At 43.1% G+C, this 229,411-nt stretch overlaps 3 protein-coding genes, 1 long non-coding RNA gene and 1 pseudogene across 13 annotated transcripts; 3 read left to right on the top strand and 2 right to left on the bottom strand.

Moving 5' to 3' along the window:
- Positions 1–5,006: 5,006 nt before the first annotated feature.
- Positions 5,007–145,561, bottom strand: Spire1 (spire type actin nucleation factor 1). 7 transcript variants are annotated; one of them, XM_078030468.1, is made up of 18 exons: positions 145,197–145,561; positions 123,669–123,703; positions 80,116–80,349; positions 71,241–71,366; positions 54,745–54,822; positions 53,565–53,729; positions 39,998–40,084; positions 39,045–39,174; positions 32,131–32,172; positions 27,778–27,950; positions 19,354–19,444; positions 17,768–17,910; positions 15,119–15,292; positions 11,353–11,490; positions 10,828–10,898; positions 10,291–10,318; positions 10,069–10,205; positions 5,007–8,112 (listed from the first exon to the last, which is right to left on the bottom strand). In XM_078030468.1, the coding sequence occupies exons 1-18, from the start codon at positions 145,459–145,461 to the stop codon at positions 7,854–7,856; spliced, it is 2,376 nt and encodes a 791-aa protein (XP_077886594.1). In that variant the 5' UTR covers positions 145,462–145,561; the 3' UTR covers positions 5,007–7,853. The 7 variants fall into 7 exon arrangements, with proteins under 7 accessions (XP_077886594.1, XP_021588626.1, XP_077886596.1 ...); XM_021732951.3 differs by lacking the exon at positions 145,197–145,561 and adding an exon at positions 144,699–144,834; XM_078030470.1 differs by lacking the exon at positions 15,119–15,292 and having other exon boundaries at positions 145,197–145,558.
- Positions 91,766–92,873, top strand: LOC144369975 (non-histone chromosomal protein HMG-17 pseudogene; annotated as a pseudogene).
- LOC144369977 (uncharacterized) lies at positions 144,801–151,951 on the top strand. Its single transcript, XR_013429857.1, has 3 exons — positions 144,801–144,931; positions 146,168–146,303; positions 151,797–151,951. It is a non-coding gene; the product is annotated as an uncharacterized LOC144369977 (long non-coding RNA).
- Positions 151,952–157,180: 5,229 nt separating this feature from the next.
- Positions 157,181–180,309, bottom strand: Cep76 (centrosomal protein 76). 3 transcript variants are annotated; one of them, XM_040270674.2, is made up of 12 exons: positions 180,173–180,307; positions 178,722–178,877; positions 177,724–177,799; positions 176,740–176,964; positions 175,272–175,457; positions 173,410–173,507; positions 171,087–171,215; positions 166,377–166,565; positions 163,191–163,357; positions 161,684–162,017; positions 159,953–160,170; positions 157,181–159,557 (listed from the first exon to the last, which is right to left on the bottom strand). In XM_040270674.2, exons 1-12 carry the CDS (start codon positions 180,275–180,277, stop codon positions 159,419–159,421), a joined length of 2,022 nt encoding a protein of 673 aa, XP_040126608.2. In that variant the 5' UTR covers positions 180,278–180,307; the 3' UTR covers positions 157,181–159,418. The 3 variants fall into 3 exon arrangements, with proteins under 3 accessions (XP_040126608.2, XP_005334930.2, XP_040126620.2); XM_005334873.4 differs by lacking the exon at positions 180,173–180,307 and adding an exon at positions 179,408–179,627; XM_040270686.2 differs by lacking the exon at positions 166,377–166,565 and having other exon boundaries at positions 180,173–180,309.
- On the top strand, positions 179,753–197,022 carry Psmg2 (proteasome assembly chaperone 2). Of its 2 annotated transcripts, XM_078030476.1 has the most exons (8): positions 179,753–179,998; positions 182,498–182,568; positions 182,690–182,861; positions 186,487–186,545; positions 189,860–189,978; positions 190,958–191,131; positions 195,887–196,007; positions 196,732–197,022. In XM_078030476.1, the coding sequence occupies exons 3-8, from the start codon at positions 182,753–182,755 to the stop codon at positions 196,822–196,824; spliced, it is 675 nt and encodes a 224-aa protein (XP_077886602.1). In that variant the 5' UTR covers positions 179,753–179,998; positions 182,498–182,568; positions 182,690–182,752; the 3' UTR covers positions 196,825–197,022. The 2 variants fall into 2 exon arrangements, with proteins under 2 accessions (XP_077886602.1, XP_077886601.1); XM_078030475.1 differs by lacking the exon at positions 182,498–182,568.
- Positions 197,023–229,411: the final 32,389 nt, after the last annotated feature.

Consider the following 229,411-nt stretch of genomic DNA (forward strand, 5'->3'; position numbering starts at 1 on the left):
TTTCCCTCTTGCTGTCAAATCCTTCCCAACGAGTCCTGGGCTAATTGGCTGTCAATCTGGGAGGTTTCTTGTTCCATTTTGAAAATGTCAAAACCAAGGCTAAGGCTCTGGCACAGATGGCCCAGGTGGTGCCACATGGCCTAGAAGTCTGGGCTCTCTCTCCTCTTTGAACCGCCTTAAAATCTCCTGTCCTGGAGCTGGCCTTGCCTGAGTGCAGCTCATGGTCCAGGGCAGTCACCCCGGAGATGTACATGGCTTCCCCCGAGACCTCCTTTTCACCTGTTCTCATGTATATTTGATTGGTTTGTACTGAGATTTCCTCCAGAGCGAGATCAGGTGTTCTGCTTGGCGTGCACAGTCTGGGTGTTCGCTAAGGCTCTTGGGGACTGGTGGCCAGTCGCTGTTAAGAGGAGCAGCTGGAGATGCAACAGGGTGAGGCAGCATCTGGAGACCCATGGTCTGTTTCTAACTACTGGCGACCTCACTGTTCCCCTTCTTCATCTGTAAAGAGGAGGCTAGTGTCTGAGTGCTAAAGGAGATGCTGTGGACTGGGGGCATAGCTCCCAGTGGAATAGAATGTTACCTTGTTACTAGTTGGGTTGGGGGTTGCACCCAGGGCCTTGTGCATGGTGGTATGTGCTCTACCACTGAGCTATACCCACAACTCAGCAATTCTCAAAAATTGGTGAGGCATGGTGGTGCATGCCAACTTAGAGTCCAGCTACTGGGGAGGCTGAGGCAGGAGGATCGCAGGAACCCAGGAGATCAAGGCCAACCTGGGCAACACAGCAAGACCCCTGCCACAAAAGCAAATGTTGAAAAAAACCTATATTAACCATAACAAACTGAGCGGGGAATATCTTCATATCCTAAAGCTTACTTTCTTATTGGTAAATAATATAACAAATTTGGAATAGTTCAGTTAAGTTGGAATAAAATTGTTAACGAAAATTTATGATTCCTACTAAGAGTTAACCCCACTGTAAGAGTCAGGCAGTGAAGAGGATGGGCCCAGTAAACCTGGCACATTGCGTGCACAGCCGCCTCCTGACAGGCACTGGGCCCTGGGCATCTGCACATCTCTTTGTTAATGGAAGGAGACAGGGGTGCAGCCCCCACCCAGGGCTCTCAAGCTGGAACAGCCTCTGGGAGAGTGAGCCAGGGAAGCCAGGTGGCGAGTCAGGGTCCTGAGAGAAAACTCCGTGTTTCTGAGCTAGTGCTTGAGCTGCTTCTGGCTCTTCCCTTAGCCGCTCAGGGCTGCAGTGACTCGGTGTAGAACTGTCCTTAACCACTGTACCCCCTGGGCCGGGGGCTGTCAGCACACTGCCAGGTGCTCTGACATCCTCATGGATCCATCTTTGTGTTTCTCACTTATTCCCATCTTGAACATGCTGTTAACTCACTCTGCACTTACTGAGCACCTGCTTCATGCCAGCCATTTCTTTCAGAAACTGGGATACATAGGACAGGGAAGAAATGTGGCCGAGATTCTTGTTTTCATGGAACAATGAAGTGGGATATGGGGTGCTAAGAGCCGAGGGGGAAACACACAGGCCCACGTACAGCGGGGAGAGAATGTCACGAGCAAGTCAAGGATGGGAGCAAAGTACGTGAGGGTGGAACTTGCAAGTGTCTGACCTCTTGGAAGATGGCACTGTGCAGAGAAAAAGGTGCACCTTGTCCATTCAGCACTGAGAGCGCCCATCAGCAGAGGCTGAGGACCACTCCTGCCACTGACTGGTGCAGGAAGGAGGCCACATAAGCTCTGAGCATCAGCTGTGGAGAGGCATCAGGCAGGGCTGGAGGGTGCAGCACTGAGGACCAGCCACCTCACTGGGGACGTCATCAACTCCAGCCAGCAGGACAGGGACCCTCAGCAGCCATGCCAACTTGCCTGGATGTTTGTTTCCAAAAATGGCGTTTGTGTTGCCATGTACACCAAGTAGGTGAAAATAGCCTGCTCATGTCGTGGCCCCCGCCATCACCTGCTTCTCTTTATATCTCCAACAGGAAGTAGGCAGCACAGCATGGGTCACAGAGCTCCTGCTTCTGCCAGGGCAGGTGAGGCCTGGCCTCCAGCAGACCCCAAGGGGACCTCGGAGCCCAGAAGGTGCCAGAGGAAGACGCTAGCACACAGGGTCTCCTGTGTCTGACACTCACCACTGAGGGTTTTCTTTTTAATTCCGAGAGATGGACTCAGGTCTTTACAGCAACTGGTGAAACCAATTGGCCTCTGCCTCGAGCTGCAGATAAACCAAGCCCAGTTTGCACTTTTTCCTGCTTCTAGGTAATGTTCAGAACCAGCTTGTCTTCAGACAGAGAGGCACTACTTAAAGCCAGGCACTGGGCACACGCCTCTGATCCCATGACCCGAGACGCTGAGGCAGAGAGGATCACGAGTTTGAGGCCAGCGAGACTTTATCTATCTTTAAATAAAAAAATAAAAATGGTTAGAGGTGTATCTCCGTGATAGAGCTCTTGCTGGGCATTTCATGGGGCCCTGTTCAGTCTCTAGCACTGTGCAAAAAAAAAAAAGAGAGACTGCTCAGAAAGCATCAACTACGCCACACTTGGGTGAAGGCTGTGAAGGCTGGCGGGGGCTCCACAGACTCCTCGCCACTTCTAGTTACAGCAGGTCAGGTTTTAACGCAGTTGCTGGCTGGTGCCTGCAGGGTCCTAGTTTAACACAGTAGCTCGAGTATCTCTCTGGGTGAAAAATGACATCGTGACCACCTAGGATAACATCCTCGTTTTAAAATTGAAGAAACATATCCATAAATGTTCAGGAACCTTCCTGAGCTGAGCAGGAGCAGTTTCCTTAGTACCATTTCTGATCTGTGAGAACCGGGTGCTCCTGAAGACTCTCCTTTGCTAGCTGGGCTTTTCTTTTTTTCCCTTCAGTATCAGGATGGAAGCTCTTGGGTTCTGCAAAGGCCTTTTTGCTAGAGATGTCACTTGGGAGTGGAGAGGGCTCTACCACCTACAAGGAAGCTTCAGCCACTGCTGGACCTGGGGGACCCCAGGGGGCACTTGTTCCTAATGTGCTCTGTGTAGCTGACTCCAGGTGACCAGGAGTCGGGGCAGGAGGCCCTGGGGCTGCGTGTTAGCTTGTGCTTCCTGGGGGTGGGGGACAGGCTGCATTGCTACTAAGCTCCTTTCCCCTTGGGCTTCTAAGGCCAAAGCTTCGCCCCAGAAGTCGCCCTGCTCAAGGCTCACCTTTGCTCCCTGTGGCTTTTCCTGACTCTCCTGACCTTGGGCCGTGCCTGTCCTGGGAGGAGTGAGGTTCTCTGTTGCCCCCGTCAGGAAGGGCTCTGGGGGAGGAGGCAGGTGACTGCTGGGGTCAGAACCACACTCCCAAGTGGAGTGGCAAATATAAAGGGGGCAGCATCAGATGGGCTGGTTGTTCAAGGCTGGGCCTCTTCTCTGGCCGCAGCCCGGGAAGGGCACCCCTCCTTAACTCACAGCTGACCCAGGCTCGATACAGCAGCCAGTGAGACCCAGTGCGTCTGGCCCTCTGGGTGCCGAGAAATTGTGAGGCAAGGGGTCAGGCCCCTCTCCGCGGGGACAGTGAGCAGCTTCTTGATGCCCCTCCCAGGAGCCCTGCCCTCCAGGTCTGGAGCCCCTCTTCAGCACTTCCACCTCATGGCTCTTGGGTTGGCCAGAGCTCTGTGCAGTGAAATCTAAATAGTTCCACAACATCACCATGTTTTAATGGGATGAGCTGGGAGACAGCGAACTCCATCTGCCACACACATGCCGCTGAGCGTGGCTCTTGGCAGAGTTCTGTACTAACCAGGCACCTGGCTTCTAAGCTTTTTGGGGGTGGGCAAAGGGAGCCGTTTCTAGATTCTGTCATGCCTCTGGATGACAAGAGGGACGGTGGCCCGGGCTTATCAGCAATGTAACCAGTGCACGGTGCATGCAGAATGGAGTCCCTTCCTGAAAGTAGTCCCCTCTAGGATACTGCAGACTCATGATTTACAAGGACAGATCTTTTCCTCTGTCGAAGCTGGGGAAAAAAAATACATTTACAGAATCACATAAACCTCTGACCATTTATGGTATCCCCATTTTCTGTATCTCTGGATTCAAGAGCTCAGTCCTGGACTTAGAAGGTCACTGAATGTTTGGGTCATGAGGTGGACATACAGTGACACACACTGGTCTTGTTCTCTACCTATCACAGAGAAACTCCAGTAAAAAGACCTCCTAAAAAAATGTCAGGGAGATGGGTACAGTGGCGCATGCTGGTAATCCCAGTGGCTGGGGAGGCTGAGACAGGAAGAAGGCAAGTTCAAAGCCAGCCTCAGCAACTTAGTGAATTAGTCCTACGCAACTCAGCAAGACCCTGTCTCTAAATAAAATATAAAAGAGGGCTGAGGATGAAGCTCAGAGCTTAAGCACCCCTGGGTGCAATTCCTAGTACCTAAAAAACAAAACAAGTCAGGCAACTGAGAAAACAGATTTGTGTAAAATGGATTAATATCAAATTCAATTATCACACACTGTTGAAACTATGCTCAAGGTCAACAAATTTCTCTAAATTCACCATTTAGGAATATGTTCTTTGAGGAATGCTATTTAAAGTTTATGTAATGCAGTACCAGCCTGAGAAACAGCCCTCATCCTATAAAAAAGGGGGAGGGGGAAGGTCTTATCCCAAACTCATCAAATGACATAAAAATGTTAAGGTGACTTTTTGGTTTTGGTATCTGTTATCCAGAAAGTTGTTATAAATACCTTATCTATAGTCTGTCTCCATATATAATAAAATGCTATATAATCTATTTTAATCACCCACATGAGGTTATAAAAACAAAGAAGAGTCACACTGCCTGAATACACTGTAGTCCTGGGGCTGAAGGCCTTGTCTTTCCAGGGGTCCCTGCAGATCACATTTCTTCAATGCCTAGGATTTGCTGTGGATAGTACCTGCCTTGACCCCAGCGATTTAACAGCCACTCACCAAAAGACATCACTGTTTTACAACAGGAACAACACAGAGGTATGACCAAAGCCATTTTATTTTTTCCTACACAAATTTTAAAATACTTTAATGGAAAACACTGAGTACCCATCATGTCATCCTGAATGCCGCAGCACCTCGGCTTCTACACACGTGGCAGCCGGGTCAAGGCCCAGCTAGCAGCATACACTTCTTCATGGTCCTTCAGTAGTTTTGCATGTATAGAACCTCCCGTTTTGCTTTAGCAAACAGCAACATGATTTAAAATTCTCACAGTTCCTGTATGACACCTAAAATCCAGTCCTATATTTATTAATAGAGTTAGAAAAATAAAAGCCTTAAAAATTTCATGGTATGAGTTCATGTATTAATCACATAATCTCTTTAACATAAGATTATTTTTAAGACTCGTTTACATAACAACCTCTGGTTTAATTTGAAAGACGTGACTTGAAATCTAGTGAGATCGTTAGGTCAATGTACATGTATGTCATTTACCTGACTTAATTTTTACTGGCTGGGGAGAGTTAATTCCCACTGTCCACTGGATGAATGACTTAAATATTAATAAATACACTACAGTATTTACAAGCATTCTCACATACTCTGACACTGACTGGAAAGTCAAGCCACAGGAGGGAAGATTTCCTGACAACGTGACCTCATGGCAAATGGGACAAAAGGAAGCAGCACTCAGGGATGAGAGGAGGATGAGACGAGGGTGACCGTTCAGATGTGCACAGTGTTCAAAACGCGCTGGATGACACTGAGGCCAGCATGCTTCTTGTTGGTGTAGAAGTCAGAGGGGCCCAGTGGGCAGTCAGGACAGAGGAAGGTGCAGAGGGAGGGCATGCCAGGAGCCTAGGGGTAAGAGTCAGCCTGAGGAAGATACCTCCTGCAGCCTGCAGGGGGCGGCACACATCCCAGGGCTAATTCAGAATCCTTCTTGGCAGCCCAGGTGATGCCTACTGGTTTTGGTGGTTTCAACCACATGCCATCCATCTGACCTCTGTGCACTTGGCCAAACCCATCCCTGCTGCTGAAGAATCTACACCCTCACAGCCTGCTAAGGGGTGACCGTGATGCCCGGTCATCCCATATGAGTAAGTGAAGGGACAAGGGGTTTAACCAGGTCACTGCTTTGTGAACAGGAGTAAAATCCTCGTCCTGGGCTTTGTTTCTTGTGTTGCACACACAGTAACTAGTTACTGCCCTGCATGCGAGTGCACACTGTGTGAACTCCATCTCCGTCCCTTGCTCTCCTTGGGACCTGCCTGGTAGCTGCTTCAGAAGCTCACACCCAGGGCCACCAAAGCAGGTGGCCCCACCTAACTGTCTGGAATGTGAAGTTCAGAGTCTCTTGGAAAATTGCATAAGCAAGCTTCCCTGGCGTGATTTCTAAAGCTCTTTAAAAAAAGACTTGAACATGGCTGAAGCAGCCAGCAGCATGTTCTGGGGACCCGCTTTCACAAGCAGCACAGATCAACTGTTAACATGTATTATTTAGTCAACTGTTAAAGTTTATTTCATAAGTATCAGTAATTTAAAGCCATTTACTAAATTGTAAATTTCAATCCTTTAAAAACTACTACCAGAGCAGTTCTGAGGTATTACTGTTAACTTAATATGGAAATGTGGCTTGAAATGTGACTGCCGTGCCCGCAGCTCCCTAGGCTGCTGGGGTGTGACCACAGACGCGATCTACAGCTTTCAGGAAATTACTGTGCACGTGCATTAAGTGATTTTCTGAACGTTAATGCTGATTTGGTTGGCTGGTCACTTCTAAGCATACCAAAATCATAAAGGCTGGCCCACAGAGGGCCCTGGAACTGGGAAACCACCCTCCAGGCCTCCTTCATCCAAACCCCAGCCTGCACTCAAGTTATCTACCAGGAAATCAGTGCAAAAAGCATCCAAAAATCTTGCCTGTCAGCAGGTTAATTTTCATATAATTTTAAAAGAGCTAGACATTTTTCTTTCAAAATTCATTTATAAAAATAAATTTCAGTTTGAGACCTTAGGTACCAAATTGTAGCTTAATTTAGTTGTGATGGCTGCACTATAAAGTCATGAAAAACGCAGCTGAAAATGCTGAGCCCCAGCTCCTCCTCCTGGCACCCTCTGTGGTCACAGCCACTCCAGGGCTGACCAAATACCCTCAGCTGCTTGAGAACAGTTTAGCCTTCCTCTGTCCTGAAACTCCCACAGAACTGTCATTCTCAGATCCTCATGACGACACCCAGTAACTGAAATACCCTCGTGATGGGGAAGGAGGCCTGTCACAGGCTCAGCAACACCGATGCAGGCGCCAGGACAACGTGGCCACCTCGAGGCCCCGCTCCCTCAGATGCTCTGCACTACAGTGCCGGCACAAACCTGAACCTTGGAACAATGACGATTTCAGTCAGCTGGACGGCATCAGCAAGTCCCTCAGGTGTTGTGCTGAGACGATGGACAGCCTGGCCCGCCATCACCAGGCACCCTGGACAGGCACACTGTCAGGTGGAACTGCCAACGTGCCTTCCTGCGCACAGCCCTGCTGCCATCTCTGTTGGACTGACTACTTGCGGAGCAGCTTCTGCCTCACCAGGATCACTGGAGGGGCGGCAAGGAACTGGACTCAGCAAGGTTCCGGCCACCACATCCACACACACAAAGCAAATTCCAGAATACTGTTCTCTCAGGGCCAATGAGCAGGTGGCTGGCCTTTCCTATTACCAGTCGAGGGAACTCAGCGTAGAGCCTGTGGGACAAGGTGATGCAGCAGGAGTCTGGTCCACTGCAAACTTAAGCCTGTTTAGTCAAACCATGGAAAGGAGCGGCCCGGTCAGCATCCTCGGACATGGCTGCCCCAACTCTGCACACTGAAGCCAGTGGAAGGCACGGCTCAGATCTCACTGATAGTCCTCTCTGAGGGACAGTACTCCGAGGGGCCAGGAGAGGACACATAGAAGGATTGTGTTTTCCTTTTTAACCGGGCTCTTTTGTTGGCCAGCACCAGGCTGCGCCGGCTGGAGCTGATGATTTCCGAGATGAACTTCTTGCAGTCCACACACACCTCCATGGTGCTCCAGTCCTCCATGAGCTCCTTGGGAAAGTGCGGCTCTTCATCCGACCTGTCCACAGACTTAGACTTTGAGGAGAACCTGGGAAAAACCAGAACCACTCAATATTCTTACTTATTTTTCCACTGTAGTACTGAGGACATTGGTAAAAAGCAACTATTGTTGCCAGAACATGGGCTGGGGAGTGGCCTAATCAGGTCCTTCCAGAGAGGAACTTCTCACTGGAAACAGATTTAAAAATATTTTTCAGTGAAGAAACCGGGAAACATGTTTCATTAAGAAGGAACAGAAATAGCTGGGCACACACCTGTCACCCCAGCAACTCTGGGGACTGAGGCAGGAGGGCTGCGTGTTCAAAGCCAGCCTCAGCAACTCAGCAAGGTCCTAAGCAGCTCAGTGAGACCCTGTCTCTAAAAACATTATTAAAAAATGGCTGAGGAAGTGGCTCAGTGGTTAAGTGCCCCTGAGCTCAATCCCTAACACACCAAAAAAAAAAAAAATATATATATATATATATATGTGTGTATATATATATATATGTACGTATGTATTATAGAGGAGGAGGAAAGAAAAGAAAGAAAGAAAACAGAGAACAGAGCCTCCCAGGTATCTGCTGGTTACCACACACATACAGGTGGATTTTAACAGCCAAATGACACAAGGGTGCACGCTGCTCTAGCACCCTACTAGATTTAGAAGAATAACTTCTTCCCAAGGGTGTGGGGACCCTGTGTCGTGAGCACAGGACATTGGTAAATGGTGCACGGGGGTCAGATTATGGGAAACTGAAGCACATTTATCTTCATCCCATGACACATTCTGAAAAATTGTCTTTGATCAGTTCTCCTGTCATTTGTGTATTTGTCAATATGCCACCCCTCTCCCATCTTTACATTTGGGTGACTGGTAACTTAGATTCCAGAGTTAACTTGGTGTTAACTAGACCAACATCATCACAGACATTTTGGCCATGTTTGCGGGACCAGCTATTCATTTACTTTTTTTTTGTACTGGGGATTGAACCCACAAGTGCTTAACCACTGAGCCACATGCCCAGCCCTTTCTATTTTTTATTTTGAGATAGAGTCTCGCTAAGTCGCCCAGGCTGGCCTTCAATTTGCCATCTTTCTGCCAGTAGGCCTGTGCCCACCTCTAAGCCTATCTTTGTCCTGCCACCATATGACCAGAGTTGGCCTTCTTCCTTCCATTTTTCTTTTCTTTTTTTTTTTTTTGGCCCAGAGGGTGCCAGGGATTGAACTCAGGGGCACTTAACCACTGAGCCATATCCTCAGCCCTATTTATATTTTACTTAGAGGAAAAGTCTCACTGCGTTGCTTAGCACCTCCTTTTTTGCTGAGGCTGGCTTTGAATTCGCTATCCTCCTGCTTCAGCCTCCCAAGCCACTGGGATGACAGGTGTGCCACTGCGCCCGGCTCCTTCCATTTTTCTTTTAAGACGAGCACTAACCTTGCCCTGCCCTGAATCCAAAATGACTGAGACTTGGGTGAGTTTTTTCCTTTTAAATTGCCAGCTTTGGGCACAGAGCTTTATTTCATAGTTAAGTGACCCAGGACTGTTTCAGACTCTTGTAGCACAGGAATGAACAGATTTATTTATTTTTTTCCCCCAAACTTAGGTAGGGAATAAGGATTAGAGTGTTACGTGCAAATTTTCATTCCACTGACAATAGTTTTAAAGATGACTTTTTTCTTAAATATTTGGGTTTTTTAGTTGTAGTTGGACACAATACCTCATTTCACTTATTTATTTTTATGTGGTGCTGAGGATGGAACCCAGGGTCTCACACATGCGAGGTGAGTGCTCTACGGCTGAGCCCCAGCCCCAGCCCATAAAGATGACTTTTAAAAGATGTAATAAAGCAGTTATTTCAAAAGTAGGAAAAATAATAGATTACATTATTAGAGTAGCTAGCCATTGTCCCCCCAAAGGTAACTTTGGAGATTTGGGACTCATGTGGAAGTCCAAAACTATTAAAACTGAAGCCAACACATACCCCTGGAGCACAACACCCCTCACCTGGCGATGCTGCGCAGTGGCCGCTGGTGGCTTGCCGGGGGCTTTTCTGACCTGGTAGTACTGTCCCCTCTTTGTAAGGTGGAAGGTCCCAGAGAGAAGATGGGTAGAGTGGAGTATGGCTTGGAGGGCAGCCGCATCTGTCACCCCAAATAAAACAGCGTGAGCGGTGCTGAGGCGGCAGGCAGTAAGCCGCCTCGGTCCAACTCAACCAGTGAAGCTTACCTTTTTGCAGCACTGTGAGCACACGGGCCTGCAGACAAAACCAGAAATATCAGTTGATGTACAACAGATGAGGCCATGAGCTACCAAGCTCGTGGCCAGCCCGTCTACCAGAACCTAACAAGTTGATGGTGTGGATGCCAAAGTGGCACCTGGAATGCTGAACTCCTACTTTGTCTTTCATAAAAGGACCAATTGATACCTCTTTGGAAGTTTTTTATCAGTCTACCCTGAATCTCATGGCAACCATACCTGCTTTTCTTTTTTCTTTTCCCATTCCTCCATGACATAGTATTAGAATTATCTTGCTTATGTAAAAGAAATAATGAGCCAACAGTTTCCCAGTTCAATACCAAGTCACTGTCTAGCCTACCCTTCATGGGAAACAGATGATTCTAACTGGCAGGGATGGCACAAGGGACCAGGGCAGAAGGGGCCGTTCCTAATATCCTGGGCCAAGAACGCAGAAACAGTGGAGGTGATGGTCATTTCTTTCATGACTGCTGATCTGATCTTTTCATCAATTCCAGGTTACCTTACCTCTTACAGAACTGGCAGGTGTAAGACCAGGTGAAGAAGGAAAACCTCCGGGTTCGGCAACAGAAGCAGAGCTAAAAAACACAAAATCAGAGAAAAGAAGCAGGGTTGACAGCTGCCCCGACAGCCCCGCCGGCTTGGCAGGTTTCATAGACAGGAGGGGAATCCAGAAGGCCTGTGGTCCTGGCAGGGCTTTACCCAGCTGCCGCAGGACGATACTGAAACACTCCCCTGCTCTTAGGCATTTCTGTACAGACCCTTTCCAAGTCTAGTGACTAACACAGTTATGAAGGCGGGTCACTATCTTTGTGGTGGTCTTTAAACCTTCCAGATTTTTACTTCCAAGGAGGGAACAAAGACCCCTCCTCTGCAGGAGAGGCAGAACAGGACCGTCACAAGAGCATGGATCTTGCCCTTGAATGCCCAGGTTCTGAGCCCTGCGGCCAGCAGCCAGGCCTGCCAGGCCAGGAGCCGAGCCTGGACCTGGTGTCCTCCTGCCCTCCAGCTGGCCACCTGCAGCAGCACTACCTTTCCTTTCTTCAGGGCAGTGTAGATGTCCTTGTACTGCTGGTACTTCTCCAGCTCTGCCTTCACCAGCACCTGGCGGATGTGCATCACCTCCTCCACCGTCAGGGCGAGGCATTCCACGGGGAAGCAGAACTCCTCCTGAAATTCAGGGTGCCAGTGAGCAGGAGCTCCCACCCACCCAGCATTGCAAGATCCCCTTCCGATCAGACACCTTGTTAGTAGCATCAGAGAGGAAAAGAGGTTTCCCATGATCACTGGGACAGAGCTGGCTTGCTCTGGGGACCACAAGGTTCCAAGTGCACTGAGACTATAGGTGGCTGACGGGACCATGCAAAGCCCTGGAGCCACGGAAAGGTCCACAGTCAAAGCCTCTCATTTACTCGAGCATTTTGACTCAAGTTATTCTATTCCATCGAGCACAGCTGTGTTTTTATGCTTGAAATCTTCAAATAAATTTTGTTCTTCTAAGCCAATTTTATGTCAGTTTTCTCCTAAAATTAGGCAAGGATACTATTATTTTGGGAGCATTTTATACTAACAGATAAAAGAGCAAATCTGTAACATTGGTCCTATTTTTGTAACTGGTTTGTGGTACCCAGAATAGCCAAAAGATGGTGGTTAGTACTTTATATTACAAGCATTATTTAGTGATCAGTTACATCAGCACACTTGAAAAAAATCCTTGTGAACAGAGGCTGGGAGGCCGGCCTGCAAGGCCACTTCTCTGGGCTGCCCCACAGGCCTCCACGTTTTTTCAACAACTGTGAGCCGCAGTCAGCACCAGGAAGACTGCAGAAACTCCAAAGGCTTTCGTCTCCTGTTAACAGTCTCCCTGCAATCAGCACGGAAGATGCTGATGTAACCGATCCCTCCGCTCTCCATCCGGCCCTGCTTGATTGGCGGATCTAAGGGAAAGACGGACTGGTCTGGGGCACTGGGCCCTGCCGGGCTTCAAGGGGCCATTGTGGTGCAGTGACACTGAAACTGAATGTCCTCAGGACAGCACATCAGGATTCACTCCCACACAGCCAGCACTGCTCAAGGCATTCTGCAGCCCCAGGAGCCAAGAGAGCTGTGCCTGAATGCAGTCAGTTTACAGAGTACTAGCCTCCGGTTCGGTCTTTCAAATCAGAGAGGAACAAAAGTAAATCTAGGTTACAAACTTGACAAACATTAGCATTTACTAAAAAAAGTACTTTGAGAACTACTGCTTCCTACTAAAACTCAATACAAAATCATCTCTGTTCAAGCAAACTTAAGAAAGATTAAATCAGCTTAAAAATGCTTTGGAAAAAGCCCTCGATTGAATTTTTAATGTGAGGAGCTCATTAGTATTTGGAGGGCATGGTTTGTTCAGAAAACACTGCATCATTTGCTCAAAGATGCCCAAAACGCTCATTAGGGGGGAAAAAAAATCACCCTTCAGAGTTTTCTTTCTCTGAGAGCAGCTCACAGAGACGATAGGATAAAATGGACATGTTCAATTATCCACTGTGGTTCGCTCTGCCCTGGGAAGAGAGTGGGGCCAAGTGGGAACAGTGAGTGCCTTTGAAGGTCAGGCATTGAAACTGCAGTAAACAAGCAGAGCTGGTTCGACACAGCTAGCGGTGGCCCTACTCGGCTTCATCATATTTCAGAAGTTTTCTGCAGTCATTCCTATTCATCAGTGGTGAGCGTGAGCATGGGACCTCGCTGCTGGCTGAGTCTATGATAAATTTGCTAAGCTACAGCAAAATAATGTGTGGATCTAGTAAGTAACCGGGTAGTCACTCCTAAGTCTGTCCCCTAGCACAGTGCCACATAACACTCATCCCTGTGCAGGAAGACACTCAGCAGTGCCAGTTTCATTGACTTCACAACCAGCATACCTGGGCTACTACACATTTCAGGTAGACAGCAACTCCTTTTTATTTGTGGTGACATGGTACCACACACAATTCACCTGACAGCTTGTGTTGCCCTCTCTTTAATCATAAAAGGGCTTAGTCAAGTGTACCTTCGACTTCCTGCTTTGAACCATCTGCAAATCCAGTGCTTCATATGAATCATAGATTTCTGTTTCTTTTTTTTTTTCTTTTTTATTTCAAGCAGACTACCCTTCGGTAAAATAATATCTATCAGGTAAAATGCTAATGTTTTAATTCTGGAGCCTTCCCAAGGACAACAAAACTTTAATGCAACACGAAATAAAATGACAGATAGTTACTAGAAAAGTTCCCCACCCCCCAATTGAGAGAAACAGTAATTTGACATACCCAACATCAAATTAAACTTTACAGACCTTGCTGAGCGGCTACTGCTCCAAAATGTGAAGAGCAGCAGGGGTTTAAGGGTGAGAGAGAGCTGCCCATAGGGATATTGCTTTGTCACTCCTGCAGGGGGCATTGAGCTCACTTGATGGCTAGATGTGGGCAAGTGGATAAGGGCTGGAGCCAGCACCATTCTGTCCCCTTACTTCTCTGTACTTCAACATGACCCTCAAATTTAGGAAAGTCCAATAATCTACTACACGGACAGACATGCCTCAGAACTTAACCTGTGTGCATGTCATTAAGATCGCAAAACTTTTATTGAATATTCTTGTCCTATTTAACTATACGAAAGGGGGCAAAGTTAGGCAGCAGAGATCAGAGTGTAAAACTCTAGTTACTGAGCCACAGAAATGGGAAGAGACTTCTTTTCTATAATGTTCTTGATTAGCAAAAACGTCACACATAAGTAGCAGATACCTGAAAACTATCCAAAATAACCACCAATTTTCAAGCTTTTATATATCAAAGGGAGGCAACTTTAAATAAATAAGAATAGCAACTATTAAGTTTAGTTAGGCTAACCATTTTTAGAATTAAACCATAAAGGCCAGAGTGAATCCTCGTGTTGCCTAAAGCACTACCTGGTTTTTGTGCGGGGATCTCTCTGTTGGGAGGCTGGTCATAAAATGCTGACTGGCAGGATTGGGAGGCACTGAAGGCCACCCTGCACCTGACCATACTCTGCCCAAACCAGGTCTAAAATAGAAAAAGGCTGAGATCTGACAAGAGGAAAGTGTGCATTCACATTTGAGGTCTCTTTTCTATTCCAAGACGAGTAATAAAAAAATAGCAGCTGCTGGGTCACCCTGAGGGGGAGCCTTGAGAAGCCAGGACCTGGGGGTTCAGTGGCACCTGCTCTTGCTGCTGTCTTTAAATTATGAAGGCTCAAATACCAGTAAAATGTGTCCTTCTGTGAGAAAAAGCTCCAAAAAAAAATGCAATGACATGCAGATTTAAAAATTTTAAAATAACCACATCAATACAAAGAAAGTGAAAGTCTCTCTCCACAGGGAAGCACCACCCTGCCCACCACAGTGCAGCTTATGACAGGTGCCGCCCCAGGTGGCCGCAACACCTTCACAGTGGGCGGAGCCCCAGCGCTGCCTGGGAATGGGAGGCTGCTGAGCCCCCCCAGGTCCTGAGCAAACTCTTCTGGCTGCAGGGGAGGCCCCTGGAGGAATGCAGCTGGGACCTCCCAGGAAGGGGCACTGCCCCTGCCAAAGACTTGCTCCAAGAGAAAAATGTCCAATAGGCTCTCTAATCCCTGCTGCATTTTGAGTTTGTTGTCCTTTCCCCTCTGGAATGAGATCATGGCACGACCTACGCATCCTACACAAGCTTGGAATCAAGGACCAGAAGCAAAGTGCCCAGGCTGTTAATTCTTGCGGAGGACAGGAGCTGAGGCATCACCCTCAGAGAAATGGAAATTCCCACACCGGCAGAGAGAGGCCAACCTTGGAGGAGGTCCACCTGCTGGTAAAAGCTCTCTCACACAGATAGTACACAGCCCCTGCCACCCCAAACACAGCCGCTTCAAGAGGATGGGAGCTGAGAAGAGAAGCTGTGTGTAGGGTAGAGAAAAGCGGCCGGAAAGGTGTCCGGGGCCACGCGCTGCTCATCCCAGGAACCTGAACAACAGAAGGGAGAAGACAGTGGCAGGGATGACAGGAGAAATGATACACCACCGAACCTAAAAAACAGCAGCTGCAGATCATGAAAGAAAAACAAAACAAGAAGCACCAGAGGATGGTGGTGAGGTCCCCGCTGACGCCTGCGCACATAGGCCTATGGCCAGGAACCAGCCAAGAGCTGGGTGGAGGTTTTCAGCTCACACGGCAAAGCCGTGAAAAGGGTTTTCCTAACTGGGTGGTCCTGTGAGCACTGAGTCTCCCACATGGGGCTTGTGGGGATGCAGGACAGGCCACCGCTTCCTCTGCCAAGAAAGCCCTGGAGTGAACACAAGGCACACAGCCACCCACTCAAGAAGGTCCTGAAAGACTCTCTCCTTTCACCTGGATGGGCAACCGCCCCTAGTCACTGGACCAAATGATGGGAAAATGACACCTGAACCTCCTGTGGGAAGGGAGGAAGTACGATAAAGTAAAACTATCAATGCCAGAGCATTCCGGCCACTTCCAGCCGAGGGCTTCACACACACAGTGATTCCTTGTTTTCTAAAATGCAGACACAATTTTAAACTGATGACCATACTTTGAGAAAAGGTCCCAATCAAGCTAGAGTGAACTGCTACAGAAGTATGATTCTGTGGATTTCCCAAGATAAGCTGCTAGTGGGAAGTCTCTGCCTGGAGCTGGAAGTTCCTCTGCCTTAGCTGGTGGACCAGGAGGGGCCGAGGATGTCCTCCAGGCTGCACATGCCCTCCCTGTCCTCCAACCTGCATGCCCTCTGCGTCAGCAGAGCTACTCTCCTGCTGCCTGTCCCTCAGGCCCTTCTCAGTGCCTGCAAAAGAAGTTTGTCTTGATCTCCTTCTTACCCTCAAAGGAACAGCCCACAGCAAGACCAAGTACACAGGAGCCCTTGTTGGGCTGAGGGTCCTGGTACTTCTCTTATTAGGTGGAACTACTTTTAGTTGCTCTGTAATTCCTTTAGTTTGAGTCTAACCCCAGGGCAAAGAAAAGAATATCCTAATTATCAGACCAGCCAAACATCCCAGAGAACTCCTGCTTATGTGTTTAGGTTGTGACAATAACTGATCATGTTACTGAGAGTCTGGACTTCATTTATTTTTTGGTACCAGGGATTGAACCCAGGAGTGTTCAACTACTAAGCCATGTTCCCAGCGCCACCCCTCCCCCTTTTATTGTTTTTAATTTTGAGAAAGGGTCTTGCTAAGTTGCACAGGGCCTTGCTAAGCTGCTGAGGCTGGCCTTGAACTTGCCATCCTCCTGCCTCAGCCGCAGAGCCACCGAGATTACACCCCTGCACTTGGCAAAAGTCTGGATTTAAGGTTTGAATTATGGCCAGAGTTCTGCTTCTCTGCTGAGGAGCACAGCAAGGCTACATCTGATCCAACAGCAGTGCTTCGTGCTTATTTGGAGGTTAGGGGAGCCTCCTGAGGAATAACCATAACATCGTTTGTTCTTTCACTGCATTGTTTGAAAATAGAGAAGACTGATTCCACTTCAGCTTTCATGTCAGCTCTCAGCTCTGCTCAAACTCCCTGTGTTCACAATGACCACTCTCCCCCCTACCCTGAGGGACATCTGCTGCTGCTTCACTGAAAACTTTCACGTCCATCACAGCCCCAAAGTGGGGGTAAGGATATGGTGGTGATTTTTATTCTGAGTACTTGGAAAAACATTAGATATTAGGTTGTGGGTAGAAAACTGAAGTCTTACATGCCACCCCATGTAAGGGGGCTAAAAAGAATCTACACAGGCCTCCTTTGGCTGGCTGATCTATTAATTTTTCCTGGCAGGCACTAACATGCTGTCCCATGTCCTGAGAAGTGAGTAGCCACTATGTGAACCAGATAATCAGGCAGACATGGTGGTGCACACTTGCAATGCCAGCTACTTGGGGGTCAGAGGCAGGAGGATCTCAAGTTTAACACCAGCCTGGGCAACACAGTGAGACCCTGTCTCAAAATAAAAATCAGAAGGCCCAGAGATGTAGCTCAGAGATAGAGCACACTTGGGTTGGATCCCCGGTCATACAACCGAAACAAACAAACCTGGATGCTCTGGAAAATAGCAGAAACTGTTAACCAATCCAAATAGCAGCTTTGGCCCAATATCACAGAACATACTAGAAAACAATGTACAATGGTTATACATGGGTCAAAATTCTCCTAGCCCTTCTGTTCCAATACAATCCTCTACTGTGGTCAGATTTTGCTAAGAATTTTTAGATTAGCCTTTAACAATTTTAAATGAATTAATGTCCTTTGAAAGAAAGCATTTCCTTAGTAATAATACACTGATAAATATTCTGGGGATTTCACTCAGGTTGGCGCCTATTTTCTTCACATACAGAGTAAGTTACTTGGAATTCACTTTAACCTTTGGGAAGTTTTTCTCCTTATCATTTTGGAAGAAAGCCACTGACTCCAGGTCTCTGGGGGGCTGGGAGCCGGTACTCACCAGGGAGCGGGAGCTCTGCCGGGTTGGGGGCAGGAACTGCCTCACATTGGTGGGCGTCTCCTTCTCGATGGAGTGCCGGCGCTGGGGCGGCTGCCGCCGCTCGGGCTGTGGGGTGGACGACATGGGCAGGAACTCTGGGGGCTCTGCAGGCGAACCCAACAAAGGACTCTCTTACAGAACAGAAATCTTAGGCCTTGACTTTCCGACGGAGAGCCCAGTCAATGTGATAGCACCGCGTTCCAGGAGAGACTGCAGGCCAGTGGTGGCCAGATTAAGGGGGACCCCAAGGGACTCCCAGCCAAGTGGCAAGGAGAAGGAAAACCTGTTCTGAACACTCCGTCAAATTCACATGAGGAAGCACAGCACAGCACACTCCTGGATCTAGTCTTACAATTTACATCTCCGGCATTATTTTAAAAACATGCAAAAATATATATTCTGTATAGCCAAAAAAGCTCCCAAACCATCCCAGAATTCTTAAGTGCATCCTCTTTCTTTTTACATTCTCCCTTATAAAGATAGAATATGAAAACCTTTTGTACTACATGTTTATTCAGATATTTTATTCTTAGGTTTAAATTTTATTTAAATTGCAAACAAAAAACAAAAAAAATTAGGCTTGATGTTAACATTGTAGCCTCTGCTCCTCTGCCTAGTAGTATTTTGGGAAAGGGCGTGAAAGAACTTTTCAAGTCTGAATGGTGCTGGATTCACCCTTTGAAAGCACAAGGAGAACATTAGAAATAAATCATCCTGACAGTCTGATTGAGTACCCCCTCCTGCTCTACTGCAAAGGAGGGCCGCTTCAGCCAGTGGGTGGATCAGCAGGGCCAAAAGAGTCAAAGGAGACCCACCAACTTGCACTGTCCCCTTATGAGACAGCAGTCGAGAAAGATGCAGAAATCCCTCCTGTGGCTGAACTGGGTCCCTTATGCTGGGCCTCACCAAATACTAATTACACATAGAAACCCAAACCACTTCCTGATTTTTTTTTTAAATAATCTTTTTAAGTAACTGAAATGATATGTAAAGAATTTTAACCACTAAGCTCTCTGGTATACAAGAAGTCAAAAGACTCTTAATATGTAATTAGCTTTCAGTTCTTTATAATAATCTTATGGGTAAAAGATTACTAAAAGCCTTTAGAAATCAATACCTTCATTTAGGTACCTGTGTTCCGAATCTACTGCCTGTAGATTCTATGTTCAGAATCTACTAAATTCTCCTATGATATCTTCTGGAAGCCCGTTCACGTGCATGAATGAAGGTGGGTGTGTGTGTGTGTGTGTGTGTGTGTCCCAGAAGGGACAAATATCATTATTTAGGGCTTACTGCTCAAATTCAGATGAGGTAATTAATCTAAGACAGGCACACCCCTCGAGGACTTACTTCCGACATTATCTGTCACACTCAAACGTGCCCCACCTGCTCCACATTAGAACTGAGGCCAGCGACCAGGGCAGCTAAGAAAGTAGCCAGGTGTTCCTGCTTGTGATGGTGAGACTCAGGGTTGGGGCTTTACATCCCGAAGGTCACAGGGAGCTCTGGGCTCCTTAGTCTGGGCCATGTGTGCCCTGGGTACTCACTCTTCCTCACGCACGTGGCCTCCAGCGCTGGGTCCTCGAGGAAGGAGGGAGATGCACTGCTGCCGCTGGACGACCTGGGCAGAGTCTCCTCCTGAGGAAGGGAGAGGTCCTGCCCGTCAGCACTCCCAGGCTGCTAAGAACACACGACTCCCAACGGCTCCACATCACAACTCAAAGGTTCAAAGCAGGGAAGACACCCAGAGGGCCTGAGTTAGACAGCTCTGGGTGTGTGTCCCAGGTCGGGCCCACTGAGTGGCATGGGGCAAATATTTCAGCTCCACCACTGGTGAGGGGGCATGACACCTCTTTTCCACAATGTTACTGGAAGGACTGAAAGGCACACTCAAGAATATCGAACCCAAGTACTCGATGGTGAGCCCCATGGGCAGATGCTGGGTCGTCCTGCTCACTGCTGTGTGCTTAGTAGCAAACTCATGACTTAGTAATAATAATGAGTAAATATTAGCTGAAGGAATGGATGAAAGTAAACATTTACCGAGCGTCATAAGTCTAGAAAAATGCCTACGGTGCACCAAGTAAAATTCAAATTCCTGTTACCACTGAGAAGGGACCTTAATTGGCTTTAATGCAAACCTTAATAAGGTACCATATTTATCCAAGAAATATTTTCTACTTTGTGACAGAAAATACACATTAACTAAAAAACAACTAAATTTCACTATAATATCTATGAACTACCACTAAATATTTTAAATACAGAAGGAAGAATATTAGGTAAATCTGCTCATCCATGACTTTGTGAGGTAGTGAAAATTCCCTTTGACCTTCCCAGCTCAGGTGACTTTAAGAATTAGTCAGTTACCAAACAGGGGCCTCCCCTGAAACTTCATGCTGAAATCATCAGTTTCAACTTAGTTACAAGGCAAAAAATCTGGTCCAAGATCAGGAGAAGGAGAAAGGCCACAAAGGGAGGCAGAGAGCACCTGCAGGTTTTAGCAGTGTTTTCCCTATTCCTGGGACAGGCCAGGAAGAGCAGCCAAACAGTGAAGGTTACACCCCATCCACATGTGCCACAGGCCACAGCAACCGGGACATGCAGCCAGCCTTCAGAGAGGACTCCTGCTTATGGAGCTCAAAAGAGGACAGCAGCCAAAAGCACGTCATAGGAAAAGAAAAAAAGGAGCGAGGAGCAGCACCTCCCTGCAATGTCCTGCACAAGACTACACGATGGAGACCTGGAGAACCCTCCCTGGCCCCACGCACTCCCGCCCACCTTCCGCAGGAATTTTTCTGCAGTAGTGGGAATTGTTCCTTTCCAAGCCCTTTTTATTTTCATTTCTAAATTTTGATACAGGGTGTTGATAAATTGCTGAAGATGGCCTCGAACTTGGAATCCTCCTGTCTCAGCCTCTGGAGCAGCTGGTATGACAGGCTTGCGCTGCTGTGCCCAGCTAACAATGTGTTTGAAGTCCAATTTTACATGCTGTTACCTCGGTTAGTGTCAAGAGAGAAACAGATCACATTTCTTTATTTACAGGCAGAACCTAATTATAAAGCCAAACTTTGTCTCTTGAAGATATTACCATCCTTATTTTTTAAAGAAAACTGGGGGGGGGGGGGAGCTTTCTAAATAAAGACTGTCAGAGTGAAGTCTTTTTTAAGCAAGCAAAGAGATCAATAGTCTTATTACCATAAATGCTAAAATTTCAAAGAAAACTAACCAATGTGAGAAAGTGGGGGAAGTGGGCTCACTGCCTGCAATGGCCCCCTTCGGCTTGGCCCCTCCTCCACTGTTCTGTATTGAAGGAGAAGAGCTGTGGAGGGGTCTCTGTGGAGGGGGGTTCTTTTTCTTTTTTCTTTCCACACTTTTTATTGGTGCATTATAGTTGTACATAATGATGGGATCTGTTGTTACATGCACACAATGTAACCACACAGTTTGGCCAATACTCTGCCCAGCACTTCCACGTGTGTGTGTGTGTGTGTGGGGGGACTCCTTTTCTTTCCTTCATACCTAATTCTAGGTGAAGTCCTATAAAACCTCACAGCCAGCTTTCCCTACCATTGCTCCCAATCTTTAAAACAGCTACTCAATATCTGATAGTCTTGAAAGCACTTTAAGGAAGCAAAATAAAGTTAATCAGGAGCCTTCGTGGTACCCTAGAGCGCCAGCTCTGCTCCAGGAAGTCAGCAGGGCAGGGCAAGATCCACCCCTTTCCTAACCATCCGGAGTGAGGGGCTGGAGGAATACCCTTCACTGCCCCTAGCAGGTCAGAGTGTCAACTCAAAGTAAGCATCTTTCCTGAATTCTACTTTTCAAAGTAATACTAAAAATGTGCAGATATGGTTCTAGGGGAATAAATATTTCAGTTCAGGTAAATTTAAAGGTAACATTCTGATTTTTTCCTTAATAATGCTTGATACTTTTCTTTCACTTTTGTAGACACAAGGAAGATAAGAGTGAGAAAGGAGCACATTCAGAGCAGGATCTGTGCTACTCAGAAGCTGCATTCTCTATTTAAAATGCATTCGCTCAAAATTAAAGAGCAACACAAGAAAACTGCATGCATAATGTATTCATTTTTAAGTGTTTTTGCAAAAAGGAAATAACCAAGGTTTGGTGATAGAATCTGATGTCCTCATTATGGACATATAATAAATTAAAATGTTAGAATTCTTAACCTCTTGCAATGCTAGGGATAGAACACAGGGCCTTGGGTATGCTAGGAAGTGCTATACTACTGAGCTACATCCCAGTCCTTAAAAAGGATTGTTTTAAATTTAAATGGCTCCCCAGAAGTTGCTGATGGTCCTCTATTCCCCTTCCCCCATATGCCCATGACAAGAAGCTGCACTCAAACTTCTGACTGCTTGACAACTAACCTTCTTCAGGATAAGCTACTGCTTCAGGGGGCCACCAAAGCCCAAGGTCCCAGGCTAGACTTTGGGAGCAGGAGCTGTGCATGTGGGCATGTGTGTGCACCTGCTTGTGGTTGTCCCATGTCTGTTTCTGTTGAGTAGCCAAACCTGCTGCCTGTCTCTGCCTGTTCTGATGGGTCTCTGGCATCTCTAGAACACCAGTCTCCTCTGCCTGGCCTGCTTTCTTCAGTCAGCTTGAGTTGCTGATCCCAGGGACTCATCTGACACTCAGGTCTTCTCTAGTTCAGAACTTCACTGTAAGACAGCCTACGGCATGGCTCTGCTCCTAGGGTGGCACTGATCCTGCCTGTGGGTCCCTAACTCACGGTTGTAGGAATGAAAATCTTCCTTTTCCTGGAAAAAGGCCCAGAGCATCTTTGCTTAGCTTTCTCACTGCAATTCTGGTACAGCAACAATCGAACCTTTGAGGAGCGTTGTTAACATAGGTTAGCAGCAGTTATCAGAGCTAAACCAGAGACCCCACAGCTCCATTTCAAGGAACTGATGCAAGGCCTGGCAGGGAGGTGGAATTAAACGGAAGTTCACTAAAATTGTGCATGGCTTTTGTGACTGGTCTCTACCTTCATCAAAGGCTGTTTTCTCATGGAAAAGTAACGATGTTGGACAAAACTTCTTAGACCCCTTCCAGTTAAAAAAAAAACTTGTTTTAAATTCAGGCCTTCGCACACACTGCTAGTTGGAACACTAGCAAGTTCATGTGGTACATGGACTTTGGAGTTATGTTTCAAATCCCTGAACTTGGGCAACCACTCTGTTTCTGGTTTTTTAAAAGTAAAAGGTGAGAGATTTATATGATCTGAAAAGGAAACATATATCCCTTTCTTTTTTGCAATATCAGGGATTGAATCCAGGGGTGCTCTACCACTGGGCTACATGCCCAGTCCTTTTTATTTTTTTGATTTTAACACAGGGTTTCATTAAGTTGAGTAGGGTGATATTCAACTAGCAATCCTCCTGCCTCAGCCTCCTGGTCGCTGGGATTACAGGCAAGTGCCACCATGCCTGAGTCCTTATTTCTTAAATAAGGATTAAGTTACTTAATAAGGTCTTTGTGAAGATGAGTTAATTGATATCTAAAATCTAGCTTAGAGTTAGCACAATAGATAGTGGCTATTAGAAAGGAAGGGGAGGTACTAGGGAACGAAACTGACTAAACTATGTTATGTACATGCACACACATACCACAATGATCCCCCCCCCCCGCTTTTTTTTTGTACCAGGGATTGAACTCAGTGGCACATAAACACTGAGCCACATCCCCAGCCCTTTTTTGTATTTTATTTAGAGACAGGATCTCACTGAGTTACTTAGCACCTCACTAAATTGCTAAGGCTGGCTTTGAACTTGCTGTCTTCCGGCCTCAGCCTTCTGAGCTGCTAGGATAAATAGGCATGTGCCACCACGTCCGGCTTGATTCCCAGTTTATGTATAATTATAATGTACCAATAAAGAAAGGTTAAAAAAGGAAACACAACCTTTTAAAACCAAAAAAAAAGTTGATATAATTTCCTTTAAGGAAACTGAAAATATGTAAGCTATTAAAGTGTATATTTTCATCTCCCAAATGTAGTTCTAGAAATATTCTGAAATAATATAAAAATGTAACATAAGAATGTTCACTATAATGTTGTTACTTATAATAGCAGAAAATCAGTGCTAATCTAAATGTTCTAAAATGGGGGACATGGCAAATGCTAATGATGGCATACCACTGGACATCGTAATAGCATTGTGTTTGAAAAGGACATTTAATCAGATGGTAAAATGCTCATGGTATTTTGATAAGCCAAAGACATGGGTTAGCTCTAGTTCTGGCAAAATGGCAGGTTAGACAAGCTACTTCCAAGCCCTAAGAGAGGTGTGAAGCTTCTGGCCACCACCAATGGACAAGTGGTGTCCACTAACAGTGCAAATTCCCAAGTTCAGTGTCAAGGGGGCAGAACCAGTGGGCCATGTCTGACAGCTAGAAACTCCGAAGGCACCAACCCCAACTTGAGCTAATGCTTCCTGTGATTGCAATTTGAACAGATAAAGCTACTGGGTAAGTACAAGAGAAAAAAGATTGGTTTGCCACTACTGCAAATGGATCTCTTACTTAATGAAAAAAAAAAATTGATTTTCCTTGATTAAATCACAAACTTTGGACTTTAAGAAAACGAAAAGACAAGTCAGTGTCTCACAGTTCTTTAAGTGATTAAGAGAACAGTTTTCTTTCTGCATAAAACAGTGAAGTTATCATTGATGTGCAAATAATTAATATTCTAGTTCACCAGACCATTTAATCAATAATAACATAGTAACTGATTACAAGGAACTTCAGAACAAAATAAGAATTACTTAAACAGTAAACTGTCCTTTGTGATCCTACAGACATAAGTTAGCCTCACAATCAGCAATGAGGAAACTGCTGGTGGGTGATGTCATCAACTGAAAACTGCCTCTCTAGGTGACATCCTAGACATTCAAAAGAACGTCAAGTCTCCCAGAGAAAGACACAACCATGATCAGAGTTCCCTGCGCAGGAGGTGTCCTAGTGGCCTTAAAACGGCAGGACAAAAGCTCTCTGTGGGGTAGCTGAGAAGGGCATTCATATTCAGGACAAGGTGCTTGGTTTGCAGTGTTGCTGCTTCTCCTCCAGCCATTTCCAGGGCTGCAGGATATGGGGTGGCAAACAGGTAGGGGCAGAAGTGCAGTGCTGGCCACATACGGTCACTTTTGGCACAAACACTTCCCTTAGGAGGGAAGATGAACTTCATGGTGCCCTACGAGGCCCTCATCGAGGCCAGGAAGATGGACAGTGAAGGTGGAAAGACTCTGGCCTCCACCTCCATTTCTAGTCACAGACACAGCAGCTTTCTGTAACTCTGGGGTAAGGAAAAGTTCTGATGCTTAAAGAAAGGTCTGGAAGCCTTTCCTTAAACCAGGAGGGAAGGAGCAAAATGGGGAAGAAGGTGATTAAGAGGGGGACGCAAGAAAGCAAGATCAGCCTTCTCTGAGATTTCCCTTGACTCAGCCTCTGCAGCTCTGAGTCCTGACCTAGCCTTTGCTCCTGGTGCGACTTGGCCAGGAGTTCACTAGGGAAGTCAGCAGAGCCACCACAGGCCAGAGGTGGAGCAGAGGCTCCATGGCCTCCTGTCCTGGAGCACAGGCCAGCACAAGTATGCTAGGCCCATCCAGGCTCTGGTCATCGCACAGCAGAAGGGAAGGCCCCTGCCTGTCTGCCATGTTCATCTAAGTCTAACACCCAGGTCCCACCTCCTGCCTGAGGCTGTTTCAGCCTTCCACCCTCTGAGACCACCAGACTCCCATGCATTTAGTCACACAGTCCAAAGTGCCCTCAGACACTGTGCTCAGAGAGGCTGTAAGGATTCTTGGCTGTAGATTTTCATTTGGTATTTAAATGACAAATACCTAGAGGACAAAGGCCATGGTATTTCTGCCTCCACCTCCAATACTTATTGCAGTCAAAAATATTTGACCAGAAAAAATGGAAAAAACAAGTTGGTGAAAAGGCCAAACAGAAGAGATAAAGAATATGTTAAGCAGAAAACAATAACAAAAAAATTACTAGAGAATGCAGATGAAGGCAGTGTGATGTGACATGAGACATGCCTCGTCTTCATATTTGTGGCCGTTTTTACTAGAGAGCCGAGATGAACAGAGGTCAATCTTGGTTTAGGAATGTCCTGGTATCAGAAATAACAAAAGGGGCAGGAGAATACCAACCACAGGTTAGAAAAGGCAGGATTCTTCAATGTCTTCTGCAGTTCCATACTTGTGGGGTTGCACTGGGATGCTCATATGAGTTCATGGAACTCATCAGATGGAGGATACAGGGATTAATTCCAGGTGGAGGATACCTGATTCTACTCCTCTCACCAGCTGGAAGACACTGGGATCCACTCCCCTCACCAGGCATAGCTATGGGGATCAACTCCCTTCACTGGCTGGAGGGCACAGGGATCTACTCCCTTCATGCAGTGGAGGGTGCAGGGTACACTGTCAATAAGATGAAGGGTCTCTTCCAGGTCCTGAGAACTGGGAGCCTCGGCAGGTTCCCTGTGGATAATAACCTTCACTAGTCCACACTGGAAGGAAAGCTGGTGTGAATTTCCTAGTGCACGATCCATCCAAATGAATGTCAGCTGATGATCTGGCTTTACAACAGATGACCTGCCTAGTCAGCTTCCACCACGTAACAGATCACCTAAAGCTAGCTAATGCGGAAAGACACCGTTAGGATAAGCACACTAATCTAATTCAATTAAAGGTATGTTTCCTCCACAGACACTTTATTGAAACTTTGATTACTATAAAGCCCAGATTTAAATATACTTGATTAAATATGAAGGCTTTATCTGTTTTCTTAATGTTAAAATTTGAACACTCTAAACTTTTAAAATTCTTTTCAAAAAAGTAACATAAAGCATTGCCATATATGATCCCTTTGAGTAGTCCTTCCTTACACTTAGAAACATCAATCATATTAAACTGCAGAGGAAGGGAGAGTATGCTGCCTTCCAGGCCACTAAGATTACGATCCCTGTGGCTAGTGATGAAGGTCAGAGGCCACAGGACTGTAGCTTCGACACTTCCCCTGGCAGTGCCCTCCTGTTCTGATGGCAGGGGGCTGGGTAACAGCCTGAGAGACTTGAGGTGTTAACAAAGTATCTTCTAGAAGAGACCATAAAAAAGGCTGTAGAGGCTGCCAGTGTTTGGGACCACGGCCTGGTGCATGGTTCTGGGCAGGAGGTGATGGAGGAGTCAAGCAGAGTCAGGCACAGGCCAGGGGGCAAAGGAAGGCAGCCCTGGAAGCTGTGGACAGATCCACCCAACAGAATGTTCTGCAAGAGGACCCTGACCTGCACCATCCTATGGTGGTGGCCACTAGGCCTGAAAACACAAGTGTAAATATAGGCTGGTGCAAGCGACTGGGGAGAAATAAGAGGGCAGTCGTACACACATAAGGGGCAGGGAGGGGTTTGGCAAGCAAATGAGGGGAAGGCAAAGCAGAAACCAGCTTCACCTCACGGCTGGTCTTAGAACGGGCAGCAAGACCCAGCAGCAGGCAAAGGTGCACAGGACACTGGCCAGGGTGGAGAGCGAAGGAAACGCAGGACCACTCTCAGGAGTGCTTGCTAGCTTGCTTTTTGAGTCTTGTCTGCTGACATTACTATTACAGAAAGAATCGCAATTCCGGCATTCGTATTTTAGAGGGAGAAGAATATGCAGAAAGGTTTTTCTGGTCTTTATTTTTCCCCTTCCCCAAACAAAGGGAAAGGTGGTATAAGTTTGAAAACTGCTGACTAATTTTAGCCCTATGTATAATTTAAGACTGCAGAATATTCAAATTTCAGCATTTATTCTAGAGGTGCACCACTGCACCAGCCTACTCAAATGACACTAAGGCACCTGCTGTCTCCCTCTCTGCTACCCAGGTCAACTGGAATCCTCTTCGATGGCTGGAATTCGAGAGGAGAGGAAGCAACCTCTGAAGGCCACGGCGATCTAGATAGGCCTCACCTCGGAGTCAGAGCTGTCCAGCTCGGCCAGCGTGGGGGCCTTGAGGAGCTTCTTGCGCTGTGCAGGTGCTTGCTGGGCAGCACGGGTCCCCCCAATTTCTGTCTGCGATGTCAGGCTTCCATTCAGCATAGATGGCTCCCCAACATTCTTTGGAGATTCTGGGGTAGTCACATCTGGAGGAAGAAAGAGAGAAGCTCAGCTGTGCTTAAACCATCAAGGTAGGTGGTGCTGAAAACTGGCATCAAGCAATAAGCACCTCCTGATCACTCGGGCTTGGCACAAAGGCGCCTCGCCTTTGCCCACAAACCACTATTTTCAGGGTTTAATTGTTGAGACTTGATAAAGGAAACTTCACATGTTCACATTTGTAGTTCAGAATTCAGATCTGGGAGAAATCCTACAGACTCTGACTTCTTTTTATTTTTCAGATGAAGAAACTGAGGTTCTGAGAATCTGGCTTTCCTTTACCACCTCTGAGGAGGCAGAGGTGGGCAGACGTAAGGATAGCACATGGAGCCTTACGGGCACAGTTCTAAGCTCTGTACGTGTCTTGGACACCAGGGGCTGGAGTTGTGGCTCAGAGGTAGAGCGCTTGCCTAGCACTGTGAGGCACTGGGTTCGAGCCTCAGCACCACATACAAATAAAATAAAAACATTTTTCAAAAACCCAATATACCAGTAATTCATATACCAAAAATCAATATGCCAACAAACAAAGAATCTGGGAGATGTTCCCTCTCACACATCAGATTTAAATTATTAAGGGCTCAAATTTGATGTGAAGTTAACATGACAAATAAGGAGGAGGAGGCAGCTCTCTACAGGAGCCTCCTGCCCAAGCTGCTTCCCCCTCTGTAACACAAGGACAGGGACAGATGCTGAGAGGGCGCAAGGCTGACACCACTCAAGGACACCCTGTAGGCAAGGTGGGCAACACCAGCGCCAGCATCCGTGAGCAAGTGAAGGCAGGCCCAGACTGGCACCCGAACCCCATGCCAAGCCCCTGCTCTGGGGCGCTCTCCTGGAATCCTCCCCTGCAAGTGGAATTAGTTTTCCTCACCATTTCAAGTAAAAACTTAAGTGTGGACTGAATTTAATAGCTTACTCGAAACAAGGGTACGTGAAAGTGAGGAGCAGCAGCAGTAGGTTTTTCCTCAACAAATGACACTTGTACATCTGGAGTGTAAGAGGTCAAGTTCCAGGAAACAGTCAGTAGGCAAGAGTGCTCCACTGTGCAACTCCTGGGACGCTGCCTAGGAGCCTACACAAGAGACTTGCACACTGTGCTTACTGCAAATGACACACAGCTTATGCAACGTTTATAATCTCTGCTTATTTTTGGAGACAGGATGTCAGAGAACATGCACTTCTGAACATGAAGAAAGGTTTGAACAAGCTAGAAAAAAGGATGAAAGGGTAAAATTAAAAAAAAACTCATTAGAAATTAAAAATTCAGAAGGTCTCTTCTTAGACTGATTCTATAACTGATAGTTTGAGATGTTCAAATTAAAATCTGTTAAATAATTTCCCAAATTCTGTATTTTGGTATTAATACTGAATAATATTTTGATTAAAAAAAGAAGAAAATAAACATTTATTTGCTAAAAAAAAAAGGATGAAAGGAAGAGGAAAGGGCAGAAAACAGGAGGGAGGAGGGAAGAAGGAACAGAGAAGGCAGAGCATCAGTCAGGTTTTTAATACCTAACAATACACACACTTATTTTATTATTGCCTTCCTGGGGATTAAATGGTTAGAACAAATACATAATTGATGGTGTGTGTGTGTGGGGGGTGGGTATTGAAAGAGAAAAAATAGAATGGGCGACAAGGGTTTATATAAAATATAAAGGATAAAATCATTAAATAATTCTTTTGTAAGAGATGTAGGGAGAAGTATCTTAAGTATTTTAAAAGTTTTCCAGAAAGCAAAAGAGGAAATGACTGGGCTAAATGATTAATTTCTATTCAAGAAAAAAAGTGAGAAATTTAAACAAAGTTTTATTCTACAGAATACTAACTCTATAGAATTCTAACTATATACATTTCCAAAGACTGCTCGCATTGTTTAGGAGAAAGCACTCCTAAAGCTCAGACAGGCGAGACAGGCAAGAAAGCTCTCGCCTGTCTGAGTTCTCACATTCCCACAGAGGCTCCCTCTGCTCCATGGGTGGCAAAGAGGAGGAGGAGGCCTGGGAACATGGCCAGCCTCCCAGTGCAGGATGGCCACACTTCCCACCTTGCTGCACCCCCACCACGGGTAGCGCTTAGGGGCATGAGCAGCTCAGTGGTACATATTTATGAAAACTTTGTAAAAAATATAACCACTAATCAGATCCAGGATTTTATGGATATCATTGCTTAGGACAATGAAGAGAGTCATTTAGGGTCGCTTAAAAATCTTAAACAGTACTGGAGGCACTATGTGGAGTTCAGGGACAGTGGCTGCCCTGAGCTCATTTCAATACAGGGATGTTGAGAACTGCCTAGCAGCTTCCTAACCATCTGAACACTGTTCTACGACAGCTGTCTCTTTAGCTCACTGATTGAAACTCCTGGAATCAACACCTGTTGGTATTTGGATTAAACTTTTTATTTCTTCTATGTAAGACAGCATATCTTGAGGGGAAAAATGGTGTTATATTAAAGATGTGAAATATTTAGACAGTTTTAGAAACACCTATATTAGGCGCAGAATCTAAAATGTATACTTATAATATTCAATATTTTATATAATAACTTTGTGCTGCCTTATTCTGTTTGAGGAAATGTGACTAGAATACAGGTTCTATATTTAATATATACATAGGAAAAATACTCACCTTGATTGATGCTGAGTGGACTGTTAGGAATTTCACTGAGAAATGACCTCTCTACGATGTTCTTAAGCAGCAGGATGTACTGTCTTATTCTACACTTAGATTCAAAAGTTATCATCTAGACTACAAGCTTCAAATGTTTACTCCTTAGTCTGTGCATTCTTCAACTCAGGAAATACACTCCTATCCTTAATAGAATTAGAAATGGACGAACCTTTCCTGTTTACAATCTGGGACATTTTGATTAATAGTCAAAATGCAACAATGAAAAACATAAAAGCACAAAAAAGAATGAAGCAGTTGGAAATCACAGAGTACATTAAGGCACAAAATAAATCACAGCAAATGACAAGTGAAGGCAAAACTCTCTGCTGGAGGGTGTAAGTAACAAGAACTTTCTTCCCAACACAGAACCCCGTGGGCCTGTGAACAAACCCTCGTGTGGGAGCCCAAGCCTGTGTCCATCAACCCACTGCCCACCGCCTCATTCCCTGCCACTCAGCCTCAGAGACCTCAGGCAGAGGTCAGGAAAAGAGCCTTGTGGTACACTTGGCCAACTTCCGGAGAGCAGCAGTCACACATACGTTCTAAAACCTTCCTGATTTCCTTTTCTAGACTATATTTGTTTTTACGGGGTTACTCTGCAAATGGTTGATAAAATTGTCAAATGGATAAAAGAAAATAGAAAAAGCTCTTCAGTGGTCAGTCAAAAAGATTGTAAAATTTTATTCATGCCATAGATCTACAAAAATAAACAGAAAACTTAAAAGCAGTTGGAAGTTAGTTTCATAGTTAAAAGACAGTAAGTATTCAATATAGAAAATGAAGTTAGAACTCTCTGGCTCTTTACATATGTACTATATATAAGGTATGCCACTACTTCTTTGTGACTTAAGGAGCATTCTATAGTATTTAAAAGGAAATTCTGGAAGAAAACATTGTAACACCTCATGTTTTATGTTTTAAACAGTGGCTTCTAAAATTAAAAACTTTAAACTGTAAAATATTTCATTGGAATCAGCTGGCTTTGGAAGTTTGCTCATGTGTGCTCTTCCCTGAGCCACAACCTGCACTGGTTTTCTTCACTCTTGAGCTGTCATTCCCACCTGGGCTACATCTACTCAGCTCCTGCCCACCAACTAAGACTCTGCAGGCATCTCAAGCAGCTGACTGTTGGGAGTTCAGCTACTAAAAACTGATGCCCCAGAGAATAGGATGCACTGAAATTTGGTTTTCTTAAAAGTCTTTCTCTCAAGGCCAAGGCCAGAAGCCGTGACAGCCCCATGTGGGTGGTGGCTGAGTTCCGGACCCTAAGCCTGGCATCATGGCTCCTGCGTAACTGACCAAGAGTGTGGATGTGGTGCAGTTTTGATTATTTCAATGCTGTTTTCAAAAGGCAGAATGTCTTACTGACCACAGATTACAAGAAAGCCTTTCAATTTTCTTTTTTGACATGTTTGAACAAGCAGATGAATGCAACGTGTTTCACAGAAACCACACAAACCCACGTCAGGTGTGAAATGTTTGTTGTTTTTACCTGACAAGTCAAAACTGTGAGACATGCTAAGTGGCCGCATTGCTGGAAAAAAGAAAACAAACAATAAAAGAAAACAGTTCAGCTGTTAGGAGTATACAGGAAAGAAAGAAAGAAAGAAAGGGCGGAGCTTGCCGGCACACCTAAGCCCCCAGGCTGCTAGAGAGCAGGCCTGAAGGTGGCAGCACCATGCAGGAACCTGAGCCTCCACTGGGTCACTGAGACTTGACATGCAGGGACAACAGAAGGGAAAATGAAGATGAAGAATTGCAGAATAGAAAGCCACAGAAGGATCTTTCACTTAAATATAAAATAGACCCAAAGGAAAAACGGGCAAGTTTTAAAACAGGATTTTAGGGAATGTATACAATGTTTAGAATTTTAGCACACAAATGTAGTAATGTAAGTCAGGGTGAAAATTTCAATAATGTAAGTCAGGATGAAAATTTGGTTTTCTCAATAAAGGTGAAACATTTCAGTTTAACAGTCTCAGGAACCAGCAGCATCACAACGTGTTATATACTGTGTCTTCATATATAAATGACTTCCAAAAAGGGTGCTTGGCACACAGTAAAAAAACCAAAAAAACAATGATTACCATTTCTTAAGATCATTATTTCCGTCTTGTTGAAATAATCTGTTTCTAAAATTTATTACATATCATGAAACCGCCAAAATATGTACTTTAAGTGGGTAAATTTTAGGGTATGTATATTATACCTTACCCAAGCAGGCAGAGGAGGCTGTGAAAGAGATCTGATGAATTTGGTACTATGACAGAGCTACCAACTTTCATTGCAGTCCCAAACCCTGACCAGTACCTTGATGGTACCTTGCCCAGGAGAACACCTCTTCCGTGCCCTGGTCTGTTCTCCTGTCCCTGTTCAGAAACTGTGCAGGGATGCACAGCATTTCAGACACCCAAGTGGTCTTCCTCCCTCCCTCAGGAGGTGCGGTCTGCTCTCCCCAGGCAAACACTCAGCTACCAGGACCTGCAAGGCTCCCCAGAACCCTGGAGGCAGAGTGGAGTCTCTGGTGTCAGTTCACATTCTTTCTTCCATTCTTCTACATCTCTTCACACCAGCTAGCCAGGATGATCTGAGGCGTTCACTATTTCTTTTTGGCTTCCCCCATTCCACAAAGCCCTCATCACAGCCCTGTCTCAGGCAACTTGTCATCTAGGAACAACGCTGCCTTCCTGGCATGACCTCTGGTGGTCTGAGGTGCTGCTGCGGGAGGATCCACTGCAGGAGGGCAAGGCTGACGCACAGGCACACCAAGCAGTGTCCTCCAGGAAGGCAGCCTCTGGGCTCTGTACCCCAACTGAACAGACTGCACTCTTCAGCATTTTTGTTAGTAGGTGATTTCAGGGAATAATTCACATCTACAACCCAAAAGCTGAATATAGCATCCTTCAAAAAAATAGATGTGAAGGAAAAGCACTGACTTATGTCCAGCACACATCTCCACAGGTAGATGTTTTTAAAAGCTGTATTTCATCTAAGGGATCTGCATCTGAGGTGGGGCAAATGAGGCAGCTATTTTACTTAACATTCTTACTGTTTGATGATCAGAAAGTAATATTTTAAGGACTTCCATCCTAACGTAAAAGTTAGGATATAACATTTTTCCTTCCAGTACTGGGGACTGAACCAGGATGCTCTACCACTAAGCCATACCCCCAGTCTTTTAAAAAATTTCTTTAAATTTTGAGACAGAGTCTCACCAAATTGCCCAGGATGGCCTCCAACTTGCAATCCTCTTGCCTCAGCCTCCTTTCCTCCTAAGCATAGGAAAGTGATTAGGGATTTTGTGTTGATGAGAATAATCTTCCACTCACTCTTCAAAAACTATGCATTTCTAAACTCAAATACCATCTACTGTAGATTTTCCTAATTATTAGCAAATAAAATACTACGTATTCTCAAGGTAAAATATTATATATCCTTAATCTTCTCTAACATTTTTCTGCTCTTCTCTGGTATGTGACCATACCTGTGGCTGAAGACTTAAGAAAGCAATGCAGTCACTTCTCAGGGAAGAGGTTCTGTCTCTCCAAGCTCTCTAGCTCAGGAGGACGGACAGTAACTGAGGATTGTGGCAATTAACATGGTCAGAGAAAACAAGAAGGGGCAGGTGCCAAAGTGCCATTTAGCCACATGCTGGAAGGTCACAGCTTTATAAATTCAGTTCTGTGTCATAATTAATGGCAAGATGTTTGTGACACAGTGTTAAATGGAGAGATGGGATACTGTACAGACATGGAATTTGGTTTTCTGACCTCACTTTTTAGATTCATAGTAGATGCAGCTGGCTGATGAAATTATGGGTGACATTTCCTTCTTCAAACATTTAGACATTTTCTCCATTTCTGCACTGGGTTTATACTAGCAAATAAATGGAGAAAAAAAAATGTCATACAAGTATTTAGGGGAACTTTTCTTAGGTTAAGTCTGCCAACCTTATCCAAACTCTCCAAAGCCCAATTTTATTGTTAAAAAATCTATGTAGATCTGTGTAAAAAATGAACTCAAATCCCTTACTTTTCAATTAAGATCACTTGGAATTCTAGAATTCTCACAGAATCACCAAATTTGGAGGTTGTGACCCAACTGTCAAGGCTAAATAAGATACACTCAACAAAAAACTGTTATTTACGTATTCTAAAGTAGGGTCTCTGCCCTGGTTAGGCAGCACCCGAATCTAATTTTTTAAAGAAGTTGAAGAACATATACTGAGAAGAGCCTGCAGTAATCAGTTCACTCCCCACAAAGAAGCGTCCAGGACCAGGGGCGTCACCTGTTCCCTCTGCCAAGCACTGCAAGAAGGAATGCCAGTCTTTCTCAGTCTTCCAAAACTCCGAGGAGGGAAGGAAAAAAATTAAAGATCAAATGAAAATGGAAAACTACAGGCTAATATCTCGGATTAACACAGACGAAAAATCCTTAACAAAACGGCAGTGAATCAACTCTAGCAGCACACTGAAAGGACTACACCTGGGCCAAGTGGGCTGTGACTCTGGGGCAGGAGGACAGCTCACCCTGTGAGAATGGGTCACACCCAGCTAATGTGACCTAGTAGAGTTTGGTAAAACTCCACACCTTCCATGATACAGACTCCCAAGGAAGTGGGAACAGAGGGAAGTTAATCAGCATAATAAGCCCACATGTGAAAAGCCCCCAGGTAACACTCAGCCTGAAAAACTGAACACTTTCTCTCCAATATCAGGAACCAGGCTAGAATGACCATAGCACTGGTGGACCTAAGGAAAACAGCCAGGCAATAAATGGGGACCAGAATTAAAAGGCACCTAGATTGGAAAGGAAGAGGTAAACTGTCTCTGTAGACAACAAGATCTTATATACAGAAAACCCTAACAATGCCACAGAAATTGTCAGAACTAATAAATTTAGTAAAGTTGCAAGACACAAAATCAACTACAAAAACCTGTGGCATTTCAATACATAACAGCAAACTATCTGGAAAGGAAATTAGGAGAATAATCTCATTTATCACCAAGAAGAATAAAACATCTAGGAATACTTGTATTCTAGAAACCACAAGATACAAACGAATGCAAAGACACCTCTGTGTTCAGACCACAAGAATTAATATTGCTAAAATATCTGTAGTACCCAAAGCTAAATACAGATTCAACACAATCCCCATGAAAATTTTAGTGGTAGTTTATATAAAAATAGAAAAGATCAGTTCCAAAATTCATACAGAAAACCGAAGATGAATAGCCAATCAATCCTGAGACAGAAGAGCCAAGCTGAAGGCATTACTCTTGCAGAGGTTCAAATATGATGTTACGAAGTTACAGCAATCAAAACACAGGGTATTGAAGTACAGGCAGACAGCCAGACCCAGGATGGGACAAACCTGCTTAGATGGGGTCAACTAATGTGTGACAGCATTACCAGAACCCACGGTAGAGAAGGTAGGTACAAGCGGTGTCAGGAAAACTGAATATCCACATTCACAAGAACAAAGCTGCACTCTGGTCTTACACCATACACAAGAATCAATTCAAAGTGAAAGACCTTGAAGTACCAAACTCTCATTAAAAAGCAGCGGAAAACCTTTACGACAGTGGTCTGGGCACCGATTTCAGGGATATGACACTAAAATCACAGGCAACACAAGAAAAACGAACACATGGGACTGCATCACACTAAAAGGCTTCCAGTGCCAGCAGAGCCCGGAGGGGAGGCTGGGCAGACACCAGCTCAGAGTCTGCACTGACACTGGACATCAACTCCTCATTTCAAGTTCTCTGAGCCTCCACTATCGATCACTGTGGGAGTGACAGGAGACCAGAGATGGCAAGGCACAGCCCTGCTTACTGCACACTTTCAGAAGAGACCATGAGGTTGCAACTGCAGGAGGGCTGAGTGAGCCCCAGCAGAGCCCATCAGGACGGCTTCTCCAGGGCCAAGACAGGGGTCTAAGACCAGCAGGGGACCCGCTCCACTGCACCCAAGGATCACAGCAGACTCCTTTCCTTTTTAAATAGTTAACATTTTATTCCTAATGCAATAGAAAAGCTTAATTTTCTAAAATTGTGGTAAGAGCGCTTTAAAATGAAATCTACCTTAATCTATTTTCTTTCTCTCTTTTCGGCAGTGCAAGGTAAGTGTCCTACCACTGAGCTACACCCCAGCCCCATTTTAACAAATGTTGAAGTGTGCAATACGTTATTACTGAATACAGATACAATTTTGTACAGCAGATCTTTGGAGCTTACTCATCTTGTTTGATCGATAAGCCAGCCCCTGGCAACCAACACTATGTTTTTCTGATTCTATGAATTTGAGTGGTTTAGAGTCCTACTATTAGTAAATCCATGCAATATTTGTTTTTCTTATTTCACTCAGCATGATATCCTGAAGGCCCTTGTGAAATATGCCTTGTTTTTCGTTTTGTTTGTTATTTTAGTGGTACTAGGGATGGAACCCAGGGCCTCATACCTACTGAGCAAGTGCTCTGCTACTGAGCTACAAACCCAGCCCAGACATTTTTTTATATTTCAGGGGATCCACAGACTTTCCTCCAAGGGAAAAAAACCCTTGGTTCCCTGATCTATGTTGTGGCTCATATAAATGCTTATATGGAATTGTCATTTAGCATGCTTTAAATATTTTTCCTTTCCTTTTTTTTTTTTTTGAAGCAGGGTCTCCCTGTGCCACCCAGACTGATCCTGTACTCCGAGATACCCCTTCTCAGCATCCCAGACAGGGGATCTCCAGGTGTGCACCAGTATACTCAGCTTAAATGTTCAAGAGACAAAGCGTGCTGCCATAAACCCAGGGAGGGAGCTGGGCATGGTGGTACACGTCTGTAATCCCAGCTACTCAGGAGGCTAAGGCAGGAGGACTACAAGGTCGAGGCCACTCTGGGCAACTTAGTGAGACCCTCTCTCAAAAACTAAACTAAAAACCCCAAATAACAACAAAAATATCTCATGAGGGATAAGCTGATAGAACCTTGCTCACTCTAGCTTTGTAACCAGAAGGCACATTAACTATTTTACAGCCCAGTCCCATACTAGGAACACAACAAACAAGAGCTATGGGCCCTGTCACACTAAAGGAGGGTGAGGGCCAAATAGGGAACACTGGTGTGGCCTGAGTGAGGGGTTCCAGAGTGGAAGCGGGGAGCACAGTCAGAGGACACACCAGGTTGGGGAGGAGGCACCTGGTTAGACAGTGGCTGCTGGGCTGCCAATGGGAGCAGACTCAACGGGGCCTGGACAGCAGGCAGGAGCCAGAGTCAACGCTGAGGCCCCTGCCTGGGGAAACAGGGTGAGAGGGCTAGTGGGCAGAGGCCACTCGTGGACACCGTGGTCTGTTTGCTTGTGGGATATGAAGAGGCCCTATCTAGCCAAGAGCTGGGTGCCTGGCCCTGAACTTGAGAGATTTGTGCTGTAGATCGGGAGCTGGAAGATAGCCAGAAACACACCCTGAGGGAAGGTATGGTTGCCCAGAGAGAAGAGTCCAGGGTGGAAACGAGGACCATGAGGAGTGTGAAGAGGCAGAAAGAGAGATGGGGGACAGAATCAGAAGAGTGTGTCTTCCTGGGATTGGCTGCTCCCTGTTCAGACACCACTAAAACCTGTTTTCCTAAAGATGCTTCTCTGAATTCTTTGGGCACCTTTAATTTTACAAATCAGAGAAGAGCTACATAAACAAAAACATCTAAAAATATGGTCTTGCAATAAATCAAAGTCAATATGTGAAATACACATTAAAATATTTATTATTAAAAATAATAACTGGGGCTGGGTTTGTGGCTCAGAGGTAGAGTGCTCGCCGACCATACGTGGGACACTGGGTTCCATCCTCAGCACGACATAAAAATAAAGATACTATGTTCACCTATAACTAAAAATAAATATTTAAAAAATAATAACCATAAAAGAAGTTTGGGAATAAGTGCTACCTAGTGATAATGGGTGCTCTCACACATAACACCCATAATTAGAATGACAGAAATACGAAGTAAGATCCTGTATCTACTATTTACATTCCCAAAACACAACACCCAATCTTTGCAAAAATGTTGCTATTTATGAAATGTTTTTACCACACTCCCATTTCTTACACAAAAGCCACAACGTAGTGGGCAGGATCTTTATTCCCTCTCTGCTAATGAAGGACGTGTACTCAGCGAGGTAAAGAGCCTCTCCGGAAGCCTCAGCGTGGGTCCTGGTAGAGTCCCCTCCACTGGGCCAGAAGGGAAAATCTTCCAGCACAGACTCTGAGTGTCAGTGTGCGTGAGTGACAGATGTGGAGAGGGGGAGGGAGGTGACGGAGAGCAACTGCAGGGATCAGCTCTGCTCAGGGATCAGCCACACAGACATGTCTTTCCCAGAGGTGACCACAAACTGAGAGTGCGAGAGGTAATGGACTCACCCAATCGGCTCCGTCTAATCTCCTCTGGGGACACAGGCCGCAGCTTTCTTTCTGCTTTAATTTCTTCTAATATTCTTTCATGCAGGCTCCGAGGCCGTGGTGGGGTTGGTTTCAGTTTTCTGGCTGAAGCCTTGAAAAAAGAGTATAATGGCTAGAGATCTGGGTGTTCGTGCTTCAACAGTCTTTCCAATATCGTGATTTATATTTCATGGACTGGACTGCTGCTTGATAACCAGTACAAGTCATTAAACATCATGATTCCTCAAGCAACAGGAAGAGCACAGGGTTCCACCGTGCTCTGGTCATGAATGCTCTGCTCCGTTCCCCTGAAGCATCTGTGCTGTTCAAGTCACACCCATAGCTCTGGATGCTTACAGGGCAGGAGTCAGCTGCGCCTGATCATTGCCCTCACTGCTTCCCCAGCTGACGACCCTGACTGACCCACCACAACCTTTTTAGACTATTATTATTTTCTTTACTCTGTGGAAATTAAGGCTCAGAGAGGCCAATTAATGGCTCGGAGATGCGTGCCTAGTGGGCTGCAGAGCTAGTGTGCCTGTTAATTTCACCTCACCCCAGGCTCTTCCTGATGAGTATTCTGACTCTGTGGTCACCAGAAGGAACCTGGTTAACAGAGGAGATAAGAAGGCCGCTGTGCTAGGTGGTAGAAGGGATAGGTACAGCAACAGGGTCCGGGAGGCCTCCTTCCTATAAACCACCAGGCCTCAACCGAGCAGCTGTCCAGCCAGGTCTTGCACCAGAGTTGGGTGTTTTGAGTAAAAACACCCTGATAGCCTCATATTGAATGAGTTTAGTATTTTTCTATGACACTTGGGTTTCATTGTTCTTAAAAGGAAAGCTCAGATACACCAACCACTAGGGAAAGCTGCCTTCTAAGGAGGAGCCCTGGCAGAGAGTAGCTCTGGCAGCGAGGGGAATGTCAAGTTACATACGGGGTTTAAAGGAGGTCTTGACCTGATGAAGTCCAGGATGATCTCATGAGCGCTCTTCTTTAACCGAGGAGGAATGTCGCCATTCACCTAAGGAGACAAAAGGTAAAGACCCAGCTGACCTCAGGATGTACCATGGTGAACTTCTAGGTAGAAGTGTTCCCCAAATGACGATGCAAAATTGGTGAAGTGCAGTTCTGGCTCCCCCAAGGACACATGTCAAATCAATAAAAAGGAGGAAAAAGTCTGTGATTCTCAGCAAAAGTAACTGTGGAACTGAGAAAACACCCACAGTTCCCATTAGTCCCACCATTTTGAGATATTTGAGACACAGCCTTCCAACCAAGTTTCTCAAATCATGCATGTGAACGGAATAAACACTGTGATTATAAAGCCTTTTATAATATAAAAAGACTTCACCTCATATTCTCACCCTTGGAAAAACCAAGGTAGCAGGAAGAACAGGTGACACACATCATATTCTGTAAATGAAACTCTAGTAGTGGAAGAGATGCTGCCCATGTTCCCAAGACCAGAAGGCAGAAGAGTTACTGCAGCCCCAGTTGCCTCTCACTTAAATACTCTAAAATCTTCTCATTTTACAGCAAGAAGTTTTTTTTTTCTAATTCTTATTTTTTTTAAAGAAATATGAAAAATTCTCAGAAAGCCGCAAAAGTAAGAACCTGAACTCAGTCTGACACTCACTCCAGAAGGCACAGCTGTGGCCACTTGGCCACCTTTGCTCCCCAGTCTTGTTTGAACAAAACAGAAACTGAACTGCACCTCCAGGCCTGTGGCTTCTTCCTCCAGGCGCCCTCCCCAGGCCTGACCAAGGCTGGGTGGCCCCACAGCAAGTCTCAGCAGCAATAACCAGCCCAGCCCAGCCAAGCATGTGGCCTGGTGGTTGGGGCTTGGACTAAAGGTAGGAGCTGCGACTTGGAAGCAGAACCCGGGACCTGATATGACAGGGGTTTCGTGTTATATAAGATTTAAAAAAAAGGAGGGCTGGGGATATGGTTCAATCGGTAGCGCGCTCGACTGGCATGCGTGCGACCCAGGTTCGATCCTCAGCACCACATACCAACAAGGTGTTGTGTCCGCCGAGAACTAAAAAATAAAAATATTAAAAATTCATTCTCTCTCTCTCTCTCTCTCTCTCTCTCTCTCTCTCTCCTCTCTCACTCTCTCTTTAAAAAAAAAAAAAATCCTTAGTGTATGAAGCAATGAGAACTTCCTATTACTCACAATGCTACTCCGGAGCAGAACAGCATCTACCTTTACAGCTGATTTTTGTATGCTTTACTCTTCTTCCATCACAGTGGCAAGACGCAGAGAGAGCACAGCTGGCTTAAATGAGGCTGGGTTTGTGAACCCTGTCACCAAACAGCCTCCTCAGTGGCAGGAGCTGCCTCCTGGTCCCTGCAATGAATGAGGGTCAGTAGCATGCTACGGAGGACAGGAGGTGGGGTAAGCACAAGCAGCCCTGTGAGGCCAGTCTTCTGGCAGGGCAGGATCTCCGGGTAAACATCAAGCCTGAACTGCAGAGGAAAATGTGTCCTGCGTGGACACAAACAGTAGACTCAAAATAAGTTACATCAGTTACAGAAACCTGATCTCAATTTTGAGCCAAATAACTTAAACAAACATAAAACTTCTAGTACACAAAAGGATTCCCTTTCAATATTTTAAAACATCTATCCTGAACTCTGCATTGTTTCTGAAATAATTTTTTTTTAGGTAACTGAACTTTAAACAGATAAAGGAAATCTTATTAACATATTTACAAACACACAAGGCCAAAGATAATCTCTTCTCCTATTAAGATATATATCATGGGGCTGGCAGAATAGCTCAGTGATAGAGTGCCTGCCTAGCATGTACAGGCCCCAGGTTTGATTCCCACTCCCCATAGATAGATACAATTAAATTACTGAATTGGTTGTTTAGTTACAAAGTTATAAGCAGATTACATGATAAATTTTTCTCCATGTTTTATTTGAATTTTAAAAATTTGTGAATTGGGGGTACTGCTAGGGATTGAAATGGAGAAAACCATGTTATATGAATATCAAAATTCATAAATGCACATAACACAGACCTCCTGTTTTGATAAGGTACTGGGGGTTGAACCCAGGGGCACTCTACCACTGAGCTATAACCCCAGTCCTCTTTAAACTTTTGAGACAGGGTCTCATTAAGTTGCTGAGGCTGTCCTTGAATTTACAATCCTCCTGCCTCAGTCTATCAAGCTGCCGGGATTATAGGCATGTGACACTATGACTGGCTAAACCTCACTATTATGTAAAAGTATAATACACTAAAAAATTTAAATATATCAAAAAATTGTGAATTACAATAAATACAACTACAACAGAAATATGCTAAGTTTTTACATCTATTTTTAAAGGACAAAGTTATTTGTTAGAAATAACAAAATAAAGCATTCAGCTCAAACATTTTGGGATAAAAAAAAATCAAATAAAATGTTTTACATCTCTATAATTTAATATTCCAAACAATATATAATAGAGTTGAGCCAGTCAATTGTCACATAGTATCACAAATATGCAGAAAGCAGAGAATTAACTGTGGTACATCTATGAAGCCTAAACTTTAGGATTAAACCTAAGACACCATGGCACAGCACCTCAGGGATGCATGGATCGTGAGTGAAAATGGTGTGCACTTACTCTTTACAGAAACATTTATAAAGCCAGGGACAGTGGCATGTGCCTGTAATTCCAGCAGCTTGGGAGGCCAAGGCAGGAAGATCACAAATTCAAAGCCAGCCTCAGCAACTTAGTGAAGCCCTAACAACTCAGTGAGAACCTGTCTCTAAATAAAATAAATAAATAAAAGGGCCATAGATGTGGCTCAGTGGTTAAGCACCCCTGGGTTCAGTCCCTGGTACCAAAAAAAAACAACAACAACAACAACAACAAAAATCCCACCAAAATAAACAAACAAATAAATAAGCAAACTACAGCCACTAGAAAATACTGCAAAGTACTTGCTGTGTTCTAAGCATTTCCTAGGACTATGTATCTTTGTACTTTTTGATACACACTGCAGCCCTATGGGGCAGGTACTTTTACCCACATTTCAAAAATGAGCAATCCAAGGCACAGAAGCAAAACAGGCAGAACCATACGGTCAGAGCAGACCCAAGACTCAAACACTAGTGCCTGCTTCCAGAGCCTCTGCTCTGGGCCACTGCACTTAGCTGCTTAAACACATTAAAGAGGTGCCTAAACTTATTCATAAAAACATGAGATTCATAAATAAGAACACATTTTTACTTGTAGACTGGTAGATAAAGTCTGACTATAGCGTATCATTAGTGAAGAGCCGGGGAAAGGCTTTACTATGCATTTTTGAAAACCTCAGGTGAAAGGACTCACAGGTCTGTTTTCCTCTGTGGCCTCTGCTGCTCGCCACTCTGAGACTCCAGGACACTGCTGCCCACACTCCATGTGCTTGCTCCTGTTCATACTGACGGACTTTGGGTTACGCTCACACTGTTGCTGCTGCAGACAACACTACTGGGCATACTGCTGTACGCATCTTCCAGCACCACACCCTCACAGTCCATTTAAGAAATTGCCTACCTGAAGCTCATGGAGACTTGTCACCTTGCAGAAACTGACTGTTGCACATTTGCCTTGAGATCTAAAGCCACATGAGACTGAGTTTTCTCTCCTGTGTATACTTTGAGGTAAAGGTCAAGATGTACTCTTTTCCCATAAGGAAATGTAATTGAACATATACCATTTATTGAAATGCCATTCTTCCTCCACCTCTTTACAGTGTCACCTCTGTCACCAACCAAATGAACACACAGGTCCAAATGTGTTTCTGCTGTCTACTGACAGTCTGTGGACCATGGGTTCCAATAAGTGGAACCTAGCCCTGCCTTCCTAGACTGCAGAACCTGGGGCCCTTCACTTCTGAGTCCAGTGGGTCTTTCAGGTGGTCTGTGTGCACTGTGGAGGGCCGTGGTGGTGGTGTCTCCATCTCCCTCTGGGAGCCCACTGCTTCAAATCCTCTCCTGCCATCCCTGAGAGAGTCCCTTGCCCACAGGCTGGTGCAATGACCTAATCTCCACGCTCCAACATCTGGACCGCTGTGGGGCTTGCTCCAGGACTCTCCCTCCAGGCCCAACACATCTGGGATGCTCAGTGTGTCCTGTGTTCTATGCTTCTTAGACACACGGAAAAATTCATTTCTGTTCCTAGTATTTTATTTAATGAACACATTGACTGCTTCACTTTGCAGAATGAACATCTGCAAACATCATTATATATAAAATGATCAATCAATTTTTGGTTCTGTGTAAGCTTCTCAAATCCTGTACTTCAATTCTAGTCACACGTTCATATGTAGGGGGCCCCTCGTGTGCATGAACAAAGATCCACCCCCAAGGCTAAACTCCAACCTGCAGCTCCTTCTCTTCTATCACAGTCATACAAAGTTGTTGGGTTCATTTTAACAGAATGTCCCCGTTTCCCTCTTTTTTCCTCTCCTCCTTCCTCCCCTATTCTCCTGCCTCTACTCATCTCCCTTTGCTCATTTATTTGTTCATTTCTGACAGGTTCTTTCTACTTCTACATGAAGGTGAAATTCCCTGTGGCACCTTTATGCATGTAACTAACATGATCTTGCTAAAATGATTCTGCAGTGCCCCTCCCCTCTCTCTTGATCTCCTCCATCTGTGCACTGATCATCCCTGAATCTTCCATTTTTTTCCTCTAGTACCAGCTTCTTTAGGATGGTGGTTTCTTTGACAAATGCTGAACTGGCTCATAAAGTTTGTGGTAGGTGTAAACAGCAAGACCTGTGATGTTTACAGAACGAGGCCACTCTGCTCAGGAACAGGGTCAACTGAGGATGCAGTGCTCCTGTGCCACCGAGGACTCCTCCATTTCATGTGAAATACTAAAACTTAAGAAGGCCTGATCTTTTGTTTGTTTGTTTGTTTTAAATATTTACTTTTTAGCTGTAGTTGGACACAATACTTTTATTTTATTTATTCATTTTTATGTGGTGCTGAGGATGGAACCCAGGGCCTCGAACATGTGAGGCGAGCGCTCTACCACTGAGCCCCAGCCCAGCCTGAAGGCCTGCTCTTCAGGTGGAGGTGTCAGCCTCATTGAAGTACCACATGCGCACACAGAGAGGAAGTAAATGCATGGAAGGGGCTCCACTGAGCCCCCTGCCCAGCTCAAGGAGCAGAATAGTGCCACCCCACCCCAACAACCCGCTGCAGTCTTCCCCCAGCAGCTGCCCTGCCCGGCTTGTTTTCAGTATCCCTGTAAACAGTACGAAGACAGGTTTAAGAGAAAGACTGAATCAAATCAAGACGGTCCTGCAGCCACCAACTCCACTCTTAACACCTTTCGGCCTCCCCTTCAGCAAGGCTGACTCATCCATTGATGTCCACACCGTGATATTTGTTCAAAGCATTAGCAATCAAAGGTGGGATTTATGCTTATTTGTTGATACTCAAAACATTAATGAGAGGTGCATAAAATATGTGGCCTGACACCTACTCTAACAATGCACTTTTAAGAAAATGAATATAGTTTCTTTCAGAAATATGTAAAGCTATAATTTTAGCTTTGATCTTATATATATTTTCAAAGCACAAGTTGCCTACAAGTATTTTGGATAATTTGATTGTATTTATCAAAGGCCATCACAGCAAGCATAGTCACTGATCCAGTAATTCGGTGGTTAGAATTTATGTAAGGAAACTAATACAGTTTTTACACAATACTAAAAAATGGAAAATATCAATAATAGATTAGTTAAATAAATTATGGTTTGCCTACTCAAGAGATTATTTTGAAGGCATTAAAAATAACGTAGGATGTACCAAAAATTCCATCAGAAAACTTCTAGAACTAATAAATGAATTCAGCAACCTAGCAGAATATAAAATCAACACCCCCAAATCAAAGGCATTTCTATACATCAAGGACAAATCCTCTGAAAAAGAAACTAGGAAAACTATCCCATTTACAATAGCCTCAAAAATTAAATAAATAAAAAAATACTTGGGAATCAACTTAATGAAAAAGGTGAAAGACCTCTACAATGAAAACCACAAAACGCTAAAGAAAGGTATTAAAGAAGACTTTAGAAAATGGAAAGATCTCCCTTGTTCTTAGATAGGCAGAATTAGTATTGTCAAAATGACCATACTACCAAAAGTACTATACAATTTAATGCAATTCCAATCAAAATCCCAATGACATCTTCTCAGAAGATAATATAAAATCAATACATGAAAAGATGTTCAACATCTCTAGCAATTAGAGAAATGCAAATCAAAACCACTCTAAGATTTCATCTCACTCAAGTCAGAATGGCAGCTATTAATATAAACAATAAGTGTTGGCAAGGATGTTGGAAAGGCACACTCATACACGCTGGTGGGTCTGCAAATTGCTGCAGCCAATATGGAAAGCAGTATAGAGATTCCTTGGGAAACTGGGAATGGAAACACCATTTGACCCAGCTATCCCTCTCCTCGGTCTATACCCAAAGGACTTAAAAACAGCATACTACTGGGACACAGCCACATCAATTTTTTAAAAAAAAGATATTTATTTTTTATTTTTTTCAGGTGGACACAATGTCTTTATTTTATTTTTATGTGGTGCTGAGGATCAAACCCAGTGCCTCACGTATGCCAGGCAAGTGCACTACCACTTGAGCCACATCTCCAACCCCACATCAATGATTATAGCAGCACAATTCACAATATCTAAACTGTAGAACCAACCTAGACGCCCTTCAGTAGATGAATGGATAAAGAAACTGTGCTATATATTACATAATGGAATATTACTCAGCATTAAAAGAGAATAAAATCATGGTATTTGCAGGTAAATGGATGGAGTTGGAGAATACTATGCTAAGTGAAGTTAGCCAATCCCAAAAAACCAAATGTCAAATGTTTTCTCTGATGGGAGGATGCTGATCCATAATGGGGATGGGGTGGGGTGAGGCATGGAGGAACAGACAAACTCTAGATAGGGCAAAGGAAGGGAAAAGGAGGGGGCATGGGTAAAAAAGGCGGTATGACCCGAATGGTGTGACTCTACTTTGTGTACAACCAGAGACATGAAAAATCATGCTCTATATGTGTAATATGAATTGAAATGCATTCTGCTTTCATGTATAACAAATTAGAATAAATATTTAAAAAATAATGTAGAATGTAATATAATAAAGCTACAAAAATAAGAAGAAAACTTTTTACATGCTGTTAACATAATGATCAGCAAGAGAGATAAAGACCCAAAACAATATCTATAATATGGTAAAATTGTGCAAATGTCAGCAAAGATGGGGCCCACATGTGTGCGTTCGCTTGCACACACATACAAGAGGGCTGTACTAAGACGGACAGATTTCTGACCATTTCTAGGAACAAACCTGGGGCCCTGGGAGAGAGACTTGCAAATGTCCACCACATGTCTTTCTAGTTTAACCATGGGTTACTTATTACCTATATAAAACCTAGGTATTAAAAAATTTTTAAATGATACACAATTGTATTTCATGATAAAGAACCAAGTTTATAACATATCAAGCAGGTGGAAAGAGTTTCAATACATTTTATCCACTTTAACTCTATTTTTATAATTATACATTACACATTTACAGAGAAAATTCAGAAGCAAACATGCTAAAAATGGTAGAAGTGGTCATAAGAGTAGATGAACTGTGTGATTTTTTTTTCTTTTTACCCACATTTTCTAATTTCCCCACAATGAGCAGTTATACTTTTAAAATAAAAAAGTTAAAAGAAAGTTACAACATGAGCAGGTTTGAGAGTAAAGGATGGAAAAAGATGTTCCATGCAATAGAAGTACAGAGAACAGGGCAGCAACACTGCTGTCAGACTGGAGCTTCAGGAAACACTCATCAAGACAAAGGCCCCTCATCCGGAACATTCCACAGTTGTAGGTGGACACGCACCAGACTGTTGGGACCTTTTACCTCCCTTGAGACCACGGCCATTATTGGGTGTTGGCTGAGGCGGCCTCATGGGTTAGCATTTCCGTATATGTGACCTGGCTGGATTGGCATTCGTGCAGGCTTTTGACCTTAGTCCCGCCTAATGTTTTAATCTGAAATCTGCGTAGGCCCCTTAGTGATAGTGTCGTAACTGCTCCTTATTGGTTCTTGCTACTGTTTCTTCTTAGTCCCTCCTATCACTATATAACCTTGTCCCTGACACAATAAAGTTGAGATTATTGCACCTTCATGGTTGACTCATCTCCCCACACAGTGTGATTGTGTGGGCGAGGTTGGGTGGCGGGCCAGGTCGTGATACTTACCCTCTCGCTCAGCCCAGGAGACACTAGCTGGTCTAGTGAGCTTCACTACCTCTGACGGAGGGCGGTTCCGACAGCTGGTGCTTCAGAGACTGGTCTCCCATGTACCCTTGTCGCGGGGGTGGGGGGTGGTGGTGTCGGGACAACACCAGACCACAGAGCTCCAAAGCACAGGGAGTGAATGCTGAAAGCAGAAGGGGAAAGCTCCACAACAGGTGGAGGCTCAACAGTCCATTTTCCATTCGGGATTCACCACTAGACGATGGGGCCAATGAGAAAAGAGAGGGCTTGGAAACACCAAAAACAACCAGCAGAACGTGCATCCAGGCAGACAGCGCTAGGCCATAAGAAATACCTCAAATTTAAGACACTGAAACCACACCAACTAACTCGTCTGCCCATAATGGACTGAAACTCGAAGTCAAAAGCAGAAGGAAAAATGAAAACTTCACAAATATGAGGAATTTAAAAACATACTCCCAAACCACCAACAGGTTCAATGATAACGAAAGTGAAAGAAAGGAAAACTCAGGATGCAGCAGGAGTGGTGCGCAGAGGGCAGTCCACACTGCAAACCCCTGAGTTCAATGAGGACTCAAATCAACAACCTGACTCCACAACCCACAGACCCCACAAAGAACAAAGAACAATGCCTATGGATACAGGGCGGAGGAAACGGTAAAGAACAGAGAGGAGACAATGGACAATGAGCAGAGAGCAGAAGGCAGTGGACAGAATTAACAAAACCAAAAGGTATTTTCCTGACAAAAATCAATAAAAGTGACAAACCATTATCTAGACTAACCAAAGAAAAGGACCCAAAATTCAGAATCCAGAAATGAATCCATACATATTTGTTCATACATCAGAGTTGGGTGCTGAGACACAGGAGCCTGACCTTGACCTCTTACCACATGCAACGTACAGATTAACTCAAGAATGGAGCAAAGACCAGACCATAAGCACCAGAAGTGAAAATCATACAAGAGAACACAAGAGGATATCCTCATGCCCTGGATTTGGCAATGGATACCTGAAGCATGGGAAATAGAAGACAAAACAGATCAACTGTTTTAGTCAAGCTAAAACCTTCTAAACACCAAAGGACACTATCAAGAGGCTGACAGAAGAATGACCAGCTGCAAAATGGGATAAAATACTTGTAAATTGTGTGTGTTGAGGATTCAGCATCTAGAACATACGAAGGAACGTTACAACATCATGGCAGAATGGGTACAGGACCTCAACAGACACCTCTCCAAAGATGACACACAAATGGCCCACAAACACGTGAACACACACATAGCAGCACCATAGCATTAGTCATCAGCAAATCAAAACCACAAAGAGATACCACGCCATGCCAACCAGGGCAGTTATGATTAAAGGCAGATATGGACAATATGTGTTGACAAAAATGTGGGACACAGAAGCCCTCGTCCCCTGCTGGTGGGAACATTAAATGTGCTACCACTGTGGAAAGAGTTTGGTGATTGCTCAGTCACTCACAGAATCACCATGTGACCCAGACACTCTAGCCGAGGCACACACCCAAAAGAAAAGAAATGAGATGTCAGACACTTGCAAGTGACGGTTCACAGCAACCCCACCAGCACTGCACAATGGTGACAAGAACCTAATATCTACCAAGCAACAACACAGAGTACAATGTTATCTATCCCTGGGGTGGAATGATTATTCAGCCATGAAAAGGAATGAAGCACTCCTACATGCTAGCAGGATGGATAGACCTAAAGAACATTAGGCCAAGTGAAAGAGGCCAGACACAAAAGGTGGCACATCACATGACTCCATTCATGACACATCCAGACAGGTAAGTTCTCAGAGTCAAAGCAGAGAAGTGGTTGCCAGGGCTGGTGGGGGATACCAGTGACCCATCATGGCTATGGATTTCCTTCTAGGAGGATGAAACTTATTTCAGAACTAGATAGAGGTGGAGACTGTACAATCTTGTGATATACTAAATGTCACTGAACTGTACACTTTATTTTTTTGGTGTCAGGGATTGAGGGTGCGTAACTATTAAGCCACATTCCCAGCCATTTTTGTTTTGAGACAACATCTCACAGATTTGCTTAGGGTCTTGCTAAGTTGCTGGAGCTAAAAACTTTCAATCTCCTGCGTTAGCCTCCTGAGCCCCTGGGATTAGAGGAGCATGCCACCATACCTAGCTAGACTCTTATTTTCAAAGCCTTTTATTTACCCCAGGAAAAAAAATAATTACGCTTACAAATACTTTCCAAGTTGGATGTCATTCTGTTATGGTTTGGATATGTGATAGCTTTCAAAAGCTCATACATGAGACAATGCAAGAATGTTCAGAGGTGAAAAGATTAGATTAAGAGCCATAACCTAGGGGCTGGGGATGTGGCTCAAGCGGTAGCGTGTTTGCCTGGCATGCATGCAGCCCGGGTTCGATCCTTAGCACCACATACAAACAAAGATGTTGTGTCCGCTGAAAACTAAAAAAATAAAAATAAACAAATAAATATTTAAAAAAATTATAAAAAAAAGAGCTATAACCTAAGCAGTGGATTAATCCACTGATATTGATTAAGTAGGTGATAACTATAGGCAGTGTGTGCCTGGAAGAGGTGGGTCACTGAGGGTGTGCCTTTGGAGTTCATATTTTGTCTCTGATTCATGTTCTGAGCTGCTTTCCTACACCAGGCCCTTCAGCATGATCTCTCTGTCCTCGGACCCAGAGCAGTAGAGTTGGCCCTCCATGACCTGAACCTCAGAAGCCATGAGCTCAAATAAGCTTTTCTTCCTCTAAGCTGCTCGTGAGGTCCTTTGGCCACAGTGACAAAAAAGCTGACCAACACACATTCTATCAGACATTACTATTTCCATAATCCTCACGGAGAGTGATTATATAATGTACAAATACTCAGGCCCCAGGTGGAATCTGTTAAGTCAGCAGCTACAAGGGGAATCTATCCTAGCAATTCTTAGTATCAGAAACGTTACCTACTATTCAACACAATTATTTTTTGGATAAAAATGTAAAGATTTAACAATATCAAGGGTAGCAGGTAAAAGACATTAATGTTAGATCAACTATTAATGCTAATGACCAACTGGGCTTACTATAATTACTGACGAATTTTTCAAAAATGCCTTCTGGCTACAGAGGAAAACTACCTGAGATTTATGCTAAGTGCTTGCCCAATCAGAATGGATAAAGTTCTAATAAGTAGATGTTTTTTAAAATGATAACACTACCCCGTATTGGCAACAGGATTGGAATATATTATCTTGCAATACTAGAAAGCATACAAATTGGTGCAATCTTCTGGAGAGAAGACTGGCAAAAATGCATTAAATTTTAAACATGCCTTATCTTTATCAATTCATGTCTCCGGCAGAAATTTAAACCCAGGAGAAAAATGAATGATTTTTTTAAAAAAAATTTTGTAGTTGTAGATGGACAGCATACATTTATTTTATTTGTTCATTTTTATTTGGTGCTGAAGATCAAACCCAGTGCCTTATACATGCTAGGCAAGAGCTCTGCACTGAGCTACAGCCCCAGCCCCAAAATGTTTTTATATGGATGATCATCCTAATCCTGATTAAAATGATGAAACTGGGAACAACCTAAATGTCCGTTCATGGGATGGGAAGTAAATCATGGCAGGAGGAAAGAAGGCTGGGAGGGGAGAGAACCAGGTACAAGCCGGCAGCACACTCCACTTTTCATTCTGATGCTTTTGCTGTCTGGATACAAGGAAATATTGAGCCACCATTAAACAAAGAGATCATCCACAGTCGACTTTACAGACTGAAAAAGGCTCTAGTACTACATGCCACTCTCTGTGTAAAATGACCATCCACCTACCTGCCTATCTATAATTAGGGAGTGAACAGGAAGAACAGGCCAAGGGCAAGGTTTTGGTACACAGCACGTTTGCTTTTATTCATTTCTTTCTACAATGAGCAAGCAAACAGAGGACAAAAATGTTGTGTGGAAAATTTATGCAAAAGTAAGGGGAACTGCACCTGGATGCACCTGTCACTTGTCCATCACTCAGGACTCACTGGAGCATGAAAACCTACTGGTGGCCACCACCCTACAGCACACCTTGCTGTCCCAGCCAGCATGGTAACAAATGCTCACTGTGGCATGAACTGGAGATATAACTTCATGACATAGTGTTGTCCCTGAGCCACATTTCCCAGGGGCTGCCCTGGCATCTGTGGTCTAAGACACAAGCCCCTCTTGCTGTTACATGGCACTGCAGGTGTATGGCAGCAAGGCTGTCAGAGCACAGAGGCTGACGAGGCAGAGCCAGGAGCCACACAGCATGCTGCAGGAGGGTGCAGGGTACCTCCAGACCCAGCCCAGCACCTCACTCAGTCTCCACCTCCACAGTCCAAGGGAGAGACAATGTGGCCAAAGCGGAAGGGGTGCGTGGTCGGATTCCAGGCATACTTGACAGGTAAAGCTGTCAGGCTGCTGGCACGCAGACATTCCAACTCTAAGACCTGAACCCAAGGATTTCATTGTGGCTATTCAGGAAGACAAACGTCAAAAAACACACAAAACAGGCTGCATATGATTGGGTATGGGGCAATCAGCTTAATGGACTCTGGTTCAGCCATAGCTACAAAAGATAGAGCCATTCAGAAAGGGTAATATTGACTATAATGACAGGAAAAAACATTACAATATGTCAAACAAAAATAACTGGTGACAAAATGAAATTAGCCCATTTTATCCAAATGAAATCACAGAGAAAAGATTGAGGGATGTCTTCCACATAATAAAGTTCTTCTTTGCTTGTACAATTATAAGTTTATAACTTTCCTTTGAGAAATTTATAATGTATTTTCCAAATATTTTACAATGATCAAGTATTACTTTTATGAGAAGAAATGCTTTAAAAAATATAAAGAGTAGACCACTGCTGGGCGTGGTGGTGCACACCTGTAACCCCAGCGGCTCGGGAGGCTCAGACAGGAGGATCATGAGTTCCAAGCCAGCCTCAGCAAAAAGAAAGGCACTAAGCAACTCATTGAGACCCTGTCTCTAAATAAAACACAAAAAAAGACTGGAGATCTGGCTCAGTGGTCAAGTGCCCTGAGCTCAATCTCCAGTACCAAAATAACAATAATAATAATAATAATAATAAAGTAGACCATTTCAACAAACATCATCACTCGACCCTCTGAGAGCACTCATGGCTGTGGTCACTCACCATCACTTTCCGCAGGGTGTACCTTCTGCACCGGATGTCATCCATCAGCATCTCATAGGGGGTCAGCTGGTACTCGATGGGCAGTGGGTTGTACTGCCGCTCCTGGACCTTCTTAAGTTTTACCCCATTTCGCAAATCCCTCATCACCTGGACCCAGAATCGGGCCTGAAAGAACCACAGGTCAAGAGGCATCAATAAGTAAATTTATAGTTTTTTTCTGAAAAGCTACAGTCATGTAGAATAAAGGAATGATTCAAGAGTACAAAATGCTGAGTAAACCAAACAAAAACAACTCTAAAAATAACATTTTAGGATACTAAAAAAAAAAAAGTCAGCCAAGAAGTCACAATAGCTCACAGACAAGGTGCTTGGGTTTAAAGCTTTGCTCAAAAAAAGTCAGAATTCTGGGCTGGGGATGTGGCTCAAGCGGTAGCGTGCTCGCCTGGCATGTGTGCGGCCCGAGTTCGATCCTCAGCATCACATACCAACAAAGATGTTGTGTCTGCCAAAAACTGAAAAATAAACATCAAAAGTTCTCTCTCTCTCTCTCTCCTCTCTCACTCTCTCTTTAAAAAAAAAAAAAAAAAGTCAGAATTCTGAAGTGTGCCTCCCTCTGACACCTGGACATAGCCCACCTTGAACGCTTCAGGGCGCCCACTGTCCTGTCACTGTTTTACTAAGGGCAGGACCCCTAGTGTGCATCATTGGGATCTGGAAGCAAGCCAGTGGAGGCTTGGCTCATGTCCCTGGAGCACATCCATCACTGGCCTGTGATCCAGCTCCTGCTCGGAGCTCTAGAGGGCAGACTCCACACTACTTACTCTGAAGCCCTGGGACCCTAATCCAGGAACTGTCTTTGGATAAATGAAGGCACTGCATGCTAGTCTTGCACCTAATCCTGAAAATACGTTTGACTTTGAGTGCACGTAAGTGTACATCTGGGTACTAGTATCATTAGAAATGTTGGTATTTTAAAATTTCAAAAATTCCCAGAGACAAGAAAGATGGCTGATAAAATAGAAAGTTTTTAAAAATGGGAACAGATATTTCCTCACATGTTAAACCAGGCATTCAAATTTACATCCGATCAATTCACACTACAGTCCTAACAAACTCTATATTTAGGAAGTCACACTGTCTTAGACACTGAACAGCCAGGAAGTGGACCCCACTGCCTCACCCAGTCAGCGTTTTTCAGCTCATCTAGGTCTGTGCTGGAGTCGTCACTCTTCTCCATTTCTTGAATCTTCTTAAGATTCTACCGGTTAAAATAAAAAGAAAACAGGCATGAAAATTTCACTAAGCCCTTCTCAAATTAAAACTTCAAACAGATCAGACAAGATACACATAGAGGCATCACTGCCAGAGAGAAGTCCCTGAAAATGGATACAGTCTTAGGAGGAAGCCTGGGGCAGCTGGCTCTAGGGCATGGCCCCAGCTCTCCCTCCCCAGCCCCACACCACCCACCCTGGCCTAGGCGGTACTACTCCTCCACAGGACACAGGGCTACACCTGCACCAGCCCCTCTCTGTTTCCATGCAGATGCCTTACTCCACACCATGTCCTGCCACCCAAGGTGATCCCTGCTGGGCACCCTCCCCTCCTGGCCCACAAGGCTCCCTTTCACAACTTCTTTTCTTCCAGATCCCAGGCTCAACAGAAACTTCCAGTTCTTTGGGAAGCCCCTTCCACCCCGAATGAGCTGGACCCTTCCCTCAAGAGACTCCCTTCCTCCAGGCCCTTATCAGCACAGTGGGCTTACACCTGCTGCACCATCCGTTCACCAAATAACTTAATAAATACATTGCAAATGAAAAAAGACCTTCTCAATTGCGTCAGTTCAATGTGTGCAACTTTAGGAGCATCCTGACTGTAACACACATGTTCACATATTAATGATGAAGTTGTGGCCTGTCTCCTAGTTAGAGAGTCATCAACCCTACTGTATTTTTCTATGTGCTAAGATATTTACCTGCTTGCACTTAAGCTGAATTTCAATGAGCTATATGAAATCTGACTTGTTTTATATGAGAATACAAATGAAACATTTCTTAACTATTCTTAGCTTCCTAACTCCTCCACTGGCCATCTGTGAACACAGAACACATCACCTGCTTCTTTTCCTCCAATAACATGAAGGAGTGCAGTTACTCAAAACACTCAGGGAAAATGAAGTACAAATAATGCATTATTTCTACTCTCCCAAGGGGGGGAAAAAAAAGTATTTCTGGTTATTTCAGAATGTGTTTACATTTATTTTAAAGAGCCAAGTCAAGACTCCTGTTTGAGATGCTGTGATAAGATGCTTGCCACTCCTCGAGTCTCTGGTCTTGCCTAAGACACCCTCTTTGGGCCTCTTAACTTTAAAAGGAAACCACCACTACCTTCCTCACCAGGGCATGAGGAGATCACCTGCTGAAGTAAATCCCTGACATGCTGGCTGGCATGCAGAAGGCTCCCAGGACAGCTCCCCATACCTTACAAGTATAATAAATCACAGTTCATTACACCATAATATGTATCAAAATTTAAAATGCAATCAATTAAACACAGCAGAGATGGGCACATATAGATTTGGTAGAAAGCAACCCAAAACAGACACATCTGGATTTTCTTCTGGGCCACCTCTCCAGGCCCTTGCACTCCTCTGGAGCTAGGCTCTTTCCCAATGCTGGTCTCACCCACAGCAGGGTGGCAGGGTCATGGTAAACAAGTTGCTAAGCCTCCAGGCAACTACTATGTACCCCTGCCACTGGCCCATAATGAGGGGATGGGGTTCCCCAGTATGAGTAGGCTGTGAGGCCTCACCAGGCTATGATAACAGTGGCTCTCCAGGCAACCGACATATCCTGATCCTACCCCAGTGGCTTATCCAACCCTCAGAACAGCTGGATGCAGTTCTACTTTATTTTGCTAAAATAAACATTCATGAATATTAATGAATTTTGATATTATGTAAGGAAAGAGGACAGAATTTATTACTTGTGGCTGGTTTTTGCAGACAGTGGGTAGTAACGTCTGGCATGACCTTACATGGAATCTGAGTAGTGATCAATATTACTAAATTAGGACTCCACCATTTCTACCTTTTTAGATACATCAAATGGCACACACAAAATTTCTGATATTCAAAATCCCTGATTTGTTTTGGTAGGGGTCAGGTATCTTTTTAAAAATTCATGATGATTCACAACGGTTGTGTCCAGCCCAAGTCCACACTCCTCACCAGTGTCCACATCAGAACTGAGTGAGGAGGAGACCAGGCAGGGGGATCTGGTGAGTTTACTTTGTTCTCTGGTGGTGTGACTCAGGCTCCATTCAAAAACAATGAATGACTTAAAGTGTATATTGTTCTAGTTATTTAAGTTTTAACAATTACAATGGTATGAGGAAAGGGACTCCAGGTGGTGAACTGCCTCTGGGTCCCCAGGCAGGTGCTGTGGCAGCATGCTCCCTGTGCTGGGAGCGAAGAATGCCTGGGTCCCCTGCTGCTCCTCCCCATGCAGTCCTGGGGCTGCACTGCTCCCCCTCCCAGAAGGCTTCAACGGATCTGAAAGTCCCAGAGCCAAATCCCTCACGTCCGTCCTTCACCTTCACATCGTTCCTCAAATGTCACCTTCTTAATGGGGACGCCCTTGACCAAACTCCAAGCCACTGGCCCTCCCCCTGGTCTACATCTTCTTGCAGAGCACTGCCTGACTTCTCAGCTTATGATTCACTAGTACTAACCATCTCCCTAAGTAAGAAGAGAGACTTTCACATATTCCGTTCACTTACAGGTGCCTGGCACATCACTGTCATTTAGTACGCATCTGTTCATAAGTGAATTAAGAACTTTCAACCAAGAATGTTTAAATGCTTGTATGTCTTCAAGAGCTCTTAATAAAAGTCACCTTTAATTAAAAGAAGCTCAATCACAGGGAAAATTATACAGAAGGGAATCTGCATTTTCTCCTTTCAATTCAGGATCTCCAGGGAAGCTGGGAGAGAGGTATCCATCTGTGCCAGAGAAATGTGCTCTGTAGCTCAGGAAAACCGCCAGCACCCACACTACACACCTCAGTGTCCCATCCCACACCCAGGCTTCCTCCCTGTCCAGGAATGGACCTCAGTCAAAAAAAAAAAAAAAAAAAAAAAAGGGAAAGGAACCATTCTAGCACCTTACAGAGGAAATGAAGCAATCACAGTGCTAGCAGGTCAGGAAGGCTCCAGCAGCATCAAAACAAACAGCTGAAACCCCCTGCCTGAGCCAGCCGAGCCCACACAGCCGCACCAGTGCTCGGGCAGCCCCTGTCCCCACACAGCAGCAGCTTGCTGCTCCTGCCCAGCTGCAATGGAGTTCTCGCCCCACGTTCTCCCATCACTGGAGGCTGAACACATGGCAAGGACCAGTGCCAATGACCTCTAAACCAGCAGAAGGAAAATGGGAAGGAACCCTTCCAGGCCTGGATTGCTGACCACACTCCAGTGGTCCCCAGGATCAGACCCATAGGCAGAGGCTGGGAGGCCTCTGGCAAGGCCCAAGTCTCTCTTTCTTTGGTCGTTCATTTGCTCTGGTTTCTCCTCCACTGCATCTACCTTCTCACTCCCCTGTGCCAGGTTCCCAGTGTCGCTGCTGTGGCCCTCAAACTGGGACCTCTGATCAACAGGGCAGGGATATGCCAGACAGCATTAAAAGTGACAGGTAAACAGAACACATTTCCTGGAGTTAATTTTATTCCATGATAGGTCTGCGGAAGCTGCAGTCAGTTGCCTTCCAAGTTGGGAAGGAAATTTCTTCTACTGGCTGCCGAACTACAGGGGCTCCTCCCTTCCTCCCTTCCAGGAACTGTCCTCACCAAAGGGGGCCCTCCTCTCTGGGTCAGCCCACACTTGTCCTGCCTGTGTGGAAGCACACAGCTTCAATCTGGGACGTCTCGGGGCCACCCCAATTTCTGGTGGGTCCGATGAGGTCCCTGTATGCTCCCTCACCACTCTGGGTCCCCCAAGGCACTCCTCATAAACCTGATTTCAGATTTTTACCCCTTGGAGTCTACTTCCCAGGGAAACTAAATCCATAACACAGGACATTAAAAATCATTACAAAAGACACAGCAAAGTTTTATGAATTTTAAGGAAATCTGGACTTGCACTGGACTATACATCCCTTCAAAGTCAGCCGTTCTTTGGACCCAGAAATTTTCCGGCTCCTTCATTTGGCAAAGGCCCTTTTCCTGTTGGGCAACGTATGCCCTGTGGCTGAGCAGAGCGGGTCCACTGCCAGCACCTCACCTCATCCTCACCAGGCAAGGACGTGACAGCCCGACCTCTGTGACTGGCTCCCAAGACAGTGAACCTCCAAAACTTTGACCTAAATAACCAACAAATTTCCATGGGAGTCACTGATCTGAAAGAACATGGTTAGAGGACGGCCTCCCGCCTGTCCTGGGAAGGGCGGGTGGGAAAGCCCGTCCTAATTAGAGCTGTGCCTAAAGCCAACTGGATGTCCCCATTATTCAGCCAACTAACTCCTCCCTACCTTTCTCATGCTATTTTGAGTGTGATTCTGTCATTTACAATTAAAGTTGGGACAGAATGTGTCACCACAGGTCCAAGAGCAGAGTTCATGATTCTGTTCCTGTGCTCCTCTGGTGCAAGTGCAGGAGAAGCAGCAACCAGGTCCAGTCAGCACAGCCTCCTTTGACCCCATCCACAGCTCGCCAACACAGCCACCCAACACAGGCCTTCACCGTCTCTGCCTCTGTCTGGGCTGAGCTCAAACCCCAATTCCCTGCTACTAAGAAAATCCATCTCTTCTTAAGATGTTGCAGATAATTTAAATGAATGATCCAAGAACGTCAGGTTCTTTATTTTCCTGAGCAGAACTCTCTGGTGGCGTAGATCCTCCAGGCTGTGTGATTCTAGATGGTATTAAATGGCCCATCCTCATCTGTGAGATGCAGATAATAACAACCACTTTTAGGGTTTTGTTAACATAACATAAAATAACAGAGAAGAAAGCAGCCCTCTCATCATGGGCATTCAGGAGACAGTAGATGTGGAGGGCCAACGGACATTCATGAGGAGCTGACTGTCAATTTTTATTCCATCACAAAAACACTTTACTCTATGAATTCGTTTTACTGAAAGATACTTCTCTTCTTCATAAAATCAAATCCTGGCTCAGCAACAAATCAAGGTAAAACAGTGGAGAGTCCGTAAATACTATAGTTGAACAAGTTTGATCAAATATGCGATTAAAAAGCTTTCTAGTTCCCAGAAAGACAAATGAGCTACTTGTCAATTACAGATTTGTCTTGCTTTACAGACAAGCTTCTGTGAATTCTATTTCAGCTTGTGAATGAAAAAAATTTTTTTAATTTGCTTGCACAAATGTAATCACAGATGCCAACCTGTGCCTGGAATATGGTGAGAAAGCTCTAATTGGGAGCACCCACACGGTAATTACCTCTCCACATTTCTGACATAACCATGTCAGGCTAGCAATTAGAACTGCTCCATGCCAACATTTTCAGTTCCTGGCATCTTGAAGAAAAAACAAACAGAATCTACCCTGTGAATCACAAGTCTGTCAAATGCTCGGAGAATAATATTAATTCATTTATGAGAGTTCAATGTCAGCTAACAGACATGTCTCCCCTTTTTGATTAAATCTCCATCTTAAAGATCACTGCTTTTTTTTCCACATCGTTAACCATTTAAACTACATGTCACTTCCCTTGTGCAACAGGCACCTAGAGGAGCTCCTCTGCCATCTCTCACTAAAGCAACTCTTGTGAAACATCTGAACAGGGACAGCAGTGAGCACCCAGGACTGCAATGTGACAAACATCCTGTGCACACACAACATGCACGATAGGAACATGTCAGACGAAGACAGGCTGGGATAAGGACCCTGAAAGTCACAAATGATGGATAGCCTCACTAAAACGAACAAACGGCAACCACATAAACAGGCATCTGGTGGCAGATTCTGTCTGTCAAAAATGATATGTTCACCACTTGGAGGGATTAAACTATCTTGGGTCTAGGGAGGAATTGCCAGGCACCTAAATGCTGCAGTTCTGTGCTACTGGGGATGGGGGGTGGGGGAGACGAGGGGGTGGGATGCGGGAGGAGGGGCAGGGGGGTGCGGGAGGCAGGGGGGGTGGGTGGCGGCAGGGGGAGCTGTTTACTGAGGTTGGCCTCAAACCTGCGATTCTCCTGCCTCAGACCCTGAGCTGCTGGGGGTACAGAAGGCACCACTGCACCTGGCTAGAATAATGCTACTTAAATAGCGGTAGCCATTAACACTGGTAGAGGGGAAAGTATTTCCTTCCTCAGGACAACTTTTAAAACATTCTGAGAAATGAAAGACAAAAAATTCAACTCAATTCACAGTATAACAGAATGGAAGGTGACGATGAATAATTCAATAGTTTTTCATAGTAAAACTGTCACAACCTAACTTGTACTTCTAAAAATTTTTTAAATTTTAAAATTTAAAACCAAAATAGTTAAATTACTGTATATTTTTTAAATATACATCCTTATAAAAATACTTTCTTAGGGCTGGGGTTGTGGCTCAGTGGTAGTGTGCTAACCTAGCATGTGCAAGGCCCTGGGTTTGATTCTCAGCACCACATAAAAATAAGTAAACAAAATAAATAATTGTGTCCAACTAAAAAATAAATATTTTTTAAAAAACTTGCTTAGAATTCAACCAGAACTGTGCAAAATTACACTAGCATAATACTAAAAAAAATCCTAAATTTGGATTAAAATAATTTATTGTGATAATTACTTAGAAAGAATTGAAATAAATAAGGACAAGAAGTTAACAAAGGAAAAATTTAAAAATCACCTTTGTGATATGAATTTTAAAAATCAATATTTAATTCAACACTGCTGTTATTTAATTGTTTAAGATAATTATAGCAAAGAAATTCATATTAAGCATTTATGATGGTCTAGGTGAGGAGAAAATAATATATAAACCTAATTAGTAATTCAAATGAAATCCTGGGTATACTGAAAATGAGAATGCTTAATAAATGCTGCTGAAATGATCAAAATTCCATCAACTTTATAAAGTTGTTCAATCAAATGGATGACTGAAGAGTTACCTGAAAAGAAGATAAAATGAAATGAACCTGGGTAAGGAGGAGGATTTAGGGGCTGGAGTTCTAGCTCAGTGGTAGAGCACTTGCCTAGTATGTGTGAGGCACTGGGTTCCATCCTCAGCACCACATAAAAAACAAATAAATAAAGTTATTGTGTCTATCTACAACTAAAAATATGTTTTTAAAAAAGTTGAACCTTTACCTTAAAAAAAAATAAAGGAGGATTTAGAAATGCCAAGTAATCATAACTTTTAAATGAAATGCAATACAAAATAGATACCCAGTCAAACAGAAATCCATGCATTTTAGGGAGAAAATTTAAAATTGCCAAGTGGTCTAACTTAGTCATAGTGTAAGTTCAGTATGAAACCATCATACAACTTTCGGTCACAAAAAAATGTTGAGATTGCAAGCTTATCTCAGATGAAGCAAGTGCTGCTATTGAGAATGAGCCCCCACATCTGGACACCAGGCCCAACCAGGATTCCTGGGCCCCCGGGACCTCTCTAGCTCACTCTCGGTCTGCGACCCAGTTCCTAGGTACTGGAGGAGTGCATGCTCTTGGCTTACATCATCTCATGGCAGATACTGTCCAGATGAGGAAGGGGATGTGAAAGTGGAAGGAAGGGACGGGAAGGGAAGGCGGAGAAGCTGCTGTTCCAGGGCTCTTTCACTAGAGCTGCATGACCAAGAACTGTGGCTTACAGACCCAGATTCAGGCTCCGGCTTTCCATCTAAGCTGCTACAGACTGATTGACTGACTGATTATTTATTTATTTATTTACCAAGGATGGAATCCAGGGGCACTTAACCACTGAGCCACATCCCCAGCCCTTTCTTTTATTTTGAGACAAGGTCTTGCTGAGCTGCTGGGGGCCTCACTTAAGCAGCTGAGGCTGGCTTTGAACTTGCGATCCTCCTGCCTCAGTCTCCCAAGCTGCTGCATGCTTCAGAATTTTTAAAAAGCAAATCAGAAATCGGGAGAGAACACAGAGAAAATGGAAGCAACCCCTGACTTTCCCCTCACTTGGCTTCCTGAGCTTTCTCTGAAGCACGGCCCCTCTCAACGTCAGGTCTCTGGGCACCAGCCCAGGCACACTATTCCTGATCTAATGCGGCAAATTGGAGCTTGCATCCCCACACATCTACCTTTGTCTGGACACAAGTTTAACAGAGTTTCTATTTTAAAGCAAAACTACCTTTAAAACAAAGGAGCTCCATTTGTAGAAGATTGAATAACTAAAAACTCACTGTACCTTGCAACTGAACTGTTCTCCATCTGGTCATCAACAGCAAGAGACGAGACCTGGGACGTTTGTTCATGTTTCTGTGCATGCCTCACTCATTACGAGAGTCATTTTGCCACTTGAATTCAACTAGTCCTGGTGACCTGTATATGCTCAGAAGCTCACTGCCCAGAACACAGACATGTTCCTTGACACACTGAATGAAGGAAAGAAGCAGCACAGCAGTGGGGATTGGAGCACTGAAGCACATACCATAGACTTATGCTGGTTCTTGAAAAAAGCATTAGGCCATGAGCAGTCAGAATGCCTGGGCCTTCAGGCCCACTCCCATCAGGCACCTGCCTTCCCCATGAGCATCCTCCTGGGATACTCCTCCTCAGACATTGGCTCTGCCCTTGGACAGGACTGCCTCTTCCTCCCCCTGTCATCTTACACTGCCTCCTCCCTTACCTGTTCCTTGTCTCTGGGCCTTCACAGGGCCGTGTGCATCCACCATTTTGCTGGGCATTTGGGCTTCAAGACGCTCTTAGGTGCATCCACAGCACTCTGCATACACCTATCAGTCTCCTTACACTACTCTAGAATGGCTGCTCCTAGATGGTCACCCTTATTCAACTAGAAGTTTTGTGAGGACAGAGATGCAGGATGTTCAGAGGTAGAAGGGCTCGACTGTGAGAGCTGGGCTCTAGTCGGCCCATCCTAGTCTGAACGAGCTGACTGGGTGGTAGCTGTAGGCAAGGGACGGCATGAATAGGGGAGGGGGTCCCTAGGGGAGCCCTGGAAGGGTGCATCTTCTGGAGGCCCCTTTGCTCTGCTTCCCAGCTGCCAGAAGCTGAGCAACTTTCCTCCACCTCACCCTTCCCCCATGATGTGCTTCCTGACCTGGGCCCAGAGCAGTGGATTTGGCCATCTATGGACTGAGACCTCTGAAACTGAGAGCCAAACAAGTTGTTCTTGTTGGGTATTCTGGTTGCAGCGACAACAAGCTACCATAACCTTATTCACCATTGAACTCCCAAGGGGGGGAAAAAACCAGTAACGACACTTAACAATGGCTTGTTGTCAGGACCCAATGGGTTAATGTGCTTGATGTCTCCCAGTGGCAGCCAGTGCGGGGTAAGTATAGCAGAAATGCTGCTTACTGCTACAGCGGCACACGTCACAGAGCACACTCGTCACATAACTATTACATGGATGAACTAATTTTGCCATTTGGTCCTCGTTCTCCATAAACCTAGTACTTCTTTACTCACTAGCATTTCTGATATTTGGAAATAGCTAGCTATCACATTCTACCAATTCTACACCAAAATCCCGAGCATTTTCACTGCTTCTCCTCTATTGAGACTCGCAGCCAATCACGTGCACAGCAGTCCTGACCTGCCATCCCAGGTATGTGTTACTTGTTGTTTCTAAAATACTGGAAGGCACGGCTGATCCAATTCCTCCTATCTCCCTCAGTGGCTAATCTGTTCCAGTTTATTACAACCAGACTTGGGTTTTCCTATCCATATGAAGAAATGGGAGGCAAAGGGCGGGGCTACCTGATTACAAGAACATTACAAGGATTAAGTGCCAACAAAGCAAGGAGTGGGCCACTCAGGATCGTAAGGACATCGATGCAGGCTATCTGGGCTCCGAGCTGCTGCACAGGGCTTTGGGGTATATAAACTGCCCTACTGTGAAAATCTTTTAAAAACTAATAAAAATCAAGAAGGGCACCCAATCTCCCTCAACCCCTCAGCCCCTCACTATTGTCAGCAAGACACACGTGAGGGGCTGGCCAGGGGCAGGACCAGGGCTAACCACAGTGCAGGGTTCTTGGTGTTGCCTCCTGCCTCCTACTGGCAACTGAGGGATAACCTTCTTCAAAATGGAATAATTTGGTTAAAAAAAATCTGATTTTATTGACATAAGGCAAGCTGAGGAAGCAGCAAGGGAAACACCTAAACAGACCACGCGAGATTTCATCCTGGGCCTCAATTCTGGACTCTGACAATGTGAAGAGACCCCTGCCCCCAGCAGTCCATGGTGCAGGGGAGGCCAGTCCCCTGTCACTTCTACACGACGCCCCCAGGAGCTCAAGGTGCAGGGGAGGCCTGTCCACTGTCACTACTACATGATGCCCCCAGCAGCTCACAGGCCTGTCCACTGTCACTACTACATGATGCCCCCAGCAGCTCACAGAGCAGGGGAGGCCTGTCCACTGTCACTACTACATGATGTCATCAGCGATTGGAAGAAGACAAGAGCCGGGTGCACTGCACACTAACAGAGGATGAAGAATGACCTCTGGACAGTGGACTCTGACCTAGATCCTAAGCAGAAACAGGCATTCTGTTGTGGGGAGAAGAAGGAAAGAGCAGCTTCAGCTGGGTGCAGACTCCCTGGATGCTCATGCAAGGGAAGCACAGGCAGAACACGAAGGCGACGCAGCAGGTGAAGGAAGAGCCTCCGGGGTGAGATGGCCTCGGGGACGGTGCCTGCAGCCCGCAGCACCCCCAGTTGCACCTGCAAGCACCCAGTATGCTGGAGACAGGCTGCATGGTACAGCTCCTCTTGGTGGCACACCTCGAGCTCACAGCTGCAGAATCAAGCAGAAAGGCCCCTCAGGGATACTTGCTCATTGACGTCTACAGAGGAACACAAGAGAGACCATGAAAATACCTGTCGCCATGACAGCTGCCAGACAGGAAGGTACAGGGCACAGTGCCCAGTATGAGGAGCCTTCATGGGGTAGCCTGAAGTGACTGGCAGCAGACGCCTCAAGAAAGTGAGTGGAAAATCATAACCGAGGGGGGAATGAACAAAGAACTCATCAGAGGAGGTAAGACGTCAACAAGAAGCTAACTAAGCACCACAGATGTCACCACACTTGAGAGCAAAGATCATCACACTCGGCTAATGACAATGAAAACCCTGAAGAAACCTAAGATGGCTTGACTACCTGAGACGCCTTGCCTCTCACATGACTGAAGGTCTGGAATACCTTCAGTGCGGTGTGGCATGCATGGTGCCAGCCGCAGCCAGGGGAGACGACTCCCATCACTCTGAGGATGCCATCTGTAGAAAACACATCCTGACATGGAAGGTCAGGTTTACACACGGCCTTTACATACAAGACATCCAGCTGCTCGCCAGGCATGAGGCATGGTCATGCCTGCTCCCTTCCAAGGACATCAAACTGCTCTGAGACAATCCAGCAGGCCCATGCAAGTCTTTTCTATCATTTAGAGAATAACTTCAAAGGATTTTATTTGTCATTTAAGAAGAAAATCACATCATAAGAAGAGATCAGAATAGAAACAAATGTACTCTTAAATGAACAGATGATGAAATACCTTTATGAAGAGCCCAGTCTCACCATGCCTACAATCCCAGCTACTTGGGAGGCTGAAGGAGAATGACAAGTTCAAAGGGCAACTTGGTAAGACTCTTTCTCAAATAAATTGAAAAAGTCTGGGGATGTAACTCAGTAGTAGAATGCCCTTGGATTCATTCCCAGGACCACAAAAAGCAAACCCAAAACAACAAAGAAAACACCCACCTGGGCTCTGGAGTGGAGGCCCTGCGTAGGTCTCCAGCACCCAGAAATGGGGGGAAAAAGCTTAAAGTACCCATATTCAGTAAATGGGTACGTTACTGCCACTTTATAGGACAATGGTGGCACTTGAAAACAGATTTTGAAAATCCTGACACTTCAAAGCATTGTATGCCATGACAGGTTTTATATTTTAATCATTGCCAATTAAACAAATAAAGAATTGAATATAATTAAAGTACTTTCAGATCATCAAATCAGGAAGGGTATCAGCAACTGAGCTCAAAAATGTTCATATACTATGATTTTACCCCAAGTTAAATAAAACACAGACATAATTATACACTGATATAAGGTAGGTTGAAAGATCATTGATAATTTAACTTTTTATTTTGTTTACTCTGAGGCTATTTTGAAAATTTCACTTGGCTCAAACTTATAGACTGTCCGATTTTTTTTTTTTTGTACTTCGGATTGAGCCCAGGGGCACTTACCACTGAACCAAATCCCCAGCGCCCCCTCCTTTTTTTTTTTTTTTTTTTTTTTTGTGGTGCCATGGATTGAACCCAGGACCTTGTGCATGCAAGGCAGGCACTCTAACAACTGAATATATCTCCAGCCCCCCAGCCTGTTTTATTTTATTTAGAGACAGGGTCTTGCTAAGTTGCTGAGGCTGGCTTTGAAATCACAATCCTCCTGCCTCAGCCTCCTGAGTCGCTGGGATTATAGGTGCGTGACACCACGCCCAGCAATACTGTCTGATTCTTAAAATGCATTAAGTATTTGAGATCCTCAAGAAAAAATATCAAATAAATATGTAATATTTTATTAGTAGAGTGAACTCAGCATTCTTAAGGTTAAAACCACTGACATACATACATGAACTAACATCAATGAAAACTTTCTTTCACTTCGAGAATGCCTTATATATTATAAAAGAAAACCTACTTGTTTTTTATTTAAAATTTCTATATCTTTTCTTTTTTCCTAAATCATGTGTTTTATGTCATAAGAAAACCTGTGACCCTGCAAGACTTCATCCTGAGACCTCAGTGCTGACAGGCAGTTTGTGTAACTACATGGCTCAGAACCTCTCAGGGCCAGGATTTGCATGTGCTCCTTGGCTCGCCTGTCAGGACTCCTTACTAGATGAAGGTATGCAAGCTTACAGAATGGCAAGAACAGAAGAAGACCTCATCTACAGTCCATAAATGTTCCCATGTTCATTGGACTACGTGACCAAGATGTTCCAAACATGCTTTCAAAACTGACTCCTTTCAACCAGAAGAAATCCTTTGGGTTCTGGGAAGACACAGAAACATATGAATGGTTTCAATTCAGCAAGTGTTTCTAGCGGGTTTCCTACATGCCCCACACGGCGTGATGGCTTCAAACACAAACCAGCACCTGGTCCAGTTGTGGAGATGGGTCTCAAGGATGTAAGCAAATGGCCACCACTGAATCTGAAAAGTGAGAGGACACAAGAGAGGCAGGGGCAGCAGAGAGGTCAGTGCTGTTCGGGGTGGAGGGAAGTGATGAGGATGTCACACAGAAATCAGCAAGAGGGCAGGGCTTGACAGGGGCTGACCACACAGAAAGAGCCCAGAATGCAAGAGCTGCAAATATACGATAGCATGATGCTCTCCAACAGCACAGGATGATGTACACACGAGGAAGGCAGCACTGTGAAGGAGAACAAAACCAGGTGGGCACGGTGGCATACATCTGTCACCCCAGCAGCTCAGGAGGCTGAGGTGGGAAGACTGAGGGTTCAAAGCCAGCCTCAGCAATGGTGAGGTGCTAAGCAACTCAGTGAGACCCTTTTGTCTCTAAATAAAATATAAAACAGGGCTGGGGAGGTGCCTCAGAGGTTGAGAGCCCCTGAGTTCAATCCCGGCACCAAAAAAATAAATAAATAAATAAAGAGAGAGAGAGAGAGAGAGAGAGAGAGAGAGAGAGAGAGAACAAAACCTAAATAGATGACGCAACTGGAGGCCTCCATCACAATGAGCTTTAACTGTCCTCCAGAGTGACAGGGTGCCATGTTAACCAGGACAGCAAGTCCCTGGGGTCAGAGCAGTCAGTCAGGACAACCAGCCTAAGAAAGGAGCTACTGCCTCCTACAATGGGACAGGCGAGGAGAGGCCAGGCAGGAAAGCGCTGGCTGTCCCTGGCCTGCTAATTCCCACAGACGGCACTGAGGCAGGGTCAAGAGTCCTACAGGCAGGGGAAGGATCTCACAGCTGAGCAGTACTGGACAGAAAGCTCACTGAGGGCCCAGAGGAGGAAAGGGGAGGGGCCAGGAATGGAAGGCGTGGAGTCAGAGACGAGGGCTGCCCAGCACTGGGGAGGTAGGCTGTGAGTCCCTGTGCCCCGGCAGAGACCAACAGCACACTGGCTGGCACCAAGGAAGGGGGCAGGCAGGCCACTTGCCCACAAGCCTGCCAGGTCATGCCTGTCACCTCCTGTGCTGGGACATAGGGCACACACAACACACAGGATTTGGGCCTGGAGCAGGCCTCCTGAGGCCTCCTACTCTGAGATCTACAAAAATTAGCCATCAACAAAGAGGAAGATGAACTGGATAGAGAGGGTTTCGGTGATGAAGGTCACCTGCAAGGAGGCTGCTGTCATGATGGAGGCGAGACAGTGGACACAGACTCCTGGAAAGTGACTGAACCCAGTCCAGACAAGAAAGGAACTGGAGCTGGAAGGACTGATAGACCGGAAGACAGGAGGGAGTAGAGGGGTGGAGGACCTGTGCTGGCTGCAGTGGGCCAGGCCTGAGGACAGGCACTGGGCCAGAAGCGGAACCAGGGCCAGGGTTCTGACGTGCTACAAACAAAGGTTTTTATGAGGAGAAGGTGTGTTTAGGTGGCAGAGCCCCAACAAGAGGAATGGCAGGACTGTGCCATGTTTCTTCTTTTCTTGAACTCCCCCAAGAGGAGCTGATGACAGCAATGGAGGGTTGAGACTGGCTGGGGGACTGCATAAGTGTCAAAGAAAGAAGGTAACTGCCCAGGGCAGCCACAGGCACAGAAGCTGTGCAGAGAGAGAATCAGGAGAGAGAGTGCCCAGAAGAGCCTGAGCAGTTGGGCAAGACTGAGGGTGATCGACAGCAAGGCACAGAGCAGGAGGGGTGGGGAAGCAGGGCGGAAGGAGACGCGGCTGGAACCCAACCCAAGGCCTGGCTGGTCCCTCAAGCCCAGCACCCGGCACTGCTTCTCCAACTGCCAGTTTTCTTATTTAAACAGACTTGGATCATGGTTAAACCTCTTTCTGAAGCTCACTGGGTGGGGTACAGTGGTAAAAATACTAAGCTGTTCTTTATGCTCAGAAGCAGCTTCTGAGCATGTCTGTGCTGGAGACGTCAGAAGCCATTCAATCTGCCATACTAACTCTGCAGCACTGTACTCACATCCTTGAACTGAAGCTCTGGGGAGAGCAACCTCAACCTCACCTAACCAGGAAGACGAGGACAGCCTTCAACTGTGACCTTTTCTACCACTTACTACAACTTAGCTGGGGGTGTTTTCACATTTTCACTTGGAAGCTGTATCAGCTGCTGTTTCCTCTGATCCCATCCACGCTGGGCAGCCAGTCTGTAACATGTACAACAGCCCTCCAAATAACATACAGTTCGCCTTTCTCCACCCTGGTGATGGCTTTCCTCTTGGGTCCAATATTATGAACTTAAAAAAAAAAAAAAAAAAAAAAAGGCATAGCTTCTCACTGGCCTACCATTACCAAAAAAAAAAAAAAAAAAAGACTGTAGGCAGTGTGCTGGCTAGAGCAAATGAAGAAGCCCAAAGCTCATCTTCACAGGTACCCGACGGACTCAGGTAAGGGCAGCTTATTGAGGATGATGTGGCTGAGACACCCCCACCTCCTTTTTACCAGGGCTAAGTCTTACTTAGCAATGAGGTTTACTTTTTCCTTCTTTGCTTCCGCATCCAATATGTGTCTCTCCCCAAATCATGCATAGTGAATCTTAGCCTAGGGCTTCAGATAAACTCTGTACTTCAGGCACTGAAATACTGCTTCTGTTCCCTATTGTGATCCAGAATGCTGTGCCATTTCAGATGAGATCTCACTGAATCTTCACAACCATCTAACTCAGGACATGATAATTCACCTTCTAAATAGAGTGATTCTCTTTGGACACAATATTTTAAACTCACAGGCATTAATAAACAATAAAAAAGATATCCCAAGTAAGGTTTTAGGTTATCCATACATTAATTCCAAGTTCCTCCACTAAATCTTTCATCAAATCCAATCAGAGGTAAGGGTCACCTCCTTTCAGAGTTCCTGTCCTTTCCTGAAAAACACACTAACATGTTTCAGAATGGACAAAAGAAAGCATGGCAGGGCAGGTGACAAGCAGATATACGGGAAGCTGGTACAGCCAGCTGAGGCGTCCTTGTTCCCCACTAGGAAGGAAACTTCATGAAAACCTTTGTTTTATAAAATGGATTCACGCTGCTCAAATGTAAGAAGAGATTTCCTGGAGCTGGGGATGTGGTTCAAGCGGTAACGTGTTTGCTTGGCATGCGCAGGGCGCTGGGTTGGATCCTCAGCACCACATAAAGATGTTGTGTCCACTGAAAAACAAATATTAAAAAAAAAAAAAGAAGAGATTTCCTTATGCCTAAGTTGCTTCTTTCCTAAACAGTTTCCAGTACTCACCAGAAAGCAGAATGGGGATGGACATTTTAAGATTCACAGGGAGGACAAGGTTGAGGACTCAGGTGTGCCATCCCCAACATCAGCGGACAGCACTCACCTCCTTTGCACTCTTGATTTTAGTCAGGAACGTGTGGAGCTCCATGGTTTCTGCGAACAGTGCGCGACACACTGCCTGATAATGATTTGGTGCCTCTGACTCAGCTGGGAGATGAGCAGCACACAGCTACAGAAGAGGAAATCAACAGAGAAGGTCTGTGGTCAGGGTTCTGGCACCGGGAAAGCAGCCACACCTATGTATGCTCCCGTGAGACAGAAAGGCAACCCTCCTCGCCCAGGGCCATTAGTTCCTACACAATTACATGGGGAGGACCAGAAACCAACCAATGCCCAACAATACACCAGACTGGCTGAATTAGCTTCTCCCTGAAGATGACCAGGCATGTATCAAAGTTTAGGTTGGGAGCAGAAAGGGAATTACCATTTACTGATAAAAATGAGAGTATCTTAACAGCTACTATATACTCAACTGTTATCATGCCAGGTCCTATATCTGACATGCCATTAGGCAGCCTATTATCATTTACTATTCTGTGAAACCTGACTCTTCCCCTGTTTGTGCAAAGGAAGATGACAGTGAGAGAAGCCAGGTTAACCTGTCCACAGTCAGAGAGCCCTCTTCTCAGGAAGAGGGATCCTATCATAACACTACCTGGTTCTGAGGCCCAGGCTCACTCTAGTACATGTTGACCTTTGTAAGTAGTAAAGAATGTCAGGAAAACATTTGGACTCAGGAGAAGGTGCTTGGGAGTGGAGCAAGAGGGCAGCAGGAGCCCACTGATGCTTCCTGTCCTGCCATCCTGGACTCCACAGAGCGCATGACCCTCACATCATCTGCGGCAAAATACATCATTTAATGTCATGCAGACAATATACCACTTTATTTGTTTTCAAATCTTTAAATGGTGCATTATAATTTCACATAATAGTGAACTTCATCATACATGCACCATTTATTTTATTAGATTGCAAAGATACCTCCCAGGAGTCCAATGCACCGGAATAACCATTTTTCTATAATAATTATATATCCATATACAATAGCTATATTTTAAAGTACTCCTTTTACATTAAAAAGCTATAAGAGCCAGGTGTGGCATACACCTGTAATCTCTGCAACTCAGGAGGCTGGGGCAGGTGGACCACAAGTTCAAGGTCAGACTCAACAACTTAGCAAGACCCCATCTCAAAAAATGAAAAGGGCTGGAGATGTAGCTCAGTGGTAAAATGTCCCTGGGTACCTTAAATAAATAAATGGCTGTAAATAAGTTTTCCCTTAATAAATTTGACATTAATACAATTACTAAATGAACATATCATTACATTTTAATAACTGCCATCAATTGAAGAGTACTAAGCTGGAAATGGAAATGCCAGGGCAGGAGGAACAGAGGGACTGGGTTATTGGTGGTTTTTTGTTTTTTTTTTTTTTTTTGTGGGGCTGGGTAGAATGCAGGGTCAGATGCATCCATTCTTAGGGAGAAGCACTCAGTGGGAGAACTTGGTACTAGGGCTTCCTTCAGAGCCGCAATCACTGGACCACTTGAACCCAATCAGAAAGGCCAGAAAGGATGCCTGCCTGAGTGTATACTCAGCTCGCTGCCGTGTGGCAGGTACAACAATAGGGAAAGCTGTCCTCATGTTTTTAATAGTGCCAGGCCTGAAAATCATGCAACAACTCCTGCCTCACACCGTGCTCAACAGTCGATCTGGGAACTGTAAATTCTAATAATCACTGTGAAGGAAGTCAACAGCGTGGTGGAGGGCATGAGCTAGCTGGGAGCAGCAGCTTGCTGACGCGCCCAGCACAGGACTCTGCTAGCTTGGGAAAAGATCAAGGTTCAAAACATGAAGTACAGTTTCTATAGAACACGGGTCGCTTTCAACAGGTAAAGTCAAATATATATGGTTAATATAATTTTAACCCTTGGACACCCAGAAAGACTTGTTTCATGTCCTAGAATGGTCAAATTTTTCATTGTTCCACACAAACCTAAAAAGAACATGTACTCTGGGTGCTGGGTCCCATGATGTCAGTTTGCTCTTCCCACTGTCCACATACCCTTTCTTTGATGGATGTTGAGAGACACAAAACCTCCCTCAAGGACCATGGATCTGTCAATTTCTCCATATAATTTTATCAATTTTAATTTTATTTAATTGAATATGTTGTCAATGCTACTATTTATAGGCTGCTATTAGGTGCACACAAATTTAGAATTGCTACTTCTCCTTAGTGAAACAAATTTCTATCACTAAGTATACTTTTTATCTGTAGTAATGCATTTTAAGTCCAGTTTATCTGAAAAGAATATCTACAATAGCTTTCTTTTGGTTAGGATGCTGTATCTTTTTTTGTTCTTTTACTTTCAAGTTTTCTTTGTCTTTGTATTTATGAATATGTCCTTTGTAAGAACATATGGCTGGATTTTGTATTTTTAGTGCAGTCTAAAAATATTTCTCTTTTAATTAGAGTGTTTTTGGCGAGTACAATCCATAGAAACAGTGTGAGCCACATACATGACTTTTTTGAGTTTTCTGCTGAACACATAAAGAGTACAAAAAAACACTGACCTTGAGAATATATTTTAGCTAACCTGATAAAATACATATTATACAATACTTCAAATTATAGTCAATATAAAAATTCTTAAGGAGATATTTTACGTTACTTCTAGGTGTTTTGGAATAAAATATGCATTTTACACTTTTTGCACATCATCTCAGGTAATCGAGCTGTGGCTGCTACCGTCCTGAGCAGAGCAGTCCCACCAATTCAGGTATCAGGACACTGTCCCTCCACGTGCCTCTACCTGTCCAACTGCTCTCTGTTCAAAGCTTTATCATTCTTCCCATCTCTTCTTTCACACTGTCATTATTTTATTAACTTGTCCCCTCCCCTATCAGCTCAAAATCTACAAATTATTTTACTTTCTTTTATTGGCTTCCCTAGAGATGGGCCATGTTCTTCATCACAATCTAATAAATTAGTGCTCTAACCTGCTACAGTCTGGACTTGTCCCCCAAAGGACCGCATGTTGAAGACAAGGTGCCAGCTCCACTCTCCAGGAAGTGGTGGGATCTCTAAGAAGAGGGTCTAGGGGAGTCCTGGTCACTGGGGTTATGCTGCCAAAGGGGGTGTTGGGATCTCTAAGAGGAGGGTCCAGTTGGAGGCCTGGTCACTAGGGACGTGCTGTCCTCTTGCTCAGTTCCTGGCCACAGGTGACCAGTTTGCTCTACCACAATCTCCCTGCCATGAAGTGCTACCTCAATGTAGACCCAAAAGCAATGGGTCAATTGGCCACAGACTAAGACCTTAGGAACTGAGCCAAAATAACTCTTCTCTTTATAAGCTGGTATTTATTCTCGGGTATTCATTACAGAAAGGGAAGGCTGGCTAACACAAACCTCTGGCCACACCATTCCAGGACCTAACAGTGCTACCTCCAATTACTTTCTCACTTGTGCTGAAGTTGGGTGTTTTAACTTAGTATAGTCTAAACCACACAAGTCATTATTATTGTTTTATGCAGTTAGTATTCCTTTTGATTTACTTTCATGTTTATCTTTTTCTTTGTTCTTCAATTCTCCCTGCATCCCTGAGCTCCACCTGGCATGGTCTTTGAGAAGCGCTCTCTCTGTCAGAAGAGGTATTTCACCTTTACTGCTGACAGTTATTCCACTGAGTAACGTTAGACTGTCAGGACTGTGAAGATGGCACTCCCTATCTTCCAGTTCCGTCCTTTCAGCTGAGACCTTTGGTGCAGTTTCACTGATGTTCCTTTGAAGTCATCTTTTTTCCTCTGGCTGATTTTAAATGTGGTGTTTTGCAGTTTTGCTCTAATGAAATCAGATCATGGTGTTGGAAAAACAGTGTGTCTTCAATACCGCTATCAGCCCTTCTCTTCTTTGCTCTCCTTTAAGACTTTAATTACATGCACCAGCTTTGTGTCTGACCCTCTATTCTGAACGTTTTGTTCATTTGGTGTCCCTGTGCTTTGCTCAAAGTGTCTCCTAGTGACCACACTTTCTACATCACTCATTTTCTTTTCAGCTCTGTCTAGTCTGCTACTGAACCAATCCGTTCAACTTTTATTTTAGTTACTGTGGTTTTTTGGCTCTCAAACTTCCATTTGGTTCTGTTGAAAATCTTTTCCAGTTTCCTGGCTCTTAAAATCCTGAACATCATTCTAAAGTCTTCACAATTCCATTATTTGAATTCCCTGTATAGAATCATTATTAATATACTGGACTCAAAGTTAATTTTCTGGAAAATTTCATCAGCACTCATAGGACTCTGCTAGATATTTTCAACAGAACTTGAAAGTATCAGCAAACCCCACCTATACTGATGTGATGAGGAAAAAGCCTTTTTATACATCAACATTTTGAAACCTTCTCACTTTTGTAGTTCTGGCAAATAAAAAAACATATACATCATAAACAATGTACCAACTAGGAGAAAAACTTTTATTTGATACCAAAGACCTTGTGGTTAACTTGGAAATTCTATTTATTAATAATTTATACTTTATTTCTACTTAGTAATAAAATACTACACAATAAGAGACCATGAAGTTTTCCTGAAAACTTGGCATAATTAATAATATAGTTTTTGCTTAAGTTAGAAGGTAGTCAGTATGTCTACCTCTTTTTCTGTAACGCATACCACAATATGTTCGAGATCTTTAACCATAAAACTGATATAATCAAAATTACATTCTCTCAGTTAATTAGCATTTATCACATCAGAGTACTTTATTAATACTACTGAATTCCTTACCCTGGTTTGATCATCACAGATTGTATGTGTGTACTCAAATTTCACACTCTGCCCCATAAATAAGTGTCAATTCCAAAATAAATTTTAAAATATTAGCTTCCAGTTTTTCCCATAGTTTGTTCTCAGATACAGAAATTCAAATGTTTTTAACTATATTTAGTCACAAACATTCATAGTGTAGAATCTTATTTGCAAAAAAGTACCATATTGGACCGGTGTTGTGTTGTGGTCAGTAGCAGAGCGCTTGCCTAGCTTTTGTGAGGCACCATATTTGATCCTCAGCACCACATAAAAAATAATAATAAATTTTTAAGAAGATATTGCATCCATCTACAACTAAAAAAAATTGTTTTTAAAGTACTATATCAGTATTTTCAACTACATAATATAAAAATGTTTTCCCACTGAGCTTAAGCATGTATTTAGCACAATAACAACAACAAAAAAAAACGACATGACAATCTTTTTGATTAACTCAGCACCATACAGTTAACCAAGATGGATCACTAAATCTCCATCTCCTCAGTGAGAAAAGCACCACACTTTCCACCAGACTTTATAACTCAGAGGACAAGTACCAGGAAGGGTGGAGAAGTTTCTCTCCATGGAGCCACTCCAGGGAGTGGTGCACACTGTCCAGTAAACTAACCTGTGTGGACAGAGATCTTAATTTACTGGCTCCACCAAACATTCAGACTTCCCTTGAATAAACTCTGTAAGCCTAGGCCAAATTAAAGCATAAATGAAATAACAGATGGGTCCTGTTTCAGCTGTTTGCAATAGATGAGCATTTTGAAAAGGAAGACTCTACATGGACAAATCTAGTTTAGTATTTATAAAATTAAATGCATAAAGCTCACTTCTAATCATACTTTACTATTCTTAAATTCTTCCCCTTTTAAAATAACAGGCAGGCCAGGCACAGTGGTGCACACGTATAATCCCAGTAGCTTGGAAGGCTGAGGCAGGAAGATCCCAAGTTCAAAACCAGCCTTGGCAACTTAGCAAAGCTCTAAGCAACTCAGCAAGGCCTTACACAATTCAACAAGACCCTGTCTCTAAATAAAATATAAAAAGGGCTAAGGATGTGGCTCAGTGGTTAAGCACTTCTGGTTTCAATCCCTGGTACAAAAAAAAAGTAGGCACATTTCTAAATTATAACTGTATATATCAACCAAAGAATCTACCACCTTTTTTCTAAACATGGCCTGTTATTTGTAATCTATTTAGGTATGGCAGATCTCATTCAAAAGTATGAATTAGCACTGAAAAAACTTATAAATTTTAACTAAGAATTTTACGTATTTTATTTACTGCACAAATGCTAAATAATAAGAGGAAGGGAATTTCTGAAACCAAGTGATTCCCCCGCAGTCACAATACGACTGACATACAACTTCAAACTGCCAGAGTTTCTTTTATTCTTTATCTAATATATACAAATTTTGTGTGTTTTCCCCCAAGTATTAAAACTAAAAGGGGTTGGGGGTGTGGCTCAGTGGTAGAGCGCTTGCCTAGCACATGTGAGGCACTGGATTCGATCCTCAGCACCACATAAAACAAAATAAATAAAATAAAGATATTGTGTCCATCTACAACTAAAAATTAAAACAAACAAATAAATTAAAAAAACTAAAGTTTCTCTACAACCGCAGAACTCATGTGATTTTAATGTGACAGCCTATACAGTATTCCACTTCGCTGCTAAACCAGGTGGCAACTCATTCCTCTCCGCCATTGGTTTGTAGCGTGAGGGCAGAGTCAGGATGCCATGCACATCCCTGGGTACATGTTCTATCTGCCCCCTCCCACAAAAGTGCCAGTGCAGCAGGCACACTCTCCCCTATGCTTTCAAATAAAAACCCTGGAGATTTCTCCACAAGGTATGAAGTGATAGTCCTTAATCCTTATGGCTTCCTAGTACTCCAGCGAGTGGTTGTACCATAGTTGAACTAGTCCCCAATTAATGGACAATCAAGTTTTTTCTAGACTTTAACCTTTTTTATTATAGTGAACTTTTCGAACTTTTTCAATAAACTGACAAATTATTTTTCATCAGGAATACATAAATTTACACTGCTGCTATTAATTACCAAGCAAAACAATTTGCCACACTTTCAAATTTCAACAAAATAAATTGTTTGCAAAATAAGTTGTTGCAAAAGGTATTGCTTTGTTTCCAACTGTCAGAAAAAGGGAATGCTGCAGGAGAAGAGAATCCTCTCAGCTGGATTCCTCCCCTCTGTGCTCTCAGAGTATCTCACATCCACTCTAGGGGCCACCCTTCCATTCTTGCTCGTAAGAACAACCCATCTAGAAACTCCTCATGGCCAGCCCTGCCTGACATGCCTGCCCTATGTCCGCCTTGCTGCTGTTCACTTAACTTGCCTCTCCCCCATACAGTAGGCTCTGAGAGGAACCACAACTCATTCCTTGTGGCAGGCGATCCAAATGCCCACTGCAATTCCCAAAGAAGGCACACCAGAGGCTCACAGGATGTTTAAAGATAAAGCCCAGCACGGATACCACTCTCCTATTAGCCCTCGGTCACTTCTCAAACACCCTCAGGCCCCACACCTCCGGGGTCTTTCAGGCCCATCTGTCACTCTTCCAGGGCTCGCTCTTCCCTTCCTACCTGTGCATCTTAACCCACCTCACCCCCTGCACTGTCCACTGGACCACGACAGTTTTCTCCTAACACAGAATGTGCATCCAGGGATATACTTTTATATATAAAAATAATGGAGCCAACTTTTCTTAATACTTTAGAGGGCCGATGCTCATGTTTCTCAAGAAACACTTAAAACTGGAAGTATTTTACATGCCATATTCTAAAAATTTTAAAAAGCACATGTTCCAGTCCTGACATAAATTTGTGCCTGCAATTTATTGTGACTGAAATTTCAATGGCAAAGAACTCTCAAAAAATTCAGGGAAAAAAACTTATGCATGTGTATTTGTGCTTCCAATTTCATAGACATCCCAAGAATCAGAGGCCTATAGCTTGTATGTATTCTGTTTCTATTACAGTTAAGAGCCACCGGGGCCAGGTGCAGTGGTACATGCCTGTAATCCCAGCTGCTCCGGAGGCTGAGGCAGGAGGATCACAGTTCAAAGTAGCCTCAGCAAAAACAACTCAGTGAGACCCTGTCTCTAAATAAAATACAAAATAGGGCTGGGGATGTGACTCAGTGGTTGAAAGCCCCTGAGTGTCTTACATATGCATATTATGGAGTGTCTTACATGTGCATATTATGGTACCAAAAAAAAAAAAAAAAAGCCATCCCGGTAGAGACCCTACATATTTGTTACACACTAAAGAGGTCCTGCTCACTAAGAATTGAAGAGTAATTGACTCCAAGATGCTGGTCGCACTGTTATGTGTCTCCCACCCCTACAGTAAGGGAGTTCTTCAGCTGACTCTTGCCTTCCCTCCTGACAAAGTCAAGGGTGAGGTTTTTAACCCACCGGCCAGACCATAAACTACCATAAACTCTTTCTCAGGTCCTAAGTAATGGGTTTTATGATATTTTAAAAGTTCAGTTTACTTGTCTAATGTCTCAGCAATTATTTTTCCTCCTGTTTAGCTAAAAGGGACACTCAGAACATATTATTATAGGTGTGGGAGATTTTTCAGTATATGTCAATACACATGCACAGCATGTGCTGACCAAATCCTCCTTTGACCCACCCGTCCATTCCCAACCGGCACTGGTCACTATCCCAAGCTCAGGTCAGCTTGGTTCACCTTCCATATGAGGGAGCTTGGGGTACTTGTCTATGTCTGGCTTATTTCACTTAACATGATTTCCTCGTTTGTATTTTTAAAAAATAAACCTTAACATCTAGAAAACAGAAAATGAATACAATGTGTGAAATTTTAATTTGTATTTATGTGAGGACATTTTATTTGTTGAGGACACTGATCTAAAATGGAAAGTACTACAGCCCTTTTTATTTCTTATTTTGAGACAAAGCCTTGCAAGTTGCCAGGCTGCCCTTGAACTAGTGTTCCTCAGGCCTCAGCCTCCTGGGTGGTTGGGATTACAGGTTTTTATCATTATATTTTTAAAACAGAAAAAGAAGCACTCTAGAGAAACCAGCACTATGCTGCCATGAGCTGGTGCTTTACCTTCATGACGTCTCGGTAGGAGCGCACGGCAGAGACGGCCCTCTTCTCATCTTCCTCCTCCTCCAGGCCCTCGTCTGCAGCCTCGTAGCCCTCGTCCTTGCTGCCATCGGCCTCCACTGTGTTGGCCATCCGGTCGATGAGCTGCTCCAGGGGAGGGCTTAGCTCCCGTTCCTCATTCTCCTTCAATCCATAGTCCAGTGCTTTATAGATAATAATTCCCAAGGACTCGATAACCTGGGAACATTAGAGAAGGGGTTAGGGAGGTGATGGAACCGCTCTACAGGACCAAGTGGAAGATGTGACACATTCAGAATGATACTTAAGCTAGGTCTGATACTGTTCCATTTCAGATATGTGACAAAGTAAATTTAAGGAGTGTCTACCTATGCATACTATAAAAACAACTCAATGGCAATCTTTGCTTCCCTCAAACCAATACATGATACCCACAAAATATTTTTATATTTTCTTGGATTTACAAAATGTTAAGATCAACATTCTCCTTTCATTTAAAATTCAAACCAGGTTGATTTTTTACATTTCCCCAAAATATTTCTGAGAACAGATAGAATTATTAAGGGAACATATCCATTCAGAATTCTTATTCCAATGTTTGAAGATTTCATAGACATCCCAAGCTAAGAGGCATAAATTCAGTTCTGAGTAGCAAATAACTTACACCTTTTGAGTTACATTCAATCCCTGGAAATGTGTAACTCTCATGCAATACAAACACTCTTCATACCCTCAAGTTGCAGAGTACCCAGACGACCCTCCCTGCCTCCACCTCCAACACCAGGACCAGGTAACACAAACCTGATTCACAAATACCAAACACACTGCTGCTGCGCAGCCTTCTCACGACCACACCAGACACAGCCAGCACAGGGAACTCTATTCTTCAACACTTCCTTCCTTTTCTGCTCATAAAAATATCACAGGACTGGGTGTGATGGCACCCAATTATAACCCCAGCAACTCAAGAAGCTGAGGCAAGAGGATCCCAAGTTCAAAGCCAGCCTCAGCAACTTAGCAAGGCCCTAAGCAACTTAGCAAAACTCTGTCTCAAAATAATATAAAAAGGGATAGGGATGTGTCTCAGTGGTTAAGTGCCCCTGGATTTAATTCCCAGTACTATCAATCAATCCATCCAGCCACCAATTAATCAGTCAATATTTCTTGTTGAAAATACATATTCTGATTAGTTTGTATGGTCACTGTTTTCAAAAATGGGTTATAAACAATGCTCTGGCGGCCTCTCCTGGCAGCTTCCCTGGCCAAACCTCCCCGAGAGCTGGAGCCCTCCGCACCCACAGGGCTTGCCATTTGCACCTGGGTTGCAACTTGTATGTCATACTGTTATCTTAAAACCTGCACATGAATAAGTAATGACCAGCACAGCATTGATGTTTGTCTCCTGGCTGTCCCTGCACCAAAGTTCAAGTTCCACCAGGCCTGGGAGCTTGCGTGCTCTGTTCACTATATACATATACAGCACCTGGCTCACCACAATGCCAAATAAATATCTCATAAGTAATAAATGCATTGATTTATAAAAACACATCTACTTCTTAGTTTCTTTCTACAGACATAAAGTGAAAGAGTAAACAAAATTTTTTTTCAGAAAAGTTATAGAATTTTTATCTTAACAATCTAAGTTACTAAGAAAAGTCATTTGAGGGCTGGGGATGTGGCTCAAGTGGTAGCACGCTCGCCTGGCATGCGTGTGGCCCGGGTTCGATCCTCAGCACCACATACAAAGATGTTGTGTCTGCCGATAACTAAAAAAATATATATATATTAAAATTCTCTCTCTCTCTCTTTAAAAAAAGAAAAGTCATTTTGGCTACATTTGAATACAAATGATTTGGTTCTTTTTCAAATGTAAAAATAGAATAAATATGCTAGTGTTCCCAAGGCTAAGTTCTCCACAATCATCAACTTCCACCACCTCTTATCTGAAACCTTTAAAAGCAGCGAGTTAGAACCTTCAGATGGTTAGAAAGGTTAATCCCACAATTCCCATATCTCAGTGGGATCTGGGGTAGTACTTTATAATCAAGACCTTAATATTCCTGCAATGAAATGTTTGATCATTTACATTGAATAGAAAAAGAAAGACTATGTATATAGTTTCATACTGGTTACATTTTGTCACCAAACAAGTTGGATACCAAACTTTGGAAAGAACATTGGTTTCTCAGAGCTGCTTAAACCACAACTTGGCACTAAGGGCCACCCGATGGTCCACCACCAGCAGCAGCAGTGAGACTGCTAAGGCTCTGGGAAGAAGCACGAGTTCATCAGGCTGAGTATAGCAGCGTCCAGGTTAAGTTTTCGTTTACTTTTTTTACCTGGAAAACTGGAATTCAGTTCTGTTTATTCTGTTTGGCAGTGGAAGAACAAGAGGAAGAGAAGGACCTTCCATCATTAAAATGTCAAGCACCATGGACCTATTTAGCATTCTGATGAAGCACGATCTTGTCTCATAATCATGTTCTTAAACACATAAGAGATTATGAAGAAAACTAAACTACTCTACAGCTATTAAAACCGAGTGCGGCAGTGCACCCAGTGGCAGACCCACTGATTTACAGCAGTGATGGTGCATTGGCGATATCTGCAACAGCAACTGCTTAACTGAGAAAATCAGGGTCTCTGTTAGTGACAAAGCTCCAATATGCTGATACTAGTATGTCTGTCATCTAGACTCAACTGAATAAAATGCCTCATTTAATTCAGAGGGTAACAAAGTAACCACTGCTTTCCCCACCCAAGTTCACACACAACCCAGAAAGCAGAGTGAGAATCCCATTCTACATTCTATAGCAAAAAAAAATCTTTCTGAGACCTAGACATACAGTGTTCATCTGTAAACTTATGTAAAAATCAAATGAACAATGTACAAAAAGAACGCCATGCCACAATCACGTGGGGTTTATCCAAGGTATGTAGGAAATGTAACGAGCTTTGTTCTTCATTAACATGATTTACCTACATAGACAATCCAAAAGAATCTGCAAAAAAATTCTTAGAATAAGCAATTATAGTAAAGGTACAGTTTACAAGGTCAGTATACAAAAGTAAACAGCCTTACTAAATATATCAGCAATGAACAAGTGGAATTTGAAATAAAAAACATAATACTATTTACATTAACACTCCCCCCGCCCAAGAATGAAATGCTTAGGTATAAATCTAACAAAATACATACAACATCTACATGAGGAAAACTACAAAACTTTGGTGAGTGAAACTAAAGAAGTAAAATGGAGAAAGAGTCCATGTTCATGGACAGGAAGACTCAATACTGTCAAGATGTCAGTTCTTCCCAACTTGATCTACATATTCAATACAATTCCACTCACAATCTCAGCCAATTATCTTTCAGATATCAAAAAGCATCTTCCCCGACCCCGTGCCGAGTTCAAACCCAGGGCCTTACACATGTCAGGCAAGTCCTCTACCACCTCTACCACTAAGCCACCAGCAGCAAACAGTCCAAAGTCACACGCAGAGGCATGGACCTGCACAATTCCTATTCTACCCGGCAGACTACAGTGCCACCTGGGGCCTCCTGGAATCAGCGCAGCCCAGAGCCCAGGTCCAGCGATCCCTAAGATACCTAAAAGTCATGATCACTTCCCTCTCCCCAAGGTGCAGCTGTCCTGGTGCTATGACTTGAACAGTCTGACTGTGTCCTGAAGGTCTCATCTGTTGAATGCGTGGTCCCCAGTGTGGTAATGTGAGAAGTGCTGGAACCCCTAGGTCTCTGCGGGCACTGCCCTTGGAAGGTCACACAGTAAATCCATCCATATGTAGAAGAGCAAGCCAAACCCTACCCTCTCCGTGGCCTCTGGTCTCACCACATGACCTCCCCTTCTCACACACTCTAGCCACTGTGGTGCCCTCTGCCACGGGGCTCTTATCAGAGCGGAGTGGAGTCTAGAACCATGCTCATGGACAACCAGAACTATGAGCTAAACCAACTTATTTTCTTGACAAATTACCCAGACTCAGATATTCTACAATGGAAAATAAACTAGTATACCCAGTAAAAGGGCAAAGGTCCTTTGGGGAAGGATTAACAATATCAATTTTCGGCAGTGTACTAGGATTCTTCCTCAAGGGAAGCCAGCCTCCATACTTTCAATGGGTTCTGGGTAAGCTAACAGCTCAAGTGTGGGACTGACTGTGAGACTATGACTACTTTTACGGTTCAGGCCAGGCTTGTTTACTTAATCTAGGACTTTTTTGCTTATTTTACTTATAGGAACACCATAGTCAACCAGACCAAGACAAAGGTCTGTGTGAGCCAGATGATTTTGAAGCTGCTCTACTCTGCTGCTCATTACCGTAGCCATGCCCACCATGCCCTTGGTTATCCAGTGCCACCATGCAGCCCTGCCACCCTCCCTTCGGCTACTCCCCTGCTTTTAGGTTTCCCAGTTCAGGAGCCACGGCTTCCACCGCAAGGTCTGGCACACACATCAAAGCGCTCTGAGCTCCTCAGGGATGCTGCGGAGGGCTTCTCCTCACACTCACAGTGGAAGGTGTGTCTTCAGACCCCCCAGGTGGACACATGGCTCTTAAATGACAAATCAATTCTAACATTTTTTTTTCACTCTTGCCACAGCTTATCTTTGCTACTTGATTTTCTTTTACTATACATCACAAGTTGTGATGAAAATTGTGATGTCCTCGTCCTTCCCTCTCCCTTGGATGCTCTGTGCTCGTCTCTAGGCATCTCTGAAAATGTCATTCCTACTTCTGCTCAGCTTTCTCCTGCATTGCTATATTCAACACCTATGCATTTTTCATCCCACTGCTTAAAAAAACAAACAAACAAAAAAACAAACCTCCCGATACCTCCACAGCCCTGATGGACATCACATCATCACCACCCCCTCCCTTCCAGATGAGATGAGCACGGGACCTTCTGCATCTCCACGACCTTGGCTTGCAGCCTTCTGTGTCGTATATGTCCTAATCCTCCAACAAGACTAAGCTCCTTGAAGACAAAATCCTTCGAAATTCATCTTTATATATCAAATTATTTATAAATAGTAGGGACTTAATAGTCAATTAATGAATCAACCAAAACATAATGTTCCACTCAGACCTATGTGGTATCAAGTTAGATGTGGAATTCACAGACACAGGGACAAATACCTACCACTTCAACCCTGGTCACTTCAACCAACCACCACAGCCATGACCCATCCTAAACAGCTCTGGGATGTCCCGAGGGGACCCAACCCAGGGATGAACAGCATCTGCTCCCATTCAAACATCCCAAACCTGCTCACCATGCAGAGGTAAACCTGGGCGGGAGGGGTTCTCAAACAGCCCAATCTCTTAGACACCCAGGTGCTGCACCGGGCACCTTGAGGAGGACACAAACTTGACTCTCACTTTTCATGGGGCTGAGGAACCTCTGACCTTCTCCCCTCTTCCTCAGACACAGACTTGAGCCAGGGACAAGGGAGAGCTGCCAGGAAGCTACAGAAACCTATGAGGCAGTGGACACACGAGCCTAGACAGACGCTCCTTCACTAATGTCAGGCACACAAGGCCCAAACAGGAGCGCTGAAAAAGCCCAAGGCCACAGCAGCTTCAGCTCTGAGATGGCCATGACTCAGCAGCCTCGAGGTGGCCGGAAGTCAATGCATGCAGGTATCTTGTCACACTGCCACCAGATGGCCACAGACATCCCCAGAGCCTCTGACATTGGCTGAGGCGCACAGGAATCACAGTGGAAGGCTTTACAGCAACACAGAATGTGTGAGGCCCCACAAAACACCTGGCTTGAGGCCTCAACTGGTGGTAAAGGAGAAGGCCAGGCACCCTTGCTCACCCCGTGGTCCTGTCACCTACTGCTCCCCTCATCCAGCCCCTCTTCCTGCAACTTTCACCTCCTGGCACTTCCAGAACCGTGCACCCACACTCCACTCCTCTGCTGGGACGTGGCTTCTTTGGGCCGGAGAAAAGTGTGGCTCTTGGTGGCCTGTGCTACAAGGCCAGCACGCTGCTTCAGAGTCAGTGCTCGGGCAGGCCGGTGTGGGTCAAGGCTGGCGTGGGTCAAGGCTGGCCATGTGAAGGGGAAGGAGCTGCACGGTGGCCCTTCCACCCCAACCAACAGCAGAGGCCACTGCCCTCCCAAGGCTGACCCGGGGTGTGGGAGGCAGTCACACGGGCCTCTTGCAGCTCTTCTTAGTTACATGTAACCCTGGGGTGGGGTTCATTTGGACATAATTATGAAAGCATGGACTACAGCTTGCTCTGATTCAGTCCCCAGTGCCTCCCCTTTCCCTCCTCTCCTCCCTCCTGCTGTTCCCCATCCTCCATTTCACTGATCTTTTTTTTCTCAAGGACCTGGTCTTCATCAGGTAGAGCCTCTGAGCAGGGAGAGGGTCACTCTGACTTGCTCTTGTTTTTAAAGGTGCTGTACTTGACAAAAGAATAGATAAATGACCAGAAGAAAAGAAGAGAAAGGCCCATAAACAGAGCCACATACAAAGGAACAGGGCAATGCAATGGAGAAGGGACCAAGACAATTTCATCAAATTGGGACAAATGGACGCCGTCATGCAAAAAACAGGAATCCAGATACAGATTAAAACTTTCACAAAAATTATAAAGGGTCACAGACATAAATGTAAAATGTGAAACTAAAATTCCGAGCAGACAGCCCAGGAGGAAACCCAGGAAACCCTGGGTTGGCAATGACTCTTCAGGTGTAATCCAATGAAAGAAAAAGTTGAGTTGGACTTCATTAAAATTTAAAAAAAAAAAAAATTCTGTCCCATAAAGACACTTTTCAGAGGATGAAATGATAAGCCACAAACTGGGAATAAATATTTGCAGACCACAAACTTGATAAAGGACTACTCCCCAGAATACATAAAGAACTCATTAAGAAAAGACAATTACAAGATGGGCAAGTGGTGTGAACGGACACCTCGCCAGGGAAGACAAGCAAGTGGCAAACGGGAATGTGAAGAGCAGCTCTGCCCCCTTCTCCAGGGTTGCTAGCTATGACAGTGGTGGGGTACCCTGCACCTCCCCAGCACAGCCAGCAAAACGGCAGGTGACAACGAGGTCGAGGAGCTGGAACAACAAAACAGGAGACTGTGGAAGACAGGCTGGAGGCTTTCCAGGAAGCAAACACACTCTCAACAAGTGACCTCCAAATCGTGCTCTTTGGCACTTACTTGAGTAAGCTTAAGACATCTGTCTACACAAAACCAGACATGAATGTCTGTAGCAATGTTATTCCTGATGGCCAAAACTTGGAAAGCAACCAAGGGGTCCCTCAGCAGGTGAGGGACAGGCAGATTGTGGTATGCCCAGCGGGAGCGTCACTCAGAGACGAAAGACAGGTGAGCAGCCTGCTTCCTCACACCAGGAGCCCAGGCTGGATCCCTAGCACCGCAAAAACAAGAAAAGAAAAAGAAGGAGAGACAGAAATAAAAGCTACCAAGCTCTGCAAAGCCGCGGAGGAATTGTTAGTGCCTAAGTGAAAGAAGCCAATCTGAAAAGCCACATCCTCCATACTCGACTACAGGGCACTCTGGAAAAGGCAGAACTGAGGCAGCAGAGGGCAGCCAGGAGTCAGGGGACTCAGGGATGGACTGTCCAGGAGCAACAGGATAGGGGAAGGGGATGAAGTCCCAAGACTCAGGCATCACAAACACCAGAGAGTGCCAGAGAGGCAGGGGCAGCCCAGCATGGAGCAGAGAGGCCTGGAACACGTCCACCAGGTGAGGCAGTGGAGGCCCTGGGGACCATGGCCAGGACAGTTGTGTGTCCACAGATGGGGATGCAGCAGTGTCAGAGACTTGCATGAGGAACAGGAGGGAAAGCACAGCAACACTGGATGGGGAAAGGACAGGGCGGGTGCTTCCATGTGCAACTGTGGACTTGTATGTGATGGAAAGAAGGCCCCAAGGGAAAAGACCAAGACAGTGGACTCCCACAGTAGAGCATTATTCTGTGACTTGACTGTGGCAAATCAGATCCCCAAAGGGTCAGTGATTTTTATAAATAAAACAAGGAAGCAAAGCGCCTTTCTCTGCTGTAGGCACCATCAGTCTCCCCACTAACGAGCAAGGCCTTGAGCCCCAGGCACGGCTCCCATTAGCTAACACAAAGGCACACTGCTCATGTGGAGAGGAGAGCTGCCTGCTCCCCAGCACGTCCCAGGGGCCTCTCTGTGACAGCACACACAGATCTACCCACACCTCATTCCCAGCCTCACTTCCACATAGTGGTCCCTTCCTTCCTTTACCCATGGTGCCCTTCTTGGACCCCATCAGCCCTCAGTCCCAGCTACTTCTCCCACCTCCTTTCAGAGGTTCCCACTGGCCATGGTGGAGTAACCAGGAAGATAGGGCACCTCCCCTGCCCTATCTTACCCATCACAATCCATGCGCCCACCAATCACACCACAAACTGCAGAGGTCGGTTACTAAGATACCTAGAACATTCTCTTTTAAGTGTGAATGGCACATTCGCCAAGAAAAGCCCAAAGTTCTGCCAAAAACAAGTCCCAATAAAATTCAAGACTGAAATATCCAAGAATACGTTTCCTGGAAATGCAATGAAATCAGAAATCAGTTAACGATACCTACACCATTCCCAAGAACTGAAAAATTAATTAACACACAACTAAAAAAATCTCAAGGAGAATTACAAAATATTTCATAATAATGAAAACATAACCTATCAAGATTTGAGGAATGCAGGGAAAGCAGTGCTCCAGAACCTGACAGTGTCAGATGGAGGGACAGATGTCCTGAAAACACACTCACCAGGAGCTGAGAGACATCAAAGACCACAGAAACACAGAATTCCTGGATCAAAAGACTAAGTATTGGAGCTGGGGTTGTGGCTCAGTGTTAGAGCGCTTGCCTAGCGTGTGTGAGGCATTGGTTTGATCCTCGGCACCACATACAAAATAAGTGAATAAAGTACGGTATTTGGTCCATCTACAACCAAAATTTTTAAACCAAAAATTTTTTAAAAGATTAAGTATGGTTAGTTATCTCAGGTCTCTCCCACATTGATTTACACTTAATGTAATACCTATCAAAATCCTAGTCACTTTCAGGGAAAATGATTTAAAGATGTCTGTGGAAATGCAAGTTACCTAGACTCACAATTTCAGAACAACAGAGCTGGTGATGAACACAACCCAGCTTCAAGACTCAGGACAGAACTGCAGAATCAATGCCTGAAGCACTGGCCCAGGACGAAGGCACACCAGGAACCCACAATCAGCCCATTGTAACAAACATGCCAAGGCAGTTGGACAGCAGAGGCCACCATTTCAACAGATAGGCTGGGGGCTGGGGTTGTAGCTCAGAGGTAGAGTGTGTGCCTAGCACGCATGGGGTGCTAGGTTCGATCCTCAGCACCACATAAAGTAGAATAAAGACATTGTGCCCACCTATAACTAAAAAATAAATATTTTTTTTAAATAGATGGGCTGGATACCTGGGTCTTCGATCAGGAAACAGACCCAGGCCCCAAACCTCACATTACACACAAAGGTTATTTTTAAACAGATCGCATATCAAAGATGTATTAAACTTATAGAAAATCTGAATGAAAAGAGTTTTCATAAATTTTTAAGAACTTTCCAAGGTCATGTCATCAATGAGGTTGACATAAAGAAAAAAATCTATGAAAATTTATCAGAATTAAAACTGTGCTTCAAAAGACAACAGTGAAAGTGAAAAGGCAAGTCACATGTTGAGCAAAGCTCTCTCTCATATATATCCCATGTGTGACAAAGAAGTTAAATCCAGGATATATGTTTTAAAAACTTAGAACTGCCAGGCACAGGAGCATACAACTCTACTCCTAGCAATTTGGAAGGCTGAAACAGGAGCATCACAAGTTCGAAGCCAGCCTCAAAAACTTAGAACATGTCTCAAAAGAAAAAAAAATTCGTAAAGGGGGCTAGGGATATGACTCAGTGGTTGAGCACCCCTGGGTTTAATTCTCAGAACTAAAAACAAGAACAAAAAAACTTAGAACTAATATTAAAAAGTCCAATAAAAATGGGCCAAGGATTTGAACACATATTTCCCCAAAGAAGACACACACTTAAAATTTATAAGCATGTGAATAAAGGTTCTATATCATTAGTCACTAGCAAATGCACAGTTCGAGGTGGCATCTTATGTCCTCTAGAACATCTCACATAAAGACAGAAATCCCAAGAACTGGGAGGATGTGGAATACAAGAACTCACTGATTTGCTGGTGTGACTTAAAAAAGGCTGGGGATGTGGCTCAGTGGATAAGCCCTTCTGGGTTCAATCCCTAGTACCAACCCTCCCACCCCCACACACACTGAAAATACAACTATTCTACAAAATATATGGCAATTTCTTATAAATATCAAACCAATTACCATATTACCTACCAATTACATTCCAAGTTATTTATCCAAGAAAAATGAAAATGTATGTCCACAAAAGGACTCATACAGTAAAACTCACAGCAGCTTTATCTGCAAGGGTCCCAAACCGTAAAACCCCAGCTGTCACACAACAGATTATTGGATAAACAAACTGCAATGAACTGACAAAACAGAAAGCCAGGCAGCTGCACAATGACACAGTACTGGGGCACACTGCAGCTGTGTGCTGACACCCACCACAACTCCCCACACTCTGAACAGAAAAGAGTCCACACAGCACATTCAGCATGACCCCATTTACAGGAACCTGGGACTGCAGAGGGCATGGCCTGCAGAGGGAACTTCCATGTGATAAAATGGCTGGAACCTCAGCTACACAAGTGTACAGTATTGTTAGAACTCATCTACTTAAAACATTTACATCGTTAGCATTTTATCATATTTAAATGAGACCTCAGGGTTGTTTTTTAAAAATAGCCAAATGAGTTATTTCCATTGTGAAAAGAATATGAGCCAGTGACCCTGAGAGGTTCTGCCCATGGTCTAAGGTATAACCTTCGGCCGTCGCATGAGCTCAAAAGACACCCAGCCTGTGGGAATCCAACACAGCAAAACAGTAGTTAGAAAGAAGTGCAGAGTAGAACACTGAAAAAAAACACTCCAGCTGCACGCACAATATTCTGCTTATGGGAAGGGATACCAGAGCCCAAGAACCCCGAAGGTTCAGAGGAATGCGTAAGCAGGCCTCGGAATCAACTGCACTTTAGCAGGAGTAAAGAACAATTACAGCAACAATCAGCCGCCTCTGAAAAACTTCATCATCATCGTGGGAACTTGCCTGGCCTGCTATGAAGGAACATTTAATTTCAGAACTGGTTCTCCTTGAATTAAAAAAAAAAAAATATCAGGCCTTGAGGATATGAGGAGGAGGAAGGGAAAAAAAGAAACCCACATCAAAGACACCAAATTTGAACAAGACTAAGAACAAGAAAGGAATTTTTCACCACAGAGAGGAAAATTCCAGGAACAAAACAACTTGGATACTTATATATACAGCAGAATATTACTCAGCCTTTAAAAGGAACAAAATTCTGATGCATGTTACATCACAGATGAACCTTTAAAACATTATGCTAGGAGCAATGTGAAGAAGAGGAGGCGAGAACGACCCCCGGACCGACCAAAGCCGTGTGCTGCTGCATCTCCGCGTCCAGCACCTGCGTCCCGCTGCCGTTGCCACCATGCCCAAGAGAAAGGCTGAAGAGGATGCTAAAGGAGATAAAGTCAAGGTGAAAGACGAACCACAGAGAAGATCTGCAAGGTTGTCTGCCAAACCTGCTCCTCCAAAGCCAGAGCCCAAGCCTAAAAAGGCCCCTGCAAAGAAGGGAGAGAAGGTATCCAAAGGGAAAAAGGGAGAAGCTGACACTGGCAAGGATGGGAATAACCCTGCAGAAAATGGAGATGCCCAAACAGACCAGGCACAGACAGCTGAAGGTGCTGGAGATGCCAAGTGAAGTGTGTGCGTTTTTGATAACTGTGTACTTCTGGTGACTGTACAGTTTGAAATACTATTTTTTATCAAGTTTTATAAAAATGCAGAATTTTGTTTTACTTTTTTTTAATTTTAAGCTATGTTGTTAGCACACAGAACACTTCATTGTTGTTTTGGGGGGGAAGGAGCATATGTCACTAGTAGAATGTCTCCAAAGCCGGATTGCTGTGGGGGAAGACACCTTTCCCTTCTAGTTTTGAGAGACTTCCTCTTTGTTCCTAAGAGGAAGGGATTCCCTGATGTTGGCACACAAAGCCACCTTGGCACAAATGCCTTGTGGTATGGAAAAACTCAAACTCATCTGTATGTCCTCCTGTCCCTCTCTGCCATTGGCATAGACTTAACTCCCCTAAACCTGTTGGGACCTGATTCCCAACAGTTGGTTTTACCAGTGTGTGGGGCAATCTGGACTTTCCAGTGACGTCATTGAGAATAGTGTCTCTCAGAAGAGCAGCAGTTCCTTTTCTAGATTGTGGATCTTCAGATTAATAATGTTTGCCATTTTCCTTTCATTTCCTGAAAGTCAGGGTCGGCTTGTGAAAAGTTGTTAAACAACATGCTAAATGTGAAATGTCAACCCTCACTCTAAACTTTCCCTATTCAGAGCATCAAATGATGACTTCATTGGGTTTTATAGTGGCTTTCTGATTTTGGTAGTCCATTCAAGAAGGGAGTTTGAAAGTTGTTGTATACTGTTAACGATTGTCTGCCCATGTCCTGCCTGAAATACCATGATTGTTTATGAAAAGTATCTTTAATAAAGCTGGATACAGTTTGGCTTGGAAAAAAAAAACATTATGCTAAATAAAATGGCAGACATAAAAAGACAATTACTATAATACTCCATTTAAGTGGAATATCTAGAATAAGAATAGACAGGAAGTAGGTTCAAGGTTAGTAGTGGTGAGGCTAGGGCTTACTGGATACAAAGTTTCACTTTGGGACTCTTGCAGGCCTGTAATCCCAGCAGCTCAGCAGGCTGAGGCAGGAGGATTGCAAGTTCAAAGCCAGCCTCAGCAAAAGCAAGGTGCTAAACAACTCAGTGAGATCCTGCCTCTAAATAAAATACAAAATAGGTCTTGGATGTGGCTCAGTGGTCGAGTGCCCCTGAGTTCAATCCCTGGTACCCCCCAAAAAAGTTTCAATTTGGGGCAATACAAAAGTTTTGGAAACAGTGGTAATGGCTGTCAACACCTTGAATTGAATTAATGCTGCTGAACTGTGTGCTGACCATAGTTAAAATCAAGCTGTGTATTTTATCACATTAAAAATTTTTTAAATAATAATAATAAAAAAAAACCATAGGGGCCACCACAATTTCTTAGGAAATACTATCACTTAACAACACTAAAAAAAAGGGGGGGGGGTGCTAGGGTTGTGGCTCAGGGGTACAGCACTCGCCTAGCACATGCAAGGCCCTAGGTTCAATCTTCAGCACCAGATAAAAATAAATAAAATAAAGGTATTGTGTCCAACTACAACTAAAAAATAAATATTAAAAAAAAAAAAGCCCTGAATCCCTGTACCTACAGAGGTTACTAAGATTTCCAAGGCAGCTCCAAAGTCCAGGAACCAACCTGCCCTTTCCCCACCCACCAGCTCCTCTGCATCAGCAGCAGCCTGGCAAGCAGAGGTTGTCAATTAGCTTCCATGACCAAGCCTTCAAAAGCACCTGTCCCAGGCTGGGGCTGGGGCTCAAGGGTACAGCATTTGCCTGGCACTTGTGAGGCACTGGATTCGATCCTCAGCACCACATTATATAAATAAATAAACAAAATAAAGATATTATATCCAGGGCTGGGGGTGGGGCTCAAGCAGTAACATGCTCACCTGGCATGCATGGGGCGCTGGGTTTGATCCTCAGCACCACATAAAATAAAATAAAGATGCTGTATCCACTGAAACCTGAAAAATAAATATTAAAAATATCTCTAAAAAAAGATATTATATCCATGTATAACTAAAAAAAATAAAGATATTGTGTTCATCTACAAAAAAAAAAACAAAAAAAGACAACTGTCCCTGTATCTGCCAAGCTGACCTCACATGATGCTTCCTTCTGTTGACTCCACACTCTTCTGACCTGCTTCCTGTCTAGACTGACGCCCTTGACAAGAGGGGCTTTCACTTAGTGGGTCCTTGTTAACACATGAGAAGAGGAAATGGAGGGACAGGGGGCAAACAAGCCTTCAGAGTCACTTCTGAAATCTCTAGTACCAAAAAAAAAAAAAAAAAAAGTCCTAAGTTTTTATCATCTTGGAGGGGAGAGTAAGAAATTAGACAAGTTATGCAAATTAGCTTTTCAAAGAGTTACAAATCTAAATAGGGCAGTGTCTCCCCAACTGAGCATGTGAGGGCTCCTGAAAACATCTGTGGGCCAGCTGGAAGGACACTGGGTGTTGCTGTTTTTAGGTCACCAGCTTCTGTGAAGGGCAGCACGATGGACATGTGACTAATCCAGGCATAGCAGCGAGACAGAGCTCAGGTAGGACCCACCAGAATCAAAACAGAACCCTCTGGAACAGAACTACTGACCACGGTGGGTCCTCAGAGCTCACATGAAGAATACGTGGTTAGGATAAACGCAGAACCTTTGGTTGTCTGCCATCAAGCTGGTTGTGGGAAGAATTGACACATGACTGTGTTGTTACAGAATAAAGGTGCTGAAGCAGAGGATGTCATCCTTCTAATTCTCCAATTTACTAAAGCTATGTTTCACTGGTTCTGTTGTGACAATTCAAAGTACTCATTAAATTCTGTTTTCCTACGATTTCTGTTAAAGTCTTACCACCACATGTAATTTTGTGTTTTACACAAGCTGTTCGCTCTTTCTCCATCATTTCCCAATATTTGCAGTGCCTTTTCAAATACAAGAGACCAAAAGGGTTTTATGACAATAGTAATAAAGACAGACCAAGGCACTCCAGGCACATGATTCTAAGTGTCAAACAAGTCCTGGCCAGGCTCACTTACAATAGCACATACTTATTATTTCATTTAGATTACCTAGTGAGTAAAGGTTCAGAAAACAATCAAACTTTCATTTCTTCAAAAAGGTTCAATTAAAAATTAAACATTTAAACTTTCCTTATAACACAGTAATTTCCTAAACTTTTTATATAACTAATTTTATAACAAAATTATAAAGTACAACAATGGCCCGTACCTACCACTGATGTCCAGTTCAACAACATGCAACCTGCCCACACAAGGGAATATCTCTGAGCCGTAACAGACTGAAGCCCTGACCCGGGCTATACCACGGCTGCTAAACCCTGAAGAGCCGGCTGAGGAAAGAGGCCAGTCACATGGGCCCAGTGTGATCTGTTAGGTGATGGGCTGGGAACTGGAAAATCCACAGCAGTGGAACAACACCTGGAGCATACGGGGAGATGAGGAATAACTGCTGGTGGGTACAAGAACCCTCTGAGGATAAAGAAAATGTGAAAAAGATGATCATGGTGATGCTGGCACAACTGTGCATTAACTAGAAGCTACTGACTTTTCATTTTAAATGGGTAAATTATGGGTCATGTGAACTGTCTTAAAATGGATTAAAAAAAACCATAAATGAATGTCATATGCAAATCTCTATCCTTAACAACAGCTCCATTACATGGGAGGGGACTTAGTGGTCCAGATCATACACATCAGGAACTGAAACCTAAGCACTATATTAAGCTTCTTCTTTAAATATTGAAAAAATATTAAGATAAGAAATGGAAAGAATCACATATTGGCCAACAGAACCTTCTTAGAGTGGCATGTTCTGTATATGAGCTGCCTCATGCTGTATCCACCAAGCAAAGCAGGCTTAGACACATGAAATGTAGCCATAGGACTAAAGAAATATAACACAATTATAATTGATTCTAATTTTAAAAGACACACATGGGAGGTGGCTACTTGCTGAATAGTACAGAGCCAGAGAAAGGAAAGTATGTATGCCCCAGGAGCCTGTGCAGCCACAGAGAGGACCACAGACAGGGACACCACAAAGGCCCAGGCTGGGCATCTGGGCCACATTTCAAAGCCCACAGATCACAGGGTAACAGGTTGTACACAGGGCACTGATCAACATCAGAACTCAACTGCTGGCAACATGTTACACTGGAGGGACCCAGTCTTGCCAACATCAGCTGGTTATATGAAGCTTTGTGTCTGAGTACTACCCAGTGTGCAAGGATGTGGCTTTATCAGGATGGACGTGGAAACAGAGCAAGGAAAGTGAGTCACTATTTGGGAGCAAAGACTTGGTTTCCTGTTTCCAGATGATCCTGCTGTTCGCCCTCCTGCTAGGGTAAAATGTCCTGCAATGCCACTGAACCGCCACAGCAGGTGGCCCTCACCAGCCTCCAGGCCATGCAGCCCAAGAGCAGGACAGAGATCTCCTCAGCTGAGACTAGACTCACCAGGAAAGCACACGGACGGTCATGTCATCTGGGGTGCACCAAGCAGCTCTGATGTTGAGTGACGATCCTGGTCTGGCCAGTTATCCCCATGGTGAGTTCTCAGACTATTTAACATATGACTTCTGTAGTGCTTGAACAGAAGGGACTTTCATCAAAGTGGCTCAAACCATTAATTAAGATTCCATACTGGACTAAGTATTATTTCCATTTTTAAAACAAGAAACTCAAGGCAATAAAAGGTTAAATAATACACTCCCAATTAAAAGATGTTGAAATATTTAAAAAGTAAAAAGCCATATTATTTGTATTTTAACCTGAGTAAATCTGAAAATGCAATTCTAATGTTTTCCCTTAAATATACCTACTGAAACAACTCACCATGAGCCCACCTGATGCCTGGGTGCTCAGCTTCAACACAGAAAGGAACTCAGGGACTACCTGATCACGCACAGGTCTCGTAACAACTGTCTCCAACTCTACAAAGCTCACATTCTACGATGTGTGTTCCTTCGAGGCTAATGCATTTCCCGACTCCACGGTTGACTCAACCCGAAGAAAAACTCAAAAGGTATAACAAAGCAGGTCCTTTGTATGCCAGTCAATTTCATAAACTATAAACCATGATAAATGTCAACTAAGAGAATCAGTGTCTTAGGAAGTGGAGGGAAGTCTACCATTCCTAGTCCAGGCACTCGCTTCCACACTCAAGCCCTTTGGCTACTTCCAGGGATGGATACTGCTGATGAAAAGCATAGAAGCATGTTCAGCCAAGCCAACTCTTACAGAGCATGTGAAAAAGATGTAAAAAGCTTAAAGAACCATTTCCGAAAAAGAGGAAAAACTTAACATTGCTGCTTTGATGTTACCCAAATGGTATCCTCCAACCTAACTGAAAGAGAGAGAGAGAGAGAGAGAGAGAGAGAGGGAGAGAGCGCTAACATGGTAGAATGTTTCTCTGCTCTCTGCTTTATGGGACAAAAGCTTGATGCCTGACATTAAATAGGTAAATAGATTACCAAGTGATCAATGATTTGAGTTACAGTCATTACCTAGAGCAAAGGAGCCAGAGTCTCTCTCAAGACAAGAAAGTCCATAAAACACCAGTTCAAACTGTTCCAAGTCTATCTGACAATCTGGGGAATTTCTGTTTCTTAGCCTACCAAGTCAGAGCTCCTGAGAACGAAGGCAGCCACCAGCAGTTTGTAAAACTATCTAGGTGATCTGAACGATCAGCTACTCATTCATTCAAAACATGAAATAAGTACCTGCAGTACGGTGCCCAAAGCTGAGGGACAGTAGTGAAGGACAGACAAGACTGGCACATTGTCCTCATGAACCTAGTACAGGGTCAGATGGACATGACCAACAGCCAGGAGAGGCTGTGGCAGCCAGAGTGTACAGCACCCAAAGGTACACTCCAGCCCCACTGCTCAGCACACCTCCACACAGGCACACATGCCCAACGATGAATGGCAAACGTGACTTTCCAAGTAGGCGAGAGAAAAGTCAAGGACCCAAGGGCACATATAACAAGCTGCACAAAGTAAGATGACAGAAATTAGTCCAAATACATCAGAAATCATAATAAACGTGAATGGGTGAAACATGTCTACAGACAGACTCCAGGTGAGGTCTCGAGACGACAGCCCCGCAACATGCTGTTCACCACAAGCACACTGTCAACCATGCAACATGATCTAGGGTGAGCAGAAGGGAATATACAAACCACGAGGCTCCAAATCCGAAGGTGGCCTGGGTACAATATCAACACACAGGAGAAAACAAACTTAAGGAAAACACTATTTAAAATAGCAAAAAGGGGGCTATAAAAATTAATTTTTTAATAATAAAAAAAAATGGCAACGGAAACCTTACAAAAAATGATGGCTATAAACTTGCAAGCACCGAACAGTATAGCCTCAAGACAGAGTAAATGTTTTAGCTGTAACTAAAGATATCAAAAGTTACAAAGAGGCCAGGTGCAGAGGTGCATGCCTATAATCTCAGTGGCTCGGGAAGCTGAGGCAGGAAGATTACAAGTTCAAAGCCAGTTTGAGCAAATGCGAGGCACTAAGCAACTCAGTGAGACCCTATGTCTATATAAAATACAAAATCGGGCTGGGGATGTGGCTTTTTGGTCAAGTGCCCGTGTTCAACCTGGTACCAAAAAAAAAAAGTACAAAGAGAAAGTGATAAATCCCTAGCCATAAAAGGAAAATTCAAAACACCTTCCCCCCAAATATTACAAATTAGCCCCCGTACACCCCCCAAAAAAAAACAGGATGAAAACATCTGAATAATACGATGAACAAGCCACATGGACACCTACTGAGGTGACACGTGGGCTATTAGGACACCGCTCCCTCCAAACACCAGCATAATGTTTTATTAAAAAATGTGAAAGCTAGAGAAACTTTGAGAGAGGAAGAGGAGAGGATGGACAGCTGGAATCCTACCAAGCACAAGGCCATCAACAGGGCACCAGGGGGAAGTGTCACAGCTAAATATTCAGGTAATTCTCTTCTTCGCTGAAAACTATTTGTTCCTTTCACAAAAAATAAAATGGGGGTGGGGCTGGGATTGTAGCTCAGTGGTAGGGCGCTTGCCTACCACTGGTGAGGCCCTGGGTTCGATCCTCAGCATCACATAAATATTAAAAAAAAAAAAAACTACTAAAATAAAGGTTAAATTCTTTAAATAAATAAATAAAATAAAATGAATAGACTACTTCAGGGAGTGTTTACAAAGAATACATGAGAATGAGAGCCAGATACAGCCTCCGGAGTGGCTTCGGGGGAGGTAGTCCTGGGAGGATGGCCACACATCTCTGAGCCTGAGGACCCTCCATACAGTGGGGTAATGGCAGCAGCTCATCCATGAGGCTGGGTGACAACTCAAAGAGCCTAGAGTGGGAAGGAACTCCCGACAGCACCACAAGGCAGGCCTGAAACCATCAGCAGCTGGTTACCACCAGTAGGCACTCTGCTGTTAGTGTTACAGAGCATTAAAATAAATGTGCATAACAAACACAAATGCCTGTGAATTCTTCTAGAAGAATAGCTAAGTTTCTAACAGTCACTTCCAGCCACTAGACTGGAAGGACTAGGCAAAACTGTGTTGTACTGTGTGAATTTGCTTCACTATTACCTTCATAAACTTTAAATTCAGAAGTGTAAAAATAAGTTTTCATAGCTGAGCTCTTTTGCCAGCCTAACTACAAAGTCAAGTCCGGTATAGCAAATTCCAGCCCCACAAATAACCTGGTTTAGCCCACCTCTACCTTCACTCCCTTGCCTAGGAAACAGTAGCTCTGCAGCCAGGCGGGGGGGAGCTGCCTTGGAGTTCTCCAGGCTGGTCTGAAGCAACAGGCAGAGGGCGGAGAAGGACCACTCTTCCCATGTCACAGAAAGACTGGAATCTGTGAAAAAGTTCCTCTCCACAAAAATCCCACAGCTGCTGCACTTGCCCTGGTGGATGAGGAAACAAGTTAACACTATGCAAATTTAGAGTCTCGGGCTGGCTGCAGTGTTGTCTCATAGATACATATGCTTATGGAGACTTACGTCACACAATCTACTGCAGAGCCTGTGTGCTGCCCACACCCTTCTGGCGCAGGACAAGGCACACCATGTTTTCTGAGACAAGCAGGGCAGCTCTGTCCTCTGAACAAATGTGGTGAGCACTGTCCACTTGACCTTCCAAGCCCTAGCAGGAAAATGACAAGGTTGATATGTTGAGAAAGGGCATATTTTGTTTACCTGCCCTTTAAAAAACATTTCGTGACTCTAGGTCTTAAAGCAAAACTACCTGAAACCTTCTGTAGAAACAGTTCACAATGACCAAGCATGTACTATGTGCCTATGACTGTACCAAGCATCCCATAGACAACACTGTAAATCCTCACAAGAATTCTATCAAGCAGACATAATTCTTACCCTGTGTCCTTCTGAGGATGAAACTGGAGCACAGACAGGGGAAAGCAACCTGCCCAAAGTCACAGCCAACGTGGTAAGGCTGCTGAAAAGCAGTTAGCCCCCAAGTCTGTGCAGGTCAAGGACTGAGTACTGCATACAAAATAGAATTCTGACACAGTGTGAGGAAGGGGGAGGAGCTAGAGAGGGCCCAAGCCAGCCTGGATCTGGATTCCAACGCTCCTGCTTAGTAGCTGTGAGGGTCTCATGAAAAAAAGACCTGTCTTCAGCTACAGTAAGTCCACACAAGAGAGGTTCTGATGTCATTTCAAACTCTAAATAAATTACTGCATGACAACAGTACAGACAGGACAGAAGTACACAGAACCCAGGCTGAATCAAGGGGTCCAGGAAGATGCTCTATGAGAACCTCTGCCAGGCGGGTCTGGGTGCTTGAGAGGACAGCTGACTCACTGGGGAGCAGCAGTGCCCATTGCCCAGGAGCACCTGGGACCACACTGTAACCGTCCCCCCTCACTGGTGAAAAGCTGCCCCAACCCAGGCCCTATGGTCTACCCTGCCCCCTCAAGACTTCAAGAATTCTTTCAACTGCATAACTCTTTAATAAAAATTAACAGCCTTTTTACGATGTAGTTATCTGCCACACAGTTCACCTGGTGTTCACAATTTGGTGGCTTTCAGTGTCCTCGTGAGAGCCACATGATCACTCACAGTCAATCTCAGGGCTTCCTCACTCCACAGGCAGCCCCGGTTTCTGCATCACTCCTCACTGCTCCAACCCCACCCCTGCCCCAGGCACACCCAAGTGTTGATATTTCTAGACCAGCCTCTCACAGAGAAGCCACCTACTCTGCTTCCTGACGTCTGTCCACCACAGCCACTTCAGTCTCCACAGGGAAGTACCCATGCACCACATCTCACTCGTCCATAATGGATAGCCACTGATTTCTAAAACTGCCTCATTTTAATGCAGAAATAAGTACATCAGGTTTAAAACTTCATTAAGATTTTCCTAGATATCAACATAGTCAATCTGTTTACTAGAGTAAATCTTATCACAACATAAACATACCAGCTACAGTTAATAGCATACTTTCCCATATTATTTACTGCTATTAAAGCAGACACCAGAACATAAACATGCTTATCATCACGTGTTTGAATGGTTGGGGGTCATGATGTTTAAACCATGACTCTCAAATCCAGGTGCTAACTTCTGATGCTGCCACCAGAGGTTATGGCTTCTGTCCTGGAAAATCCCCACCTCCACTCTGCAGGGCAGGGTGCTCTTGGGTTTCACTTTAAAGGCAGCCCTCAGAGGCCCTGCTCCACCGGCTGCCTCCCCCTTCCCAGAGCTGACCCATGGATGCTCCTTAGGGGCCAAGCCAGCTTGCGGAGCACTTCTATCAAAACGCTGGAAAATTACACTGATTTCTCTTGTTCTTTTTTAACTTCAGAGTTATTTTATTCAGCTTTCAATTTAAAACTTTATCCTAGGGAATGGGATTGTGGCTCAGCGGTAGAGCGCTTGCCTAGCACGGGCAGGACCTGGATTCAATCCTCAGTACCACATAAAAATAAAGGCATTGTTTAAAAAAAAACAAAAAAAAACTTTATCCCAGCTTCAATTTAGATTTCTCCTCCAACTCCAGATCTACTCAAGGCTTCCTCTAACAACTACCAGGTTTCAAGACACAAATGTCTCTCCCTGGACTGTGCCATGGCAGCTGTGGTCACTCGGCACCTGGCAGGGAGCCCAGGCAGTTACTCTTACACTAACCCTCTGTATTAATAACTTTGCAAATATAAAATAGAACACACAAATGAAAGAAATACGGCCTGAGAAGATTTTCATAATAGCTGATACCTACCAAGTTTCTATGTGCAAGGGCCTGTGCTAAATATTTTCATGCATTATTTAATTCTCATAATAGTACTATTAAATAGGTATTATGCATATTAACACACCCAACTTAGAGATAAAGAAATTAATATTAAGTAAGATAATTAGGGGCAAAGTAAGTAATGGAGCCAGAACTGAAACCCGAGTCCACCTTGAGAGCCAGGACTTGACCTTTGTGGTGCATGCACACATCAAAAAGCAAGAGAGCTGAAGACCAGGGACAGCCAGCACAGGAGGGCACACCCTTGACCTTGGACCACATGCCAGGTGCCAGGGCCTACGCAGTGTGCAGGCCACCGCCCTGCCGGGCTTCTAACAGGCAGCTCTGCTGGGACCTTTCTTCAAACACGCACAGAGAGGGCACAAAAACTGCAGGACATGTAAAATGTCCTCCCTCCGTCCAGGAGCTCTCAGGTAAAACAGCTCATGCTGTGGCTTACAGCTCATCATTTCTGGGGGGAAAAAAAAAAAAACTTCTGTGCCAAGCTGAAAAAACAAGCAAGCAAGCCCAACTTGAGAAGAGCCAGGGCAAGGACAGGCACCACCCAGCTGCCAGTGCCTTCTGTTCTGATCCAGCAGCAACCACCACCACCTTCACCTTCCTGTATCAGAACAGGGAAGCAGGGATCTCATGTTAAAGATTAAGTTACCCTCTGCTACAGAGGGAGTAGTTTAATACAATAATGATATGAGTTCATCAAGATAAGCGCTTCCGTCTTGTCCAGTCATATATAATTTATCTTCATAAAGCAAACTTGCACTGCTAAAGAACAGGGGTTTGTAATTTTTAAAGATTTAGGTACATAATAAACATGTTATTCAGGACTATTTAGGATGCCAGGATACTTTAATCTTGCCTCTTAGTAATACTTTTCCTCATGCAGTAAGAGAAAAGTCATTCTCAGGACCTCTCCTAACTGCCGAGTGGGTTATGTTCTAGTTTTTTATCAATGCATTTATAAACTGGATATAAAAAAGTTATGAGGCCAAGCACAGTGGTGCACACCTGTAAGCCAGTGGCTCAGGAGGCTGAGTAAGGAGGATCATGAGTTCAAAGCCAGACTCAGTAACTTAGTGAGGCCCTAAGGAACTCAGGCCCTGTCTCTAAATAAAACATAAAAAGGGCTAGGATGTGTGGGTCAGTGGTTAAGCACCCCTGGGTTTAATCCCCAGTACCAAAAAATTGTTATGAAATGCTCCAATACTAGGCCACAACAGACCACCATAGTTGAAAACATGGTGCAGAAGTGGTGTGAGCCCAAAATCCCTGGGACCACAGGTGGGAGACGGAGCGTCATCTGGGGAGCTGGAGGTGAAGGCAGCAGTAAGATTGCAGAGCTCGATGGCTCCTGTGCCCAAGGCCTCCACATGAATAAGATCTGTACGGAGCATGTGAGGTGAGTCCCATGTTGTGGGGACTTCTTCAGCCACACAAGCTCACGGCTGGGCACTCAGCCCCAGTGGTGTCCATAAATGGTCCATCGCCCTATTATTGTTTTTATCATCTTCACCTTTTCAGGTGAGAAAGACTCAAAAGTAAGTTATGTGCTCAGTATCACAGAGCCCAAGAAACAGAGGGAATCCTTGCACTCAGAAGAGGGAGCAATATTAATAAACATGGATAATAAATAAATGATAGCATATCGGAAGGTACCAAGTGTGGGGAAATCACACTGTGTGTGAGTGGCAGCAGCGTCAGCTGTGACTAGGACAGGCAGCAGTGTCATGTCAGGTGGCTGGCTACATAGAGCTAGGCTGGGAAGGGCAGATGCATGGCTATCTGGGGGAGAGAGGTCCCAGGCAGAGGGCAGCACAGCGCCACAACCCAGGAAGGGGTGTGTGCAGTGCACTCTGCCAACAGCAAGGCAGCCCTGTGAAGACAAGCCACACAGGGCCAGATGGGTGGGAGCCGGCTGCCCGCTAACTGCAGGGATTAAGACTTTTATGCTGAAGGGGACGGAAGCCACTGAAGGTAAGTGGAGGAGGGACCCAGACTGCCTTTGTCGCTTGCTGCCAACACACTGGAGCGCGGGGCGGCGGCTTGGAGGACTGATGAGAAGGAAGCAGGTATAGGTGCCCTCCCACAGCAAACCGATGGCTGGCTGTGCTAGCAGCTTCATGGCTGGGGCTCAACAACCACTGGTGCACATGCCAACATCTCCCTCCTCAGACACAGAGACACAAAGAACAGCTCTGCAAGGAAAATCAGGGTTCAAAATCAGAGCCACACTGCTGACATCTAAAAGAACTGGCCCGTCAGCTGACAAGCAAGAAAGTGGCACAGGTCAGGTCAGCAATGTCCAGCGTAAGCCAGGGCACAGAGACCAGGACTTGACAATAAGACCGCCAAGATCCCTGACCTAGATTCCAGGGTGCCGGCACAGAAGAGCAGCCAGGATTTTCCTTTTCTGAGGTAAGTTCTCATGAAGAACATGCACATACCCCCAAGAACTGTCAGCAACAGTTCTTAGTTTCTTAGGAAGACTCATCTGGAGGCCTTTTTAAACGTGTGGTAAGATCTGTTAAACCCATGTAACAGAATCACATTTTAGACAAAGGCATATCATTTTTCACTCACATAGTTCTTCAAGAGCAAGATTCATTTTGTATGTCTGAGCATCAGAAAAGTTGGAGAAGATGAGGGCTGAGGTTGTAGCTCTATGGCAGAGCACTTGCCTAGCACACGTGAGGCACTGGGTTCAATACTTGGCACCACATAAAAAAATAAAGTTATGTCCATCTAGAACTAAAAAAATTTTAAAAGAAAAATTAAGAGAATATGATTTCTGAAAGTGAGTTTACATATTATCTGGTCTCATCCCTTTGTTCACAGAAAGGAAGGATAAAGGTCTTTAAAGAGAGGTTAAACCATCTGTCAAAATTCACACATTCAATGGTGAGCTACAGTGTCATCCACAGACCCCCAAGTCAGCACCCCCACACACATTTAATCCACCCAACCCACCCAACACCCAGGTCGAGCAACTGGGTGGTGGGATAGAGCATGGGGAGTCTCCTCGTGATCACAGGGATCACTGCTGGTCCTCGGACACAGGAGGCCAGAGCACACGGCATCTGCCAAGAAAGGCAGAAACAACCAGGGCAGAAAAACCAAACAGAACTACTGTGAGCTGGGGGCCAAAAACTGTGGGGAACCTCCTAGACCACCTTCCCAGTCCAGCCAGGTGCTTCCATTCTCTATGGCTACTACTAGGTTCTCTTGTCCCTATCTAGGTATTTGTCACAGGTCACTCTTCTTAGTAACTGATCAAAGCCCAACTATTATTGAGTCATTAGCGTATAAAAATAAACCCTTTATCTTTATACTATAGTTTTAAATCAACTTAAACCAGTTACAAATTCTCATCATGCCTAATTATTAATTAAGATAGACTTCAAATATAAACTAAGAACATATGGTATTAAGTATAATTTGCTTAGAAAGAAAATTCTCTGTTTAAACTTTTAAGATACATAGACATGAATTACTAATGTTATCATTTAATCACTTATCTACCAATAAAGACTAATATATTAAGGTATTGAACAGTAGATCAATTTGAAATGAAGAATACATTTAATAAAAATTATTGGCGTTTTCCAACATGAAATGTACTATAAAGTACTCTGTAAATAAAAGGTCATTGCTGTTGTGTGGATAAACAAAATGTCTGTCAGAGCCTGTTAGCTAATGACCCACCTGGAGAAGGCATCCATTCATCCGCTCAACAGGAGGCCAGAGCACATGATGCCCATCCGGGAAAAACCAGACTCAAACTCCACCACAGAAACAACTAGGGCCAAAAAATCCCAACTGAACTACACTGTAGCACTGTATGGGGCTGGGACACACAACAGAAATAAAGCCCAGTTCCCTTCCTGAGCCTGTTGTGGTCTAGTGGGAGACACACTGAAGAGAGCAGGCTGCTCCCACAGAAGTGTGCACAAAATGCCACCCACAAAGCCCTTTGAGGGACAGTAACTCAGTCTAGGAAAACATTCAAAAAAGAAGGAACATACTGGGCGGGGTGGTGGCACACACCTGTAATCCCAGTGGCTCGGGAGGCTGAGGCAGGAGTATGGCGAGTTCAAAGCCAGCCTCAGCAACTTAGAGAGGTGCTAAACATCTCAGTGAGACCCTGTCTCTAAATAAAATACAAAATAGGGCTTGGGAGGTGGCTTCACTTGGGTGCCCCTGAGTCCAATACCCAGTACAAAAAAAAGAAAGGATCATCTAAATTCAGGCTTTAAAAACAACTTACTGGCCAGGCAAGTATGTTCTGGGCAGAAGGAAAAGCTCTGCACTTGTCTGAAATCGAAAGAACATAAAGTTTTCAAGTCTTAAAAATGGACTGACACAGGTTGAGCATCCCTTGCCCACAATGCCTGGGGCCACAGGTTCCCCCAGGTACAGAGTCCCCCGGGTTGCAGAGTGTCTGCAAAGGCTTAGCTGGTTGGCATCCCCAACCACACCCACACCCCCAAACCCACACACATACCTGGCAAATCCAAAGCCCCCATGGGGTCATGTCCAGGCTTTCTAACTCCTGGGCTGCAGAGCATTCTGGAGATCAGATCTTTGGATTAGGGATGGTCAGCCAGTACCATCAAAATAAAGAACAAGAGGAGAAAGGGATGAAGCCCGAGGGGCACACAGATTAAATGCACTCTGTTAAGTGAGTACACAGCAGCCTAACCATGGAGAACTGGGAGACTGGCTGGATAAATGATAATACGTCCATACAATGCAACATTGATCACCATATAAAGATGCTGAAATATGTTTGAAAACATGGAAAATGTTTCTCAAGATAAGTATTTACTGAGCATCTATTACCACACTGAGCTAGGGAGGTGAAAAAAATCCAGTTACAAACCAGTAAGTTCCCATGTGACTGTATTCTCATGAAGAACATGCGCATACCCCCAAGAAAAAAAAGGTGTGACTATAAAATGCTGACCGCTGTTATTTTGGGGAAACGGGGTTGGAGGTGATCTATTTCTTTCTTTTTGCTTATCTTTCCCTCTTATTATAACAATTAGTATAGACAATCCAAAATAGGCTGGAAGTAGTATTAAACTGAAAACACGTGGCTCCTCCATGACCAGGTTTGCAAGGTGAAGACACACAGTTGCTTCTGTTTCTAAAATTATGGTCACACTCCTCTTCATTAGAGGGCTTCCTTACTCCATGCCCTGCAATGTGGCCATGCAATGAGGCTGGGCCCCCACCCTCAAAGGGCTCAGAGTCAAGTGGGACAGGCAGGTAAGCAGAGAGTGACGTGTTTTCTAACTGCTAATGGAGATACCACAAAGAACTGTGGCGCTCCTGAGGACAGAGACCTCTGGCATTCTAGAAGCTGCTCTTCAATAACTGCCTCCTGGGCCCCAGAGAGTCCCATTCATAGCACATCACCTTGACCTATTTGCCACCACAGAAAAAAGGGGGAAGGAAGGAGGGGAGGGACGTCACACCAATCATACACAGCAGCCCACAATGTAGCATTGATGCTCTGTACCTGCTGCACAAGGCGCCCGTTGTGGGAAGGACACAATGGCCGCCCAGGCGCCTGTTATCAGATGGTCCACTCCTGTTCTCCAGCCTCTGGGTTGTCAAGGGCAGATGTGCAATCAGCTCTGGCTACATGTTAACAGCTTTCCAGCCAGCCAGAGAGACAGGAGAGGAAGACCTGCAGTACCTGTCGTCTACTGAAAGGAGAAGAAAATGAAGAGCAGGTGGAGGCCAGATCCGTCACTTTGCTTTTCCACCTTCTACCTCCAGCTTTCCTTGAATCACAGAAGGAATGGTCAATTAAAAATGTGTGCCACTCTTGAGTATTCAAACCTTCATTACAATAGAAGCTGATGAAAAACAGGTTCCCTAAAAGGTTCAAAAGGAGGAGGATATATTTCTACAACACGGACCACATATTAACTGAGGTGAAAATTTTGTTAGGAGAAACTGTGGCTCCTATAAAATTCTATACATTGCAATGACTGATATTGGACCCAAATACCATTGGGTTCACACATGCTTAATCTTAAACATTTAAAATGACATTCGAGGGCTGGGATTGTGGCTGAGAAGTACGGCACTCGCCTAGCATGGGCAGGACCCAGGTTCGATCCTCAGCACCACATAAAAACAAAGGCATTGTGTGTGTCCATTTTCACCTAAAAGATTTAAATAAATAAATAAATAAATAAACAAACAAATAAATAAATAAAATGCCATCCAAATAACTCATTAAACTCAGCTGGGAGATGTGATTTTCAAATTGACTTTAATAACTCATAACACGTTCCTAAAGAAGTCACTGTGGCTGAGACCTTGAGACCACAGCTGTCCTGTGCAGGGCCTGTTCCCCTTTCTTGTCTCCTCCTCCCATTAGGGGTGGGTGAGTGCTCAGAAGCCTGGCTGACTCCTCCACCTCTGCCTCACTCTAGCCACCTCCTCTCTTGACAAAGGCCTTCTCCTTCCTTGGCTCCTTTATATAATTCAAGCCCCCATGTTTTATTCCCTATTCAAAGTCTTTATTCACTGTTGCATTTTGTATACTATGGTGTGTCTCTCCCCTTCCTTAACCTCTCCCTCTACACACACACACACACACACTTAAAAAAAAAAATTCAACCATCAGGTTTACTTAAAACCCCAAAAGTTGAAAGAGCCCACCCACTCAGCCCCCTGATTCTATAGGAGAGCTGGAGAGGCGGTGGCCTGGGCAGCCACAGGGAAGGGAGCTATGGGAGCAGAACACCGATGCTGCTTTAACCCCTGTGGGCAGACGCTGAAAACAAAACCCCGAGAGGACGGAGCCAGGGCAGCCTGCCTAGGCCTAAATGCCAACGGCTCTGGGGAGACTATTAACTCTGTGTCTCTGTGCCCAGCACTTCTGAATGTTTGCCACATGAATGGTTCCATCTCAGGCCCCCCAAAGAGTAACTAATTCAAAGGAATGTCTGGCCAGAAGAAAAAGAAAAGCTGCACAGTAACACTGTGTTAGGAACTGTGTCAGAGGGCCTGGCAATGGGGTTCTCTTGCACCAGGACCATTCGTGAAACAAACGCCATCTGTCGGCAATAGCTGTATAGTTTCTTTGCCCCACCCCACCCCCCACCCCCCCAGGCACATTTAAATATGCAGACTGGAGGAAGAGGAGAAGATGGAATTCAGTGGTGCAGATGCCAGGAGACCATGCCACCAGTGTGTGGGCCCGCCCCTCCCAGCACAACCCACTGGCTGGCATCTAGATAGTGGGCTACAGGCAGCTGGGGAGGGTGCCCAAGGGGAGGGTGCCCAAGGGGAGGGGCGGGCGGGATGCAGCAGGGTGCAGAGGCGGCCCTGGTCACATACTTCAGATTTTTACACAACAGAGTAGCTTGGGTCATATATAATCTTTGCTTTTTCAGAATTTTGAACTAAATGGTAGAAAACTAATCTGAATCATTCACTCCTCACATATTTTTCTTGTACTTATTTGGTAGGGTTATATCTCCCTTAAACATGTACATAATTTTCTTAAAACTAAATTAGAAATATACAATGAACATAAGATAACGCAAATTTAAATTTCATTTCAAATTATGTCAGAAGCAACAATTCCTTTAAGAATCCTCCCCACATTCCTGGCTCATTTTTTAAGATTTTTTATTTTTGTTGCTGTTTTAGTTGTAGATGGACACAAAACCTTTACCTTAGTTGTTTATTTTTATGTGGTGCTGAGGATCGAACCTAGTGCCTCACATGGGCCAGGCAAGTGCTCTGCCACTGAGCCCCAGCTCCTGGTTCTTTTTTAAGATTTCCTTTAGAGAGCACATCAAACGTCAATCACACTTGAGAAGAGGGTCCACACCCAGTGCCGCATGCTTTCAGGCTGCACGGATCCCAGCAGATCATTAACATACATCACTGCGTACACTTGTATTTTTAAGTAACAATGAAACTTTACAAGCTAAATAACTACCCTTGCTTCATGATTTTTCTCATAAACACACTCATACATACTTTCCCACCCAAGTCATATTCACACATATCTAAAACCATTTGAGTAAACTGGACACATCACGACCACCTCTTCTCCAAACACTGTGCTGTTATTTCCTAATAAGGACACGCCTCAGATGATGACGATACTGTTAGACCAGGACGCAAGAAAAGACCACTGACTCCAATTAAAATCAAATTAAAGCAAGCTTATTATTTCGACCGGCCGGGCTGCCTTTCCCTCCCAAAACAGCGGGGAACAAGACAGCAGCCCCACCTTTCCTACAGCCCAGCTTTATAGCCCAGAATGTTACACAAAGGGGGGGTTACAGATAACAGAACTCTGACAAGCATCACACTAATGGTAGTTTACATTTTTTGCTGGCCCCAACATCAGAATTTATGAAGACCATTAGAGCCTCAGAGAGGGTCGTGGTCTGGCCAGGGAAGGCCAATATTTATGAGGTGTCACTAAAGTTTCAGAGAGGGCTGCTATCTGGTCAGAGAGCCAGGCATGGGTGAGTTCAAGGCACGGGCAGGCATTCCAAGTAGGTTCAGAATTTGCAGTAATTTATAGTAAAGCCGAAATTAGCTTTTCATGGCTTTGTGGCAAGAGGGCTTCCAATTTTAATAAAAGATCAGGTTGGGTTTATCATACAATGATTGAAATCAGGACATTCACCAGAGACACAGACTGACTAAGTCTGTATGAAACTCCGATAACCATCCCTGAAACTCGCACTTTGCAACTCATCACAACCTGGCGTCACCAGCTGGATTTTTTTGGTCATGTCTCTTCCATCTCCTTTAATCTGGAACAACTCAGCTTTGTCCTTCATGACAATGTCACTGCTGAAGCCTGGCACTTTGTCCCTCGGGTGTTCAGTCAGTCTCAAGCTCCTGGGTTGTGCATAGTTGGCAGGACCACCTGAGGAGCGACACTGGGAGGCACAGAGTACCACCTATAACTCTGACATGGGCAGACTCTGAGGTGTCCAGCTGCTCGTGCCTGTTTGAGCCTTCCTTGTGAACACATGCAGGACCTGTGATGTGCCTCTAGCCAACAGGATGTAGCGTGTGACTTTGGTAGGTGAACTGCAGCTTCTAGTGCCAGAGTCGCCTTACCAGCTGCTGTGGGGGAAAGATGGCCATGGGGAAACCAGCATGGCGGGAACTATAGACGCCTCTACAAGCCAAGGCCAGCACACGATGAAGCTGTCAGTCCTACAGCCACAGGAAGGGAATGTGGCCAACAAGCTCAGGAGCCAACAGCAGGGGACCCTGAGCAGAGGACCCAGCCAGCCAGGCCCAGCTTCCTGACTCACAGAAGCAACAAGATGACAAATATGTGCTTGTTTTAAGCTTCTAATTTGGTGGCAAAATTGTTCTAAATCAATAGAAAACTAATTGTCATGTGGTCCTTTAGGATTTGTCATTCCAATGCACAAGCCCTTGGGGTCAATCCATAGCACCAAAATAAGCAACTCATACTGCCACGTCACACTAAACACAGTCTGACAAAGGAAAGAGGAAATTTTTAAGACATTTTAGAGACACAGCCACGCTCTAAAGACAGCCATGACTCTGTAGACCATAAGCTAAACAGGAAAGTGCAACAGTAAAAGCCCTCAAGCCATAGTCTTCCAGTTTCTGTATCCAAAACCAGCAGGAATTAGGGACCAGGCAGAGGAGGAGATGCCGAATCCAGTCTAGTGTGCAAGGCAGGGGAAGAAACCGAAGCGGCCACTGGTGCGTAGACCAGTATGTGCACAGGACAGGACCCACACCAGCAGCAGAGTGCCAAGGGTCCACACCCAGCGATGCAGGAAGTCCTTCCACGGCTGTCAGGAGCTGAAGAACCGCTGCAGCTGTAGTTAAAACTGTTTTGCTTTTCTGGACAAATTCCATATTTTTCATCATATTTTCAATGAGGTCAGTGACCCCCAAGTGGTAAGGGCTCCCTGCCCTAACATATATGTGAGCTGACACTATGTAAACCACACGATGGCCACACAATGGCCTGCAGGGTTTGCCGCACTGTGTTTTCTTACATTCTTATTTCTTCAAAAGTGTGCATGCCCACTATGTGCCAGGCAGCACACGCAATAGAAAGAGCAGAGAACACACACACACTGTGCGTACATGTGCTAAGGGAAGGGGACAGCTCAGGTCAGGTCAGATGGTGCTCCTCTGCTCACACCCAGTTCACAGAAGCACTATTCACAACAGCCAAGATGGGAAGCAAGCAATCCTTCATCAGCGGGTGAACAGGTAAACAGAACGCGGTGTACACATAAAATGGATTATGACTCGGCCTTCAAAAAGAAGGAACTGCGCCCTGTGCTCCAGCTCCAAGGAACCTGGAAGATATCAGCCAAGCTAAACAAACACCGCATAAGCCCATCCTGGGAGTCACCTGCAGTGGCCCATCGGAGGCAGGAGAGAGGCTGCTGTCAGGGCAGGGGACAGGGAGAAGGGCAGAGAGTTTCAGGTTTGCCAAATGAAAAAGCTCTGGAGTTCTGTGGCATACCATGTAGATGTACTTAACACCAAAAAAAGGATAATAAAAGTGGTTAAGATGGTAAGTATCACGTGCTTTTTACCACAATTTCTAAAAAGGTAAACTTTTATCACCTTATGTTATGCTACCAGACCCCCATGGAGGACAGGCGAACACCCAGACAAGAAGCCGGCAGCAGGAGCAGAGCTCTGGACTGTGATGACAGTCCAGAGAGCAGTCCCTCACCATCACCAGCTACTGAAACGAGATCATCTTCTGGTCGACCTGTTCCGGGGTAAGGTGGGTGGGTCCCGTGGACCCATGACTGCGCCTCCAGTCTCCACGCTCCTCAGAGAGCACACCACAGACCTGCCCCTGGCACTGCCCACTGCCTCCTATCACACTGCCTTCCTCCTTGGGACACCCAGACTCCCTCCCACCACACACCTTTGGCACCTGCCACTTCTTCTGCCTGGCTTCCTCTCTCACTCCATTCAGATCTCTGCTCAAAAATCACCTCAAAAAGAGGCCCTCCTGGGGCGAGGGGGCTGGGTTGTGGCTCAGTGGTCGAGTGCTCATCTAGCGCATGTGAGGCCCTGGGCTTGATCCTCAGCACCACATAAAAATATATACATAAAACAAAGGTATTGTGTCCAACTACACCTAAAAAATATGTATTAAAAACAACAAAAAAGAGGCCTTCCCTTCTAAAACAGTAAAAAAATAGAATCGAGAGGGACCCTCTCTCTTATGTTATGGAGTCACGCTCCACTCCTCATCCTTCTGTTCTTTACAGCACTTACTGGGACCCCACATTTAACAGACACTCGTCTGTGTGTTCCCCACAAACACTAGGGTGCAAACCAGGCAAGCAGAGGCCTTGTCAGTTTTGTTAACTGACAAATCTCAAGGCCTAGCAGGAGGTATGCTCCCTGCAAAGAAAGGAAGCATGTGTATTTTGTTTCTGCTCTCTTTGCAGAAAGAAGGGAAAGAAAGAAAAGGGAGAAAAGAAGAGGGAAAGAGGGGAGAGAGGAAGAAAGGGAGATGGGAGAAGGAAAAGGAGAGAAAGAAAAAGCAGAGGACAGCGTCTGACCAACCATCTAGGGCTGCTCCCTGGTCCAGCTCCTTCCCAGACTGCTCACCTGCCTAAAGTTAGCAAATTATTTTTTTCCCTTTAATTATCTGATTTGTATACTTAGCAATGCTAATGTTCCCTTTTATTAGTACTATACACATAATTTAAAAGCTGCTTTACCCTCATAGCTGCTGAACAACAGAATAAAAGATAATTTTGTTGGGACATGAAATCTGCTTTTTACTTAGCTCAAGGTAAGTGCAAATTTCAGAGAATATTCCATCAACTGGGAAGCCATGCCCTGTTCAATCTGGGATCTGTAGCTCCCCGCTCCTGCAGCAGTTTTGTTCACTGATAAACCTCAAGGCCATATTTGTATTTGGTAACCACACATCTTTCCTCGAGTTCAAAGCCAGCCTCAGCAATGGCGAGGCACTAAGCAACTCAGTGAGACCCTGTCTCTGAATAAAATACAAAACTGGACTGGGGGCTGGGGCTGGGGCTGGGGCTCAGCAGCAGAGCGCTCGCCTAGCATTTGTGAAGCCCTGTGTTCGATCCTCAGCACCACATAAAAATAAATAAATAAAGGTATTGTGTCCAACAACAATTAAAAAATAAATATTTTTTAAAAAGGGTTGGGGATGTGGCTCGGTGGTTGAATGCCCCTGTGTTCAATTCCCTATACCGAAAAAAAAAAAGGAAAGTGACATACAATGTGCTATAGAGCTAATATTGTCTTATCAAGCGCCAAACTGGCAAATGTTCAGGAATCCTGCAAGCTCACTAACTAGACTGCAACTGTCCAGGTGGGAGTACTACTTACACCACAGAAATCCACATGTGGGGAGTGGCTGTGCAGCACAGCCAGGTGACCAGCATGCCAGCTTCAAGCAGTTAAGTCAGTCTCCTGTTTTCCTCTTGCCACCACCCTGGTGAGAAGGGCTCGCATAATGTCTCTTCCTGACAGCTCCATGCTCCTCCAAGGAGGAGGAGTGCAGTCTATTCCAGTCATACCTGAGACCTATTTCCAGAATATTCTTCTGCAGGATCAAAAGGGAGCTCTACCTTCCCCATTTCTACCATCGATGACCTCATCGTCTTACTTGCTCTCAGAACACTCTGTCCATGTCCCAATTGATATGAGTCAGTACAGAAGCTGCATGCTCCCTCCCACTGCCACATAGATCTTCACGGCCAGCAAAATATGATGCTATTCATACAGTGGAATATTCAAAGACAAGACACCAAAACTGAGCAATGACGGAAGAAACTGAACCTTAGCTCACCAAGGTAAAAACCCAGGTGCTTCAACAAACATCATCAAGAAAGCAGAAGGGAAACCCACAGACTGGGAGAAAATATTTGCAAATCATACATTTTTCAAGGGCTTGTTTCCACAACATGTGAAGAACTCTTGCAACTCAATAATAAAAAGAGAAATAACCACTTTAAAAATGGGCCAAGAATCTGAATAGATATTTTTACAAGGAAGATATATGAATGGTCAATAAGCATGTGAAAACATGCTCAACCTCATTAATCATCAGGAAAAATGTCAAATGAAACTACATGACATACTACTTCATACCCTGTAGGATGACTGGAATGAAAACATCAGGTAATAATGGGTTGGCAAGGATGTGAGGAATCAGAACTCACACTGCTGGTGGTAATGTCGGGAGATGGAGGTACTGTGGAAAAGAAACTTGGAGTAAGCTGAAAAAGTTAATACATGGAGTTCCATGTTTAACCACAAATTGTTCTTCTAAATACATGCCCAAGAGAGAAGAAACATAAGTCAACACAAAACTTTGTGTATATCAGCATTATTCAGAACAGCTAAAAAGTAGGAACAAATAAAATTTCCATTGATAGATAAATGGGTAACAAAATATGATGCTATTCATACAGTGGACTATTCAGCAATATAATGCTACTGGATACCAACACATCCTCTAACATGAAGGAACACTGAGCCCCCTGCCAAGAGGCAGAAACAAGACAGGAAGGACCACACGTTATGCGAAGTGTCCAGCTACTTACAGGAAATGTCCAGCACAGGCAAATCTACACAAACACAAAGTAGGCAGTGGGGGCTGAGGCTGGAAAGTGAAGGACCGGAGAAGACAAAGGGTACTGAGCCCCTCCTGAGGTGATAAGGATGTTCTGAAGTTGACTGCAGTAATATCTCTGTGGTTATCTTTAAGATTGCTGATTTGGTTAAATAAATAACTTATAGGGTTTGTAACTAACATTTTTATAAAGCTGATAAAAAATTAAGAAATACTATCATCAAAAAAAACTAGGTAATAATCCCAAATAAATTATCTAACTTTACTGACAATGGGGGTTTTAAGCTGTATTTTATGGCATCTGCTAACTCCATAAAATTTCTACCAGCCTGAAGGAAGACACCGAGACACACAGTGTCCAGAGGCAGACACTCTTGGTCAGTCTCCAGTAGTTGACCTGTCTACCACTCACTCCCCGGTCCATCCCACAGCTGAGCTCCACTCCCTAGGTCACCAGTGCATCTATGCCATTCTGACATGGGTGCGCAGTGAGCTTACCATGTCAGCTGTGGCAGCTTGGACAACTGCACTCCTGTGATCACAATAATGATCTGGACAAATAATGCATATACTGGTGACATGAGCATACATGAACACCCCACAAAGAACAGGCAGACAATGTGAAGAGTGGACATCAAAAGAAGAGTGACCCTGATGACTTCACACTGAAGAGGAGATGTCCTGTCTTAGCACGAGTGGTCAGTCCCAGCACCAGCTTGTCCTCCCCTCCGGCCTCGGTGCTCTCAGCACACCACAGCATGGCTACCCACTTCAGTCTCCAGGATGATGGTGTCCTCTGCCTAGAAACCTCCCTCAGGTACCTAAGCCCCTCCTCTCAGCCTGGCTACCTCCTTGAAGCCAAGTTGGTCTTTTTATGCAAAAAGTCCCTGAGGGTGGTACCTGAAATGTGCTCAATATAACATGGTCAACATATAGATGGGAAACGAGGCCTGGGACACCCTGAGCAGCCATGACCCTAAGTGGTAGGGTAAAACGTTACCCTACTGTTTCCTTTTACCTTTCTGTGCCATTTTAATTTTTACAACTCTACAAATGAATAAAGGTACTTTGAGAAAAGAAACAGAAATCTGGTCCTGTCAGCACTGTATTATATATGCTAAAAAATCCTCAAGTTGAATGTTATCAAACACATTTTGCCTTTTCATCAAGGTGGATGACATGGCCCCCTGATAGGGCAAATGATTGAGAGAACCTTTTACTCCTTATCCAACTACTGAGAGATGTTTAAGTACAGAAACCTGTTTAATGTATATTAACTATGGATAATTATAAAATGCTTCCTCGCAGATAAACATTTTTGGTTTTTCTGAAATCCTTTGCCAAACATAGATATATAATTTTCATCTGTCTTTGGATACAGTAAAAGTCACAAAAAGAAACACTACTTATACAAGTTCTGAATCCTGTGGTCCAATCAGGTGCCCCCATCAGCCATTAACCAAGGCAGGCACCTTGGGGGCAAACCACTGCACTTAGAGGAAGCAAGCTGTTCACCCTTGAAAAGACCATTCTTTTCATTTCAGCTAAAACTCCTAGGAAACCTTTGGGAGCCAGTCAGGGTCACTGAAGCACTCCAACTCATTCTTTTTGGAACCTAGGGTCAACTTGCTCAGAAGTGCTCCTATCCACCATCCTTCCTTTTGAATATGTGCTCTATGATGCTAAACTGAGCAAGCCCAGGAACCTCTGCCATCTTTTTCCTGAACTGTGACTTCAAACTGGACATGCTCAGAAATGTGCCCTGCCACATGCTTTCCTGCATGCACACACAGAGGCTTGCCAAACAAAATATCCATGCTTCCTTTCTTTGGAGTAAGCATACCTGCTATTGGTAGTCTTTCCCCACTCTTGTCTCCCAGCTGTCACCAAGATATGACTGCACTGCCTTTGTTTACACCTGACATAGACATCTATCTCCAACACTGTCACCCAGATAGGCCATTTTAGTAGTAAACATACCCGGGTGGGGGAAGGGAGGTCACTATCACAATGCCCTGTCTGTGTCTACAGGAAACTGTAGAGTGGAGACTGTCTATTCAGCACACCAGTGCCCCTCTACCAATCTCTATGAGAACCGACAATCAGAAATGGCAATTCACACATGAATGCAATTTTCTCTGAGGAAATACACCAATTTTAAATTACAAATTAACATCAGCCAAATGGCAATACGAATGCCAACACATTGGGGGGGGTCGTTTGGGGGAGGGGGTAGGAAGTAGAATGTGAGCATTCCTTCCCACTCCTTTTAGCCTGTGGACCGAGGAGGAGGGAGGATGTCATGTTATTACCAGGAGTTCCCAGAGCTTATTCTTTTAATCCTTTTGGTGGCATATCACCATTTTAACTTCTTGTGGTCTAATTCCATTTATCAACTGTTCAACTTAAGTTTAAGACAGACAAAGCCTTGTGCTAAAAAGGGTAGACTTGAGAGCATTTCTCCCTTTGTATTATTTTGTATCAAATGCTATTTTAACGGTCACACAGTATGCCAGTCATGGTGGCCCACACCTATAACCTCAGTGGCTTCGGAGGCTGAAGCAGAAAGATTGCAAGTTCAAAGCCAGCCTCAGCAACTCAGCAAGTCCCTAAGTAACTACAGAGACCCTGTCTCTAAATTTAAAAAAAGGCCCGGGGATACAGCTCAGTGGTTCAGTGCTCCTGGGTTCAATCCCTGGTTCCACCAAAAAAAAGGGGGAGGGTCAAAGGAAACTGCCTCATTCAAGCAACTCAAGTTGTATACACATGCAAATACTTTTACAAAAAATATCATACACTTCTCTCAAGTTAGATTTTTCAGTTGCTTATAAAATTAACTAAGGGTGATACCATGTCAAAAGAAACAATATGTATGGAGGCCAGAGTGCAATGGGCAGATTGAGCCAGAGACAAAGTGAACATTTTAAAACATCATATTCTGCACCACAGCAACCTCCACGTACCACCTCTCGGTTGCTCAGGAAACAAACAAAAAATCATATAGTCCAATTTGGGTTAAAAACTATCCACAACCGGGGCTAGGATTGTGGCTCAGCAGTAGAGCGCTCGCCTAGCTCGGGCGGGACCCGGGTTCGATCCTCAGCACCACATAAAAATAAAGGCATTGTATTGTGTCCATCTACACATAAAAAAAAAAAAAAAAAAAAAAAAAAAAAAAAAAACCTATCCACAACCAAAAATGGAGTAAGTCCAAAACACTAACTCTAATGTATTTCTTGGCTCATTTCCAAGATATCTGGGTTTTCCCCAAAGCAGACCAATTCTAGGTCCAACTTCCCAGGAGATTCTAATATATAGGACAGTTCTTGAATCATTCTTGAGTAATTCAGAAGCAGACCATTGTGCAAACTCTGTACCCACCCAACTTGTGGATTGAAGGTCTGCGGACAGCGCTACAGCCTCACAGGTTGGTTAGGTTTAGCAGTCCCTGGTCAGGGTACACACAGGGTGAGGAGATGCAGACCACGCACTGTTCTCCTCGGGGCCCTAATTACCAGCACAATACAGATGTCCACACTACAGGCGCGCGCGCGCGCGCACACACACACACACACACACACACACACACACACACACACACACAGGCTGAGCAAAGGAAAGCATGGGGTAGACGAGAGTGGTTCTGCAACTTGTTTAGCCTCTCTATACCTTAGCTTTCAACTCTAAAATACCAATAATAATAGCAGCCATCTCATAAATTTGTTATGAGAATTAATTAATGTCTCTAATAGTGCCTGGCATTGAGAAAGCTCTAGTGTTTTTTAAAGATGTACGCAGGAATAAAGCAAAATAAATACTTATCCACAGTATATATGAACTCTACTTTAAAGATATAAGTATAATTTTTTTAAATAGTTTCCTTCAGTAAAGTTTAAATTTTTCTGCTGTGATATAAATTAAAATAATTTCTACTGAAAGTTCACTTAAATCAGCTCTATCAAGACTACAGTAATGATAAAAGTTAATCTAACTTTATGTAATACATTAACCTATTCCACTTAAAATATAGCTAATATGCCAGGGGAACAGCAGGGTTGTTCTAGTTATTCATTTAACCTTCTTTCCTATTAAAGGGAAAGGCCTCTGAATGCTACATAATTAGTGGTAGTTAATGGAAGACAGGAATGTAATGAAATCCAGAAAACTTTAAAAAAAAAAAAAAAAAAGGAAGTCTCAGTTTAAATACTTGAAAATTCAAATCAGTTATGTCTTAGTAATTTTAAGTACTCAACAATTTTTCTTCAAATTTATAATCCATAAAAACTATTTAAATAATGGCAGAAGGAAAAACTTATAAAATGTCGGTAAAAGCTCCTAATCTGGGTCAGAACTGTTTTCTTGACAGGCAGGCCAAGTACAGGACAGTCATTCCCAGTTTATAAGTCACCAGCCGGAACTGGCAGCCACAGAAGGGAAAAGTATGGGCCATTCTGTTTAAACTACATGTCCTCCTCAGAGCTATAAGGACAGCATGCACATCAGAGGTCACCACAGGCTTGGAGGAGGAGCACCGGGGCTATGGGGGGGGGGGAGCTATGGGGGGGGAGGTGGTGTCAACAAATGAATGCATTTGCAACACTGTAAAACTAAAAGGAGTAATTTCACTGTGCATAAAAATGGGGGGATGGGTGGGAAAGTATGGAAAAATTGCCTATTAAAAATTTTTAAAAAGGAAGTAGATCCTTAAGAAGAAGTCACATGAAAGATTTCCCTTCACAAGTTCAAATACGGGAACATGAGAGCATAATGCAGTACACTGGAAACATCCTTCCAGTGGGCTGGGGTGAGGCTCAGTGGCAGAGCCCTACTGAGCACATGCAAAGTCGAGGTTCCATCCCCAGCACTGCCAAAAAAAAAAAAATCCAAACCGTGACAAATGTGGCAAAATTCTTGATTGCAATAAACATTAGCTAATCTTAAGGCAAAAGAACTTGTTAACTGAATGCCTGCATAGTCATATTAAAAAGAGAATTATGAGAAAAACTAGGAAACAATTATTAACATTATTTTTAAGTACCACAAAAACCACTAAAATAAACACACTTGAACACTTGAAGTTAGTTGTCCATTTCAACTATGCTGTCTTGATGAGAGTACTGAAGCCCAAGAAAGATACAAGGCCTCCTTTTTCACCAGCGGGCTGCTCAAGAAGCAGGACCTTCGGCTCCCTCCAGAAAACCTCATTGCATAATAGCAATCACAAGCTGCACTCCTCGGCCAGGCCGGGCAGGGCTCTGCCCTCAGCTTACCACCAGGAAGAATCCCAAGGTGGGGGCCCACCCTGAAGCCCCAGCCACCATCTGCACAAGCCCTAGCCACCGTCCACACAGCAAGCCTGCCAAGCACAGGGGCTTCAAACCTCTGTCCTCACTAGAAAACTACTCAGGAGCCCCGAAGGCCCCGCAGTACCCAAGCCTGTCTCCTCTCTGCAGAGGCCACTGGCCAGAATCTGCAAGGGGTGTCCTGGCTCTCCAGGGCCTGCAGGGGTTCCCTCATCCTGTTCCTCAGAGAAAGAGCTTCTGCAAGGGCGCATTACCCAGCAGCTGTCAAACCTTTTGGTTTTAGGAGACCTTTATACTCTAAAAAAAATCACCAAGGACTCCAGAGAGTTTCCGTTTATGTGGGCTACAATCTAACATTTACTATGTTTGAAATAAAAAAAGAAATTTTAAGAATATCATTAGTTCATTTAAACCCCATAACATATTAATACAAATACGTTTTCATTTAAAAAAAATATTTTCCAAAAAATCAAGAAGGGCTATACTGTTCCACATTTTGCAAAACGCTCTGATGCTGGGTTCATAACAGGCAGCAGACCTCGGGCTGGCTCCTACAGTCAGTCTAGCCATCACGGCTACCCAGAATCAGTCATTGAAAGCCCATGGCACACTCTAGAGGATGAAGACAAAAGGCAAATAACGTCCGAGAGTACTATGAAAATGGTCTTAACCTTGCAGATCCCCAGAAAGGGTCTCAGGGACCCTGTGGTCCTGCTCCCACCACCGCCCCTCTCATCCACCCTGGGGGCTGCTTCAACAGGTAATCAGGCTCCACCTGGACGTCAGTCTCACGTTCTCTCCTCCCCCCAAAGGCACATCTTCCCTAACTGCAAAACAACCCAAGAACATCTCCTCTCAGGTCCCAAAACTTCTTAAAAGTGTAGTTCCTACAGCCTCACTGCCCCTGCCGGTTAGGATTTTAATTACTAAAAAGTAATACACAGAGGCATTTATTTTTCTTTAAAAAACTCAAACAATATAAGCAACCATCCACCATCCCAATCTCCTCTCCAGAGGAAACTGTCACCTACTTTACCCAGAACCTACTTTTTAAACCAGATTGAACTTTCCATTTTCCTATAATTGGCCCTCTTCCCTCAACAGTTATTTTAAAAATTCTGCTTAGGCTCATTCCTTCTGGTGACCTAATTTACCAGTCAGGAAATAGGAGGAGTGAGCCATCCTGTGCAGAGGCAGCAACGCTACAGCCAGCTGGTTCTGTCCGAGGACGGGGCCTTGTACACATGGCCACACCACATCACCAAGTGTAGGCAAGTGCCAGAAACTCCCTGATCTTCACTGTGACAGAGCCTTCAGGTTTGGAAAACATCTGCTCACATAAGGCGACGATCTCAAGTCTTAAGTTCCACAACCCTAGGAAGTCACCAGGGATTGTCATTAATGCTTTACAGGTAAGAGAGACAAAGTTCTGAGAGAAAAAAAAAACAACACTTGCTCAAAATTGTACTCCTAGAAAGATGCACACCCAGAAACCACAGATAAAACCTCCATTCTGACTTCAGTCCAGTCCTACTCCTTGATGCCCCCTGAACAGTGCCTCAAAATCCTAGCAATATAAAAATACTGTAACCTATTTTTAGAACTAATTTGAAAAATTATCTCAAGTTATTTCAAAGTTGAACAGAAAATACAAAAATCATTTTTGCTTCTTATTGCATAATATAATCCCTTGGGAAGCTTGAATTTCACTAAAGTTAAAATTTATTAAAACCTACATCAGAATGCAGAAGCTTCAGAAACAAAATTTCCCAAATCTTTTATTCAGGCATCATCACGAACAAGAACCCGACGCCCCACTCCATGAGAGCAGAAAGAGAGTCACACAGTGCAGCCCTGGCACCTCAGGGACACACAGAAATGCCTCAAACTTCATAACCACAGTTCTGAACCAAGTTATTTAAATTATTAAAAAATAAGGCTACTTGTGTGAACAACACAACATTTGATTCCTTATTCTTCTTTCTAGAACACCATTTCTGAGTCCCTGTTTTTCTTTCCTACACTCAGGAAGCCTCACAGAGTCCAACACATCTAAGTGATGTTTTGATCACAACACACTAGGCTGGGTTATTAAATTGGACTTAATTTTTATTCAGAGATCTTGGTCTTAACTCAATCCCACAAATACTATTACAGAAACAATTTTAAATTATAATTAAGTCACTCTTTATAATATACCTTGACATTACAAGCATGTAAACAAGGTAACTAAATTTCTCTTCACTTTTCATCCTTCAGTATAAACAGTTTATAGCTGTTCCCAGTATATTCTTAAGAGAAACCAAGAACAGCAGTGATATGGTCAGCACTAAGTAAAAACAGGACAGCTAAGTTGCTTTACTCAAAATACTTGAGTGTCTCTTACCTCTGTTTCTGTACAACGTGAATTTCCCATTTTACCTGTAATAAAAATGAGAAAAGTTACTTTCAAAGGATTTTGGATTTTTTTAATCATTGACGAATATATGAGTTACTCTGACCATGACTTTATTATACCTATAAAAATATCTATGCAAATAAAAAGTGCTAGAGTGACCAATTTTCTAGATCTTGCTCAGATATTTAAGCCTAAATGGGCCCATGTGAAAATAATAAAGAAAAAGATAGAAGAATATGCTTAATCTAAAACACACATACTTAATATGCATTCATACCAATTAATCAAAAGAAAATAAAAATGCTTTTAAAGTCCTACTTTCTTTTTAAAATATCTTAAAATATTTTAAAGACATTTTAAATATACCTTAAGAAAACTTTAAAGATTCTTGGGCTTTCCCCCAATATATTTCCATTTTAAAGGTACAGCGATCATTTCAATGCAAGCAGAAATGTTTCAAATTCAGGTTTTCTTTAACATGTGGCTTTTCTTCTTTAATATGTGATTAGATGGCACATCATGAATTTAGTAATTCTTTCAATAGAAGACTACCTGAAGGATGACCAGAATTGAACAGGACCTGGCTGTACCAACATAGTGTCATTCGTCACCTCAGAGACATAAGCCAAGGAACATGTGTGGCCATACATTTCTGTCAATGTGGGTGGCAAAAATGCTTTTACAGACAAAGATGTTGTGTCTGCTGAAAACTGAAAAATAAATATCAAAAAATTCTCTCTCTTTAAAAAAAATAAAATAAAAAATAAAAGCAGCTGCTTTAAAGGAGAACTTTGCATTAAGTAGTGTCGACAAGAACAGACAACACCTCCATGTGCTCCATGTGGGCCCTGGGAATTCAGTGGCTCAGGCTTCCTCCTCCTGAGCTCACCTGTCATCAGGCGGGCAGGCGGCACTGCTCTCCATCCTCCCACGTGTCCCCCACTAACCCCACTCCTCACCCTCCCACTCACCCAGCCAGCTCCACAGTGATGGCCCCATCGGTCTTGGGGCTTTCCTTTCTTCAGGTTTAATGACTTCCTACACCTAAGAGTCTATGATGACACCACCAAAGGAAAATCATGAGCAATGGTTTCGTAGGCCACCCAGTTCTAGACGAAAACTGAAGGGGAGCCACGATTCCCACCACCTAATGACCCTAATGTAAAAACACCAGCTGCAGCTGAGGTCAGATAACAAGGGACCTTGAGTCCTGCCAATTAAAACATATATATAAGCAATGAGTAATTAAAGACTATGTGAATATATATAATGAGCTAAATAGATGAGGTTTTTATATAGGAGGGCTTGCTAAAGATGACTGTTTTTTTAATCTGTTATATAAAATTATTAGGATGTGATTCTGCATATCGTTACAGACTTTATTTATGTCTATATTCACATACAACTATCTGTTCAAACCATTAATGCTTTAGGTAGATTAGTTTTACAAAAGTGGTAATGAAAGTAGGAAAGTGCTGTTGATCAGAGGCAGCCCAAAAAAGGGGGCAGACTGGTTCTTTGCAAACATTTCCTAAGGCCTATTCTGCACCAGGGGAGGGGGCCACCCCACACTATAAGAGAGAACAGAGCAACCTCCAAGAGTATGCACGTGGATGTGTGGCTTCAGTAGGATAGATTCTTAAAGTAAAGAGAATTACAAAGAAATCTGTAATTTTTTTGGTAGTGGGTTTGCTGCTGGTGGTCTTGCTGGTAAAAACTGCGAGCACTGAGCAAATGAGTACACTGGTGGTGGGAGGACCATTCTGTGAGGGAAGGAAAACACAAGACTATGTGGGAAGGAGGGGAAGAGCTCCGTGGGTGACTAGAACTAGAGTCATTTCTCAATTCCACACCCACGCTTTCCAGGCACCCATTCTGCAAGGGCACACCTATGCCCATTCCCCTTCATCGGACCAGGACACCCCTTGGGAGCTGGCCGACTCTAGGCCAGGACAGGGAAATGGCCAAATGAGCCTAAAACATCTTGCACCTGAACATAACAAAGTGCTTAAAAAATGATAATGTCAAAAGGGCATTTGATTATATGTAATAGGATTCTTTCCAAAACCTGTTTACAAAACTAAAAATGCCTTCCTATAAGAGCACCAAGAATTCTTGTGGGAGAGTGTAACTGTTCCTGGTTATCCAGGGTGAGCCGGTGAATCCCCCCAGAGAATGTGACAACATCCCAAGTATGCAGGGCCTGACCGCCTACACCAGTCTGCCACCAAATCCTCGCCCAGATGCTGACCCAGGAGTCAGAAAACCCCAATCACATGACATCAGAGCTTAGGACCTTGGAAATGGTCTTGCTCAATCCACTCATTTCGTAAATGAGTAACCCAAGAGGCTGCAGAGTCAAATGACTGCCACGTGATGACACAGAGTGGGTGGCAGGCCAGGAGGACCGCCAGGCTCCCGATCGCCTGTGTGCTAGTGGGACTGTCTTACCTCTGTCTTCCATTCCCACTTCCTAGAGCTGGTGGGACCTGGAGGGGATCACAGGGATGCTGTGCTGGCAGGGAGAGAAGGGGAAATGGAGAAACCGCCACTCTCACACACCACTCAGGCTGGAAACCTCCAGTCTGGCACCAAGGGATTTTCACTTGACCACTTCTGCACCTTTCTTCAAGGACTGGGCACTGTTGTATAGAACCAGATATAAGGATCCTTCCAGAACCCAGAAATCATACGAGGTCACCTATGGCACTTCCAGTTGTATACAATGATGGAAGGCCTTCCCAAGTAGTGAGGTTATAAACACAGTGAAGCAGATCTTTCAATTAAATATGAAGTAGGCTGAGTTTAGAAGGACAGATTAACTGTGTGACAACATAAAATCAAATATCTGAAGTAAGGGTCTGGGGCTCAGTGGCAGAGCGCCCAACTAGCACATCAAGGCCCTGGGTTCAATCCTCAACACTACATAAAAATAAATAAACAGGGGCTGGGGATGTGGCTCAAGCGGTAGCGCGCTCGCCTGGCATGCGTGCGGCCCAGGTTCGATCCTCAGCACCACATACCAACAAAGATGTTGTGTCCGCCGAGAACTAAAAAATAAATATTAAAAATTCTCTCTCTCTCTCTCTCTCTCTCTCTCTCTCTCTCTCTCTCTCTCTCTCTCCTCTCTCACTCTCTTTAAAAAAAATTAAAAAATAAAAATAAATAAATAAACAAAGGTATTGTGTCCAACTACAATTAAAAAAGAAATGCTAAAACAAAATCTGAATTTAAATATTAAGTTTTCAAAATATTTCCAAATTGTCAAGAAGCACTCACACACTAAGCAGAGGGATGATTTGCACAGGAAGCCAGAAGTTTAGCTCAATGTTTCTCAACAGGAATGGGCAGGGCCGTGTTTTAAACTCTTCTTTTTAACTCATCTAAAAGACACATTCTGTTCTGAAGTTTTCCTGGATGAGCCCCTCATGATGCAGGAAACGGAACACCCTGCATCTCAATATAAAATGATAGGTAATGGTTTTAAGCAGCAGACAGAGGGCTGGGGTTGTGGCTTTGTGATAGAGCACTTGCCTAGCACATGTAAGGCACTGGGGTCAGTCCTCAGCACCACATAAAAATAAATAAATAAAATAAAAAGGTTATTGTGTCCATCTACAACTAGAAAGTATTTACCAAAAAAAAGTGGTAGCAGCACACCAGTCCTGGTATAAGACATGCATCATAAGAACTCACCAGACAACACCACTCTAGCAGGCTTTTTTTCTTAATTTTTTTTAAGCTATAGATGGACACAATACCTTTATTTTGTTTATTGATTTTTATGTAGTCTGGGGATTGAAGGTAGTGCCTCACATGTTCCAGGCAAGCATTCTACCACTGAGCCACAACCACAGCCCCATCTAGCAGGCATCTTGAGTCTTCAGTGCTGACACTCAGGTGGCTACAGTCAGCAAATCTGCAGTCAGCAATTCTGCACACGTCACTTTCATGGAGGCGCAGCAGGCCACAGGGATGGCATTAAGATTACAGCTCAGCGCCCTATCCACTTCCCTCAGTGCAGCCAGATTCCCATGAACCACACAACTCTGACACAAACTTTTTCTGGCAGTGTCTCAGAAAAAGATCCCCAAGTTTTCATATGGCCAAACAGTACTTTGGAGTCAAGAGCTCTGGAGCAGAAGCCTCCCACCTAGCTGAGTGATCACACCTGGAGCAGAAGCCTCCTGCCTGGCTGAGCGATCACAATGCCACACACAAACCACTGAGTAAGCACAGGGCAAACTATACCCCCAGAGACACAGAATTCCTAAACTTTTAAACAAATAGATACTTCTCTGAATTATTCTCAAATCTCTTCCTTTGTGACCACACTGGACAATGTTTAGGTCCATCTGACCATTCGAACTCATGTGCTTTATCACGATGAACCTAGGAGGTACCTCCACTGACTGAACACATATTAGGTGCTCCTGACGATCATTAGCACTGATGACGTGGAGTGACCAAGCCGGACACGGGTCTCGTCCCATAGTGTCTACATTTAATAACACAGACCAAAAAAGAGAATGGGAAGGAAAACCAATCAAGCAAAATAATCACAACTGGTGATAACTGCTATTAAGGACACAAAAGGGAGAGAAAGAACAAGAGAAATGACTCCACTCAGGGTGGCCAGGTAAGACTCCTTGAGAAGATGCTGTTTAAACAAAGACCTCGAAGCTGAGCAGAACTGACTGCAGGCTACAGGAAAAAGCAGAAGACAGCAGTCTGTGGGGAGCACAGAGGGTCAGGAGGAGAGGAGAGGAGTGGCCCACAGGCCCACATGGGCGGCCAGGGCATTAAGCCGCAACTTAAGCACAAGAGGATATTCCTGCAGGACCCAACACAGAGGGAGCCGCTCCAGTGTGTTCCAAAATGGCCCAAAGGCATCCAACTGGAGGGTCACCAGGGGAGAAGGCAGCAGGCTCAGAATCAGAGGGGAAGGGCAGACGGGAGCAGAGAGAAAGGGGACCAAGGGAACACGCAGGAGGCCTTCAGAAGCTGGAAAAGGAAGGATGCAGTCTCCCTGGAGCCTCCAGAGGGAACACAGCCTGCCGACGCCTAGATTTCGGCTCTTATTTTCAGACTTCTGACTGCCAGAACTGTAAGATAACAATTTTATGTTGTTTTGAAGCCATGAAGTTTATGGTCATTTTTTACAGAAAACCAAGACATGGACCATCAAAGCAAAAGGACATTCCCTCTTCATTACAAACCCAAACCCAGGAAACCATGCACACTGTACCAACCCTAGAGAAAACACCCTGAGTGAGAACTGAGACACAGCCCCCACATGGCACACAGGACACAGGAGGCAGCGTGAGGCCTCAGCGTCACACTTTTTAGGTGTGATCCAGGAGGGCTGCTTCCTAAACTTAAGGAGTTAATTCAAAAAGATCCTTCTCTTCCACACTAGCTGTGCATCAACAGGCTACCTGACCTCCCCAAGATCCGGTGCTTGCTTGGGCCCTAAGTACAAAGACCACCCAATTTATTATTAACTTTTTTTAAGTTTTGGATGGACACAATGCATTTGTTTTGTTTACATGGTGCTAAGGATTGAGCCCAACACCTCCCATGTGCTAGGCACGCGCTGTACCACTGAGTTATAACCCAGTCCCCGCCCAATTTCTTTAAGGTCCAAGAGTCTCCTACATCTGTGCATGCTGCATTACTAGCCTGGGCGTGAAAAAATCACTGACACCTCCGAAGACGGGGGCTGGCAAGGAGCTGCAGTCATTCTCCATCTCTGCTTTCCCTCACCTTTTCACTGTCTCCACCTTGACTTCTTCCTGGCTATCCAGCTTGTGCACACCCCAGGGGTCTTATCCTACCTTGCAAATACTTCTTCCAAAACTGACAGCACCCTAAGAGTGATTCTGGTTACGAAGATTTCTTCCATGTCCTTACACTGAACAGCTTTAGTTGATAACTTCATGTAGATGCTCTGACAATTATTTTTACAAAGATTCCCACCTTAAGGGAAATGCTACAAACAGTGGAACCGTTCTGAACACCTCTGCCAAAGATGCATTTAAAAGGATAAGAGGTATCCGTCCAAACTTCCCTGGACATTTCTAAAATTACATGCCATTCAAACCTCAATAGTAACCTTTTAAAAGCTAGGAGACAAAATTATTACCAGTGAAATATCTCAATACAATCAGTTCACACTTGTCTTAGAGAGCTCAAACACAGGCTGCACTGATCTGAAGACCAGACATGAGAAGGGAGGTGTAAAGCCCTCCTGTTACAGCGGAGGAGGCTCAAGCCAAGAATAAAATGAGTCCTTAGAGGTCAAAGAACTGAGACCAACCAGCAGCTGGTCTCTCTCTCCTCACTCAATAAAGGGAAGAACAGGAATCAATAGTGCCTAAAAGGGAGGCAAAGCACCAGCACGGGGGAAGTCTGGGAATATCAGAAGCAAAATTTGCAAAGTATTGCTTTGGTTTACTATTCCTTGGTCGTGACTCATAACTATGGGCAAAAGAAAAGAAAAAAAGCCGTGTTTAAGCTTCACACCCACTTGAGAGGACAGAGGAATCCTTTAAATAATCAATGAGTACGACACATTTAATCAACATTTTCAAGGATCTGGAGCACAATCTTACCACTTTAAACAATTATAGACATGCACAGACACGATGCCTACACTGTTGCTCTTATCCAACAGATTTCAACTCCAAGATCCTGGTCAGGAGCATAACTTCTAATTGTTATTTTCTGTTGTTGTTGTTGTTTTGTTTTTGTTTTTTTTTTGGTACCAGGGATTGAATTCAGGGGTACTCAACTACTGAGTCACATCCCCAGCCCTATTTTTTGTATGTTATTTAGAGACAGGTCTCACTGAGTTGCTTAGCACCTCACTGTTGCTGAGGTTAGCTTTGAATTCTCAATCCCCCGACCTCAGCCTGCCGAGCTGCTGGGATTACAGGCATGTGCCACTGCGCCCAGCCATAACCTCTAATTTTAATGCCACTCAGGGAAAAAGTGTTCAGCCTATTTACACACAGGCACTGCCCAGAACTGGACTCTCCTTTGGGATGAAATAACTGCCATCTGCAGGCTCTGCCCTGGGGCAGGCTCTAGGACCTTCAGCTTCAACTTTTTGGATAAAAAAGTCAGATTAGTGGCAAAGGTGACATAAACCTGCTTTATTTTCTCAAGACAGTCTATACTATGCATCCTATGCTTCATAAGTAAATTTCTTATCTTAAAAAAAAATGAAAGCCTTGCTTTTTTATTATTGCTGGTCACCTCCCAGGGACCAGGGGTTAGTTCTGGACCCAATGACAAGGATTAAAACTCACCATTGTTTCTTCAGCGCACATCACGTACTGGTTCTTTGCTATGGATACAGGCTGCAGCTTGGGGCCCAGATGAGAAAGCAGTTTCCACAGAGGCTGAGCACTGTGGAGGACCAACACACCGATTCTGTCCCTTGCTCATTAGGTCTCCTTGCCTCCACCACCCCAATCTAGGAGGAAATGTGTCCCACAGCTCCCCAAGCAGTTCCATGACAAAATATTAGAAATTTAACTTTTCAAAACAAGAGTTCTTAATTATCAGTGTTGTTTTTCTCTTTCTATTCAACAACCTTAATATTCTCTCATAGAACAAACATCATAAATATCATTAAATGTCAAGTTATTTCCCCTGAAAAATGATTACTTCAGTTTCAGCAGGTTTTCTCCACATAGCTCAAATATCACCTTGTCTGTTTTATGTAATGTGGCAACACCAAAAGTTACCAGAGAAAACAGGTTTCGCCTCTGCTGCCAGCTGCAGCCAGCCAGTCATGGCTGTGTAGAACTCGATCTTCAGAAGACCTCTTCGGACAGGTGGGAGGTGTAGCCTGGGCACAGGAAGGCAGGAGATCAGCCCTGGGGCCACAGAACTGACACTCCTCCATAGAGCACAGAGATAACGGAATCTATGATACTTTTTGTAAACACTTAAATTTTCCCTAGCAATATTAATTAAAAGATTGCTTAAATTTCATGAAATTTAAAAATACACTTAAGACCACATTTCCTTCAAGAACAAGAACTGGGAAGGGACTCCCGGGCAGAATCGCCACTGCCTCCCAAATGTCCAGGGCTCCTGTCAGTGAAGGTCCTGTGTCCCTTCCATATATCCCTGCACATCCTTAGGATCTCCTCTCCACTGTGACCCAGGACCATGCAAGAGATCTTCCAGTCAGGAAGGGCCCTGCCAGGCAGCTCAGGTACTTCTATCTTGCTGGCCCTATCTCCCCTTAGATAGATCACAACTCCACCATCCATATCCATTTACCTCTTTATTACTCACCCCTATCAAGATTTGAGTATATCTGATTTAAACTACAAAAAAAAGGGGCTGGGGATGTGGCTCAAGCGGTAGCGCGCTCGCCTGGCATGCGTGCGGCCCGGGTTCGATCCCCAGCAGCACCACATACCAACAATGATGTTGTGTCCGCCGAGAATTAAGAAAAAATAAATAAATGTTAAAATTCTCTCTCTCTCTCTCTCTCTCTGTGCCCCCCTCTCTCTCACTCTCTCTTTAAAAAAAAATAAATAAATAAATAAATAAATAAATAAATAAACTACAAAAAAAAAAAAAACCTAGGTAGGGACAGGGGGAGGAGGACTCAGTGGTACAGCACTTGCCCAGCAGGAAGGAGGCCCTGGGTTCCATCCCCAGCACTGCCTCCCTACACACACATACACAAACCTACTAAGGAACACATTTTTATCTATTTAAATTTTCATTCATATAAATATTTATAAACACAGACACACATGGAGAGAGAGAAGGAGAAGGGGGAGAGAGTAAAAAAAAAAAAAAAAAAAGCTTTGCTTTTTATTATACTTGTGAGTAAAATACTAAGTTTTTGTTTGTTTGGTGCTTGGGCACAGGTACCTTACCACTGAGCTGCATTCCTTGCCCAGGATCTTTAAGTATAAACAGAACAAAATGACATTAACTAAAAGGAAAACATGAGTTTGGGAGCAACTATTATGACAATTTCCCATCAAAATTAAATTTTAACTCACCAAGCAAAGAATCATCCAAATGTTTCACTTTGTCTAAGCTATCTTCTTTTACAGATCTTATGTAAAATTTGTTCCGAGAGTTCAGGGGAAATGCTATATTTACATTATTTTTATTATTAATGGAAATAAGCTCTCTTTCACTCCCCAAAAGGTTTTAAAAAGCTAAATTAATTAGGAAGTAAATATACAATGAGTTAAAAAAGTAGTAAAGAACAGGGAAAACAAGATTATACACATGGAAAGCAGGTAAAACTATAAATGGTTCTCAAATGCTAATTACCTTTTTCTAGTATTCTCCAACAAAATCCCCAGTCCTTATGATCTATTCTAAAACCTAGTACAGCCCTAAGACAAATATGAATACCTACAGTTTCAGATTTTTTTCAACCTCAAGAATCATTCTATGGACCTCCAAAAATTATATCTGATATTGTTTCAGAATTTCTTATCAATCTTGAATCAAAGAATCTTAAAATACTCATCTTTTCACAAAGGAAAATACTCATCTTTTCACAAAGGGTAATAATAGTTCAGTAACAATATATTTGTGCAGAATGTATGAGCTGACGAAATGTCCTCACACACATTCATTTAATTCTCAAAACAATTTTGTAAAAAGAGCTGAACAGCCAGGTGTGGTAGTGCACGCCTGAGGCAGGAGTATCACAAGATCAAGGCCAGTCTGGGCAATTTGGAGAGATCCTGTCTCAAAATAAAAAATATATATATAAAGGTCTGGGGGTGAAACTCAGTGGTAGAGCACCCCTGGGTTCAATCCTCAGCACAAAAAAAAAAAAAAAGCTAACTGAATATTACTTCCATTTTATAGATTAAAAATAAGAAAAAATTAGAAAGCCAAAGGTTACATGGCTTGCTTGAGGTCACAACTAAGCAGTAAGCATCAGAGCCAAGAATCAAAACCACATCTTTTGTAGCCAAGTCTCATGTTCTTTCCATGTCACCACAGGATATTACACAGTTGATGTACAAGTACCGGGAAGAACCAAAGACAGGAGAATTGACATGACTCCATAGGAAAAGTATTTCCCCAGCCAACTGAACTTCCATGAAGCCCAAGTCATCTTCTTCCCTCCCTGACCTGCCCTCCTGCCTCCACAACACCCAGGAAAGGAGACCAGGAGTCTGAAGATTCCTGCCTCTTTCTCACCCACACATCAGGAACTCAAGAGCCTCGCCCTGCTCTAGTTCCCCTGGTCAGCCCTCCATCCTCTGGTCTGAGCAGCCCTTGTGCCCCTGAGTGGTTCTTCAACTCAGAGCAATCAGGATCTAAAGACAGCGTGGAGGACCACTAGCATCTTGGGCCCAAGCCTCACCCCGTCAAGAGCCCCCCTACAAAGCCCTCCATGTCACCCTCCTGCTTCCCCTCCCTACAGGTCCTTCTTGGCCTCTCTGGTGCCCATTCCTGGGTAGCCAGAGTCCAGCCAGCATGCTCTCCCACACACATCCCTGCCCCAGGCACAGTGAACGCCCACCAGAGAAGACAAACAGGTTTAACCTCCATGCCAAGTCCAAATCACTGGTAGGGGCAGCCTGAAGCACCCAGTGAGAACGCAGGCTGTTCACGGATTTAGCAGCACTGCAGTGAGGGTTCCCAGGGAAAGTGGGGCAGCACACTGGGCACTCACCACTCCGGTGGGTGGCACACTGTCTCCCATTACACCTCCAACTTTTTTTTTTTTTAAAAGAGAGAGTGAGAGAGGAGAGAGAGAGGAGAGAGAGAGGAGAGAGAGGGGGAGGGAGAGGGAGGGAGAGAGAGAGAGAGAGAGAGAGAGAGAATTTTTTTTTTTTAAAGAGAGAGTGAGAGAGGAGAGAGAGAGAGAGAGAGAGAATTTTTAATGTTTTATTGTTTTAGTTCTCGGCGGACACAACATCTTTGTTGGTATGTGGTGCTGAGGATTGAACCCGGGCCGCATGCATGCCAGGCGAGCGCACTACCGCTTGAGCCACATCCCCAGCCCTACACCTCCAACCTTTCGACCCCAATGCATCTGCCTCCCAGGCCTTCCTTTTACCTCTGCTCCTCCTTTACCTTGTCCAGAAACAAAACTACTTCTGACACCAGCCAGGTGTCACAGGCAGCCAGTCGCCCTGCTCTGGGTTCACAGGTTCTACAGTCTCTGAAATTCTGAGGTCGCTGTACTGTACTCCAGGTGTCAATGCAGCTACGAGCTTCATCTAGGAATGGGTATACTGCACCCCTCATTCTATCTTCCACCTGGGGGACAGTTCACTCAGAAGGCACTCAGATATTACTGACATTAGCAAATAAAGTCATGTAAAAGGGATTCCTCTGACATAGTATTCTGAGTAAATATCCAGGAAGACAGGCCATGTCCATGACCAGGCAACTTATGGAGATGGTTATTTTTTTGTTGTTGTTTTTTGGGTTTTGGTACAAGGGATTGAACCCAGGGGCACCTAACCACTGGGGCACATCCCCAGCCTTTTTTATATTTTACTTAAAGACAGGGTCTCACTAAGCTGCTCAGGGCCTCAGTTGCTGAGTCTGGCTTTGAACTTGTGATCCTCCTGCCTCAGCCTCTCAAGCTGGAATTACCAGTATGCACCACCGTGCCAGGCCCTATGGGGATTGTTAATGGCACTCTACCATACCTGTCAAATATAATAACCTAGCTTTATTTCTTAGAAACAAAAGGTATTAAGATATTAAATAAGAATTTGGCTTCTAATTATATTGGGGAGGGTGAAGAAAATAGGAAATAAGGTATAAAGACAATAGTTCTACTTAAAAAAAATTAATATAACCTAAGGGTCAGTTTTCATAAGCTAAACATAGGCCACGAAGTGCTGATATTATTAGGAATAAAACCTATCCACATATGACACTAATATCTCCCTCTCACATTCTCTCCCTTCTCCCCCTCTCTGGATTGGATCAAACCCAGGTAACTCATGCACACTGAGCAATCATTCTACCATTAAGCTACATCCCCAGTACTTTAGCTTTACTTCAAATAGACAAATAATAATTGTACATATAGCTATAGGGTATAAAGTGATATTTTAACATGTATATATTGTGGAATGATCACATCAGAGTACCCAGCATATCTAACAGCTCAAATAGTTATTTCTTTGCAGTAAGAATTCTTGCCAGGCACAATGGCACACATCTGTATTCTGAGCAGCTCAGGAGGCTGAGGCAAGAGTATCAAAAGTTCAAGGCCAGCCTCAGCAACTTAGCAAGGCTTTAAGCAACTTAGCAAGACCCTGTCTCTAAATAAAAAATAAAAAAGGACGAGGATGTGGTTCAGTGGTTAAACATCCCTAGTACCAAAAAAAAAAAAAAAGAATTCTTAAAATCCTCTCCTTTACCTATTTTGATTTTAGGGTGTAGGAGGGTAGACGAGTAAGAGGCATTGAATCCAACACTGCTAGGCAAGTGCTCTACCACTGAGCTACATTCCCAGCCCTTCTTTTAGCTATTTTGAAATATACATTATTAATAACCTTAGTCACATAAAATTTATACTGATGTCCTAGACTGGTTTTTTTTTTTTAAAGGTTGTGTTTAAAAATCGCATTGGAAAACTTTTGGCAAAAATACAATATCTATTAATGTTGAACACCCACCATGAACTAACCACTGCACATTTAAATATTTGACACAAATGCTACACCTATACCAAAAGATATGTTCATAATGTTTATAACAGTATCACAGTATCTAATAAACGGGTCTCTGAAACCCAGAGTCCAGGTAGAGTGAGATGGGAACAGTACAGTCACGCATTGGAATGTCACACTAAAATACGAACAAATGAATCGAAACAAGGTTCAACCTCACAAAGGCTAGGAAAAAAAAAAAAAAAAGACGTAAAACCATACACACTGTGGGTTCTGTATGAGCTCATCAGTAGACAGAGCTCACAAGGCAAGCAGGCACAACAGCCATGACCAGACACAGGTAGGCCACCCTGATGCTAGCAGTGCTGTTCCGGCTACACGTGTTCCAAGGCTACATGTATCTATTCATGCTGCAAAACTCATCATGTAGGACTTGTGCACTTTACATTGTGTGACATTTTAAATAAATTTGCTTTAAAAATATTGACGAAAGGCCAGGAACGGTGGCACATGCCTATCATCCCAGCAGCTTAGGAGGCTGAGGCAGGAGGATTGCAAGTCCAAAGCCTGCCTCAACAACTTAGCAAGGCTCTAAGCAACCTAGCAATTAAAATTAAAAAGGGCTTGGGGTGTGGTTCAGGAGTAAAGTACCTCTAGGTTCAATCCCCACTACTAAAAATAAATAAATAAATAAATAAAATTAGAACAAAAGTATTTGTAAAGCATAAGACAAAACTGAGATGTCTTCAGACCAACAAAAACAGTGAATTCAACAATGACAGGGCCTGCTCTAAAGGAAATACTAAAAGGAGTTCCTCAGTGGGCAAATAGACCCAGAACTAGATACAGTAATCCAAGAAAAAGAGCAAATATAGTCAGCCCAAGTTCACATCAGTGGATTTGACCAATTGTGGATACAAAAACACTGTGCCTATACTAAACATACACACACTCCCACCCCATCACTATTCCTTGAACAATATAACTATTTACATAGCATATTTGTTATACTGGGAATTGTAAATCATATACAGATGATTCAAACTATACGGAGATGTACACACAGGTTATATATCAATATTTCACCATTTTATATATGAGACTTGAGCATTCATGGATTTTGGTACTGGGGATAGTACTGGAACCAATCTCCTGCAGACATTGAGAAAGATGATGTTTTAGTAGTACTTCGAAAATAGTTTTGAAGTTGCAAATTCCCTGGAAGGACTGAGTTGACATTTTGTAAAACAATCTAATGAATATTATATTGTGTTAAAATACTGTCTTTGGCATTTAAAATATATGAACTGTTGGGCACAGTGGCTCACACCTATAAACCCAGGGGCTCAGGAGACTGGAGCAGGAGGATCGCAAGTTCAAGCAACTTAGCAAGGTCCTAAGCAAACTTAGCAAAACCCTATTTCAAAATATTTTTTAAAAGGGGGGTACTGGGAATATATCTCAGTGGTTAAGCACTCCTGGGTTTAATCCTCAATACCAAAATAAACAAATTAATTAATTAAATATATTAACTAAAATACAGAGTTAATGCTCTAAGGTCTTTGCATTACACAGAAAGTAATACAACAATTTATGTGAGATTTAATAAGTCAATAATGCATGTTGTAAGGCAACTACAAGAAAAAAATGGAATATTACAATGAAGAAGAAAATTTTAATAATTTTTAAAAATATTCATAAAGAGAATGAAAAAATGTATACAGAGCAGGTGGGACAAATAGAAAAAAAATAAGGGCAGATTTTTTTAAAAGCCAAATATTAGTAATTCAGCAGTGTTTACAGCAGTGCTTGAAACAACTAAAAAATTCCAAACTATTCATAATGCACGTCAACAGCAGAATGGATACAACAATTCAGGTATTGTCATATAGTTGAATACCATGCAACAAATAATGTAAGTCATGAATGCAAAGTTGATTAAAAGAAGTCACACAGAGGGGCTGCGGAGATGTAGCTTAGTTGGTAGAGGGCTTGCCTCACATGTGTAAGGCCCTGAGTTCAACCCCAGCACTACACACACACACACACACAAAAAGCCAGACCAACTGGGAGTACTGCTTGGTGATGGAGTCCATGCCAAGCAGGCCAGGTCCTCGGTTCCATCCCCAGCACCAAACAAAAGAAAAAGATTTTCAAAAAGCAGACATAAGCACAATGTAAGATTCTGAATCAAGCAAATCCAATCTCTGGTGACAAAAACTAAGACAATGATTAGCTGAGCTGAGGGCTCTGGGTGACTGGTGGTGTCCTCTTTCTTGCTCTGATTTGGTCTGGTCTGGTCTGGTCTGGTCCTGTTTTGTATGCTGAGTGTGGTTCTTACTGGGTTGGTATTTACATGGTTGTATTACTAATGACTTGGGCACTTCCCTGTATTTATGTATTTATTTTTCAAAAAATATTGCAGGAAAAAAACGGAAAAAGCCCAAGAAGCCCAAGAAATAAGTTCTGAGTAAGAAATGTGAAAAAAAAAATGTTTTTTAGTTAGAAGTGGCCAATTATTTATCTTCAAATATATACAACATGCACACCAACAAAAAAAAAAAAGTCTGTTAAGAGATCCTTATAGTACTTGGTTATCAGCCCACCACCTGCTCAACTAGATGATTCAAACTATACGATGAAATGCACTTGAACTGGTTAAAAATCTGGTGAGGAATTTGAATGAGATAATGCCAGCAACAAAACAAGCAAGGTGTCAGGGAACATCCTCCCTTCACACACTTGAGAATGCACAGGACGCCAGCCAGGGGGGCACTGGCTTTCGAGCAGCAAAGGCTGCATCAGGTGGCCCCAGTGGAGTCAAAGCAGGAAAAAGCAAACCCTGTCTGGCTGTGCCACCAAAGTAACCACACAGAATTAGCACTGGAGAAAATACTGTGACCTTTCCCAACTAACTTGCATCACTTTATATGCTATGTATCAGTGTTTTTCACATTCCTAAAGTAAATATGATCCCAGCTAGCAATCTGAAATACTCAGCCAACGCTGTGCCTGACCACACTGTTTTCATCTCTTTTGTCTATGTAAGATGTTCCAAGAGCAGATCTGCACACCACAAGGAGTGTATTGTACCTACACATTGCACTTGAGAGCCCTAATGAAAGCGCACATTTGCAAACAGGGAACCATTTCAAATGTGGCTGACTGGCTATCACTTAGATGGTTATGCTACTGTTTTAGGGACACCATCAGTCCAGTCTCCACAGCTGCTTGAAAGAGGGAGGCCAATGACCTTGAGATTTCCCAAACCATTTCTTGACCATCCTCACACCTCAGTCAATGAATGCTTGCCCACTACACCCAGGCAGCCTCCCCTGAGCGCCAAGAGTCTATTTCAACATCCCAGCAAAGGCTTCTCTGGCTTCAAGCTCCCAGGCATTTCTCCCTCTGACACACAGCCTGCTGTCACCCTCCCTACTCAGCCTGGCTCTGTAGTATCCAGTAAATACCTGCTAAGCAAAGGAAAGGACAGTGGCTTCCAGCAGAAGCAGAACACCAGCAAGAAACCCCAAACCTAGCAGTATGAGCACCAGAAGGAATGAAGCTAACACTGCAATTCTCCTACATTAAAACAAAAACTGGAGCAGCAGCAAGCATAGCGGGGGCTCAGCTTTTGGGGTCCACCTGTTCCCAGCCAAGGAATCACAGCTCCTTAGAGGTTCAGCCAATGCCTGGGCAGGAAATACACAACATGAGACTCAAAACACCCTGCAGTGCCAAAAAGCAAGGATGTGTGCCACCAAAAAGGATGGCTGAAGGGTAAAAGGCAAGTGGCCACCCCAAAGGAGAGCCACCGTGGCAACAGCTAGAACTATCTGAGCAGCAAAAGAGTGTAAGTGGATAATGACCAAAGTACAAAATATGTGGAAATCCAGACTGATGAAAATAGGTGACTGGATCAATAAGTAAATGGGGGAAGGGGACAATCTCACCTGGCCCTCTTTCTGAATAAGGCTGGACTTAGCATCCCATTTCTAAACAAGAGCACAGAAAAGGTGAAAACAATAACTTGGCAGAGAAACCGGGAAAAAACTTGCTTAACTAAGTGTCAAGGTTGACATTCCAGGCCCCAGCACCACCTGAGAAGAGCCCTTCTCCTCTGGAATTCTCTTCCAGCACTAGACACTCCCAAATGGAGGGACACTTCACCAAGAAACTGTCACAGACCAAAACAGAACAAGCAGTACGACTAACTGCAGGAAAACATCCTGGGCAGGATTTCTACAGAGGAAAGAGGCAGAAAACTTGGGGGAACCCAAGGCACGTAAGGAGCTCAGGGAAACAGTAGTATACCACTGCTGGCCTTCATGCAGTTCTGACAGAGGTGCCTCGAGGATGTAAGATGCTAGCACCACAGGAAGTGGGTGAGGGGCACATGGAATTCTCTGAATTATCACTGTACTTTTCTGTAAACTTAAAATTCTGTCCAAAATAAAACTGTTGTTGTTGTTATTGTTGTTGACGTTGTTTTTGGGGGGACAGGTAACAAATAGTATTTCCTTCATCCTTTTAAATACTTGAAAGAGACCCTTTTCTTGTGTTCCACTTGGACAACAAGAAGCAAGTGGAACTACAGATAGAGCCTCATGACATCCCTAAGGAAAAGGGATGGGAACTGCTGCCTGCAGAACCTGTGACCTTACAGTTGAGCTCACCCAGGGCTCTCACCAACCAACACATGACCCTTGGAAGATCAATGATTGTTCTCATTCAGTCAAAACTTATAGCGAGACTAATGCTTTCTTGACAGACCCCCAAGTTACTGAAGCACCAACACCTGAATATAACTTCTTGTTTCCCTTTGCATGAGACAGAAAAAAAGACAGAAATCATGTGCTCTTTCAGAATCTCTCAACAAAGCGCATGTGACCACACAATCTAAGTGAAAGTATGTTGGAAGGTGACACTGAGAGTGACTTTGATCTTATCTGATCATGATTTAGTTTTGCAAATGAACTGGGAGGGGCCTGGGTAAATAAAGGGGCTTGAAGTTTAAGGTCTCATTTAACTTCATGGTAAATTTACCACTCTGTTTAGGTTTTATTTTCTCCTGTTCAATGACTACAACTTTTTATGTTTAAATAACCCATGAAAACTAGAACACCACTTGCATATAGTAGAAACCCACCGTACAGAAGATGAGTCTTACCTATTCCTGTAACCGATCAGGCATTTACCAGCACTTAATCTCACCATTAACCCCCAACACCTGCCCTGGACTCACACACATGTTCTTTTCATTTAATGGCCAGGATTCAATCACACAAGAAATAAAACGAGAATGGACAAAATTGTTTTTAAACATGTTTTCATTACGTCCACCTTCTCCACAAATATTTTCTCTTTAAAATCCAATGGGGGGCTGGGGATGTGGCTCAAGTGGTAGCGCGCTCGCCTGGCATGTGTGCAGCCCAGGTTCGATCCTCAGCACCACATACCAACAAAGATGTTGTGTCTGCCGAGAACTAAAAAATTAAAAAAAATATATTAAAAAAAAAATCCAATGGGATATTATTCCAACACCATTCTCACCAATAAATTAGCAAGAACCTTGCTGACAAGCTGACTGATCATATCCTCTTTTCAAATCCCAAACAAAGCCTGAATGTTCCCTACACCAAGAAACCATTCTCAAGGGATGTCTTTATTAGTGTGCACACAGCCTTCATTGTTCCTCCCAGGAAAACCTATTACTAACCTTAAGGTTATTTAAAATCAAGATGTGACCATAATTTTTAAAATGTTCTTTACACAACCAAAACTAAAGGCATATTTAAAAAAGTGAAATAAAATTTTTAAATAAATGACTGCTGTCATTTAATGTGTTAAAGTCCTGAAGGCTGACAGCCCATGCATGATTCTAATTTCTAATATTATGCTATTAGTAAATATTTGTGGCATTCCAGAAAAACAAATGTTTTAATCTTTTAAGATCTAGAATATTACCTCAATTTCATCAGTTACTACTTCCTAAACATACCAAAGTGCACTCTAAGTGCCAGTTAGGTTTCCTCGTGAGTACCCAGAACCCATATCCTTAGGTCCTTGACTGTCAGCATGTGAAAATGAAAACTTCACTCTGCACCTAAGAAACTCTCCCCACAATAAGGTCTGATGAGCACAACTGCTTGAACATTGGGGAAGATAAGAATGTTACATAAACTACCTAAGAAGAATCATAAACCTCCTGATTCCAGGCAATCTAGCCTCCTGTCATCACAGAAACACTTCATAAAACACACTGCTGGTTTTACAATCCACAATTTCCCTTTTCCTTATCTCCCTCAGTTTTATACCACACTGCTCTGAGATATATCTGAATGCTAAATAAGATCACTTGTTCTTCCTTTCAATGTGTCTCACTGCTATGCCTTGGACAATTTTCGTCATTTTCTATTTCTCCTATAATGTACTCCTATTTGTTTTATCCAAGCTAAATGGGACTGTTCTGGGATGGATCTGCAGAGTCAGCCCTCAGTATCTGTGGGTTGCCACATAATGCTAAGTATCAAAAGCAATTTATAGAAGATGTGCTAAAGTCACATGCAAGCACCATTCCAGTCCAAGGATTTGGGTATTTGCAGGAGATCTGGAACCAAACTCCCTCAATGCTGAGGGAGGATCACTCTCTTTAAAAGAACTGGTCTAGGAGTGAAGCACAGGGGTTGAGCCCTTGCCTAGTATGCCTGAGGCCACATGTTGAATCTCCAGCACCACACAAAAAAAAAGTAAAACAGAACTAAAGTCAATTATTACTACATTCAGCCCCCAAACAAGGTGGTAAAGCTTATGAGGTTCTCTTTCTTCTGATGGGGCTAACTGGGATGATATCAGCAAGAAGCAATGCCACCATTTGTTCAGCTCAGCAAACTGAAAGGTGTGCTCACCTAAGGACTACCACCAGTATCCACTGCTACACATGAACACACTCCTGGGCACATCTGTAACCTTCAACAGGGGATAATTTTGTCCTCAGGAAATAGTTGGCAATGTCTGTAGGCTTTTTATTGTCACAAATAGGGCTTACTGGCATCCAGTGGTAGAAACCCAAGATGCTACACAGGAGGCCTCCACAGAAAGAACTATTCAGCCAAAAATAACTATTCAGCTGAGAAACCCTTGCCTAGGGGTTGGGGGTGTAGCTCAGTGGTAGAGCACCTGCCTAGCATGGCAAAGCCATGGGTTCAACCCCTGGCACCAAAAAGAAAAATGGCCCTTAGACATCTGTTTCAATTCTGAGTAGAAATAAAAAACAGCTTAACTACAGGCACTGTTGTGGTATGAAAGGATCAGGGGATAGGGTAAAAAAGTGTCAGGCACTTTAGATATATTATTTCACTTAAACCTTTCCTGGATAAGGGAAAAGAAAAAAAAAGACATGTATTATGCTTTTATACAGAAGGCTGGATACAAGAGGGTTACAGAACTTATTCAAGGTCATTCAGCTACAAAGGAAAGCAATCAAACCAAATCTGTCATTCGACAGTACTACAAAGAGTAGAGGTTAAAAAGACTTGGATTAAATTCAGAATTCCCAGTATGACTTTCAGCAAGTAGATGGACTCCCTAAGCCTCCATTTAGAAAATAACTCAATGTATAACATTTGAAAATGTAAACAATGCTGATTATTAACCACATATAATCACACTAAATACAAGAGGAAAAATGTTTCTTACAATGCATGTTGTATAAACACAATTTTTCCTTAAAACTAGAACTTACACAAGGATGCCCAGTGCCAAATTACTCATCACTTCTAAGCATCATGATTAAATATTCAAAGACAGGCATAGCTTCACTATCCTTTCAAAAAGGTATCTTTTCATTCCATCTTAATACTCTAAATAAATGATAACTGCAGGTAGTATTTACAACTGAGTCCAAGTCCAGACACAACAGATACATCAGATCCAGAAAATCTGAAATATAATCTCAAAAGAATCTTCAAAAGGCTGGCTTTAAATAACACAATGTATGCGCGTGTGGATACATCACATGGTACCTCAAAAATATGTGCAACTGGAGGACAAATCAGTTTAAAAAATTAGAAGCTGACTTTAAATAAATAAAAATGGGTTTAACACACACACACATACACACACACACACAGAAAGAGAAATGTTCTGGTAGGACTAAAAGAATAACTATAATCTTGAATGTTTTTAATTTAGAAAAGGATTTTCACTGAATGCCATTTTTACAGACTAATTCTGAATTACATCTTTCACGTTAAGCATTTTGACATTTCCATCAACTTTCTCAAAGTCGAAGGTGGGTTGTTTTCCCATGTTTTAATAGACCTGCCTCTCAAAAAACGAAATTAGATAAAAACTGGCAGGAGAAACATACCGCCAACCTCCTCTCGGTCCCCAGTAGGTGCAGGTTGGTTGACACTAGACAATGGGTGGCCGACCCGTTTCCCCTCTGCCCTCAACATTCAGTCAAGTCTTTACTGAGGAGCCTGTTTGTCATCTCGGCAAAACCCAACACCGGCAAACCACGTCCGCGGCTTCCAGGAGCCCTGCAGTCCTGAGTGTCTCTCCACACCGCAGCCTCCTCCCGGCTGAGACCTCTACGGCTCGGTAACCACCGCGCGCGGTCACCGAGGGCCGGTGCGTGCGGACCGCCTTCTGCGCGGGGCCGCGGGGCGCGGGGCTCTGAGCTCCCCGCCGACAGGGCGAGCGGCCGCGGAGGGGAGGCCCGCCGGCCCGCAGCCCCCAGCGCAGGGCGCCCTCCCGGCCCCCCCGCCCCCGCCTGCCGCCCTCCGCTCGCCACCCTCGGCCGGGCTCGCTCGCCGCCCGCCCTCCGCGCCCTCCGCCCGGCTCGCCCGCCCTCCGCCCGGCTCACCTGCAGCCGCCGGGCCCTCGTCTCCGGGCGCCAGCGTGACGGCGCCGTCCCTGCAGACGCGGACCTGCGCGGCCGAGCGCACGCGGCGCGGGGCCCGGCGGGCGGCCCGCAGCGAGCCGCAGCACTGGTAGCACACGGCCCACGCCTGCTCCTCGTTGATGGGCTGCCCGTACAGCCGCAGGATCTCCTCCAGGCTCAGCGCCTCCGGCGGGCCCGCCGCGGCCGCGGGCTCGGCCGGGCCCTCGCCGCCAGCCGCCTGCGCCATCCCGCGGAGGGCGCCGCGCCGCTGCCGCGTCCGCTCAGCTCCGCGGCATCGTCCCCGCGCGCCTCCGCCCGAGCCGCGCCCCACCCGGCCGCGCGCGCCGCCCAGGCGCGGGACCCGAGGGCCGGGCGGCGTGGGCGAGCGAGGCGGCCGGCGCCGCGGCGGCTCCGAGAGGCCGGTCGGCGGCGCTGGCGTCCTCTTGCCCCGCCCGGCGTGCCCCGGAGCCTCGCGGGCGGGGACGCCGCCGGCGGAGGGCGTGCGCGGGGGCGCCGGCGCGGTTGGGGAGGGGCCGCGGCCCAAGCCCCGCGCGGCCGAGCTGAGGATGCGCGGCTGAGGGAGGGAGCGGAGCGCGCGGCGGGGCGGGCGGCAGGACGTGCGGGGGGGGGGGGAGCGGCGCGCCGGGGGCGTGGCGCTCAGCCCGGGGCGACCCGCGGAGGTGGGCACGGCCGGTGTTCCCCGCCTGCCGCCGCGCTGCGGGAGCAAGCCAGCCGCGAGGCCACCTTGCCGAGAAAGCAGGTCGTCGCTGTCACTGACCCGCCCCGGGAACAGGATTGCAGAAATTCTCCTCAGGAACCCGAGCCCGGCCTGCAGGGAATCCCCGCGGCCCGGCCCCCCCCTCTCCTGACCATCCACTCCGTACTCTCCACGCACCCTGCTCTACTGGTTTTTAGATTTTTATTGTGCATCTTCCTTTCTCATCTTCGTTAAGGTCAAGGATCCTGATGTCCCTCCTTGACTCTTTCCAGTCGCCTAGATCAAGACCTGGGACGTGGCCGTCATTTGCAGATGACTATTTCAGTGTCCTTTCAGATCATGGGTAACATCAGAACAGCCCCCTCTCTACGGTAATGTCTCCATAACCACACGCGTCATCACCCACCTAACCCAGTCTGCTCACAGGACAGGGAATGGACAGCACAGTGGCAAGCTCAGCCCAAAGCAATTAGCCACAGAATGCAGGAAATTACTCCCGGGCCTCACGTAACCCGCTAAACAAGCAATAAAAAGTAATTCTTAAGTAAAGAAATCGCCCATGGAGTGGCTGGGGTTGTGGCTCAGCAGTAGAGCCTCGCCTGGCATGCGCCAGAACCCTGGGTTCGATCCTCAACACCACATAAAAATTATATAAACAAAATAAAAGATATTGTGTACAACTAAAAAATAAGTATTTTAAAAAAAAAAAGAAAAAAGAAATCACCCGTTGGTAAATGAGTTACTTCTAAGGCTAGTCTTGTGTGAAATACCTCAGAGTTGAAAACATCAACCAAGTAAGAAATTTATAGGAACTACCATTTTATGTGCAATATTAAAAACCTCATGCTAAACATTACATCTTGCAGAAAAAAAATCACAGCTGCTTATTGTTAATGTCTAAGATGTCTAAGGGGTGGGGGCTCCTTAGGCACCTTATTATAATTTCACTTAAAGACATACATCTGGGCATGGTGGTGCACCTCCTGCTGAGGCAGGAGGATTGCAAGTTCAAGATAGGCCTCAGAAATTTAGGGAGGACCCAAGTAGCTTAGTGGAAACCCTGTCTCAAAAATAAAAAGGGGTGGGGATGTGGTTCACTTGTTAAGTAGCCCTGGGTTCAATCCTCAGTTCAAAAATAGCAAAATATGGGCTGGGGATGTGGCTCAAGCGGTAGCGCGCCCTCCTGGCATGCGTGCGGCCCAGGTTCGATCCTCAGCACCACATACAAAGATGTTGTATCCCCGATAACTAAAAAATAAATTAAAAAAAAAAAGTAAAATAGATCTTTTTAAAAGGTAGTACCACTTAATTATGGGTTCATAATCTCCTTCGTAAAAATGCAGTATTTATATGTGAACACACCCTCATAGGCAAAGAGCTTTGATTCCTTATGTGTAAGACTATGATTAAAATCATGCTCAAACATTCTCAAATTTTGCTATTTTGAAAGTTTAGATTCTATAAGGATTTTGTAAATACATCGGGGCTTAAAATAGATTGAACAATAGAGTGACATGGTCTATTTTTGTGGACAGCACCACCATCTTCTGGCTTTGTGGGATATTGCTGCCCCACTGCATTTGGATAACTATAGCCAAAAACACTTGTGTCCTTGCTTTACTCCCAAGAAATAACTGAAATGAATTAATCAGCTGAGCAATCCAGGAGCTTGCTACTAAGTATCAGGCATGAGTAGTAAATAAATATCCACCTAAAGGTAACAATGAGGGAAAGGAGGAGTAGAAATGAAAAATCCAAATTTAATGTTAAGCTTGATCTTTAAAAGGTGTCTTCTTAAAAACAAATTTGTAACACTAAGATTTTTTTCCTTTCCTAAGGGATAATTTTAAAAATATTTTGGAAGGGAAAAACATAATGGCACTGAGTCATAGGGGTATATATACAATGGAAAGACGTATGTGTATATGCATGTGCGCCCACTTGTGCATGTGCCCTGTGCAAATTCATGGCTATACCACAATTTAAAGTAAATCTTTTGCCTTTGTGAGCTTATATGTCATTAAGTTGAGGCAAGATGAGAGCTAGAATGTTGCTTGATGTTCCATTTCTACACAGAAGGAAAATCTTGAAAAATCAGTGATTTTATTTTATATAGGCTGAATATTTGAAATTTTCTGTACAAAGGCAGCATAATTCTTTTATATGACTTTCAGTACCCTTTGAAAGCCCCACCATCATCACAAGAGTCTTCAAAAGTGACTGCTGGCCCCTCAAAGGCTACCAGAGGTTGATACATTATCAGTGGAGTTCAAGGTATCCTGTGGAATTAGTTAGCACTTTTCCTCTTTTTCACTTTCAGTTGAATTTCAAAGATTCAAATACTTTTGTGTTCAGGATATTTGGCCCAATTTGTCATTTGTCATTGACTTTTTTTTTTTTTAGTTGTCAGTGGACCTTTATTTATTTTAATATGGTGCTGAGAATCCAACCCAGGGCCTCACACATGCCAAGGCTCTACCACTGAGCCACAATCCCATCCCCTATCATTGATTTCTTTTCTTATTATTTTAGTTGTAGACAGACACAATGACTTTATTTTTGCGTGGTGCTGAGGATTGAACCCAGTGCCTAACATATGCTAGGCAAATGAACCCTGGACTTCCAGCATGGTAGTGCTCTACCACTGAGCTAAGTCGCAACCCTGATATCATGGTCATTCTATGACTTCAACTTCTAAAAATTGTACTATGTGGTTGAAATGTCTGGACAATTCAAATCAACCTCTAAATGTCTTTTTCAGTGTTGAGAGGTCTGTGAAAAACGACGGCATATTGCTCCAAAAATGATTTGTTTTCATTGCTTTTGTTGTTTATTAAAAAATGGAATCCTTGACATTTTTTCTTACATTACTTATCATTTTTGCAGAATAAATGTACTTCATGCTTCACATTCCGGATGTGCTGGCTGAGCTGCTGAGTCTTTCAGGGAGCACGGCCTTCAGGGAGCACACCTGTCTGTGCAGCCCAAGCTTATCCCAGACACTTCCAGGCAATTGCTCCTAAGAGGCACATTCACCTAGAAAAGTGCACCAAAAAGGGAAAAAAAAAATAGGACAGCATATTTTTTCAGTGTTGCAACCTAAATTTTCATTCCTTGTCATTATAATACCTTATAAATTTCTAGTGATTTTTTTATACTTTCAAAGTGCTTTCTTTAGTGATATAACTTGTAGGGTCAGATATTATTATCCCTGTGTTATAGGGGAGAAAATACAGTCAACAGGAAAAAAATAGAGAACTAGTAAATGAAAAAGATGGGAATGGGATCCAGGCCTCTTGACCAGCTCAGTTCTCTCTGCCACTTGCAAAGAGCAACAAAAAGTGCTGACACTTATTTCTCATTACACCAAGGCTAAGAACATAAAAGGCAGATGCCTTAAAATTTGTGTATACCAATATGACTAGATTTTTGTTATTGTTATTTGTTTTGTTTTTGATACTGGAGACTGAAGCGGGGGTGGGGGGCACTTTACCACTGAACTACATCCCCAGCCCTTTTAATTTTTTATATTGAAACAGGGTCTCACTATGTTGCTTAGGGCCTCATTAAGTTCTGAGGCTGGTCTCCAGCTTGTAATCCTGTCTCAGCCTCCTGAGCTGCTGGATTACAGGAGTGCACCACTGCACCCAGCTAAACTTTTGGTATTTGAAAATACTTTAACTGAAATCCTGCAATGATGCCATCCTCCCTTGATGGGGTTTTTCACTGGCATGAAAGTGTCCCTGTAGCAGTCTTCTCTGAAGTCAACCTCTTCAGCAGTATCTACTAATTTCATCCCCATCAAAGGACTGTAAATTATCACTCCACAGGCAGGCCTAATTCCATGAACAATCCTAAAGTACAATTTGAAACTGATGTCTTGTAATCAGGTTGAATAGTAATCAATGATCTTTAAAATCAGCATGCAAACCAACATGTGACCTTATCCCCACAATTAAAAGTACATAGACCCAATAAGAACACAACAAAATTGGCTTCTTCTGGTCTCTAATCTTGTAGAGAATTAACTTTTCCTTTCTTATGGAAAATATATTTATCTGGAAAGTATCTAGAAAATATCCAGTAGTGCTCTTTAAGTAATATCCTAAACCAATGTTTTCTACATTTTCATTCTATAAAATCTAATATTATTTATAATTTACTTAACCTATCCCAAAGGGAGTGATGTACCTTTTGATAAAAATTGAGGGAAAGTAGAGAAATAAGGTAAAACAAACAGAATATGAGTACATTCATGAAGACTAGAAAAGACTAAGCCAAGCAATGGCTTTCACCTTCTTAATAGTGAAACAATTATTTTAAAACCAATATGATATTCTGAGTATGATGTAAGTAGAATTATTAGCTTCAACTAATTAGAAAGATTCAATCTGGGGAAGTTCACATGGATCCAAATTTTAGGCCAAATTACTATTTTAATGCAGATAGGATTTGGAGTCTACAAAGGTAAAATGACTTAACCTAAGTTTCTGTTAGTTCCAGAGGTTATTCAAATATACTCCCTATAACAAAATTTCTAGACCCTCCTTTTTTAGCCATAATTCCCATCAGATTTAAAAAGTGAAGACAAGCAGTACCTTACTCTTTTTTGAGGTGGACCTCATTAAGATGCCCAGGCTGGTCTTGAACTTGTGATCCTTTCTCCTCAGCTTCCCAAGAAGTTGGGACTACAACCCCATGCCACTACACCCAGATATAATATCTTATATGAGTCATATAAAATACAAAAATACCCTTTTTCATATCAAGAGTTTGGTGTTTGACAATAATTGTTTTAAAATGGAGAATTCTTGACAAGTTTAAGAAACCAGAGTTCAGAGTTATGTAAATTAAACAAATCCATTTTTTGTCTGAAATTAGCAAAATGAAATTTTTTTTTTCAAACCTCCACTATTTAATTTGCCAATTCGCCTGCGTGTGGTACCAGAGATTGAACGCAGGGGCACTTACTGAGCTGAATCCCCAGGCCTTCTGAGCAGCTAGGATTACAGTTGTGTGCCATAGTGCCCAGCCTAATTTTTGCTGATCTTTTAAAAAAAAAAAAAAAAAGACCTTTCTTGTTTAAAACTGTTGTCTTTTTTCCCTACATACAGAGGTCTGGAGCTGTCCTTCACTCTTGTGTTCTCCTTTGACCCTGAGAGGCTTCTTTCTCTTCCAAGGTCAGCATGTAACAAACATAAAATATGGCTTCCCTTTAATTCAATTAATAAGCAATGGTTAAAGCACATTCTAGCTAGCCTCACCTTGGTGATTTTTGTGGAAGGGTTAAATGGGTTTCTGTTCTTTTTTAAGTTGTTTTTTCCGAACTGCTCTGTGGACTGGAAGTCCTGTGTCCTTGGGGTCTCTTCTCAGTGAAGGGTCATTAATAGAGCTATACTACACATGCTCATTCCTCAGGTGCAGTGGCATACCAAGCAGCTCAGGATCGAGTTCAAAGCCAGCCTCAGCAACTTAGTGAGTCCCTGTGCAAGTCCACAAGACCCTGTTCTCTAAATAAAGGGCTCCTGATGTGTCTCAGTGGTTAAGTACCCCTGGATTCAATCCCTGGTACAAAAAAAAAAAAAAAGTTTGCTTAAAATACTCTTATACCTTTAGGTTGAACTCTGGGGAATCATTTTTGTGGAAAGCTTAAATGGGTTTCTGTTCTTTTTAAAGATTTTTCCCCTGAACTGCTCTGTGAACTGGAAGTCCTGTGTCCTTGGGGTCTCTTCTCATTTACGGATTTCGTTATCAGTGATTTTTCTTCTAACATCACTTTCTTGTTTTCTTTTTTGGTACTGGAGATTGAACTTAGGGATGCTTTTACCATTGAGATAGCCTTTTCTATTTTTAATTTTGAACAGGGTCCCACTGAATCACTAAGACTGGCCTTGAACTTCAGATCCTTCTGCCTCAGCCCTTTGAGATGCTTGGGTTACAGGTGTGCACCACCGCACGAAGCTTAAGCAGACTTTCTTATTCTGTTATTTTTAATAGAATTAAAATGATTCCCTTGCGAGATTTGGTTAGTAGTCATTCTTCAACTGTCGTACTTTCAAAAATTATGCATGGTCATTTTCAGGGGTGACTAAATTGTATTCTTTTTCATTTTAACAGACAATTTTTAATTTATGTTGTGGGGTTATCAATCTTGGGCCAACTTTCCTTAGCTAAAGCAAGGCACTGAAGTAATGGCAACAGAGTAAGTTTTCCAACCACAGTAGAATGAAAAGTATAAATCAATAGCAGGGGAAAAACTGGGTAAACTTACACATACATGTAAACGACACACTCCTAAATAGCTGACAGGTTGTAGAAATCAAAAGGGAAGTCAGAAAATAATTTAAGATGAATGGAAATGAAGAACACTATAACAAAACTTATGGAAAACATCTAAATCATGCTTAGAGGAAAATTTACATGTGTAAATATCTAAAGAAAGAAGATATCAAACCAATAACCTAACCTTACACTAAAAAAAGGAAATAATAAGTCAGAATGGAAATTAATTAAATAGGGAATAGAAAAACAAACATTAATGGAAACTCAAAGCTGGTTCTTCAAAAAGATTAACATGATTGCTGTCCTAAGCTAGACTGAACAAGTGGCTGGGAGAGAAGAGGACCCAGGCTGATGCCATGGTACACACCCCCACCACCCATAATCCTAGAGACTCAGGAAGCTGAGCCAGGTGTTTGTAAATTCTAGGCCATCTGGGCAATTTAGCGAGACCCTAAAAAAAAAAAAGACTGGGGATGTAGTTCAGTGTTGAAGTACCACTGGATTCAAGGTACTAAAAAAAAAAAAAAAAAAAAAACCCTAAAAAGAAGACTCCAATTGCTAGAGTCAGAACTAAAGAAGGGACATTACCATTAACACTATAGAAATAAAACAACTGTACACCAAAATTAGATAACTTAGATAAAACGGACAAATTCCGAAATACCATAATCTAGATAGACTATAACAAGTGAATAGATTAATAATAATAAAAAAAACTACCTGTAAAGTAAAACCCAGGCCCAGAGGGTTTCTAAGTTCTACCAAAGTTAAGAATCAATAATATTTTTAAACTCTTTCAAAAAGGAAGAGGTAAACAATACTTCCAAACCCATTTTCTGAAGCTATAATTTATTTAGACAAAGACAACACAAGTAAACTACAAACCAAAATCTCATGTATACACAGAAATTCTCAACAAAATACTAGCAAACCAAACACAACAAAATACAAGTGTTAGATATCATATTTTCACCATGACCGAGTATGGTTTATCCCAGAAACTTAAAGTTGGTTTAACATTTAAGAATCAAGGGGCTGGGGCTGGGGCTCAGTGGTAGAACACTTGCCTGGCATATGTGAGGCACTGGGTTTGATCCTCAGCACCACATAAAAATAAATAAATAAAAATAAAGGTATTGTTTTCATTTAAAAAAAAAAAAAGAGGCGTTAAGGGCTGTGGTTGTAGCTCAGTGGTAGAACACTTGTCTAGCCAATGTGAGGTACTGGGTTTGATTCTTAGCACCACATAAAAATAGTTATGTGTACATCTACAACTTATAAAAGACATCTGCCTTGGAAAGTAAAATGATCTCTTTTGTAGATGACATGACAATGTGTAAAGACAATGCTAAAGAATCCATTAAAAAGTTTTAGAACTAATAAATAAGTTCATTAGGTTGCAGGATATATAATCAATATACAAAAATCAACTGTGTTTTTATATACTTTTAGTGAACAATCTGAAATTAAAACAATGCCAGGATTGGAGACGTAGCTTAGTGACAGAGCACTTGCTTAGCATGCACAAGGCTCTGGCCACAAAACTACAAAAAAGAGAAAATAAATAAAAGTTCCATTTATAACACCATCAAAAGGGGAAAAAATAGGAATAATATTCTCATTGTTGAAGAAAGATCTGAATAAATGTAAAATCACTCCATGTCTACGAATCAAAAGATCAAAAGGCCTAACTTGGTTATGATGGAATTATTCCCCAACATAATCCACAAATCGAAGGCAGTCCTTTCTGCCTTTTTCTAGAAATTGACATTGTTTCTAAAATTAATATGAAACTGCAAGGGACCCAGAATAGCCAAAACAATCTTGAAAAAGAACAAAGTTGGGGGAACCACACTTTGCAATTTCAGAACCTACAAAAGCAACAGTAATCCAAATGTGTGGTACTAGGTATAGAATTGAAAGTCTAGCAATAAACCTGTATGTCAATGGTCAAATAATTTTTTTTTTTTCCGTACAGGTGATTGAACTCAGGGGCACTCTACCACTGAGTCACATCCTCAGCCCTAATTTACATTTTATTTAGAGACAGCGTCTCACTGAGTTACTTAGTGCCTCACCATTATTGAGGCTGGCTTTGAACTTGCAATCCTCCTGCCTCGGCCTCCCAAGTCGCTGGGATTATAGGCATATGCCACCGCGTCCGGCTCAAATAATTTTTAATGAGGGTGACAAGACGATTGAACAGGGAGAGAGAAGAGTCTCAAAAAATAGTGCTGTTAGAATTGGGTATGCTTATGCAAAAGAATGAAGATGGATCCTTATCTCAAACCATATTCAAAATTAACTGAAAACTTGTTTGCCTAATTGTGTGAAGACCTAAGTATGAGAGTTAATACTACAAAGGTCTAAAAAGAAAACAGGTAAATCTTCACAGCCTTGTATTGGATTCTTAGATAGGACACCAAAACTTTGAATCACAAACATACTGGAATTCATCAAAATTAAAAACTTTTGTACTTCAAAGGACAGCATCACAAAAATGAAGAGCTAATCCACAGATGGGGAAAAAAACATTTATAAATCACTTGTTTAATAAGAGACTTCTACCTACCTCATATTAAGAACACTTTCAATTCAATAATAACCCAAACATTTATAGGAGCATTATTCGTAACAGCCAAAAGGTAAAAATAACCAGATACCAACTTCCATACAATAGAAGAGTTGTCACTCAAAAAAAAGCAACGAAGCAGCATGATACATGCTCCAAGCTGGGTGCACCTTAAAAACATTATACCAAGTAAAAGATGCCAGACCCAAAAGACTATGTATTATTTCATTTCATTCATGTGCAAGTTCACAACAGGGAGGATCTATAGAGAGTAAATTAGTGCTTAGTGTTGGGAGTTAAAAGGGATGTGGAGATAGGGGACTGAGTAAAAAAGTCCAGGGCTGCTTTTAGAGGTGACAAAATATGTTCTAAAATGAGTAATGACTGCAATCTCACTATCTTACAAACCACTGAATATACACTTTAAATTAATCGTATGGCTTGCAAATAAATCTCAGTGAAGGGGTCAAAAATTTAAGAATTAGTAACAAATATTTTTGTTTATATTCAAATTAAATAATTTGTAATTCTGATGCTCATCTCCTCATTTTGGGCCTACCATTCTATCACCATATATTTTGGCAAAGAAAATATGAAAGTAACAATTGGTTAGTTATACCTAATTTGTAAATGAATTTCAGAATTCTTTCAGAATACAAACTAAATATGACTGAGATAGTTTGTGGATGCACATTAGTGAGCACTGCTTCAGTATTCAGTCATTGATTCACTCTCTCAAGTATTCGAACAGCAGAATCCTTCTTAACCTGCCACACCACAAGTAACTTCAGGCACCCTGTCGCCTATCGTGGGGCTTCAGCTTTCCAAAGTCATCCTCTCTAAAAGGTAATTCTGGGCCCACTGGTGACTTCACACACAACATATTATAAATTTTGTTATGTCACATATAGGTGCCATAGACATAAATGCCTTTTGTATTTCTACCTTTGGGGTAGAAACCCTATAAGCAGAAAGTTGGAATGGTGGCCTGAGGGGCAAGCAGCATTTTATTTTTTAGAAGTTAGTAGCTGTCTATGAACATTTTTTTAAACTACAATAAATGGTGAGTTAGCCATAACAATGCCACCTCTACACAGAGAAAAGCACACCTGAGGTTGGGGGTGCGGCTCAGTGGTGGAGTACTTGCCTAGCATGCGATGAGGCCTGGGGTCCATCCCCAGCCACAAAACAAAAACACAACATACATTTGTGCAGTGAGTTACAGAAAAAGTAGTAAACCTAAAAAAAAGTCAGAACTGGAATTCTAGACCTGATTTCCTACTAGAGATAGATATCTCTAGGCAGAGAACTTAATTCTCTGGATCTCCATATAATTAATCTATAAATTCTGTTGTCTGGAAGCCCTATTATTCAAATCCAAAATTCCATATTGTAGTCCATTAAATATCCAATTACATTATAAAATAGAGAGCATACATATAAAAGCAGTTAAAACTCAGTTTTGGTCAAATGTCAAAAACAAAAACTCTAACCAGTTAACTTTCAAAAACATGGAATCTAGGTTACAAATCTAAATTCAATAGAATCAGATAAATCTTTCATTTCATATAAACACAACATTTGAACTGCTGCCAATTAAGAGCTCCCTTCCCTTTTCTTCTAAAAACCCTTGACTATTTTAACACTTGTATTACATAATTAGTTCTAAATCCAATTATAAGCCAAATGAAAATTCAAAGAACATACCAAACCTCAGAAGAAAACTTTGAACAACATTCAATACCAATATTTAAGTACATTAATGATTATAAGTGAGTTGTGCTTTAACTCTATCAGAGTAAAAACAATATGATGTGGCTCTTCAAATTAGGATGACATCTAGTTTCTTTGGCTATTTTAAGATTTTATACAGCCTTTAACCTCAAAATTTCTCAAATATAGACTTCTGGAAAGTATTTACTTTCACTGTTAACAAAGATTAAGTCCATGTTAAAAGCAAATCATCCAACTCCTATACTATACATAAGTAGAAAGTATGAAACCATTATATTGCAGATCATATTTAAAGATGTATACCTAAATACTAGAAAAAATTCTGAAGGCACTTGGAGTTTTCCATAAGTTAGAACTGGATTTAGGTAAGTTTTATTCAACAGGTTCATGCTTGAGAATGAAAAATGAGGTTTTGGGGCTTCTCATATTTTTCTACTAAGTAAATATATATATATAAATACATAGAGAACTATGTCAATATCCATATTGTCAAAAAGAACACATTACACGAAAAAATTTTAATAAACAACCTTATAACAGCTAAATATACAAAGGTAAATTTAATTCTTAAGAAAAATTATTAGTAAGAGAATCCTAGTAATAAATGTACTGAAGTCATTAGACTATCTTCAAAGAGAAATATTAATTAATGCCAGACTCTTATTAAAGTGCATAAAAAGCAAATTTATTTTAGAATTTATACCAAAAGCACATTCAAAACACGTGTTATCATAGTACAGCAAGGCAGGAAACCCAGACTAACATCAGTACAGCTTTGATCACTTGACGATAAAATAGCCCATAAAGTCTGCCTCTTCTTTTCTTTCTTTGGTACTGGAGATTGAACCCAGAGGTGCTGCACTACTGAGCCATATCCCCAGCCCTTTTTATCTTTTGTTCTGAAGACAGGGTCTTAGTAAGTAGTACTTACTAAGTAATCACAAGTAATCACAGAGTTGCTTAGGACCTTAATAAATTGCTGAAGTTGGCCTCGAAATTGCAGTCTTCCTATCCCAGCCTCCCAAGTGGCTGGGATTACAAGTGTGTGCCACTACACACAGCATATATACAGTCTGTGTCTCTTATTATGTGCTTTATAGTTTATCTCAAAAACTAAAAATTATGAGTAATTTTCTCTGTTGATAGCTTTATGTGTAATTGTGGCAACAATATAAAAATGTCTTAATACTTATTTCACTAATTTCTTAAATATCATCTCACAAGAAACATCTGATTACCATTTTCAATGAAAAGTGATAATAGGATAGTAATAGTTCCAGACTTTTAAAACAAGTTAAATCATAAATATTCACTACACATAAAAATAAAGAAAAAAAGTAAATTTTAAGATATCTTTATTAAAAAAAAAAAAAAAACAATCATGTACTTTGCAATAGTTAATGACAAATAGAATTAATAACTTGAATAGACAACTGATATACATTTACTTTAAGACCACTGGATAAAGCAACTGAATTAAGAACTTTACAGAGGGTTGGGATATATAGCTCAGTGGTAAAATGCTTGCCTAGCATGTGCAAGGTCCTAGTTCAATCCCCAGCACTGCCAAAAGCAAAAACAAAAACAAAAAAACTTTGTACAGAGATGCTAAAAGGATAGTCAAACCTATCACTTATATCACCATAGCCTTTTATAGAAAGTTGAACTGCTTTTTAAAAATTTTTTTTGTACCTTTCTTCATTTATATGTGGTGCTGAGGATCGAACCCAGTGCCTCACATATGCTAGGCAAGCGCTCTACCACTGAGCCACAGCCCTAGCCCTGCTAGAGTCTTTTTAATGCTTACTTTTGCTCACATAAAACCTGTTCAATTTTTAAAAATAGGAGCATGGATTCACTCATTTATTACTTATTTTCAGTGGCCTCACACAATGATTCTCTCACTTAAGTTATTCACACATACACTGACGTTTTTATCACAATGAAAAGAAGTGGTCTCAGAAGATGGAATCCATTAAGAGGTTAGAAATAAATCTTCTGACCACTAAAAACAGTAATAGTGATAGAATGCCATTGTTAATTATAGAAAATAATCTGTATTGGGGCTCGGGATGTGGCTCAAGTGGTAGCTTGCTCGCCTGGCATGCGTGAGACACTGGGTTCGATCCTCAGCACCATGTAAAAATAAGGTAAAGATATTGTGTCCACCTAAAACTAAAAAATAAACATTTAAAAAAAAATGATCTGTATCATAATACAGGGGTGCAAGAGAAAAAATTTTTTAAATACCCAATACAATTCTGTAACAATAAATATTTATAAATTACTGAAGTACTTTCATATGAGCTCTGTTATTAATATTCATGCTTTTATGGAATTACTGATTTCCTACTCTGAAGAAGTCTTTCCAAAAATTTCTGGAAAGTCTCAAATATCCCCAGCATCATGGGTAAACCACAAAAGTGGTAATTCACCAAAATGTATTTTTATATATGCAATTAATAAATCTTGTGAGGTTAATTCTTCCTAATATATTTAAAATAATTTCATTCACCTCTGAAAAATAATCACTTTGATTTTACTATAGTCCAAACCCTTAAATATATACCTCTATGATAATTATTAGTGTAAAGAAAACTGAGTAAATTTTATATTCATATTTAAACTACTGAATACCTGTAAACAAAGTAGCATTTATTAAAATAAAATACACTTAATTTATATTAAATTCAACTAAGATTTTTACAAGTTTTTCATCCTTAGACTTGAAATACACAAATCATGATTTTTTAAAACATTGTCAGGTCTATACAAAATTGAAATAAGACATCCAAAGCAGATTATGATAATAATAATAAAAAACTTCAAACAGCTAGTAATATATAATGTGTAAAATTTCAGTAAAACACAGGTATAATTCTTATGGAAATGCTAGTCCTATAATACAGAGCGATATTTACAAGCAAACATGATCCAAACGGCACATGCAGATTCGGGATAAGTAAACACTCGGACACGAACTGCCAGTCGCACCTGGTCTCCACGGCAACAGATTATTTCTTCACAAAAAGGGGATCTATGTTAGAAAGAAAATTTACTTAATTAAGAAGTGACACAGGCTTTACTTTCTTATTTCCAACTAAGTCAGTATTTAATTATATAATAAGTATCTTAATATTTGATAAATCCTATCTCTGCTTAATAATTTTGGTTGGGCTATTCAAATTATGGACTATTTCCCCATAGTCTACACACTAGTCAAGATCAGAGATCCTCAACCAAAATCACTGAGGAAATTACCCCAGACTATTTAGGGCTACATCAGACCTAACAAAATGTGTGGCAAGAAGGTCATTGTAAAAGCTCCCCAGATGCTTGTATTGTGCTGTCACTCATAATAACTACCAGACTAACTGGTTTCTAAGAATTCTAGGCAAAAAAAAATTTATAAATCCATAAATGCCACCTTACCGAAGACAGGTGGCAAATGCACGCCTTGCATTTCTATACACAAAATGTATAGGGAACCCTTTAAATGTGTGACCATCAGGTACCGCCCTCCTTATGGCATCCTGAAATTCTTCGTTGCCTGCAGATATACTTGTGGTGCGCTCAAATTCATAAGAGGCCAACGCTGGTGATAAAAGATAAGAAAGCTGGTCTTCCCAAACAGTTGTGAGGCCAAGATCCTACATATTCAAGAGGAAAAGAAAAAGTAAAGTGCATTAATATTATAAAAACCAACAAACAAAAATGTCAATTATTTTAATGGATGCCAAGAAAAGATTTTTTAAAGCTGCCATAGTTTTTAAAACTTCCTATTAATTACCCTAAGGATAAAGAGAGATAAAAAGACAACTAAAGGTTATCAGGTTTTAATTCTTAAATAACGGAAAGACATTCAATACAATGATGTTCCTGAAGGTTTTATGTTCTATATTTTTTTGTGTGGGGTACCAGGGATTGAACTCAGGGGCACTTGACCACTGAGCCACATCCCTAGCCCTATTTTTATTTTATTAGAGACAGGGTCTCACTGAGTTGCACAGAGCCTCACTAAGTCACTGAGGCTGGCTTTGAACTCAGGATCCTCCTGCCTCTGCCTCCTGAGCCACTGGGACTACAGGCAACAGACCGCACCTGGCTATATCCTCTACTTTTAAAACATCTACTACAAGTGGCCACCTGGAATAGTCCTAGTATGAAGACAAGTAGTGTCAATGAATTTGGAGACCATATTTATTTTAAAGAGTTTAAGACTGAATCTGCCTAATTAGAATAATTATGTATAGTATGTCAAAATATACTCCACTGTCTCAGACATCTAAAAAGAACAACAAACACTGAATCTGCATCAACTCACCTGCAGTGGGTGGGAGGGACAAATTAATGATTCATGTAATTAAACTGAGTATCTACTGAGCACTTACTCTCCCAAAAGCTTTGACTTTTATATTACAACAGAAAAAAAAAGACAACCAGCTAGGGGTCCTTACAGAGCTTAGAGCGTATATTTCCATGGAATATTAAAGGCAATTATGGTTTCCTTTATACATAACATGTGCATTAAAGAAACCTACATTTACAAACAAACTTTTCAGGCGGCTGGGGTTGTGGCTCAGTGGTGGAGCACTTGCCTAGCTTGTGTAAAGCCCTGGGTTCAATTCTCAGCACCACATATAAATAAATAAAATAAAGATCTATTGGTAACTGAAAAAAATATTAAAAAATAAAAACTTTTCAAACTTATGAATCTTTTGATTACCATAATGTAATGTATCTTTATCAATTCCTAACTTCACATTCAAGGTTTCTGCTCATCACAAAGGTTCATAACAACTACACTTTGTGGCAAAATGGGAATCTCACTTGCTAGTTTACAGGTACCATTAAAGACAATGATTGACACTGGCATCTATTTTGCCTAGATAGGTGGATATAAAATGATACCCTCTCCCAGCAGCTCAGGAGGCTGAGGCAGGAGGATCCTTGAGTTCAAGGCTAGCCTCAGCAACTTAACCAGGTCCTAAGCAATTTAGTGAGACCCTGTCTAAATAAAAGTTAAAAAGAACTGGGGATGTGACTTAGTGGTTAAGTCCCCCTAGGTTCAATCCTCAGTATCAAAAAAGAAAAGCACAAAACAGTTCAATACATGAACAAATGAAAAAGTTATAAACCTACAACTATTTTGGCATTAATTACCTTTCTGTGTTCTGACACTAGGAGCCTCAGCTGCATTTCTATTTCATTACTTGTGACGGATGCGTCAATTGTGGATGCACACAGAGGTGGAAAGGGAGGAAGGGATGTTGTCGCTCCTGGGGCACACACAGATTTAATTGCTTCTTCACTCATGGGTTTCCATTTGGACTCATCATTCAAATCAAATACACAGGTTTCTACTGCATCCGAGGGTTGACAATTTCCAAGGAACATCTGATGATTGAAAACACAGCCAATCGTTCGATATGGGTACAATGGTTTGGCCTGTTCAGCAAGCGGAGGCTCATCAGGATTAATAGGTTTGTGAATATACCTAAAAAAAAAATAATTTCTAAATTTACATAATGAAAATTTAAAAATCACAGGCAGTATCTTACTGAGGAAAAAAATAGTCTAACACAAGACTGTAACTACCTTCCAGAACTAGAGTTTAATACTTGTTTTTCCTTTGTATACTTCCACAATCTGATTACTCTCTATTAACTGCAAAGAACATCTTATAATATAATATAGAAACCAAATTGTATTCACCTAACAATATGATATATTCTATGTCTATTGTCAATATCAAAAAAGTTTATTTCAGATAATACAATTAGAATAATTTAGCAACATATTAGCAGGCATGAGTAACCAAAATGATTATTGATGCAGGAGAAAGAAGACCCAAGGAAATGAGAAGGCAATCCAGGGATATGTCTTTAAAACATTCACCATTTAAAGATGAGATGAACGAAAACTGAGAAGAACATCCAGAATGAAAGAATGAAAACTGATAGGCAGTGACAGTGATAGCCACTGAAGCTAAGGAGAGAATGTCCCAAGATAGAGGGAGTGCTCCAACTTCTTTTTTAAACCAAGACAGGCTAATGAACTGGGGAAAAAAAAAAGTCCAGTGGACTTGCCAACATGGAGTTGGTGTCCACATCCAATTTTCAAAAGAATTCATGATTTACAACTTGAACTTATTTTCAGATTTAGGTATGATTGTCAGAAAAAGAGTGTGTCAATTACACATAGCTAAAAGTTACTGTGATTTAGTTTTTACTAGTATAATGTCGGTAAAGACTTCTTTTCAGGGGCACAAACTTTCATATTGATTTTTTTTTTTTTTTAGTTATATATGGACACAATATCTTTATTTTATATTTATGTGGTGCTAGGGATCGAACCCAGTGCCTTAAGCATGTTACGCAAGTGCTCTATCTCTGAGCCACAATCCCAGCCCATACTGAAGTAATTTTTTATAGTCTCCAAAAATATTCTAATAACTAAAATTATAAACATGTACCTTCAATACATCAATATGAACAAAAACCCTGTTTAAAAAAGAATTTTAAGGTTGGGGATGTAGCTCAGAGGTACAGTGCTTGCCTAATGTGCTGAGGCCCTGGGTTTGATGCCAAAAGCCACAAAAATCAACTAATTAAAATACTGACACCTTCATTTTAAAATCCCTACAAACTTACCTGTAGGGATGACTTACCTGTGTCCAGTTAAACTCTCCCAAAAAGTGATGGTTCCATCAGTTCCACAAGTCATAACCCATGCATGAGGTACTGCTTTTGCCTTAGTCCCTACACAGACAAAGGCTTCTAACCCATATCCAAGAAGAAGGCTGCACAGAAGGTTAGCATGATCTTCACAGTCACCCTACAGGATAGAATGAATTCAAATCATCTACTTATTCCTTTTTCAAAAATATTTTTTAGTTGTAGTTCGACACAATACATTTTATTCATTTTTAAGAGGTGCTGAGGTTTAAACCCAGGCTTTCATGTGCTAGGCGAGTGCTCTACTGCTGAGCCACAACCCCAGCCCAAGTACTTATTTCTTTATATTGTCACCTCACTTGATATTTATATGTAATATTACAATCAAAATTTATCAAAATTTTTCAATTATAATCACTAGACCAGTATTAAATTGAGACATACTAATTCTGGAAGGAAATTATTTTACATAATTAGTGTTCATGGAATGGGGAAAATGGCTCAGTGATACAATGCTTGCCTAGCTAGGATCCCCAGGGCCACAAAATTAATTAATTAAAAAAAATTAAGTTCTCACAGATATAATGTACACTTTTAATAGGCAGCACTTAAAATTCAAAAGTTTATGAAGAACTCATACAATGTAGGAAAAAAATCAGGAAGATTTTAATACATGAATGAATAGCTAAAGAACACGAATAAGCAAGCTAACAAATCATATAGCAAAAATTGTAAATAAATGGAACTCACACCAATGATTTGTAGCACCTGTATATAATTTCAAGGAAACATATAGGAAAATTTGACTGGGAGAAAACACAAAAATGACAACAATGCCTATTATTAGTGTAGATTATACATCAATTTGTTTTCCAAATTCTCTTTGCTACATTTCACAATTTAAAAAAATCACGAAGACTTCACACAGAAAATATCTAATATGTTCTGAGAAAAACTCTATAAAAATAATATGATTACATTATGTAAAGATATGTATTTATGAATGGAATACTACAGGTAACACACAAAAGTGAAAATAACTTTTTGTTGCTGTAGTACTGGAGATGGAACCCAGGACCATGGGCATGCTAGGCAAGTGCTCTACCAATAAGCTACATCCCCAGCCCTGAAAATAACTATTGAGTTGAATGCTAGAATGAAGAAGGCCTCCTTTCCCCTCAAAATTTTAAATTAGAGGCTCTGCATTGTTTGTTTTGCGGTGATGGGGATGGAACCCAGGGCTTATGCATTCTAGGCAAGTACTATTTTATAGTTAGTAAATTGACTTTACACAATTTTTTAGACCCATTACTTTCTATCCTGAGGTTTGGTAAAAAACCAAAATTCACACACACACCCAGAAAAAAAAAAAAAAAAAAAAAAAAAAACAATGCAAAAATTTATTCATAATATCAAAAAGCTAAAAGCACAAGTTGGCCAAAAGAAACAGTTCCTACAATGGAGAAATAGATAGGCTTGTTTGTAAAAGACTACTCTAATTTTCAAGCTTTTCCTTTTTAAGATATACTTTCAAGGGATGGGGTTGTGGCTCAGAGGTAGAGCTCTCACCTACCATGCATGAGGCACTGGGTTCAATCCTCAGCACTACATAAAAATAAAATAAAGATATGGTATCCACCTATAACTAAAAAATAAATATTTAAAATAAATAAATAAATGAATAAATAAATAAGACAATCAAGCTGGCTTGGTGGTGGTATGCCCTAATCCCAGTAGCTCAGGAGACTTGAGGCAGAGGATCCCAAGTTCAAAGCCTCAGCAACTCAGCAAAACCCTATCTCAAAAACAAAGGCAGGGTGGGGTTGGGTTGGGGATATGGCTCAGTGGTTAAGCACCTCTGAGTTCAATCCCTGATACCAAAATAAAAATAGTTGGAAGAATGATTATTTGCTTTACAAAATAATTATAGATACAACTGTAAATATATTATTCCTATTGTATTTGAAATTTTTTAAAAGTCCATAATATATAACATTTGGGAACTAGACCTTGGAAACAAATCTAACTTTTTTTGCTAAATAAAATTAAATGTTTTTTTAACTGTCTTTAAGACACAGTCTTGAGGCTGGGGATGTGGCTCAAGCGGTAGCACGCTCGCCTTGCGTGAGTGCAGCCCAGGTTCAATCCTCAGCACCACAAACAAACAAAGATGTTGTGTCCGCCAAAAACTAAAAAATAAATATTAAAAATTCTCTCTCTCTTAAAAAAAAAAAAAAAAAGACACAGTCTTAGCCAAGACTGGTGGCACATGCCTGTAATCCCAAGAACTTGCCAGGCTGAGGCAAGAGGATCCCAAATTAGAGACCAGCCTCAGCAACTTGGCGAGATCTTGTCTCAAAAAATGAAAAAGACTAAAAAGACAGAGCCTACCTCCTGCTTCAATCCCAGACTACAAAACAACTACAAATGAAAAACCACACATAATTTCTCTGTCATATCAACATCATCCAAATGTTTCTTCCATAGTTTGAGCTTTACTTAAGACTACCATACTATTTATACAACCTCAGAATAAGCAAAATTATTTCCAAACAATAATACATGAAGGTAAGTTCTCTTTTTTCCTTGTTTCAATACAATTAAATGTTATAGTGTTATTTGTTCATCATTTCTAGAAATCAGACGACTAGGGAACATCCCATGATATATTTAATTTATCAAAATTGAGTCATTAAAAAAATTTAACATTAACAAATTTATTCTACGTCTTTAATACTGTGTTTAAAACTAAACAAAACTACCATGTAATCCAAGTTTTTTTTTCCCATATTCATTTTGTACTGCCATTTTCCCTTTAAAAATATGCAATATTACCCGAGCAAAAGTTAACCCAAGAACTGTACCAGCAGACCATAGTTCTGGTCACAGTGCTTTCTCAAATTCACTCTATAGCTTGGTTTCTGACTAGTACTTAACATGTCCCTACCTTGTAGAAATCACCATAAGTTACATAAGAAACTGTGAGAAAACAAAGACGTTAAGTGTCTTTACGTATTGAGACACTTAAAATGTTTATGGCAAATGGCAAGAACAAGATTTTCTTATTCAAACTGACAGTACGTACATTTTTTTCTAAGGTCATTCTTTTACAAGTGTACTGTAAGTCCAGAATAACTATGATGTACTTGCTACTTAATTCTACTATGTGTGTATGATACCTTGTTTCTACAGAGAAAGGCCAGCAGAGTGCACCATTGTTCCTGTTTACCTCCTCCTCCAATAACAGGAGCTCGTTCATAACCAAGGACATTAACGAATCTTGCTGCCTGCCGTGGAGTATCCAGAAGCCGGCCAGCTCTAAGTGGTTTAATGTAGGAACAGACAGGTCTATTTATTCCATTTTCATCCTGGAAGAAAAGGATGAAAACATCATCTATAATGACAGATTGTCATCCCCCAATTTTAACATCTTTTGTTTTTTTTTAATACATGAGTATGGGCTAAAATAACTCTGGATGTCATTTACTGTTAATCATAAATCCAGCATTATGCTGCTAAGCACTATTCATATAATCTCTTTTAATTCTCATCTATATTATTTTCATTTCATATTTAAAGAAACAGAAGCTACAACTATCACACAACAGAGTCAGGATTCAAACCCTAAACTGTCCGACTCTAAAGCCTAAGACAGCCAGGAGTGGTGGCACACACCTATAATCCCATGGGCTCAGGAGGTTGAGGCAGGATGACCACAAGTTCAAAGCCAGCCTCAGCAACTTAGTAAGGCCCTGAGCATCTTAGCAAGACCCCCATCTCAAAATGAAGAGTAAATCAGGGTGGGGATGTGGCTCAGAGGTTAAGTGCCCCTGGGGTTTAACCCCTAGTACCTCCCACCACCATCAAAAGCAAAGCCTATAACAGTAAGAATTGATCTGAAAAAACAGTGGGCAGACAGGTACAGGAGGGATAGAGGGTCTAAGCTAAAGTACTATTTATATTACCAAACAATTTAATATGTATCCTAACAAACAACAATTCTGATTGGCTGATATAAGAATGATCAGAGCTTATTTCTAATTTGTTTTTATTATAGCATCCCACTTCAGAGATCCAGAAACATAGCCATTTGTTAACCAAGTCAACCGAAAGAACAATTTTGAAAAACATTTCAGGAAAATGTCTTTCATTCTAGCTCTTAATACTTGTGGTTAATAACTATTATTGTGTGTAGCAGTCTCTGGAGACTGACGGGAGAATACATCACCAAGCACACACATTCCTTAACTTCACAGTTATGCCACAGCATGAGAAAGGGCCAACAGCCGGTCAGAGTCTAGAGACCCCACAGCCTTGACCAAGGCAGGGATCCTCAGGAGACAAAACCCAACTCAGCCAACAGGAACACTACCTGCTCCAACCATCAGAACTGCTGATCTCTCTACATCCCAAAGACATCACTTCTCCAGAACAATCCTCACTCAGCAAGGAAAAAAACCTTACTTATCACTTATATTTGATTATTATACACATCTGACCATAAATTGTTACACAATCCAGAGTAAAACAACTTATTGTTTTCACTCGTTCTGATAGTTCTCAACTCTGATTGCCATCGAATTCTAAAACAAGATTGTGATTCTAATTTGGGGGAAAGTGGAAAACTATTATTTGATTTTCTTTTACATTTATTCAGCATTACTAATTTGTGTAGTATAATATTAAGTCCTGAAATCACAAGCAGAACATTAAAAGGATATCATCAAGCAATTATAATATTTTCTTAAAAAATTATTAGCCCTAAGTTTCAATTTCTATAACTTATTTTAAAATTTCTTGCATTAAAAATTTCAAAAGGTGTCATTAAATGAATTGTTCCCCAGCTAGTTAGGGAGGAAAAGAACAAAGGATTACCAAGTATGTAAAGACCCTGATGGGTCCATAGATCTTTGTTTAGAATGAAGGTAATGAATCCAGTTATGTGTGGGAAGTCCTATTCTTACAGAGGCACTAATGACAAGAAAAGGTTGAGTACCTAAACAATAAATTTATCTGCCATCAAGAGTAGCATCTTGGAATACAAGATATATCATCATGTTTCATTATAATAATATTTAATATATTACCTATATATCCCCATATTATTTAAGTCTTGAAAATTTCAATATTTCAACTTCTCAATCTGTACTGTCCAATAAGAAAGTTTTTCCCATTTTTAAATTTATTGATTTTAAAAAAATTTAATACATAAGAATTACACACATCTATACATATCTCATTTACTATTTAAAAAATTTTTTTTGTAGTTGTAGATGAACAGCATGCCTTTATTTATTTTTTTAATGTGGTGCTGAGGATGGAACCCAGTGCCTCAAACGTGCAAGCCAAGCACTCTGTCACTGAACTATAGCCCCAGCCCTCATTTACTATTTTTGTGGTGAAAACATTCAAAATCCTTTCTTCTAGCTTTCAAAAATTTACAGTACATATTATCTGTAGTCAATCTACTGTGCAATAAAACACCAGAACTTTATTCTAAATTTTAATTAATTAAAATTAAATAAAATTTCAGTTTTAGTTGCATTAGCCACATCCTGAGTTCTCAACACATGGCTGGTAGATCCCATAGTAGATGTAGAACATTGCCATCTCTGCAGAAAGTGCTACTGCAAAGTACTACTGGAAATTTATTTCCTCTTGGGCCTGGAAGGAGCAAATTCTTTTTCAGACCATGTATAATTTTCTGGATTAAAACTATGGTTTTAAGTGGGGCAGGTGGTAAATATCTATAATCCCTATCACTTGAGAGGCTGAGGCAGGAGGATTTCAAGTCTGAAGCCAGCCTCAGCAACTTTGCAAGACCATATGCAATTCAGTGATAGCTCAGTAGTTAAGTGCCACTGGGTTCAACCAAAACAAAAACAACAACAAAACAACTAAAAGAGAATAGAATCATGGCATTTGCAGGTAAATGGATGAAGCTGGAGAATATAAAGCTAAGTGAAGCTAGCCACTCCCAAAAAAACAAATGCCAAATGTTTTCTCTGATATAAGGAGGCTGATTCATAGCGGGGTAAAGGGGAGATAGGGCAAAGGGGAAAGAGGGGAAGGGAGGGAGCATGGGGATAAAAAAGATGATGGATTGAGATGGACATCATTACCCTAAGTACATGAATGGTGTGAATGTACTTTGTGTATAATCAAGAGATATGAAAAATTGTGCTCTATATGTAATATGAATTGTAATGCATTCTGCTGTCATATATAACAAATTAGAATAAAAAGTAAAAAAAATAAAAACAAAACAATATGCAAATTAATATAGACTCTGCCAGGACCAAGTTGCCATTTGATCTTGATTTTCTTAGCTGCACACCAACCTCCTGTTCCTTGTTCCCTGCCCCCATCCCATGTTGGGGATCAATCCCAGGGCTACCTGTTACCTACTACTACACTATTGCTGAGTCACATCCCTAGCCCTTGCTCCTTTCTCTGTGATATGTCATTTATCTGATCCACTTCTTGAGTCCTCTCTGGTCTCAGATTCCACATCAGTGAAAATTTGCAATTTGACTAGAAAACAGGAAGATAAGTTATATTTTGATTGTGGTTTCTCCATGCCCTTGTGCTGATTCAGCAATACCTTGCCTACCCAGTCACTGAAAGCACTGAAAAAATGCCTCTGTAAAGTCTAAAGCTATTTCCCTCATTCCCATCACTAGATAACCAGGGACTCTCATTCCCAAGCTTCCCATCTAGAAACTAAACCATTTTTCATTTGTCCCAACATCTAGGGAGAACAGGGTAAAGCTAGGATCTAAGAAATATAATTTAAAGCAATATTACATTATAATTATACAAAAGCATTTATATAAGGTTAAACATACGGGAAAGATTTGAATGTCTCCTCAAAAGTTACAAAAAGTATAGGATCTCACTATATGCTTTATACTGACTTGTTAAAAAGAAAATGGGCGTTGGGGTTGTGGCTCAGTGGTAGAGCACTTGCCTAGCAATTGTGAGGCACTGGGTTCGATTCTCAGCACCACATATAAACAAATAAATAAATAAATATAGGTCCATCAATAACTAATAAAAACTTAAAAAAAGAGAGGGGGTGGGGGAATGGGCTTAAGATTTGGGAAAACAGAGGCAGAGATCTATACAGATAGTCCTGGGTTTAGGATGATTTGACTTAACAATTTTTCCACTTTAGATAGTGTGAAGCTATGTACATTCAGTAGAAACCATACTTCATTTTCAATTTTGAGCTCCAGACTAGGAATATGCAGTATGATACCATCTCTCCATGCTAGGCAGCCACAGCTCTCAATCAGCCACATGATCATAAGGTAAACAACTGACACTCTATTGTGTTGCTAAACTGTGATGCACAGTATGTTAGATGTATTAAATTTTCAAGTTCTGATGGCTTTATTTTATTCAGGATGTAATCCTAATTGTAAGCCAAGAAGCATTTGTTGTTGGGATTCTGCAGCTGAACATCAGTAGTCACTAAGTTAGAGATCTTGATTATACAGAATTATTGCATGTGACTTTTAAAAAACCCTAACAAAAATAATTTATGTCCAGAGCCTCTGTTCTACACACAAGAGCTGCACTTAAGAAATCACAGAGTCCAAGTGGTGAATTATCTAACTTCTAAGTATCATGAATGGGTTTATTCCAGGTTAAATAAAACAGATTTTCATCTACTTAAAAATTAAATAAAGTCAGAAAGGGTTTTAAGAGCCTAAAAAATATTGAAAGCAAAATAAAACAAAGATTGTGTTATGCCACTCACCTACTCAATAAAAGAGATTTACAAAGTCAGCATTGCATTTTATAAAAGCAAATTAAATAAACTTACATATACAATACTAACTACCATATGTAGAAAAGAAACTTTTCTGATATAATTTACAAACCTGTGCAAAAATTTTCACCAGCCGTGAGTTGTGTGAGGGTCGAATTTGCAAATATTCTCTCCACCACTGCTTGGCATACACAAGAAATAATCGCTCTTTCTCTGCAGTTTTCTGACGTTCCAAAGCAAGCTTAAAATTTAAAAGAAAAATATGTTTTTCAATTTCTACTCCATCTCCTTGATTACCACAAAACATATCTATTTCCCATTACCATATTTGCAAGAGCCTGCATACTTCCTTGTTTCTATGACTAGCCATATTATTTGGTCTCCACAACATAGTCAAGTGATCTTTTTTTCTTCCAAGACACTTCCTTGTTTAAAACACTTCAGTAATTTTCTAACACATTGGGCTGGGGCTGTGGCTCAAGTGGTAGCACGCTCGCCTGGCATGCATGTGGCCCAGGTTCGATCCTCAGCACCACATACAAAGAAAGATGTTGTGTCTGCCGAAAACTAAAAAATAAATATTAAAATCCTCTCTCTCTCTCTTTAAAAAAAAAAAAAAAAAAAAAAAATTTCTAACACACTCTAGAGTACTAGCATGGGCTTCCAAACTCTGGTATCCACCTCATTTTCTTCTCTTGCCCCATCCACATGGGGCCCTTGATTCTGTTCAGGGACTTCTGCTTTAAGCTACTGTTCCCCCTGCCTGGAATGTTCTGGCCTAGTATGCTGCTCTTGCCATCTGGACCTTTTTCCCTCTCCTAATCACTTGACCTAAATCAGACTCCTAGTATCCACTCTACTGCACACTTCACCCCATGAAACTTTTCTACCTAACACCTTCTACTATCCGGTACTTTGTTTATGGACTCATTTTTACTTTTTGTCTTCTCACCAGAATCTAGGCTCCAAAAACAAGCTCTGTGCCATGTGTACTGCTGCATCTTCAGCATTTAGAAAAGTGTCTGGCCCTTTTTAATATCTGTTTAAGATCAATAATACTTCTGACTTGAAAATTTTAATATAATCTTAAAGAGAAGTCTGGAAAGTTAGAAAAAATATATGAAATAAGAAAATAAACTTAGGCTACAGTCATTAAAAAACAAACATGAGAGCAAAAACATGAGAAATGTTTATAAAACAATGTTAAACACTAGAGCTGTTGGGACTGGGGATATAGCTCAGTGGTAGAAGTCTACACGAACTGCCAGACGCCTGAGGTTCGATTCTTAGTATGCGTGCACGTAGGCAAACGCATGCAAACACCAAACCCATTTATTTGTCAACATAATAAACAAAAGAAAAAAGTAAAACCCAAATGTTTACTTCCTTATGTATCATATAAACTTACAAAAAACATAATTAAAACTCATACATAATGTATGTATATGTACACATTTACATTTACAAGTAACATCAGGTCAGTTCCCACTAAGTGTTATGTAACATATAATTCAGATGCCAGATTAAAGGAAGAGGAGAGTTCAGAACTAAGAAACTGTTTCAGGAAAGCAGAGTAGGACACTGTTTACCTGGGGGGAGAGGGGTTAGCACTGTAAAACTAAAAAAGCAAAAACATAACAAACTCCAAAAAGCTCAGTGATAGAGCACTTGCCTAGCATGTACAAGGCTTTGGGTTTGATCCCCAGCATTGCAAAAAATAATAGTAAAAATAAAAATCCCCCCCCAAAAGATAAATAAAACTAAGTCACCAGAACATTATAAATAGCACAATATAAAGGGGCATGACTGAGTAAAAGCAATTTCAGGACCAAAGTATGCAGTCCAGGAGAAATCATGCCAAAAGGCAGCAGATGATCATAACCTGCAAAGTAAGGACAGGGTGGCACACCCCCCAAAGGGGTAGAGAAACCTACTAATCTCAAGACCTAAGAAGAAAGCAGCAGAGATCTGAGATCTGAAAGGGTTTTAAGAGCCTAATAAAATATTGAAAGCAAAATAAAACAAAGACTGTGTTATGCCCTCACCTACTCAATAAAAGAGATTTACAAAGTCAGCATTGCATTTTATAAAAGAGATCTGACAGCAGAGTTACGGAAGAAAGCCTTTTCAAACTTTCCAGAAGCAAGTGCTGAGTACAGAGCAGAAACTTCATGACACCAATCTCTCAGTAAAAGTCTACAAAATGAACAAACCACACCCACTGAGGTTACTCCTTTATGTCGTTTCAAACATCCATTACATTTCCCAAAATACACCACAGATTTCCCTAGAAAGCAATCTTTTTCATTTTCTTTCTCAATTCTTTTATGAACCTTTGAGTACTAATTTAAAAATGCATGGCAATATCCAAAAAGGGAGTACTTTCTAGGATCAACAGAATAAAAACAAATATACCAGGAGAAACTAGCAATTACCTGTGTGTTCACCACTTCTTGAGATAATGTCTGATTGAGTGGTGGATACATTTCAAGTTTTATATTTAAAATTCCCACAGAAACTTTTGATTCTGTGCCTATAAAGATAAATAAAGATTTAGAACTTCACAAGTTTCAATACTATGTATAGTCAATCAAAGTGTAACCAAAATAACTTGGTGTTTTCCACTTAAATGGAATAAATATTAATATTCACATAGAAAATTATCCTTTTTTTTAACACAAAAATGTTTAACAAAACATTTATCTAGTTATAAGGAGATCAACTATTTTCTTGGCTTTCTAATAAATTTTAAGATTTTTCTGATCTAATGAATTCAGGATTCTTAATTTTTTATCTTTATCTAATGCATTTTACCAACCAGACTTACATTAAATACAAAGTCAATGCAATACCTCATTCTGTCTCCATGAAAAAAAAAAAGAATTTTTTGTGTCAGAGAAATTCTCATTTATCCTTATTATCACATCACATAGGAATACAAATTTTCAATCCATGTCTAGATTTAAAGAATTAGAAAACAAATGTCCTTCATAACCAAAGTATTTAATATTGCTTCAGGAAATCCATATGCTTGTTTCCAGGTCATTACTATGATTATCATGTTAGGCCTATTTTTGAAGACAAATAACTGGGAATTTTTATTTTAATAAATTTCCTACGTAAAAAAACACATTTTTTTCTTCTACTTTTTATTTAATGAAATATATATTCTAGGTCTGGTTTAAAATCCAAATCATTACTAAAGCTATGCTGTCCACTGGTCAGGTTTAACTCTTGTGAAGAAGTGTCAATATGAAATTCCATTCTATTCAGGCAAAAAACATTGGTAGGTTTTAGATTTTTGGGTTTTCCATTTTATTAGCAAAAAATGTTACGTAACAGGCAATATGCAAGATTCCAAGGAAACAATGATAAATAAGACAGGCATGAACTTTGCCCTGAAGGACAACAACTATTCATTAATATTTATACTGAGCAAGTAGTTATTACCTCCTTCCAAGTCTTACTAGTCTACTGTAAAATGCTGAGAAAAAAATCTACTCCATATATATATTTTTATATTTATATTTTAATTGTAGTTGGACACAATATCTTAATTAATTAATTAATTTTTCAAGTGGTGCTGAGGATTAAACCCAGGGCCTCACACGTGCTAGGCCAGCACTCTACCACTAAGCCACAATCCCAGCCCTACTCCATATTCTTTAGGAGTCATTGGTACTGACTAGATGCACTGTATTCCAGGATATGCTAAAGAGGAATAAGCTTTTTGCACATGTATATTTGTGCATGCCAAAAATCTTATGCTTCTTTATACTCTCATACTTATTTAAGCAAATGAAAATAAATTAAAAACCTTCAAAATTTCTATATTCATTTTCCAGAAAAACATTTTTCTTAAGACAAGGCCAGCCTCATCAGTGATATACTGGTATTGTTTGTCAAAAAGTTCCCAAAGATCACAACTGAAATGCTAATGAAATTCCATTTAAGCCAACATAGTGGCACACATCTGAAATCCCAGTGGCTCAAGAGGCTAAAGCAAGAGGATTCCAAGTTGGAGACCGCCTCTTCAGCAACTTCACAAGGCCCTAGGCAACTCAGTGAGACTCTTGTTTCTAAATAAAATAAATATTTTAAAAAGGGCTGGGGATGTAGCTTAGTGTTTAGGCACCTCTAGGTTCAATCCCGAGTACAAAAAAAAAGAGAAAAGAAAAAAAGAAAGAAAATCTACAGGCTTCCTTCCCTCTTGGCTTATAAGGAAGGCATCTTTAAAACAGAGGTATAAATGTTTTTACCAACTGTGCCTATAAAAAGGTAAGAGTGACACTCATACCTACACCCATAAGCTCCACAGTCAGACTGGTTACTCCATTTTCTGAACCCAAAACTGATCGCCATTCCAGAAAATAGGATGCTACTAAGGTGGTCTCACCAAATATGTCAGTTTTGATTAGCACCATATGAATTGGATCACTTATTGATAACATTGTTGTTGAATCAGCCATTCTAGTTCCATCACCTAGCAACATAAATCAGAAAAAAAAAAAAATCAAGTTACATATTCATTTAGGCCAATATAAAAGAAAACTTACTGAAAATTATACTAATACAAAACCAAATAGAATAACTTTGTATGTCTTGGAAAGCATGCCAAAGGCTGGGAGTTTTATCACTAACTTCTGAGAGGATGGCAGAATATATATATATATATATAGTCAGTTCTGACCTATAAACAATGAATTTGTTCTTTATTTATATGCTAATATGATAAAATGCCATTAAATAACATCATTTTCAAACTATCTTTACCCTTCTTCAAAAAAAAATTTTTTTAAATTATCTTCACAGCAAGAATCTTACTCTTTCTTTTTTGGGGGGTACTGGAGATTGAACCCAGGGGTACTTTACCAATGAGCTATATCCCCAGTCCCTTTATTATTTTGAGACAGGATCTAGATAAGTTGCTGAGACTGCTCTGAATCTGCAATCTTTCACATCAGCCTTCAAGTCTGTGATTACAGGCATGCACCACTGTGCTGAGCTACCTCACTCTTCAACCTCCTGATATACCACTGTATTATCCACAGAAAACTCAAAGATGTAAAGCCTTGGATCTATCAATTTATCTCATTAACTGCCTTATTAAGTAACATTGTTTATAAGGAAAAACAATTTATGAATGCATTATCAATCTTAAAATCTAAACTTATGAAGGCATAATTCTATAACTTTGCTTATTTTATAAATACAAACAACCAAAGTGTGTAAAATGCCTTTATAGGCCATGCATGATGGCACACACATGTAATCCCAGCAGCTCAGGAGACTGAGGCAGGAGAGTCCCAAGTTCAAAGCCAGCATCTGCAATTTAATGGGGCCCTAAGCAACTTAGGAACACCCTGTCTCAAATAATACATAAAAAAAAGGGCTGGAGATGATCCCCATTACCCACCTTCCCCTCAAAAAACAACAAAAACAGCAATATGAGAAAAGAGAGATTCATCCGTTAAAAAATCTCTCCTTACCAAGTGTGGTGGCACATGCCTGTAATCCCAGCATCTCAGGAGGCTGAGGCAGGAGGATCACAAATTTAAAGCCAGCCTCAGTAATTTAATGAGACCCTGTTTCTAAGTAAAAATATTAAAAAAGGCCTAGGGATGTGGCTCAGTGGTTGAACCCTCTTGGGTTCAATCCCTAGCACAAAAACAAAACAAACAAATAAAAAAACTTATAGGAAAAGTTAGTTTTCTGCAATAAAACCTGACAAGATTTACTCAACTGAATGTATTTCCCATCCTTACCTAAGCTTTCTCTGTGTACTTCAAGTAGAAAGCCATCATGAAAATCCGGTTCACAGGCACATGGAACAGGTTTAGAACGAAAACGTTGGTTCCGATAATGTAAACATAAAGTAAAAGTTGAACAAACTTGTCCAGGTAAAGGCTCAGGTTCTTGAAGATGTTCCAAGAAAGCTTTTCCACCCAAAACCTGAAGGTAAAGATACCTCCGTGTTGGATCAATATTAGCTGTAAAGTGTAGCAATATATATGAGGAAACTGCCAAATAACTTAGACTGTGATCAAGACATTAGGAAACAATAACTTGACTGAAATAAAAACCAAAGACTAAAAAAGAGAGCAACAAATTTACTATGGAGCAGATCATTTGCACTCTGGGACGAAAAGATACATAATACATATCCTTTTCTGAGTTTATATCCTGGCTACTTTCTCTCAGCTGGAAAGGAGTTCAGCCAAGGTTTTCTGTATCTTGCTTTTTTAGTTGCTTATACAACATTCCTCTACCCCATAAACCAACTCAGACAGTTATCAACTTAGCAAGTGTTTTGCCAAATAATTATATTACTGTTAGAAAAGCAAAGTTGTACTGTTTTTATAAAATCATACTAAAACACAAGAAACTAGAGTTTCTTGTTTCATGTCCTGTTTCATGTGCTACACATGAAATGATACACTACATACAAAATGAAATCCAAGTTTAGACAAACTAACCATCAAATTTTAAGAGTTTCATTTTTTAAAAAAACATTTTTATTTGCTTTTCTGCGTCTCAATCTTTTTAAATATATTTTTTTTTTAGTTGTAAATGGACACAATATCTTTATTTATTTTTATGTGGTGCTGAGGATCAAACCCAGTGCCTCACACATGGGAGGGCATTCTTCCACTGAGCTACACCCCCAGCCCTAAGGGCTTCACTTTGAAAAATAAATACTGATTTTTTTCTATCAAACACTATAGTAATGTTAAAAAACATGTACATACTTTTTTTTAATGTTGATTGTTTATCAAAACCAACAGGTTGTTTTGGAGAGGAAGGAAGTTCTTGATCAACATTTTCCTAAAAAGACAGAGAAAAAAAATCAAAACAAATTAGAAAACAAAAATCATAGGTAGGCAAGAACATGCCAAGCACTGAAATCAAAAGCAGTTAGGATAATAACCTTTCAAAAATAAAATAAAATACTTTATTTTCCTAGCATAATGAAAATAAATACCTATAAATATCTGCATAAAAGACAGCAAAACTGGTTATTCCTAAAGTCTAAATTGTCTTACCATTCACAGAATGTGACAAAACAAATCCTTAACACCTTACACAAGGTTAAACTTTCTCTAAACCTTATATAACATTGCCTTAAGATTCCACCATGAACTGGTTTTAATATGACATTCATATAGCAGTAGCTTTTACTAGGTCAATTTTTTAATAAATGGGTTCCATAAGCCTCAAAAACCAAAAAAGGATGCAGTATGAACAGACTTAATTCCCTGAGGTATTATGAAGTTCATTCTATTTTTACATTATATTACCCAGGTATTGAGGTCACAATTTCTCATTACTGTCTCATTTTCAAAAGAGGGCCTACTTACTAATATACCAAGAGGCTATCACTCAGCTTTGACCTATATGTATGAAAAGATTTGAGAGCTCTTATTGAGTCAAGTATTTTCTTAAAAAAAAAATTCCTAAGCTAAATACGCTTAACCTAAAATGTTAAAAAACAATCCTAGAAAGCATATGTAGTTCAGATTACTGATCTAAAAGAATACAAAATTCTGCTATGCACAGAAAGAAATATGGTAACTCAAAGTTCACTGATATAAAATACTATTTGCCATACTGAACGCTGAAACAAGGCTATTAGTAGACACAATGACCTTAAAGTGACTACAATCAATCAGGAGAGGCACCCAATACAGACCGAAGTGTTATGCACGATCAATATATTGTCAAATTTTCCCCCTAAAATTTAACTCACAGTAACAAAATTAAGTTCTTTCATCACATCATCAATGATTCCTCGACGTCTAAGAGCTTTTATCAAATCTTCGGTCGACAGATGTTGCTGATCCGGTGCCAATTCTTCCCGTATGGTCTCAGCAAGGATTTCTCTTATTCTGCCATGGACATCCATCTACGCAGAAAATTCGAATTGTAACTCACATCATCACAAAGCAGTTAAAGCTTGCTTCTCCGGTTTGCGGCTTCCAAAACTATCAGTAAACGTACGGCTCTGACCGCAACTGAACGAGAATAGGAGACTTTTTGAAAGAACTCTTCGAGCACGCCTTCCAGAAAATGTCGCTGCAATCCCCCCCCCCCCCGTTCCCCTCCGCCACCTCCTGAGGGCCGGCGGCCCGGGTTCGCCCCGCAGCCCCGCACCGGAGGCCCGCAGGCCGGCAAGGCACCCGTGCCCGCCGCCCGGTCGGAGACGCAGCGCCAGGGCCGACCCAGGGCCGACCCGAACGACCCAGGACCGGGCGAGGGTCACCAGACGCCGGCCCAGGCTCGGCCCGCGAGCGCAGGGCCACGCAGGTCATCCTCCGGAGCTGGGGAGGCGCGGGAAATGCGAGAGGACCTGCCCCAGGCTGGTCCGCGCCGGGGTCGGAGGGCGCCCCGGGGTTGCCCGACTGGACCCACCCGGCCGCCCCGCCGCCCAGGCACCTTGCTCAGCTGCTGGTGGATGAGCTGCTTCAGCTCCGACGCCTTCTCCGGAGGCAGCGACATGCTGGCGGCGGGCCCCTGAGCAACAGTGGCGGCTGCAGCACCAAGCGGCTCAGCCGCCCGCCTCGCGCGGGTCCCGAGGGGCGCGACGCCGCGTCTGGCTGACCCGGGGCTGGGCGGGAACCCAGCTATCGCGGTGCCGCCGCCAACTGTTTTCAAACGGCGCCGGACCCGGGGCTGCCCGCCGCGCTGCCTGATCCTCACTCGCCGCCCGCCCTCCTTCAGGGCCCGCCCCCGCCGCCGCGCCTGGCCGGGGCTCCGACGGCGAGGCCCACCGCCTGTCTACCCCCGGCCGCCTCTTTGCGCGCCGCGCGCCGGCAGGAGGCTAGACAGCCTCTCAGGACCCGGCGCCAGAGGACTCGAAGGACCCCGGTCGCGTCGCGCGGGACCCCAGGGATCTGCGAGGGCCCGCGCCTTCCTGAGGCCTTGTTCTTTCGCGCCCGCGCGCAGCCTCCCTGCCCGCCCGCCGCGGTCATGTTTGTTCCCTGCGGGGATTGGGTGCCTGACCTGACGGGCTTCACCCTGCTGATGGTAAGTGTGAGCGCGCGCGGATTGCGGCCCCCCGGAGCGACCCCACCCGGGGGCCCCGCGGGGCCGCGGCAGGGCGAAGGCGCGCGTCTTTATTTCAGTGGTTGAGACCGAAATAATATTGGGGAGGTGGTCGCGGAGGGCGTCGGTCGCGCGGGGCGGCGGTCGGGAGCCAACCTTTGTCCGCGCTGGGAACCGACGTTCGCGGGCCGTCTTTGTTGCCCGCGAAACGTAACAGGCCTGGGAGCGACAGTCGGGGACCGCGCACGGCGGGCCGCGCATCCCTGCAGTGTGTCCTCAAAACACGTGCTTTAGGTCGCTCCTCGGCCAGCACCTCATCGTTAGAACCACTGTTAGGTAACAAGAGAGCTGTCAGGCGCCAATGCCAAGTTCTGTTCCTCCTAGAGCTGCCGTATTCCGATTTGTTTCGGTGAACGTTCTACTTGGTGCTGCTGATGTTAGATGCTGTCCTCAAAGAGCTTACTAGCTAGCTGGAAATCCTCACCAGTTAATACTGGGATCAGAGCTTGACAACGAGAGAGAAAGGCCTTAGGTGATTGACAGGGAGAGGGACACAGGAGCTTGTTAAGAAAATCTGTGTAGCGCACGCTCAGCGGCTGGGGAGGCAGAGGCAGAAGGATCTCGAGTTCAGAGCCAGCCTCAGCAACAGGGAGACGCTAAAAGGAGCTGCGGATGGGCTCAGTGGATGAGTTCAATCTAAAAGTCAAGCTGTGTGGAGGGGCTGGGGCTGAGGCTCAGTGGTAGAGCTCTTGCCTAGCTTGAGTGACACACTGGGTTCGATTGTCAGCACCATATATAAATAAATATAATAAAGATACATTGACAACTAAAAAAAATTTTTTTAAATAGCCATGTAGAGAAATTCGTGTCCAAAAGATGGGAGAGGGTGCATTTCTGAAAGATGGATGCTAAAAGCAGAGGTGCATAAGCATTGGGGACTGCAAAGAGTTTGGATGAAACATTCAGAGAGAATAAGCTGGGGTCCGTGTGAACCCAGAATGTAGCACTGAAAAATGCCCTTTTTGGAGTGGTGTAATGCTTGAAGTGACAATAGCTTTCTTTTATTCATAAAATATCAAATATGTTAAGGATTTGGTACCAACATGTAAGTTAGAGGGGTCACCTGGGAAAACAGTTATGGATGGGGTGGCGAAGAGGGAAGCTGTCCTGGGGTGAGTTCAGTAGGGAGAAGAGGAGGTAGAGATTGTAGGTATATGTGTAATGGGCTCACTTGATGCTTTGACTAGATCCCTTGGGGCTTTGAAATTTATGTGTTTTGTTCTTTTTTCCAACCTTCTTCTTGACCCTCCTCCCTGATCTTTTCCCTAACCTTCTCCTTCCTGACCTTCTCCTCCCTTATCTTCTTTTCCCTAACTTTTTCCCTGATCTTCTCCTTCCTGATCTCTCTTCCTAAGCTATCAAAGCAATATACCTTCTTTTTCCCTTTTCTCAAAACCAGGTCTTTGTTATTGAATTGACATCTGGGACAAAGAACAAGCTTTCAGCAACATATGTATGAATTCATTCAAAGATAAAGTTCCCACTTATGTGTAGTAGACAACTCTTGGAGAATTTGGACTATGAAAGGCAACAGAAGTGAGGTGGGAGGGAGAGGAGTATATGGAATAAGGGAAGACTTTTTAGAATGGAAGATTTACAACATGTGTACATGCTCATGGGAACAGTCCAGTAGTGAGGAAAAGAAGGGTAATACAGATGAGTCCAACCAAAGTAGCAGAATCTTTGAGAAGGGAATTATATGTAGTAGATAACCAGGAGTTTGGTAGACAACAGCTATGAGAAGTAGGAGAAAACTTAAGTAAGAACATTGAAGGTCAAAAAAAAAAAAAGGCAATTGCTGGAAGAATGCAAAGGAGGAGCTCATTAAAGAGGTGTTTTGAAGATAAATCAATAAAAATTGTCATATATTAGGTTGATGAGGGGAAAGGAAGACATTTCCTAGATAAGGTAGTCAAGAGAAGATGTTCTTTTGTAAAATACAAATATGAGAACAAGTTTGAGCAAAAGTTGGTTTAATACAAGTGGAATGGGAATTGCCTGTGATATAACCATGTAGATATGTCCAGTAGACTCTGGAGCCCAAAAACTTGTCATGTGGTGTAGGTTGGCCGTTTGAAGTCACGGGAGAGTGTGTGTGTTTAATGTGAAAAGATCATGCCAACCTCAGGAAGTGGATAGAAAGGAGACCAACAAAGCAAATGGAAAGAAGCCCAAGAGATTTCTTTTATAGATTGTTTACAGACTTTATACTTGCTTTCCAGCTTCCTTGAGTATTGTTTTCCCAGGTTTCTCTATGACTGTCCTTTACCACTTGAAGATAGTGACTCATCACTTGAAGTGAAGCCTGGATCACCCTATTTAAAATTGCATCCAACTACATATAAACCTGCTCCCATTCATTCACTGTATTTTTCTTCGTAGAACTAACACTGTATATTTTGCTCTTTATTTTTATTACAGGTAAACTACTCCCTCACTGGAATGGAAGTTCCACAAGAGCAGGAACTTAGTTTGTTTTACTACATGAAAGAGTCAGTATCTAGCTATGCACCTAAACATATATGCATTCCGAACAGTCAATTATTATCTTCTGTCTAAACTGTTTGAAGTGCTCCTAATTTTGATGACTTATTGAAAATGTCTTTTTTTCAGCCAGCAGTATCTGTTGGAAATGTTGGACAGCTTGCAATAGATCTAATCATTTCTACATTGAACATGCGTAAAATTGGCTACTTCTATACCGATTGCCTGGTGCCAATAGTTGGGAACAATCCATATGCAACTGAAGAAGACAATTCAACAGAGCTCAGTACAAATGCTGAAGGTATGTCTTTGGCATGTTCTGTTATGTTACCAAAAGCTCGGTTCTTATCCCCAATGCCAATTCAATAATGAGGACACAGTTTTGAGAAAAAGGAAAAAGGAGTTTAATTGCTTTGCAACAAAGGAGAAACACAGGAGACTCCTGTCCCGGAGGTTGTGAGGCTGTGAATCTCCCCATCAGCAAGAACAGGGGTTTGTTTTTTGTTGTTGTTGTTGTTTGGTACCAGGGATGAATTTATGATCACCCAACCACTGAGCCACATCCTCAGACCTGCTTTGTATTTTATTTAGAGACAGGGTCTCATTGAGTTGCTTAGCACCTCACTTTTGCTGAGGCTGTCTTTGAACTTGGGATCCTCCTGCCTCTGCCTCCCAAGCCACTGGGATAAGAGGCTGTGCCACTGGCTAACAGTGGGTTTTAAAGAGGTGATGCAAAAGCTACTAAAGTCATGGACTTCTGTGTTGAGTTGTGATTCACTTGTTAATTTGGGAGATAGTCATTTCTGAGATCTTCTGGTACCACCCAAAGTCTGGATTACTTCTTTCCTTTCGTGGGTGGGTACTCAAGGACTGATAAATCTGCCTAAGATGGGGAAGAAAGGTAATACTGTTTTCCCTAAGATTGGGGCAGAGGAGAGATTAGGGAGGAGTGGGGAGAGAGGAAGAGAAACATGTCTTTTTAAAAATAAGTCACAGAGGTAGAGCAGCAAGGGCAATTTTCAAAGCATAAAGTGGACCCTGTAACAGCTCCACCGCAGTGTGGAGTTCTTCCTTAGTATAAACACAGAAGGTCCTGGCTTAGCATTTTCAATCCTACCCCAGCCAGAGCTCTCTCTTAGTATGCTTGCCGCTGGTTGGTCAGCATGCTTATCTCTCCCACCTGATGGAGTTCCTTTAAATCAGAAAGGACTGACCTGGGCACAGAAGCCACACCTGTGGTCCCAGCCACTCACAGTGCTGAGGCTGGTGTGTCACCTGGAGCCTGTGGCTGGCCTGGATCACAGGATAAAACTTCTTGACAAGAGGCCTCCCACATGACTTCTCAAAAAGAAGAAAAGAAAAGCAGTGTAATGGAAACTCCGATGAAGATTATGAAAGTGTGTTGTGCTTGTGGTCTGGGTAGCCTTTCAGAACTCTACTTTTTTCAACTTAGATCTTTTTCCTTTTGTCCTGTTTTATTTTCTGTTCTTAGTGGCATATGTAACCATTGCTAGTATTATAGATAGAGGAAAAGAAATTCCACTAGGCTCAGTGCAATGCTTAATAGTGCTGCTTCAGCTAAACCTTGTATTTATCCCCTCAGATGTTTTAGAATTCATGGTAATACAGTATAGATAAGTCTCAGAGATTGAGTTGTTCAGTGCTCCTGATATGTAAGTTTTTAATACCATAAGACCATAATTCTTCATAGGCCTATCATGTACCTAAAACAACATTAGCACTGTTCAAAAAATTAATTTTTAAATATTTTCCTATGCATAATCTGTATTGATTTGCCTCAAAATGTCACATAAAGTTTATTTCTCCAAACCAGGATCCGTGCTGATTGTTGTGCCCTTGAAACACTTTTACTCTAGAGTAGTCCTTTTCTCTTCACAAAACCAATTTATTTCCTTGTGCTCTCTTTTAGCTTCTTCCTCTAGCCCCCTGTATTTTCTGAACCTGGAATTAGGTCTGTTGTCTTGATTTGCTACAAGATAATATTTTTGGCCAGAATACATAAAAAGTGGTATTGTTTTCATACTATGTCATGTCAGGGGCGGCGGGGAGTATAGGAAACAGGATCTAATAACAAAAAAGAATTTCATGATTTATTAATGGAGAGTATGAGACTTGCTGTTATTGAAAATGGCATATCCTTGTGCTCTAAGTCTTACCCTCCATCCCTATAGATACATGCTTTTTGTACCCAGATCTGTTAATTTGGACTGCTGTAGGATATTTGGACAGAGACACAAGACACCAAGGCTGTCAGCAGAAAGCAGTTGTATTCAGTGCCAGCACTGGATCAGCAGATTATCATCCAAAGGCTGAGCCCCTTTGTATGGGTTGCATACATAGCCTTATATGTTTTTGTTAGTTTTCTTTTACATACTATTTCTTTATGTTCCACATGAGGTAATATACATTTCTGATTAGGCATTCTACTTCTGTACTACAGAGTAACAACAGTGTTGCAGCTGAGCTATGGTAGGCTCCAACTGATGCAGATGGCTCCCTGTTATCTTTTTCTGTGCTGAGAAAATCTCTACCACAGGATTAAAGGGGTATGTCACAGATCAGAGGCCTGAGTGGCCTGTGCCTTAGTCCTTTTTCCCTGAATTTATTCCCATTTCATTAATTCCTAAACTTCCTGTTCTAGTCCCTTTGGCCTGAGTGTAGTGGTATTTAATAGTCTTCTGAGTGTGGTATAACCCCTAGTCACACCAATCACAGATGACAGTCCCCCAGAAACTTGTAACAGGAGAGACCTGACTTACCAAAGGATATGCCCAAACTAGGTTATTTGTAATCCATTTATAGTAATCAAAAACTTACCCCTTACACAGGCGTGGTGGCACACGCCTATAATCCCTGAGACTTGAGAGGCTTAGGCAGGAGGATTGAGAGTTCAAAGCCAGCCTCAAGAACTTAGTGAGGCCAAAAGCAACTAATTCAGACCCTGTCTCTAAATAAAATATTAAAACGGACCAGGGATGTGGCTCAGTGGTTAAGTGCCCCTGGTTCAATTCCTGGTACCAAAAACTGACTCCTTGCCACAGTGGCCTCTTCCTCTGGATTGAGTGACTCTGTTCTGCCCTCGGTTCATACAAGAACTTCTCATTCACAGAGGTAAGGTTGGACCAGGGGCCTTTAGCCTCTCTAGAGCTGGCTTCTTGTAGAATCTGGTGAGAGCTATGAATCCTTTTCCCAGAAAAAATACACACATGCTGACTCACAGAAATTTTTTGTTATTCGAGGTCTTTTAAAAACTCCAAAAGAACACAAACTTACCTACCTAGTTCTTCTGTTAATCCTTGTGAATATTACTGTTCTCAGGAGAGAAGAGGGAGGAATATCAGACAAAAAAGTGTAGCTTTCTTATCATAATACCAGAAATTTCCAGGGAAATATTTCTCTGATTTAGGAGATATGTCTCTCTCTGTTAATTAGGCTGGCCCCAAACTTGAGGGTTCAAGCTGTCCTCCTGCCCAGCCTCTGCAGTAATTAGAACTACAGGAGTGTCCACCATGCCCGAGTTAACTTATGAATATGTTCCATAGAATAAAGCTCACTGGCACACATTTTGAGTTACTTCTAAAATGTTTTATTTTAACCAATTAATATAGTACATATATTCTATATTTTAGTTACTGAAAATACTTAGATGTAAAAGCTATTATATTATTCAAATTTTATTTTTTATCATTAATAATTCCAACATTTAGGACTGGGGTTGTGACTTAATGGTAGAGTGCTTGCCTACCAAGTGTGAGGCACTAGGTTCGATTCTCTACACTGCATATAAATAAATGAAATATAAAGGTCCATCAACAACTATAAATATATATATTTAAAAAATTTTCAACTTTCAGAATCCTTCATTTTAACTATTGTATGATTTCAGTTTCTTCTTTTCCTTGTAGTATATTCATTGCCTTCAAAGAAGCTTGTGGCTCTTCAGTTAAGATCCATTTTTATCAAGGTTGGTATGTTATATTCACTTCTTAAGTTTATTAAGTTAAAATGTAATGAGAAAATATCAAGTCGGTATCATTAAGAATTCAAAGTAGGGAGGGGGTGTCAGGATGGGAAGGACGGTGGAATGAGATGGGCATCATTATGCTGTATACACACATATATGATTACACTACCTGTGTGACTCTGCACCATGTTCAGCCAGAGAAAGAAGTTGTGCTCCATTTGTATGCAATGTGTCAAAATGCATTCTAATGTCATGTATAACTAATTAGAACCAATTAAAAAATAAAATTTAAAAAAATTGAGTATCTGTTAAAGTACCTATATATCAAAATTATGCTCTGAATCCAACTTACTCCTCCAATGCCACCGCCTGTGCTACCACTCAGTCTGAACCACTCCTCATCTCTTAAGCCCATTTTCACTCTTGTCCACTCCCTACCATGAACCTTTTCATAGTCTTTTAACAGCAACATTAATGATCCTTTAAACCAAGTCAAATCACATCAGTGCCCTCTTTAGAACCCTCCTGTGGCTTCCTACCTCCTCACAGTGAATTCATAACCCTTTACCAAGCCTTCAAGTTTCTGATCTGTTACCTACTGGCCACATGTAGCTATTTATTTGTTCATTTATTTATTGGCAGTGCTGGGGATTGAACCCAGCCTCCTGTGTGCTAAGCAGGGGCTGTACCACTAAGCTCTACTCTCATCGCCCCTACCATGTTGCTATTTAAATGTTAATTCATTGATTTAAACTAAATAAAGTTAAACACTCGGTTCCTGGGTCAGTAACCACATTTCAAGTTGTCTGTAAGCACACGTGTAAAGAGCATTACCACGCTCAAAGAGTCCTATGGGACAGCTACTATATTTTATTTGCAGGCTCTGACCTGCAGCCTCCATAGCTGCCTGGTTGTCCTTCAGACACTTGTCCTTCATGCCCAGCTCAGAATCCTGCCGCTGATTCTCTGCCTGGAATGCTTTTCCCCTACAAAGCCAAATGGCTCGCTGCCTTATTGCTTAAATGTTGCCTCATCAGAAAAGCTGTCCCTTACCATCTTCTGTCTCCTTTTTCTGTATTTATGTTCTTCAGAAATTATCACTTCCTGGCATAACATGTTTATTATCTTCCTCACTAAGAAGAAGTGAGTTTCCTGAGAGAATTGACATTATGGTGCTCACTCTGAAATCCCCAGTACCTAGGACAGAGCTTTTCACACAGGGAAACTATCAATAGATATTTACTAAGTGGGTTATTTGAAATGACTTAAGGTATATGTTTTCAGGAGGTCAGAAATACAGGATTTTATTAAGGTTAACTGCATAGTACTTGTTTTAATTTTTTAATGAAGTATAACATACATTTTTACAAACCATAAATGTATAGCTTGATGAAATTTCAAGAGTAAAAACTCTGAAATTAGCCTCCAGATGAAGAAATAGAATATTGTCGATGGGTATGTAGTGGCGCATGCCTGTAATCCCAGCAGCTCAGGAGGCTGAGGCAGGAGGATTGTAAGAGTTCAAAGCCAACCTCAGCAGAAGCAAGGCACTAAGCAACTCAATGAGACCCTGTCTCTAAATAAAAAACAAAATAGAGCTGGGATGTGGCTCAGTGGTTGAGTATCCCTGAGATTCAGTCCCTGCTACTAAAAAAAAAAAAAAAGAATATTGTCAGCATTCCAAGGGCTGCCACAATGAGTCCTATATAGATGGTATCTCAGATTGTACGCTGTACTGTGTCTGGCTTTCTGCAGTCAACATTCCCCTTGTGTGGTTCATCCATGTTGTTGCAAGTAGCAGTAATTGGTTCTCACCTTCATGCGCTGTTCTGATATATAAATAAACCATAGTGGTCCATTGCACTGTTGATGCTACATTTGGTTTTTCCATTTGAGGCTATCGTGAATAGTGTTGCTGTGACTTTATTAGTATTAGAATCACTCCTTTTTTTTAACTTAACAATGCCATAAGGAAAATTGCTCACTGATTCTCTTCATAAACAGAGTCAGTTTAAAAATTAAGGTGGGCCATTCAGATACTTCTAAATGGATTTTTAGTAATGGAAATGATTTAAAAATAGCAAAAATTGCTGAGCATTGATTCTTTACTGATGCTATGCTAAGCACTTTATTATCCCTTTAATCCTCAAAACAAGCTGAGGCAGGCACAAATATCATTTCATTGTTTTTCTAAGGAGGAAACTGAAGTCCAGAAAGGTTAAGGACTTTGCCTGAGATGCAGAGTCTGGAAAGGACATATGTCCCACACCCAGGCAGCCTGACTTCAGAACCTGCCTCTCTTAACTATTGTATTATGCTACTCTCTTCTTTCTAAAGTTAACCATTTTTACCTGTATTTTAAATTTAAGAATTCTCATAAAGTGAGTTTTTCCGCTAAAATTTATAATCCATATTCCAGATTCACCAACTTCACATCTTGTTGTCGAACCCACTTGATCTCTCTTTATGCATGTGAACACACAATGCATAAACAGTGTCCTTCTGCCAGGCAATCCAAACATAGGCTAGCAACATGGTATTGTCCCCCAAATGCTTCAGCACACAGAGTTCAAGAAGGACAGGGCTTATGTTATGGCCTAGTGGTAGGTGCTTGCCTAGTGTGTGTGAGGCCCTGGGTGCTCTAGCACTAGAAAAAAACAAAGTATAGTCAAGATCAAGGACATTCTCTCTCACAACCACATTGTCGATACCACATTCAGAGAATAAACATTTCAGGCCTTGTTCAGAAGTGTCATCCAGGGCATTCTGGTTTCCCCGCTTGTCCCCAAAATATCCTCCAGTTCTGGATCCAGTCAAGGTTAACATGTTACATTTCTCCATTACATCTTTTAAATTGGTGCCCCTCCGTGTACAGCTGGCCCCCTTCCTCCTCTTCTTCCTAGTGTTGGCTTGTAAGAGGACTTGAGGTCAGATGTTCAGCATTCTCAGTCACCTGATTGCTACCACCCAATCAGATTCCAGGCAGAAATTTTCTGGCAAGAACACTTCATAGATGACCATGTGATGATTATTACATAACAGTAGATTTCTTAAGCAGAGAAATGAGACATTTTCCTTAGAAATATAGATTCCTTACAGTTAGTTTATTTTGTCATTGTAAAAATGTATCAAATAGTTTACAGCTGTTTATCTTCCATTTTCAATTTAAAAACATTAAGTGGATCTGACAGTACTAATAATTTTAATGTCTAAGTTATTTATTGTTGTCACATAAAGTGGATAATGTAGATGCTGTTCTTCTACCCTAAGATCTCACTTTCACATTGTCTGTTATTCTCTCAATGTACACAAAGTATAAATCCAAGTCATTCTGTGAAAAGCTGCTCTCCTGGGTGCAAAGCAGTGGCTGTGCCAAAGTCATCGTCCTTTCAAGTACTCATTCCTACCAGCGCAATGATCTCCAGCTGCGCAGGTGTGTTCTTGACTTCGTTATGGTATTTGGTATGGGCATTTTAGAGGAAGGTAAAAGAAAGATAAGAGGTAAGGGGAGTGTAGTTAGTAGGTCCTCACAGTTAGGACTTTGGTGGAGAGCGAGCTTTGGAACCATGCTCTTGGTATTTTCTTGGTAAAAACCCAGGGCCTTGTGCATGCTGGGCAAACCACACCAAGGCTATGTTAATTGCTAACTTTTTTTTTTTAATCTTTCACATTTATTTATTTATTATGACAGCAGAATGCATTACAATTCTTATTACACATATAGAGCACAGTTTTTCATATCTCTGGTTGTATACAAAGTATAGTCACACCGATTTGTGTCTTCATATAATTGCTAACTTTTGATAGATTACATTGATGTTTCTATTTATTTTCAAAATGCACCCATTTGTATATGCAGAAATCCAGTTGCCTTTAAGTATAGTTGCCTAGCCTGTCAGAGTGTATTCTTTAATATATGACAGAGTATCCCAGAAATAGGATATAAATGATATTTTGTCATTGTCACATAGTTAATATTATATAGAATACTCTTATATTCTGAATATTGACTTTTAGTTAAATTAGATCATAAATTTTATCTATACACCTGTAAAATCAGGGTGAAAAATATCAATAAGCCCATAGTTAAACTTTCAAAAGGAGCTAACTTCTAAGATTCTCACCACAGACATTTCAGACCCCATTGCAGAAGGGAACATAGCAATAGAAAGTGGGTTGATTTTTCACAATGGCTTTCGTTGGTTGAAGTTTTCCTGTCTTTCACTCCCTCCTGGTATGTAAGCGTCAAGCCAGGTGATGTGTTCTGCAGAGTTGCCCTTCCATCATCATAACTTGCCTTATGCAGTAGAACATGTGGAGACCAAGATGATATTGGTTAAAAACTGATAATATTCACCTTAGTATTCATGTTTGTAATTTTTGAAAAGGTGATTATATATGATTGTTTCTAGTACTCCCTTCCGGTACCTGCTTACACCTTCTGTGCAAAAAAATGTTCAAAGTAAAATACAGAGCCTTAACTGGCAAGAAATGGAAAAAAGTCCATGTATCCCTCAAATGGATGATTCTGAGTTTTGTGTCCGTGTTCCAGGAGGAGGGATCACAAAAACACTCTATGATGAAAGGTGAGTGTGTCTGTTTCTCACTTTACTTACAAGTAAAGTTGTTTGGCATTGTGACTCACATCTGTATCCAGCTCTGAGGAGGTTGAGGCTGGAGGATTACTTGGAGTGCAGGAATTGAGACCCTGTCTCCAAAAAAAATTTAAAGTAATTAGGAGTATATTGGATTTTTTTATTGGAACTTTGAAAATGTATTTAGAAGGGTGGGGATGTGGCTCAAGTGGTAGCGTGCTCGCCTGGCATGCGTGCGGCCCGGGTTCGATCCTCGTCACCACATACAAACAAAGATGTTGTGTCCACCGAAAACTGAAAAATAAATATTAAAATTCTCTCTCTCTCTCTTTAAAAAAAAAATGTATTTAGAAAATAGGTGCTATGCTAGAGATCTTGCTTGTAGGGGAAAAATTTAAATTTGGTTATAAAAGACATGGTTCCTGAAAAGCCATATTTGGTGCTGTATTGGTGTGTGACATTTTAGGGATTCTGATTATTCCACATAGTTTCTCCAAACACTGTTTTTACATGGCAGTAAAATACACATAAACTTACCGTTTTCATTGCTTTTTAAGTGTACAGTTAAATGGCATTAAGTGTAATCTCACCACATGTCTCCATCGCCCTGCCCACTTCCAGAATTTCGTTTCCTAAACAGAAAATCTGTACACGTGAAATAATTTTTATTTCTGTAAAATTGCTAGTAATGTCCCCACTTTTTCATTTCTGAACTTATTTCTTGTTAGTCTAAAGGTTTGTCAGTTTTGTTGATCTTTAAAAAGATCATTGATTTTCTGTTTCTATTCTTTTACTTACCTGCATTGTAATCTCATATTATTTTCTTCCTTATGCCAGCTTGCGTTTGCTTCTGTGTGTGTGTCTCTCTCTTCCTCTCTCCCTTCCCCCTCCCTTCCTCACTCCCTCCTTCTCTCCCTTTCTCCTTTCTTCCCCCACAAGGTGTAAACTTATTTATTATTTGTAGAATTGCTGGGTTTTCTTGACAGTACTGTAGATCAAACCCAGAGCCTAGCACATAGTAGGCAAAAAAAAAAAAAAGCTCTACCACTGAGCTAAAACCCAGCCCTATCTTTATGTTAGGACAGGGTCTTGTTAAGTTATCCATCTGGCCTCCAACTTGTGATGCTCCTGCCTCAGCCTCCTGAGAACCGGAATCATCAATGCTTGTTTTGTGGCAAAATATATGATCTATCCTGGAGAATGTACTATATGTATCTGAGAAAAAGTATTGCTGTTTTGTTGGGGAAGGGGGTAGTATATGATCATTAGAACTGATTTATAATATTGTCCAAGTCTTCTTTTTCCTTACTAATTTTGTGGCTAACTTTCTAGCCATTGTTGAATGTGGGGTAACCCAGTCTACTATTGTAGGATTATTTCTCCTTCATTTCTGTCACTGCCTCATACATTCTGAGACTGTTATTTTGCACTTAATATGGTTATGTTTGTTATGTCTTATTAATAAATGGACCCTTCCTAAGTGTAGAGTGACCTTAGTCTCTTGCAGTCTTTGATTTAGTCTGTTTGATCTGATATTGGAATGGCCGCCCTTGCTCTTCTTGGTTTTGGTATGCAGAGCATCTTCCATCTTTGCACTGTAACCCTGTGGTGTGTCTAGCAGCCTGTGGTTGGATCCTATCTATGTACTTCTCCATTCTGCCAGTCTCTGCCTCTGGGTCGAGTCTCAGCTGTTCACATTGAGAGTCATTACTGGTGAGGAAGGACTTCAGCCATTTCAGCCTTGCTTTCTGTGTGCCTTGTTGTTTCTTGATTCTTCATTTCCTCTGTCACTGCCTCCTCTTGTCCTCCTTGCAGAAGTCTGCCTGGTTTCCAAGAGTCGATAGTTGTGTTACCTCCTCTCTGTGGTGCTTGAGTCTTCACTAGTCATCTCCAGGACTTCTGTCTCTGGCCACGACAGTGTACTTGATAGCAGACTTGCTCTCCAGCAATAAAAAAATAGAAACTTGACAGAATAAACGAAACAACTGTTCCTCGGACATTACAGCACAGCCTGCACTGGGTCTCATCTCTGAGAGCAAACTTGAGGGGTCCGGCAGTTGCTCAGCTTCGGCTGGCAGCACTTTCTACACTGCTGGCCTGCAGGGGGCGCCCCAGCAGAGCACAGCCTCCTGCCAAGTTGAAGGAATCAGATGGGACTGGGGTGACCCAGGGGACTGGAAATCCATGCAGAGAACCAGAGAGCAGGGGGCTGCTTGCCAGAAGGGCCTGGGGTCTCCTTGGGTCTCTGCATTGTGCCATGTGTAAGCGAAACCCCATGAATAGTTGAAAGCTGCCCAAAAAGGTAGCCACAGTGCCCCGGAAATGTGAAAGCTAGACATGCTCAGCGTAGACTGTCTGGAAAATGCAGCCTAATCTAAAGAAACCATGTTGTCATAGTCTTGTCACCCAGAAGTAACTCCACTAATTTTTTAACCCATTTTTTTTACAAACTTCTTTTTTTTTTATTTATTTTTTATTTTTTTTTTATTGTTGGTCGTTCAAAACATTACACAGTTCTTAATACATCATATTTCACAGTTTGATTCAAGCGGGTTATGAACTCCCAACTTTACCCCGTATACAGATTGCTGTATCACATCAGTTACCCTTCCATTGATTGACATATTGCCTTTCTAGTGTCTGATGTATTCTGCTGTCAGTCCTATTCTCTACTATCCCCCTCCCCTCCCCTTTTCTCTCTCTACCCCTTCTACTGTAAATCATTTCTTCCATTTGTATTATCTTGTCTTACCCCTCCTTTCCTCTTATATATCATTTTGTATAACCCTGAGGATCGCCTTCCATTTCCATGCGATTTCCCAAACAAACTTCTTTATAGTTAATCAAATGTATGTATATGTGAGATAATACATTTCTGACATTTTTAACACTGGTTAGAGTTCATCCTATTCGAAGAATTTTCACAGTTTTAGTTTTTTAACAAATTTTTTATTCATTCATTACCAAACCATGTTCAGTACAATTAAGCATTAATTGTGGTAAAAGAATTTTTGAAATTGAAAAAAGTGCATGAGATCATATGGTATACGATTTTGAGTCCTTTTTTCTCCTTCAGTGATTATCTTGAGTATTTTCCAGTTTATTTACAATATACCTATTTTGTTTTTCCTTAACAGAACAAATATTTATTCCCATCTCTGCAAAAGATAATATTGGTTATTCGATAACATGGTGGTAACGGTGTGGCTGATCGGAGATCACACATTTAATCAGTAGAAGTACACTTGTACTTTAATAATTGGGTATATCTTATGCTAGGTTTTAATGTCTTAGAGCGTAACAGAAATAGCCCTCTCCCATCTTCCTCTGTCAGCAGAGGATCGTGTGGTGATATTAAAGCTGTTGTGCTGCCCTGGCAGAAGCTCTGTACGAGCTGGAATGCTTGCAGCACAATCAGGGAGGCTAGCCTTCTCTAGGCAGCCTTTGCTGAGGCCACTGGAGCAGAAGCACTTAGCAGCTAGAATTTTCTGAGTATCAAAATCCACAGTATTCCCTATAAAGAGGGAAAGTTTCTAAGGGGCTTGAGAACTGCAGGGTGGAGTGGTGTGAGTAGTGCTGACGACTTCTGCCTTTAGCTCTCGGAAGCCTGAGGTGCTGTGGTAAACTCTCCTGGTGCCATCCCCTGACTTCTGAACTCTCAGAGTCTCCTGTCTTAGAACCCTGCTTAGGACCCCACTCTCTGTGGCTGTCAGTCACGCACTCTCAACTTTCAACATTACATTTTTCTCCTAGTTCTTAGTTTTAGGGTGCTTTTGTTGGTGAACTGGAAGCTTTGCCTTGGTGTTCTGCCATGTCACCCCTGGCTGGGGGCACTTACCATGATAGTAGGGAGGCTATTTGGGAGTCAGGAAGACTAGCCTCAGGTCCCCTCCTCTGCCACTTGCCAGATGGAAAAACGCAGAGCAGGTTAACTACACTTTCTGTCTCTCTGAACCTCTTGCCTCATGTTAGCTACTGACACTTGCATACTATAATCTGTATGTCACCTTTAAGCACATTGCCTCCATTACTTCCTTTAAACCTCACAGCAGCCTGTAAGTTGGGTTCTGATGTCCTTTCATAGATGAGGGAAATGAAATAATTTGACCCATGTATCTGGTCAGTGGAGAAAAAAAAAATCAGATCCTGGCATTCTGTCCTTGTTCCCTCTAATTTTAAACTGATTCATTTAGAAAATGGAAATGATTACAGCTTCCTCAAGAAAGTGTTGAATCATAAACTACAGAAAGTGCCTGTTGGAACAGACACCCAGTAGGTGCTGTCTCTGAGAAGTAGCAGGGAGTTTTCCTCTCTCGAGCCTTTCCACTCTCCAAGTTTGCCTTCACTGAGTTAGATTACCAAGAACAAAGGTGTTGTTTTGTGGTTTTTCTTTCAGTCTCTTTTCTGTGGTCCTTCTGAAAGTCACTGTCTTCCCAAGTAGGTCTGGGGAGTAGTTCAGAACAGAGCTCACATGTTATTGCCAAGCACAGCTGGGCTGTGCAAGGACAGATGTCCGTGCAGCTTTGGGGCAAGGCACAATCTCTACATTCCCTGGCTGGTTGTTCTAGGCTCCTGTTCCTGCCCCACACCTACAAGAGTATATATGGGCCCCTGGGAGACGATGATTTTATGGTATGGTATCTTTTCCTTGTCTAAAACCTGGCAGGTTATCTTGCCTGTAATGCTAACACACTAGAATTATCTACAAGTAGAAGAATACTGAATTATTCTTTTTATTTCTTGTAGCTGTTCTAAAGAAATCCAAATGGTGGTTCTGCTGAAATTTGTTTCAGAGGGAGACAATATCCCAGATGCACTAGGTCTTGTGGAGTATCTTAATGAATGGCTTCAGATAATCAAACCATGTGTAAGTCTTACTACACCAGCAACCTCTGACTTGTCTGCTCTGTATTCATTAACTTGCATTTTATATTCTATGTAAGTAGGTCAAATAAGTAAAAATTTATATTAAATATAGACATATCTCTATATAAAATTAAGTTTAAGCTGAACTTTTGAAAGTAAGATAGTTAACCAATCTATTTATAGTTGCTTCATTTTCCAGAAAGGAAAGCCCCAGATTCTATATTGAACTCATTATTCTTGTTATATTAATTAGTCAGACACATCCATCTAGGAAGGTCTTCTGTGGAATTCAGGATTGTTTCAGAGAAGTTTCCGGAAAGTGTTGCCCTGTGAGCAGTGCTTCCTGTAGCGATTGCACGTCAAAATGAAGAACTTTCTGTATCTTGAAATATGAGCATGACAGCCCAGGGAAGGGGCAGCCATTAGCCTGCTTTATACTTTTTATTCTTGCTTTTTGCCAAGAAGAAAAATGATGCAATTATTTCTGTTCAGAAATTCACAAACCCTTGATCTTTGTGAATTTCATTCCAAGTAGTAGACTATCTGCAGCCTTTCTAACATATCTTTAAGATTTGGAACTTGAAGGAATTTATCTGTATTTTTAAAAAGGTATAGAAACTTATTGCTTTATTTTTTCTAACAATGAGAACCATGTAAAAGAGGAACTGAAAGGGAGATTTGATGGTAAAATTGAAAGACTAAAGTATTTTGTTCTTCAATTACAGAGTGTTAACCCTGCAACATCTGCCTTGCCGTGGAAAATTCCAAGTTCTTGGAGGTTACTCTTTGGCAGTGGTCTTCCCCCTGCACTGTTTTGATCTGTTTCTTGTTTTATACCTTATTTATACACTTATGCCAGCACAACTGTTATTTAACAGCTGTTAAATAATCTGTATAAAGAATGTGACTTTGCAAGGGTACGTTAGAAAAAGGATGAGCAAAAGATCTTTGGCTGTACTTTTCATCACATGTAACAAATGTAAATTTCATATAGTAAAATTTTATTTCTGGACTGATTCTGTCTGAAACATATTTTTTTTTAACAGACTGTATTCATTCACTATTTCTGTTGTGCTAATTCACTAACCTAGTGACATGAAATGACACAGTTAACCCAGGTGATGGCTGGCTTTTCCTTCCAGAGGCCCTGGGGAGAGCCCCTGCCCACCTTCAGGAGGGTGCCAGTCTTTGGTTCATGGCTCCTTCCATCAAATTCAAAGCCAGCAGCTTAGCAGCTCAGGTCTTTCTCCCTCTTTCACATCAGAAGTCTTAATGATTCTAGTAGACCTACCCCAGTAACACAGGATAATTTCTCCATCTCAAAGATATTTTACTATAAAAGAAATAAAAATTGTTCCCCTTGCCTAGTACATACCAGCCGCTGTTTACACAGGGTCTTGAGCAGCTATTAATTCCCAGCCAGTGGTGTGCAGAGCGTAGTCTCTGGCTCCCTCTGGTGTCTGTTTGCAGTATTGTGGGCTCACGGGGGCTGCAGCAGCAAGTTGCCTGCTTTGTCCCGCAGCTCAGGCATCCAAGCATGTCAGCCTCAACTAGGTTGAGACAGACACCACAGCTGTGTCATTTCTGTGCCTTGACCTGCGGTGCAAACCAAGGGCTTGGAGTATTGAAGAGTACACCCTACTCCACAGTGCTCAGGAAATGTACCTTTTGACACATAAATCATCTTGGATTCCATAGCCTGTTCTCTTTCCTTTTTGGTTAAAATATTGGATGTGACAAAATGACAGAACAAGAAGAAACAGCCCTAGATATCCTAGAGAGATGCAAATTTGAAAGTATGTAACTAGAAGAGAATGGAATGGTTAAAAGAAATGGTTAAATGGAAAAACTTACTGCTGCTTTTTTCTTGAGTGATTGTTATGCCTAAGCACTGTCTACCATTTTTCTGAATCAGTTCCTACAACAATTCTTGAGGAAGATATAATCATCTCTATTTTATAAAAATGAATCCATTTTAAATAATGGGAACAAGGACAGAATGCCAGGATTCAAATTCTAGCTCTCACCAGTCAAGGGGCTAGGGATGTGGCTCAAGCGGTAGCGCGCTCGCCTGGCATGCGTGCGGCCTGGGTTCGATCCTCAACACCACATACCAACAAAGATGTCCGCCGAGAACTAAAAATAAATATTAAAAAAATAAAAATAAAAAAATAAACACCAGTCAAGTTGTGGTACCCCCAAGTGGGTGCAAAACCAAGAACAGCTGCAGTAGAATAGGTAGGAAGGGTCCTGTGACCACCCCTGGCCCAGGCTGACAGCTCAGCATGGCTAGAATAGCACCTGGGTTGTAGCCTCCAGGAGGGCCAGGGTAGAGAGGTATGGGACTTGTCTGATTCCAGCTCTTCAGAGGGCTGCTCCAGGGACTGCTTTCTGGCTCTCCTGGCTCTGATTCATTGATGGACGCAGCCTAGTTTGGTTGCCTGGGAGCCCCTGACACAGGGTAGCTTGCTGAGGCCCCAGGGCTTGCAGTACAGAGACGCCTGTAGGGAACCTCTCCCAATCTGTGGCTTCTCCCTCATTGAGGAATGGACTGAGTCCAGCATTCTGGCTTTTCCAAAGTGCTGCTTGCAGGACGGCTGTATGTCTCAACCTCAGTTGGGGCATTCATGGAAAGCTGCACTGTTTTGAATTGGTGTGGGGGCAGCGGGCAGATTCCTGCTTGGCATAGACATTGTAGGTCTTCCTTTGATTCTGTTTTGTTGTTGTTGTTGGTATGAGGGGCACTTGCCTGCTGAGCCACACCCCCAGCTCTAGTTTGTATTCATTTTTACCTACACTCTCTAAGTGTCTCACTGAGTTGCTTAGGGCCTTGCTTTTGCTGAGGCTGGTTTTGAATTCACAATCCCCCTGTCTCAGCCTCCTGGCTGCTGGGAATATAGCTGTGCACCACTGCGCCTGGCTGTTGTTTTTTGTAATGGACTTACATAATGCTGTTTATTTGAGAAACGCATGCATCGTCTCTCCTTTCTATTCTTAAACAGTAAATAAAGTTGCCTTTAATTGACCAGTAGGCTAATTCCACAGACAGAACATGCATACTTTCTTGAAGAAATTACTTGAATAAAGTAGTTTTCAAAATACATAGTTTTGAAAATGAGGATTCACCTAGAATTTTTTAGAAACCTTCCTCATATTAACAATCTATTTATAGGTGTTTTTTGTGTAAAATATTGTAATGTCTGTTTTCTAAGCACCATTTTGCCTGAATTGGCATTTTATTCAGAGAGATTTGCCACATTTGCTTCATGATAAACCCATTAGGTCAGTTCCTTTCTATGAGCTCTTCTGCATATCATTCAGTATATTATTCAGTTGATGGAGTACTGTACCATATGCTCTGAAAATCCTGATCACAGCCAAATTCCATAAAGACTATAATAACAAACTAAGTTGTGACCCTATAGTACATTTAGGCATTTAATTATATATATATATATATATACTTTAAAAAAACTGCAGGCCAATCAATATCTTTGATAAATATCGATGCAAAAATTCTCAACAAAATATTAGCAAATTAAATTTACCCAAGCACTAAAAGGATTCTATCATATCACCTAGTGGGATCATCCTTGGTAACCAAGGATGGTTTGATGTGGAAAATTAACAAATGTAGTTGGCCACATTCACAGAAAGACAAAGCCCGCAATTATGGCCCCCATTGAAAAGCAGCATTTGAGGATGTTCAAAGGCCTTCCACAGTGAGACACATGCACACTAGGAAGAAAGGCCAAGTGCCTGACCATCAAGAGGCTGTGTGTGACTGCTGACGCCTCGCTCGGGACGGAAACCTAAAAGCTGCTTGTGCTAGGTCAGGAACCAAGCCAGATGCCCATTCTTACCACCCCTCTGCAAGAAAAAGAAGCAAACAGCATTCAGACCAGGAAGGAAGAAAGAAAGCCTGCAGCACAGGAAAGGACCTTAAATGTAGGAAATCCTAAAGTGTCTTCACAATGCCAGTGTTAAATGAATTCAGCACAATTGCAGAGTACAAAAGTACACTCAAACATCAATTGGGCTTCCATGCACAAAAAATGAGCAATCCAAAAAAGGAAATTAAGAAAAGTCTCATTTATAACAGCATCAGAAAGAATTAAGCACCTTTCGGGCTGGGGCTGGGGCTCGGGTAGAGTGCTTGCCTAGCAGTGTAAAACACTGGGTTTCATCTTCAGCACCACATAAAAATAAATAAAATAAAGGTCTATCAACAACTAAAAAAAAAAAATTAAGAATAAAATAAAGCACCTTTCAGCTGAGTGCTGTGGCATACACCTATAATCCTAGCAGCTTGGAAGGCTGAGGACAGATGATCCCAAGTTTAAAGCCAGCCTCAGCAACTTAGCAAAGTGCTATGCAACTTAACAAGAACCTGACTCAAAATAAAATATAAAGGGTTGGGGATATGGCTCGGTGGTTAAGCACCTCTGGGTTCCATCCCTGGTACAAAAGAAAAAGAAAAAAAAAAGAATAAAGCACTTTTAAAGCAACTAGAGTAAGGAGGCTACAGATATGAAATGAAAACTATCAAAATTTGCAGAAAGAAATTAAGGAAGACACCAATAAAAAATAAAATTAAAAAATAAATAAATAAATAAATTAAAAAAAAAAAAAAAAAAGAAATTAAGGAAGACACAAATCCATGGAAAGATACCCGTATTCATAAGCCGGGAACTTAGTATTAGTGTCTAACCTACCCAGAACAGACTCCATGAAATCCCTATCAAAATCCCAATGACTTTTTTTGCAGAAAGGAAAACAAGCCTGGTGTGGTGGTGCACGCCTGTAATCCCAGCAGCTTGGGAGGCTAAGGCAGGAGGATTGAGAGTTCAAAGCCTTAGCAACTTAGCAAGATCTTGCTTCAAAATAATAAATAGATAAATAAACAAAAAGGCCAGTGATGTGGCTCAGTGGTTACCCTTGGGTTCAATCCCCAGTACCCCACCCCAAACCCGTCAAAAAATACAGTCAGGTGTGGTGGTGCACACCTGCAATCCCAGCTTCTTGTGGAGGGGGGGGGAGTTAACATAGGAGGATTCTGAGTTTGAGGACAACCTAGTAAAACTGTGTCTTACTTTTAAAAAGGGCTAGAATGTAACTCTGTGGTAGGGAGCCCCTGGGATTGGATCCTCAGTACCGCAAACAAACAAACAAAAACATACTCCAAAGTTACAGGAATAAAACAGTCTGGAAGTGTCATAAAGACTGACATATAGAGTAGTGCCATAAAAGAGAGAGCCCAGAAACAACCCCACATTTATGACCAAAGGATCTTCTATCCACATGCTGAAGAATCAAGGTGGACTCTATCCTATACCATATGCAAAAGTACTCAGAGTGAATCACAGACCTGAATCTAAGAGCCGAAACTAAACAAACCTAAAAGCAGAAGAAAGCAGAAAATCTTCATGACGTTAGAACGGACACTGACTTTTTGGATGTGGAATCAAGACACAGGAAAAAAATATAAACTAAATAAAATGTACAGATGGGGCTACATCAACCTCAAAAGCCTCTTCAGGACAAAGGAGACAACAGAGGGAAAGGGCAAAGCACGGAATGGCCAAAACCTTTGCTGATCGCTCACCTGACACAGGGTTGGGAACCTTTGTATACAGGATTCCTACAGCACGACAATCCCTCAGTGAAAAATGGGCAAAAGAACTAAACAGACACTTCTCCAATAAAAATGTGCAAGTGACCATCAAGCAGATGAAAAGGTGCTCAGCAACTTAATTGCCAGGGAAATGCAAATCAAAGCCGCAATGAGAGGTCATCCCGTACCCATTTGGCTGACCACTCTTTAAAAAGAAAAAGTGTTGGAGAAACGGGAAACTCCGAGCTTCGTCATGCTTCGTGGGACTGTGAGATGGCACAGCTGCTATCACCAGGGGCCAGGTCCTTGCTGTCCCAAACAAAGAATTGAGCACAAGTAACAGGCCAAGCGCAGGGTTGCTGAAGGTGAAGGTGGGAGGAGCACTCCCCAGTGTAGAGCGGAGTGGGCCAGGCAAGAGGGAGGCTCAAGGCTCAGACCTCTGGCAACTGGTGTCTTATAAGCTGAGCTGGGACACGCTCTCTTCCCTAGACGGACCTGATTGAAGATCTCACCCCATTTATTCCCACCAGATACGTATGATACCTGATCCGAATAGTGTCCACTTTTCTCCTTTTGATAACCTTAGAAAACCCAATTAGAATACTGTCCAATTTACCCTCATTGGTCATTTTGAAATACCGAGCCTTGATGGGAAATGTCAGGGTGATGGGTCGTCAGTGGCAGGACTAATCGTGAACTGGGACATAAGCCTTCTGCCTGTCTTGTCTGCCAGCCACATCCTTCTTATTCCCTGCCCCCGCCATCTTGGTGGCCCTGAACTCCCACCTAACAGCTGCCTTGGAAAACAGTGTGGAGATTGCTCAAAAAGTTAAAAATGATGTGCAGCCCAGCAGCCGCAGGTCTGGGTGAGCCTCCAGAGAAGAAAACCCAGGATTCCCAGGAGCTGTCTGCCCACCTGGGTTCAGTCTGGCATTATTCACAATAGAAGGCCCAGAAGCAACCTACCAGCTCATGGACAGATGGCAGGGAAAAAAAAAAAAAAAACGTGGTATGACACAACAGTTCAGCCTCAAGAAGAAGTGCTGTCACAAGCTATATCAATGGCCCTGAGGACTACCTTGGCCCGCTCAGACTGCTGTAACAAAATGCCACAGATCAGATGCCTCAGACCCAACAGGGACTCGCTTCTTGCAGTTCTGGGGGGAGAGTCCAAGGTCAAGGCAGATGCAGGGTGTGGGGGTGAGCTTTCTGGCTGACGCATGGCACCCTGTCTGTGTCACATAGCAGAAGGGGCAAGGGGTCTCTTGTTCCCTCTGACAAGGGCACTAACCCCTCCATGACCTGCTCATCTCCCAAAAGCCTCATCCCTGGTGCCCCCCACTTTGGAGGCTAGGATTTCATTGTGTAGATTTTGGGGAAAGGAAAATTCAGGAGAGTCAGGTCTGAACCTAAAAACTACACCAAAAAGAATGCAGTCCGCTTTGAGCTTTCTTTCTTTTCCGTTTCTTTAGGAGCTATTGTCAGTCTCCTGTGACAAAGATAGGAACATGGGACAGGGAGGACTGGGAGGGCAAGGAGGAGGTGATCTCAGCCTGATTGGGCCAGTGAGCAGAAGTGAGTCTGGGTTGAGGATCAATTTCAGATGCTAATGGAGGATGGGGAATCACACCAGGCAGAGGACAGCTGGGACAAGGGCAGTGAGTGACCCAAGAAGCAGAACCAGGGCACGTCCCACCACTCACTCTGCACTTTATCTTCACATTCCAGTGCCTGATTCACAGCCTGTGCTCAGGAAATGTTTGTTGAATGAATAAACAATTACATATGCCGTGATTTTCCTCTGACAGCCCAGTGAAAATTAACAGGGAGCAGAATATGTTGGGCCTGTTGGAAACTCATTAAAATGCTTGTGGCCACAGGGAGTAGAAACCTAGGCAGCTAAACTGCTCTGCATATTAGAGGGAGAACTTGAAGTTGGCTCAGGAGGAGGGGGGATCTGGGAGAGAGCAGTGGAAGCTGGCTTCCCTGCAGGACTGCACACACACCTCTGCAGCAGGATTTTCGAGAAGGGGGAAGGCGAGAATTTCCGATCCAGACTTTCCCCCAGGTTTGTACCTTGCCATCGGGGTTTGCTGGCTCCTCTATCCCCTTGCTGACTCTGAGGCCAGGCTAACAGGTTTTGGTAACAGTTTTGTCTTCCAGTTCCAAGTAGTAGCTGCACTTGACACGTTTGGATCTTTGATTAATTCTCAGATAAGCGATCCAAAAAACTGTGGAGAGTCTACACTTGTTATTGATGTTACTAAATTGACCAGGTTTGGGTAAATTTTCATGGTTTGGGAGGCAAGGAATGGTCATGTAGAGATGATGTTGTTAGGACTAGCTGGAGCACGTCCCACATCTACTCTCTCCCTGCCATCGAGGTCATCAGCAACAGCCTGGGGACTGGCACCCATCTGGGCGGAGCACCCTCCTCAGCCTGCCTGGAATCCCAGAAGGCTGATGCCTGGCCTCCTGGAGCCTGCAATTCTTTGGTCACCATAAATTCCAGTCATGCTGAGACAGCTCAGACCTGCAGAGGGCTCAGCGCAGATGCATGAACATTGTTACCCACCAGGTGATCCCATACCCACCTGAGCCCCTCCACCTGGGAAGAGGGGGCAGCACACACAGGAGTGCTTCTCAAGTCCATTTTGAGAACCGGGATGAGGAGTGCTGGATTCAAACCACTCTCCTTGGACATGCTCACAACACAGAATGCTGGTTTCAATAGTCCTGAGCACACATTTTACAGAACAGAAGCACCCAACTGTATGATCAGATGCCCATGAGCGTGAGGGCTGTTTTCCCAGGAGTAGGGGCCAAATAAATGCCTGGTGATCCCCAAATGTGGTGGCACATACCTGTAATCCCAGTGACTCGTGAGGCTAAGGCAGGAGGATCACAAATTCAAGGCCAGCCTCAGCACCTTAGAGAGAGGTCCATTCCCTAAGAATTACAAATCATGAAAGATGGAAATTTGATTAACCAGAACCTACCAAGTGCAATTATTGCAGTAACTCAATTTTTTTAAAAACAAAACTTATATTACATAAGTTTTCACTTTTTAAAACAAAACTTATGCTATATTGCATAAAGAATTTGTGTCTCATTTTTAAAAAGTCTTACTGCACACGTGATGAATCCACCCTCACTCTGAGTAACCTGAGTGCCATCATGAAGGCCTGGTCCCTTATCATGGGCTGCCCACCCACAGTGATCCGCTGCTGCCCACCCACAGTGATCCGCTGCTCTCAGACTTTCCTGTGCACTTGCTTCAGGGAAGAAGCCCGCATGCCCCTCTGTCCAGGAGAACTTCCCAGAGAGGGCACTGTTCCCCACGTCCTCTACTGATGGGCAAGTTGTATGTTTCTGTCTACAAAAATCTGCAGGTCAGGACGTCATTGAGACAATGCAGAATGAATGCCCATGTATACATATACTCAGCTCCACTAAATAAGAATTTCATAAAATGAATTTATTTTTTCATTTACATGTTTACTTACTGGTATTATATATATATTTGCTCATACTAAGCACTCTCTGACACTGAGCTCCCTAAATAAACATTTTAACCTTCCTTCAGCAATTTTTGTTGTTGATTTTGTTTTGCTTTGTTTTGTTTTGTTGACCCTGAGATTATGTGGTTTGTAAAGGATATTGCTACTTGGTTTATTTATGGGGGAAGAATTCTTGCTGTTGCTTGCAGAAATATAATTGTAGTTTTTCCTTCGGGAAGAAGAAAAATCAGATTAAGTAAAATGAAGTTGAAACTTTTTTTTAAAAGAGAGAGAGAGAGAATGAGAATTTTTTAATGTTTATTTTTTAGTTTTCGGTGGACACAACATCTTTCTTTTATTTTTATGTGGTGCTGAGGATGAACCCAGCACCCCGCGCATGACAGGCAAGCGTGTTACCGCTTGAGCCACATCCCCAGCCCAGATGAAACTTTTATTTCAAGTGGTGGTAATGAAATTTAAAATTCTGAACAGATCTAAATGATATTCCAATCAACTGAAGAACAACGATTGAGATTTCTTCCTTTGTAGAAACCATTTACATTTAGATACTGTGAAAACATTTGTTTTTCCTCAAAAACTAAATCTGTGTAAATGAATATTTTCAATTTATTTATTTATTTATTTACACACACACACACACACGTGTGTGTGTGTGTGTGTGTGTGTGTGTATCTCCCATATCTTCTGAGACAAGGCCTTGCCCAGGCTGACCCCCAACTCCCAGGCCCAAAAGACCCTCCTGCCTCGGCCCCCTGAGCAGGGGTAGCACCGCCACACCCAGCACCACATTCTTTTTTTTTTTTTTAATATTTATTTTTTAGTTTTTAGGTGGACATAATATCTTTATTTTATTTTTACGTGGTGTTGAGGATCGAACCCAGTGCCCAGTGCGTGTCAGGCGAGCGCGCTACCACTTGAGCCACATCCCCAGCCTGCATCACATTCCTTTTAAGAAAGCATTTCCCAGCAGTTCTCAGGTTGGAGAGCTTGGGGACACTTGCCAGTGCGCTTGGCCCATCGTGACAATGCTGTGGGACTTTGTTCCTCAGTGTTCAGATCTGCCTACTGACTAGACACCTGCAGCGGCACGGTCAGGCGACGAGGCGTCCTAGCTCCGAGGACTTTCCAACACCTGGCTCTCCTTCAAATGCCAACACTTGTCATTTCTAACCAAGGGAAGGGAACCTCTCCAGTGAGATTCAGCTTCTGAAGCAGAGGACGCTGTCTTCTTGTGAACCGAGTTGTGGTTTGTCCCCCATAGGACTGTCTGTCAGTCTTGGATTGCTGGTCCTCTCCCCGGGGAGCTGGGTGCGTTTTCAGAGTGCCCTGTACAGGTGGAGTGTAATGAATATTGGGTGGGACGTGACGAAGCCACTCCCGTTCCCCAGCTGCCATTTTGCCCACAGCTGTCAGGCCCTTTCCCTTCAGGCCCTTGCTCCCCTTCTCCCCTCCAAGCCCATAAGCAGCTTGGCTCCATCTGCCCCTCGGTGTGTTCCATCCAATACATCAGGTACAAAAACAAATAGCCAAGTCTACCGCGTGTAATGGCATTAATTAATAGGTAAGTAGCAGTAGAACTCAAAACCAGGGCCTCAGGAACTTGGCTTTAGAAGCTGTCAGCCATCCCTCCTTCTCAAACAGGTTCATTCTTCTGAAGTGGACCGTCCAAGGCTGGACATTGTGTTTGGAAACCTATGTGTGACCTACCTACAAAGATGTCATAATCGAGACATCACGTATTAGGGTGAAATCTTGAAAGTAAACGCAGACTGGAGATTAGTCAGTGAATTGTGGCCCATCGACAAGGTAACTATGGTGACATGACCTCTGTGGAGAGGGCCATGGGGATCTTCTGGGAGTGATCAAGCTACAAAATGAATATCGATGTAAAATGTGCCTTGGATTGCAATGATGCCATATTAGTTTACTTAGCAACAGAAAATACTATTGTGGAAAAATATTGAAGGACTTGGAGAAAAGTTCCCCTCAAGCCTGGGGTTGAGTGAAGTAAAATGAGCTACAAAACAGAATTTAACCACATCGTCTCAATTTAGGGGGAAGAAAAATGTGCCTATGCTTGGTGAAAAGAGGCCACTGTTATTTACCCAACGTCAGCAGTGTTACGCAGACAGATTTTAAATTCTCTAGTTGATTTGCCCGCAAGGTCTGAATTTTCTATAGTTAACTCACTGTCCTTTTGAAACAAAGAGAGAAGACAGCGTGTCTCTGAATACTTTGTTCCAGAGCAGTTTAGTGCCTGCTCTGGTCTCCTCCTCCCCAAATGCTTCTGCTGAGACCCTAACTCCCGATCCATGGAGTCAGGACATGGCCACTCTGGAAGGCGATGAGACCTTGGAGGCAGAGTCCTCATTTGTGGAATTAGTGACCTTATGAAGAGAACCCTGAGAAGCTCCCTGACCGGTTCTGCCATTCGAGGTCACAGTGAAGACAGCCATTTGTTATCTGGGGGTGGCTCACCACACTCCAAGTCTGCTGGCACCTGGGTCTTAGTCTTGCCAGCCTCGAGAACTGAGGATGCATCGCTGTTGGTCAGGCCCCAGGTTAGGGTGCTGAGTCCCAGCATCCTGGGCGGACTGAGATGCCACAGGAGCGGCCTTAGCCCCAGTGGCACAAGGCTTCATGCCAAGACTCAGGAACCAGCTTCCTCAACATAGCAGCCCTGGGTTGGACCCCCCTGGGGTCCTCATGGTTTCCCATGGTCCAGTGTGCTCTTGATCTACCTTGAGTCCTGCTTTAATATCTGAACTTAAAAAGAGGAAAAATGGGAAGGGAATTGATATTTCAGGGGAACAAGCCAGGACAATTTCAACTAAAGTAGTAACAAGAGGAAAATTCTGGACTCAAAGAGGTTGCCCAGGGAATGAGTTGCTGCCTAACCATAAATTTGCTCACCATTTTTGGTGGAAGGACACCAAGAAGACGGTATGTTAATAGTCACAGTAACCCAGCCATCCCACTTCTGGACACTTAGCCCAAAGTTTCGACATCAGTGTATCAAAGAGACATCTGCACTCTGTTCCCTGCAGCCCTCCCCAGAGACCAGGATGGAATCACCATGTCCACCAGCAGAAGGGATGAGCAAATGTGGCAGGGACACACAACGCTGCCCTGTTCCACTTTGAAAAAGAAATGTTGTCATTCATGACGTCGTGGATGGAACCAGAGATGATCATAAAATAAGCCAGATACATGAAAACAAATGGAGTGTGTTCTCGTACTCGTGGAATCCAAGCAATCAGACCCAGTTCAGAAGAGAGCAGCGTGGTGCTCCTCAGGCTGGGGGAGTGGGAGGACTGTGCTGGTCAGCAGGCACAAAGTCCCCACAGGAGCTGCAGGAACAGTGGGTCTCTTTGATATCTTTTGCACAGCATGGTGAATGTAGTAAATAATAATGTCTTGTCTTATACATTTCAAAATTGCTGAGAGTAAATTTCAATGTTTTCCCCAGAAAACACATTCTCACACAAAGAAGGACTTGAGCGCAGGTCTGAATATGTAGCAGCAGCAAATCCCACGATTGTGCATAAATATGATGCACCACTAAAAAATGAAATACAGGGCTGGGGATGTGGCTCAAGTGGTAGCGCGCTCGCCTGGCATGCATGCGGCCCAGGTTCGATCCTCAGCACCACATACCAACAAAGATGTTGTGTCTGCCGAGAACTAAAAAATAAATATTAAAAAATTTATTAAAAAAAAAGAAATACAAGTATCTGAGGTGGTAGATACGTTAATCAGCTTGATTTAATTATTCACTGTTGATCATACCCTCACTTTGTACCCCCCATCTATATGTAAAACTATAATTTGTCAATTTACAATGAATAGAATATTTTCAAATTACTCAAACTTTTTGAAGTAATAATATTATAAACAAATTCAGATATTTCAAATTTCAAATAGTTTAGAATGGTTAATATTTATGAGTCAATATGTCTTTCAAATAATAAATATTTTCAATTCAATTTTTAACATTCTCAGTCTCCTTGCTTAAGACTCTGTCTACATGCTGACGATTCTCAAACTCAAATTTCTGCCAAGTCTCTCCCCTGAATCTGGATTTGAACGTCCACCTGCCACCTGGACGTCCACACTGGACATTAGGTGGCGCCTGACTGTTGGTGCACTGCAGCTGACCCTGGCCTCCCTGAGGAGCCTGCTGCTCCCTCTCTGTCCCGCTGGGAGCTCGGGCCAGCAGCCCGGGCCCCTCCTTTCTCTTGCCTCTCAGAGGTAGTCAATCAGCAGGTGTCAGACTCTGCTTCAGACATATCCGGAATCTGACCATCTCTGTTTTCCCTGTCACCTGGTCCAAGCCGCCATCGTCATTTATCAGAAGTGTGGCCTCCTCACCCAACTTCCCTCCATCTTCCCATCTTCTGTGGGGGATCCCCAAAGCCCAAACTCCCCTGGAAAGGGGGTGGGGGGGTGGTCAAGTCCACAGACCTGGTCCATGCAAGATGGCCCTGGGCAGAGACAGGGAGAGGAAGGGTGGAGGGGACCCTGGGAGCCAGAAAGTCACAAGGAGCTGGCATTTATATATCCATGACCAGCACTGCTAGGACAGGCTCATCCCCTGGGCACTGCTGGGTGGCAGCTTCTCCCTGCAGGGACAGATCCTCCTTTGTTAAAGGACCTGGCCTGTGTGGGTATGCATGCACACGTGCAAACACACACGCATACACTTCCTTAGAGTTTAAGGAGGTAGGCTATGTTAAGGCCATCTTGTGCTATGCTGAATGAGCAGTGTTGAGACTGACTTCTACATGCTGAGTGGCCTTCTCGACTGAGAATCTGTTTTGACGGGAAATGGTTGGTGTCTCCTGAATAGCAGCCAACACTGTGGTCTCTTCCAGCTTTGCCCACTCCCACCCGCGGGTGGCTTCCCACTTCCCTCTTGGTGTAAAATGATTCCTCCTGACACTGCTGTGGCCAGCCCTTCCCCAACCAAACCACCTCTTCTCTGTCAGGACTTTTTCCTTCTGTTTTTTTTTTTTTTTTTTCTTTTAAGTCAGGGAAAAGAGTTGTATTAGAAAGAAACCCACTATGACTTTCAACATCTCAGGTTTCTGTAATGGACATTTAAGAGCCTTTGGGTCTTGGGGCTGGGGTTGTGGCTCAATGGTAGAGCATTCGCCTCTCATGTGTGAGACCTTGGTTTCGAGCCTCAAAACCACATAAAAATAAATAAACAAAATAAAGATTAAAAAAAGAAGCTTAAAAAAAGAGCTTTTGGGTCTTAAGACAAATTTGGAAATAGTGATTATTCAGAAAACATCCATTGAGTACCTACTGTGTGCTAATATCTGTGTCCAGATATTAACATTGCTGTAACAAAATGCCCAAGACTTTGTAAGCAAACGTAGTTTATTTGCCTCAGTTTTAGAGACCAAAAGTCAAAAGATTGGCAGCCCATCTATTTGACCTCTGAGGAGGACCACCCTGGCTGTGTCACAATATGGCAGATATCATGGTGGGAGCGTGTGCAAGAGTGGCATTTCACCGAGGAAGGGAGACCAGGAGGGGCCCAGCCTGGCTCTTCCATTATGGTCTGCTTGGGGGAAGTAACCCTCCCTTGCCAGCTCTACCCCACAGGTCCCTTCACCAGGGCAGAGCCCTGGTCCACCCTCATCTCCCAAGAGGCCCCACCTCAAAGCTCCCTGCACTCTGAGTTCTGGTAAGTTAGAGCCAAGCCTCCAGCACATGGACCTTTGGGACACAAATTGCATCCAAACTGTCCTGGGTACTGCAGACCCGGCCCTTCGGCCTCTTCTGGAATCGGGCCCTTCTCCTGAACTCCCTGTGTGTGGCCTCCCAGGCTACAGCCTCCATCCAGCTCCAAGCCCTTGCCCACAGTTGATTCTTGGGGTGTCTCTGGGATTCTGCAGGACACCCCGAGCTCACCACTGCTGCCCTCTCTGGGCTCCCCGTCTCGCACATGGGGCTCTTCATCACAGGCCTCGGGGGTTGCTGCTCCATGATGGCTGAACTGTGCCAGGAACCCCCATCCACACGGAAACCCCAGGAGGGAGGGGACCCTCAGGATTTAACACAACTGCTCTCTGGGGACATGTCAGGCCCTCAGCAACGTTCTTGTCATTGAATAAATGAAGGATAAACCATTATGTAGAGACGTGTATAAAACTTCTAAATCGATGTGCCAGACCTCCGGCCTGACCCGCAGAAAAGATACACAGGGACAGACGGATGCTCAGCTGGTCATTCCCTCTGCCAAATCCCAGGTGTCCATCTCTGAGCCAGTGCTTATAAAGCAGGCCTAAGGTGACATCAGGTTCCACAATATGTGTTTTCTATTATCAGTGTCTGGAATCAAGCTGCAAGTTGTTTGGCTGGTTGGTTCTGAAATTCTCAAGCTAGGCCTGCATGGTTCTTCAGGAATTAGAATCCGGTTCCATCAGAGGTGACAAATAGCACCTCGGGCTGCGACCTGCGTGCAGTCTGCCTCTGCGGGCTCTGTGCAGCCTTGCAGAGACCACAGCCAGATCTCCACCCCGGGTCCCAGCAGGTCCACCCTGAGCAGCTCTTTTCTCTCAAGAGGCATAAGATGCCAACAGACATTTTGGAAAACACTTCCTCAAGGGATTGCTTTTTTGATGACTTGATGATTCTCCTGGTATATTGAGAATCAGCCTTGGTTCTGGGGGTCCCTCGGCTTGACAGGATGGAAACCCCACCACAGCCACGTTTTCTTTGGTACCGGGGATTGAACTCAGGGGCACTGAGCACTGAGCCACCTCCCCAGCCCTATTTTTGTGTTTTATTTAGAGACAGGGTCTCACTGAGTTGCTTAGCGCCTTGCCATTGCTGAGGCTGGTTTTGAACTCCTGATTCTCCTGCCTCAGCCACATTTTGACAGCACTTGAAACGGCTCTGAACTTGAACTCACAAGCCCTGAGAAGCCAGGCACAGTGGCACACACCTATAATCCCAGCCGCTTGGGAGGCCGAGGCAGGAGGATCAGGAGTTCAAAGCCAGCCTCAGCAACTTAGCAAGGCTCTAAGCAACTCAGTGAGACCCTGTCTGTAAATAATAAAGGTCTGGGGATGTGGCTCAGTGGTTAAACTCCCCTGAGTTCAATCCCCAGTACCAAACAACAATAAAACCACACTGATGAGTTTGTATTTTTTACAAAAACAATCATTTGGAAGCCCATCGGGGACACATGGATAGTGGATAGATCAAATGCCAGAGGAGTAAAATAATTGGCCCAGAACCCGACATACAGGAGAGACCAAAGCTGCAGCAAATGACCATGAAACCCTTGGGAGATGTGTCAGCCTGTCCGACCTTCAGAGCCTAGCCCAGGCAACATCGTGGAGTCAGAAAAGGACAGGCAGAGGAAGGCACTTGCCTGTGGCACTTCTCTGCACCTGGACAGCCAAGGTCGACCGATAGGAGGGCGAGCAGGGGACAGCCACCTTAACATGCCCAGCAGGGTATAAAACAGTTCCTGTGTCTGAGAAAGGGCCTTAGCCCATCTTAGGTGGCTGCAAACCAACAACTGTGCACAGGGCAATTGAAAAATCAAAAACCAGTCAAGAGGAGCTGTCAACCCTCGGTGCCTTTAAAAGAAGGAACGTAAGAGACAAATGGCACCTTGCCCCCTCCCCACCCCAAGTCACACTACTGGGGAGTTCTGAATCTTTCTTCCACTTTCCTTTTCAACTCCTGCTCGCTGGCTGATCCCGACTCCTACAGGTCACGTCCTGGCATGACAAAGCCATTGGTGGCCTCAGTTTCCAGAGCGGATCTGTTGCCTCCTTGCTCCTGACACTTCCCATCTTCCTCCTCCTGTGACTGTCAGGAAGAGGAATTGTGACGAGTCCTTGCTTCCCCAATGTTGAAGTATAACACCAGAGAAGCACACCGAGGCAAGGTCAGAGTGGAGAATAGAAGTTTATTAAAGGACAGCAGAAAAGACTTTTCCTGGAGGAAGAAGGGGACCCAAGAGATGGGATCCGTGGAAGTGCGGTTGTCTCCCCTTTTTATAGTTCTTTCAGTGATGGAATGCAGGTGGGAAGGCCCGAGGGGTGGGACACAGGTGGGCCAAAGGAGTAATCTGGGCAGGAAGGACTTCTGAGTCAGCATCTTCAAGTTTGCTGGGGGCTGTTCCTTAACACTTCTTTGGGATGGGCTCTGGCCTTGGGCTTTTCCCGGACTTCATTAACATTCCAAGAGTTGTTCTGCTTTTCCCGAAATTCATTCTCAGCATGGCCTCCATTTTAGATCTCACTCGATATTAGACCTGATTCACCTAACTACACTGACTACCTAACTTTAAATCTGGCTTCAGCATGATGTCCACCACGGGGTTAGTAGAGCTGCTGCTGATCCCAGGAAGATCTGGGGTTGGGAAGCAGGAGGAGACCCTGCAGAAGGTCTCATGAGAGAGGAAATGCACTGGAGGTTCAGCTGGAGAAGGTCTTGTCTAAAGCACAGGCACCTGCCTGGGGCACTTCTCTGCACCTGGGAATTGGGGACTCTTCCTCCAGAACCTTCTGCCTGGGGCCCCTGGCCACATGATGAGGCTGCCTCCGGGCCCTGCTCCACTGTTCTGGAAGAGAAACCAGAGCCCAGGCTTCTGTGGGTCCACGGACGCCATGCCATGGCCTGTTACAGCAGTAGCTGAAACAGCCGAGCCAACCACCCATCTCCCAACGGCTGGCACTGGAAGAAGTGGAGCCCCAGCGTTCACCCCTGCTCCACCCTGCGGAGGAGCATCTGGGCCTCACAGCCCCACCCAGCCCAGGCCAAGGCCTGGGGGAGCAGCTGCTGCCTGGGTTTGCCCCTTACCCTCTGGGGCAGCCTCCTCTGTAGAGAGCTGGTAGACCATAGGCAGGTACACAGAGGGGCTCATTTATTAATTTTTAGTTTTTTTTAATATATGTCTTTTAGTTGTAGATGGACACAATAACTTTATTTTATTTATTTTCATGTGGTGGTGAGGATCAAACCCAGGGCCTTGCACGTGCTGGGCGAGTGCTCTACCGCTGAGCCCCAGCCCCAGCCCCTCAACTTATTTTTAAAACATATGTAAATTTCCTTCCCCCCCCCACTCCTTAATCTCCCCCTCCCTAATCTCAGGGGAAACGGATCACCCTCTTCCCCATCCCAGGCACCCTCTTCAGGGGAAATGGATCACCCTCTTCCCCATCCCCATCCCCATCTCCCCATCTGTCCTGGAGCACAAACCCACTATAGGAAAGAAGTAGTCCAGAACATCTCAGAAATGGCCGTCTCCCAGATAAACAAGCGGATCATACTCCAGATGGAGAACATGTGGATTTTTTGATTCAGCTCTTTAAAACCCTCCTGTTCCCCATGATGGGCAAAATCAGCCTCTGCCCCAGGAATCCCCTGGGTTTCTCTTTTGCTAGAGAAGCAATGAAACTTTGTTTTTTCTTTTTCTCAAAACCATGTCCTCGTTATTCAATGGGCACTGGGGACAAGGATCAAGTTTTTTTTTTTGTTTTTTAAAGAGAGAGTGAGAGAGGGGAGAGAGAGAGAGAGAGAGAGAGAGAGAGAGAGAGAGAGAGAGAGAGAGAGAGAGAGAGAGAGAGAGAATTTTTGAATATTTATTTTTTAGTTCTCAGCGGACACAACATCTTTGTTGGTATGTGGTGCTGAGGATCGAACCCGGGCCGCACGCATGCCAGGCAAGCGCGCTACCGCTTGAGCCACATCCCCAGCCCAAGGCTCAAGTTTTCATTAACACTCCTGCCTCAGCCTCCTGAGTCACTGGGATGACAATTGTATGACACTAAACCCAGCTAATGACGGGATTCAAGTCAATGTTTTTTATTTTTCTATTTACTTTTGGTATTTAGGATTGAACTCGGGGATGCTTAACCACTGAGCCACATGCCCAACCCTTTTATTTTATTTTATTTTAGTTGTAGATGGACACAATACCTTTATTTATTTTATTTTTTAATTTTTATGTGATGCTGAGGATCAAACCCAGTGGCTCATATATGCTAAAGAAGCGCTCCACCACTGAGCCCCAGCCCCAGCCCCTCCCCAACCCTTTTTATATTTTATTTTGAGATGGGGTCTTGCTGAATTTCTTAGGGTCTTGCTAAATTTCTGAGGCTGGCTTTCAACTTGCAGTCCTCCTGCCTCAGCCTCCAAAGTCTCTGGATTACAGTTGTATGCCACTATGCCAGGTTAATGAAGGGATTCAAGTCACAAATAATCCTTTGGTTAATTTCACCAGCAACTCTTAATTAAGAAACTCTAACTTCTCTTCGTTCTTCCTCCTTCTATCCTCTGGCCTTTATAATTAAATTTAAACAGCTCAGAATTTTTCCTTTATCAGAAGAATTTAGTAGTACATACATAACATCTATAATTTATTTCATAATAATTTACTAAAAATAGATAAAGCAGATATGGCAAAAGAATTACTCATAAATCAGCTGATGGACAAATATTTATATAATTTTCTCTTCTCTATATATTTGTGAGGTTAAAAATTAACACACAATTATTTTCAGGTAAGTATTTAAAAAAAATTTTTTTTTTCAGTACTAGGGACTCTACCCCTGAGTTACATCCCCAGAACACTTTGTTTTTTATTTTGAGATAGGGTCTTGCTAAGTGGCCAAGGCTGGCCTGGAACTTACGGTCCTCCTGCCTCAGCCTCCCAAGTCACTGGAATTACGGGAATGCACCACCACGCAGCTCAAAATAATTTTCTTACGTACTACCATAGAGCCTGTATATGTAAAGTCCTGCTGGAACAGTAAGGTGTGGTCAAAAAAATCAAGTTTACAACAAATTTAGTTTAAAGCTCTGGAGTAGTTTTATTTTGTAATTCTAGAATCAGGTAGTAATTTCATTTCCATAAAAATGTTCTGATGAGTTGCACAAAGGATGGTTTTATAGACAGGGAAGGGCTAAAGAAAGCAGAAACAGAACAAAGAGTGGGTTTATGGCTTCAAAGTTCCTTTCCTTGTAAAGGATGTGACAGAGAGAACCATTAAAAAAAAAACCCAATGAGTTAAACCAGATTATTTCAAGTTCCTTTTTTTTTTTTTTTGGTAATGATTAAAGAGCGGGTACTTCATTATGCTCAATGAAACTGGCCTGTTTGGGAAATTCAGTTATCTTCTTCGACTTCTTGGAAGATCAGAGAGAAACTTAGTTTCTGTTTAAAGACGTGGAAATTTACCATGAGTGACTCCATCTTGATTTTCAGTCTGTTCTATTGGAGCCTCCGAGGAGCTGAGTCCCAAACAAGGGCCTCCATAATCTCTATGGAACAGTGTTAAGACATGCTATCTTTTGCTATTACTATTTAAATTAAAAATAGATATTATGAATTAGTTTCCTGGTGCTTCCAAAACAAATTACCACAAATTCAGCGTCTTAAAACGACAAATGATTCACTCCCAGTTCCAGAGAAGTTGGAGATGGATGGCTAGCCTGGCTCATCAGCTTCTGGGGATGCTGCAGGCTGGGTGTCCCCAGCTTGCTGTAGCATCTATCCCAACTCTGCTCAGTCTTCAGGGACCTCTCTGTGTGTCTGAGCCTCTCTCTTTATAAAGATTAGGGCCTACCCGGTTCTGGTAGAGTCCTGTCTTGCCCTAACTGATTGAGTATATCTGCGACCATCCTGTTGCTAATTAAGGTCACATTTGGAGGCCCTGGGAAAGACAGAGTTTGGGAGAACACCACTCAACTCAGTGCACATCTCCTCCTGAGCTGACACATCTATCCGGACTCTCAGTTCTGCTCTCCCAGCGGCCAGTCCCTGGCTGCCCTGCAGAGCTCCAACAGGGCAAGGTGTCTTCCAAAGAAAGTACTGAAGTGAGATTTAAGTGGAGTGAAGTCTCAGGTTTGTTTCAGGTGTATCATGAAGATAATCTGAACACAGATCCTTACCTCTTCATTAATCAGGGTTTCAAGGCAGGCAAGTTTTTTTTTGTTGTTGTTTTTTTGTTTTTTTAAAGAGAGAGAGACAAAGAGAGAGAGAATATTTTTATTTTTAATATTTATTTTTTAGTTTTTGGCGGACACAACATCTTTGTTTGTATGTGGTGCTGAGGATCGAACCCGGGCCGCACGCATGCCAGGCGAGCGCGCTACCACTTGAGCCACATCCCCAGCCCCAAGGCAGGCAAGTTTTAAACAGCTTTGCAAACTTTCCAAATGAGAAGTATTTATGTTTTAGAATTTATTTGCTCAGCTGCTTGGAAAGAAATTAGCAGTGAGCAGTGTGTGGAAAAGCCAGCAGAACAGTTCAGCCGTTGACACATGTGTGGTTTTAGGACTGGGAAAATTCTGCCCACAAATCTTTTATCTGATAAGTGATTAATATCCAAAATACAAAGAGAATCCCTAAAGCTCAGCAGCAAAAAACAAAACAACCATCTCAAAAATGGATTTGAATAGACATTTCTGCAAAAAAAAAAAAAAAGAGAGATTCAAATGGCCAATGAGCATATTAAAACTACATATCACAAATCATTAGGGAAATGCAAACTCAAACTACAATGAGACACCCCTCATGCCTATTAAGATGGCTATTATAAAAAAATAAGGGAAAAAAAAAACAAACAGAAAGTCACCCATGCTGGTAAGGATGGGGAGAAATTAGACCACCTGAATGTTGTTAGTGTTGATGCAAAGAAAAGACCACCGCCTCCAATTTTAAACCAAATTAAAGCAGCTTATATGGTGTGTACACAAGAGAGAGCTGGCCAGTGGCTGACTCACCGGGAAAACAAGGCCAGAGGACAGCAGCTGGTCTGATTACAGGGAAGTTTTTATAACACAAAAGGCGGGTGTGTTGGGAACTTAGAGCTGACAGGGTTCAGGCAAGAGAAGTACAAGGGCAGATCGCAGGTTGATGATCTGCACGGCTTAACATCTCAAGGAAGGGAGCGACTCAGACTCCAACATCAGGGTTGATGAGGAGCAGCTGGGATTTCAGGGAGGGTGGTTATCTGGTCAAGGAGAGCCGGCACCGGTAAACTCAAAGCACAGGCAGGAATCCCAAGCAAGTTTTTAAAACATCAAATTATGGTCAGGCCAAATAGAAATCTTAGCATTTTACAGCAAAACAGAAATGAACTTTTCGTGCCTTTGTGACGAGATGGCTCCCAGTCTTAAGATGGAACTAGGCTGGGTTCGTCAAAGGTTAAGCGACCCAGCCATCATGCAAAGCAGTGTGGCGATTGTCAACAAACTAAAAAGGGAATTCCCCTTGAGCCAGCTGTAAGGGTCTGGCGAAACGTCGGAGGGAGAGACCACCCAAGAGACTGACTCCATGCAATTGGCAAAAGGGGATATTTATTGGGGATCCATTCCAGCGCGCTGGGACTCTGTGCTCACTCAAGGAGGGAGAGCAGCCCAGAGCCCAGAGCCAAGGTCAAGCAGAGCTTAAGTACACTTTTTGGAGAGATCGGTGGGCTTTGCATACATAAGAACAAATCATCATGAGGCACGGGAAAATTGAACAACAACTCTGAGACGTGATTGGCACATTTATTGGTGGGAACAGGTCGGGCGGGGGTGATTGGTCACTCCTAAGCGGGTTACACATTCAAACTGATTGGTTCGGGCCCTGTGACAAACTGCACAGGGCCCTAGGCTAAATGGCCAGTAGGGTGTTGTTTTAACTATCTCAGGAATCTGGGTGTAACAGAGGAACTTAATAATACCTGATCTTTTACATTCAAGCTTTCCAGCTTAGAAACTTTACCCTTTCACCAGCAAGCCCTCTTTGGGGCCTGTACCTACAAGATTTGAAAGCAGGGTCTTGACTTATTTGTACACCAATGTTTATCTCATCATCATTCACAATATTCACATTATTCACAATTAAAATGTGGACACAACACAAGTATTCATGGATGGACAAATTTGGATAAGAAAATGGGGCACAGACTAGACAGAATGTTATTCAGCCTTCAGGGGGAAAGGGAGTCTAGCATGCATGTGGTCCTGGGGTCCATTCCCAGACCATCAAAAAAAAAAAAAGGGGAAATTCTGACAACATAGCTGAAACTTGAAGTCATTGCACTTAGTGAAACAAGCCCATCACGAAAGAGGAATACTGGCTGCTTCCACTTACATGAGGTGTCTAGAGTAGTGAAAATCGCAGAGACAGAAAGTACAATGGCATCTGCTACCAGCTTGGGGCAGGAGCTTGGGGAGTTAGCACTTAATGGGTGTAAAGTTTTGTAAGATAAAAAATAGATGTGGAGCCAGAGTGGTGGCGATGGCCATGCAGTAGGGTGGATGCGCCGGGCACTGCTGACCTGCACACTTGAAATCGGTGAAGACTTGTGCGTCTTGCTCTTTCACCACAATGAAAAACATTGGGGAGGGCTGGGGATGTGGCTCAAGCGGTAGCGCGCTCGCCTGGCATGCGTGCGGCCTGGGTTCGATCCTCAGCACCACATACAAACAAAGATGTTGTGTCCACCGAGAACTAAAAAAAAGTAAATATTAAAAAATTCTCTCTCTCTCTCTCTCTCTCTCTCCTCTCTCACTCTCTCTTTAAAAAAAAGAAAAAAAAAAAAGAAAGTTGGGGTGGATCTCATGAAACTCAAAGGGAGATGAGTAGAGGAAAAGGGACCAAGGGGTGGGAGGTAGGGAGGTAGGGAGGTAGGGAGGGAGGGGGAGTGCTGGGGGGGTCAGATTGGCCAAATTATATTGCTGTATGTGAGCATGTACGAATATGTAACAACAGATCCCACCAGTATGGGCGACTGTAATGCCCCTGATAAAATAATAGAGAAAGAAAAAAAAGATCTTCACAGTGAAGACAAATGACGCAGGCCAGCAACTCGGGTCTGTGGAAATAAAGGAAGAACATAGAAGAAAGAAGAAAGAAAGGTAAAATGAAAACCTACGAAAATAATATTCTTCTTCCCTTCCTACAAATGCAGCTAAAGATGAGTCATAGTTGCTTCTGATGATTTGTAAACAGTCTTATAAATTAGATACTTTATATAAATTATACATAATGCTAGATTATTATTGTTTATATGGTTATTTTCATTTAATTCTAGTGAAATGAAGAGTTAATTCTACTCCATAAAACTATAATTGCATACATTTTTTTCCCTTTTATGCCCTTTCTTTGGGTACCAGGGCATTAACCACTGAGCCACACCCCCAGCAGCGCTGCCTTTTTAAAAAAATTTTTTTAGTTGTCAATGGACCTTTATTTTGCTTATTTATAAGTGGTACTTAGGATTGAATCCAGTGCCTCACACATGCTAGGCAAACACTCTACCACTGAGCTACAACCCCAGCCCCCTTTTTAAATTTTTTACTTTGAGACAGGGTCTCACTGAGTTGCTTCGAGCCTTGCCAAGTTGCTGAGGCTGACTTTGAACTTGTGATCCTCCTGCCTCAGCCTCCCCAGCTGCTGGGATTTCAGGTGTGCACCTCTGTGCCCGGCTTCTGTATACTCTTAATTGTTGGGAAAAAAACACATGCTCTTGATTTAACATATTTGGCTCAGGAAAATTGATATGCTATAATTTTACCTAGAAGGCTTTGGATTGGTGTCTGCATCAGGGGAAATCTTTACTTTTGGACTTTGGGGCTGTGCAAAACTGCTTTTCAACTTCATCTCGGATGAAACAGAGTTAATTATTCTCTTTTCTTCCTTGATATGCCAATTTCCTCCACAATTTTAGATGGGTCTAGAGATGTTAGCCATGACTTAAAAAAAAAAAAGAAAGAAAGAAAAAGAAAAAGAAAAGATAATAGCTGGGGGCAGTGGCTCATGCCTGCAATCCTAGCCATCCCAGAGGCTGAGCAGGCAGCCTAGTCAATTTAACTAGACCATGTCTCAAAATAGAAAGGTGTTATTTTAATTTAATTTGTTATATATGACAACAGAATGCATTAAAATCCATATTACACATGTAGAGCACAATTTTTCACATCTCTGGCTATACACCAAGTAGAGTCACATCCTTTGTGTCTTCATACGTGTCCTTGGGTAATGATGACCATCGGGTTCCACTGTCTTTCCTACCCCTATGCTCCCTCCCTCCCCTTTTCCCCTTTGCCCTATGTCGAGTTAAAATAGAAAGGTTTTTTTTTTTTTTTTTTTTTTTAAGGGCTGGGATGCAGCTCAGTAGTAGAGCACCCTGGGTTTAATCCCAATAACACTCACACTCACAAAATTTAAAAAATATATTGTATTAACTTCCAAAAGAAAAGCCAGGAGCAGTGATATAAGCCTCTAGCCCCAGCCACTAGGGAGGCTGAGGTGGGAGGATCATTGGAACCCAGGTGTGCAAGGTGACATAGTAAGATCCTGACAAAATAACCAAACCCCTACTGTCCAGTGTATCTAAAAAGATGCACACCTGTAATCCCAGCGGCTCGGGAGGCTGAGGATCACAAGTTCAAAGCCAGCCTCAGCAAAAGTGAGGTGCTAAGCAACTCAGTGAGACCCTGTCTCTAAATAAAATAAAAAATAGGTCTGGGGATATGGCTCAGTGGTCGAGTGCCCCTGAGTTCAATCCCCGACACCCGTCCCCCCCAAAAAAAGATGTGGGAGGATAATGAAAACATAAGATCCCATGACATGTTAAGAAGCAGCCTTAGTGACAGTAATTCTGAGGCAAGATATCAAAATAGATTGAATCTTTATTTTAAAAACTGCTATATATTCTTTGAATATTTCATTAGTTTTCAGGGCTGGGGGTATAGCTCAATGGTGGGGCCCTTGCCCAGCAGGCACAAGCCCTGGACTCTATCCCTAACAACCTTAAAATATATATATTTGTAAATAACTAAATATTTCACTAGTTTTCTTTCCTGATGCCCATGTCTATCAACACACTCTGTATCTGACACAAAGCGATTTCTCTGCAATGATAGTTTTCTGTGAAATGGTATTTTATCATTACAAGAGTCTCAGTTGCTGTCCTCTCTTTCCTATCTGCAAATCCTAGCTGTCTCATTAAATAATCTGCCCTCAACGTCTGCCGGTTCAGATTTCTCAGAAAGAGAGGGAGGGAGGGAGGGAGGGAGGGAGAACAGAACCCCGCAAAGTTCCTTCAAGGAGGAACTCTGAACCCAAGTTACAGGAAAGGTCGCTGCCTGGGTTGGCCTCACTTCCCCATCATGGTGAAGGCAGGCACTGTTCTCTAATTGACTTTAGCCCTGCTCAGGATTCTTGGGAGGATTTCAGTTTTTCCTTTGTGTGTTTGCTGACACTGTGCTGGGCATTGAACCCAGGGCCTCATGCCGGCTGGGCAACTGCTGGACCCTGGAGTCCCAGCCCCAGCCCCAGGACCCTTTAATCCTAGGTCCCATGCATTACGTTCCAGTTAGAATTTCCCTGAATCTGAAAAGGTTTGGATGAGCTACAATACTGAGCTTCAAATCAGAAATGAAACTTCGTGTGGTAGGAAAAGTTCAGAACCCAGAAGTACCTGTGCTGGAAAAACATTTTTGGTAGACAGAATTTTTGTAAAAATAACACACACTAATCACAAAACTTCAAACAATAAAGATGGTAAAACAGAAAGGAAAATGCCCAGGAAGGCCCCTGAGTATGTCCACTTCTGCCCCAGGGAGACCCTGTGGAGTGATTCTTTCTGTTCGTGGGCATGTGGATGTATTTGCATATGTGTTCAATTGATTTCACACACTGTTACTAAATTTTCTCTGTTTAATCCATGATATATCAAAGGCATCGGCCATTTCTCTCTCTCTCTCTCTTTCTCTCTCTTTTTGGCAAAATCTTACTAACTTGCGTAGGTTCTGTATAAATTGCTGAGGCTGACCTTGAATTTATGATGTTTAGCCTCTTGAATCGTTGAGATTACACCCAGCTCCATATCATTTTAGTACCTTTTTATTTTTTTCTTTTGGTACTGGGAATTGAATCCAGGAGTATTTAAGCACTAAACCACATCCCCAGTCCCTTGTTTAATATTTCATTTGGAGACAGGGTCTCACTAAGTTGCTTAGGGCCTCACTAAATTGCTGAGGCTGGCTTTGAACTTGCAATCCTCCTGCTTCAGCTTCACCAGCCGCTGGGATTACAAGCATGCAACACCTTGCCTAGCCCTTAGTACATCTTTTGAAGAATTATTTCATCTTATAGGTTTTGTATTTGGTTTGTTCTCGCAGTAAACCTGTCCTCCATCCTTCTTCCTAGGCCAGCTGTTCTCCTGCCAGGAGCAGCCGGGCTCTTTGGGCTTTTGCTTTTTGGAAATCCACCCTAAAGTACTCTCTGCTGTTTAGGTGTTACCTGAATCTCCTTCATGTCCTTCTGCAGTTTCCATGGTGACCATCTTGACATTGGATTAATTTTGACATATGTGAGCTTCCTTGGGACCCTTAGCCAGATTAACACATGGAACATTCAGACATCCTGAAACGAGAGAGGTTTTTAAGAAGGGGCCAGGGTTTTGAGCTCCGCCAAGGGAAGAAATATTACAGCACAAAGCGTTTCATGCATTAAAATGTTTCCCAAAGAGGCTGAGTGAGGACAAGGCAGGACGGCGCTGTCTGCAAGCCTGGAAAGGAGCTCTCACCAGAAAATGGATTGGCTGGACCCTTGATCATGGAATTCCAGCTTCCAGAACTTTTAGAATTCAATGTCTGGTGTTTTTGTTTGTTTGTTTGTTTGTTTTTGGTTTATTTGTTTTGCAGAGGTACCCAGGATTGAACTCAGGGGCACTCGACCACTGAGCCACACCCCCGGCCCTGTTTTGTATTTTATTTAGAGACAGGGTCTCACTGAGTTGCTTAGTACCTCACTGTTGCTGAGGCTGGCTTTGAACTTCAATCCTCCTGCCTCAGCCTCCTGAGGAACTGGGATTACAGGTGGAAGCCACCACACCTGGCTGTTTGTTTTTGGTAACAGGAATTGAACCCAGGGACACTTTACCATGCCCCCAGCCCTTTTTATGTTTTTTTTTTTTTAATTTATTTTTAAAATATTTTTAGTTGTGGATGGACACAATACCTTTATTTTATTTACTTTTATGTGGTGCAGGGGATTGAACCCAGGGCCTCATGCATGCTAGGCAAGCACTCTACAACTGCATCACAAACCCAGCCCCTTTTTATGTTTTATTTTGGGACAGGATCTCACTGAGTTGCTTAGGGCCTTGCTAAATTATCGAAACTGGCTTTGAACTCGAGATCCTTCTGCCTCAGCCTCTGAGCTACTGGGATTACAGGTGTGTACCACTGCGGCAGCTTCAGTGTCTGTCATTTAAGCTGCCCAGCCTGTGCTATTCTGCTATGGCAACCTTAAACAAATATGTTAGGACAGGAACAGCAGAAATCTCCAAGAGGTTTTGGGAGTGCACAGATGGTTCTATGTCTTCCCAAAATCCATGTTTAATCCTAACATCCAAGGTGATACCATTAGAAGGTGGACCTGGGAGGATGAACGGGCCGCAACAGCAGAGCCCTTGTAATTGGGACTAGTGCCTTTATAAGAGACCCCAGGACTCCACCATGGGAGGACACGGGGAAGTGGGCCCTCGCCAGACACCAAATTTGCACAACTTGATCTTGGACTCCTCAGCTCCCAGAACTGAGAAATAACCTCTGTTGTCTACACCACCTTGTCTACAGGATTCTGTCACAGCGGTCTAAACAGTGACCGGGTATCTGAGAGCAGAGGGCTCTGTGCCTTCTTTCCCAGCCTCCCAGAGATGCCCCTGGACCAGCAGGACCTGTGTAAGGAGCAGCAGTGCCTGACAGCCCCTGGAGCTTCTGAGCCCATGCTGACCTTTCCCGGGCTTCTTAGGGCCTTAGGGGCTGCCGGGCCTCAGGGTTGGGGGATCCAGCCTGCACGGTGCAGGATTACATGCAGGACCACAGGCTCCTGCAGGAGGCACAGAGCAGAAGTTAGGGCCTCATGGGGTGCAAGCAATGCCAAGATACAAGTGGGCACTGGTGCCATAGTGGAGAGAAGGTTTCACTTCCTCCTCAACTGGGGACCTCACTCTGTCGCCTCAGCTACTGCGTTGACCTGGGAAGGACTACCTTATGTTTTCCACCTGTGCCTTTTGGTTCTCAGAGCAAAAATTAACTGTAGGAAACAAGAAACAGTTTGCACCCACGCCGTGACCTGTGAAATGTGTGTTAACAACAAACAACTGTGCGACTCTGTGTGCCCATGTGTGTGTGCACACCTATGTGCATTTGGGCCTCTGTGTGAGGTTCTGTTCCCACGGACTCAACCAACTGTGGCTTGAAAGTCCTGCCTGTGCCGATCACGTGCAGACTTTTTTCTTGTCATTATTTCTTCAACAATGAAGTAGCAGGGCTGGGACTGGGCCCCGTGGTGAGGCACTCGCCTCACACGTGTGAGACGCTGGGTTTGATCCTCAGCACCACATACAAATAAATAATTAAAACAAAAATATCATGTCCATCTACAATTTAAAAAAAAATTTAAAAAAAGAAGTGTAAGAGTTGTTTACACAGCACTTACATTGTATCAGAGGGTCTAAGTAATCTAGAGGTGACAGGAGAATGTGCATGTGTCATATGCAAGTGCTCCACCACTTAATATGAAGGACCTGAGCACCCACAGACCTGGGTGTCCATGGGTCTTGGACCATTGGTCCAGGGATGCTGCAGGACAGCTCTATATCCGTGCCACACACGCTCGATTTTTCTAGTTTACAAAGGTAGATAGATTCTTTTCCTCAATTAGAGGCGGGAGAGTGGACCATCAAAATCTGCCAGACTTCTGTTTGCCCTGAAGGTCCGAGGACCACTGGGACAAGGGGACAACTGCTGCAATCCCAAGCCTCCCCCTGGGTTGGCGAGTCAGCAGGAGGCAGCAGGCACATCCGCAGAGCTTGACCAGGGAGTGCCTCAGCAAGGAAGGACAGGCAGTGGCCTACGTTCCCAGAGTCCTCTGTGCTACCTGATCCTGGTGTGTAGAGAAGAGCAATGAGGTGGCTTTGGAATGTGTCCACTCAGCTGCTTCTGGTTGGGGTGGCCATGGGAGCAACCAGGGGACCTGGAGGGCAGAAGCAGCAGGGGACGTTCTGAAGTGTGTGCGGATTGGCACCTGCCTGTGGGTGCACCTTGTGATCTTGGAAAGCAGCCAGGAGTGCTGTTCCACGCCCCCAGCTTTGGCAGTAAGGACATTGGCTCTGGCTTCTCCATTAGAGGCCAAGAGGCCTCCACAGGCCTCCGCCCATCCTCATGGCTGGGGTCCTGCTGTGGAATCCTGTGTGTGCATCTCGCCACCCTGACTCCCTTCACACTGCCGCCCTGTGGACCTCAGGCTCCAGCTCAGGTGCCAAGAGCATCCTGGGAGATGACTCCCCAGATCCCACAGTAGCAGGGGTGAGACCCACAGATACCCTGGCAACAGAACTGGGTGCTAGAAATGGGCTGCTTCCAAAGAAATAGAAAGCTTTTTAAAATCCTCACTGATACATAATCATTATATAGACTTATGGGTACAGTGTGATAATTTCATGCCTGTACACATTGTGAGTTTTTTTGTTTGTTTATTTTTGGTACTGTGGATTCAACCTAGGGGCACTTGGCCTCTGAGCCACCTCCCCAACCATTTTTATTTTGAGACAGAGTCTCACTAAGTTGCTTAGGGCTTTGCTAAATTGCTGAGGTTGACCTCGAACTTGTGATCCTCCTCTCTCAGCCTCCGGAGTCTCTGGAATTACAGGTGTGCATGAGCTCACCCAGCCACTTCTTTGTCCTGGGAACATTCAAAGTTCTCTGAAATATACGGTGGCTTATTGTTAACCAAAGTCACCCTATTGTGCTACAAAACATTAGCACTTACTCTTCCATCTGCCAATTTTGTTCCTGTTAACCAGCCTCTCCATTCCTCCCTCCATTCCTCCCTTCCTGGCCTCTGGTAACCACTATTTCACTCAATATCCATTAGGACAACTTCAGAATCCTAAAGATGAACTCCCTGGGTTGGTTTTTTTTTTTTTTTTTTTTTTTTTTTGGTGGTGCTGGGGATTGAACCCAGGGCCTTGGGCTTGAGAGGCAAGCTCTCTATCAACTGAGCCACATATCCAGCCCCTGAATTGGTCCTGAGGGTTCTGGATGGGGGCCTGATATAATTAGATCTGAAGGGATTGGTGACTCCGGGTCCAGTAGGGGCAGGGACACTGGTAATCCCCAGCCTATGGTGGGGTCATGATTTGGATATGAACTGTCCCCCACAGGCAGATGTGCTGAGGCATGTCCCCAGCCTGTGCCACTCTAATTGATGGAATCACAGGAGGTGAGGTACTGGAAGGAAGTCAGGTCACTGGGGGTCCCTTGGCTCTCTGTCCCGCCTCCCAGCAAGCAGCTCTGCTCCTCCCCACACTCCCACCATGACGTCCTACCTCGCCCAGAGTGAGAGCCAGCCAACTGTGCGCTGAAGAACGAGGAACCAAAATTAACTGTTCCCCCTTGTAAGTGACCTTCTCATGTTGTAGGGGACAGACCAGGTGGGGCACTGAAGATGGCAGGAAGCAGTTTTATTTGGCTGCAGCCAGGCTCAGAGGGCACAGCTTTTGCTGTAACCAATCAATCCCTGAACCCCGAGTTCAGGGAGTTTCAGAATATAATACCCAGCATGTAAGGGGAGGAGCTCAAACTTTCATGGTCTGCAGAAGTTCACATAAAAGCAGCTCCCCCTACACTGTTTTGAGCAATTTAACCCTTCAAGGACAACACCTGAGAAGGAGGGAGCTTCTTCTCCCCTTTCTTTTCTCCCCTGACAGCTGTTACCAGGGAGCTCAACTGGTACCTTCTCTTATCCTAGAAATGTAGATATCTCTGTGAAGTGAAGCTCAAGACCAGAGGCCTTGTTAAAGGATTGTCTTTTTTTAGTTGTTGACGTACCTTTATTTTTTATTTATTTATATGCGGTGCTGAGGATCAAACTCAGATCAAACTCTGCCCCTGAGCCACAATCCCAGGCCCAGGATTTGTCTTTTTTCTTTTTTTTATCACACTTTGCCTTTTCAAACACACTTCTACAAACTACTATACTGGATAAATGTTTGTGAAACACTAGTAAAGGGGTGTCCAGCACCTGGAGTGCTGATCTCTTCCAGGCCAAGTAAAATAGAGCAACAGGAGAATAGGAAGTTTACCCACATTGAACTCTTTTGTAGACTCCTCTGCTGATAGTCCTAAGATCAGTCATGGTGAAGATTTCTGGAGAAGCTTGGTTAAGATTTTCTGTGGAGGAGGGGGTGCCATTCCACTCAGGTGTTTTGTCACAATGGAAAACTGGCTAACAGCAAAGGCCAAACAGTCACTCCAGTGACCCTCTGCAGATACCTCTAACCAGATGCCCGTCAAAGGCAAGACTCGGGACAACCAAGAGCCACAGAACACATTGGTAAAAACAGACAGTAGTGAGCTGGATGTGGTGGGACCCACCTGTAATCCCAGCAGCTCTGGAGGCTGAGGCAGGAGGATGACAAGTTCAAAGCCAGCCTCAGCTACTTAGTGAGACCCTTTTTCTCGGAAAAAAAAAAAAAAAAGTGTGTAATGAGGCTGGCTGGTTGCTAGTTGGCTGGTTGCTTCTAGTGCACTAGGGAATTTGGAGAAATGACAAAGATGAGCTCAAGACTTTAAATTCCCAGTTCAAAGTTCCCGAAAGGAATCTGAAAGCTTCTGTTATTACCCAAAAAGAAATCCTCAACTCCTATAATGACAGAGCCAAGATCTCTGAAAACCACACTGGATGTCTAACCCTGTGGGCAGTTCAGTTGCGACACAAATCAAATCCCCAGCCTCCCAGGTCTTTTGTTAATACCAGGGCACCGTTTTGTGTCAAAGGGTAAAATACGACAATTTAAAGATCTTAGTTGGCTTCATTTTTTTTTTTATTCTAGAATTGGGTGACAGTTTTCTATAAAATAGAACAAGTGTTCCAATGATCTGATCAGAGGAAGTTGGTTTTCCAGAGAAGGGCTGAAGAAGGCAGGAACAGAGGTGAGAGAGGATTAGTCGTTTCTAATCATTTCCGTAGGCAGAGGTAGAAACAGAGACAGAACTGTAGAGAACAACTGGTTGGCTGACGTCAGGTGTCTTCAGGCCACCTTTGTGTGGAAGGATGAAGGCCCAGGGAACTTCATCATCCAGCCAGTGGAAACTGTCCTGTCTGGGGAAATCAGCCTTTCTCTCTCCCGATTTCTCAGAAGGTGTGAAAATAACCAAAGGTCAGTTGGGGACATGGAGTTTGTCATGAATGACTCCATTTTAACCTTTCCCTGGGTTGTTGGG

Source organism: Ictidomys tridecemlineatus, chromosome 13 (genome assembly GCF_052094955.1).
Source record: "Ictidomys tridecemlineatus isolate mIctTri1 chromosome 13, mIctTri1.hap1, whole genome shotgun sequence".
NCBI lineage: Eukaryota > Metazoa > Chordata > Mammalia > Rodentia > Sciuridae > Ictidomys > Ictidomys tridecemlineatus.

Coding starts and splice junctions, on each gene's coding strand:
- Psmg2 (XM_078030475.1), top strand. CDS start 179,942: ATGTTTGTTCCCTGCGGGGATTGGGTGCCTGACCTGACGGGCTTCACC. Junction 179,999..182,689: donor CGGGCTTCACCCTGCTGATG/GTAAGTGTGAGC, acceptor TCTTTTTTTCAG/CCAGCAGTATCTGTTGGAAA. Junction 189,979..190,957: donor AATGATCTCCAGCTGCGCAG/GTGTGTTCTTGA, acceptor GATTGTTTCTAG/TACTCCCTTCCGGTACCTGC.
- Cep76 (XM_040270674.2), bottom strand. CDS start 180,277: ATGCGCGGCCCGCCGTGCGCGGTCCCCGACTGTCGCTCCCAGGCCTGT. Junction 173,508..175,271: donor TGTGGAGCTTATGGGTGTAG/GTATGAGTGTCA, acceptor TTATCTTTATAG/GCACAGAATCAAAAGTTTCT. Junction 162,018..163,190: donor GAGAGTTTAACTGGACACAG/GTAAGTCATCCC, acceptor TTTTTTTTTTAG/GTATATTCACAAACCTATTA.
- Spire1 (XM_078030468.1), bottom strand. CDS start 145,461: ATGGCGCAGGCGGCTGGCGGCGAGGGCCCGGCCGAGCCCGCGGCCGCG. Junction 15,293..17,767: donor GGCAGAGCTCCCGCTCCCTG/GTGAGTACCGGC, acceptor TCTGTTGTTCAG/GTTCCTGGGATGAGCAGCGC. Junction 10,319..10,827: donor ACCTGCCAGTTCTGTAAGAG/GTAAGGTAACCT, acceptor TTTTGTCTGCAG/GCCCGTGTGCTCACAGTGCT.